The following is a 275,015-nucleotide window of genomic DNA, read 5'->3' on the forward strand; positions in this document are numbered from 1 at the left end:
CGCTTACCGGAGGTGTGACCTAGGCAAGTTATTTAACTTCTCTGAGCCTCAGTCTCTTTATCTATAAAATGGGGGTAATATAAGTAGCTATTTCATGCTACTGTTACTGTAAAGGTTACATAAGAAATGCGTGTGAAAGTGCTTAGTATAGTGCCTCACACATACTAAGCGCTCAGCTATTATTACTATTCTTGGCCAGAGAATGGCCAGAGAAGGATGCAGCCACAGGCCCTAAGAGCCTCAAGAGAGGGATAAATTATGGAGGCCTCAAAGCCAGCAGCAATGCCTCAGCAGGGTCCCCTAGAGGGCTCTGAGCTTCTGCCCACCCCACTGAACCATGGGAAGTGGCCCAAGTCATCCAAAGCTCCCTAGGGCTTCAAGAATCAACCCTGACCCCCCCCTTGGCACTCCAGACCTTCCCCAGGCCCCTCTACCCCACCAGCTCTCTCCAGGGCCCCTCTTGGATGCGGGTTATTTTGTGAACAAGACGCTGCGTTGTCTCACCACCTTATTCTCCTAGGACCATTGGCTGAAGGGGCTATCGATGGGGCTTTGGTCCTGTAACTCTTAGCACCTCCCCCATCTTCAATGTGGACAAGTTTTATAGTTTATGTTAAGTGCTCAACAAAGGCAGCTTAAATTTCCCCCCATTTCTAATCAGATCACCTCCCCCCCAAGGCCTCTGACATGGAAACTTTGGAGCGGCCTCTGGTGGCTCCTGTTTCCTTGGAACCCTTTTTATGTGGCTTGTTGACATTTTGTAGGTCCCGAGGTCACTTGGATTAAACACCAACATCCTGTGATCAGGGGCCAGCTTTACACAGCCTGTGTGCCTCCCCTGTGTCTAGTATGGGCATGCTTGGTGTCAGAGGTCAGTCCTGTGTGCCCATGTGAGCCCCTGCCCCCTCAAGCCTCCCAGGAACTGAGTGACCAGAAGGAAGCAGCCAACCCAGGAGGAAGTAGCTGCTGTTTACCAAAAAGAGGAAATTTGGACAGTGAACTTGCTCCCACATGGCCAGCCTCTGGGCAAACCCCAGGAGAACATAGAGCCAATGATTCATCCCAGGGCAATTTCCCCAGAGAAGGGTGGGGGTGTACTCAGAGGCCTCTGAAGAAGAACCCAATTATGCACTGCCTTTGTGTCTGTCAGACCCCAGGGAGGCAGAGCTGGCCAAGATGCCAACCTGCCACAGGAGGAGCGCACAGTCCTGTGTGGGGCCCAGAGAGGAAAACAGCCTTACCACCTGAATGCTGTGTGACCTTGGGCACGTCCCTGCCCTCTCTGGGCCACGGTTTCCCACCTGTGCATCAAGGTGCTGGATGACTAAGTGATCTCCAAGGGCCCTGCCCTGACTGCTCTAAAATGTAACAGTGGCCTGAGGCACAGCTAGGAGGGCCTGCGGTCATCTTCCCACAGCTCCCAGGCCAGCGAAAGGTCTGGTCTTTCAAGGCTCTATGTTCAAAGCCCTCTTGATTTTCCCAGCCATCAGAACTGAACTGTCCCTTCCCCTCAGGGCTCCACTCCATCCTGCGAGCTTGGCTGCTCATATTTGAGTCTTTCTGGGCCCTGCTGGAGAAGCTGCCCTAACCACCCCCATCCCCCCACCCCCTCCAGCACAAATGGAGGCCTTCTGTCTCCAAGGCAGAGAGAGGCAGAGATGGGGCAGCCGGTGGGGGGGCAGGGGTACAGAGTGCAGTCCTCATAGGGCCCTGCTAAACCCAGAGCACATCCAAAGGAAGTTGGCCTGATGGGGAGAGTTTTAGAGGTGGGGTGGAAGTGGAGAGCTGTGAATGCGTGGAGCACTGGAGGGCTGAGAGGGGGGCAGAGAGGGGCAAGGCTGCCCTCAGAGCAGAGGCTGCTTTGACCAGTGAGCAGCTTTCACAGGGAGACCCCAACCAAGGGAGAGGGCTTTCCATGCACACCCATATAGCTCAGAAAGGGGGTGCCCCACACCACGCCTACTTCCCTGAGTGGGGAGTCAGTGGGGAGACTGGGCAGGAATGGAAGAATAGGGGGTTGGTTCCAAAATAAGGGAGGGGCTGTGTGACCTTGGGCTGATCCCTCAGCCTCCCTGTGCTTCAGCTTCCTCATCTGTAGAATTGGGTGTGATAACAGCACGTACCTCCTAGAGCTGTTGTGAGGTGAGGCTTCAGTGAGCTAATAAATGCAAAGCACTTGGCACAGTCCCTGCTACGTGGTAGGTCTCAGTACAGTAGCTAATTCACCCAGCAAACATCCTCAGCCCCTGCTCTTTGCCTCTGGCTGGTGTTGGATGATGCTGAGAACCCTCACAGGACTGGGCCTGACCCCTGCTGCAAGAAGCCCTCAGCCTAGGCAGGAGCAGGGAGCGTCAGAGAGAAGAGTCCTCCAGGAGAGCACAGGGCTCTCAGACCCTCTGGTTTCCAGCAGGCCTCATTTCTCTTTCTGAAAGGGAGACATCTGAGGTGCTAGCCTCACTCCCAGACCCAGAGGTTGGGGACCAGGGCTTGGACAGTAGAGGCCTGGGTGTCTCTGGGAGCTGATGAAGGGTGAAGGGTTGGCAGGGACGCAGTGCCAGGCAGGCAAGGCCCGCACAGGGGTGAGGGAGAGCCACACTGCCCAGGGAGCTGGGGAGGACTGGACCCCAGGGGAGGCAACAGGGCTGCAACTACAGAGGTCCTATGTCCTTCCTGTTCACCACCCTGTTCCCAGGGCCTGGCACTGTGCCCTGGACAGTATAGTCCCTCTGCCTTCACCACTCCCCTTTCCCAGAGGCCCAATCATCACTGTCCCTTTCCAGCACCCTACCGCTTAGCCAAACCTGATCTCTGGTCCTTTCTTCCTTCTCACACAAGCACTAGGGAATGAAACTCCTGTAAGGCCCAGTCTAGGAGGCTGAGGCATTTCAGCTGAAAGCTTGAAGAGATGCTGTTCTAATGGTGGAAGTTCACGCATCCTCCAGGTTAGGCGAAGGAGTCTACAAAAGGTGGTTAAAATGGACTTATGCAAGCAAAGCAATAAGGGAACAAGACCTTGGAAGGAAAACCCCAGAAGGCGGTCAGGATATGATGAAAAGGAACAGGGAAAAGACTCAGAAGGAGTAGATGCTGGAGTGAGGGGAGTATTTTGAAGTTTGTTTTTTATTTTGAAGTTTGAATATATTACCTAAATATTTAACTTTGAATCAATGCATTTTTTAAAGTGTGTACAGAATGTGGGTAGCAGGGAAAATGGCAAGAGCAAAGGCATTGAAATCAGATACAGTGTGTATATTGGGAGGTAGGATGGGGCGCCAGGTACTTGTCTTGGCCCTGCTGCTGACTTACTCTTTGTCTTGAGCAGGTCATTTCCAGTCCTAAGCCTCAGTCTCCCTGTCTTTGTAATAAGAACAAATGGGGACAGTAATACTACCTCGTGTACCTGCTGTAAAGATGGAAAGGAAATCATATATGTATGTATTTAAGGTGCTTGGCTCATGGTAGGGGCTCAAAAATCATTAGAGATCTATTGTGGGCCTCCCTTTTCCCAACTGTAAAATGAGGGGAGAGGAGATGGGGATAGGACTAAGTGAGGGGCACCCCCAGGGGCCCCAGCTATCCAAGCTGCCAGCTTCACCAGGCCCACCCAGCTGGGCCCCATACCTGGCCTCCAAGAGACTGCAGAACAAGAGTTCTCAAGATACGGTCCTCGGCCTGGGATCTTCCCAGTAAGCCCCAAACTGATCCCCAAATGTCTGTCCCTTCCTCCACTATCATGAGCAAATGGCATGCAATTCTACAGAATTTTATTTTTACATGGGACTCAGAATTATTCACTACTGAGGCTGGATTGTCTATACGGAAATTAATTTGTGTCTTGCTCTTGCTGCTGAAACTTAGAGGTACACCAACAGGAAAAGCCTCTCTAATCTGAGAGGTGGTTTCCCTCTCCTTGGGGCTATCAGGAGTCCACAGGCCTAGAGTATGCCAGATGGGGTGCTTTATGGGACAGGCGGGGCTTGTAGTGTTTTTAAGACCATGGTAAGTCCAAGATACTCTTACCTTTGGAGTTCCCTTCTTAGTATATATCAAAGATATATTTAAAAAAAAAAATGACACAGCTACATCTTACATTTAAAAATATATGTTTTTTTGGGCCGAGCCCGTGGAGCACTCGGGAGAGTGCGGCGCTGGGAGTGCGGCGACGCTCCCGCCGCGGGTTCGGATCCTATATAGGAATGGCCGGTGCACTCACTGGCTGAGTGCCGGTCACGAAAAAAGACAAAAATAAAAAAAATAAAAATATATGTTTTTTGCTTTAAACTTTATTATTATTTTGTGTGTGTGTGGCTGGCCAGTACTGGGATCTGAACCCTTGACCTTGGTATTACAACACCATGCTCTAACCAATTGAGCTAACTAGCCAGCCCTAAACTTTTTTTTAGAGGATTATTTTTATGACTTTGCTTTTGAACTGACTTGGCTTTGAGGAATTCATTTAATTTGCAATTGGTAACGATTTCTTGGCAGTCTTCCTGCAACCTCAGGCATTCTTGTGAGGTAGGATAATCTGACCTCCTAACTATTTTCAGATGTGATGAAACATTTATGAAAACTAAATGAAGCTGATACAATAGTACATTGTATAGACATTTGTTTATATATTTATTAATTGTGATTTTGCAGTTTTCTCCTTTTGGATTTTGGAGCCAGTACTGTTTTATTTTGTTTTCCAGATCTCAGACATTTTTATAGGTCCTTGGAAAGTTCCCAGTACCTGGCCATTGCCCTGTAAATAAAACAGAACAGCGTGTGTTTGGTGAGAGGATGGCTATGGGGTACATCTCTGGCTACTGCCCTCCCCACCCAGCAGTCATTCTTGAAAGATGACAAGACAAAGTCACTCAGTGGCTTCAAGGTACCAAATGACTCACAGCAAAATTGGTGACCTTTCTAGACTAGTGTCAGCCCTCTTCCCTGATTCTTCTTGCATGATAGGGATCCCAAAATGACTGAACTTGAAAATATTATCCATTCATTTATTCATTCATTCAAAATTTACTGAGCATAAGTCAACACAATCCTAAGTAAAGCAATTTGGCAATATCTATCAAAATAACAAATGCAAATACCCTTTTGATTCAGCAGTCCTGCTTCTGGGAATGTGTTTCACAGATGTACTTACTCTTATGCTTAATCAAATCTGTATAAATTTATCCATTGCTGCATTTTTTGGAAATAAAAAGAGATTGGAAACAACCCAGATGATCCTCAACAGGGACTGGTTGCAAAAATTATGATGCTTCCATTCAATGGAATAATATGCAGCTGTAAAAATAAGAACGGCACTCTACTTTAAAAGGTCAACAATTAGAAGCTGAGCTGCACAAAAAGCCTTCCCCAGAGAATCAGCAGCGAAGCAGCAATTTAGCTCATCCACAGGACTCAAGTGCTGGTCCCCACAGGAATGTTCCGCATTTTAGAAGTAAGCAAAGGACAACAAACTAGTTCCAGTGGAGAGTTTAAGTGGTGGGAACAGTGAATAATCCATCACAGAGCTGAAAGAAAAAAACAAAATACCCACAGTTCAGAGACAAAGTTCTGATATTAACCAGTAAAGGTCTACCACCACCAAAGCACACCTATAAAACCTAGAAGACCTGGAAGCCCCCCAGGCTCCCAAGCTGTGGTAGGGGGTGTCAAGGGCCTCAGCCACACACCCCCCCCACACACACAACATCTGCATCCAGCCCAGCAACGACTGAACTGCCACCAGAAGTCCCCTGGGCTCTCCTGCCAGAATAAGGGGGGTGCCACGGGCCTCGACCATGCCCCCCCTCGTCCCACCCTATCTCCTTCCCCATTCCCCTCTCCCCCTCCCCCAAACTGCTCCACACAACATCTTAGAATATAAAAAATAATGGGCCAACCCCGTGGCGCACTCGGGAGAGTGCGGCGCTGGGAGCGCAGCAGTGCTCCCGCCACAGGTTCGGATCCTATATAAGGATGGCCGGTGTGCTCACTGGCTGAGTGCAGTGCGGCCGGTCACAAACACACACACACACACACACACACACACACACACACAAAGAATATTAAAAAAAATAATAAATTTTTTTAAAAAAGAATGGCACCCTACTGTGTGGAAGGAGCTGAAAGATGTATTGTTAAGTTGTTTTACAAGACAAGGTGCAGAATACTGTATAGTACTCTACCTTTCATGTAGGAAAGGGAGGAAAATAAAAATATACATATTTATTTGGATATGCATAAAGAAACCCAGGAAGGACATTCAAGAAAAGAATAATAGTGGGAGTGAGATGGGGTCGGGAACCGGTGGATGGGGTTAATGTTTTGAGGGAAGATGTTTTTACTGATACCTTGTTATACTTTGTATTTTTAAAAACCATCTATTTTAATAATAGCTTAAAGTATAACCACTGAGCAGCTATCTGGACCAAGCACTGTTCTAGGCACAGAATGCAGTGGAGAATGAGGCAGACAATTTGAGAAAAAGGAAAGAGGATTGTTCATTCTCCATTCCCCAGTATTATGGAACAAACCCATGGAATAACGAAGGGCTACGAAAGTGTAGTGTTCATAAACTAAAACGAGCACATGACTAGCATTTACTGAAAAGTCCACTTTGGCATTCTACCCAGGAGGCTGGCTGCCAGTAGCACTTGGCAATGAACATGGTTGCTTCTGCACAGCCTCAAGAAAGGAGAAGTGAGAGAGGTAGTGGTGGGTTTGGCCACACTTAGTGGGCCTCAGTCAAAATGACTGGAGAGACACTGCTTCTGAGCATCTTTCCAAAGAAACCTCAGCCCTGCTTCCTGAGAGAGCAAGCCAGGCTGAACACCTGCAGGAGAGAGGAATTTGTTGGATAAGCCATGATCATCTATTTGTCCTATAGGAAAAGCAGGACCTTAAGAGAGGAAACCCAGGACAGGGAAGTTTTGATAGGAACAGAGACTTTGAGTTCTGGGGACTTCCCATCCCGGGGATGACTTGGAGGTGGGGTGTGAATCATGACAGCTAGCGTTTGTTGTCGGTGCACCCGTGCCTCCCAGCCACTGTATTGCGTAGATTAGCTCACTGAATCACCAAACCCTGCCAGGTAGGTATTTCCCCCACTCCCTGCTCCATTTTTATAGATGAAGAATGTGAGACACAATGAAGTCACAGAGTCAGCAAATGGGAAATCTGGGATTCTAAGCCAATCGGTCTGACTCCAGAGCCTAAAGCCTCTTAATTCCTCTCCCTACACCTCTGGACCCTCAGGGTGGAGAAGTAGGGCAGTGCTACTCCAGTTTCCTCTCTATGCCCAGGGCCCAGCACCCAGCAGGTGACCACAGTAATGAATTGAGCAATGGAAGGTAGCGCTGTCAGAGACAGCCTTTTCCTACCCTCTAATCCTTCACAGAGTTCACCTGATCCTCCCAGACCTGGGCCCTCCAGATCACACCTCCTTAGCCCCACAATTCCTCTAAGTATAAATACAGACTCCCCCTTATTTGCCTGACTTCTGAATCTTCACCCCTGGCCCACAGCCATCCTGGGCTCTGCCCCCTCTTGTACACAAAGTCTTTGTCTTCTTATGAACATGACCAGGTTCTGTCCATCAAAGTATCCAACCTAAAAGGGAGGTGGAGAGAGAGTGCCTCACAGAAAATTATAGAAGTGCATTTCTTTGTATTTGAATACTTCCAAGATGTCACTTTGGCAGCACACTGAGTCTGGGTTAGACCCCAGCATCCTCAGCCTTTCTTGCGTCAGGGACCTGTTTGGTATGTGGTGAAGCCTGTGGACTGCTTCTCAGAATGGAGTTTTTAAATGCACAAAATAAAACACATGGAAGTACAACGGAAATAAATTATATTGAAATTGGATTTATCAAAATATTTGTGAGATAGTAACACGATGTGCTTCTTTATTGGCGTGTTAAATAACACGATTCAGCATTGGGTCCGACTACTATAATTTTGAGGTAATGATGAACAAAGTGATATCTTAAGATGTCTGCAACCGCTGTAATGTAATATGAGAATATCTGTGATTTCTTTTGTTGACAAAGTAACAGGTGCTGCCAACACTGATGGAGTTTCCCTGCATGCACCATGGAAGGAAATGCTGAAATTCAGTTCTAGGTTACGGAAAATAAAGATGTAATCTCCCTCCCCCACCCCCTTTCCATCTTAGAGAATTCCAGTACTTTGCAGCTTGGGCCTAGGGTTTCTGTTCTGATCTCATTATATCCCTGGCTTATGTCTGTGGTGGGGAAGACCAATTAGTAAGGATGTGTATGATGGTTCCCTTCCGATGTCCCTTGGTAGGAGTTGACTCCTCCACCACCAAGGCTGAAATTAATTGTTTATAAAAGTGATGTTCCCAGTAGCTGATCCTCTGAGAACACTTACTATGTGTCTATTTGCTTGTCCCTGTGCGGAGAGTGTCACCTGCAGATTTACTAGATATATCTAGTAAGCCGGAATTTGAACCAAGGAAATATGGCTTGTAGCGCCCTCATTTAAAAAAAAAATAAACTTTTTTTGAATTAGAAGATATACACAGGAAGGTGTGTAAATAAGAAGTGCAAGATTTTGGTGATGGGGAGCAATAATCAGCCACAATGTATATCGACAAAATAAAATTAAAAAAAAAAAAAAAAAAAAAAAAGAAGTGCAGAGCCCAGTGAATTTCCACGACACGAACACACTCATCTAACCCACCACACAGATTAAGAAATAGGACATTATCAGCACCCGGCAGCTCCTCACCCCACTCCCAGTCCTTACCTCTCCAAGGTCACTGCTATCCTAACTTCTATCACCGTTGATTAGTTCTACCTATTTTTGAATTTATATACATGTTCTCTCATTCTTAACCATTATGCTATTTCACTTAATCCTCATAATGACCCTAGTCTAGAAAGTAGCTGCTTCTTATTCCCATTTTACAGATGAAGAAATTGAGGCATTTGCAACAACTTAGTAACTTCCCTGAGCCCCCATGCCAGTGTGTGATGGAAATGAAATTCTAACCCAGATCCTTGGGGCTGATTGTTCGCAACATCTGCTGCCTCACTGTCGACCCAGGCTAGATTTCTGCTCAGAAACACATCAGAGATTCAGGGATGTTTGTGTGAACAAATGGTCCTGTTGCCCTAATGGCTCCAAAGCTTCCTATGAGAGGCCTATCCCAGCCCTGCTTGGGGACCTATCTACTCTAAAGTCCCCTCTCTGTCGCAGTCACATGAGCTGTGTGTTGTTCATAATCTGCAGCAGAGTCCCACCTCATTCCCTTACCATTGGTTTCCCCCCAGGTACCTGCTTGGCTTCCTCATTTACTGCTCTAGTGTCACCTCCTGGGCACAGCTGACTCTGACCCCTTACCCATTATCCTAAATAATACAGCCCATATGCTCTCTATCTCTTCCCTCTCCCTTGTTCTTGGCATGCTTATTACATTTGACAAAATTTTCTCTCTCTCTCTCTCCATATATATATATTTGTTTCCTGTCTGTCTCCCTCCTCTAGGATGTACAGTATGTGCCATGAGGGCAAAGTGCCATTTTATTCATTGCTTTATCCCCAGGGCCCAGATTTATGTGGCCTACAGTAGGCACTCAATAAATCTTGAGTGAAAGCAGGAATTAATCAGCATAGAATTTCCCCACCAAAATACAAATAGCCTCAATGAGGGAAGGATCCACAGAATTTAAATCCACTTCTTTGCTAAAATAGGGGCAGTGCAGTGGACTTTAGCCAAGGTCTGGTCTTTAGCTGTGACGAAGACTGGAGGTTGGGGGGAAAGAGACCAAACCCAGCAAGGCAGCTCACCTGCTGGCCAGGAAGCCAGGGAGCGCCTTCTCTATGCCTCTCAGGCTGCTACGGTGACCCTTCTCCAATTTCTCCAGCCAGCCAAGGTGCCCCACCCCAAAGCATTACAGAGGAGAAGTGACCACCAGCCCAGTGTGCTGCAGGTGGTTGGGGAGGGCATTGGCTCAGGTAAATGAACCAGAGCACACACAGATACAGAGGCATGTGGGCTGGCTGGGCTCTGCTTCTACTTCAGTGCTTGCCAGGATAGAGGGCAGCCTAAAGCAGCTCAGCCTGGGGAGGAGGCCGGAGGGGGCAGGGGACAGCCAAGGCCTGGCTGAGCTCCAGGAGCTGGCCCTGAAGTGGTTCATGGAGACACAGGTCCCCTTCTTTCTACAGATGGGTGCCCTGCTATCCTATTTTCATAGATTTATCACCTGCAAGTAAGGCTGCCCTGTCCACATGCCCAGCATGGCCCCCAGCCCCTCTGGGACAGACTGGTCTTGCCCTCTCCCAGGGCTAGGCAGGGTCCCCGGGAAGTGGTGGGTGCTGGGACAGACTGAGGATGGCACATTCTTTGCCGTTGGCTTCTGTAGGCAGGGAGGCTGCCCATTCTGAGTATAGATCTAGGGTGGCTGGTGCACCAGGCTGTGAGAAGGACAGAAAGAGGGCCAGGAGGGAGCAAGACACACTCATACCAGCTCTGAATAACTTGGTGAATAACTAGGGGACCATATCATTTACCATCCAAACTGGAACACTGTTGGTAACTAAGCCAGGAGAACTGTCATAAATGGGACAGTCCCAGGCAAACCTGGATGCATGCTTACCCCAGGAATAAAGGCCAAGATGTGGAGTTTGGTTTTCTGATTGTGCTGGATCTCCAAGCTGTGAAAGAACTAGATGAAGGTGGGACAAATCCAGCCAGTCGTTAGGTCCTGGCACAGTACCTGGCATTGAGCTAGGGCCAGCTTTATGGGCATCGACCTGTGCAACTGCACAGGGCCTTGTGCTCAGAAGGGCTCTACTGTCACTATCTTGAAATTCGTCATAATTTTTTAACAAAGGGCCCCATGTTTTCATTTAGCATTGAGCCTGGCAAATCCCATAGCTGGTCCTGCATAAAGCAGGCACTCAGTAAGCATTTGGTGAGTAAGTGGGTGGCAGAATATCTGGTCTATGTACTGCCAAACCAGAAAACAGCTGGAATTTTGCACCACGCCTCCAAAATACTTGGCACCATTCAGAAATATCTGTAGCTGCCTGGGGTGGAAGGGGACATTAAGGGGGGTGAGTCCCTGTGAGCTGCTGTGGTGACCAGTCTTCAGACATAGCACCATCTCCTTTCTGCAGAAATTCTTGTATAGTGCGCATCCCACACAATACAGTGACCCTGAAGGAGAGCCCCTTCCCCCAACCTAAAAATTTTCAGCTGTATGGGTTCATTCTTGCTACACATTCATACGGGTAAAGAGTGGGTGGCCAGGGTCAGTGGTGAGTATACCTGCTGGTGAGGCTGCAGTGGGGAGTTGGGTGTGTTTGTGGCCTCAAGACCAAGACTGAGTCTTGAACTTGCTCAGTGGAGCCTGGACAGACCACAGGCTGTCTGAGCCCTGACAGGTCACAGACCCAGCCAAAGTTCTAAGGGTGTCCTCTGTAAAGGGCTGGAGGTCTGTGCTCTGGGTGTGGGACCCAAGGGCATAGCCTGCAGGGATTTTGAGGCAGGTCTAATAAGCTGCTCCTTACTAATGGCATGTCTTCTGCCCAGACAGATGGAACAGCTACTCAGGGACAAAGCTCTTGGTTCCTTTCTCATCCGCCTCAGTGACCGGGCCGCCGGCTACATCTTGTCCTACAGGTAAGAGGGGAAGCCCTCTGTGAGGGGCAGGCAGGCTCAGGCTCCCATAATCCAGCCTTACCGATTAGCAGAGGCCCCACCAGCCCACACTGCCTGACTTTCCCTGGGCCCTGACTCCCCCCTCCCTCATCCATCACATGCTCAACAGACACTTCTGAGCAGCATCGGCTGTATGCTGGGGATGAAGTCGCAGCCTTCCAAGGGGGTGAGTAGGGTCAGGGGAGAACATCCTCCTGATGGGAGCTGGGGAAGGCTTCACGGAGGTGACCTCTGAGCCCAGGATGGAAGGAAGGATAGGAATTTGCTAGGCAGAAAGGAGGGTGTGGTTGGGGGTTAGGAGGGCATTTCTAGTAGATGGAACTGCATGTGCAAAAGTATAGAGGCCTGGAAGGCAAGGGTGTTGGGGGAGCCACAAGTCACTGATGCAGCAGGTTGCATTGTTTCCGTGGAGGAATGCCTGGAGAGGAGGGCAGGGGCAGCTCAGGATGGTCTTGGGTACCTGGCTAAGTCTGTAAACCATGAAGGTGATCTGGGAAGACATATTTTGCAAGGATCCTTCAGGCAGCCTGTGGAGGGAGGTCTGGAAGGCAGAGGCTGGAGGCATGGGGGCGGTGGGGATCCATGCAACTGGCTAGATGTGAGATGGTGAGGTCTGGGCTAGGGTAGGGCAGTGGGGATAGAAAGGAGACAATGTGGCCAGGATAAGGTTGGAGATGGTGAAGTCGGATCCTATCCCAAAAGTAGGTCGTATGGGGGAAGGAAAGTGGGGGAGAAGATTCTCCTAAGCAGAGAGGAAGGCCAGGGCTCCAGGGCAAACTTCGAGGGTTTCAGATTCCAATTTCAAATCATCACGTACTCAGACTGCCCCAGTTCAAATCCTGACCTTGAGCATGTTACTTTGCTTTTCTGTGTCTCCGTTTCCTCATCTGTAAAATGGGAATACTATAGCATCTACTTCATAGAATTGTTGAAAGTGTTCAGTGAGTTGATACATTTAAAAGTGCTTGGACGTGCATGAAACATAGTAAGAAGTAAACAAACGTTAGTCATTGTTAAAATAATTATTTTTATTCTATGTGACAGACACTGTGATAAGCACTTTAAAATATACTAACTTAGCCGTTTTCAAATGTCTTTCCAGCATTAGGAGTTTTTTTGGTTTGTTTATTTTTCCCAAATGAGAACTTAGGCAGAATGCCAACTTATAAAAGAGATCAAAGTGGGGCTGGTCAAAGATATACACATAGGAAAATGGAGCAGAGTCCAGAAACAGTCCCACATGTTTGGTTACTTAATTTACAACAGAGGCACCACTGCAGTTCCATGGGGAAAGGCCCTTCTTTTCAATAATTGGTGTGGGAACAACTGGATATCCAAATGGAAAAAAAGAAAATGACCACTACCTCACACCACACAAAAAAATTAATTAATTCTAGATGGATCATAGATCCAAGAGAGAAAAGCAAAACAACAATGTTTCTAGAAGAAAACATAGGAAAACATTTTTGTAGGTAAAAGGAAAATGACTGTGAAATGGGTGTGTGAGTGGGAGAGACACATGCTGTCTTTGCTCTCACAGCACAGTCAACACAGAAGACAGACGTGTGACCAAATGTGCGGGGATTTCTCCCCACCAGTAAGCAAGCAGTTCTCCAGTGGATACCAGCTGGGTATCCTCTATTCAATTCAATTCTAACACTATCTACCTGCAGATAGTGTCAGATCCCACAGGTGGAGGGCTCAGTCCACAAGACTGCCCCCACTTCAGATGACAGTCACAAGACCAGGATTCTGGATCTTCTGACCGATCAGCTCTAAATCAGGGTTCCCTCAATCCCCTCCTTGGGGTTTACTTGAGCGGCTCACAGAACTCAGGGAAGCACTTACTTACATTTATTGGTTTACTACAAAGGATATTACAAAGGATACAAAGGGGTGCATAGGGTGAGGTGTAGGGGGAGGGGCACAAACCTTCCATGCCGTTCCTGGGCATGCTGCCTTCCAGGAACGTCCACGTATTCAGCTGTCTGGAAGCTCTCCAAACCCAGTTCTTTTGGGTTGTTATGGAAGTTTCAGTATGTAGGCATGATTGATGCATGGACAACCATGTAGAAATGTGACAGGCCAGAAAGGGTATGATCTCACCCTAACAGACTGGGTGGGGAAACCCAGCAAGTCCTGTCTGTTCAGATTCTTCCTGGCCTCTCTGTGCAGCACTCCTTCCTCCTAGGTATGGGGTGGGACCCCTTCTGGAATGGGGGTCTCATGACCTACAAACAGACAAGGTAGGTCAGATAATTTCTTTATGACCAGCTCCAAGACAGAAAGGTGGGGAGGAATAGAACAAGCCATGAACCGTGGATGCAAACCAAAATATACATATCGTAATATCACAATGGGACAGTTAAAGATTTCTTAAACAGGACACAAAAAGCACTAACCATAAAAGAAAAGATTGATAAATTTCATTTCCTTAAAATTAGGAATTTTTGTTAATCAAAAGATACCATTAAGAGACTGAAAAGTGAAGGCACAGTCTTGGAGAAGTTAAATATTGGAATATATATATCTAACAAATAACTCATATCCAGAATATATGAAGAACTCCTACAAATAAATAAGACAAAGACAGAAAATTCAATAAATAAATGCAAAAGATTTGAACAGGTACTTTACCAAGAAGAAATACCCAGAAGGCCCATCAGCATATGAAAAAGTGTTCAGCATCATCAGTTATCAGAGAAACAGAAATTAAAATCACAATGAATGGCTAACATGGAAAGACAGATGATAACAAGTCATTGGTGTGGATGTGGAGCGACTGGAGCTTTCATACATTGCAACCATTTTATTTATTTGTTTGTTTGTTTATTTTGGTGGCTAGCCAATACAAAGATTGAACCCTGGACCTTGGTTTTGTCGGCACCATGCTCTGATCAAATTGCAGCAATTCTAGAAAACTATCTGTCATCATCTACTAAAGCTAAACACAGGTGAACCCTTGACCCGTCAATTCTACTCTTTGGTATATTCTCAACAGAAATAAGTACCTATATTCATCAAAAGACATATACAAGAACATTCACAGCAGCTTTATTTATAATAGCCCAAATCTGGAAATAACCTAAATATCCATCAACAGAATGGGTAAATTGTGGATTCATTAAATGGAATACTACACATAAATGAGAGAAAAAAAGAAACTGATTCTACATGGACATGAATCAACCTCAAAGATATGATGGTGAGTGAAAAAGCTAGACACAGAAAAGAAATCTGTATTGTGTAATTTAATTTATATGAAGTTCCGTAGTGAGCAAAACTAATCTATGATGAAAGGGATTAGAATAATGGCTACCTTTGCAGGGTACTGACTGGAAGGGGGTACAAGGCAGTCTTCCGGGAGGCAGGAAAGGTTTTACATCCTGACTGAGTGGTGGTTACATGGGAGGGTGCATAGGTGGAAATTCATCGAGTTGCACATTTATGATGCATGCACTTCACTGTGTATAAGTTATTCTCCCATAAAAAGAAAAATGAAGGAAGACGGTGGAACTTGACAGGCTGAAGTGGGGGTGGAAACTGGAACTCCATCATTTCAGCAGCATGGGGATTAGGATACGGCTGAGATGCAGAGGTTCAAAGTCAGATCCTGTCTTTATTTAAAACTTTGATATTTGTTCATCATGGATTGTTTTTGTATTCATTTGATTTCCTAAAATATTGCATTATTATTTATCTTGATGACTGAGTATTTTTGGTGCCCTTTAACTTTTGCGCCTAAGATGAGCATCTCGCTTGTCTCCCCTAGTCCTGGTCCTGACCTCCCTGACACCACCAGAGCAGGCTTAGGTACCCAGGGCCCCAGGGTCTGAAACCACTCCCTAGCTCCCTGAGGAGGACATCATGGCCCCAAGCGGGGCAGGGCTGCTCCAGGTCAGGCAGGTCTGTAGAGCACTGAGAGCTGGAGCCTCTCTCCTGCATCCAGGCACAGAGCTCAGACCCCAGGCCAAGGCTGGGCTGCCTGTGGCTAGCAGCCCCAGACCACGTGCTTGTGTTGCAGGGGCAGTGACTACTGCAGGCATTGTGTCATCAATCAGCTCCAAAACTGGTACTACCTCATCTCAGGGGACACCCACAGCCACGGCCCTCTGGCCGACCTCGTGCGCCATTACCAGGGGGTGCCACTTGAGCCCTTTGGGGAGACCCTGGCTGCCGCCTGGCCCCATTTAGGCACCCCTCTTCCCCAGGGTCAAGGTGGTGGGGCAGGGTGTCCAGGCCTGGGGTGTCCATCACTTAGGCACATGCCTTTTCTTGCTTCCCCTATTTTCTGCCATCCAGGGGCAGTCGGTGTGGGATCATGGTCCCTATTTGAAAAGGGAAGACTGTGGCAGTGTCTTGCTTGAGATTAGGGACCTCGAGGGAATGTTTCAGTCCCTGGCCAGCAGTCTCTGGCAGGCAGCTAGAAGCCAGCCAGGGGGTATGACTACATTCCTGCTGTATTCCCACTGCCCCCAGCCAGAGGACAATGACTTGTATGATGCCATCACCCTGGGCCTCCAAGCAGACCAACCTGGTCCTGGAAAGTCCACCTGCCACAGTGCCCCCCACAATTGTCCCAGACAGGGCCAACAGCCCGCACCCCTCTCGAAAGCCCCAGGTCTCCTTCCTCCACACAAAAAAGAGCCTGGATATGAGTCTCTGGAATCTTTCTGAGGAGGAAAGCATGGAGGTAAGGAGGATTCTGGGCTGCCCAGCGTGAGGACTGCTAGACCAGGAGGTGGGTGCCACACTCACAGCTGGGCCCCGAGAGGCCATGCTGGCCAGTGCCTTTGGGTTGTGGAGGGTGAGTGCCAGGTCCAGAGAGGCAGGCCCAGCCTGGAACCATCCAGCAGTTTACCCATGCCATGGCCTGCCTCTGGCTAGCTGGATTTGCTTCAAGCCTTGACTTGGCCATTTTCTAGCTGTGTGACTTTGGGCAAGTCATGTAATCTCCCTGAGCCTCAGTTTACCATTCCTGAGGTTCTTGTGAGGCTTCAATGCGAGAATGGATATGAAATGCCTAAAAATCGCTTAGTAGACTATAGATTGGGGTACCTGTGAGTCAATACTTTATTCTTCTCCACAGAACACCATGGGAGGCACTTTTAAAAAATAATTTATTTATGTATTATTATTATTATTTCTTTTTTACATTCTAAGATGTTGTTACAGAGCAGTTGGGGGGAGGGGGAGAAGGAAAGGGGACGGGAAAAGAGTAGAAGAAAGAGGAAAGGAGAGCATGTTCGAGGCCCATGGCTGTGGCATATTTTTCTTAATGTATGTCAGATCACAGCATGCCAATGGCTTCTCCTCATGTTTAGAATAAAAGGTAAATAATCTTCACCAGGGTCCACAAGACCTTCACCGGGTGCCCTTCTGCTTCTCCCCTTTCCTCACTGTTCTTTGGCCTCACTGGCCTTCTAGATCTCCCTTGAACACACTAAGCTCATTCCCACCTCAGGGCCTTTGCACTTGCTGTACCCTCCGCCTGGAATGCTCTTCCTACCAGATATCTACACGGCTCACACTCTCACTGCACTCCATTCTCTTCGTAAACGTCACTTCAGAAAAACCCACCTGAACTACAGAAAATATCCTCTTTCCCACCTGTCCTTCTCACTATCCCATTATCCTGCTTTGTTCTTCATATCACTGACCATAATCTGACAGTACACTATCTCCTGACGTATTAGTATATCATATAGTACGTCAAACCATATTACACTCCATGACAGAGCAATGTGTTGCCCATCTCCCAGACTAGAAAGTAAATTCCCAAGAATTGGTCTTGCCAAGTTCTTGGCTCCTAGGACTGTCTGGCACACAGTTTGGTGCTCACTAAGTATTTGTTGAATGAATACATGAGTGATGGACTTGGGGATGGGTGAGTCCATCATTCATGTATTTTGAAGAGGGATGGAACAGTGAGTGGGTGGGTTCAGGAGGCTCTGTGGAACCAGTGGACCACACCAGAAGCAGATGAGCTTGGGTGGGAGGCAGAGCTGGTGGTCCAAAGCCTTGAACATCAAGATAAAGACTGTACTCAGAGTCCTAGAGCATGAGCTGGTGGGAACTCCTAGAGCATGAACTGGTGAATGTCATGCATGCAGCCCTTGCATGTAACAGTCAGGTAAACTGAGGCCAAAACAGGGGGCCTCAGCTTATCTGAGAAAGTTCAGTTTACCTGAGGGCATCTTAGTGATTGGGTCCCCTTTAAGAGGTTCTCTGTCCCTCTTTCCGCAGGTCCACATCAGGGTGCCCACTCCCACCCCCCGAGAGGTGTACCTCCCTCCTGCATGAGTCTCTTGGAGGCCCCAGTGACATCGTCTATGCAGACCTGAGGGAAATGAACCAGGCACAGTTAGGTCTGGGCACAGAGGTGGCCGACATGCATGGGCCAGTTCCAGCTGGCAGCCAGGCATGCTCCCCAGGCAGGGAGGCCCCAAAGAGACTCTGAGATGAACACCAGAACAGGCCTGATGGCCCAGGGTCTGCTCTCTCTGGAGGGAGCCCAGACCAGGGCCCTACAATGTCTCTCACTTCCCGAGGGCTCCTCCTGCCCCCCAGTTCTGAAGCCTTGGGATCTTTGACTGCTACTTAGAGGCAGGGGTTTGTGAAGCTGAGCCATGGGGCTCAGCCCTGCTCCCAGGGAGGCTCTGCAGATACCTACAAGCTCATTGGACCAGCAGGCCTACTGCAGGAAACCAGGGATGCACCAGACCAAGGAGGAGGCGGTACCTACAAGCATATCCCAGCCTGCCAGGACCACACATCCTGGGACCAGTCCCACTTATAGCAAACTGTCAGGGCCCCTGGACTATGGCTATGAGAGGATCTTGGGGACCTTGGGGCTCCCAGAGCCGGGGAACATCTTTGAGCAAATCTCGGAAGCCAAGAGCAAGGATTCTGGACAGACACACAAGGTGAGCTCCATGGGTCGGGTGGGGCAGCTGCTAGTTCTCAGGGAGCACTTGGTAGTGAGAGGGGGCCTGTGGCCCACAGGCATGGGCAGGGCAGGTCACCACCATTGCCCAGAAGAGTCCAGCCCTACCATTTGCCTGGTGGTGGTGGTGGTGGGAGCGGCAGCTGCTAGATATGGGTGTAAGGTGGGGGCTTCCAGGCCCTTCTAAGGGCTTTCTCTGCAGCACACCAGGGCTCCCTACCCCTCCCTCTCAAGCCACTGCAGGGGTCTCAGAGTCTCTGAGAGGTGGAGAAGGGATATTTAACCCTAGTCATGGCTTAGCTACTACCTAGCCCAACTGGCTTTGGGCAAGACAGTTTCCCCCATTTCCCTGGCAACTAAGATTGCCAGATTTAGCAAGATAAAATGCAAGATGTCCAGTTAAACTTGAATTTCAGATAAACAATGAATGCTTTTTTTAGTATGTCTCAAAAACTGCAATTATTCTTTGTTTATCTGAAATTCAAATTTAACTGGGCACCCTATATTCTTATCTGGCAACCCTGCCCAGTACCTTCATTTTCTCATCTGTAAAATGGGCTGATCCTCCAGCAGTGTCCAGACGTAGCTGCACAGAGAACAATGCTAGACACCCTCTTATGCTCAGGACAGAGCCCAGACAAGGCTCTTGGTGAACAGAACTGTTATTTCTGAGGCCTTATGATAAGGAAGGAGAAGAGGGAGAAGCAGGGATCAGGAGGGCGGAGGGAGGCGGTAAGGGATGGGGCTGGCCCAGGGTTCCAGGAAGGCAGAGGAGCCTTCCGGAGCCCTCAGCCCAGCTGCATTCTGTGTAGGCAGACACCTACACCTGGAGACAATGAGACTGGAGTCCCCTCCCCATGGACACAGCCCCAGACCTCAGGCACATGCATACCTCCTCTCCCAGCCTGGACAGTGACACCCAAGCTCCCACCTGAAAGGCCTTCACGGGAAGCACTGCCAGCGCCTCCCCCAGGGCAGGGCTGTGCCTGCCCACCACGTGCACAGCCACCTCCGAGGTCCTGACTCTCCTGGGACTGCAGCCCCAGGCACTGGACAGTCCTTCTGAGAACCTCAGAGCCACTTGCCACGTGTGCTCTTCCTGTCCTGCATCCTTTCCTGTCCCTGGTGGCCCCGAGTACTGGCCCACCTCCCTTCTCAGAAGCTAGGATGCCAGTGCATCCTGAGGCCCTCGGAGGAGAGAACTCTGTGGTTGGGGAGGCCGGGGCACTCAGGGAGGTAAGGTGAGCTCAGTCTTTATTTTCCACCCCCTTCTACACCTCCTTCCCCTTGCCCTCTTTCGCCAGAAGAAGGTAAATCCTTCATCCCACACTGGAGGGCTGAAGGTGGAATTTCAGGCACTAGGAGGAGCTTTGGGAGCAACCGTCAATATTCCAACCTGGTCTCACTCCCTGGCCTTGGACCCCCAGCCCTAGATCAGTGATGACCAGGCCTCTGAGCCTGGGTTTTTCCTCCCCTGTCCAGGGACCCCATGCCCCAGCATCTCCTCCCTCCTTGCAGCCTGACAAGCTCCAGAGGCTCTTCTTTGTGGACAAGAGGCACAAATTCTGAGGAGGACCTGGCATCCAGCAGCCCACACCAGTGAGCTTCCTGATACCTGGGCTATGCCAGGGGTTATTGCAAAGCTCTCAGCTCACCTGAAGATGCCCATCGGACCCCCAGACCAAACCAGCCTGCTATGGAATGGGGCTCAGACACAGCCTAGGTGCCTGCCTGCAGAGGGGGTGGGAGGGGACCTTCCAGCTGTCTACAGCTCCTGGCTGTGTCCTGCTTCCCCAGTGCCTCCCATCCATGCAGAGGAGGAAATCAAGGCTGGAGAGGAGTGGGTACTGGCCAAAGGCAGGGGTCAGCACCCTCATTTCCCAGATGAGCACGCTGAGGCCAGGTTGATTGACTGAGCCTGCCTCCCACCACTGAACACTTACTGAGAATGTGGTAGGTCCTGAGCTAGGACAGACATTTTCCTAACTGGCTGCAATTGCTTTTGAGAATAAAACCAGTTCCCCTCCTTGTGGTCCTGTCAGCGGAAAGGAGGGGAGGCCAGGAGCCACATCCTCCGCTCCTGCCCATGGGAATCAGAGCAAGAAACCAGGGAAGTTGCAGCAGAGGTCCAGTCTCAGAGGTGATGGCTCTGACCCTAGAGCAGGCTGGCCTCTCAGGGACTGGCCCGCACTCTTCTCTGCCCCCTGCCTTCATCCCAGCCTCACTGTGCAAGCTGGGAAGATCCCAAAGGACATCTAGTCCAACCCATTAGAGTTGCATATGTAGAAACTGAGTCCTAGAGAAGAGTTGCAACCTGTTTGGGGCCACATAGCTGGTCAGGGCCTGAGCAGACACCCCTCAGTAAGGCTGGGGTCAGCCTGGGATGCATTGCTGCGCAGTATCTGAGCCAGCCAGTGGGCACTGGGTAGACATGCCCATATGACCAGATCACCCTTACCTGCCCTCTGCCTCCAGCCAGCCCTGCCCTTTAGTAAAAGGCGAAAGATTTATGCGATCTGAAGAGAAACCAGAGTATGAGCCCTGCCCTTTAGGGTAGGTCTCCCATGAGATCCAGCCCCAACCCAGTGGCCTTGCCCTCCAAGGAGCCCTCAGGGCCTTGCCCAGGCACCAGCTCTGGACACAAGGCACTCAGGTCTCTTGCTCCAGCCATTCCCTCAGGTCAGGCTAGCTCTTCCTGGATCCTCTTCCCTTGGGATCCATCCTGTTTTTTGTTTTGTTCCACTTCTCCGCTTATCCACGTGTCCCCACCTCCATAACGGTGAGTAATTGGCCTGCTGCCACTCCCCCCCACCCCGCTGCCCCCTGGTATAGGAGGCAGAAAACAGAACTGGCCACCTCTAGATAACACCATAGGTGCCTCCCTCCTCCTGCCCTGGATCCTGGGCAGAGTTGGCTCAGCTTACATTTGTGGGGAAAATCTACCCTTATTGGCCACTCGGCTATGTAGCTTCTCCCTCCTGACCTCCCTGGGGGGTTGTAAGGATTGAGAGTAAAGCAACTAGCCCTGTGCCTGATGCATGGTTAACATGCCATAAATGTTAACTGGAATCATTACTGTTATGAGGGAAATGGAAATAATTCTCACCCAGCATCCTTCGTGGGGCTCACTGGAAGATTTGGGACACAGATGTGTTTTTCTTCCGAGGGCACAAGCACTGAAATCAAAGTTAGTGCCTAGAGCAGGAGGGCAATGCTTGAGCCCCGAGATGAAGCACTAATGGGCAGATTTCAAGGACCAGGAGGAAAGGTACCATTGAACATTTCCTAACATTGGCAGACACAGAGAGTGCAGAGACACAGAAGTGTTTTACTACCAGGAGTTCACAAATCTGTGGATGGCACACACCAGTGAGTTCCACATCATTGGGGAAGCAGACAGGGTGGTGCCTGTGACCCAGAGGCAGAGACAGGGACAGAGCCCTCAGACCCACTGCTCACACAGCTTCACATTGGGGGGGGAGGGGAACAGCCAGGAGGGTGGGGCACAGCCCAGCCTGGGGTTTTTGAAAAAGATTGCATAGCTTGTTAAAACCCCGACCTCTTTTTCTTTTTCTCTTTTGCACTCTGCCCTGGGTGACTGGGGTGTCTGCCCAACCCTTAGCAAGTCAGACCCTGCTACCTCCTGTTAGGTTTTCTGCCTTACCCTCAAAGGGGGGACATTTCTGGATGGGAGAGGACTGGGGTATGGGGGTGGTTGGGGAGGGCCTGTAGAGGGACCAAGGGTCCTGGGGCCAGACCACAGGGAGCTCTGGGAAGGGTCCTACTCCTCACGCCTGCCTTCCCTGGCTGAGGTTTTTTTGCTGAAAGGGCCACAGGAAATGTTTGTGGATGTGAACCCCAGAGGTCACAACTCCTTTCCTGGGGAGCTTGGAGGTCACACTTGTATAGACAGCAGGGCTGGATGGTGGATTTCCAGACCCCTGCAGCCTCAGCAGTGTCCTCAGATCCGGATGTGGAAAGTGCTGGAAAGAGAGAAAGGGCAAGAGAAGGTGAGAGGCCCTGGGCTGGGCAAGTAAAGGCTCCTCAGGGAAATGTTAACCAGGCTGCAGCCCAGCCCTGGACAACTCCTTAGGGAACCCTGCATAGAGGGTGCGATTACCAACACCGAGGGAAGGAAGGCTTGGAGGAACAGCTGTCCCCAGGGATTCCACCCCCCAGTCATAACCAGGGCCCTCCAGTTATCCTTCGCATGAGAGTCTGGTCCTGCTGAAGGAAGGGCTGGTCACGCATCGAGGAAGCTGGGCCTAGAATGTGACATCCTGCTTCCCGGCCTGCACACTGCTGCCTGTGAGCAGAGAGTGATGGGGCTTCCACTCCCATGGGGGTCCCACCAAGCCAGGCTGGCTGGCTGCAGCTCCAATATTCCAGCCTGCCCTGCCCAAGCCCAGCCCCTGGGGTGGCAGCACCTGAGGAAGTCAGGGGCCTTGGCGATCATGTCCTCGAAGTCGGCGAAGCCCAGCTTGCCATCGCCATCCAGGTCAGCCTCCTCAATGACCTTGTCACACACGAGCACCACCTCGTCTTCCTCCAACTCCGACTTGGTGAGCCGGGCCAGTGTCAGCTCCAGATCTTTCTTGCAGATAAAGTTGTCAGTGTTGAAGTCTGTGGGGCAGAAAGGGGGATGGGAGGGTGTTAGAGATGTTCAAGCCAGGACTAGGTCCCCCAGGGACTCCAGGGGGTCCTGCCCTACATTATCTCTTCCTCCCAGCTGGTCACAATGATACCTTCACCAGCCTTTGGAGTCCCCAATGCATCTCCATGCATACCCTGGGGATACTGGATTCTTGTCCCCACCTGATAGGGACCAATGGGGCTCACCCACAAGGCATATCTTTAACATTCATATTCAACAAGTTAACATTCACAGCCCCCACAAAACCCCACAATGACTGTGGGTACAACCACATCCTGAGTTTAAAGTGCAAGTCTGAGGATCCCTGGGAACTTTGGGCTCAGGCTAAACGGCCCTCCTGGCCTCACCTCACAGTGACTTCTAGAGTTGAGGAAACCAAGACCCAGAAAGGCCAAGTGGTTTAATCAAGGTCAGAGAGTCGTTCAAAGATGGAGCCAGATGCTGATGGGGACCCATGTGACTCTAAGACCAGCATTTTCTAAACCGTACCATGGGGCCACAGGCAGGCCCCAAGTCAGACATGATGGATCAGGAAGTGCAAAAGCCCTTAAAGAGAGGCCGCATGGCTGCCCATGTGCACACAGAGCAGGCAACATGGTTTGACTGAACTTGGCCAAGGGTACTACGACCACCCAAGGCCAGCACAATGGTTTAGAGGCCTGAGCCACGCACAGGCTCATCATGGTGAACTCTGACACCCTTCTTACCATTTTCAACCCAACTACCAGATCTTTGCATGTGCTGTTTCTTCTGCCCAGGGGTGCCCTTCCCAACAAACTCTTGTTCATCCTTCACATTTCACTCAAACATTATCTCCCAGTTAGGAGGGCTTTCTAGATCTAGGGTCCCCTTCACTGAGCTCCTCCTGCCTACTGGGAAAACCCTGACATTAATGGTAGCAATGAAGAATAACTGCTAATGTAAGCATTGCATGTTCTTTCTCATTTAATTGTCTAAACAGTCTATCAGTAGGCACAATTAGAATCCCCACTATATAGACAAGGAAACAGACAGGTAGAAAGAATGAGTAACCTGCCTGAGTTCACATCCTGGTTAGTGCTGGACCCCAGAGCCCAAGCTCTTGATGGGAACCCCACACTGTCCATCTCCACACTGGCCTGTGAACGTCTCCAGGGCAGGCATGTGTCTACTCTTAGGGTGGCACCCAATAGATCTGCTGGAAAGATTTGCTGGTTGGCTACCCAGATTCCTGTAGCACTGGCAAAACAGGGATTTCTGTGCCCATTTTACATGAGGAAACTGAGGGCTCCATGTGCCCTGCACCTCCCTCTCTCAGGCAGACAACAGTCCTTCCCAGGAGCGATGCAGTGGGGTCTGAGCCTGGAGGGATGATGGGTAGGACTTGACAAGTCTTTACATGAACCATGCAGGCATAGTTTGTGGAGGGCAGACAGGCAGGTACTGTCCTTCTGACATGTAAACACAGTGTGGAGGCACAGATGTAAACTAAAGTCTCCTTGAAATAAACGTGAAAACTGCAAAATGAAAAGACAGGCCTGATAGGCCCTGTTGCCATGGGATCCACTGGCTGATCAAAGGTGCTGAGGACAGGAGGTTTGTCCTTGGTTCTTCTGTTCCAGGATGGGTCCCAGTCCCTTCCTGGGCCTTGGTGTCCCCACCTGAGGACTGTTTGAGGACTTGACACCAGTCCCCAAGGGCCTGGTTCAGACTCTCTGTGGGGCCGGCACAGTGGGTGAGCTCTGTGGATATGACATTTCCTCCCTTTGGCTGTGGGATAAGCATGAGTGCCCAGCGCCCTCTGGTGGCCAGTGGAATAGCAGGTCCGAGGGCTGGGCTGGGGTGGACCAAGGCAGCCCCACCTCTGGCCATGATGAGGGTCCTCTGGTGGCCTCCATCCAGTCTGGCCTCACCACCATGGCTGAGGCCTCCTCTTCATCCCCCAGACTCAGTCTGGCTCCTCCAGGTCACTCCTTGAGGCTGCTGAGTGATCATTCTAGAACACAGAGCTGCCCTTCCCCACCTGAAACCCTGCACAGCTGGGCCAGCTTACCTCTCCAGACTCATACCTTCCCACCACCTTCTGAGCCTACCCATCTCCTCAAGCCCTGCACCTTCTCACTCCCCCGTCTTCACAGGCTGCTCCCTCTGCCAGGCATGCCACGCCCCCTTCCCCACCAACTAGCCTCCTCTGGTCCTCCCAGGCCCTGCTTCAGGGGCACCGCATGTGACTGTTCCTCACAGCAACCATCCCACCCAAGGTGGGCGGCGCAGGTCCTTCCCTCCTCTGTTCTCAAGACCGCTACGGATGTCTCTCGGGCACTATTTGTCCCCCTTGGCCACCACACTGCACTGGCACTCCTCAGAGAACAGATCAACTTCACTGTTCTTGGTGTCCCCAGTGTCCCCAGGGCAGGTGCCAGCAGTAACAAGATGGCCCAATGGACCCAAATGCCATCCCTCCTCCAGACCCTCATTACCATAGATCTTGAAGGCGTAGTTTGCCTTGAGCTCTCGGGGAGCCGACTCACAGAGCACAGAAAACATGTCCACAAAGTCGTTGAAGGTGAGGTTCCCCTCGCCATCCTCAGAAAAAGCCTCCACAATCCTTTCCTTGAAGGGATTCTCCTGAGGAAAACAACCACAGCGATCATTGTGGGTGCAGGTAAGCTGGAGGTCTCAGGAGCAGACTTCTTATAGCTAGTGACTTTGGACAAGTGACCTAATCGCTTAGAGCCTCCATTTCCCCATCTGTAGAATGGGAATAATAATAGCACCTACTTAATTTGTTGTGAGAGGCTTAAATGAGTTAAAGCACGTAGTACAAGGCCTGGCACAGCAAGCTCTCAGTCACGTCATGTCCTTACAATGAGTGCAGCAAGCTGAGCAGAGCCAACTTGTGCCCACTGGGGGTGTTACTGCATCTGAAGCAGGAGCAGCATTCGTGCCACTGCCCAGAGGAGCACAAAGGATTCTGCCTCCATGTGCAGGGCTCTGTCCCCAGCAAGAGAAGATGACAGCCCAGGGCATGGGAAACCCTCAGCTCAGGGCATGTCAGGCTAGGATTGTGGGAGGCAGAAGTGGGGCCCCAAAGGGTTGGAGAACTGGACAAAGACTGGCAGCAAAAATCATAGAACTGGTCCAGGCCCCAGGCAACAATCACTCAGCTCCTATGAATTCTAGACCACCGTGGATGCCACCCCCTTCCCTCGGAGCTGCACACTGACTCCTTCCTCAGATGCCAAATCACTCGGGGCACACCTCTCTGGGGGCCTTCCAGCCCCCCTGAGTTGGTACTTGGCCAGCTCCATTCGGTGCCTGGGCCAGGCCAGCACAAGAAGCTCAGAGGCAAACCACACGGCTCCCACCCATCAGTGCCTTGCACCCTCCAAGGACCCTCACAGCCTGGTTTTGCCCCCCTCTAGGCTAGACAGAGCACTTAACCAGAGCCAAGCCAGGGGCTCATTGTCTCTCAGGACTGAGGTCACAAACTGGGTGCAGTCCCCATGTGGATGCCACATGGAACTCTGACCCCACCTTCAAACCACACATCCCAAGGCCTGGCCAGGGGCCATTTACAAAATCCCACAGCAATGTGGAGTTGTGCCCCAAATGTCTTCTTAATGTTGGACCACACTTTACATGTTATGGGTAAGAAACTCATGAAATGAAACATTCAAGTATACATATGGTCTGAGGACTGACAGCATCGGCCTCACCTGGGAGCTTGTTAGAAATCGAGTCTTAACCCTACCCCAGATGTACTGAACCTGAATTGGCATTTTGAAAAGATTTCCAGGTGTTTTATGTGTATGTTAAAGCCTGAGAAGTGATGCCATGATGACCACGCTGACCTCAGTGAGAAACCATGGCTAGACAAGGGGGAGATAGGAAAATTATCTAGAAAAGCAGACAGAGGTCTGCCAGGCACAGCAGGCTACGGCCACTTAGCAAAGGGCAAGCAAGTGAGCACAGGCCAACAGCCGGGCAGTGGGCAGCCACTGATGCACAGCGCTCATTTGTTCATAGAGTGCAGATGGGGAAACTGAGGCACAGAGAGGTTCTGTGATCTGCTCAGGACCACACAGCCATGAAGGGTGAAGCCAGGTTCAGCCCAGGTCTGGGAGACTCTGCTGCCCATCCCCCAGCCCCCCTAGGGGCCTCCCACGCACCCGGAGCTCTGGCATCTGGATGATGAGGCTCATCGGCACGTGGACGATGGGGCTCTTCCTGTAGTCCATTGGGACAAGGTTGGGGGCCAGCTCGTAGAACCGTGCATGGAGCCTAGAGGGAAGCAGAGGAAAAATGCTAGAGGGGGTGCCACCCTGAGCCCCCAGAGGCCTGATACCACCCTGCGTGGGCCTCTGCCTCTGGAGCTGAAGACTCTCCTGAGCCAGGACCAGGAGAGTAGCCAATGGGAGGCCACTGCTCTGCCCACAGGGTGCGGGCTTTGGGAGGGAGGTGCGTTCTGCCAGATCCCGGTGCTAATAACCAGATTGTGTCCCGGCCCTCTCTGTTTCCACCACCCACACACACCATCACTACCAACACCACCACCATCACCACCATCACCCCAGTTCCCCATCCCCGGGACCTGCAACCAGATCTTCCCCGCCACACCCTTTGGGCTCTCATAAGGATCTTCTATGCTCTGGGCACTGTGCTAAGCACTTAACACATGTCACCTTATTTAGTCCTCCTCCTCACTGTGCAGAAAGATGCTTCATAACACCAGTTTATAGCTCAGCAAACTGAAGACGTGAAAGCGATTTGTCCTAGACCACACACTAGGAAGTACCAAGGGCCATGGCGGGAACCCAGGACTGTGGAAACCCAGGGCAGAAACTCTTAACCACCCCTCCTCCTGCCATTCCTGAGGGCCCATCAGAGTCCTGGCCCAGTTCTTGCCCACCCCCCCCAAACTAGGCCCTGAGGGTTCAGTCTCTAAGAGCTCCGTAAAAGCTCTCAGCCCTTACATCCTCCGGAAGCCCTGTGAATGGGCCATGACAACCTCTCTCCAGCTAGGAGCCATTGAGACCAGGCTGGCAACCTGGGCCTGCCCTCCTCACTAACGTGTCAGGTTCCCAGCTCCTGTCCCATCCTCCCGCCTTGCTCAAAAGCCCAGGGCCACACCCTCCTGGAACACAAGCCCTGCCTAATATGCTACATGGACCTTCAAGGGTATGAGGCATCCTGACACTGTCTCACTTGGAAGCCCTCCACCCGCCATTATTCAGTCTGCCCTGTGTTTTCTTGTTCCAGTCTCTGCCATCCCAGATAATCCCAGGAACTCCCCACCTCAAGACAGGTACAAGTTGTATTCAGATGAAATTGTGAACATGAAGTGCAGCCAGAGGGGAGGACAAATGTATGGAGCATTGATTGGGGGCCTCAGTAGGTAACCTGCCCAAGGTGAGGCCCCAGGCTGCTGGGGGTTGGATCAAGGTATGACCTCATATATCCTGCGTCTGGGCCTACCCTGCTACCCCCAAAGCCAGATCAGCCTGAGTCTTCTAAGTGGCCTCACCCACTGACACCCCTAGGCCCACCCTTAGCAAGGCCTATAGCACAGCCACTTAATCATTCCTTGGGTCCCACCCAATCTTGTTGTCCTGCTGTCCAGCCCTCTCTAGCAGAGCACTTAACTACTTACCCAGCTCACACAGATAACATCAGCTACTGTTTAGCAAGTGCTCACTCTGTGCAGCCCTGGGCTCATCCTCTGCGTGGATTACTCACTTTAATCCCCAAACTACCCTGAGAAGTAGGTATTAGTCTCCCATTTTTCAGGAGGGGAAACTGAGGCTCAAAGGATTAAGTGCCTGCTCCAGCTTATACAGCCAATGAGCTGGAGCTGCGAGGAGAGGACGTGAACCCAGGACCTTTGGATTCCAATTTCTTGGCTCCTTCCTGCAAGCTAAGCCACCCTGGTGAGCACATCAGCACCTGCTTCAGACCCTGCCTCGGGCAAACAAAAGCAAAATGCCACAGGCTCCTTTTCCCAATCACACATCCCTGTGAAAGGGCCTGAGGTCACAAGGAAGCTCCACTAGTTGGAGACAGAGCAGGAGGGGGAAATCCCAAAAATCTGTCCTTTGGGTGAGAGGGGTCAGTAAATACCAGGGTGGCATGCTCAAGCAGGGACTCTCCACAAGGGGGTACTCGAAGGGTACTCTTTGCTCCTATTTTCGGCTTTGAGAAGAATTTTGCCATCTTTTACACTGTCCCCAAACCACGGAACACAAATTAGGTTTCACAATTCATGCACTTTTGGGAGATCTGTTGTGTTTTCAACTGTTACATTTCACACCTGACCTTGACACTCCCCCCATGTGTTGGGGTGTCATGTTGGTGTTTCTGGGCATTGGTTTATACCTCTAGTTATGTGAGGTGACTGTAGCAGGAGCATGAAGTCAGGCTGAGGTTGGCGCCCTGCCACACCTCTCACTAGGGGTATGGCCTTGGGTAAGTGGGTTAACCCATCTGAGAATAAATATCCCTATCAGTAATTTGGGGACTGTCCTACCACTCTCACACTTGTAAGGATTAAATAGGATGATGTTAGTAAAACCACTTGGCCCTCATCTGGTAGCTATTAGCATGCTGTCTGCCACGTCAAGGGCTTCCTGGAAGGGTTGGACTTGGAAGAGTGTCTTGGGAAGGGTTGAGGAGGTGTCTTCTGGGGTAGGAAGGCTGGCTTCTGCCCTGGTACAGAAATCTGTTCTGAAACAAGGACTAAAATGATATTGGATTTTTTTTTCTTTTTTTTAAAGGAAAACCCAAAGAGAATTTGAAAACCCAGATCGCTGTGGGAGAAACTAAATACTGTCAAAGAACTTCATCTGTTACCCCTCCGCCCAATAAAGGGCACTGAGTTAAAAAATATTTACATTTTAGTCCTATCATGACATTCAGGACCAGAAATAATACTTACACTACTTGAACTGCACCAGAGCATGGGGCAAAAAAGTGAAAGCCTCCCAGTTTATTTTAGAAAGTTAATAAGAACACTGACAACCAGAACCCAACAGGTAGCATCCAGAATGGACCAACAGCACTTATACATACCAACACAAGATCTTATAAAATAACATACTGGTTAGTTCACTTGGGAGAGCATGGTGCTAATAACACCAGGTCAAAGATTCAGATCCCCATACCTGCCAGCCACCAAAAAAAAAAAAAATTGGTAAATCAAGTCCAACAGAATGTAGTGGATTGAATTATGTTCCCCCAAAACTCACTGAAGCTTGAATTGTGTCCCCAAGTTTCACATATTGGAAGCTTAATCCTCACTGTAACTGTTGAGGGTGTAAAATCCTATCATGGTAATTAAAAGGCAGTGCCTTGAAGAGGTGATTAGATTGTAGGACCATGCAGTACTGAGTGAATTAAAAATGGTGGTCATGGTCATGGTTTGGAGGGCTTTAAAAGGAGAGTGAATGAGGAAGTTGTCCTCTTGTTCTCTCTCTCTGCTTTCTCTGCTCCACCATTTTCACAATGTGATAACCTACTGTCACTGTCATCACCACCAAGGCTCTCACCAGATGTGTTCCCTGGACTTTGGATTTCTTAGCCTCCAAAACTGTAAGCAAGAAATTTCACTTTCTTTACAAATTACCCAGTTCCATGTATTTTGTTATAAGCAACATAAATGGACTAATACAGTATTTAAAAGAATAATACATTAAGACCAAGTAGGATTTATTTCAGAATGCAAGGATGGTTCGGTGTTTGGAAATCTGTGAATATAAATCATATTAACAGGCAAAAAATCGTTTTGATCAATTTGATAGATGCATTTATGACTACATGATTGTATGGACACAGAAAAATATCTGAAAAAGTTATACACCCATATTTACAACTGATGGTCCCTGTGAAGTGGGAATGAAGAGGACTGAAAGAAGGAGGCTGACTTTTACTTACTACTTTACCTGCTTCTGAGTTGTTTAAATTTTTAAAAGTATTTATTAATAAAAATAAAAGGTATTTTTAAGGTATGTTTTATTTTTGTCAATAAAAAACCTTAGAATTCTTATTAAAACAGAACAAAAGGAGTTTCTGCTCAGGAGCAGAAACAAAAGGATATCTCTTTATCTCAGATCAATATCCAAGATCATACTTAAATGATAAAATACTGGAGATATACCCATAAAAGTGGGATGCCTACAATCACCATTATTATATAACATTACTCCTCGGGAATGCTAGTCAATATAATTAGTTAAGACAATAAAATAGTACAGTTAAATATTGGAAAGGAGAAGGCAAATTATCATTATTTGCTGGAAAATAAAAAGTAATCAGCTTAAAAAAAAAAATATATATATATATATATTTTTTTTTTGTCATTTTTGTGACCGGCCGCACCGCACTCAGCCAGTGAGCGCATCGGCCATCCTTATATAGGATCCGAACCTGCGGCGGGAGCACTGCTGTGCTCCCAGCGCCGCACTCTCCCAAGTGCGCCACAGGGTCAGCCCTTAAAAAATATTTGAATTAGAGCTCAGAAACTTTTCTACACAATAGCTTTTCTATATATCATCATTAACCTATTCAAAAATATGATTGAAAAGATCTAATTCACAATTTAAAAGAACAAAAAAACAAAAACTAAGTATAAAATTAATATGAAATGCATATGAAGAAAACCATAAAACTTTACCAAAGGATATAAAACAATTGTATTTTAGGTAGTTAGATAACTGCTGTATATTCCTGATTGGAAAGACTTATACTGTAATGATGACAACCCTCTCTTCATTTTTCTGTAAAATGAATATAATACTAAAAATCTGCAAAGGATCTATTTGGGAACTTGCCAGCCTGATTCAAAAATTTGTTTAGGAGAATAAATGTAGAAAAGTAAGGAGGAAAATCTAAAAAAACAGCAATCGGGGGAAACACTTGACTTAGCAGATGTTAAAACACAATTTAAAGCTATAATAAGTAAAACAGTATGGAAAAGACATTGGCATAGACATGGCAGACTAGTGGAAGTGGTAGGCCCAAATATAAATGAGAATTAGATCAGAACTAACAGCATTTCATCAGTGGGGAAAAGATGGATTCTTCTGAAAGTCACAAACCTGTGGTCCACATTCATGCCTGGCTTTCACATAGTATTTAAAAATAATTAAATTAAAACAACAAATTGAAATTTAGAACTTAGTTGCCAGCATTCAAAAACTAAAAGATTTTACATTATAAGCTGAATTTGCCGATCACACTGTGCCTGGATTCTCCCAAGGCAACAACTAGCTGGAGCTGGGAGCAGCTGTTTCTGCAGATTCAGGGCTAAAGCGTTCCCACCAGACTGGATGGCTTCATTTATGTACAGTGTATGTTGGTGCTATAGGTAGCTGAGTTTTCAGAACTTTGGGTTATTTAGTAAATGATTTGAGGTCAGAAGACAAAAAAACATTTAACAGCCAGTGTGGGCAAAAATCAAAAGTCTTAAAAATATTCATATATTTGATCCTGAAATCTGTTAGAAATTTACCTTAAGGAAATAATCCCAGACATGTGCAGTTCTGTGATGGTGCCATACGGATATTCACTGCAGTACTAATGAAAATGTGAAAAGTTGGAAACCTAAATGTCCAGCAAAATGAAGGAAGGAACATCCATTAAAAGCAACCATTTACTGAAAAAAAATTTTTTTCTTTAAAAAAAAAAAAAAGCAACCATTTAAAATATTATAGAAGAATATCTAATGATATTGAAAGTTTTTCACAAGATGTTAAGGGAAAAAAGCAGAATGTACAGTATGATCTCATTAAAATAAATAAATAAATAAATAAGAGTGTCCACATCTATACATCAAAGAAAAGAAAGACCAAAAGGAAGGCTGTTCACTAAAATGTTAGCAGTGATTATCTCAGGTGGTGGGGGTGGGGGTAAGATAATTTTTGTTTCTTTTTTCTTATCAATAAATTACTTAATATTATTTTTTTAATTTCTAAAAATTGTGATAAAATAACATAAAATTGACCATCCTAACCATCAAAAATCTTTCTTAAATTGTAGTAAAATGTATATAACATAAAGTTTACCATCTTAACCACTGTTAGGTGTACAGTTCAGTGGCATTAAGTACATTCACATTGTCGTACAACCATCACCACTGTCCATCTTCAGAACTCTTTCCACCTTACAAAACTGAAATTGTACCCATTAAACACTAACTTCCCCCTTCCCCCTAACCCAGCCTCTGACAACTATCATTGTACTTTCTGTCTCTATGAATCTGCCTGCTCTAAGTACCTCACATGAGTGGAATCAAACAGAATTTGTCCTTTCGTGACTGGTTCATTTCATTTAGCATAATGTCCTCAAGGTACATCCATGTTGTAGCATGTGTTAGAATTTCCTTCCTTTTTAAGGCTAAAGAATATTCCTTTCCATATGTATATATACCACATTTTATCTATCCATTCATCTGCTGATGGACACTTGGGTTGCTTCCACCTTTTAGCTGTTGTTCATAATGCTGCTGTGAACATGGGTGTGCAAATATCTCTTTGAGACCCTGCTTTCAATTATTTTGGGTACATACCAAGAAAGAACTGCTGGATCATATGGTGATTCTATTTTTTTTTTTTTTTTGTCTTTTTCGTGACCGGCACTCAGCCAGTGAGTGCACCGGCCATTCCTATATAGGATCCGAACCCGCGGCGGGAGCGTCGCTATGCTCCCAGCGCCGCACTCTCCCGAGTGCGCCACGGGCTCAGCCCTCTATTTTTAATTTTTTAAGGATCCACCATACTGTTTTCCACAGCTATACCTATTTTTACAATTTGCCTAAGGAAAAACAATTTTAAGTATATTACAAAAGAACACAATCTGACTTTTTGGTAAACACATACGGAAGAAAAATACTGGTACAACAGATACCAAAGATTACCAGTCTCTATTTCTGGGCGGTAGGATTTAGGTAATTTTTTCTCTTCTCTTGACTGGCTTTATTTTCTAATTCTTCTACACTCATCATGTATTACATGTGTAATAAAAACTTAAAGATAACTAAAATAGATTACACAAAGTGTTTAAAAAGTTGAGAAAATAAACAATAAAGCAACAAATAGGCAAATACCTTGGGGTGCTGGCTGGGTGGGCCTCTCTGTACCAAAGGGACAAGGACTCTTGTCCCACTCATTCAGGAGCACCGCCTAATGGCAGGGGAGGGGGGTATCAAAGCATCGGCTCTTACCTATAGAAAGCAAGGTGGCCGGACCACTTGTGCTCAGTGTAGGGGTGGAAAATCTATCCCCTGGGGAGCAATTGGAGCTACCTGGGTGGGGAGAACTGCCCCCATGGTTATCTGTGACTTGGTATCACTGACCCAAGGCTGCCAGAGAGCTGGGCCCCAAGCTGCAAAGAAAACCCTCCTGCTCAAGTTTCCTCCTCGCCATCTGGTCAGTACTCAGGGTGCAGCTTACCAAGCAAACCACTCAGGTGGGGACGGGGACAGAAGCACTGAAAGGCCCTTGGGAGGGACAGACACGCAGTGGCCCAGGCTCCGTGGCTGACCTGCAGGGTGCTGCTGGGCAGGTCTTGGCTCCTTGCCCTCTCTGGGCTCCCAGCCTCAGTTATGCCACCTGGACCTGAGATGTGAATGATGGAGAGGGCTCGCCTGGCCAAGGTGTCAGTCACGCTGGCCTCTACTGGAGCCCAGAGAGAAGACTGGAGAAAAGTGAAGGGGCTGGAACTTGAACATGGCCAGGCCTGGTCCCTCCATGGATAGTAACCCCACACCCTGCTTTGTCTCACTATCCTTCCCTAAGGGTGGATGCGTGGGCAACGAAACACCAGGCAGCCCTTTGTGCTGTTTAACTCCACTGTCACCCAGCCTTCCCAGCCACAGAACAGCTCTAGTAAGCACTGTCATCCCTGGGCTGCAGATATGGCAACTGAGACACAGAAGGTGTGACACAGTGGGGACCAGATCCCAGGGCTCCTGCTCCCAGGGGGGCTTCCTCCCTTTCCCCTCCCCCCATGACCACTCTGCAGAAAAAGCACCAAGTCTAGTCCCCTGGGTCCCAATGAGTGCTAACCCAGAGGCACAGCTTGAATGAAGCAGTGACAGAACAGGCAGAGGGAGCTATGGAAGGGGTCTCCAGCTGCCTAGAGGGGTCCTTCACCCCTTTTGGGACCCAGGCTTGGCCTTTGCTCTGGTGCGGAGCTACAGAAACTGGGGCGCCGATGGGTGCAGAGTTAGGCAGGCCAGATCTGTGGGGAGCCCTCCCCAAGTCCCTCACTCGCCAAGTGCAGGAACACCCCCTAAGGCCTATCATATTGGATCCAATTCCCGGTCTGGCCTTTGTGCCATTCTCCCCACTTCCCCTACGGGCAACCTTGGTGCTCTCAGTAAGACCACTGGAGGGTGGGGGTGGAGGGGCCTATGTCCTCATCCCTGCTGCTCCCCAGCCTATAACGTGCTCCCCTAGCCAATCCTATCCGTCCTTCGCCCCCACACTCTTCAAGTGCTCACAGGTGGCTAACAGGTACCATGCCTGATGGCAGGCTCGAGGAAGCCTGAGTCCTGCCTGATGGCAAGTCCAGGGGGGACCCGAACCCACAAGCCCACAGAGCCCCTACCAGGCTGTAAGAGCAGCTATGTGAGGACTGCGGGGGCAGGGAGTCAGAGGCTCATGAAGGACATGACTCTGGAGTTGGGAAAAAAAGGATGCAGAGCCAGGCTGTGGGTAGAGATGAGAAAGGGCTCTCCAGGCAGTGGGGACAGCCAGTACAAAGGCTAGGCAAGGGGTTTTCATTGCCAGATGGAAATGGTCGTGGGCCTCAGGGGACAAGCAGCCCTTGGGCTTGGCATCCACAAAGGCAGGAGCGGGGTGATGAGAGCTCCCTGCAACAGAGGACAAACATGGTCAGGCTTAAGTGAGGATTTATGTCAAGATCTTGGAAAAGTAAGAGGTGCCACAAGAATGCCAGAGGCTGTGGCTGTGTTATTACAGTGCTGGGAACTATCCCGTCCAAAGGGGAACCTCAGCTCTGCCATCACACAAGCTACAGACCAAATCCCATCAAACACTGCACTCTGGTGTGACTGACTCTCAGCAACACCACGAGGGTGGGTATCATTAACCCCCTTTTGCAGAGGAAACTGAGGTTCAGGGAGGTCAAATGCTTGCCCAAGGCCACAGAGCCAGGAAGTAGGAGTAGAGCTCAGGCCTACCGATACCAGGCCTGGGGGCTTTGCTCCTCACCCTGCCTCTCTGAGGTGGTGGAAGTGGGGTGTCCCCTGCCCACCCAGGAGACAGGTTAGAACGACAGCCAGGCAGAGAGCAAAAGCTGAGGGGCACTGCCTGTCCAAGCAGAGGTCAGGGCAGTGACAAACTGCAACACAGCTCTCTTGGAAGCTACAACAGACCCTAGCCTGTCCATCAATCTCCATTGGAAGTGATCCTGAGACTTTGCTGGCTTTTAGTGCCACCTGATAGCCCAGGCAGGGGAGCCCAGCAAGGGTGTGGGGCAGGTTTCCTGGCATTCTGTGATCCCTGCTCACTGTCTAGCCTGGGGTTCTGAGGCTGATCTTTCCTGTCCTGGCCCATACCCCGACCTCAAAGACAGGGGCTGTCCTGGGAAGGAAGAAGACCCCTGGAGGACATCTCAAGGCTGGTGGGCATGCCTCTGACTTTTAGACATCCCAGGAGTGGAAAGACACCACAGCGAGAGCCAGAGAGCCCTTAGGGACCCTTAGTCTAACAGACAGGGACTCCCTGCTGAAGCAGGCCCCAGGATGCAGTGAAATAGCAAGGGACCTGGAGTCAGAAGGCCAGGTCTTCAGTCCCTGGCTGTGTGACTTTGGCCAAGTTGCTAAGCCTCATCTGTAAAGTGGGGATAAAAGAATACTGTTGTTACAAGGTCACAGTGAGGATTAAATGAAAATGGGCCTGAAACCACCTATCCCAGAGTCCAGCAAGTAGTAAGTAGATCCTCAATTCCTGGCAGAAAGATCTGGGCCCTGGGAGGAGCAGGAAGTTCTCAAGTCCCTCCAGTAGCCCAGGGGTGAAGCTAAGGCCTGAATGTGGCTCCTGATGGAGAAAAGTGTTGTCTCAGCTCCGCTAGTACAGTCAGCCCCCATGGAGTCTCCTGGCCCCCACCCCTGCCCCAGTCCCAGGCCCAAAAGGGTGAAGAAGCCACACTTACTTGAGGATGTCTTTCTTATTGAAGAAGGTGCAGTCCTGTTGAGGGAAAACACACACACACAGTCAGTTGTATGGGTCCCAGGCTCCTTGCTTCCTCAGAGCCCTCGATGCCACAGGGCCTCACAGGAACAGCCCTGGACTCAGGGCAGAAGAGTTGCTATAACACCTCCCTGCCCCTGCTCCTGCCCACGGGGGATGGCAGATCCCAATGGGTCTGGAGAATGCCTCCTGCAGCGTTTGGTGGTCCTGAGTTAAGCCTGGGGAACTAAGTGCATGGGGAGGGGGCTGCGTGGTACACTTGGGGGTGCACAATGAGGAGGAAGATGGTGAGCTCAGAAAGGCAGGTGGTCTATTTGAGGGCCAGTGGGATACCCTGTGGGATAACAGAGAGAGGTGGCTCCAGAGACAACTCAGGAGTGTGGACCCACAGGGCCGCTGAGGTGCACATCTGCAGGGGGCGCCATCCACACTGTGACCCTGAGAATGGCACCTGCTGGCATGGTGTGGAGTTGGGTGGTTTGCATCCCAAGTGGCCGCAGGCAGCAGCCCCGTGCTCAGAGGCTGAGAGCTCCAGGCACAGACCGGAAAGCACAGCATGGAGCTGGCATCTGAAGCCACGGGAATAGGTGAGGCACCTGGGGAAGTGGAGTGGAGAGGAGGTGGAGAGGGGGGCCAGGGAGAAACCGCAGCCTTTGACAGAGGTGAGGGTGGAGGCTGTTGGGGACCCCCAGGTGGGCATTACTCAGGGTGGGGAGAGTGCTCGTCTCCTGAGGTCATCCAGATTATAAACTCATCTCAGGGGGTCCTGTCTCTGTCTGGATGACCTGCCTCTGTCCACAGCTTGGCCTGCCTGAGGTGAGTATTCACTACTTGGAGTCTGATGTTGGCGGCTAGGCTGGGGCCAGGTGAGAAGTATGGGGTGAAAAGGCCCCAATACTTCATAAAATGCCCAGCTGAGAAGGGCTTTTATGCCTATCCCCTGCTGTTTGGCTCCTCTGCCTGTGCCCATTGTTGTGGCATAAAGAAATCATCTTAGGCTCTGCAGAGTCCAGCTCCCCGGGGCCTCCTGGGGCCGAATGCTGACCAGAGCTGGCTCTGATGAGGGGCGAATTGGCCACAGCACAGGCTTGCAGATGGCTAGGCCCACCCTGGATGAGACCTGAAGCTGCTGGACACCAGGGCAATTGGACTGACTGCATGCCAAGGAGGGCCAAAGAAAGGGTGTCCACAAGATGCACACAACATCGAGGCTTTCTACTGGGCACCTTCAGGACAGCTGAACAGGGGAGAGTTGGTGGGAATTTCCAGGTTCCATTTAGCCCACCAAGTCTGTCCTTCTAAGTCACCTGCTGCTCCCTGGGAGTTAGACTAAGAACTCCCATAATGCCTGCCTTGCCCTTCTTGGAAAGGTAGGGGCTTCTCCTGAGGGCTCAGCTTTGCTTTGGCAATGGCTCCTCTGTAGGAGCCAGGAGAGGCTCAGGTTGGGGAGGCAGTGCCCCCACTCCCCACCCAGTATGGACAGAAAACTCTGCCTAGCAGGCCTAAGACTCAGACAAGCTGGGACTGTGCAGCCTGATTTCTTAGCAAACCCCAGAAACCTGAAGCAGGCAGCAAAGGCAACCTGGCCAAGCCTTCCAGGTGCAGACCTCCCTCTACCCCAGGGCTGGTTCCACAGTCTGAGGGTAACCAGTGAGAAGGGCCAGGGCTCTCCCAACTACCCTGGAGGAAGTTGTTGGCACACTGGGAATGGGAGAGGTCCTGGCTCCTGCTCTCCTCTTACCCCTCCCCAGTCTTTTCTCCTCTCCCCTGGGTTGGAAAGGAAGTATCCAGGTCCTGACCCAAGAGCACTACTGGCAAAAGTTGCAAAAGCTTCCCATATAACCTTGGTCCCATATTACAATTACTTATATCTCTCTACATCAATGGTCCTGTGACAGGAGCACAGCTGGGTTAGTAACTATTCCCATTTTAGAGGTGGGGACACTGAGGTCCAGAAAGGGACAGTGGCTTGCTAAGGTTCTCAGCATCAACTGCCCATCTATGGCTTGAACCATAGGGACTTCAGAATCCCTGTCTGGAGTTCTTTGCCCTCCTAGAGCCATGCTTTCAAAAGTGTCATCAATTCATTCATTTCACAGCATCCTCCAGTGCCTCTTCTGTGCCTGGACAGGGGCCACACGGGAAAGGTGATGGAGTGTGAACAGAGGGTGATGATCCAGCATAAACCATTCTGTGGCCACGAGGACTGGGGATGTGTCTGTATCACAGGCCCACTGAGCACTCCCAGCTGAATGGATTGGGGGGAGGGGATCAGGGAGCCCTTTGCAAAGAGGTGAGGCCTGGCCTGGCCAGAAAGATAAGCCAGGCTGGATTGGTGAGGCGGTGAGGGGAAGGCACCAGGAGAACAAGGCCAGAGGTGAGGGAGCACTTGGCTAGAAGGTCTCCAGTGTGCCGGGAGCCTGAGGTGTGAGGGGAAAGGAGTAAGAAATGAGGAGGCTGGCAGAGCCCAGACCAGGCCGGGATGAGCCCTGCTCTGGACTCCCCTCAGGCTGTTATTCCCGGACCCCATGACAGGGGGAGGAGAAGCTCGCACCTGTGTTTTTGAAAGATTTCTCCTGTCCTTTGACCTTGCCCTGCTGCTCCAGGCGTCCATAGCCTATGGACAGCTCCCTGGGGCCTCCCACACAGCAGGGGATGGTGAGTACACAGACAATGCAGCTCTTCCTCCAGGGATTATATGTATGGAAAAATTGCTTTACAATGGTGATGTACATCATGTCTTTTGAAAGAAAGAGGAAGGAAGGAAGGAAAGGAGGAAGGGAAAAGAAGGAAGAGAGGGAGGAAGAAAGAGAACCAAGGGACTGTGGCAGAAGTGTGTGGGTGGCTGAAGTGGGGGCAGACAGGAGGGGCGAGGAAGCTCTCATGACACTGAGGAGGCCTGGCCCAGGGCCCCGGCGGTGGGGATAGAGGACGGAATCCCCAGGTGAGACACAAAAGAGGCTGGATCACAGGACTTGTTCTTAACTGAAAATGTGGCCTGGGGACAGTAAGGTGGGTTCTGGGGAAGGCAGTGAGCCCTGTTTCGGGGTTTTGGGGGTCTAGGGGATGGATGTGCAATGCAGAGGAGTGGTCTGGCAGAAGCCTGAACTTTGGAACCAGGGAGGGAAGTGCCTTGCCTTGGGAAGAGAAGACTGCCAGGCTAGGAAGTCCCAAGAAACCCTGGGGGTTACTCAGGGGAGGGGGTGCTGTAACTCAGGGTCACCCACACTGGCCCTGGCTGGCCATAGCTGGATGGGAAACCAGAAAGAAGGAGATGGAAGGCTCTCAGATTTCACAGCTCTCATTTTTCCCACCCGCCTGGCGGGGTCTAGCCAGCTCTGGCAAAGGATCAGAACCCAGCACAGGGACTGGCTCGGACGGGTAACCCAATGCCAGGTTGGGCTGAGTGGGAACCCGGGCTTCCCACCCCCACGAGGCTACCCTTTGCTTCTGAGCATGGGCTGCCTGCTTGCCTGTGTCCACCTCCAAGCCTTTATCCAAGCTCTCCCCTCCACCTGGAATGCCTCCTTTGGGGTCCTGCTGGACAAAATCCTACCTGTCCTCTGAAGGCCTGCTCAAATACTGCATTGTTTCTGAAACTTCCAGTCAAAGCCGAAGCCCCCTTCCCTGCTGGCCTCCCACTGGCCACTAGAGCACACCCTACTGCCGGCTAGTGACCTCTCCTAGAACACACTACACCACCTGCCTCTACCACAAGGGCCACACTGGAGGTGAGAGTCTGTCTCACTAGGCGGTGAGTGTCTTGTGGACAACCCCAGGCCAGCCCACCCCAAATGAAAGAAATGAGCCTTGGATTCAAGATTCAAATTCCTGTGTGAGCCCTGATTGACCAGGGTACTGAATAACTCCTCGATTTCTTTTTACTCTTCTGTAAAATGGGGCAAATGACCCACCTCACTGTAATATGCAAATAAGTTGATGTATAGAGGGTTCCCAACTACAGTGCCTGGGACACAGCAAGAACTACATAAATGTGGATCCCCTCCTCCTTCCCAGGGCCTCACATGGGGAACTGAGAAATCTGTTATTGACAACTAGGTCTTCCAGGTGACAGAAGAGAACCACATCAGAGAACCCACAATTCAAGCCCACTTTCCTTCATGCCAAAATAAGTATTCATGAAGGTAACTATGAAGACCCTGCTGGCATTCTTCTCCCAGGTACACAGGTGACAACACAGTTCCTCCCCCTCTGCCTGGGGGAGTCAGGGAAGAGGCATCAGAGTCGGGCCTGGAGGATGAGGGAGATCACCTGGAGAGAGCACGGGGAGGCATCCCAGGCCCAGGAAACAGCACGGGCAAAGAGAGGGAAGGAGGAGAGCCTGGCAGGTTGGGGAAACTGCGAATTGTTCCAAAATGGCTGCAGTGCAGAGGGCAGGGAAGGAAGACTGGGGCTGCAGAGGTGAGCTGGGCAGCTGGCCAGGGCTCTGGGCAAGCCACGGGGTTGGGCTTCATCCTGCAACCACAGAAAAGTTTTTTTGTGGGTGGGAGGACATAGGGATCCCTGATCTGGACAGCCAGCTCTTCAGGCAGGGAGACCTCAAAGGGTCTAAGGGGTGGCTGCTGGGGGCTTGAGGGATCTTGGAGAGGTGGCCATGTAAGGCTGGTACCTGGCTTGCTCCAGTTAACTCTGTGCTGGAGTCAGAAGGAGGAACTCCAATAGATAAGCAGGACTATCCCAACTTAAGACCGTATTTGGGGCTGATGCACCCCACTCCCAGCCAGCATAAGACCCCAGCTCATTTCTGCTTCACAGAGACTCCCTCTCCTGGGATTCTTCCTGGAATTGAGGGGCGGGGAGGAGCCAAGGGTTCTCCTCTGCCCAGCCCACGTTTACTAACTCTCCACCTCCATGCCAGGGTGGGCGCTGGGATGGGTGGCTGGGGAGGGGCTCGGGTCCAGCCTCGGGCGGGAAGTAGGAAGGCTGAATGGGGGAGACAGGAGACGTAGCTGGAGCGAGGCGCGCCTGAGAAAATCTTCCAACTGGAAAGCGCTCTCATTCCCGGGTGGGGAAACTGAGGCTCGGCGAGGGGAAGTCACCGGCCCAAGGTCAAGCTGCGAGCTGAAGGCAGAGACAGGGCTTGAACCCCGGTGATCTGGCTTTCGTGAGGCCTCGGCAAGCGACGGGAAAAAGAGGGGAGGTCCGGAGAGGCGCCGCTTCGGGGGCCGGGGCGCGCTGGGCTCACCTGGTAGTTGTCCAGCTGCTCTTCGGTGAAGATGGTCTGCTTGTTCCCCATGGTGGCCGCCGCCTCCCATCAGCAGCCGCCGGAGCCCGGAGCCAGGCTCCCGCGGCCCTCGCCAGCCCCGCGGCCAGCAGCGTCCCACGGCAGCCGGACCCGCCGCCTCGCCCCGCCCCGCCCCGCCCCGCAGCTCGCCTGGAGGGGGGTCTCGGAGGCGGGGACCGGGACCTGGAGCGGCGGCGACTCCGCCCCGCGGCGGGAAGAGGGCCGGGCGACGGGCCCCGCGCCTGCAGCGCGTCCGAGCCCGCCAGGGGGCAGCCTGACCGGAGGGCGCGGCCCTGCACGCCTGGGCCCGGGCAGCGCCCGCGACCGCAGGGCCAACTCAGGACTTACGGCCGCGGGAGCCCAGGTCGCGCGGGATGAGGGCGAGGCCTGGGAGGATCCCTTCGAGGGGTGCAGGGGGGCTAGTGGCGTGATCTGGGCGCCCCTTAACCTGGGGCGGGGGCTGTCGGCGAGGAGCAGGGGGAGAGCCCTGGACTGCGAGTGCGGGGATCTAGCTGCAGCCCGGCTCTGCCACCGTCTAGCGTCGCGACCTTGGGCAAGCTCTCCTCCTGGGCCCCGTCCCTCCGCGGAAAACGGGGGTGGTCAGTCGAGCTGACCTCTAAGGCTCTGCCCGGCCAGGCCCCGGGAAGCCGATCTGGCTTTTGGCCGCGGCCTGGGCAGAGCACCTCAGGCACTCTGGATTCTTTGGGGAGGAAGACAGGATTTGCTTGGCTTTTTTTGAGTCCTTGGATACAAACAAACGTGGGACTTGAGAGGATTTAAAGGACCTAACTGTGTTCAGAGAAGTGTGACAAAGGCCAGGACGTTTTCTGGGGATTTTAAGCAAATGCCATTAAAGGAGAGGCAGGATTTTACCTCTACCCTGCTAGGGTCTCGGCTAAGTCTGAGAATTAGTTTAGCATAAGACATTAACAGGAGAAAAGCATAAATTTATTTGATAAAAGTTTTACATGATATGGGAGCCCTTATAAGGAAATGAGGACCCAAAGAATTGGCAAAACCTAAATACTCCACTTTTCTGGCAGGTTAAACAAAGAGGGGCAATTGTTCAAAAGGAACTAAACTATATGGGAGGCTAACAGAAGAAAAAGATTATTGTAACAAGGTCTGTTTTTTACAAAATTCTCTCCATCTCAACCTCCTTTCTTTGATGATAAGAATGTTTCTTTTTTCCTGGTATAGGGATGGCAGCTTTCACATAGGAAGTTAATTTTCTGTTTTTAAGAAAAAGAAGGGGGATCTCTGATATGCTGTTTTTCAAGTGCCTTTAACTCAAAATAGTCAGTATGCCAGAGTGGCATATTCTGGGGTGATGTGTTCTGAATTTCCTTGGCATCCACCAAATGGAGCAAAAGGGAGCCACAGCTGCACCTTTTAGGGATGCAGCCCATACATGTGTTATTTCTCACCTCAGACAGCTGATTACGTAGGGGTTACCTCCATTTTACAGGCAATGAAACAGTCTGAGGGAGGTTCAGTAGTTTGCCCAGGGTCCCACAGCTGGGAAGTAACCGAACTGCAGCTGGACCCAGGCACTGGCTCAACCCACTATTCTATACCTGTTGGTGGACTTTGATGAGGAGGTCAGGACTTATGCTTTAAAATAAGTGGTTTGTTTCTTTAGGATAATGGTTCTAAAACCACTTGGGAACTTGCATCAGAATTACTCGGGAGGCTGCACCCCCAGAGTTTCTGATTTAATATGTCTGGAGTAGCAAAGAATGTAGGTATCTAACAAGTTCCCAGGTGATGCTGATGCTGCTGGTCCTGGCACCACACTTTGAGAATCATTGTTTAGGCTGAATGTTGTGGGTTCCAGGGGGAACAGGAGTCCAAGTTTGGCAGATAATCCCTGGTGCTTTTACACTTTCTTATTATACCTGAGGTTATTGGTTGAGGTTTCCAACATTATTTGCTGCCCTCTGGTGAGAACAGCAGCCATCAGCTAAACAGACAAGACACCCTGTTGAAATCGCAATGGTCCTCAGAGGCACAATCAATTGCTATCAGATGGGCAGAAAGCCATTAAGCAGCACACGGAATTGTTGATCAGTCTTTAGAGGCTGCCTCACCATCTTTCATTCATTGTAGACACAGGCAATAGAGGCCTTAGCTGTTGGAAAGAAGACAGGATATGTCCCCAGAAATTCATTTTTTTTTTTTTTTTTTTTTTGATGGCTGGCTGGTGTGGGGATCTTAGAATGTGGGATTTTAGAGCAGAGACAGGCACCTTTAAAATATTCTGTCCATCTGCACTTTTCCTTTCTCCCGTGTTATACTTGGGGAAACTGAAGCCCTTTCCAAACCACACAATCATTATACAAAAGTTTTCTTTCTACCCATGTTAGATTCTACATTGCATGTGAACATGCCAGATTCCATGTGTTCAGATCCTGTTCTGGTACATTCTTGTACAATTGCTAACATGCTGCTTATTTGCATACCAAGTGTTCTGGGTAGAAAAGCCAGAACATCTACAAAGAGGACTGTGTTTTCAGTCCCGGGCGCTCTTCCTCTCACACGGAGATAAATAGAGGCAACCAAACTGACTAGAAAATTCCCTTAAGAAATCCTTTTTCATGGTGTTAACACCGAGATCCAGAGTTCAGATCCCCTTGCCAGCTGCCAAAAAAAAAAAAAAAGTTACAGAGAGATCTTCAATCAGGCCAATGGCAATAGTGATCATAAAGGATTGGGGGGTGCTGGCCAGTAAGGGGATCCAAACCCTTAACCTTTGACCTTGGTATTATGACATCACACTCTAACTGAGCTAACTGGCCAGCCCTGAAGATCTCTCTGTTAACAATGCTGTGAAGGGGCGCAAAGGATACGATTCCCATGTTAACAGATGAGAAACCCCAAGCTCAGAGAGGCAAAGTGATTTGCCTAATGCCACCCAGCCAGGAAGTGGCAAAGCCAGGCTCTAACCTCACTCTCTGATTCCAAATCCTTTGCTTTAGTTGCTCCCAGATGTTGGGTGTGGTCCTTGAGGAAGACTGTGTGTGTGTGTGCGTGTGTGTGTGTTTGGAGGGAAGGAGGAGAGAGGGAGAAGAAACATTATTTATTGCCTTCCTACTGCTCAGGATTGCACTGGATGCTTTATATTGACTGAATATGGTTATTCCACAAACGCCTCATAAGTCTGTAGAGTCTGACATTATTATCCCATTTCACAGATGAAGAAATAGTCTTAGAGAAGGTGACTTGCCCAAGGTCACACAGCTGGTAATGGGTGGATTTAAATCTGGGTCCTGACTCTCCTCTTGATTACACTGTCTAGGACAGAGGACATGTGGGTACACACTGTTTAAAGGGGGCAAACACATACACACATGCATACCCTGCACCCCTTGTTTAACCTGACCTACATCCTAGCACTATAGAGCTTGTCTTATAATTTTGCAGTATCGCCAGCATTTTGCACATAGCAGGTTCTTAATGAATATTTGGTGGATGAATGAATGCATAGTATAGGACTATCTCTTTTGGCGGGGCGTGGGGGGGATGGAGGCTATTATTATCTCTTCTCAAACACTAAGATACAGGAGGGCTGGGACCATATCTTGGCTCTGTATCCCCAGAGTCTAGGACAGGGTCTTAGTAAATATTAAATCTACGTTCTTTAAAGGAATATTTTTTCCTGGACCTGTTCACACACTGAATCAACTAGATCCCCCAATATTCTGACGTGGAAAAGATTTTCCTACTAGAGGATTGAACAACCAGCCCTTTAGTACAGAGCAAAATGAAACGCCTTTCACCTATTGGCCTGTTCTGGAGCCTCTCCCAGAAGCCACTCTGGATGTGACAAGTTCGCAGATATGGGTCCCCAACCTGATAGTGTCTGTCCTGTTGTTGAGGGAGGAGGAGTCGATCTCTCCCACAAACCTTCTCCTGCAACGAGCCCCACTCACCCTTTCAGTGCCTTTAGAACCCTTGTTGGCATCCTTAATCCCCTCTTTTCCTAACACCCACACTCAGTGGTCAGCACAACCTCTTATATCTAGAAGCCAGCCACTTCTTAGCACTCCAGCACTATCAAGCCCCCCTCACCTCTCTCCTGGATTATTGTGGTAGTATCTATCGTGAAATGACCTGAGCCCATTCATCTACAATGGGAGTCATTTTGCTGCAGATCTCAGTAAGCTCCAGTAATGAGCTGTAGATAAGGACGATGGGTTTCCTTCCTCAAACCTTGTTATGAGGGGGTCTGAGGCAATGCAAGTCTCAGACTGAACTCCACACCTTGTACCATCACTTATTAGCAAGCAGGTCCCCTGCAGTCATGTAACCTGCTCTGTGAGCACAATGAGGGCCTGGCTCCCTGATCTTTTAGGTGTTCCAATAATCTTCTTTCTTGAAAGATTTAGTCCAAGGCAGATGCAAATGATATTTGAGGAGCAAGATTCGGACAATCTTTGTTTTGGGATCAGATGACTACATCCTCACTCAGCAGCTTGAGCCTGAGACCAGAGGGACTCCTAAGACTACAGCCAATCAGAGCTCACTAGATTTTTATGCCCTGTCCGTGCAAATGGCAGAGGCATATGGACAGCACTTCATCTGGAACACCACTCATTTGATCAATGGATGATTATTTCAACCATCCATTTTGCTAATGAACAGAACCTCTGCTGCTGGAGGGGCATTAAGACAATTGAAGCACTTGGGAAAGTGCCCCTGGAGTGTGGGCTTCTTGGGAAAGTCCCAACTGCCTATAGAGCAGCTGTTCTCAAAGTGCGATCTCCTGGATATTTTTAAAGGGTCTGTGAGGTCAACATTATTTTCATAATAATACTAAGACATTATTTGCCTTTTTCACTCTTTTTTTTTTTTTTTTACAAGTATGCGGTGGAGAATTTCAGAAGTTACATGTGTCATATTGCAACAGGTTGAATGAAGAAGCAGATATGAGAATTGGGTGGTCTTCTATTAAGCCAGGCTTAAATGATATTTGCAAGTGTGTAAAACAATGCTACTCACTAAATAGTTTTTGTCTTTGAATATATCATTTATTTTTCCTTAAAGATGGTTAACTAAACTAACATATAATGGGTTTGTTGTTCTAAAAATATTTAATACATATTTTTTAATGTCTCAGTTATAGTTTCTAATATGATAAATATTCATAGATATAATCTCTATGAACACAATTTGGGATCCTCAATAGTTTTTAAGAGTGAAAAATAGTCCTAACACCAAAAATGTTGAGAATTGCTGCTCTATGGTTTGGCAAACTTTCTCTTAAAGGGCCAGATGGGAAATATTTTAGACTTTGCAGTCCTTGCCATCTCTGTCTCTATTACAACCACTCGCCATTCAAAACAAATGCGCATGGCTGTGTTCGTGTTACCTACGGGCGCTGAAATTTGTATTTCATATAATTTCTATGCTTCACTAACTCTTACTGTTTTGATTTTTATCAACCATTTAAAAATGTAAAAATGATGTGGGCTGTCTGGAAGCAGGTTGTGGGCCAGATTTGGCCCTCGGGCTATGGTTTGCCAAACCCTTTCCTAGGGGGTTAAAACCAATAATGCACATATATATCACGTGATTTGAACTGAAATGTTTAAAGACGGTATAACACTTTCTAATTGTTTCTGCACTTGACCCCTATGCCAGACCTACTGTCACATCTTGTCACTGTCTGCTTTAAAGCCCCCAGTGATTCATCTCAATCCATACAGATACCAAGGTCCTTACCTTGGCCTACAAGACTGCATAATTTGCTGCCCCGTCCCTGATTCAACTTCTTCTCCCTCTCTCCTTCTGCTTTGTCCTGGTCCTTGAAAAAGCCAAGCCTGCTCCTTTCTCAGGGCCTTCGCACTTGCTGTTCCCTCTGCCTGGAATGTCCTTTTCCTAAATATCCACTTAGCTCACTCAAATGTCTTCTCAATGAAGACTTTCTTTTTTTTTTTTTTGATTGTTTTATTGGGATATAATTCATATACCATACAATTCACCCATGTAAAGAATACGATTCAGTAGTGTCTAACTCAGTATTTACAGATTTGCAACCCTCACCACAATCAATTTTTTTTGAAGCAAGCTGAAGATGCTGACTCACCACAATTAATTTGAGAACATTTTCATCACTCCAAAAAGAAACCCTGTATTTAATAGCCGTCACTCCCCATCCACCACTCCCACCCCCACCCCAACATTTCCAGCCCTCTTCACCAGAGACTTTCTGTCTCTATGTATTTGCTTATTCTGGACATTTTATATACATGGAATCAGACAATATATGCTCTTTGGTAACTGACTTCTTTTGCTCAGTACAAAGTTTTCAAGATTCATCTATGTTGTAGCATGTATTGCTACTGGACTCAGGTCCAGCTGCCCACCCCCATGAGAAGGAAAGAAAAAAATTCAGAAGTCAAATGGTTGGTGTTAGAAAAGCAGATGTATTCAGCTGAAGGAGATGGTAGGCTATCCCGTCTCAAAGATTTAGATTTACTGAGGGGTTTTTTAAGGAGGGTTTGAGAGAATGGAATGTGGGAGGTGAAAAGCAGGAGAGAGGGAGATGTGAATTCCAAGGGGTGTGTGTCTATGGATCAGGTACAAGTTCTCACCAAGACCTCATCTGGTTTCTGTTTTCATCTTTGCTGTTATCTCAGGGCCCTGCAAGATTTTGATTTGCTCCGGTGTACTTGGCTGGTGCCCCAGGGCAGCTTCAGTCATTTGGCCTTGATCATTTCTCAAAACTCTACAAGTCTCAAAGAAAGAACTGTTAGTTTTGCAAAGTACTAATTAGCTTCTCGGCCTTGTCTTCCTACTTAGCAAGCAAGGTAGGAAAGTCAGAGAATGGGAAGAAAAGGTGGAGAGGAAAAAACTGTCTTTTTTTAATATCTTTCCCCTCCAGCACTTTTAGGTCCCAACGTGGCTTCAGTCCTGCACACTCCAACAGTATCAGTACTTCATTTTTTTTTATTCCTTAATAATATCCCAATTTCTGGATATACTGTAATTAATCTATCCATTCATCAATTAATGGACATTTGGGTTGTTTTACTTTTTGGCTGTTATGAATAATGTTGCTATGAACGTTCATGTCCAAGGTTTCATGTGAATCATTTGTTTTTATTTCTCTTGGATATATATTCCTAAAAGTGGAATTGCTGGGTCGTATGCTAACTCTGTGTTTAACCTCTTCAGGAAATGCCCAATTGTTTTCCAAGGTGGTTGAACCATTTTACATTCCCACCAGCAGTACATGAGGGTTCCCTTCTCTCCCCATCCCTCTAACATTTGCTACGTGTCTTTTTGATTGCAGTCATCTTAGAGGGTGTGAAGTGGTACCTTGTGGTTTTGAGTTGCATTTTTCTAATGTGTTATGATAAGTGAAGCCACTATTTTTTTTAAATCCACTCTATTTTAAATGGCAATCCCTCTTCCCTCTCTGCATCGCCCTTCCCTGCTTTATTTTTCTATAGCACTTATCACCACCTGACAAATAATGCATATTTTATTTCTTTATTTCTTGTCTATCTCCTCCCCAGAGGATAAATTCCAGGAGGGCACTGAATTTTGTTTGTTCTGTCCTCTGCTGTATCCTCAGTGCATATAAAAGCTCTGTCCAATGGAAATATAATGCAGGCCATTATATAATGTTAAACTTTCTAGTAGCCACTTTTTAAAAAGTAAAAAAAAAAAAAAAAGTGACAATTTTAATGATATTTTTACTTAATAAGGTATATCTAAAACATTGTCATTTCAATAAGTAATTGGTATCAAAAATTATTAAGGAGCTATTTTATTTTCTTCCCCTCCCCCCCACCCCTATTCCCCTAAGGAGCTATTTTAATTCTTTTGTTTGGTCTAAGTCTTTGGAATCCAGTGTGCATTTTACACTAAGCACATATTTCAGTTTAAACTAGCCACATTTTAAGTGCTCAATAGCCACATGTGGCTGGTGGCTTTAGCATTGAACAGTGCGGGCCTAGAACATTTATTGGATGACTGTATGAAAGACTCACTCTTAGAGACTGTTTCATTGGTCACTGTCCTGGAGACAAGGAGGACTTTCATAAACATATTTATTTTTATTTATTTAGATGGCTGGCCAGTAAGGGGATCCGATCCCTTGACCTTGCTGTTATCAGCCCCATACTCTAATCAAGCAAGCTAACTGCCCAGCCCCTTCATAAACATATTTACATGTAGTTTTGGATGTAATTGGTAAGCCTGGGTTTGGGTTTCCAATCCCGACTTGCTCACTGTGACCTTGGGCAAGTAATTATCCCTCTCTGAGCATCAACTTTTTCAGCGGTGAGATAATCTTTCTGGTCCCTCCCAAGCTTTCAATATCAGAAAGGAAAGTGGGGATGTCTGTGAGGTGAAAATAGCACCCCAAATGCATTAGATTCCTACACTTCTTAAAAGTAGGTTGCTTTTACTATTGCTGAGAAGAGCTCTTAATCACAGAGAAAAGTGGTTCTGGTAGACCTCTGGGAGAATCTCAATGAGGTGGGGTCTCTGTGGCTATAGTGAGGCCCTGGGGTCATGATTTACACAAAAGGAAAAAAAGTCTCTCTGGGAATCTTTCCCTCACTCTTCCCAAGCCCCAACAGCATGGGCCACATTGATGCCTCTGAAGTATCCTGTCCTAACATGTACTGAACAAATATTCATTTCTATGTTTGGAGGATTCTGATTTAATTCATTTCCCTGCACCTTTCTGATAACCCAGGAGAATGGGAGATTCAGCTGGTCTTTCGCCATTACATTAGCTTCTGCTTGCTCAAGCATTTTTTAAAGCTGTTTTAAGATGTCACTTACATTAATCATAGAATCTCCAGAACCCTCTGGGGAGTGGTAATAACTCCATTTTACAGGTGAAGAAATGGAAGTTCAAGTTCGCACATCTAGAGAGTGTCAGAGTAAGAATCATAACCCAGGTTTGCCTGGGGATCTTCCACTATGGCCCTGGCACCTTCACTGAGAATGGACTTTGTCCCATTGACAGTGGCAGAGTTCCTCTCTCCACCCGCAGGGACTGTGGGAATAGGCTCTCAAATGTTCACTGTAGTAATCTTGCAGCCCAAGGCTCAGCTACTCAAGGAAGAGTGATGGGCTGGGAGTCATTATCTGCTCTGCGGGAAGCTTTATCACCGTTCTATAGCCTCCTCTGAACTTGACCTGTGGACTTGGGCAGACAGAGCAAAGTCAGGCCCCCCAGTGTGAGCAAATGAGAGATAGGTCAGGTCAATTCGATTCGATTATCACCCCTGGATTGCATTTCCAGGCCTTACTTCTGGGCTGGCTCCAGATACTATCTCAAAATGGGCCTCAGAGGGGCAAATCTTTTGGCCAGAGTTCATTAAGCGAAATAATGCAATTAGGAGTAAAACACATGGTATGTCAGATGGCACCATTATCTTCCCAGGACAGAGTCCAAGCTGCTTACTGTGATTGGCATGTGAGGGTCTGGACCCTGCCTCCTTCTCCAGTCTCTTGCCACCTGGCCCTTTGCGCTCCAGCCTTTTGTTCCCATGCATACCATATGACTATCATTCACCTCCATGCCTTGGCTCCTGCTGCCCCTTCTGCCTGGCACCTCTTTTCATTCCCTTTTTTCTGTCTGCAAAACTGGGCTCCCTTAAGTCTTGTTTGCTTGTAACCATCAATAGCCACATGTTACTCAAATGCCACATGTTACTCAATAGCCACATGTTAAGCCCCAGTTACTCAAATGTGGCTCAAATAAACTCTTCGTTGTTCAACCTGTGCCTCAGTTTCTTCCCAGGTCCGCAGGGGAGAGTGATGAGTTCAGTTTTTAATGTGAAAGTTGGCAGGGCCCTGGAACTTCCAGGTGGAGGGGCCTGAGGGGCAGTGGCTCTGCTAACTTGGATTGCTCTCTAAATGCCATTGAAGAGTGGGAAGTACAAAGCTGTAAAATCGATTCATCTTTTTAGTGAACAAGTCTCTCCATGCGGGATGAACAGAACAACATGGGCCGCCCACAAGGGGCTCACAGTACAGGTGTGCCTCTTCCTGTGTCGATTTGTGTGCCTGCCGAGATCTTCAGAGGGTACCAGCTCCACCATCTCTAGCCCCACGGCTTCCAGCCCTGGCCTGACATAGGTGCTCAGCAATGACTGCTCCATGGACCCACATAGCAACAGCTGACTTGTAAACATGAGGATTTAGGGCAACTTTGTTTGACCTTAAGTCACTGCAATGGAACAGTTGGGAACAAGTTTCTCCAGGGCCCAGCTCCTTCCCAGTAGGCTCTGTTATGCCTATAGTTGGCAAGCCCGGTGGATGGCCTCCTGTTTACTAATAGGGAGGTATGACAAGGAGAAAAACTGCTGAATTGAAGACTTATCTCAGGCATCTTTTCACTCCTCCAGTGAAGGGTACAATTCCAGGCTTCAATTACATATGGGTGTATTTGTGTATATGCGTGTGTGCATATGTGTGTGCCTATGATCACTTTAGACAATACATATGCTGCTAAAAGTTCAAGGTACAAGGATTTTTTTGTGGTGGGGGATGGCACTGGCTGGTATGGGGATCCAAACCCTTGACCTTGTGTAATGATTTTTTTGAACACGTAATTTTTGTTGCACAAGTAACATTTCAGGTACAATAAAGGAAATGAAAAGGAAATCATATGTCCATAACAACATTATTTATAATAGCCAAAAAGTGGAAACAACTCAAATATCCATAAAGTGATGAGTGAATAAAGAAAATGTGGTATATCCATACAATGGAATTTAACTTGGCAGTAGTGAAGAATGAAGTACTGATAAATGCTACAACAAAGATTAATCTTGAAAATAGTATGCTAAGTGAAAGAAGCTAGTCACCAAAGAGCACATATTATATGATTCCATTGATATGAAATGCCCAGAGTAGGCAAATACAAATTAGTGGTTGCCAGGGGCTGGGGTGGTGGGGGATGGGGAGTGGTGAGAGAGCAAGCCATATGGAAGAGTGTTCTAGGCATTGGGAACAGCAAGTGCAAAGGCCCTGAGGTGGAAGGAAGCGTGGTCTAATCTATGAACAGCAAGGAGGCAGGTGTACCTCGAGGGGAACAGTGGAGGGAGATGAGGTCAGGAAGGGGGTATAGCAAGATGGACCATCTATGGCCTTATGGGCCACTGTCAGGGCATTGGCTTTTACTTGGAGAGAGATGGGATGTCGCTGACAGTTTTTTTTTTTTTTTTTTTTTTTTAAAAGATGACCGGTAAGGGGATCTTAACCCTTGACTTGGTGTTGTCAGCACCACGCTCAGCCAGTGAGCAACCGGCCATCCCTATATGGGATCCGAACCCATGGCCTTGGTGTTATCAGCGCCACACTCTCCCGAGTGAGCCACGGGCCGGCCCTCGCTGACAGTTTTGAGCAAAGGAGGGTGTATCAGTCTTGTGTATTTTTACAGGGTACCTCTGGCAGGAGATGGACTATAAGGGGTAAGGTGGAAGCAGGGAGACCAGTTTGGAGGCTGCTCATTGGTTCAGGCAAGAGTGACTCTGTTTTGGACAAGGGTGAGAGCAGTGGAGGTGGGCAGAGGTGTCCAATTCTGGATCTATTTTGAAAATAGAACTGACATCCGTCAGTTGGCCTGAGCAACTAGGAGATTGGAGTTGGATTTTATTGAGTTGGGGGAGATACTGTGGGAGGGAGCAGGTACCCTTCTAGTTCTTGCTCACATATGAAAAGAAGTTATAGCAGAGCATAGGCAACATTTTAAATTTTGATGGTTTTTATTTCCTGAACATTAAACCATAAATATTTACCAAGATGCTAAAGAATCTTCAAAATGATTGCTTTGAAGGGCTGTGCAGTAGTCCATTCAATTCATTTACCCTAAATTACTTAACCATTTCCTTTATTAATCATTTAGACTTTAAAAAAAATTATAGATAGTACTATAATGAATATCTTTGTGCTGATGGCTTTTTCTTTCTGGATTTTTTTCAAGAGGTAGATTCTCAGGAACAGATTTACTAGGTGAAGGAGTAAAATCATTTATTGGCTCTTGGACACATTGCTAAACTATTTTCCAGAAAGATTAGGGCAATTTTTAAGGCCAGCCAAAACTTAAGAGTATAGCAGATTTGTTATAAATTGGACAGTATGGTTCATTAGCTTATTTATATTTTCTAATAAAAGGGTAAGAAAGTATCTACTTTAAAAAATTTGCATGCATTTGATTACAGTTAAGGTTTCAGCCTTAACTGTTTTAAGTTTCTTTGTGTGTCTTTAGCTGTGAATTGATGGTTCAGGTCCTTTGCCCATTTATTTACTAAAGTTCTAATATTTTCCTTACCAATTTGTTGGATCTTTTCCTAGGATGGAGATAGGAATGAATGCTTTGCCAATCATATTTTTAATAAAAATAATATTTTGGGGGAGGACGGTTAGCTTGCTTGGTTAGAGCATGGTGCTGATAACACCAAAGTCAAAGGTTCGGATCCCTGTACAGGCCAGCCACCAAAACCAAAAAACCAAAGAAAAAAACCAAAAATTCTGAATAAACTAGGGAAACTGTTGAAATGAATTTGTGTGCCTTTTGTAAAAAATAAAAAGAAACATTTGGTGAATAATTATATTCTGTTTTGATGATTTAAAAATTGCTGTCTTGGTTTAAAGATTTTTTTCTTAGAATGAAGCACACCTGGATTGGATAGTGTTGTAGTCACAGATAAGGGCCCACCTTCTAGATCCCTCTCCTGAGTGGTGAAGTTTTCCTACCAAACATACCTTGCTGATAGTATCTCTGGCACTACACAGTGCAAGGGACAGGGACAGAGAGGCTTGTCTAGAGAAGAGTGACCTGCCTCTTGGAGGAACTCTAAGATTGCATGTGAGGCATAGTAACTGGGAATTCTGGAGCGTGGGGGCTGACTCACAGAACAGATCCCAGCTCAGGGTGAGGTTGACTTCTCTCCCCCATGTCCCTCCAACTATCCGGGAAGCAAGGAGCACCTTGTGGGAGTTGAGCTGTGGAACCCCTGAGGTCCCTTTCAGTCCTGAGAACCTGAGGTTCTGAGGATGGACACTTTTCTGCCTCTATGTCTTTGCTGGCAGCATCCCTTCTCATGACTTCATCTCAGGCTGGTGACATTTTACCTCTTCAAGGACTGGTTCAAATGCCATCTCCATTGTGGAATCTTCCTGGTTACTCCCCCCGCACCCCACCCTTCATGTAGGAGACTTCTGAGTTTCTCTCTCACCAGACCTAAGAGCAGGGCTGGGTCTTATTCATTTCTTTGTCCAGACAGTGCACTTGATAGGGACTCAGCTTGGGTAGCCTTGGTGAATTGGACCGCCTCAGAGGAAGGTTAGCAATTAGGAGAACTGCCTCAGTAAGCCCGCATCCCCACTTACTAGCTGTACCTCAGTTTCCTCATTGGGTTGTTGTGAAGACTCAATGGAGTTTGGACAAAGTCATTCTGTTACCAAACTCAGGTCCGGCTGCCTGCTCCTTTGAGAAGGAAAGAAGAAAAGATTCAGAAGTCAAATGGTTGGTGTTAGAAAAGCAGATGTATTTAGCTGAAGGAGATGATAGGTTATACCATCTCAAAGATTTACATTTATTGAGGGGTTTTTAAAGGAGGGGTTGAGGGAATGGAACATGGGAGGTGAAAAGCAGGAGAAGGAGATGTGAGTTACGAGGGGTCCGTGTCTATGGGTCAGGTACAAGGCCTTGTTTGCTCTGGTGTACTTGGCTGGTGTCCAAGGTCAGCTTCCAGTCACTGGGCCTTGGTCATTTCTCAAAACTCTCCAAGTCTCAAAAAACTGTTAGCTTTGCAAAGTACTCATTAGCTTCTCAGACTTGTTTTCCTATTTAGCAACCAAGATGAGAAAGTCAGGGGATGGGAAGAAAGACAGTGGAGAGAAAAAACTGTCCTTTTTAAAATGACACCCCTCCACCCCCCTGCAGTGCAGGCAGTTTTAGGTCCCAACATGACTTCAGTCCTGCTCACTCCAATAAATCAATGTTTATTTTATAATCACCAAGCAGCAAGTATTCTTGGTATTCTAATTTCTGTTCCAGAAACAAAGATATAAGAGATCCTCTCTGGGCTTAAGGAATATCTTCTCAATGGTACACAGCAGGAGAGAACATGATCAGGTTCCCAGAAGAGGTGAGAGCCAAGTGCTAGGGGGCTCTGAATAGGGAGAGAGGACACATGGGAGGGTCTTGGGGGGCTTCCTAAGGGAACTAACATCTGAGCTGAGTCTTGGCAAATGGCTGGAATTTCAACAGGTAGAAATGGGGTAAAAGGACATTCATGCAGAGGCAATGGCATGAGCATGGGCACAGAGGAGTAAAATATGGGAAGCATTTGGGGACTGGCCAGCAGTCCTACTTGGCTGGCACTCCAGGTCTTTGGGACTGTAAGGAGTAGAGGAAAATAAGGCTGAAAAAAGACAGTGGCGAGAAGAGAATGCAAGGGAGAGGCAGGAGGTTTTAAAGCCGGGGTGAGCCCTGGTCAAAGTTGTGTCTGAAGAAGAGGACTATGGAGAGAAAGGACTGGAAGGGTCAGGTCTGCGGGTGAGGAGGATGTTGTAATAGTTGGGGCATGTGATGGTCAGGCCTGAAGGAGGGCAGGGGTGACAGTGGGGATGGGGTGGGGTGACAGTGGGGATGGGGTGGGAGGACTGTGCAAGAATACTTCAGGGTGGGACTGCCAGGGCCTGATGAGGGGAAGGGGTTGATGAGAGCCCTCCTTCCTGACAAGGCCACAGACTTAGCTGCAATTTATTATTATTTATAATAATAAATTTATTATTTTATCTCATTATACTTATTATTTTATCTCATTATAGCCTTTGGCATCACTTCAACACACTCGGCACCTTTCTGGGTGGGTGGGTACCTCCTTCCTGGATAAAACCCTTTCTAGATTGGGGGGTAGGATCCTGGTCTAAATCATCCTACCTCCTCTGACACCCAGGTAGGGGCCCGTGGATCCGTAGGACCTCAGGATTCTTTGTGATTGATGGGGAGAGAGTGAGGGGGAAGGTGAGTATGGATGTTATATCCTCAAAGAACCCTTTCCTGGCCTCCATGTTAGGTTAGAATCTGGTCGCCTGATTTTGCCTTGCCACATAGCTTTTCACTCTTTTGCTTCGTGACACCTATCGCAGTTTTAATTAAGTATTTGTGTGATACTTGATTGATGCCGGTCTTTCCTACTGGACTGTAAGCTCCAGCACTTACAACAGTGCCTGGCATCTAGTTGGCACTCAAAAATACTTGTAGAGCTATACAGACAGAGGTATAAAGACAGATCCCAGTTGCCTGGGACTGGGGATGGGAGCGGGGATTGATTGTAAATGGGACGAGGAACATTTCCTTATGTTCAAAAATTGGATCGTGGTGATGGTTGTGAAGCTGTTTACATTTACTAAAAATCACCAAACTGTACACTTATAGTGAGTGAATTTTGTGATACAGAAATTATACTTCAATAAAGCTGTTAAAAAATAGAAATGAGTAAATTATCTGTCTCCCTCAAGATTGTAAACTCCGTGATGAGAGGAGCTACTTCCCCAAATCTAGAAGACTACTCATCGGCACCTGGAAGGAGCGGAACAAACACCCTATCTAAACAGCGAATCAATGAATTGAAAGGGCACAGGGAGGAGGTTTCCCGGAGATCCCCGCCAGGCAGCTTCCGAGACGCAGCTCAGCGCTCCGCTCTGTGCGTCCCCGCGAGGCGAGCCCGGCGATTGGCCAGCGGAGACGACGGGTGTCCAGGGGCGGGGCCGACAGCGGCGCGAAGAAATCCCGGGGCGGGGCCTCAAGGGCGGGGCTTACAAGGGGCGAAGCCACACGTGGGCGGGCTCCGGGTTCAGGCTACGCGCCTGCGCACTACTGTCGCTCCTGTCGCCACGGTGAGAGGAGTGGATGCGATGGCCGGGCCGGCGTGGATCTCTAAGGTGGGCGCTGGCGTGCCGGCGTGTGGCAGATTGGCGGGCAGCGAGGGCAGGCGGGCGAGCAGGCCGCGTGCTAGGCGATGGCGGGCGCGCGGGCCCCACGGAGAGGCGGCGGCGGGGCGCGGCGCGCGGGGACAGGAACATGTCCTGGCAGCGCGTGCGGCGCTCCCCGTTGCCGGTACTCAGAGTGTGGCAGCCTGCTCCGGGACAGCCGCGCCCGGGGCGGGGACAGCGTGAAGGTCAAGGCAGGGGTCGCCGCCCCTGCTCCTGGCGGGACCCGGCTGCCACCACCCGCACCGCCGGGCCAGAGCCCAGGCCTCGCGTCGAGCCCGGGATGGTCACGGGAGCCGCTGCCCCGGCTCCGCCGGCCCGCCTTCCCGGCCGCTTCCGAGGCTGCGGCCCTGCTGCCGGTGCTGATCGCGCGGACGGTCCCCCCAGCACCGCCAAGGCCTCTCCGATGTCTGCTCGGCCCTCGGCCGGGTAACCGCAGGGACAGCGGGCACGGGCGTTGGGCTTGGGAGGTTTTCCCAGGTGAGGGAATCCCGGGGCTGTTTTTCCGGCCAGATTTTTTCCCCCCTTGGAGCTCTTTCCAGGCTGACTTCTGGTGCTCTTGTGGCTATTTCCTCGTCAAAGGAAACAGGGCATCTTACATCTTGGAATTTCAATCTGAGCCCTCGGAGAGGGAAACCAGTTTACACCTTCCTTTTACCTGCTATTGGTGGGAATCCTGCGATCTGGAGAGCTTTAGCTCTTCTTGACAGTTGGGATGCTGGAGCTGGGAAGGGTTTCAGATTATCTGTGCTATTCCTTGATTTCTCAGTGGGTCTAACCTGTGCCCAAAGAGGAACTTGCTCAAGGTCATACAGGAGGTCGGTGTCAGAGCAAGGAGAGGAACCCAGGTGTCTTGGTTCCTAGTTCTCAGTTCCATTCTGCCTGCTCAGTGGCCAACGTCACACAGCAAATTATGGGTACAAGGAAAAATAGGCCTCAGTTCTCTTGTTGCTATTAATGGGTGGTCCCCTAGAAATCTACCATAAGTGGGCTGGCCCTGTTGGCTCACTTGGTTAGAGCGTGGTATTATAACACCAAGGTCAAGGGTTTGGATCCCTGTACCACCAGCAACCAAAAAATAAAAACAGAAAAAAATTCTATCATTAACAATTTAATTTTTTTCTATGGAATTTGATGCTACTTTTCTCCTTTGTTTTCAGCTTAAAGAGAGGTCGAGAGATACACTGTTATTTAGTGAAAAGATCTCTACACTGGAATTTAGGGGTCTTAGGTTTAAATCCTGGTATTGCCACTGATTGGCTCTGTGACCCTGAGCAAATTACTTAACATCTCTGAGCCTCAATATGCCCATCTGTAAAATATCTATACTTGCATCGCAGAGTTGTTTGAGGATTAGATAAAGTGATGTATGCGAAAGCACCTCGTATGTGCAGAAGGAACACAAAAATCTGAAGCTTTCTTATCTATCAGTATATTTATCTTGGCAGCCATCAAGCAGGCTGGTTCTTGAGCATCAAGAACTGGATTTTTTGCTCAGTAACTAAATTCTACTTTGTCACCCTCTTAAGACCCGGATTTGCTTACAATAGTAACAGTTAGGTTAGGTCACATTTGCTTCTAAAGGTAAAGCAACTTCTATGTCACTGTGAAAACAGCAGTTAATTCTTTAGTCATTGAGCTTACACTTAACACCTAATTCATTTTTTTTTTTTTTTAAAAGATGACCGGTAAGGGGATCTTAACCCTTGTCTTGGTGTTGTCAGCACCACGCTCAGCCAGTGAGCGAACCGGCCATCCCTATATGGGATCCGAACCCGTGGCCTTGGTGTTACCAGCACTGCACTCTCCCGAGTGAGCCACGGGCCGGCCCACACCTAATTCATCTTTGATAGGGACATTAAGCCCTCAGAATGAGGGACTAAGGCAACAAACACTTGATGATGAATGTGTTGGTAAATTTGTTTTGCCTTTAGTGTGGTCTACAAGAAAAATACCTTCAGTAAGTATTCAGAAAGTATTGGTCTATGGAATGAGAAGATGAAGTTTTTTGCTATAGACTCTCTGTGTGACCTTTGGCAGCGGTTTTACTTCTGGGCCATTTTCTCCCCTTAGGGATTATTGGAACGGAAGGTGCCTTAAGGGCTGACCCCAGGATGGTGGGGTTGCTGAGCTGGATGCTAGTTTTAAGCAGATCAGTTCCTCTACTGGGTTTCCATTTAAGGTTTTATTTGAAAAAAGGAATCTGCAGCTTAAGCAAGCTTTTCACATTGAGGAAATAGTGGTTTTCTAAAGACTTTTCCAGCTCTAAAATACTATAATTCTAATAAGCCAGTTCCCCACCAGTAAGCATGTATTGAGTCCTGCCATTCATCCAACACTCTATATGTTTTCAGTTGGAGTGTGAAGGTAAAAAAGGAAATGAGCTATGGATAAGTTGGCACAGGACCTCAAGTCAGAAGGTCAGGGTTTCTGGTCCATGCTCTACAAGGCTGGCCTTAGTTTCCTCATCTGAAAAAAGGTCACTAATACCCATCTCTCTAGGTTTTATAGAAATAAAATGATGTGATATATGTACAAGTATATCATAAAGTGGAAAGTCTGTGCTTTAAAAAAAACCTTATTTTACTTAAAGTTCTGAGACATAGTACTACTTTATTCCAAGAACATGGAGGAGATATGACAAATATGGAAAAGACTGCTAGTTAAAGAAAATTATTGCAAGTATTAAGGCAATTTGATGGGATGGAAAGTCTTCAGATTAAGTATGATTGAGGCTGGCCTCAGTTTTTCCAAAAAATATTTACTGAGTACTTACTATGACCCAGGCACTGGAGGTACAATAGTGAACAAAACATAAAAATCCTTTTGCTCCTGGATTTACCTTTTAAATCAGTTGTTTCAGGTCTTCTGTCACAAGGACATGAGCCTGTTTTGTGTGAATGTCTTTTCTCTCTCTTTGGGATGGGGGGTGGTGGTGGAAGAAAGACATAATGCAAATTTTATATTCTGCTTCTCACAGAGTTACCTTTAAATGGCCTCCCTTCTTATAGCCCATTTGCTTGTGGATGAATCAAGTCCTAGGATTGAGATTTTGGCCAGTGGCTTTGGCATAGAGTATTCTTTTGGGTCTAGCCTTATCTTGTTTTCAGTCCAGAGACATGACTGTAGATACCAGAAGATTAGAGAATACAACTTAGTCATACTTTTCTCGGCTGTTGATTGGTATCTCGTTATTAGTAGATGCCAGTATTTGAGCAAAGGTTCAGGCCCCAAAAAGGAAGACTATGACAGTATATAACAAATATGTCTTTCATGGGAAAAAGTTACCTTTACAATTTTTAATGAATTTTAATACCTTTGGTTTATGTACCTAATTTCTTTTTTTATATTCTGTTTATAGTAATGTAATATGACTTTGTACCACTTCTCAAGGACTGATTTATTAAAGTTCAAAATAACCTTTAAAATTTATATTTCTGGTGTATGATAGTATTAATTTGCGAAGAAATATACCAATGGTAATAATATCTTAGAGTAGTGGGATTACTGGGTGACTTTTGCTTTCTTTTTTTTATATCTTTCCCTAGTCCCAGCAAATTAACAGTAATGACCATGTTAGATATATTATCAGACGAAATAAATAATGTATTTAAAATCTTTATTCTGTATGGTATGGGCATCAAATAATATTAAATAAATTTTCTTAGATTTTATTTTATTATAAAGTGCAATTTTTTAATATTTACAGTATAATGTGTAATTGAAGGAGCACTGGACTCTAAGAGTCAGAAGATCTAGATTCTGGTTTCCATTTTGCCAGTTACTCACTGTGTGACCTTAAGCAAATTCTTACTCTTTGGGCCCACTGTCTCCACCTATAAAATAAGTGAGTTGTGCTCTGGGTTTCATAAGGAACCTCCTGGCTCTAAAATTAGTGATTGTTTTCTTAGAGTTTGTGTTATTCCTAAATTGACCTGGTAGTCAAAAATGTTGACAAAACATCCCAGATTGAGAAAATTCTGATGACTGAGCTAAAAAACTATAGTTTTATTCTACTCCCAACATCTTTTGATAACTTATGTTCATAAAATTGACTTGAAAACGTAACGTTTAAATTTTCAGATCAAAAGTAAAAAACTGAATATTGATGTTTTCAAATTTGAGATAGCTTCCACATTGAGCTAATAAATGAGAAAAGTATTCCTGGGAAGTTCCTGAATATATCTGGAAATTTGCAGCATTATCAGCCATCAGAAATGACTACATCTCCACTGTTTACTATATGATTTAATTCTATGCATGACTTTTGTCTGTTGATATTAATGTAGGTCTCTCGGCTGCTGGGGGCATTTCACAACCCGAAACAGGTGACCAGAGGTTTTGCTGGTGGTGTGAGTATAATTATGTCTTTTATTTTTTCCTTTTAGAAGTTTCTCAAGAAAGATGCTCTAATATATTTATTATATAGCATTTTATTTACATTTACTTAAAACTAGGGAAAATTTGCCATACTTAGTATGTTAAAATTATTGGCTGATATATGCACAAATCGATTAAGTTGCTTACACATTTAAAAGAATTATATTACAGCTGGCTATGTAAGCCTCTCACATTAATATCTTGAAGGAGCTTGTTTAAAATAGATAGAAATTACCCTTGAGACTGTTATTTTATTTCACAGTCTAATTTTGGTAAGACAGTTTTTTTCAAAACTAGTGCAAGTTGAGAGAACATTGTTGAGAAGCTTCAAATCCTGCTTTGCATTTTTATTTTGTGAGCCTCCTTAAAAACAGTAGATTGATTACCAGTTAGGAATGCCTTAAGCACCTCTAAGCCCTATAGGTTTATACTTTGCTTATACAGTTTTTATAGACTATCATGTTAGTGGATCATCTATTTCTCATTAAATCTGCTGCTTTTAGAATTCCCAGCATTAAAGTTCTGTGCTTTAAAAGCTGACACCACATTTTTGGAACATTCTAAGACTGTGGGTCAGTGACATACTATTAGTTTTTATTTTATTTCCTTTTTACAGAATCTGATTTGGATTTCATAATTCCTATACTCCCATATAACATCTTATGCCATGAGGGATTTATAAGACCATAGCGCATTTTTTCCCCATTTACTTTCTGTACTATGGGAGAAAAGTAGATTTTCTGGTGGCCTGATGCCATTTATTATTACATGTTGGGAGAACAGGAAGAAGAAGCCAAGAGGTTCTTTTGGCTCTGCTTATGCAAAAAATGCAGAATGAGACTTGCATTTCAAGCTTAAGGATAGCTAAGCTAGCATTTCAAACACATTCTCAAAGCTAATGAAATGATTGTTGCTGTCTACTACTATTTAATTTTCAGGCTATCTATTTTTTAAAAATATTAGCCTGATGGAGGGGATTATTTTTGGAAGAAGTAAGAGGAGATAAATTAATTTTGAAAAAAATTTTTTCAGTTATACAAAAAAATTCAGAAATAATTAGTCCACCTGTCTAGTGGGTATCATTGGAGGGCCAAGGACCCGGGAAAGTTGAATTAGTGATTTTAACAAAATGTAGCTTGAGGCAACTGGCACTGAAAAAGTCCGGAGACCATCACTTGGGCCGAACCCCTAAGTGGGTGAAAGTCCTCAAATAATAAAACATAGAGGGTCTGTATGTTATCTTAACTCACTTAAATCCTCTGATCTTTTCCCCTTACGTATTTTTATTTCTACGTTTGAAATGCTGGCTTCAATTTGCCTGAAGCCTTTGGAAGAAATCATTGATGTTACATTATAAATATGCTTATTGTCATTCTAAATGTAACTCAGGCTTTGCAAGTATGATCACATATGCTATTCTTATTGGTTACAAATCAACTTTGCTGAGCTTATTTAGATTACACTTATCTTTAAGGAGCCAATTTTTGAGAGGAACCAAGAAAAATGGAGGCCCTCTCCTATGCGAAGTCTGATTTTTCTCTGAGTGTCAAAACAGACCACAGCAATATTCTGGAAATGTGTGTGAAAGAGTTTTGTAAGACTGAGTAAGTTATGTGAGAAACTTTCCAGAATCACAGTAGAAAGCAAACTACTTGCCTTCATGAGAAACCCACTAAATTTTACTGAGAGAACTTTGCTGACATTTTTTGTTGTCTTTGGTTTTAAAGATTTGAATTAATTGGTCTCTTTGTAGCTTGTCTGAAAAGAAATATCAATTGGGAAGTCTACTTGGTAATTTAATTTATTTTTGTTTTATCTAAAGAGTGTCATTTGAGTTGTTCTTAAAATCTCTGAACTCAGGTAAAGAATAGAATTATGGAATTTCTTGTCTGTTAATTCCTGTTTACATCTCTTTTCTTAACAACAGTTAAATCTTTCTGAGACCCTGCCATAAAGTGGATTTCTCTGTCAATGTTATTCTTTTTTAAACCATCAAAAATAAATTCTTACTGTCTTTTTTGATGATTTCTTATATTCAGGTTAAGACAGTAACTTTAATTCCAGGAGATGGTATTGGCCCAGAAATTTCAGCTTCAGTTATGAAGATTTTTGATGCTGCAAAAGTAAGTGGGCTTAAAAAATATGTTTAATAATAATTCAGAGAAAAGTTTTAGCCAGCTGGCTTCTGTGAACTCAGGATAAATTGTATACATTTCTATAAAAGTAAGATCTCTTGTTAATGTCCACAGATGATCACTTTAATAATGCATGTTTCGGTACTGTTTGCTATGCCATTGTTGATAGTTTAAGCCACTGATGCATTGGCATTAGTTATATTTAAAGTACTCAAAGTGGATTATTGTAATATTTGTGAATCTTTGGATGCTGCCTGAATCTAAGGTCTTTAAGCCCTGCCAAGTCACCTGTCTACCTCATTCTACTTTCCTGCCAAAAAGGAGAATATAATGTTTCAAAATTTATACCATGGGAGATTTTGAAAGAATCTTTTTAAAAAAATTTCTGATGTGGTATTATCATCAAGAATAGGGATATTTTTACTTCTAAATAGCCCAGGCTTCAGCACAGGTAGATATTTTATAACTACTTTTTTTTTCTTTTAAATGTTTTTTATTTTTATTATAATTATTGTTATTTATTTATTTTTTTTTTGGTGGCTGGCCGATATGGGGATCTTAACCTTGGGTGTTATAACACCACGCACTAACCAGCTGAGCAACTGGCCAGTCCTAATTTTTAATACTTTTATTTGGGGGATTTGGGACACTTGGGCTTTGTTTGACATGATGCTTTATTATTGTTACTCATGGCTGCTAGGTGAAACGTTGTAATATTAAGTCAGTGGCTGTTATGATACCAACAGCTAAAAGTTGAAGAATGAAATTTATTTAACTATACGAACATTTTTTTCATACGTTTCTAATTAAAATTTCTGCAGAGGAGATGATGCTTATCAAGTGGCAAATTCCCCAAGTAAACTGAAATATGATCGCTCACTCAGTTGTAAGCTCCTGTGAATAAGGACCGCATCTTACTGTGCGCTTCCGTTCATAGGACATGCTCAGTGTGCTGGCTGTGGAATGTGCACACACATGAAGGATGTAGGTAGAAAGAAAGGGGACACTAATTTATACCTTAAACTGGTGCCATCATAGATTATGTAACATTTCTTGTTTTTTTTTGTTTTTTTTTTAAGATGACCGGTAAGGGGATCTTAACCCTTGACTTGGTGTTGTCAGCACCACGCTCAGCCAGTGAGCGAACCGGCCATCCCTATATGGGATCTGAACCCGGGGCCTTGGTGTTATCAGCACCACACTCTCCTGAGTGAGCCACGGGCCGGCCCATTTCTTGTTTTTTTAAAACAGCTTTATTGAGATATAATTCATGTACCATACAATTCGCCCATTTAAAGTGAACAGTTCAATTCAGTGGTTTTTAGTACATCCACAGAGTTGCGTAACCATCACTGCAATGTCCGTTTAGGAAATTTTGTCACCCAAAAAGAAACCCCATACCCATTAGTAGTTACTGCCGATTCTCTCTCTCCCATCCCCACAACCCCCACTCCATCCCCTAGGCAACCACTCTTCTGCTGTCTGTCTCTATAGATTTACCTATTCTGGACATTTCATAGAAGTAGAATCTTATATGGTCTTTTATGTTGGCTTCTTTCACTTAGTGTAGTGTTTTCAAAGTTCATCCACATATCACATATCAGTACTATGTAATGTTTCTGCGAACCATATTTCTCCACTCCTTATGATATTCTAGTTATAGCCACCTTAGGAGTCCTGGTGAAAAAAAATAAGTGTGCAGGTGGCAGCTAGGAGTGATGACTGGGCGAGGGTAGTATGGAGAACCCTGGGAATGTTAGAGAATGACATGGCTTCTTGTGTGCCAGGAACTTTCTGGACCTTTATTGTACATGTTTTTATCAGTTGCATCCAAAGTTTAAGAAGTTTGTTTGTCATTGTAGTGTGAATGTCAGTCACGTTTAAGTCTTTCCAGTTCACTGAGTTCTGTGGTGTGGCATCTAGGCACCTATTCAGTGGGAGGAGCGGAATGTCACTGCTATTCAAGGACCAGGAGGAAAGTGGACGATCCCTCCAGAAGCCAAAGAGTCCATGGATAAGAATAAGATGGGCTTGAAAGGTAGCACTGAAGTGGACACCGTGGTTATTATTGATTTCTGCTGCAAGTGTTATATTTTTGAAAGTTTATACATTTAAGCTAAACAAGGCCTGACCATCTATTAAAGTAAAGCCATCCTTTCATGAAGTAACTACTCATAGTAAAATGGTTCGTTTTTCGTTTGGGGCGTTTTTTCCCCTAGTACAACATTAAAATGTTACTGGACAATACCAAACGATAGTGTATGTTTATCTTCCACTAGATTTATCTTTTGCTTAATTTTTATAATTTTATTATTATTTTAATTCATATAAGTTTAAGGTCATGATTCAGAATACTAGCATGTAAGATACTGAAATTTGGCACAGGCTTTAAACCCACAGACAGACAGATCCAAGTTTGAATCTCATCCTGTCACTTACTAGTTGGGAGGCTCAGGCACATTTCTTTCCCTTGGGTTTTTTTCCCTTCTTTCAAATGACAGCAATAGAGTTGCTACCTCATAGGGTGACAGTGAGGATTAGATACTGTCAAGCACCTGCTACACCTTGGTCCTCGGGAGGTTCTCAGATAAGAAATGTAGTTAATGTTCCAGAAAGCTTCTATGAGGAAATTTTCCTCCTGCATTTAATTCTGAGGGAGAGGGTGAAGTTAGAGGCAAAACACATTTTACAAGGTAGCTCAGGTAGGGTAGTAGGTCACATGTGAGACCAGAATGTATCCTGTTGTCATCTGGGTATTCTTTGTTGCAGGTCCTTTAAAGACCCCGATAGCAGCTGGTCACCCATCTATGAATTTATTGCTGCGTAAAACATTTGACCTTTATGCAAATGTCCGACCTTGTGTCTCCATTGAAGGCTACAAAACCCCTTACACCGATGTAAATATTGTCACCATTCGAGAGAACACAGAAGGAGAATATAGTGGAATTGAGCATGTGGTATGTTCACTGCAGATACTTTCTTATTCCTAGTTGGGTTGCCTCCTGTGCACTTGGGACAGTTGTTCAAATTCCAAGTTGAAAATATCTCCCAAAGACAGATCAATTTTACTGCTGTGAGGAGTTGTGGGTGTTTGTCTTGGCGCTGGGTCTCTGGCTGACAGTTCTCAATGGATGCCAGGAGGAACAGAGCATGATGGTTCAGGACACAGGCTTGGGAATATGCCTCTGAATTTTGAATCCCCCACTTCCCAGGTGTGCTCTTGGGCAGGTGACCACCTCTGCACCTCAGTTTTCCTCATCTGTGAACTGGGTCTTATAATACCTACCTCACAGGGCTGGGGTTAACATCAGCCCCACTGATATACTGTGCATGTGATGCTGGCCGTGGTAGGTGGCACCGTGCAACCATGCCACAAATGATAGTCTACACCCCGCCAACTGTTGTTGCCACACCCTTTCCAGTGAGGCCAACTTCCTCTCTTTCAGATCGTTGACGGAGTTGTGCAAAGTATTAAGCTCATCACCGAGGAGGCGAGCAAGCGCATTGCTGAGTTTGCCTTTGAGTATGCCCGGAACAATCACCGGAGCAACGTCACAGCTGTGCACAAAGCCAACATCATGTGAGTTCCTGCGGGGCCAGTGCCCTGTCTTGCTTTGTTGTGGGAACAGCATGACGGGCTTCCCTTTCTTCTCTCCATCTTGCTCATTGATTCCTAAGATCTCTGCAAAAGAACCTTGTAGCAGCCAGAGGGTCTGGCATTTCTCTTCTGTCGTATCTTCTATTTACTGTGTCTCACTGGGTGAATGATAGGAGCGAATGAGTGGAGGCAGGCATTTAAGGAAATTTAAGGAGGGACAGAGGATTATCAGAAAAGGAAGCTGGAGGCTGTGGGTCCCCAGATGCTGTGGCCAGTTAGCCAAGGCCATGTTGTTTATGTTTTAGAATTGGAAGAGTGGGAGTGTTTCTGAAATGGCCACATATTCAGAGGTTAAAATAGTGCTAATAGTGCTAGTATCTGATGTGTTACTCTAGCAGTTTAAATTCTCCTCATCTCTAGTCTATTAAAGGCCATCTGGGGCTAACCCCGTGGCTCACTCGGGAGGGTGCGGTGCTGGGAGTGCCGAGGCCGCGGGTTCAGATCTTATATAGGGATGACCGGTGCACTCACTGGCTGAGCACGGTGCGGGCGACACCAAGCCAAGGGTTACGATCCCCTTACTGGTCACACACACACACAAAAAAAATTTAAAAAATAAAATAAAATAAAATAAAGGCCATCTGTGAATATAAAGAAACAGTTTCCCTAGCCTAAGAAAAGTGTTGGAACATGCAAAATAGTAAAACTATTTGAATAATTAAGTTAACCTTTTAAAGCAATTTTAATAATATGAATGGATATTTCTTAGTTCTTACTGTATAACACTATAAAAATGTAGTCTTCTCTATTATGATCAAGCTCTTTTATGTTTTTACCCTTCTGTGCTTCCAGAAGGGTCCCAAAACATTTTAAACTTGCATTTTATTAACTGCCTAAGAAATAATCTTACCGTAATTGAAATTGGTCATTTTGGCTTCTGGAACTTACTTTACTACTTTGATTTGAGCCTTTTCTTTCTGCAAGTCTTTGTTTTCAATAGTTTTTATGTGATTAAATACAGGCGGATGTCAGATGGGCTTTTTCTGCAAAAATGCAGGGAAGTTGCAGAAAACTGTAAAGATATTAAATTTAATGAGATGTACCTCGATACAGTATGTTTGAATGTAAGTATATATTCCCATTTACCTGCTGATTGTGGTGAATAGTGTGTGTGCATGGTGTGTAGTTTTTGATTGCTAAATGCACAAATATATTTCTTGTAGATGGTACAAGATCCGTCCCAATTTGATGTTCTTGTTATGCCAAATTTGTATGGAGACATCCTTAGGTGAGTCTGCCTGTACCCTTTTTATTTTAGCTTATAGTGTATTTATAAGCATCCCACAATAAATTATGGCTTAAAATTTTCAATCAAGTATTATAAAATATAGCATTTGTTAAATATGAGTTGAATCCTAGCATTCAGCTGGTGATAGCAATGATTGTACGTTGAGTGGGTTGTTCCATCATTTATTTGCCAAATCAGTGCTGGGCTATTGCTCCCTAATCATTCGTTTACTCTTCCCATTTTTCAGATGTTGTGTTGACTGATTGATTGATTTCTTTATGTTTTGTTATGTATAGCTAAGTAGATGGACGGTCATTTTTACAAATTTTTGGTAACTTTTGACATAATTTCAGACTTATAGAAAAGCTGAACCCAGATTCCCCAGGTGTTTACATTTTCCCATGCTCACTGTGTTGCTCTTCCCTCTTTTTCTCCCCTTCCTTCTCTTCCTCTTTCCTCCCTTTCTCTTTCTCTCATCCTCCTCCTCCTTCTTTGTCTGCCTCTTTTTATTTCTCTCATACACGACACAGTCATACGCGGGTACTTCAAAAAGTTCATGGAAAAGGAGAATTGAAAGATAATACGACTCTTTCCATGAACTTTTTTTTTTTTGCATTGCTGCGCTCCCAGCGCCGCACTCTCCCGAGTGCGCCACGGGCTCGGCCCTCCATGAACTTTTTGAAGTATCCTCATATATTGGCCAAATGGTGGTTTTCTAAGCCCATCCTTCCGTCTACATTTATTAGTTGGCATTCTACTGTAAGGACAAGCTTTTCCTTCTCGTTTACTTATCTATATTAATAAGGACACATGGCTTTCTATTTTATTCAGTGGTATACTCATCACTATCATCATTTATATTGATGCTCAAGTTGTCCCGACTTGGCCAGTGGAGGTCCCTTTCCCTTGTCTCCTGTATCCGTTTGACACAGCCCTTCATTCTTTGAGCCTTGTCTTGCTTTCTGGCGCAGTGTCTGTAGTTTCCTAACCTTCGCCCTGGAATCAGCCATTTCTCCAAGGAACCCTGGTTTCTTTTAGTGGAGAATGGTATTTAAAAACTGAAATTTGGGTGCTGGGTAAGGTGTTTTATCTTTCAAAACATCCTTTGACATGCTTTTCTGCCCCTAGTGACTTGTGTGCAGGATTGATTGGCGGTCTTGGTGTGACACCAAGTGGCAACATTGGAGCCAACGGGGTTGCGATCTTCGAGTCGGTAAGGACCCTCACACCTGAGGCAGAATTCGGATCCGAACAGCATGAGAACAGAGGAGGAGTTATCTGTATAAATATGTTTTCATTCTTTAGCTTTTCAAATTGTCCAAAGAAAATGATGCTGTGTTTATTTTCTTATGTAGGCTTGGTTCGTTTATTTCCCTCCAGGTATTTATTTTATTGCGTATCCCTTCTCACTCAAAATATTTTACAAACAATTGGCTAGAAAAGATTGTTGGTCCATATTTTTACACTTAAAAAAATTACTTTAGCTCTTTATTTCTCTGAACCTTTATTTCTGAGATGTCAGGTGAATTGTACACAGTAGCTTTCACTAAATACTTGCTATTGGTGAGGAAAGATGATTAAGACGCCAGCTTCCCCAGATAAGAGGGCTGTTAGTTCTGGTTTCCCTCCTGCTGATGCTCCTTTCCCAATGCCTAGGTTCATGGGACTGCTCCGGATATCGCAGGCAAGGACATGGCCAATCCCACCGCCCTCCTGCTCAGTGCCGTGATGATGCTGCGCCACATGGGACTTGTTGACCACGCTGCAAGAATTGAGGCCGCGTGTTTTGCTACAATTAAGGATGGAAAGGTATCTGTAATCTTGACTTGTGTTGGGTAGAACGCACTTCGTCCATGTGTTTTATCTGTGTGAAGGGAACAGATAATGATTCTCAAGAGAGCCGAAGGATTTGACACTGAACGGGGATTCTTTTTTTGGCAGCTGACTTATATGGGAATCCGAACCCTTGACCTTGCTGTTATAACACTGCACTCTAACCAGCTGAGCTAACTGGCCAGTCTAAGCAGGGATTCTTAATGTGGGCTCCCTGACTGAACTTCAGGGAATGTGTACACACGTGCGTTTTCTGCGGTGAAGATCTATGTACTTCATCTGAAAGAGGTTATGAAGCACTGCTATAGGGACATCAGCATGCAGTGGAAAGAGCAGTGATTTGGGAGCCAGAGTCAGCTGCAGGCCCAATTATCCTGTTGTTAGCTGCGTGATCTTGGCCAAGTCCATTAATTTAAAAAGCAGCTTTTCCTCCTGTCAATAAAAATCTACCGAGCATACATTATAAGGAGTGAAGGCTATAATATAATGATGAATAAGATAAGGTACCAGGCCACATCTAGCAGCCAATATAGACGCAGATGTGTCTTAATACAATGGTCTTACGTGTTATACTATGTGCATCTAAAATACAAAAGCAATACAGAGTTTTATAAAAGTAATGATAATGGCTAATATTAATTGAATATTTACATGATTGTAAGTTCTTTATATATATGTATCATCTCAGCAAATCTTTTCTACCACTCTGTGAAGTAGATACTATAATTAATCCCATTTTATAGATGAGGAAACTGAGGCATATAGTGATCATGTAATTTGTCCAAGGTCTCAAAGTTCCTAAATGGCAGAATTGGGGTTCCCACCCAGTCTGGCTCTTACCCAACAAGCTTCACTGCATCCATGGAAGGGGTATAATGGCTTATTCTGAAAGTGGGAGGAGGGCAGAGGATGTCGTAGCTTCACAAGGCTGGGCCTTGAAGAGTGTTCCCTAATCCTAGGTCCTTTTTTTTTTTTCAACAGTGGTAAAATATGCGTAACATAAGTTTACCATTTTAGCCATTGTTAGATGTATATAGTTCAGTAGTATTAAGTACTTTCAACTTTATTATATAACCATCACCACCATCTATCTCCAGAACTTTTTCATTTTCCTAAACTGAAACTCTGCCCATTAAACAATAACTCTCCTTCCTTCTCCTCCCAGCCCTGGCAACCACCATTCCACTTTCTGTCTCTATGAATTTGACTACTCTAGGTACCTCACATAAGTGGAATTATATAGTATTTGTCCTTTGTGTCTGGTTTATTTTTCTTAGCATGTCTTCAAAGTGGCCCCTTTTTTAAAAATTCTGTCATTTGAAATTACCGCTTATGGCCAAAATACAAGAAGTCCATGCTTGCCATTGAAAGGCATATGATTTTATTTGTTTTTTATTCTGAAGCTATATTTGAGAAGCTATACTCTAGACCTAGCAAAGAGATGCCTGAATTACACAGTGGGCCCTTTTAATTGTGTAGGAGGCAAAGGTAAAGAGAATTAAATACACTGATGTCTGCTTACAGTAAAGAGAACAATAAGCTGATAGAACCGATAGGTTGTACGGGAGACTAACTTTCCTAGAGAGAGAGGTTTAAGAGTGATTTAAGTATTTCTTTGGTATTTGTTTCCCAGCCACCAAAAATAGATTAGAACATATCTTAAATTTTTAAGCTTTAAAAAATTCCCCAAGGACTTTATGAAACCTCTGTTCAGCTTGCTTTCATTTAAATGTCCATAATCAACCAGTATTTCTTAGGATCTGTTGTATGAACAAAGGGAAACTTTTGGAAAACCTTCCTGCTTCCCTTTGTAGCAAGAGTGCCTTATCCTTCATGGAGTGTTTTTGTGTCCTCTGTCTCGCTGGATCGTCTCAGGCCTCCTGGGGCGGTAGATAGTATGGGGTGGGGCTTCACTTTGAAATGAGAAACTAAAGGAAAGACAGAGTAGCCAAGTAACTTGCTCAGCTGGCATCTCACTGAGGGCTTTAAATAAAAATATCCTTGGTTTGGTTTAGTCGTAGATACATTTTTCTTTTTGCTTTTTCCTTTTCTTAGAGTTTAACAAAAGATCTGGGAGGCAATGCAAAATGCTCAGACTTCACAGAAGAAATCTGTCGCCGAGTAAAAGATTTAGATTAATGCTTCTACAAATGGTATTTGCATCAGTCACTTTTAATGGACACCACATAAACCTCTATTTAGAAAACCTACCATTATGTATGCATTTGGTTTGCTTGTTTCTTGACAGAGTACATTTTTAGATCTGGCCTTTTCTTAATGAAATCTGTGCAAAGGATGCAGATGATATCCGTATACCTGCTTTCAAAAGACTTTTTCCAAGTGCTTGTTTTATTTATTAAATGTCTATCTGGTAAACTTTTTTTGTAAACCCTAAGTGGACTGTATCATTTGCATTGTTAGCCATTTTATACTTCAGTTAAAATAGTTTTCCTCAGTTGTAAATATCATGATCCAGAGTTAATAAGAGGAAACATCTAATTTTTTAAAGACAAACACTGTTCTCCTTGGTTTATGAAAAATCATAATGGAAATAAAATAGAATATTGACATAATAGCACAAGATGACATTATTATAAAACTAAACGGGCACAAGAGAAATTTCCTGGGAAAGTTTACATCAAAAACAGTGAATATGGTATATTTCTTAGTGATACGGAAAATAAAGACAGATTTGTCCTTTATATGAATTACTGAATATGAATAAAAACTTTAAATCCAGGAAATATATTATCAGAGATGTAATTTTTGTTAATAAGATATAGGTAATATATTGGGTACAAAGACAGAAATGCATTATGTGCTCAATTATTTTATTATCTCAAGGTTTAATATTCTTTGCGAGAACTTTTAGTGAAGCAGAGGGTGGTACTTCCTTTTCACTGCACACAGTTTAAGCAGCATGAGTTGTCACAGCTTCTGAGCCCCTGTACCGACACCCTGAGTCGAGCCAGGGGAGCTGCCCATATCATGCATTTGCTCTTGCATGTCACTGTCTGGACAGGGACCACACCCCAGCTGGTACTGCTGGGGGTGATACTGCTGTAGGGCCTGATCACCTGTATTTGGCTGCAATTGAGGAACTGGGATGCTAGCTATTAATTTTATATTTCAGCTGCCCTTTCCCACCCCCAAAGCACCTAATCACATTGCCCCCCGCCTCAACAATGCCAGTACAAGAAGACACTGCAAAGACCGGAGCTGGTTCAGCCTGAGTTGAGTCACAAAATTGTACCATGCTGGGGCTTGGGCTCAGCTTTTGATTTACAGGTACCTTCTCCCCTGCCCCCCCCCATCCCCTCCACTACAGCATGATTTTTCTTAATCTTCGACTGATTAAGAAAAGTCACTAAGTCACTATTTTCATGAATAGTTAGTTACTCTTTGGCCCCACACAAGGCCAACTCATGTCCTCTCTTGGTCCTTGTGTAACACTGCAGACTTGTGGCTTTGCATAATGTGTGTGCCCAGGTCACAAGGGGATTTCTTAAGTATCTCTATCTGGGTCATTTTTAAGGCTTGTAACCAGACTTACAGTCTTCTATGTATTTTACTTTAAGCTGCTGCTTCCTCTGTGTTATTGGATTGTGCTCATTATCAGTGGCTCTTGGGCTCACAGTAATAAAGAATTCCAAAACTGATTAAGATGTATGCTTTCTCTACCTGCTTCCCGTTCAGATGTTTAGGTCATTTTGGCTCAGCTTGCTAATAAGAATGGCTGCTTAAGGCATTCCGAGTGGAAGGGGTGGCCTGGGGGTAACAGGCTAACACTTGAGTTGGCTGCTTTTACTAGAATGCTCCACTGACCCCATCCTACACCTTTGTTTATTCCAGGGCATTAATGGTCACTCATATGCCTGTTGCACACAGTCCTGCGGGTTAAACACCCACTACTGTTTGGACTGGTCCTGCCTGCTCATGACAAAAAAAAATCAGGTACTTCTTGACAGTTCTGTTAAAAGGTTTAATGTTTAAATTACACATTAAATACAATCAAATAGGCAGCAGCAGGTTTATTAAGCATCAAGTGAGTTGGTGTGTGTGGTGGAGGAGGGAATAATAGAGTCGGCAGTGTCCAATAGGATTCCAGAGTAAGTCGGGCCGTTAGGTGGGTTATGGCTGTTTGCTCTCCCTGTAGTGCACACTAGTAACGTGAGCTGTCTTTCCCTCCCTCCTCCGCTCCCACCCAGCCTGCACTGGCTGGCCTGCTATGTGAGCTAGCAGCTTGTTACATCTACCTGGAACTGGGGCCAAAAATGATCAGCCCTTTAATTCTGGAAGGAGAGCTGATCTCATTTGTCACCTGAACAAGAAGCAGTACCTAAACAGAATTAAAACTATCCGTACGGAAGCTTGTCAGAATTGTCAGCTATTGTTGGCATAAGACCTGGTCAATGTCGATGCCAGTGCCATCCCCTGACCTGGAGGTTTAACAGACTTGCCAGAGCTCCTGTGCCCAGACTGAAGAGAACCTGGAGTCAGGGAAATGCTCGGAAGGCCAGACATCTTGTTCAGTAGAAACTGCAAGGATGGCCTCCGACTACTTGTTTTGCTCTTGGTAAAAGGAGTCAATGATATCTTTGTACTTCTCCAAAACTGTGGGCCGTTTCAGTTTCATTGTGGGACCTAAAAGAGAAATTGGAAGAAATGAGTGAGGCCCAGGCTCTGAGAACTCTGAGAAGGTGTGTGGCGAAGATCCAGACTCGGTGCTGTGACTCAGGAGTTAAGCCAGACAGGACAGAGAAGGCAGCCTCCAAGAGAGTGAACCCTCTTCCTGGTGTTCACACCCCTCATATATGTCCCCTCCCACGTTGTGCCAGGGTTGGTCCGTGCAGCTGATAGAAATATAGAGGAGGTGATGGTGTGTCACTTCTGGGAACAGGTTATAAAACACTGCAGTTTTTTCATATACATTGTAAAGTGGTGTAAGTCACATCCACCTTACCCTTGACCTGTACCTATTCCTGATCCTCAATCCATTTGCTGTTCTGTCCCTTATTTTATTTATTTATTTATTTATTTTTAAAGATGACCGGTAAGGGGATCTTAACCCTTGACTTGGTGTTGTCAGCACCACACTCAGCCAGTGAGCGAACCGGCCATCCATATATGGGATCCGAACCCGAGGCCTTGGTGTTATCAGCACCACACTCTCCCGAGTGAGCCACGGGCCGGCCCGTTCTGTCCCTTAAACAAATAAGTGATTCAAGCAGTTTTAAAAAAGAAAGAAAGAAAGAAAGAAAAAGACTATGGTTTCCATCTTGGGCTCTTCTGGATCACTCTTTCTGGGGCAAGCCAGCTGCTGTGCTGTGCGGTCCACTGGCCGAGAACTGAGGTCTCTGCCCAACAGCCAGCATGGAACTGAGGCCTGCCCACAGCCACATGAGTAAGCGTGGAAATGGACACTCCAGCTGCAGATAACCACGGCCCCAGCCCACATTGACTGTGACCTCATGAGAGACCCTGAGCCAGAGCTATGCGGCTCCTGGATCCTGACCCACAAAAATGAAGATAATAAATGTTTATTGTTTCCAGCTGCTGCATTTGGGGGTCATTTATAACACAGCTATAGATTACTAATACACAAATCATCAGCATTTTAGTGAAAGTTTATACAATAGTGGACATTACACTTTGATGGATTGTGATTCATCGGGGAAAAGTGCTGGCTAGGGGGAGCCTCTGCTGTGGTCTTTATGAGAGATCGTCCCCATATCACTTTTCCTGGCCTTGGTTTCCCTTCTCTAAAGCAAGGTTGAAAGGGCTCTCACTTGAAGTCCTGGGTACCTTTAAATGTCCAACTCACTCTTGACTGTGTAACTGGAAACTTCAAAATCAAAGCCATTTATATAAACTGCACAGAGAGGACACCTTCTGTCGGGTTGACCTGGCATTCAGTTTGTTAGCACCAGATAGCCAGATAAGCTCAAGGTCTCCAGCTGCAGCTCAGCAGTACTGTATATAGTTGCATCTGGGTTTAGCCTTGATGGGTTGAGGGGATATCACTGGAGAAGCCATTTCTACCTCCCCTATGCCATAAACAGCCAAGATGCTATAGCCAAGAGTGGCCTCATCCAGCCAGCTGAGGTTGTACCAGAGGCCTTTTCTGGTTCTGTGGACCATGGTCCAGAACGGTTTTCTTCACCCATTACATAAGCCATCTTTACAGAAGTTTACAGTAGCCTCAGCCTTAAAACCAGGTGACTCCAGCCCAAACCATAACAGGGTTCCATTGTTTTTAGGGGGATATGTCAAGGCAAAGTTAAATGTCCAATGTTCAAATTAGGAAGTTCTAGCATGTATCTTATGCATTCAACAAGCTCTACACAACCACAAGCCCATGCTCCAAGCAGGGTCCCCTGACAGGATGGAGATGGGTTTCACCCAAAGCCCTGTCCATGACCTTCTACCTGCTGTGGCTGCTTCAGAGCGGGCCCCTCCCAGGCACTGCCATGGCCTCTGCCTTCCCAGACAGCCCCTGGAATAATGAAAAGAGAAAACCTACCCAACTCTCCTCCTGAGATGGAGAAGTCCCTCTTGAGGATGGCCCACTTCTGGATGTGGTAGGGTCGGGCTGCCGCGTTCATGTTGACCCTCTGGATCCCCTCTTTGATGGCCTGATACACAACCTCATCCTTCTTCCCCACGATCTCAGACACTGTGGTGGCTTTGCTGCCCACCTGCTGGCAGAACTCCACGGCTTGTTCGGTCAGATTATCGGTTGGGTCAGAGGTGTCTGGATCCAGAGTGCACTAAAAAGCCAGAGAGCAGATGAGGACCTGCCTCATTCTGCAAGACACAAGCCCTGGTCTTGGAGGAGGCCTTTCTGTGGATGGCAAGGGTGTGAGGTCTGTTTCAAAGAGACGGTTCTAGAATGAGTAGGACGCTACTGTGTTGAGCCTGTGGTGTGGTGGAAGGAACAGTGGTCAGAGAATGAGAAGTCCTGTCAGTGAAGTCATCATCTGTAAAACAGACACTGTCACTTCTGCCCGTCTACCATCCTGTGAGCTGTGTGCCTGCTGAAGGAAACGAGGAAGGCAGCAGCACTTGATAAACTGGAATATTCTGGTAACACGTGAAGGACCACCACAGTGGCATATGGGGGACAGAAGAAATTTCCATGTGCTACAGCTGCCCCCATGGTGCAGGCAGCACTGACTGCCATTATTCCAGAATAAAGCCATGAGATCCAGATGAGCCCGAGGCTGAATGTGGCTTCTGCTACAGACTGCTCCACCAGAGCCCCCCAAACATACCTTCAGGGTGAGCAGCATGGACAGGAACTTCCTCTGGTCCCCGATCAGCATGGCATTGCTGATGATGGGCAGCTCCATTTTCACAGCCTCCTCGATGGGCACAGGGGGCACATTCTCCCCACCAGCTGTGATGATTAATTCTGGGGAGGCAAGGCCAGGTCCCAGCACAGGCTGTAGTCCAGGTGCCCCAGCTGAACTACGACCCAAGCCTCAGCCACAGCCCGCGGGCCAGAGCAGCAGGTAGTGCTGCTGAAGATGCCCCCTGTCTGGGAACCAAGTGCCAGGCCCTCCAAAGACCTCATGCCTGCCAGGGGACGGTGGCAGTCCCCAGAGGACAAATGCTTACCCAGGCCCCCAGTTGGCTCATCACCCAAGACTTTGCCTGCTCAGGCATCTCATCCACGGCCCTCTTCTGCTAGCCCCAGTTCCTCAATGAACCTCCCACCTGCCCCTCAGCAGCTTGCATGTCATTTCTCTTCCCTGCCTTTGCTTAATAACCACCATCCCTGTTGTTCACACAGCACTCACCACCATGCTAAGTGCTTTACATACAGTAACTCATGTCATCCTCACAATAAGCCTGTCATTTTGCAGATGAGGTAACTGAAGCCCAGAGAGGTTCATTAACTTACCCAAGGTCACATGTTAATGAGCGGGAGAGCTGAGATTTTAAATCCAGTCCGGTTCCAGAGTCCGTGCTCTTCCCCACCCTCCTATGGTGCCCCCCACCTTCCCTGTGTCTTTCCCACTAGAAAGCCCTCTCTCCTTTTTTCCATCAGTCCAACAGACTGCCTATTCTTCAGTGACCAGCTCAGTTGCCTCTTTCAAGAAGCCTCCAATTCTTCCAGCCCACAGTGACCTCCCCCTTCTCTGAGCTTTTCTTTCTTTCTTTTTTTTTTTTTTGTCCTTTTTGTGACCGGCCGCACCGCGCTCAGCCAGTGAGCGCACCAGCCATCCCTATATAGGATCCGAACCCGTGGCGGGAGCGCTGCCGCGCTCCCAGCACCACACTCTCCCGAGTGTGCCACGGGGCCGGCCCTCTGAGCTTTTCTTATGGCATCCATCTACCCACCCATTGGTTCATCCTTTCATTCAAATATTTGTTGAGTGTCTCTGTGTGCAAAGCCAGGTGTTATGTATTCAATGCACTGGTCTTCTGTTCTTTGAATGATGGCTTACTACTAGGCTAGATGGTGATAAATTTAATAAAATAAAATCCATTAAAATAAATAAAACCAACAAATGCACCTTGACTGATTTTAGCAAGACTGTACTCCTGCCCCCCAGTTCTGTCTGATTCAACAGATTAGTCGGTCACATTCTGTGCACACGTCCTATACTGACATCAGGCACAGAATAATAGAACAAGACAATCCCAGGCTGTAAGGAGCTCATGGTGCAGCAGGAGCTCAGGAGCCGTGGGGGCCAGGGAGGGACCTGGCCCATCTGGGTGCTAAGTAGGAATAAGGGCTTGACAGGCAGAGTGCAGAACACAAGCAGAGCACACAGGCCTTCAGTGAGCTGCAGGTAGTAAGTGGGGGAAAGGCTGGAGAGGGAGCAGGCCCGTCCCAGAGGCCTCCAGTGCTGGCTCAGGAGCTGTACTGTGAGCCGGCAGGTGGGAACCTCTCAGTGGTTTGAGATCAAAGCTTTAGGGCACTCTGGTAGCTAAGTGAAGCATGTTTGCTAAGGGACTGAGCTGGCCAGAGAAGAAACCGTGACAGGAGTTCAAATGATCAGGGGCTTGTCTACAACAGCAGAAATGAGTGGAGAGGAAAAGGTAGACTCTGGAAATGTGGAAAGACGGAATCTGGCCTCCCCCACAGAACCCTCGTCATTGCTCCCTCAGTCCTGCCCTTTTCTCACTACTCCGTTCTTACCAGCATCTTTCACAGTGCGTAAATGATAAAAAACCATTAGCTTAAGTATAGAAAATAACTTTCTTAATCTGATGAAGAATATCTACAAAAAACCCACAGGAAACATACTGGATGATAAAATATTGAAAGCATTCCCCTGAGATCAGAAACAAAACAAGGGTGACCACTACCACCACTTCTATTCAACACTGTCCTGGAGGTCCTAACCCATGCAATAAGCAAGAAAAAAAATCATAAGGAATGGAAAGGCATAAATAAAACTGCCATTATTTGCAGATATGATGGTGCCCATGGAAAATTCAAAAGAATATATACACACTACTAGAATTGATATGTGGACTCAGCAAGGTCATTTGATACAAGGCCAATATGCAAAAAGCACTTGCATTTTTATATACTAGCAACAAACAATAAGCAAAAAAATTTTAATGTTACTATTTTTAATAGCATAAAAAAGTAAAATTCTTGGGAGAAAATATAAGGAAAGTGTGCAAAAATCTCCACACTGAAAACTATAATACGAGGGGTCTTCAAAAAGTTCATGGAAAGGTTCATAATATCTTTTAATCCCATTTTTCTATGAACTTTTTGCAGTACCCTCATACACTGTTGAGGGAAATTTAAAAAGACCTAAGTAAACGGAGGGACAGATTACCATGTTTATAAATTGGAAGACTCAATGTTATAAAGATGTATACATCCTTACCAAATTAATCTACAGATTCAATAAAATAAAAATAAGAATTCCAGCCAATTTTTTTAGGAAACTGACACAATGATTCTAAAATTCAAATGGAAATGCAAATGGCAAAGAATAGCCAAGGTCATCTTCAAGATGAAGACCAAGATTGTAGGACTTACACAACCAGATATCAAGTCCTATTATAAAGCGAGAGAAATTAAGACACTGGGGTATTGGTGCAAGGATAGGCAAATAGACCACTGGAACAGAATAGTGTCCAAAAATAGACCTTTCATAGGCAGTCACTTGCTAAATGACAGACTCAATCCACTGCAGGGCAATGGGGAAAGAATGGTCTTTTCTAGGAGTCATTTAGGGTCAACTGCATATACATTTGGAGAAAAGGTATCTAGACTCTTACCTCTTACCATATTATTTCTAAAAGGAGTGCCAACTCTAAGCTGAATTTTTGTTTTCTGGCTACTATGCCACCTCGTGCAGGGATGCAGGTCCCCTTACCTGCCATTACAAAGACGAACACTAGGCGGCGCCCGCGGCACGCCCAAGCAGCCATCTGTCATCCTTCAGCCTGGGTCTTACCGGAGAGTACCGCCCCCGCCAGGGCTCACCGGCCTGCACAGCCCAGGGCCCAAACGCAGGCACGTCCTGCCCCTCCCTGGGGCCTCCGTGGCCATGAGTTGGAACCTGGGCTTGGTTGCATATCGGCCTGCGCGATTCCTAGAAAGACTTTAACCCACTCACCAGCTTCAGTTTCCCCTGCGGCTGTTACGCAAAGTAAGCAAAGCATGTTTCCACAGAGGGATCCCAACTCCCTTCCCTGTCTCCGCGGGAAATTTCATGTTTTATTTTTAATTTTATATCCAATTTGCGTTCTACTACTCTCCCTCGTATCCGTGTTTGCATATAAAAATACATAATAGGAAGGAACTCCAAAAAATTCATGGAAAGATTCGTACTTTAATTTTATTTGTCTACGAATTTTTTGGAGTATTTATGCCCTGGAATGTTCTGGAAAGACTTGCTTTGTCTCTCTAGGAGTTTGAATACCAGCTCCACCATGCACTACAGCTGGGTGACCTTGGGCGAGTTACTTTACCTCTCTGGATGTCCTGATTAGTAACTCAGGGTAATAATAGTACCTGCCCCACAGGAGGACGGTTAGTAAAATGACGGCGGGAAGGCGCGCGGCACTTAAATCAACGAGGACGCAAAACTGCTGGGAGTGGAATCCCTTCGGCTGCCAGCGGGGGGCGCTCACCTTTGAGGCGCCCGGTGAGGTAGAGGAAGCCGTCGGCGTCCAGGCGGCCGGCGTCGCCCGTGTGCAGCCAGCCGTCGGCGTCGATGGCCTCGCACGTCTTGTCCTCCATGTTCAGGTAGCCCATGAAGACGGTGCGGCCCCACAGGCAGATCTCGCCGATGCCCTCCGCATCCTCGTTCACCAGCTTCACCCGGCAGCCTGGCAGCACCTTGCCCGAGCTGGCAATGGAGGAGGGGAGGCTGGTCAGAGGGAGCCCCTCCTCCAAGCCCTCACCGTGGAGCCTGGTCTCCGACCTCTCGCGTCTTCACTGATGGCTAGAAGGTGTCCCCTCCCAGGGCTTTTGTATTTTATCAGGGGACTTATAGCTGAAAGGTAGGGCCAATGGAAGGTTTTTAGGTGAATGGATGGATGAATGAAATGCTAATGGCAGAACCTGGAGTGCTGTGATGGGGAGGGTGGGTATTCAAGCACAACAGATGATCCTTCAAATCACTTCCCAGAACTGAGCGCCCTCCCACCCACCAGAAGTCTGGCCCTGTCCTCCCACTCCAACTGCCCAACTGGTTCTGGGCCATCTGCTATCCTGGGATACTCTCTGGACACCTTCTGGAGGGAGGTGACAAAGGAAAATTCCTCTACCAGGAGAATCCTGTTCAGGGGGCTCCTGGGCTGTTAAGGCTGTTTTCAACCACAGGACTCACATGACACGGTGGCAGAGACTACCCTCACTAGACCAGGAAGGAGAAGCAAGAGACTCTGCCCAAGATGGCAGTGTCGACATCAGGGGCCCTACTGTCTAGTGGCCAGGTCTTTGGGACCCAATCGGTGTGGAAAGAGGAGAGGATACCCAGGGACTCAGCGGGTGGGCACAGAGGGGTGTTGGTAAGGGCTTCTGGGCATGAGGATGTGTGGCAGCCTTGGGCCTCACCTGTAGAGCCGGTAGTTGTAGGGGCTGGACATGAAGTGGGGGCCTGAGGTCTCACTGAGTCCATAGCCCGCGTACAAGCGGATGTTGAGGCCCAGGAAGAAGCGCTGTGTCTCTGCAGTCATGGGAGCTGCCCCATAGAAGCATTTCTGACACTTGGCAAAGCCCAACACCTGGCGAACCTTGGCTAGCACCAGGTAATCAGCCAGTCTGGTTGTGAAGGGCTTCAGGTCACTGGTGGGAGAGGGAGAATGGTCCACGGAAGGAAACACACACTCACATTAAAAGGGGTTCATTGGGTACACACTGGCATGGCTGCTCCAGTTATCTGTTCTGGTTGTTCTCAATGCCAAACCCATTGTTAAATATTTTGAATATTGGCCCCGCTCATGAACATGCAGGCAAGTTTAGGTGCACATGCATGTGATTCTGTGCAAATGTATCTTGAGCCAGGAAGCCAAACAGATTCAGCTGTGTACAGGTGCACAGGCAACAAAGATGCATGCAAGTTTGCACACACAGTATTGCACATGTGCAGAGACTTGAAGTATGTATTCATGTACATACGTGTACAAACATGTGCATGATCCCATTGAAGCCACAAATGCTTCGTTCATGCATATTCACTTTTCATGTCTGTGCAAATGAAGCTGTAGGTGCACAGATGGGTGCACGTGTTGCATGATACCGATTCACAGACACCTGGTAATGGTGGAAACTATTTCTAAATTGAAACCAGGACAGATTTATATCACTGACCCTCCCACAGCACCATGTGTGAATTTAAAAAGCAATCAAAAGGGGGTGGGGGAGAGATCACAGTGTTCACATGGAATGCTGGAAAGGCTGGAAAGGCTAAGCCTCTACCACTGTGGTCCCTTCTCCAGCCACCTACTGAGGACAGGAGACCTCAGAAGACAGTAGCAGGAGCTGCTCCTAGAGGTGAATTCCACTTCAGAGGAAGCAAGTCAGTGCTCCCAGTCAGAACCCACAATAAGGTGACTGTTCCCATCAGGGTCAGGAAGAGTACAGGAGCTCAAGCCTAGCCATTGATGGGGCCCCCGCACAGAGGTTTCCAGAACCGACAGGCTGATGGAGCCAAGATAAGCCTAGCATGTCAGATCCTTGGTTGTGTACTGGATTATGACCCAACCCTCCTGCCTCTCTAGGCCTCCTGCCCCCCGGCCCTCTGTACCTGCCAGGGCAGGTGAGGTTCTGCTCCAAGGTCACCGACATGGCCCACAGCAGCATCTTGCGCCGGATGAAGCCTGACCGAGCTGCCACTTCCTGGATCCGCTCCATGATTTTCTCCCACACGCGGGGCACACCCATGTGGGATGTGGGCTGCACCTCACGCAGTGTGTTCACCAGGCTCCCCTGTTCACCGCCGGAGAGAGGAGGCCAGCTGGTTCAGGGCCAGCTGCAGCCCAAGAGGCCCCTGTCCCCAGACTCAGGTGTGCACACACTTCACAGCATGCCCACTGCACATGAATGTTCACACAGGTGCACACACCTGCATGCAACCTGTGGCATGTGCTGTTGGCTGTCAGCTCAACAGCCATCCCTCACTCTTTTTTCCTAACAGAACTCTGACGTTGGTCAGGTATCAAGTGGCCAGATGCTTCAGAAGTCCCTCAGTCCCTTCCCACTTCTGAGGGCGGTGGCTTTTCATTAATCTAACTCCAACAGGATAATCCCATCACCCTGAGCAGTGTTTGGTTTAGGAATGGACATGTGACATTGTTCAGGACACTGAGATGCAGAGTGGGGGGAAGTTTGCTATGGGCCTCCTAGGAAAGTTTTCCTCAAGGTTTAAATACACCCAAAGAATAGGTGTAGTTTATGAGGCAGGGATACAAGGAGGGGCTGCAGCCATCTGGTGACCATCTTGTCATACTCTGAGGATAGCCCATCCTTGAAGGCATTGCAGACCCAGAGAGCCACTCTGACTTGACTTTAATGTCATCATTTTCCCTTCTTGTTTGGTCATTTGAGTCAGGCTGTGCTAATTGCAGCTGGCAAGATTCTGACTGATAAACACACAGACCACCAGCACACACACAGGGCGCTCAGACATGCATACACACTTGGGTGCACCCTTGCACACACCCTCAGACACCTGCATGGAAGAGAGGCAGACTGACCTGCAGGGCGTCTGGCTCGGCAAAGCAGACCTGGGCACCCCACTGGATCCCTGTCCACAGGTCGTAGATCTGGGCAGCAATGTGGCTGAGGGGTAGGTAGCTGACCACCACCTCCTGCTGGACTTCTGCTGGTTGGATGTCACCAGCCAGGCTGCCGAACCGTGCTGTCCATGTGATCTGGAGCACAGGCAGATAGGCCCCGGCAGTGTCCACAAGCCAGCCCTGGCAGTGCTCACAACTGTGGCCACCCTGGGGGCTTGGGGCTACTTATTGGGGGACCCCCAGAGTGAGTGGCTTTCCAGGCATTTCCACAGGGACAGGGCTCCCCTGCCTCCCCCCTCCCCTTGGCCAGGCTCAGTCTGGCCCACAGTCTGATGGGCTGTCCTCCTTGTCCCAGCTCCCTGAGCTAAGGGGCCAGAAGAACCTTCCTAGGGGCCACTGGGGCAGGGCCATGGCCCAGATCCACCCCCGCCCACCCTACCCATCTGGGCATCTATCCTACATTGTCCTGACTCAGCATCACGCCCTTGGGGCTCCCAGTGGTGCCCGATGTGTAGACCAGCACGCAGCACTGGTTGGGCTGCTGGGCTTCGATGATGGTGTCCAGGGCCTCCTCAGGCACCTTGTTCCCCAGCTCCATGAATTCCTCCATCTGTGGCCAAGTGGGGGAGGGCAGGCATTCCAGGTCAGCTGGGTACCCAGACAGCCCCCCCACCCAATGCCCAGTCCCCACTACCCATACCGTGTACACATTGGCCATCTTCTGTGGAGGAGGTTCTTGATACATCACTACTGCCTTCAGATGTGGCAAATTTTTCCAGATCTGCATTGACAGGAAAAATAAATCAGGGTTTAGCAAGAAAAATGTCACCTCCTGAAAAGAACCCCCTCTCCCAGTGTTAGTCTGCTTGGCAGGCACACTGTAGCAAAGGTCTCTGGGTTCCCCATCTCTGACCTTTGGCCCCAGCAGGACAATTGCCACCCTTCATCTATAGTTTCCCATCATGAAAATTTGGGAGCAGTGAAGGTGGGCAGAAGCAGGGGGCAGGGAACAACTCCCTAATAAAAGAAAACCACCCAAAAAACCTGGGGTCTGGTGAAACAAACTACGATCCAGGCATACAGCGGGTACTATGTAACTATAGATGAGAGGGACAGAGGGCGAGAGTTCTACATGCTGTTAGAGTGGTTTCTAGGCTATCTTATTAAGTGAAAAAAGGAATGTGTATAATCTGCATGTAGTATGCTAAATTTGTGTTAGAGAGGGATACAATGTGAATATATGTGTATGTTTGCAAGCACATATTTGCTTATATTTACAAAAAGGAGCCCTGGAAGATTAAACCAAAAACTAGTTAGACTATCTGTAGGGAGAGAAAGGAAATGGGGGTAAGAGGAAAGGGACAGAAGCAAAAATTCTTTGAGTGTATCCTATATAATTTTGACTCTGGAATCATGTAAATGTTATAATCATTTGAAAAATAAAATTATATGTAAATAGAAAAAAATGATTCCCTAAAACTTAAAAATCTGAAAGAAATGAATTCAACTACATATGTACCAAGTTGGTGACATAGCCAAACACACAGACACATGCACACGCACACACACACACACACACACACAACATTACATCAAGGGATTTTATAGCAATGCACTTTGATCCTCTATATACTCTAGGAACAAAAAGGAATTCCAGGATTGGTCAGTTAGCTCAGTTGGTTAGAGTGTGGTGCTGATAACACCAAGGTCAAGGGTTCAGATCCCTATACCAGCCAGCTGCCAAAAAAAAAAAAGGAATTCCAAACTTCATTTAGTAGTATTGTTGGCAATAATATCAATAGTACTATTTTTAAACTATTTGATATTTATTGTAGGATTAGGTTAATGTTATTGGGCACTCTTTGATGTTTATTATAGGATTAGGTTAATGTAAGTTAAGATAAAAGAAATGCAAAAATAAAAGCAAAGAAAGTAAGTTAAAATCACACAATAGAATATTTGAATCAGAAATATCAGTGTGAACTCATGATTTTTTTTAAAAAGTATATATTCCTGAGACTTCTGATTCTGGTGAGAATGAAGTAACACTTTCCTCCCACTGAAAATACTAGAAAACTGAACAAAACATATAAACCAATTGATTTCAGATATAGACCACAGACAGGTCAGGACTGAGAGGGGGAAACAAATGCGATGAGCTTCTGAGTGCTCCAGCGTTCTGCCCATAGGCAATTTCTGGGCTGTGGCAGAGAGAGATGCAGAACTCAGTTGTCTTCCTGAGTTGAGGTGACAGAAATCAGAGCTCAGGAAAGCTGAGGTGGCTGGGATGTGTGGGACAGAATACCACAGAGAAGAGAACTAGATAGGGAAGGAGTCCTGGAAATCCTTTCAGGATCCTCTGGAGTCTGGCTGCATATCCACCTGTGCACATACATAAGGTGAAACTCCATGAAGCTGGAGGAAGAGCAGCGACAGGGGCTGAAGAGAAACAAGAGCTCATATAGGAATTGCTCGTGGCCCAGTCAGACAGCGTGGAGGGACCTCCATGAAGCAGAGACACAGGGTCATGCCTTAGTAGGTGGGCTTAATTAGCTCTAGAATAAAGGCTATCTAGACCTGCCCTAAAAAGCCTAAATATAGCCTCAAAATGAAGTTCAGAGAGAAGAGAAAAACCTGGAAAAAAATGACCTGTGGGACAATATCAAGAAATCTATGATACATGTAATTGGAGTCCCAGAAAATATTTTCTAAAAATTAAAAAAGTCTGAGAATCTTTTAAGTTCGATTAAAACTGTAAATCCACCAATTCAAGAATCTCAATGAACACCAGGCAGAATGAACCCAAAGAAAAAAACACCAAGACACAACATAACCAAATTGCTGTAAACCACTGACAAAGAAAAAAATCTTACAAGCAGCCAGAGAGACAGGCACACTATTTGGAGAGGAACAAAGATAAGAAATTGCAGTCCTCTCCCCGAGAAATTATACAAGTGGAAACATTGGAATGGGATACTTAAAGTGTTGAAAGAAAAAAAATAAAACTGTCAACTCAGAATTCCCGACCAAATGAAAATACCTTAATAAAAACAAAGGCAAACATAAACACTTCTTCAAAGAGTAGCTGAGAGGATGTGTTGTTGTTGGACCTGTTCTACAAGAAATGCAGAAGGAAGATGATACCAGATAAAAACCTGATCTACATAAAGAATGCAGTGTCAGAAATGGCAAAAATTCTTTCCTTCTTTTAAAATGTCTTTGAAAGATACTCAACTGTTTAAAGCAAGAATCATAACAATGTATTGTGGGGTTTATAACCTATAAAGTAGTAACGTGGATGACAATAGCACAAAGGATGGGAGGGGGAGTGGAAGTATACTGGTACAAGGTTCCACATTACCTGTGAAGTGGTATAATGTCTGAGAGTGACTGTGACAAGTTAAAGATGCATATTGTAAACACTAGAGCAAACACTGATATAATTAACAAAGGATAGCTAGTAAGCCAGTGGAGATAAAATGGAATACCAAAACAAAATAAAGCAAAAACTCAATCCAAAAGAAGTCAGGAAAGAGGAGAACAGGAACAAAAAAACAGATGGGAAAAATAAGAAACAAATAGCCAGATGATGGATTTATAGGCAATATTTTCAGATTGGATAAAAGGCAAGACTCGACTATGTGCTAAGAGAAACTCACTTTAGATATAAAGTTTCAGAACAAGAACCACTACCAGGGATAAGGAGGGACATTTCTAAATGAAGAAGGGGTAATTCATCAAGAGAATGTAACAATCTAAGTATGTATATGCCTAATAACAGTGCTCCAAAATACATGAATCTAAACTAACAGAACTGAAAGGAAAAATAGATGAATCTACAATAATAATGGGAGATTTCAACACTCCCTTTCTCAGTACTTGATAGGACAAGTAGACAGAAAATTAATAAGGATATAGAAAACTTAAACAACCTTATAACACTACCAACCAACTTGACATAATTAACATTTACAGAACATTCTACCCAACAAATGCAAATACACGTTCTTTCCAATATGCATAGAACATTCACCAAAATCAACCATTATTCTGTCTACCGCAAAAACAGGTGTTTCAGGTACCAAAGAGGCCCAGGTATGAGGGAGATTTCTTCCTTTGGAGAAGAATTCCAGCTGATAAATTAGAAAATCAACATTTTGCTGCCTTCATGAGATATTTAATTCAAACAAAGATCATCAACGGATGCTAAAACCATCAGGAGGAAGGTTGATGGAGAACTTCACAATGGAAGAGCAGGTGGTCCCCACCTGAATGCACTTATGAATCCCAGTATCATTAAATGTGACAGCGCCTGCCATCATGTGCGTCTTGAGGCGGTGCACCATGAAGCACACCATACCACCTACGGGGTGTTCTTGCCAAGAAAGGTTTAATCCAAAATGCATCAAGCCTTTCCATCTAACAGGGAATACAGAGGTTAGAGGAACAGGTTAAACAGCAGCAAGAGGAAGCAGTTAGACAACTCCAGACGATGTGGGACATTGCACAAGACAACTGACCTGGTTTCTGCAGTGTGTCTGTGGCAGAGGTTCTCACACTCGAGTGTGCATCAGAACACAGGAGGGCTTGTGAACACTGAGTGCTGGGCCCCGCACCCTGAGTTTCTCATTCAGTAGGACTGGGATGGAGCCTGAGAATCTGCATTTCTTCTTTTTTTGGTGGCTGGCTAGTATGGGGATTGAACTGTAGACCTTGGTGTTATCAGCACCACACTCTAACCAACTGAGCTAACCCACCAGCCCTGAAAATTTGCATCTCTAACAAGCTTCCAGGTAAAGCTGATTCAGGGACCACACTAGTCTATGGCACAGGAAAAAAAAGGTGTGGCTTTGTTCTGAATTAGAAGACACTAAGGAGACACTGACACATGCGATATGTGGGCCTGGTTCAGACACTGATTCAAATAAAACAACTGTAAAAAGATACTGTGGGTATACAGACAGAAAGTAGAATGGTGGTTGCCAGGGGCTGGGGATAGGGGAGAATGGGAAGTTGCTTAATAGATAAAGTTTCAGTTTTGCAACATGGGAAGTGTTTGAAGCTGGATGGTGGTGGTGGCCGTGCAACAGTGTGAACGTGCTCAGCGCCACTGAACTGTGCATTTGAAAATGGTTAAGATGGCACATTATATGTTATTTGTATTTTACCATAGTAAAAAAATTGGAAAAAAGATATTGTGTGTGTATCAGGTGTTATGAAAGGACTATTTTACTTGTGTTAGATGTGGTAAAGTTACAGGGATTATTTAAGAAAGATTTCACATTTTTTAGAGATGCATATTGAAGAAATTAGGAAATAAAATGACATGATGTCAGAGATTTGTCTTCAAATACTTCAGCAAAAAGGAGAACCAAAGAAGCAAATGTGGTGAAAACACATTGATAATTATTGAATCTGATGACAGATATATGGAGTTCTCTCTATTTGTGCCTGAAAACTTTCATAATACAAATTTTGTTTTGAATAACGACCTATGGGTGGTCATTTCCTAACTGTAGGCCTCAGTTTCTTCACCTGCAAAATGGGGAGAGGGGTGGCATCTGGATTAGATCAACAACTTGCTCTACCTGTCTGCCTCCCTGAGGGGCACGGCAGAATCAACTGGGGGCTTCTTAACCTCTCCAGCCCTCTCCACCCTGGGTTCTGATGTGAATGGGATGTTGAGGGCTGTGTGGCTCCCTCGGGTGAGGCTGAGGAGAAGGGCTAACTGCTGGGCCACTCAGGTCCCTGCCAACTTGGCTCTCAAGTGCACCTTAAACCATCGAGGCCTCAGGCCAAAGCTGGCTTGGGGGGAATCTGGGTCAGCTCCTGGCTGGGGCTCTGAGGAGTGGGGCTCAGGAGCTGGCCCAATGGTCCATTGGCCTCTGAGGCCACTGGGGTCTATGAAGCCCCCAAACCTGAGGAAATCGGGGTCATGCAAGTCCTAGGGTGCCTGGGCTGGCCAGTAATGAGCATCTTGCTGACCCCTCCAGAGGATTTGGGAGGAGGGTGAGGAGGAGGACACCAAGGACAGCTCAGAGCAATTCATGTTGGGCCACATAACCCGGATGCCAGCCCCGTCCCCATTCTGCACCCCTACGTCCTCTCCTAATCTTAAGCCTTTATCCAAATTACAATGGAGACCTCCAGACTGAGAGATCCTGAAAAACAAAGGGTCCAAAAGGAGCTGAGACAGAAAGGGACCCCATAAAGAGGAAAGACAATCCCCTCATGGGTAAAGCGGGCCCACTTGATAACCCTTCATAGTAAAAGAAGAGTAGGTCCCAAGTGCCTGTGAAAAAGAGGGTTTTCAAAATAATAAAATGGCATAAAAGAGGGTGCACTCACATGTATTAGAGCAAACCCTGAGAGGGCTCCAGGACCTGAGGGCAGGATTGGCGAGTGCACAATGCACATGTGGGGCCCTTTGTTTAAACCTTATTAAGAATTTCAAGATGGTGACCACAGAGCATTAAGCTAAGCTCGGAGCCCTGTGTGAGGTAAAGCACAGTCTCACCAGCCGTGCTTCAAGGCACTGACCTGTAGGTCTCTGGTGGGAGGTGGGGACCTCCCTCAGAGCCCCTCCTACAGAGGTTCTGGCCTGCAGGGGCTCTTGGGAGCTGGCTACTAGCCATCTCTTTTCTTCTAGTCCTGACAGGACACCCTGTCCCGCTCCTCAACGAGGAAGAGGAGGCTGTGCCTCATTTGCTGTATTAGGGTGTTCAGAGCAGGCCCTGGCATTTCGTAAGCGCTCTATAAATTAAATGATGCCCCATGGAGAGATGTGGCCCCCTCATTTTTTATCACAAATGGTTCTTGTGGTGCCCCCATAAGAACCTGCAGTAAAAAAGGGCCTGAGCTTGAGTCCCTCTACTGTCTGCCACTTGCAAGGGATGGGACTTGGGGTAAACCACACTTTGCCTCTCTGGCTTGGTTCCCTTGCCTAGGAGATGGGGTATAAGATCCGTCTCCCAGGCTGCTGTGGTGTATATGGATGCTCAGCCAGTCAGTGCTCCACGAACAGTATCTACACAGTTATTATTTCGAGGCTGAGGTGCCACCTCCTGTGACCCTCCTATGCACCCTGGGTCTGTTTCCTCATATGTGAAATGCGGAGAGGGTAGGTGTCAGATGACTTTTTGAGCCCCTCCAAGCTCTAAAAGTTCCCAAAGTTTTAAAAAGAACCCTTTTCTTTCTTCTCTTGCAAGTCAAGACTTTCACAATATAACAATTATATAATATAAACACTTATATGGTGTTGCTATGGGTTAAATTGTGTTCCCCCCAAAAAAGATATGCCAAAGTTCTAACCCACAGTACCACAGAATGTGACCTTACTTAGAGATGGGGTCTTTCTTTTTTTTTTTTTTGTCTTTTTTGTGACTGGTAAGGGGATTGCAACCCTTGGCTTGGTGTCGTCCGCACCGCGCTCAGCCAGTGAGCGCACCGACCCGCGGCGGGAGCGCCGCTGTGTACCCAAGCGCCGCACTCTCCCGAGTGCGCCACGGGGCCGGCCGAAATGGGGTCTTTCTAGAGGTAATCAAGTTAACATGAGATCATCAGGGTGGGCCCTAATCCAATATGACAAGTGTCCTGATAAAAAGGGGAAATTTGGGCACAGAGGGAAGATGACATGAAGACACGCAGTGAGAACACCTTGTGACAATTAAGGCAGAGATAGGGTGATGCATCTACAAGGCAAGGAACATAGAGGTGGCCAGCAAACCACCAGAATCCACCCAGTTTGTGGTACTTTGTTACAGCAGCCTTGGCAAACTAATACAGATGCTAACAAGAGCCAGGTGCTGGTCTAAGAATTAATCCTCGGCTCACCCCTACTCCCCACTTAGACTTTAGCGCTAAAGGTGTCACCTACATGCACACAACCCTTCCACCTGCAGAGGACCCCAGCCCTCACAGCTCTCGAAGGGAAAGTCACAGGAGGCAGTGGGCTGGCCAGGAGTCCTACCCAAGGCCCTATCATCTGCTTCTTGGGTGACCTGGGGCACATCCTTTGAGCTATCTGGGTCTCAATGTCCTGACCTGTCAAATGGGTGGATAACCATTGCCCTGCCTTGCCCAGAGTGTGTGTAAGGGGTGGGTGGGTAGCTGCTGAGGATGAGGGAGACTCTGGATGGGAGGGTGGAAGAGTCCTCTGTAAGCCAGAGTGGAGGTTCGTGAGGACACCCAGCCTTTGACCCCATGCCCATTGCCCCTTTCCCCCAAACCTTCAGGATCTTTTCCAGCTGCTTCTGCGTGTCTACCACGATGACGTTGGCACGGCAGTCATGGGCGATGTACTGGCAAGCCTCAGGGGAGCTGGTCGTGTAGATGCCCGTGACGATGCCACTGTAGGAGACCCGAGAGGATTTGTGTCTGGGCAGGTGCACAGGGCCACTCCCTCGCCCCGCCCCACAACCCATATCCCCCAGCCCCAGAGTTCCATGACCCCAACAGGCAGGGTTGCCATGCCATCTCAGCCCAAGAAGGCACCAGGGCACAGAGGGCATGTTGGAGAGCAAGTAGGGGGCCCCCTAAAAAGAGGTAATGACCTCTCTGTCCATCTCCAACCCACTGGAGACCCCATCCCTACCCCAGCCACTCACCCTGCAAATACTGTGCCCACTGCTGAGAAGAACCACTCCGGGGAGTTGAAGCCAAGGATGGCCACGCTGTGGGCCCGCTCCAGGCCGAGCTCCAGGCCAAAGACAGAAAGACCAGGTCAGCCAAGCAGGGATGGGACCTCTCCCTCCCCCAGGCCTACCACCCAGACTCAGGGGACCCTGCAGGCCCATCTCAGCAACTGCTGCTCCAGGGTCAACCCAGTCAGAGAATTCTCTGGGGCATCAGTCACTCAGTAGCCCTTGCTGCTCCCGGCTCCTAGACTAGCACACCAGGCTTCCCAGCCCACCTTGAATGTGATAACAAATGAAAAGCTCGTGTCAAGTGCCTGGTACATGGTAAAGGCTCAGTAAGTATAAAATTCTCAGTACAGGGCCCGGCACATAGCATTAGCTCAATAAATGGTGGTGGTTTGTACAGTTATTATTTCTAAGGGCCTTGTCTGGTGGGCAGGCGGGGAGGAGGCCTGTGAGGGCCTGGAGCAGGAAGAAAGGCCTGGGGAAGGGAAAGACCACGCCTCAAGGGGCCCCCTCACCTTCATGAAGCCCTTGGCAGCTTTGCGGGCAAGCAGGTAGTACTGGAAGTAGGAGATGTGCTCCCACTTGTCCTGGCGCTTGAAGCCCAGGGCGCTGAGGTCCCCATACTTGTCCAGAGCATTGTAGAACATCTGATGTACAGTGCAGGGAAGGTGTGGGCAGCTGGGGTCTATGCGCAGACGGACCCGTCCATCAGCCCGAGTCGTCCACAGCTCCTTCTCTGGAGGGGGGGGGGGAGACCACAGCTTGGATTGTGCCACCCTGGGGTTGTCCCCAGGAGACCCCAGTCCTACCCCAGGCAGAGCTCCCAGCACTGCTGATGCTAGCAAGCCAGGGCCTGGGGTAGGCTGGGAGGCTGCCTGGAGGAGGACGTGTGACTCAGCCTTTAAGGATGAGCATAGCTTAGGGATGCAGCAAGCAAGAGGAGAGGAAATAGCTGGACAGGAGGAGGAGATGCTAGAGACACTGAGGCCGCTAGACCTTTGATCCAAGCTGGATTTTGCCTCCTGAGGATGGGCAGTCAGGAGCGGACTTGGGCTGCCTCAGAACATTAGGACTGTCAGCTCTCCAGCTGCCTTCAGGGTTTCCACCCTTCCCCTTCCTCCTGTAAATGGGCTGGGGACAGACCCAATTGGACAGAAGGTCAAAGCATCAAAAAGAGTGACCCTCCTGAGGATCTGGAGGAGATTGAAAACCCCCAATTTCTGATCTCCAGCTTGAAAAATCTGGTTTGCTCAGGTGGTTAGAGTGCAGCCTTACAACACCAAGATCACGGTTTTGGATCCTCAGGCCAGCCAGCTGCCAAAAAAAAAAAAAAAAAAAAGAAGAAGAAGAAGAAGAAGAAAAGTTTCTCAGTCCCAGAAGATAACAACAGCCTTTGTTCATCCTCCCTCACATGGGGTATTGCTCAGTCTTCACAGCACAGGTTCCGACAGCCCCTCTCAGTCAGGCAGCTGCAGCTCAGACAGGTTCAGTCATTTTCCCAAGGTCACACATCAGGGAAGTGGCAGAGTCAGGATTTGAACTCCAGTGTGCCTGATGCCACAGCTTGCATTTGGGACACTGTCAGGGGCACCAGCCAGCCTTTAAGGGTCAGGCAGCTTACTCTGTGTGGTGGGTGGGGACAGAGACTTACCACTTAGAATGCGAGACTTTGGCAAGCCACTTAACCACTGAGTCTGCTTCCTCAGGGGAAAGGTGAGGATTCTGTCCTTAGGGTGAATGCGAGGATAGACAGAAATGGGGTAGATGAAAGAGCCTTGGCATGTTAGTGCTCAGTAAATGCACGCTTTCCTTCTTCCTCACTTTTCCAAGTTCTCCAAATTGTTTGCAAAGGAAGCTTGGACAAGTGGTCTGGACACTTTGGGCACTGTGGAGCCTCCTTCCCCTGGGGCAAGCGTGGTCACTCTAAGAAGATGACTGAGGGAGTGAGGATGGTCCTGCATGACTGGGCAGCACTGACACCAGCTAGTCAGGCCCACCTTGTTGGTTGTTCTTCTTGGAGGTGGCACCAACAAGGTGCCCTGTCACCAGTCCTTCCAGAGGTGGACAGACAGATTGGATGACCTTGTCCCTCCCCTCTGACACTCTTAGGTTGCAGAAAGAGGTACAGATCCTGAGGCTGCGACAGGACTGTCCTTGTCCTGTGGAGGGCTCAGAGTGGGGGACCATGGGACATATCCAGACCCACACAGGAGAAGGGAATATATGAAGCAGGGGCCATGGCAGCCTGCAGGAAATGCAGGTTGGGGAAGGGGACAGGCCAAGATCATGCTGGCTGGCATCCACTCACCCTTCCCAAGACGGAAGCCCCTGTAAGTGGCCACTGCCAGAGCCCTGTGCCCTTGGGTAGAAGCATGAGCCAAGGGCCGCTGAGCCCCCTCCAGTCTCTCTTCAGGCTTCTCCAACCCTTCCCCCATGTCTCGGGACCCCAGCCTGGCAGACCCAATGATCAGCCTCTTCAGAGTCTCCAGTCCTGCATTTTGCCAAAGTCCATTCATGGAGCAGAAAGGTGGAAAGAGGACAGGCTGAGGAGTCTGGTAAACCTGGGATTGAAACTGTGATCCTGCCACTCCCTGCTGTGTGACCGTGACAAGTCATGCTCCTCTCAGCTGCATCTAATCATCTGAAAGTGTGAGGGGCTGGTGAGGAAGTGGAGAAGCCGGGGCCCTCACACAGTGCTAGTGGGAAGCTAAGATGGGACAGCTATGCAGGAAAACAGTTTAGCAGTTTCTTAAAGAGTTAAACAGGACCATTTGACCCAGCAATTCCACTCTTAGATATCTACCCAAGAGAAATGAAAACACACATCTCTATGAGCACTTTAATGTGGATGTTGATAGCAGCATTATTTATAATAGCCAGTGAATGGAAACAACCCAAATGTCTATAGACTGGTGAATGAAAAACTAAATGTGCTATATCCATACAATGGTACTAGCCTGTACTAGTCAGCCTTAACAAGGTACTGATACAGGCTGCAACATGGATACAATCAAAAAGGTGTTCAGTGAAAGAAGCCGGGTGCAAAAATACCACATATTGTATTATTCCATTTATATGAAATGTCCAGAAAAGGCAGAAAAGATAGAAAGCAGATTAGTGGTTGCCTGGGGCTGAGGGTGGGAGTGGTGAGTGACTACAAAACAGGCACAAGGGATCTTGTGGGGGTAATAGAAGTGTTCTAAAATTGGATTGTGCTGATGTTTGTGCAACTCTGTAAATTTGCTAAAAATCACAACAAAAAAAGAAAATACAGGCTAATATTCCTGATGAACATAGATGCAAAAAACCTCAACAAAATACTAGCAAACCAGATTCAACAGCTACTAAAAAGATCACTCACTATGATCAAGTGGTATTCATTGCAGGGATGCAAGGATGGTTTAACACACACCGATCAATAAATGTAATACACTACATTCACAGAAAGAAATAGACACAGAAAAGGCATATGACAAAATCCAATATTTCTTTAGGATAAAAACTCTCAACAAATTAGGTATAGAAGGTACACACCTCAATACAAAAAGGCCATATGTGACAAACCACAGCTAAAAAGATACTAAATGGGGAAAAGTTAAATGCCTTTCCTCCAAGATCTGGACAAGACAAGGTTGCCCACTTTCACCAGTACTGTTCAACATAGTGCTGGAAGTCCTAGCCAGAGCAATTAGGCAAGAGAAAGAAATAAACAGCATCCTTTAAAGGAGGAAGTCGAATTGTCTCTGTTTGCAGATGACATGCTCTTACATATAGAAAATTCTAAAAACTCCACAAGAAACTATTAGAAATAATAAATGAATTCAGTAAAGTTGCAGGATACAAAATCAACATACAAAAATCAGTAGCATTTCTGTATGACAATGTGAACTATCTGAAAAAGAAATCAAGAAAACTATCCCATTTACAATAGCTACAAAAAAAGAAGAAAAAAAAAGATACCTAGGAATAAATTTAACCAATGAGGTGAAGGATCTTGACACTGAAAATTATAAAACGTTGATGAAAGAAATTGAGGAGGACACAAATAAATAGAAAGATATCCTGTGTTCATGGATTAGAAGAATTAATATGCGGGTACTTCAAAAAGTTCATGGAAAAATAAAATTAAAAGATAACATGAATCTTTCCATGAACTTTTTGAAGTACCCTAGTATTGTTAAAATGCCCATACTAACCAAAGTCATCTACAGATTCAATGCACTCACTATCAAAACACCAATGAAATTCTTCACAGAAATAGAACAACAATCCTAAAACTTATATGGAACCACAAAAGACCTCACATAGCCAAAGCAATTTGAGAAAACCAACAAAAAACCCCCCACCAAACCAAAGCTGGAAGCAGCATACTACCTGACTTCAAAATATACTACAAAGAAGGCTATAGTAACCAAAAACAGCATGGTTTTGGCATAAAAACAGACACATAAACCAATAGAACAGAATGGAGAGCTCAGTAATAAATCCATGCATCTACAGCTGACTGATTTTCAATAGAGGTGCCAAAAATACTCATTGGGGAAAGGACAGTCTTGTCAATAAATTTAATATCCACATGCAGAAAAATGAAACTGGACTCCCATCTTTCACCAGATACAAAAAATCAACTCAAAATGTATTAAGGACTTAAATGTAAGACCTGAAACTGTGAAACTTTAGAAGAAAACATAGCAGAAACAGTTTATGACATTGGCCTGAGCAAGGATTTTTTTGGATGAGACCTCAAAAGCACAGGCAACAAAAGCAAAAATGGACAAGTGGGATTACGTCAAACCAAAAAGCTTCTGCACAACAAAGGAAACAATCAGCAGAGTGAAGAAACAACCTACAGGGTGAGAGAATATACTTGCAAACTATACATCAGACGAGAGGCTAATATCCAGAATATATAAGTACAAGGAACTCAAACAACTCAGTAGCAAAACAACCCACAAATAACCTGATTTTAAAAATGGGCAAAAGATCTTAATAGACATTTCTCAAAAGAAGACATACAAATGGGCAACAGGTGTATGAAAAAATGCTCAACATCACTAATTATCAGGGAATGCAAATCAAAACCACATTGAGATATCACCTCATACCTATTAGGATGGCTATTACCAGAAAGACAAAAGGTAAGTGGTGGTGAGGATGTGGAGAAAAGGGGGCACTTGCACACTGTTGGTGGAAGTGTAAACTAGTGCAGCCATTACAGAAAACAGTATAGAGTTTACTCAAAACACTAAAAATAGAACTGCCATATGATCCAGCAATCCCACTACTAGGTATATATCCAAAGGAAATGAAATCAGTATGTCAAAATGCTATCTGCACTTCCACGTTTATTATAGCACTATTTACGATAGCTGAGATATGGAATTAACCTAAGTGTCCAACGACACTTAGGTTGACTCCATAAATAGATAAAGAAATGTGGTATATATACACAAAGGAATACTATTTAGCCATAAAAAAGAATAAAATCCCATTATTTGTGACAACATGGCTGAGCCCGGAGGACACTATGGTAAGAGAAATAAGGCAGACACAGAAACACAAATACCACATGTTCCCACTCATATGTGGAATCTAAAAAAGTTGATCACATAGAAGTAGTGAATAGAACAGTGTTACCAGAGACTGGGGAGAAGAAAGGGTTGATGGGGAGAGGTTGGTCAACGGGTACAAAGTTACAATTAGAAAGGAAGAGTAGGGCCGGCCCGTGGCTCACTCGGGAGAGTGTGGTGCTGATAACACCAAGGCCCCGGGTTCGGATCCCATATAGGGATGGCTGGTTCGCTCACTGGCTGAGCGTGGTGCTGACAACACCAAATCAAGGGTTAAGATCCCCTTACCGGTCATCTTTTTTAAAAAAAAGAAAAGAAAGGAAGAGTAAGTTCTGGTGTCCTATTGCACAGCAGTGTGACTATAGTCAACATTAAGGTATTGTATGTCTCAAAACAGCTAGAAGAGAGGATTTTGAATGTTCTCACCACAAAGAAATGATAATCGTTTGAGGTGATGGATATGCTAATTACCCTGATTTGATCATTACACAGTGTACACATGTATCAAAACATCATATTGTACCCCATAAATATGTACAATTATTATGTATCAATTAGAAATAAAGATAATTAAAAATTTGCTAAAAATCATTGAATCGTGCACTTAAAATGGGTAAATTTGATGGCATGTAAATTATATCTCAATAAACTGCTTTAAAAAAAGGAAGGAAGAACATTGACCTCCCAAACTGGTACAAGGATCTTGTGAGATGGCCCCCATAGCATGCCCGGAGCCTGGTATGGAGTTACTGCCCAGTAGCTGCTAGTCCTCTTTCCTCCCTGGGCACAGATTCCTCCCAGTGACTCGACCAGAAAAGCTGTCTTTCTCCTGTGGGCACTTGTGGAGGCTTCTGGTCCACTGTATTCACCTGTTCTCTCAGGTTGTGGAGAAGAGCAGAGGTTAAGTCTGTGATCTGTTGCTAAGCCTTCCCTCAAGTCCAAAGTTTTAACTTGAACATTTATAATCTCGTTTTTAATGACAAAAACATGCATACTTGTTCTAAGAAATATGAAACCATTTAGAAATCTATGATATAAAAAGTGATAGACCCTCCTTATATAAATATACATATAAGGAGTTAGGTTTTATTTCGTTGTTGTCGCAGTTGCTTTTTATAAAGAAAAAGGTGGGGGTCACGTTATTAGTGTTTTAATCGAAGGTAGCAAGCCCCAAATGCCCATGAGGCCATGGGGGTGATAATAAGCTTCCTAATAAATAATGATTAATAATAAATAATAAATGAATGAAGTGTCCTGGGTTTTGCAAATGAAACCCACAGACACAGTCTTCATTTCCACAAAGAAATAGGCTCCATCTCATTTTCCCTGAAACATACCTTTTGTTTCTCTGCTTTTGATAGAGACAGGGAACAGTACAGTATTTCTCTATTAAAAGAAAAGCTACAAAATTCAAGAGATCTATTGTACCACATGGTGACTATTGTTAATAACAATGTATTGTATTCTTGAAAATGACTGAGAGTAGATTTTGTGCTCTCACCACAAAATAATAAGTTGTCAAGTCTTGCATATGTTAATTAGCTCAATTTAGCCATTCCACAATGTATACATATTTCAAAACAACATGTTGTACATAATAAGTATATACAATTTTTGTCAATTGAATAAATAAATTTAAAAAAAAAAGAAAGAAAATCTACAGCACGAGGGCAATGATCATTGTACGGACCCCAGCCTCAGTGTCAGGGATGCAACGGGCAGTGCTGGGGACTGTGGAGCGGGAGAATACATGCTTCACCAGAAGGGGGCGGCCACTCCTTGGCTCTAGGATTTGGTGCCCAGTACCAATGGAGACCCAGAGTTACCAACAATCTGGGTGTTTATGTTTTTAAAGTTTTAAAATATTTTTAATTTAAATATTTAAAAAACTTTTATGTGAACCAAATCAAACATAGCCATTAGCCAAATCATCCATCTTTAACTTTAGAGATATTAATATGGATCTCTCATCGTGTGTGTATGTTTGCGTGGCTGTGTCACACTCTTGTGCTTGGCTGTATCATAATTTACTCAATCACTTCTCCATTGAAGGACACTCAGATGCTTCCAACTTTCAGCCCTTGTTCTAGGCTTTCCAAAGGATAGATTTTTAGAAGTGGGTTTACTGAATCAGAAGAAAAAACTGTATAAAATTTTGATGGATTAAATTTAGCAGAGTTAAAAAATTTTTTTTGATGGACGTTTTAGAGAGGGTTCTTCATCTAGTTTCTCCTCTCCCATTAACTACATTTTTCTGTCTTTTTCCTGTTGTTGTTTTTTGATTTCATGGTGCCTAAGCTTTTGTGTTAGGTCATCTCACATCCTTCTTGGAAGGAGGAAAGAAGGAATGGGAAGAGAAGGAAGCTTGGTTGGTTTGCAAATTCAGTCTCCTCTTAGCCTAGCTGTTTCAGGACAAGGATAAGAGCCCTGGCCCCTGGAGGACTCCATGTCCCTTGGGAAGGGCTACAAGTCTCAGCTAAGCCAGCAGGACCTATCTGAGCTCCTCCACCAGCCAAAAGAGAGGCCCCTGGTGGGAAAGAAGCCTAACCCGCCCCCTCCCCCAGACCCTGATGATTCTCTTCCCCATGAAGGAATTAAAATGGTCACTGCTCCTGTTTCCTGAGCACCTACAATGTGCCAGGTGGGCTGAGTATCCTTTTGTTTTATGCCCACACCTCGTATATTACCTCTTGGCTAGAGCTATGACACTCAGAGAAGCCAAGTAAGTGCTGGCGGAGCTGAGTGTTAGAACTGGGATACGAACCACACAATCTGATGCCAAATCCACACTGTTCTGTCAGGCATGTTGTCTCTCGCCTTTGGATTTCAAGGCAGGCCCTAGTACACATATCTCCTTTGGGAAAGGACCGTCATGCCTCATGCCTAAGTCCTGGGCTGGGACTCAGGCTGGGTGACCTCGGACAGGCATGACCTCCAGCCACCAACCCTTTCCCATGGTCCTAGGCCTCCCAGAGCAACCTTTCTAAACCCAGATCTGACTGCTCAAAAGGCTCCCATGACTCTCATTGACCACAGGGTGGCATCCACACCACGGCCTCTGAGCCAGGCCCTCTCCAAAGGGGCCCACCTACCTTTCCCAGCCTCAACTCTCACCCTTCCCTACAGCCAACCTGAACTGCTCCCAGTTCCCCTTTATTCCCCACCTCTGTGCCTTTGCCCGTGCTGTGACTCTGCCCAGAATGCCCTTCTTCCATCACACAGCCATACTCTACCACCCTTCAAGGCTTGCGTGCCACCTCCTCACTGAAGACTTCCATGCCCGAGTCTAACTGAGGGTTGAGTCATGGTTGGGGCTGCCTCTTGCACCAGACTGGAGGCTCTCAAAGGCAGGTTGCCTCCTCTGGGGGTCCTGACTGCCGGTAGCCTGGCCTGGACCAGAGGTCAGCGGCCTTTGGGGAAGAAGGAGTTAGCCTCTGTCCCATCCAGATTCCAGGAGGACTGGACTGAATAACTGTGTGGCTAGGGCACCCAGGCCTTCATCTCATTCCACATTGCTCTTGCCCCCCAGCATGGCCTGACAATGGGGCAGGATGCATTGTTACCCAAGTGCAGAGATGGGCCCACAGAGCAAGTGCCTGCACAAGCAGGACATGTCAGGCTGAACGCCCATCCTGCATCCGTGAGAGCCCCAGGCAGAGCCCAGTAAGGTTCTGTCCTACTCAGTGTCATTCTGGCCTGAGTCCACCACATCTCAGAGGCCTCTCAGCCTCTGATGCTAGCTGCCAAGCCTGTCCTCGGACTTGAGAGCTGAAGACAGAAAGACAGACGAATCTCCTAGCCTGGGGTGCCTAACCTCCCCACCCCTCATGTCCATGAGATCCCATCTCTGAGCCTTTGCTTACACTGTTCTGTCTTTCAACCTCCACCTCTGTCAGAGAAGGAGAAATCTCTGGACAACGAGTTAGAAGGCCTGGGCCTGGGTTTTAGCTGTCAGTGAGGTGTGCCAAATGCACAGCAGAGAAGTGAGAAGGGGTCCCTTGCCCTTAAAGCCTGAGCTTGGACATTGGCCCTGCTATCCTGACCACACGAATGAGACCAGAGCTCCCAGCCCTGGCCAGAGGCCCATGAGGTTGCTGTGCAGGAACGCCACCAGCAGGAGTGCTCCTCATAGGTGGTGACTGATACAATCAGAGCCTCTCTCTTGCAGAGGCTGGAAGTGACTTGCAGAGATCAGGATGGACATGCTAGATAATGGAGTGGTAGAAGTCCCAACTGAGTGAGTGAGTGGAGAGAAGCAGGCGGTAGCAGCAGGGTAGAGAGGAGCTGAGTTCGGGCAATGCTGGTTGTCACCTGAGTAGGGAACCGCAGAGGTTCATTTGTTCCCATTCCCCTGGTTCTTTCTATCCTTCTTTTCTTCCTTGACTGTCCTCACCATAACCCCCATCTTCTGAAGCCATCTGAACTCACCTACCCACCAATCTACCTCCCTGGGTTTCTCCTAAAAGGAAAGAACCTGCAGCAGCCAAGTGCCTTGCAATGTGGACCATAAACTGGTACAACTTTCCTGGGAGCCATTGGCAATATATATCCAAGGGCTCAAGAAAGGAGTAATCTTCAACCCAGCAATCACACTTTTAAGAAGTCACTCAGGGGAACAATCAGAGACACGTACAGCAAGAATGCAGAGATGGGTATCTCTATGGCGCTGTTTCTATTAGCAAATTCACCAGAAACAACCCAAATGTTCAATAGGGGACTGGTTAAATTCATTATGGTAGAGCCACATCATGGATTCCCATACAGCCATTAAAGTATTAAAGTATTAAGGGAGTATTTAATGACATGAGGATATATTCACAGCATAACATCAAGTGAAAAAAGGAGTAAATAAAAGTGCATATAAAAATGCATAGACTGAAAAGATCTGTAGCAACACCTTATTGTTACAGGGCTTAGCACATTGTGGGTGCTCAAGACACCTCTGTTTTTTCTAACTAGATTCTGAGTTTCTGGTGCAAGCATTGGACTTGCAATAAGTGTTTGCCAAAAGAATAAATAAAATTAAGCATGCGATGCCTCCAGCTTTATCAGGAATACAGACTGAGACCTCAGCCAGATGGGTCATCCTTGAGAAGTGGGGGAAGGGAGTTCCCACACATGGTATACAGAGGGAAATGGTGCTTTTACGGATGAGGAAACTGGGTCCCAGAGGGGGCACGGATGGCCAGGGTCACTGCAAGTTAGGGGCAGAGTTGTAACAAGACCTCAGGGGTACCCCCGAGTGGCCTGACTCTCTGCCATATGGTGGGCTGCTCAGAACCAAGAAGGAGGAAGGGATGATGGGTGGGCCCAGGTCTGCTGTGGGCACCTCTCAGCCAGCCTCTCTGGGGGTGTCCCCTGGGGGTAGGAGAGACTTAAGGAACCAGGATGAGTGGCAAATCCTTAAAGCTGTCCCCATCCCCTCACATCAGAATTCAACAGGGACACAATCATCAGTTCTGTCCCATGCAGACTAAGATCACTGCTGCAACAGCCAAGAACAGCCATGACCCAGTCTAACTCCCCATCTCCCAGCAAGGCACCCAAGATACCAACCGGAGCTGCCTCCAAAAAGCAACCTATGACTAGATCTGCAGGGCCACAGAGAACCCGGCTAGCCAGCAGTCTACAGCCAACAGCCAATGGCCCCGGCACACAGTCCAGCCCGGACGCCCGCCCACTAAGAGTCACGTTGGCTGAGCTGAGGGTGGGCCTTCCTAAGGCTCAGCTTGTCCTTTCTGCCACCTCTCCCTCCCCCACCCCATTTTACCACTTGTCTTGGCCTGACCCTGGCCTGCGTCTTATCAATCCCCTCATTATGCTGGGGGCGCCTGGGCAGGCGGGGAGCTGTGTTCTCTGGAGTTCTGGAATAAAGGCCTTTGAACAGTAGAGGAAGTCACTCAGTTAACTGGGAAGAAAAAAACCCAAGAGCAGAGAGGGGGAGGCCTGGGGTGTTTTCTGTGTTCTGTGGGAATCGCCAAAGGAAAGAAGCTTATTGTGCAGATGGAGGTGTACGCTGGTCCTGAGCGAAAGGTGGTTCTCAGGCCGGGGATAGGTCTCTTTCTGAGAATGATCCTCAGGGCACTGGACCCTGCAGCCCTCCAAAGGCCAGTCAGGGACCAGCCCCAGGAGGGCACCTCTCTCTACACAGGGACCTTGTGCTGAGGGTCAGCCCATGCCAGGAACTCTTGGGGATACACAAGAAGAAGAGGTCACACCGGCCTCAGGACATTACAAGAGATAAGGACAAGGCCTAGGACAGAACAGTCTGTCAGGACCTTGGCACAGTGCTGCAGAATGTACCATGCTGGCCAAAAGGTGGGTGATTGTGGCACCTCTGTGCCTGAGGGGAGAGGACCCCTGCAGCTGCCTGCCACTCCCCAGACTTATCACCAGAGGGTCAAGAACTCTGAGTTCTGGCTGCTACATTAGAGTGACCCTGGCCAGGCCCCTGCCCCCCCCGGGCCTCAGTTTCCCCATCTGAAAGACAATTGGGATGGACAAGATGAGCTCCTCCAGGGTCATTGCTTTAGCTTTTGTGTCCTGTCCCAGGCCTGGACCATGGGGATGAGAGAGCCAAGATGGGGGCAGGAGACACACAGGAGCCCCTGGACTGTGTCTCCCCCCAGCTGCACAGGAGCGACGGCTGGGAAAGGAGCCCGGGAGGAGGACACCAAGCAGTGTCTGAAGAAAGTCCAGGCATGGGCTGGGTGGCTGCTTTGACCCCTGAGAAAAAGGTTTCTACAAGGACTCCCAGAGGCTCCCCTTTTTTCAACTGGCAGGCCCAGGATTACCCCCTATTCCCACTTCACAGATGAGGAACCAGCTACGCTAATTTCCTCGGATACTTGGGAAGCCTTTTCTGGCCCTGCTCCACCCTCCACCAGAGGCTGAAGTGGAGGCCTTCTGCCTCCCGCTGTCCCTTGGGTCTCTCCCTAAGGATAAGGGTGGTATCCAGCCCCTAGCTAGTTCACAGCTCCAGCTCGATACACCGCCCATGCCCTTGGAACACCTAGGAAGGGTGGAATCAAAGGACAGTGGGAGGCCCAGTGAGTCCCTTGACCCACCAAGGCCTGCTGGGCTGGAGACCAAGCTGGGCTGAGCACCCCCAGGCTTCAGCTCAAAGCTCCCCAGTGGGGGCCGGCCCGTGGCTCACTTGGGAGAGCGTGGTGCTGACAACACCAAGTCAAGTGTTAAGATCCCCTTACTGGTCATCTTTTAAAAAAAAGAAAAAAGCTCCCCAGTGGGGGCGGGAGTCTCCTAGGGAGAGTGTGGGTGGGGAGCCGGCCACGCTGTCCCCTCCAGCTGCTCTCCCACCCTTCTCCAGCTGGGGTTCACATTCGACCTAGAAAGTGTCTCCAGGGCCCAGCACAAGGCTGCCTTTGTGTGGAGGTCAGATTCCAGTAGCTGTATGTCCTGACGGGGTGAGGTTACTCCCTGAAACTATAGCCATCTGGGCACTTGGATCCCAGCCAGGGGATCGGAGCTTAGGACCCTCAAGCTTCCTGGAAACTCACGGAGATCAGGAACCTCCAAGGGCTCCAGGGTGAACGCTGATTCCTGCAGGTGAGACTCCAAGAGCTCCTCAAAGGAGCTGCCAGCTCAGCAGTTAGGTGAAGGGAAGGCAGGGCTGGCAGCCCTGGAGGGACCATGCTGGGCACCAAGCTGTCCACAGAGACAGCACAACCAGGTAAGAGCTCTACCTCTTACTAGCTGTTTGACTCAGAAAAATCACTAAACCTCTCTGAGATCCGTTTCCTCTATCCACTGGGAATGACAGAGGTGCCTTCCCCACTGCTGCTGTGAAGATAGAGATGAAAGAATACAAGAAAGTCCCTTAGCACAGGGCCTGGCACACGGTAATGTTCAATAAAAGTTCGCTCTTCCTTAAGGGGGCAACTGTGGGGGAAAGGAAGACTATAAATTCTCTCATAATCCCACAAATTCCCCTCCTCAACAGATTTTGATATGGATAGCTGCCTTTTCTCAGTCTTATGAAAAGTGCTTTGTGAAAGAAAGCTTCAAGACTCCTGCCAACCTGTGCCCACCCTAGTCCTCTCCCTAATACAGAGTCCAGCCTGGGGCTCCCTGAACTTCTGGGGAGTCAATAAAATAAAGGATCCCAAGCCCCGGCTTGAGGCCTGGCACACAGACAGTACTCATCACAGCTCCAACGCACAGCCTCTCCTCCACCCCCAGGGACACTGGGGGCTGCATGAGAGGGGACTAGTTAGGCTATGGCCCACATTCCAGGCCTGGGGACCCAATGAGGCCTATGTGGCACTGCCTTGGACAGCACTTGGGGTCCCTTGGGGACCTCTGCGCTGGGTACCTGCTGACAGCCATAGTGCCAAGATGCCCCTTAGCTCCTCCCAAACTGTTCCTTCCTCCTTACCACAGTCCTAGATGCTGAACTCCCAAGGGCAGACCACTTAGCCCAGACCCAGGCCCAGAGGGAACTTAAGGTTCTGAGGGCAGCTAGAGGTCTTCCTCATCCAGGAAGCCCACCCTGATTCCCTGGTTCCCAAACAGCAGGTCTTCCTTCCTAACCTATCTGTGCCCTCTACACAGGGCCTGTCTGCCCTCGGATTAGAGTTCTTTGAGGGCAGAAAGAGCGCTGTCCATGTCAGTATCTCACAGCCCAGCACACAGAATGGAGGGTCCCAGTGTGCATCCATCCTGGCTGACCCTGCCAGCTCCCCAAAGTCCTGATAAAATAGATCATGATGGCCTCGCCATCTACCCTGCAGTCGCCTACCCCGTCCCCACCCCTCCATGAAATCCACCACCCTCCCGCAGCCCCCTACCTGGCCTCTGGCTGCTTGGATGGCCCTACACCATCTCCCTCTGATGGCACCTTCTCTGGGATTCCCTACCCTGCTTTTTAAAAACATGCCCATTCCATGCTGTAGGGCTGCCAGATGACAGCCATTCAGATTGAGCCATTGGGCTGGGACTACTTAGTCCTCCCTGGGGAGACCAGATGCTTTTCTGAGGCTCTAGGACACACCGAGCTTCCCCTACATTGGCTCCTTTCCTGCCTGTTGTGGATTGATGTTTCCCCCAGACTTGGTCCCCACTGTGAAAGTGTTAAGAGGATGGGGCCTTGAAGAGGTGATTAGATTGTAGGACCACACCTTAGTGAATGGATTAATAATCATGGTCATGGATGTGGTTCTGAGGGCTTTAAAAGAAGAGCACGTGAGAGGTTAATCTCTCTCTGCTCTGCCATTTTCTGCCATATGAGACCCCTGGATCACTGTCACCACCACCAAGGCCTTCACCAAATGTGTTCCCTGGACTTTGGACTTCCCAGCCTCCAAAACTGTAAGTGATAAATTTCATTTTCTTACAAATTACCCAGTTCCGTGTATTTTGTTAGAAGCAACAGAAATGTACTAATACACTGCTCCTCGAATTACAAGCACGCCAATGTCATCACCCACGCTCGGGACCTCCTGAGCTCTAGGGCTTCACTGTGTGCAAGCCCTTCGTGCTGTCACCTGCTTTCTGAGCACCCCAGAGAAGGGATTATAAAGTTGGAGCCATCTGAGCCTGAGTGAGCTGGTGGGACCTGACCAAGGCAGCCCAACAAGTCAGTGATGCCTGATGACACGGTGACATCTGTCACCATGCCTGCTGGGCCCATCTGTCACTGTGCCTGGCCTCCCTCCTTTGCCTTTCAACCATTCTCAGAAACCAGTCAGTCATCTCCTTGGCCCTGTTCCTTCTCCTTTATTTCTGAGGAGGGGCATGAAAGGTGATATCCACCTACCCCTCTCAGCAGATCCCGGCCGAGGCTACCCCGAGATACTCAGCCTGGGAGAGGGGCAGCCTGTCTGATGGCAGTAGTAAGCCCGGCCATGTGAGGGGATCGGCACTTGGTCTCCAAGAAGCCAGGCGGCCTGGGGAACAGAGTGCCCAGAGCCCTGGCCAAGCATCTCCCCTCACTATGCTTCTTTTGCCTCAGTTTCCTCCATGAAAACAGACATAGCAACCTTTGCCCTGCCCCTTGCCCTCTGGCCCATGACAATGCTGGTGCTGAGCAGAGGAATCCTTGCTCTATCCTTGTCCTCTGGCCCCCTCCTGGGTCCCAGGAAAGCCTGGGCCGGAGAAACTCTGAGGGAAGAGAACTCAACAAAGGCCTGATGCTCCTCTCCTTCCTCCTGTCCCCGGTTTTGGCCTCACACTCTGCTGGTTCAGGGACCCTTGGGACCAGTGCTCCCTCTAGCCCTTTCCTACCCTGCTGGTCCCACTTTAAACACTGCCACCCACTCCCCCAAACCCATAAGCCCTGTCTAACCATGAGGAAAACACAGGCATACCATTCTACAGAATGCACAGCCAGTTCAACACTACTGCCCAGTGGTCAGCTCGCCTTCCCCTGGCCCCCCTCCGCAGCTCCCACCCAAGTGCCCAAGGAAGCAGGGTGGCCGTGGGGATCTTGGACTGTTTACTGTGGAGAGGAGCCTGCGGCTGGGAAAATTCACAACCTGGAAGACCAGCAATGTGGGGGCAGGTCTCAGTCCCCAAAAGGTGATCAGGCCAATGACAACAGTGCACAATCCCAAGGACAGCACAGATCGTGGGCAGCAGTGACTGTGTCCTTTTAAAAAAAGCTTCTGTTATTGCTACAATGTTGTTGTGCAGCTAATAAAAATGAAAGACTGTGTTATTATTATTAGTGTTTTGATGACGCTTCAGAATAACTGATAATTTTGCCTCCCTTAAGGCACAATTATCTGAAGGTAAAGGTCATTAACAAAGCATGTGACTTTTCAAGCCTCTAAAACAAACCCTGCTAACCCCCACCTATCTGCCTGACTTTTGCCCCAGTTAACAAGGCCAAAAATCCCAAGCTGTTGCTTATCTGGGCTTCCTCCTGCTCCTCAGCTCCCCTGAGCTGGAGATCCAAGTACCCAAGGCCCGGCTCAGATGAAGTGCTAGCTCTGGATTCTCTCCTTCCCAACCTTCTCGAGGAAGAAATCCACCTCCTTTCCTACCCCACTCCCTTCTATCCTGCCTGGCCCTGATGGTGGCCATGGTGACAACGAGGGAAGGGGCTTGGTGGGTTCCCTGGGAGCCTGGAGATCAGCAGGATTTCCATCTGCCCCTCTCCCCCCAAGTTCTGTGCTGTGGTTCTTTGCTGCCCCCTCCAGCATACCCAGCACAGCTCAGTTCCCCCTCCTGCCCACCCCACCCAGCAGACCCCAGCTGCCTCACCTGGAGAATCCACCTCCACCTGGGCATCCTTTGACTTCTCTGGGGCCAAGAGCTCGAGGGCATGGCTTAGGGACTCTTTGGAGAGCGTCTGCCCATCAGTCAGGGAGCTGGCAGGGGATGGGGGACAACACTTATTAGAGTGTGGTGGACTGGCCAGGGACTCTGGCCCAACACACATCTCAGTCCCATCCCCCCCCACACACACACAGGGTGACACTGGCATTTCTGTCTCCTTCAGACTCCTGAGGGCCATCCACAGAGGGAGCCCCAGTGGGGGTCTGGGGACACAACCTCAGTCATTGCAAGGCTAACTCGCCCCCACCCCAGCCCCTCCCTGCAGGTTCTAAGGGTTCAATAGAAAGAGAAATCAAGTCCTGCTGTGCTCTAATTTGCTGTGTGACTCTGGGCAAGTTCATGCCTCTCTCTGGGTCTCAGTGTACTTATCTGGAGAAGGGGTTTGGCATTGGAGGATTCTGAGTGCCACCCAGTAGAGTGTAGGCTTTCAGGGTTGAGAGGACCACCCCCCCCTCAGCCCCACGCCCAACAGTCCCCAACCATGCTTAGAAACTCAGAGTGGAGCTCTACAACATTCCTAGTACTCTCAGAGGTCCTAAGCGACTCCCAAATGAGGGCCTTCCCTCCTTGATGGTACCTGTGGGTGCACCCCATATCTCTCTACCCCATGGAGAGAACAGGCATGGAACCTGGAAGACCTGGGGCTCAGTCCATCTACCTTCATCCCTGGCCCAGATCCCCCTTGCCTCCCAGACCTAGTGACCCTGGATAACAGGTCTTCTCTTTTGGCCAGTGCAGCCCAGAGGTTACCGAGCTTTCATTATTATCTCAGCCTCACTACCCCTCAGCACTGTTCCTCCTCAGGGTTCACCTGGCCAGACCTAATCCTCCTGAGTGGATGAGCAGATAGATTTCAGTACACACCTCAGAACTGTGCAGGGCTGCAGGATTATACAACTTCAGGGACACATTTCATTGTCATCAGCTATGCAAACAGTGCCCAATGGAGTTGTGCAGTGTGCAACCCGTGCAGCTGCTCATGGCAGCCCTGAGGTAGGAGTCCTGTCTGTCTGTCAGGGTGGGGCTCGCTCCATCCCTGTCCAGTTCTCAGGCAGCTGGGCCAATTACCTGGCTCTCACACTCGGCCTTACTCCTTGTCGGTACTGCAGGTTCCGAATAAAACTAAGTTTGCGAACACACCCAGGCTCACCTGGCGGCAGTCTGCTTAAGAACCTGAGATAGGTTTTAAAGCAAAAGACATCAGAAGGTTATAAAGGGAAGGGGATGGGGAGAAGGGGGATGAGTGGGGGCGCTGAGCTGGCCCTCTTCTTGGGAACTTGGTGAGCAAGGCCTGGGCCACAGGACTGGAGCAGTCCTTCTGTTACTAATGGAGACCTGCTCCAGGGAGATTGCCGGAAAGTCTGAAAAGACGACAAAGCATGCTTCTGGGTGAGGCCTACTGTGCGGGCAGAGGAAACAGAGGTTTCTGAAAGCTGTGGAACTTGTCCTGCTAACTTTGGATCATCGGTTACAGCCACTACTCTCTTGGGTTGTGGGGTAGAAGCTGCCTCCCCTTTGGGACAAAGACATTGAAATGTTACCAAATGGCCCCTGAGCTCTAGGCTTGGGCAATAATGGGGAGAACGAGGGGACACACACGTGGCTAGGCTCTGAGTCCCACACTGTGATCGCTGAGGGACGGCTGTGAACTTGGTTACCATCCATGCTCTGTCTCAGCCTGAGCCCTCAAAAGACAGGGCAACAGCAGGGCCAACCTGGTGCTTGGAGCTGATCAGCCTTTGAAACCACCAGCTGGCCAGCCACCCCTAAATTAGCTGTCCTCGGCTGTAATCTCCCACCATCTTACCTGCTTCCTCACAAACAAGTCTGTTTTTAAATCCTCACCATCAAAAGGTATAAGCAGCATTTCCTCCACCTAATAAAATTTGTGTAAACTGGTTCTGGTTTTAAAATAGCTAAACAAAGACCAAATGAGAAGGCAGCCACCTAAGGAAGCCCAGGGCCAAGCACACTTGTGATTAGAGCCTTCTGTTTATGAGGGGATGAGGCTGCCGGAAGCACCTTCTCCCTGGGGGGCCTTTGCCCGGGTGTCCAGCACCCATTGCAGTAGCAGGTCTGTCGCACTCAGACACTGTTCTTGTCCAGCAACCCTGTTCTGTCCTTCGCCCTCCCTTCAGTGAGAGGGTGGACCCTGGCCCTCCACCAGTACTTGCTGTGACAGGGATGCCTCATTTATCCTTGCAGTGGCCCACAGAGGTTCCCTTTCAACTCCCTATGCCCTGTGCTTAAAGAATTTTGGGAGCTTGACAAAGAGAATGTCAAAAAGTGTTTCCAAATGAGTTAAGCTTGCTCTTTCCTTTGTTAGGTCCTTTGAGGCTTAGTGCTTTTAAGGGGATATTGTTTGAAATAGAATTTTGCTAGATCTCCCTTCAACTCTTTCCTGCTCATTCAGGGTTATAACAGTAACAGACTTCACCGGCAGGGCTTGTAACACAGAAGCGAGTCAAAATGCACCGTCGCCAGGGCCCTCTGCCTCTCCTCAGTGTGGCCACTGCCTTGCCCTTCGCTGTTGCTGTTGGCAATAGTTGTTTTTTAGTTTTTAATCATCTCCTACATTGCCAGTGGTCACTTCCTGCCATTGTCAGTGTGCCGGCTTCCAGCAGCTCATCTCCCCACTACTTCGTATTTTCTTTTTGTAGTAATATAGCCATGCTGATTAGAACAGCAGTTACATCAAAGGAGATGTTCCAAATGGACACTTTGTGTTTCCTCAAAGAAAAGCACCTGAGGTTTGGGCAGCAAGCCCTACTCTGTCTTGCATTGTGGGCTCTTCTGATTCTTGCTGCTATTCCAGGAAGGACAGGTGGCCAGTAAATGATTCCAACAGGTGAGGTGATACTACTATCACGGTGATCATAATGGGCCTGTCCAAGGTCACTCACATATTCCTGGGATCCTGGAAATTTATACTCCTCCTGGAATGCGGCACTCCAGAAGCTGGCAGAAGTCCCAGAGGCAGAAGTCACCCGGTGTAATAGAATGATGGGAATAGTGGGAGAACAGCCTGAGCAGGCTGACTTGCTTCTGTCTGTGTTTTGAATTCCCAGGAGGAAGAAAACTCTAGAAGGTGGCCGCCTTTCACCTTGATGAGGACAGGGACCTGTCCTCGCCCCGACTCACATAGCACACTATAAGCGTATCACCTTACTCTTCTTTCATGGCATGAATGACTCCTTTAGCACCCACCCAGAAGGGTGGGAGCGAGAAAACAAAGGGCACGCTGGGCCATGTGACATGAGGCGCGCGCGTGTGTGTGCGTGTGTGCGTGCCTATGTGCGTGTGTATGCAGAGGGGTCTGGGAGAGGCCGCTCTCGACTCTTGGTTGATTGATCGTCTCTTCTTACTCCTCCTGTCTTGCCAGAGGAGCTGATGGGAACCATTTGAAACAAAGCCTCCCAAGCCTCCTTCAGCTACTTCTTCGGGAAGCCTCCTGGATTTCCCCACACCTGTCATCCTTACAGCCCCTGGATTTGATCTTTGAAGGCCACACATGCCTTAGGAAGCTTCTTGAGAGCAGAAGTCACTCCCAATTCTGTTCTGTCCTCTGACCATGAGTGCTAGATGTTGGGGCTCAGTAAATGGTGGCGGGACCTAACCCTTCTTAAGTTGTCACCATGTGTGTGACACATAAACTGAGGAGAGCCCTCATTTTCCATGTGAATCCCTCATGGATGAGGATCCATTCCCTATTTATATCTGCTGCCTCTTCTTCCCATGTGGCCCTTGGCAGCCAGGCCACTGTTCTGTGTGCCGTAGGTGCTCAGTGAATGCGTTCTTGAAACAACATAGCACTGAGGTTCACCAGTCTGTCTGCCTGCCTGGGTTCACTAACCATGTGACTGTGGCTGAGTTACTGTCCCTCTCTGAGCCTTAGTTTTCTGCCTATATCCTGTGGTTATTGTGAGAAGATGATATACGAAGCTTAGCACATCATCAGTTCTCATCGTTACTACTGGTGGGCTCTCGTGGATCTTTGGGGAAGTAAGAAGATGAAGATTCTTTGGTGAGATTAGGGAGGTGACTGAATGGGGTGAAAAACCTCAAACTCAAGTCTTGGAGTCCAGGTGCTGTGCCAAGTGCTTTCCCTGGGAGATGGGATGGGGCCGGGAAGTGGGAGGAAGGTGGGATCATTGTTTCTTACACGATCCTCAGAGTGGAGCTGGCGGACCTGAGCAGATGCACCTCTGGCATGATAGCTCTGGGGCGGCTGCACCCCACAAGCTCACCCGGGAGAGAGCGAGAACCTCAGAGAACGTGTCACGGTGTCCCCCGGGAGAGCCGCAGCAGCCCCAGAGAGGCCCTGCTCCACCAGACCGCCCTGCAACAGAGACACGGCGTGAGTCACGGCCCTGCAGCCCGGCTGGGTGAGGAGGCTGTTGCCCTCCTTCCTGGGCATGACTCACCTGCTCCAGGGGCTGGGCACATGCCTGTGATTTACTGCCTCATAAGCCAACACACTTGGATCAGATGCAGAACAATACACACCTCACAGAAGGTGGCTGCCCTGGGGCTCTTGTCTCTCTATTCCCCAGAGCCAATCACTCACTAAAAACAGCAACTAAATCAAATTCCCAGGACTCCGGCTTTGCAAAGACTTGTGACCACCATCCACCACCCTCCCTGTTACTTGTCGTTCTCCCCTTTCTTTGCTCAGGGGGCAAAGGGAGAACAGTCTCCCAAAAGGCTGGAGAATATTCTCAGTGGAGGGTGTTGCCTAAATATTTCCCCATATCCTAAAACCCCAGACAGGGAGAAGAGCGGTGCCTCCTCCAATTCCCTTGGTCCTGGCCACACAGGCCATCCCTGTGCACAGGCTGCTGTTCCCATACCTACAGCAAAGTCCACCACACTGACTCCACACTGGCTCCCCATTACCCTGCAGGGCAGACCCCCCACCCTCTCCTTCTCTTAGTCTGCATGAATCTGGCAGCTCTCTCCTAATTCCCAGTTCCCGCCCAAAGACCCCCACAGAGGACTCCTGGCAGAGGTGTGCCTCAGAGGGTCTGTCCCCCAGGGTGCTCACCTTTCTACTTCTTGCGGCTGGCAGGCACAGGGCTCAGCATTGCTTTGCTCCCACAGCTAGGGCGTGTGAGTGTGGAGCCAGCTGCTGCATATGGCCCAGGTTCTGGGTGATGAGAGTAGGGCTGGGCATGAATGGGGACCCGCCCCAGCCCGCCCTGGGGCTGCGAGTGAGATGTGGCCCCAGATACCTCTGACCTACATGGCACAGGTTGTCCACCTGTGTGCCTCTTACGTAGGAGGAGTGGGAGGCAGGAGAGGGACCTGCCAGTGCAGGTAGGAAAGACAATTTGTTGGCTGTCATCCTGGGCAGAGCCTTGGAAGACATTGCTCCTGCCACTGGGCCCTTGGTGCTGGGTGGGAAGCTTGACTCTTTTTTTGGGGCCATTTTTACTTTTTTTTACTAAGTGCACGTACCATGTCAAGTGCTTTACGTGTGTTGGCTCCTTGCATCCTCTCCACGGCCCTGCAATTTAGGTTTTAGGAATAGTCTCATTTTCAGATGAGGCAGTAGAGACCTAGAGGGCTCTAGAATTGCTCAGTGTTACCCAACCAGCAAAAAGCACAGACAGTGTTTTAAACCCAGGTCTCCACGCTGCCTCTGCAGCCAGGGCCTCAGGCACTCTATGCTTGGTTTACCCACTATTTGATCATAAAACCCAGCCAGCCACTCCATCTTGCCCTGCCTCTAGAGAGCCTCATTCCATGGTAACAAATGTCCCCACACCTTGCCCTCTGCCTTCTAATGCCCCCTCCTCATCTTCCTCCACTCCAGCCAGCTCCCACCAGCATCTTCTAAAATCAGAGCCCCTGCTCCCTAGAGAGCCCTTTCCCACCCACCATGCTGTCTTGCCTCCCCCTCCTACCACCTGGAGTTCCCTGGGGCCATCCCTGGTACTCTGCCCACTTCTCTGCCCCCTTTCCTCCTTGTGGAGCTCACCCACCCCTTCATCTTGAATTATCACCTGCAAGCTACAGCTCCCAAATCCCAAACTGCCTCTGAGATGTTGGATGAGTTGAAAAAACGGAGGCGGCCCTAGCCAGTGTTAGGGGGATGTTAAGCCTTAATTTTAGTCAGGGCAGGGCACAGAGATAGCAATGGGGCCAGGGGGTTGTTCAAAGGCCCTCCAAATGGTCAGATGACAGATGACTGCCAGATGGCTACACTGAGCTGGTAGGTCAATGCCAGCACCCCAACTTCAGGAGAATTCTGCCCTTCACCAAATTCCAATCCCTTAAAGGCCTCTTTTCCCAGCAATCCCTGCCCACTGCCACTGAGGATGTCCTGACAATTTGACTCTGGAGTGCTGATCTCAAGCCTCTGATGGGTTAGGAGCCCCTTTGAGAACTTGCTGGAAGCCACCCCCACCCCGCCACCATCAATGTACTTCTGCATCCAGATGTGTTTCGGAATCTGTATCTTGCTGTTGCAGGTTCTCATGGTGCTTTGGAAGCCCATGCTATATTAACAACCCCAACCCTAGTGAATCCCAGAAAGAAATTCAGACTGCTTCCCTGTCCTGAAGAGCTAAAGACAAAATTGTTCCTCTCCTCCTCCTCCTGCTCTCCTGGTGAGGGGTAGGCAGTGATGTGAATGACTGGAGTTGGCACTGGGGATTGACATGGATGGGGGATAGCACTAGAAATGTCCCCACTTCAAGGCTAGCAGGAACCCCATGCCCAGATCTCTCAGCCCCCTGGGTGGCTTGATGGCCACTCTGAATGTAGAGTTTCCAAACTGATAAGAATTGGAAACCTCAGCAGTTGGAAAGCCAGCACAGGGCTCACTCAGGGTCAGGAGGGCTTGGGAAACGTGTCATCTTCCCTTTCCGTCCCCTTGCAAAACCCACTAGCTGGCCTGCACTGGCTAAGCCTACTGTGCTTCAGACCCCTCCTCCTCTGGGAAGCGCTCTGGAGTGACCCCCAGCCCCCCAACTTCTTCCTAGAGCTACCCGGGCTGACCCCCTCCTAGGGCACTTGGCATTTAGAGGGTGGCCATTGCTTATTTGAACATAACTGTCTGCCATGAAATAAAAATATTAATTAAGTCTTTATTCTTAGAGTTGGAAATGATCTCTCCCTGCCCTACTGATATCTCTGTGAGGATCCTCATTCCTGCCATGGACATTGATTTAGCACCTCCTCTGTGTCAGACTTTGCCTGGGGGGTTAGGGGTAGAAGTGAGCAAAACAGAGGTGGTCCCTGCCCTGAGAGCGTAGAGGTAATGGGATTGATGGTCGATTAATAGAGATGCATTGAAAGTCACTGTGGGGTCACTGAACCCAGGCTTAGGAAGGGGACACAACCATGTTAAAGGAAGAAAGTTGGCAAGAGGGGAAGTTTCGATGATTTCATGTGAGGCACAGGGCAGGTGCCCCAGGCAATGGGGCAGTGGGGGAGGCTGGTGCAGAGAGGAGCCAAGGCCCAGGCTGTAGGCCATCCCAGCCTTAGTTCCCCACCTCCCAGGTGTGGAGCCTTGAGCCAAGGCAGAAATCTGTTGGGGACCCATGCTGTCTCAGAAAGGGTGAGGACAGGGCAGCAGTGGTTTGAGACACATTCCTCCAGATCCACCAGAAGGAACATAATTAAGGAAAGTATCCTGGAACCCTTGACTGACTGAAGTCCACGGCCCCATCAGGAGTATGTTTGCTGAGAGGCCTTATCCCGGCTCCACCTTGGCTCCTGCCCTGGTGGATGGGGCAGTCCAGCCAGCCAGCTCACTTCTAATCTAATTGGCAATGCCAGAGTGTCCACCCTTGTCAAGCCAAACCCCACAGCCTGCTGTATACAAATAAACATGTCAGCCTTCAAGTTCTACTGCAAAGCCCTGAAGGAGTCGGCAAGCAGCCTGGTCACACCCGAAGCAAGGTTCTCTGGGACTGGGACATCTGGATTTCAGCCCAGGCTCTGCCTCATTTGTGTGACCTTGGGCAAGTCCCTGGTCTTCTCTGGGACTCCATTTCCTCAGACATCACAGATAAAGAGCCTTCTAATGTTCTATTTGTGATTGGTCACTGGGGTGCCCGGGCTGGAATTCTGCTGCACCAGGTAGGGACAAGGCTAAAAGACTAAGTGTTGCAGGTCTCACCAGCTTGAGGGGGCATGGGGAAGCATTCAGTAATAATAATAGCACTGCTAGGGCTGGCTGGTAAGCTCAATCGGTTAGGACATTGCCTTGTGACACCAAGGTTAAGGGTTTTGGAACCCCATGCCTGCCAGTTGCAAAAAAAACCCCCAAAAACAATAGTACCAGCTAGTAACTAACAGGTATCCAGCAGGTACTGTGTGCCAGGCAATGTCTATGCCCCTTATATGTATATTAACACAGCCAGTTCAGTCCTCACAGCAGCCTAATGAGGTACTATCCCTATACCCATTTAACAGATGAGGATACTGAGGTACAGAGAGATTATGGAAATTATTTGAGGTCCTTTTGTTAGCAGAGTCAGGAAGCAGAATCAGACAGATGGTCTCCAGAGTTTATGCTCTTAACCAAGTGGTTATCCCCAATAGTCTCAGTCCTATTGGGTGATTGGGGTGGGGCAGGACAGGGACAAGGAAGGGGGAGGGGTAGAGAGGGAGGCATCTCAGGATCCTCTAAACCCCTGCTCCCAACCATTCATCATCAGACTCTTATACCACACTCCTCCCCCAACCAATATTCTGAAAAAATGTGCATAAGCAAAGTACATATATTAAATCATAATTAAGCCATTTTCTTATATTGTATTGATGACAGACACAGACAACTGCCAATTGGTGGTTTTGATCTCCATGGGGAAGGCAGTGTGAAGTTCAGAACTGACATCATTCCAGCCCAAAGCAAAGGTTACTAGAAAATCGCCATCTCTGCATCACTTGCCATTTTTATTTGAAGTACCACAAGTGCGACTTTGAGCACACTTCTCCTATTAGGGCCTTAGCTACCCCATCTGTAAAATGGAGGTGGTGGTGGTGGGTGGGATGGCCTCCAATTCCAGCTCTGATGATAGTTGACTCTCCATGTTTCTTCTAGGGAGATGAACGGAAGGAAGAATGTTGTCTATTCCTCAGTCTTCAGAGGAAATTCATGGTGTGGGTGTGGGGGTGAGTTGTCCACCATTGGGGACATGGTGCCCCTGCAGTGTGCTGATGCTGGCTCACAGACTTGGTCCCTGCCCTGGAGGAGCCCACGGTCTGAAGAGCCCATGATCTGTACACGTGAGTGTCATCTCTGAACATGGCAGGTCAGGGAGTCATGCAGTGGGGGCACAGAGCAGCAGGAGATTGGTCTTTTAGGGGAACATCATTCACTTTTTTAAAAGGGAGAATTAATATCTACCGAGCACTTAGTATGTGCCAGGCACTGTCACTGTTCCAGTTGCTTTACATGTATTAACTTATTTAATTATCTCAACAATCCTATCAAGTAGGTACTGAATTATAATCCCTATTTTATGAGGAAATGGAAGCATAGAAAGATGAAGTAACTTACTGAGGTTATACATTTAGTAATGGGTATAGTTGGGATTCAACTTCAGGCAATCTGACTTCAGATTTTGAGTTCTTACCACTATATGCATTGCCTAAAAGTGGGTGAGGCTTTGTGAGGCCACTGACACCTCTCCGTATGTCTCGGCAACACAGAATTCCCTAGGGAGCAACTGACTAGAAAGGCAGCGATTTGTGGCTAAAATGCTAGCTGAATGTGCATGTATTTTTATGTTTTTTTGTTTTGTTTTGTTTTGACCGGTAAGGGGATTGCAACCCTTGGCTTGGTGCTGCCCACACCATGCTCAGCCAGTGAGTGCACCGGCCATCCCTATATAGGATCCAAACCCATGGCCTCAGCGCTCCCAGTGCCGCACTCTCCCAAGTGAGCCACGGGGCCGGCCCTGTGCATGTATTTTTAAATTCTTCAATCAACATATTCCTGACTCCCTTCAACATATCATTCATGATACTCAGCATACAACAAAGAATTTGTAGATATCTGAAAAAAGTGGGAAAATATGAACCAAAATCAAGAAAAAAATCGGTCATTAGGAACAAACCCTGACATGACACAGATGTTGAAAAAGGAATAAAAGGCCATTAAAGCAGCTAGTAACCTGTTCAAGAATTTAAAGAAAAAAATAGACGTAATTGATAAGAGATTGAGAATCTCAACATAAAAATAGAAAACATGAGAAAGTATAATCTCTGAAATAAAATTTACCAAATGGTCTTAGCAGCGGATTGGGAACTGAAAAAATTAATGTTGGTGAACTTGAAGACAAAATAATATAAATTATTCAATCCAAAGACTAGAGAGAAAAAAAATTTTTAAATTGAACAGAAAAAATATGTTGAAAGAAATTAAAGACGATCTAAATAAATGGAAAGACATCTCAGGATCAAGAGACTTAATATTGTTAAGATGGTAATACTCTTCAAATTTATTTACAGGTCAACATAATTCCTATCAAAATCCCAGCTGGACATCGGCAGCCATGAAAAAAAAAATCCCAGCTGACTTCTTTACAGAAATTGACAAGCTAATCTTAAAATTCATATGAAAATTCAAGAGACCCAGAATAGTCAAAAAAATCTTGAAAAAGAACAAAGTTGGAGGATTTACATTTCCCAATTTTAGAACATACAGCAAACCTACAGTAATCAAGACAATGAGGTACTGGCATAAGGATAGAAATATAGATGATTAGAATGGAATTAAGAATTCAGAAATCAATTTACATTTACAGTAAATTGATTTTCAACAAGTGTGCCAAGATAATCCAATGGGAAAAGAATAGTCTTTTTGACAAATGGTGCTGGGGCTAGTGAATATTCACATGCAAAAAAATGAAGATTAACCTCTTCCGTACACCATACACACAAATTAACTCAAGTGTATCAAATATCTAAATGTAAGATCTAAAACTGTAAAAATATCAGAAAAACATATGAGCAAATCTTTGTGATGTTGAGTTAGGTAAAACCTTCTTAGATATAATATACCCAAAGCACAAGCAGCAAAAGAAAAACAGATAAATTGGGCTTTATCAAAATTAAAACCTTTTGTGCTTCAAGGGACACCCTCAAGAAAGTGAAAAGCTAACCCACATAATGGTAGAAAAAATGTTCAAATCATATATGTGATGAGGGAATTGTATCTAGAATATAGATACAAAGAGCCCTTACAACCCAGTAATAAAAAGACAAACAATCCAGTTAAAATTGGGCAGGGAATTTGAATAGACATTTTTCCAGAGAAGATATACAAATGAACAACACGCATGTTAAAAGATGCTCACCATCAGCCACCAGAAAATGTGAATCAAAACCACAGTGAGATGACACTTCCCATCTGCTAGGATGGTTGTAATCAAAAATATAATAACGGTGTTGGCAAGGATGTGGAGAAACTGGAACCCTCACACACTACTAGGGGGAATGCAGATGCTTTGGAAAACAACCTGGAAGTTCCTCAAAAGGTTACACAGAGAGTTACCATATGGCCCAGGAATTCCATTCCTAAGTATATACCCCAGGGAAATAAAAACAGATGTTCACACAAAAACTTGTACATAAATATTCATAGCAGCATTATTCATAATAGCCCAAAAGTAAAAACAACCCGAGTGTTCACCAGCTGATTAGTGGGTAAACAAAATGTGGTATGGTCCATATAATGGTATATTTTTTGGCCAAAAAAGGAATGAAGTACTGACACATGCTGCAACATGGATGAACCTGGAAAACATTGTGCTAAGTGAAAGAAGTCGGTCACATTTTGTTATTTTCATGTATTATATCAGCCCATTTAAGTGAAATGTCCAGAAGAGCAAATCTATAGAGACAAAAAGTAGATTAGTGATTTCCTATGGCTAGTGGGATTGGGGGGAAATGGGAAGTGACTGCCAATAGGTACAGGATTTCTTTTTGAGATAATAAAAATGTTCTAAAACTGGTTGTAGTGATGGCTAAACATAACTCTGTGAATATATTAAAAATCATTGAATCACATACTTTAAATGGGTGAATTTTATGGTATGTGAATTATATCTCAATAAAGCTGATATATGAAAAGAATGAACAAAAGCCTCAGTGACCTGTAGGACAATATCAAGTGGTCTAACGTACATTGAATTGGTGTCTGTGAGAATGAGAGAATGGTGTAGAAAAGAATATTTGAGGAAATAATGTCTATTTTTTTAATTTGGCAAAAAACATCAACCTACAAATTACACATGAAAACCTGAAAAATCACAGAAGATTACTGAGCATGAGCTGGATTAAAAAAAAAAGAAAACCATACTTAAGGGGCTGGCCCGTGGCTCACTTGGGAGAGTGCGGTGCTGACAACACCAAGTCAAGGGTTAAGATCCCCTTACCGGTCATCTTTTTTAAAAAAAAGAAGAAGAAGAAAACGATACTTAAATTCATCATAGTCAAACTGCTGTAAATTAAAGATAGAGAAAATATTTTAAAAGCAACCAAAGCAGGGGTGGGGAGGACACATTACATAAAGGGAAACAATGATAGAAATGATTACTGACTTTTCATAAGAAACAACAAAGAGCAAAATATATTGGAACAATATATTTTAAAGTGCTAAAATAAATAAATGGTCAAGCCAGAATTCTTTTCCCCTGAATATATCCTTCAAACGTAAGGTAAAATAGTGACATTTTCATTTAAATGCAAAATGGGAATATTTATCACCAAGAAATTGCTGTGGCTTGACACTGTGTCTGCAAATACATTAACATATCTACCATTAATAGGTGCAGTCTTTTTTTTTTTTTTTTTTTTTTTGTCGTTTTCGTGACCGGCACTCAGCCAGTGAGTGCACCAGTCATTCCTATATAGGATCCGAACCCGCGGCGGGAGCATCGCTGCGCTCCCAGCGCCGCACTCTACCGAGTGCGCCACGGGCTCGGCCCCAATAGGTGCAGTCTAATTGCCATTTCTTTGAACATAGGCTGGCCTTAATGACTGACTTCTAACTAATACATTGTTGGGGAAGTAACACTATATGGTTTTCAAGAATAGGTCATAAAAATGATACAGTTTCCACTTGAGTCTCTCAGGACACATGCCTTTTGGATCCCTGACTCAGCACATCAGAAGTCTGGATCCCTTTAGGGCATGATGTTGGAGATCATGTGGAGAAGCCACATAGAAACAGAGATGTTGAAGAGTCCCAGCTGTTCCAAATCTCAGCTTATTGTTTCTTCCCACCTCAGGCACCAAACATGTGAGTAAAGAAGACTTTGAGGTGGCCCTGGCCCCAGCCACCTGCTGCCATGGCACGAGGACACTCAAGCAGCTTATGGAGATGCCCATTGGTAAAGAACTAAGGTCTCTGAGCAACAGCTAGTATTGCAAGTTGAAAATGTCCCCCCAAAATTATCTACATTCTAATCTCTGGAACTTGTATATTACCTTATGTGGCCAAAAAAAAAAAAAAAAAAAAAGGCGGGGGGGTGGTTTGCCTATGTGATTAGGTTAAGAATCTTGAGATAGGAAGATTATCCTGTATTATCCAGTTGGGCCTTAAATGCAATCACATGTATTCTTACAAGAGGGGTGCAAAGGGATATTTGACACACACAGAAAAGAAGACAATGTGACCACAGAGGCAGGGACCAGAGTGATGCAACCACAAGCCAAGGGTGGAATGCTGGTAGCAACCGGAAGCTGGGAAAGGCAAGGAACAAATTTGCTGCTAGAGCCTCTGGAGGGAGCACAGTGTTGCCAACACCTTGATTTTAGCCCAGAGAAAGTGATTTAGAGTTTTTTTCTCCAGAACTGTGGAAGAATAAATGTCTGTTGTCTTGGGCCACCAAGTTTGTGGTAATTTGTTACAGCAGCAACAGGAAACTAATTCAGCCAGTGAGGAACAGAGGCTTGCCAACACTGCATGAGTGGGCTTGAAAGCAGGCCCTGGCTGTCATTTTGGCTGTAACCTCGTGAGAGACCCTGAGCCAGAACCAGTCAGCTAAGTTATTCTTGAATTACTGACCCATGGAAATCACGAATGACAACAAATACTTGTTGTCGGTCTAAGGCACTATGTTTTTGAGTGGTTCGTTAAGGAACAATAGATAACTGGAACACTTTCACTACAGGAAATGCTATGGAATTTATTAAGGTTGAAGAGACTTGTACTAGATGGGAACATGAATCTACAGGAAGAAATGAAGATCACTGGAAATGCTAAATATATTGGGAACAAGGCAAGGATATCCACTCTTACTATCTCTATCAACATGATATTGGAGGTCCTAGACAGTGCTGTAAGGCACGAAGAATTAAAAGACAATATGACTGGAAAGGAAGAGTAAAATTGTCTTTATTAATAAATAACAAAGTTGTGTACATAAAAATCCCAGGGGATCTACTAAAAAAAAAAAAATTAGAACTAATGAATGAATTAATAAGGTCTCAATATATAAGGTCAATAATAAAAAACCAATTGTGTATCTCTATACTAACAACAAATGATTGAAAAACTAAATGCCACATACAATTAACAAAACACCTCAAACATAAAATTCTTAGGAATAAACTTAAGAAAAAATATGCAAGACATTAAAAAATCTACATTGAAAACTACAAACCTTCATTGAGAGAAATCAAAGACCTAGCTAAATGGAAATACATACCATGTTCATAGATCAGAAGATTCATCCCAATTTGAAATATAGAGTTAATTCACTCCCAGTCAAAATTCCAACAGTCTTTTTTGTAGAAACTGACAAGATAATTCTATTGCTGCATAACTAATATCCCAAAATGTAGTGACTTAAAAAAACAAACATTTATTATCTCACAGTTTCCGTGGCATGGGAATTTAGGCGTGGCCTAACTCTGGTTCACAATCTCTCATGAGATTGTAGTCAAAGTGTCAGCCACAGCTGCAGTCTCATCTGTAGATTCAGTGGCGGGGCGGGGGGAGGGGGGGATGTTCCTCCAAGCTCACACTCGTGGTTACGTCAGCAGAATTCAGTTCCTTGCAGGTTATTGAACTGAGGGCCTCAATTCTTCTCTAGCTCTTGGCCAAAGGTCTCCCTCAGGTCCTTGCCACATGGGCCTCTCTCAGAGTGAGAAAGTAAGAAAATGAGAGCAATCAAAATGACAGACATAGGCTTTTTGTAACCCAATCTCTGAAGTGAAATCTTATCAGTTTTGCCATATTCTTCTTGTTAGGAATGAGTCACCTGGTGCAGCCCACATTCTAGGGCTGGGAATTACAAAAGAATATCAGAAGACAAGAATCACAGAGGAGTGTCTCAGAGGCAGCCCACTGCACCTAGGATAGCCAAAACAATCTTGGGGGAATAAAACAATCCACAAAGTTGGGAGACTAACGCTTCCTAATTTCCTGACTTAGGATAAAGCAACAGGAAGATAGTACGGTATTGATACAGATAGAAAAATAGTTCAATGGAAGAAAATTCAGAAATAGGCCCATACTTTTATGGTAAATTGATTCTCGATAAAGAAGTGAAGGCAATTTAGTATGGGGAAAAAAATCATTTTCAACAAATGGCACTTGAATAACTGGATAAATATGTGGGAAAAAGGAAAATATTAATTTGAGATGGATCATAGACCTAAATGTAAAAGATGAAATTATCAAGCTTCCAGTAGAATACATGGAAATATATATATAAATGACCTTGGAATAGCAAAGCTTTCTTAGAGAGAGCACAATAGCACTAACCATAAAAGAAAAAAATTAGTAAATTGAACTTTATCAAATAAAAAATATTTGCTCATTGAAATACACCATTAAGAAAATAAAGATAAGCCACAAGCTAGGAGATAATATTTGCAATACATATACCTGACAAAGGACTGATATCCAGACTGTATGAAGAATTTCTACAAAACAATAGTAAAAGAATTAAGAACCCAGCTACAAAATGGGCTAAAGATTTAAATAAATACTTTACAAAAGAAGATACACAAATGGCCAGTAAGCACATGAAAATATGCTCAACATCATTGATCATCAGGGAAATTAAAATTAAAACCACAACAAGACATCACCACTCACCCACCGAAATGACTAAATTAAAGAGTAACACCATCGAGTGTTGACAAAGGTGCGGAGATGGTAGCAACCACTTTGGAAAACTTCTGGTGCCTTCTTTGACATACACCTTTCCTCCGACCCAGCAATTCTATCCCTAGGAATTTACCCAAGAAAATGAGGACATGGGTCCACAAAAAACCTTATATAAGAATTTCACTGCAGCTTTATTCATAAAATCCTCAAAATAAGAACCACTCAAATGCCTATCAACAACATAAACAGATCGTGCTACAGCCATACAATGGAGTTCTACATAACAGTACAAAAGAATAAACTTCTGAAACACTTAACGATATGAATGAATCTCCCAAATAAAATGATGAGTAAAAGGAACCAGACACAAAGAATTACATTCAGGATGATCCCATCACTGTGATGTTTAGGAATAGCCAGACCAGGGGCTGTTCAAAACAGTGGTTGCTTCTAGGAGTGTGGTGGTGGAGACTGACTGGAAGGGCACACAAAGGAACTTACAGGGCTGCTGAAAATGTTCTGTATTTCAATTGGGCTGTTGATTACATGGGTGTATACATTATCCAAAGTCATCAAATTATACTCACTGTGTTTCACTATATGAACATTTTGCCTCCATTAGTAAAAACAATTTACTAATTCTGCAGATGTAAATTCTGCAAATGTAAATTTGTATTTCACAGCTTCTTGGGGCCAGCCAGAGTCTGAGCTAGGCTCTAGATGTCCTTCACATGGTCACGATATTTATAGTTTCCAAAGCACCTTCCCAGCCCTGTTCTCAAGTGTCTCTCACAGACTCCATTGCAAGGAGCTGGGGCTGTCTGAGAAGGGGGCCAAAGCCAGGATCCAGGGGTCTTTTGTAGGACCCAGTGTGAGACAGGACTTTCTCTCATCACCACTGTCCCTAGATGAAACTGGGTCTTTTTCAGGGATGAAGATGTAGGTAGTAAGTTCCCCTTCCTCGGAGGTACTCAAGTCAGAGTAGACTGATAATACGTGAATGTTGTAACAGAGTGGGTTGGACTTAAGTGACCTAAAAAAACCCACTGGACTGCCACTCACAGGCTTGCGTGGGGACACAGTAAGTTAGCTTTGGACCCAGCATCCTGACTCCAGGCCAGCTTGAGCTCTGCCTCTCACGGCTGACAACTCTGCAGCCCCTGTAAGGACCCAGAGCTGGCCTGGGCTGACCTGTATCCTGAAGGCATCTGGACCTGTATCCAGATGTTTGGGACCAGGGCTAGTTTCCCCCAGGAACTCTGACTTCCCAGATGTGGCCTACCCTTTGTTCGGGGGCACTTGACACCAGCACCTTTATTTCCTGTGGCTCTTATAATATAGTCCTAAATCTGCCCTGTTCTCACTGGCCTTTTAGTTTCTGGAACACTACAAGCTCCTTCCCACCTCAGAGCCTTTGCACATGCTATGCCCCTTTCCTAGAAAGCTCTTCCCCTAACCAAATTCTATTCATCTTTTGGGTCCCAGTTTAAATGTTGCCTTCCCAGGGAATCCTTTCCTGATCCATAAGACTAAGTCAGGTCTCTGTTATGTTCCCGCCATAATTTTTTAAAAAATTACCAACATTTTCAAAACTTTTTCAATTGTGTTAAAATATATATAACATAAAACTTGCTACTCTAACCACTTTAAATTGTATAATTCGGGGCATTGATTATACTCCCTCCTTATTCTTTTTTTTTTTATTATTTCTTCATGGCACCTGTCACAATTATAGTTTAACAAGGAATTGGATAATTATTTGTTAATGTCTGTCTTCCCTCCAAAATGTAAACTCAAACTCCTCAAGGCAGGGATTGTTTTTTTTTCTATGATATTCTCCAGTGCTTACCACAGTGTCTGAGTATTCAACAACAAATAATTGTGAATAAATGAATATATTCTCATGAAAACAGAGATGAAGGAAAAAAACCCATAACCATGTTTTTATATCATGAGGAAGTGGGGGATGGGAGTGGGAAAGAATTTCTGGACCAGAAGGCCCTGGATCTTCTGTATTCATAAGGACAGCTATGTTCTTTTGGTAACACTGGCATTATGATCATTCCTCCTAGGCTAGCACACCCCAGGGATGGGGCATGCAGTCCCTGTCATCCTTGGAAAGCTTTGTCCTCCTGTGACTGTCCCACATCTCTAGCTCTTGGGGAGCTGCTCTTTGCACCCAGTCTTTGAGCAGCAGTGCTGGCAGAGGCAGCTGGGAGCCCAGGGTGAGTGCGATCAGTTCAGAGCCTGCCATCCTTCCCTGGGCCAGAGAGGACACTAGAGGCCCCCATTCCCAATTTCCTGCCCCCAGCCCACCCCTAGTCCAGCTTGTCCTCACTGCTGCCAGGTTCACCTCCCCTAAACCAGGCTCCCCAGGCTTCTGCTGCTCCCACAGCTGCTGGAGCTCCCCTCTGCCTCCTCTGGCCCTGGCTGCCTCCTGCCTGGCTTCCCCTAGTCTAGCCACATCAGCCTCTCGAGACCCAGGAGTTAAGCCTGGACCCAACCTGGCCGGTCTGATGGTCACTTGTAACTTCTCCACAACCCCACCTTTGGTCAACATGGTGGCCTCTGCCTGTCACCCTGAGCATTCACAACCTTCAAGCCCAGGAACTGTCCCCTTCTCAGGTTCCTCAGAAGCCCTTCCCCCATAATGGGCTTCTTCAGGCTCAGGGATGCTGGTGTCTCTATTGCACAGAGGGCTTAACAGAGTGGGACCCAGGCCACAGAAACACTCAGTGGGTGCCCATGAAGGATGGCATTGCTACAGGCATAGTCTCAAAGAGCACAGAACACAACCTGCCAGCTCAATGACAGATCGGTCCCAGCTCAGGCCCAGCAGGTTCTGCTTCTCCTGGCCCTGGCCTGGCTGCTTCTCTCCAGACATCTGCCCACACCACCTGGCTACAGTCCTGCAGCTGGTGTGGCATGAAGGGGAATTCATGTGGGCCAGGCCAGGGTGCAAACCCTCCTCTGGCTCTCAGCCTCCTCTCTGCAACACTGGGGAGGGAGGGGGGGAGGGACATCCCTCTTGGTCAGTCAGAGGAATGCAGACTGGCCTTTCCCTGGACCAGCTGCCAGTGGCCACAAGAACGGGCAGATGGGCAGGACTGAGGTAGAGCCCATCGCTGCTGGAGTTGGCATGGAGGGGCAGAGAAGCGGAGGAGGGCATCGCAGCAGTGGCGGCAACAACTGCCTCTGACTTCAGAAAAGCGTTTAACAAGGACTCAAAGTTCTTTCCCCACAGTTACTCTGCAAGGCTGACAGAGCAGGTTCATCTTTCCCATTTGACAGATGGGGAAACTGAGGCTCAGTGAGGGTGTCTTGCCCAGGAGCAGAGTCAGACTAGAACCCAAGGCATGTGCCTTCCAGCCTGCTGCTAAGAGAGTTCCAGGGTGCTGCTGTGAGTGTTACCATGCCTATGATGGGTAACCCTGGTGCTTTTGAAAGCATTTTCATACACACCAGCTGATGTAATCCACCCAGCTTTTCTGCACCATCAGTGAGGGTCAGGCATTTTATTTCATTTGTACAGAGGATGATATTGAGGCTCAGAGAGGTTAACTAACTTACCCAAAGACACTCAGCAAGAAAGTAGAGGAACTGGCACTCCAAAACTGGGTTTTCAGCCCTTTTCTTCCCCCACAGGGCCCCGAATCTATTTGCCCTTCCATGAGCGAGTCCTTCCCTGCTCTGCCTCAGTTTTGGTCACCTCTCTTCAGTGGTATCTTCTAAACAGGACCAAGCCTCTATGAGCCCTGGTGTCTGGCCTTCTCCAGGGTGGCCAAGCCCTTGCTGGGCACACAGAACCCTCTGCCACCTCTTCTCCCCATGGGCCTGAGACATGGCTTCAAAAAACACCAGGCTCCTGGCCCCCCTGGGCCCCTCACTCACGGGGGCAGGGGAGCTTGAGAATGAGCAGACCTTGTTTTGTATTTTCAAGGGCTGAGCTTTTGAGGCATGCCTGTGAGCATCCTGTAGGGCAGCCCATGGTGGCCAGGGAGGAGGGGAGGTGGCAGAACAACCGGTGTCCAGAGCAGATTCAGAAGCCACCCCTACTGAGGAAGTCGGGCCAGCTTTCCTCCAGGAGCTCCTGAGCCTCTGAGTGTCGGGCTGGACCTCCTGCTGTTGGAGGCCTTGTAGGTGAGGAGTCCCTGCTTCCAGGAGGACAGGAGTCCACTCTGGCCTAATGGGCTTCAGAGACTAGGGCAGGGCCAAGCTGCCAGCGCTTGGAGCCGCCTCCATGTCTCTGAGGTGCATTAACAGCTACTCCCTTTCCACTCCATCTTCTTTCCTCATAACTCCTGTCAGAACAGTGGCCACGTTCTCTGTAGCTCCAACACTGGTGATTCTCCTCATTACTACAGAGAGTTTGAGCCTGGCATTTAGCTCTTGTCCTCCATGTTCTACACTCCAGCCACCCTGACCTCTCCCATCCCTGAACCTCCTGTCTTCCATGGTCATACTGTGCCCCCGCCCTACTGCTCTGGTCTCCTCTCCTCCTGGTCATCCAAGGCCTGTCTCAAGCACCCCAGTGAAAAGCCTCTCTCCCTCCTCCCCTTGGTCTGTGCCCCTCCTGGGCACAGATCACAGATGTCTGGTCCCCTGGAGTTCCATGTATGTCTGCCTTCTCCCTGACTTCCAGCTGGAGAATCCTGGGGCGGGGACTGGGGCTCGTCTTGTCAGGATCTCCCACTACTTGGATAGCCGGGCCTGGGCCAGAGTGGGCACTGGTGAATGCCTGGCAAACTGAAACTGTTTCCTCTGAGTCACAGATTAGTAGAATATACATAGACTTCCGTCACAGCACTCCTATACCTGCAGGGAAGCTACAGCCCAGAGAGGGCCAGGGACTTGCCAAAGTCACACAGCAAGCTAGAGAAGGAACCTTTGGCTCCCTGCTGAACTTGCCTGTCATTAACCCCACATGCTGAAGACCCCCTTGAGGAGACAAGTAAACATTCTTATTGATGGAAAATCCTTCCTGCATCCAACTGCAGCCCCCAACTCATCCCCCAGGGGTTTGACTCCTTCAGTTGAGCCTGTCTTGGCCACTCAGGGGAGCAGATACACTAAGTAGTGCTTCAAATGACATGTGTCCCCCCCACCAGTGCTTATTCCATCTTAGAGATTATGCAGACCCTTCCCTTCATTTCCCAGGAGAAAGAAACTGAGGCTCAGAGAGAGAAGCAGCTTGCCCAGGTTCACATGGCAGGGTCAAGTCTAGAACTTGGAGCACAGGCTCAGTGTACAGAGACCCAACCACCTTACCTGCTTCCCATGATTTCGTGGGTGGTCCCCACAATCGTGTCTTGCTGTGGGGCCTCTCTGCTGTCCGGCATGCTGGGGTCCCTGGGGAGGCAGCCGTATCCAGCTCCAGAACTGCGTGGCATTTGCCTCGAAGTCCACCGAAGAGAGCTTGGTGTCCTGCTGGAAGAAGTTGGCCTTGAGTGGGCAGTGGGGGCGGGCAAGGGCGGGGGAAGGTGGTGACTAGAGTGACCCAAAGAGGCCCATTTCCCCTCTAATTTTAGAAGCTCAAAATGCTCCTCTGTGGTGAAGTTGCTCAGTATTAAAACTTTTCTTTTCTTCAAGGTTTGGTTTCACTCACGATGAGGAGAATTTCAATGAAGCCTGTGTTCTTTTTGATGCAAATTGCTCCCATTCTCCCAGGAGTTCTGGCCAATGGGCTCAGGGCTTCCGGGCCCCCAGAAAACCTCCTCACTGGCTGTAAAAGCCACTTTGGAGCAAAAGGGGGTTCTCAGCAAAATGTGGACTCAGATCCTGAGGTGGCTCCTAGCCCTGCCTGCACACACGCTGTCACCTTGACTTACCTCCACCTTGATGCAGCCTGGTAGGGATTTCATCCACTCAGTCCACACCCCCAGGTCCTGCACTGGAGGCTGGAGACCCAAGAGAGCCCAGTGTGGGGAAAGGAGAGAGACATTGCCAACGCTGAGGACTATTGCAGAGTTCACCAACACACTTGCACTGAAGAGACATGATAGAGGGGACCTAGGGACATGACTACCCAGGGACACCTAAATATGAGCATGGATCTGTCCTTCCAGTAAAGGAAAAAAGTGTGTTGATGGTGGGTTTTCAGGCAGCCATGATGATGTGGGGAAGTCCTGGAGGGCAGGGGTTTCCTCTGAATACCAGAGATCTCCCCTCCAAGACTAACCGTGTATTCGTTCCCTAGGGCTGCCATAACAAAGTACCACAAATGGGGTGGCCCCAAAACAACAGAAATGTGTTCTTTCACAGTTCTGGAGGCCAGAGCTCAGAAATCAAGGCATGAGCAGGGCCACACTCCCTCCGAAGTCTCTAGGGAAGGCTTGTTCTGTGACTCTCTCCTTGTTTCTGGGGGTCATTGGTCCTTGGTGTTCATGGGCTTGCAGATGTGTCACTACAGGCAACTGCCCCCATTGTCAAATGACCGCTTTCCCTTTGTGTGTCTGTGTCCCCATTTCCTCTTCTTATAAGGACACTAGTCATTGGACTAGGGCCCACCCTAATCCTGTATGACCTCATCTTAACTAATTACATCTGTAAAGACTCTATTTCCAAATAAAGTCACATTCTGAAGCTCTGGATGCATGTGAATTTTGGGGGGGACACGATTTAATTCAGTACAAATGGTGTACAGGAGGTGTTAGTGGGGTTTCTTAGGAGATGTCTCCAAGAGGGGGAAGTGGGTCCAGCTGGGTCACAGGTCATGCTGTCCTAACTGGTGACGGCAGGTGACTGGGAAGAATCTGGGCTGTTTCCAAGCAAACTGGGAGGCTGGGCCACAGGTCCTGACATGCTGCCTCCCAGTACTGTCGTGGGTGCATTGGACAGGAGGCCTGGGGTCTGGCATTGAGGCCTGAATCTTCACTGACCCCCTTCCCTGTGACCTTGGGCAGATCCCTGCCCCTCTCTGGGCTTCAGTTTTACTGTTTGGATCATGAGGTGATGGCATGGGAGGAGGGCCAGAGTGGCTGCCAGCTCCACCTGGATGTGAGAAGGTGAGGGGGAGCTTAGCCCTGGGCTAATCGGATGTGCCCCACAGGAGTCACTGTAAGTGAGAACTCAGTGTGTCCCCACCTGAGGGGAAACCGAACCAGAGGGAAAAAGACATCGAATTCTTGGCTTTTGAGTCAAAAGACTTGGTGGAGATAACACCTGGGAAGGTTTGGAAAGACATGTGATGAGGCAGAACAGGTTCCTCCTCCCCAACCCCTCCTCTCCCACCCATCGAATTCTTATAGACTCTGGGGAGGTTTCTTTTTGCATCATTCTAGAGACATCCTGTTACAAATGGGAACACATGGTATACACAGTTTTGTACCTTGCTTCTTACACTTGACAATATCTGCTGGAGAACTTTTCATATTGTTGCCTTAAGAGCCCTCTAGTTCTCTTTTTTGGGAGGTACAGCATTCCAGCAAAGGGCTGGCCCATGATGCATTTAACCAGTCCTGTGCAATGAACATTTTGGGTGTTTTTAGTCTTTTGCTGTTATAGAAAACACTGCAAAGAATAATTTCATCCCTGCATTGTTCACATTTGAGCGAGTTTATCACTAGGATAAATTCCTAGAAATGCAACTGCTGGGACTTGACTAAGTTTAAACTTGAAAATGACAGAATTCTTGTGAAGTGGAAAGATTAAATGTTCTGATATTAGGAGGAAGCAGGGAGAATAAAAAATAATTTTTTTTAATTGAGTCGCAGAAAATAACATGGCAGTTTTGCCTACCTGATGTTGTCGCCTGCAGAAGTTTGTGCTCGCTCTGTGTGTGAGGCCAAAATGCTCCTGCACCGGCTGGAGGTCTCTCCTCTCTTCTCTGGGGTCTTGCGGGGTGGGGTGGAGTGGGGAGGGCTTGCTAGCTGGAAGAGCATATCTCGAGGATTTTCCAGGGTCCTATGCAGTTTGGCAAAGTGGGGTCCAGGCCATGGTAGCATTCTCCAGAGAGACAGCCCAATGGATGGGACAGATGTTCTCATCTGGAGTCTGGGAACCCCTTGAAGTCACGGGCAGCTTGTGTGTGTATGTCATTTGTTTACATTTTTCTAGGGAAAGGGCTTCTAGCTCTTTGCAGATCTTCTCAGAGGTCTTTATCTGCCAGTGAGGAACTACAGGAACAGTGGAATACCCCAGGCTTTGGGGTTACACAGACCTGAGTTCAGCTCCTGCCTCTTCTGCTCATGATCTGAGTGGCTTGGGGTGAGCGATTCAACCTTTCTGAGCCTGAGCTTGTCATAGTGAGGGTGGGTTAGTAATAACTGCTTCTCCGCATTGAGGAATGAACTAGAAGATTGAAAAGGCACCTGGCATGGAACCAGCAGCTGGTAGGGTTGTTGTATCTTGTGGAAATCACCTGGTTTTCTGTGGGCTTCTTTGTCCCCTTCTGTCTTGTTGGCACTCCAGGGAGATCAAGTCCCCTCCGTGGTCCACACTAAGGCAGAAACAGTGACGTCTCAGAACTGCTGACCTAGAGGGGGATGACGCAAGTGGTTATACAGATCCCCTTTTTCCTCTCCCACAGATTAGATAAGACGGGGCTTGGGAAAGGAGAGACAAGGCGGGAGGAGACTTGAAAGGGAGAATGGGGACATATGGGGCGGAGGAAGAATGAGGAGTCCTTGAAATGGGAGGGGAGAGGACTGGAAGGGACTCAGAGGACAGTGTGTGCTATGGGTGGAGCCTGCTCTCCCTCAGCCATGGACAACCGGCCTTCATGGTCCTGGGCCTGTGTGGCCCACCCTGAACAGACTGGGATCTGGACGCCCCGTGCAAGGATGAGGCCATGAAAGATCTGTTAGAACCAAAGTCTGAGAGTACATTGCTCCTCTGCCAGAACATTCCAAGGCCTCCCTTCTTAGAATAAAAGCCAAAGTCCTCATACTGGGACACAGGTCCCTGTGAGCCGCCCCCCCCCACCTCTCTGACTTCATCTCCTACAATTCTGGCCTCCCCCACCCCTGTTCTTCAAACCACCAGGACTGCACCTGCCTCTGGGCCTTTGTACTGGCTGTTACCTCTGCGGGAAATGCACTGTCAACTATGTACATTAACCAGCTCTCTCCTTCACCTCCCTCAGTCTTTGCTCAAATGTTGCTTTCCAGGTTAGGCCTTCCCCAACCACTCGATCTCAAGCCACACCCCACCCAGCACTCCCACCCACTTCTGCTGCTTTTTCTCCATTGCTCTCACCGCCACCTCATTCTAATACACTGTGTGCTTTATCGTGTGAGTGTCCACTGGGGTGCGCACTCCAGGCGAGGGATTTCTCTTTCATTCCTTTTCTATCCACGGTGTCTGGTGTAGAATAAGTACTGAATAAATATTTGTCATGAATGGCTTGTGACCTATAAGTGTAAAAGTGGTGAGCTGTGGACTCTGCCCACTGTGGCATCATTAACAGCTCTTTTTGAAAACAGTTCCCGTGGGTCTGCAAGCAAAAAAGGGGACTCCATGTAATAGGTTATATGACTGAGACAATGCCTCCATCTGAACATATGCTGTTCGGTTAATAAGGAAAGAAAAGTGATTAGAAACACCAAGAAAAACAGCTTGCAAAAATATCATGGTATTGATAGGAATGTGGCATGACTGTAAACAACCATCTCTAACATGAGTCTACATGTCCTCAATGCCAGGCACCACCCTGGTCTATAGATAAGGAAATATCATTGTAGTGCTGCTGCTTGGCTCAGCAGGGGATAATGTGGTCACAGAGGCGATTGCTGCACTCACCGGTTGTCAGCTTTCAGAATCAAGAGCACTGTCTCAATCAATTTCTCAGGCACTTTTGTAATTTTTTCACACCTGTGTTCCCTGGTGTTGCATATCACTTAACATCTTCTTCACCCTGACTTACTTTAAAAAATGGACTGTGGCTTTAGCCTAAGCAATTCTATCTGTGAAATCACAAACTATATATATTTCCTATTGCACATTGAAATTAATATGAAACTATTTGGGGGCTGGCCCCGTGGCTCACTCGGGAGAGTGCGGCGCTGGTAGCGCCGAGTCCACGGGTTCGGATCCTATATAGGGATGGCCGGTGCGCTCACTGGCTGAGCGTGGTGTGGACCACGCCATGCCGAGGGTTGCGATCCCCTTACCTGTCAGGAAAAAAAAAAAAAAAGAAACCATTTTTAAAGATGTGTACAGTACTTTATTACAGGATACTTTTGGAATCTACTATAGAAGAAGCTCAGAAAACTTAATTTTGTTTTCATGAAAGAGTGTAAGTGTCACTAATCCTAACAATGCCAGAGCAGAGGAATGGCTGAGAGAAGGTGGGAGGTGGATGGGTGTGGGGTCGCTCAAATCCTCATGATGCACTGAGGGCAGTGGAGATACTGTGCAAGCGGATGGAAAAAGAATAGGACGTCTAAGTCTGCTGTTCAAAGGTACAGAAGCAAATAAGAGAAGCTAAAGAGTATAATCGTCAAACATTGAGAGGAGGCAGGGAAGGACCTGAGTGTAATGAGCTAAATCATTGTACGCTTATAGTAGAGAAATCAAGATCTAGAGAGACAGCATATGCTTTAAACCTGTGAGTCCTCCACAAGAAAGGTATTAAGGACAAAAAAATTTTTTAAATGTGCCCTGGGGCTTGCGTGGGAGCACTGCTGTATGTTTTCAGCCTCAGCTCTTCTGGGATACTTTTTTTCATTATCATGTGTATGTGTTGCTAGGAAACAATTTTTTTTCCCCTTTTAAATTTCCACATACTGCCCCCCCCGCCCCCGCCACCTCGGGGCTCTGGCTTCATGCCTCACAGTCCTCCCTGGGCTCAGCAGGAGCGGGAGAACGATGGGCCTCTGCTGACCCCTGCCAGCCACGGTGCCTCCCACCTGACTAAGTTTCCCAAGAACTGGGACCTCATTACCACCGCTGCCACCTCCATCCCCCTGCCTCCATCCCCCACCCCCAGGAGGCCTTGTTCAGCCACCACAGTGCATCCTGGACATCTGGATGGACCCCGGCATAAGAGCTGAGTTTCCTCCTGCTCTGGAAAGCACCCAGCAATTTCAGAAGCTTAAACTCCTCTCTCAGGGACTCAGATTCTCAGAGATTTAGGCCACTAGGGCAGAGCTTTCCTGAGAGCAGAGGCATAACAACACGGAGAATAGAGGACTCTAACAAGTGAGGACAGAGCTGGGAGTGGACAGTGGGGACCACCAAGGATCAAGCCCTTTGGAGGAGGAAAGTAGGGAAGAAGAGAAGGAAGAGAGCAGACCCAAGGCCTGCCCAACCTCTGCAAAGGGGGCACTTTCTTTTATCACCTGGAAGGACCTTAATTGAGAGCCATGTGACCCGCATTCTCAGGACCTGGATGGCATAGGACAGAAGTTGAGTGCACTGGGTTAGGATAAGCTACATGACCCAAGCCAAGTCATCTCACGTTGCTGAGTCTCAGTTTCCTCATCTGTAAAATGGGGACTCCTAATTGCAAGAGGCAGAGACCCTAACTGAAACCAGCTTAGATAAAAAGGACAACAAAATATTGGAGGGTGAGGGGTGGCCTGCCACCTGGACAGAATCTCACCTCCCCACTCCCTGCCAGCCTCCTCTCTCCCTCTACACTGTCTCCCTCCTGTGGAGACACAGGGGATGGGAAGGAGAATGATTTGTCGGGGTGTCCTACACGACATATCCAAGAGCCGTGTCTTCTTGTGCAACGCTGGACAGCTCAGAAGTGCGCTCACTGCCTTGTGTTGGTTTTCCTCCCTTTTCTGCCTCACTTCCTTTCCCCCTCACTCTTGCAGCCCAGGATTTCAGGCCCAACAAAGCCTTAGGACATAAGCTTTGTCTTGGGCTCTGTTTTCTAGGGAACCTGGCATAAGATAGCTACTTACAAGCTGTGTGACCTTGGATACATTACTTAATCTCTCTGTGCTTCTGTTTTCTCATCTGTAAAATGGAGTCATAATAATTCCTATCTCACGGGGTTCTGGTGAGTTAAATATACAGACAGCACTTAGAGCAGTGTGTACGCTTTCGGTAAGAATAAGTGTTTGTTATTTTTAGTGCTCTGGGGCTGAGAAAGCTTTGGACACGGGGACAGGGGCAGGTCATCAAGAGAAGAGTGGAAGTTTGGATGCCTTTGTGCAGGGCTCTTGTCAGTGACAGGGACTGGGGTGTGGGGAACAAGTGCCTCTCTCTGAGCCTAGAGCTGTCCTGGGGATATCTTCCTCTGGCACAAACCCCCAGTATCAGGCATCCCAGAAGGGGGTGTCTGCTCTGAGTGTGGGGCCCTCTTGAGGCTCTGCCTGGGCCAGTGGCTGGGAATGGGGGACCAAGGCCTTAAGAGACCTGGCAAGTGGCCTAGGCAGCAGGAGCCAGGGCCAAGGCAGGCTGGGGCAGATCAGTGCTGCTCACCTCGGGGGCTAAACATCCAAGCGTGAAGAATTTGCTCCCTTGCTCAAACCCCATGTCCTACTTAATGACAAACTTCTAAGCCAGGCAGTGGAGGATCAGGGTGGCGGGAGAGGGGAGCATCTTCAGCTGAGCCAGCCTGGGGCACTCTCAGATTCCAGCTGACCCTTTCCTCTCCCACCCCCTGCTTCTCAGTGTCTAGAGGGCTCTAGTTGGGAAGAAAGGAAGTCCCAGAATGAGTTCAGACTAGGTGTGAGTGGCTGCTAACTGGCCTTCCAGAGCAACAGAGGGTTGGGGAAGGAAGTTATCTGGTGCCAAAGAGCCCAGAGCTGGGCCAGACATTCATGTCCAAATTTCATGAGTGCCTCATGACAGTCCCGCCAGGAGGCGTTATTATAACCCCCATCGTGCAGATGGGGACACTCTGGGAGGGCTGGGACATGCCGAGGTCCCACAGCAAGCCAATTATAGAAATGGCACTAAAACCTGGGCAGCCGACCTCAGACCCAGGCCTCCAGGTCCAGTGGCAAGGGCCTCCCAGGCTGTGGGCAGAAGCCCAGAGGCGGGCCCTGTAGCCACGGGATGATGAGTGCATGTGTGGTGGCTGCATTGATCCAGGGAGCGGGGCCTCTCCTGCTTGTTCTCAAGGAGCCAGCGGAACTCACAGTTCAGGGCACAGTTACAGCAGAGTGAATTGACGCTCTTTTCTGTAATGTTGACCAAGAGTCTCAAAAGCCATTTTTTTCTTTTCCCAAACAGGAATCTGGTCAACCCAGTAGACCACTCTTGCCTGGAAGGACTTCGGGAGCTCCATTCTTTATGAGGGTCTCTCTTAGGCAGAACCCAGAAAGGCTTTGCCCCCCCCCCCCCAGAAGGCAGAGCAAAGCCCTATGGGGGGAAGAGCTACCCATACTGGCTGGTTGGGGACAGGTGGGCTCAGCCTTCATCAGCCCTTTCTGAGGACCCCCAGGTCACAATAGAGTCACCTCATCCTCAAGGACCTTTTCAGCATCTATAACTGATTACTTTTAGGGCTTTACCAATGTTTGTAAAGAAGTTCACACTGCAGGGCTGTGGAAGGCTGAAGAAGGTGATGTGAGCGCTAGAGAGGGGAGGGCCCTGGAGCTGCTGCCTTTGAGGGGTGGGCCCAGGTAGGGGGCAGCCATCTCACTGCCTCTTTCCAGAACACCTTCCCATACTCACCACCCCTGGGGAGTATTTCCAGTTGTCCCTCCGTTCTCCAACATCCTCCTACATTCCATGGAGACTTCCCCCCTGCCACTGTCATCTAAACTTCCATTTCTGCTCAGCCTGGGTCCATGGGAGCCTGGTTTTCCTGCTGGTTCTATGGTCTGATCACATTCAGCAGGATGAGCACAAATAAATGTGTCCATCCCTCCAACACAAATTAGTGAGCACCCATGATTGTGGCAGTGGACACCTTGAGGGTACAGGGATGAGTGACACTGGTCTACTTATAGGGAGTTACAGCCCAGCTAGAAAGCAAGCCATAGATATCAATAACAATGGAAACAGTACCATTTTTTAAGAGTCTCATGGTCTACCAACTGAGCTGGCCAGGCACTAGTACCATTTTTTAAATCAAGCTTTTATTGTGTACCAAGCTCTGTGCTACAGCATTTTATGCACATTCTCTCATTTAATCCTCATACAACCTTATCGAACCACCATTATTATTATTATTATTTTATAGACAAGGACACTAAGACACACAGATGTTAACTTGCCTAAGGTGGGTCACATGGGCAGCAAATGACAGAGCCAGGCTTGCGCCCAAGCAACGCCACTTGTCAGAGCCACCATCTGTGCGTGGGACTGAGAGGAGGCCACTCTCACCTGGGGTGTCAGGAGGGACTTCCTGGTGAAGGTGACTTTTCAGTGGGGCCTTGAAGGAAGAACTGGATTGGAGGCATTGTGTTTTGGGTCATCAGAATTCTAGGAACAAGGGTAGAAATGTGTAAGGCATGTCAAGTGACCAAGGAGTATGTAAGCCAGGAGAGGAGGTTGTGGATGTGGACTGACTAGAGGGAAAGCAGTTTCATGGGTTTCAGGCCCTGACTGCTGGGCTAAGGGCTTGGAGCTTGCAACAGGCAGAATTACGCCCCCCAAAGACATCCATCTCCTAATACCTGAAACCTGTGAATATGTTAGCTTACACGTCAAAAGGACTTTGTAGGTGTAGTTAAGGGTTTTGAGATGGGGAGAGTATTTTCGATTGTCCAGTGTTTCCCAATGTAATCACAAGCGTCCTTATAAGAGAGAGGCAGGAGACACAGAGAGAGAGGAGGCAATGTAATGCAGAGTTGAGAGAGAGGAGAGAGAGAAAGAGAGAGAGAGAGAGGTTTAAAGATGCTACACTGCTGGTTTTGATGATGGAAGAGGGGGCCATGAGCCAAGGTATGCAGGTGGCTTCTAGAAGCTGGAAAAGGCAGAAATGGATTATCCCCTAGAACATCCAAGAGGAATGCAGCCCTGTGAACACCTTCATTTTAGCCCCGTGAGAACCACTTTGGATTTCTGACCTCCAGAATTGTGTGATGATGTGTGTTGTTTTTAGCCACTAATTGTATGATCATTTGTTACAGCAGTCACAGGAAACTAATACAGGGCTCTCACCTAAGGACCACATGGCACTTGAGCTTCAAGCAACATTGTTTGACTGGAATTTTAGAAAGCTGGATTCAATTCCAGATATTTACCAAGCACCTTCTACATACCAGGCACTGTGCTAGACCATGGGGAGACAGTAACAAAGAAAGGTGCAGCTCCTGCCCTGGGTGGGGCTAGGTGTCATTGGAGGTCACTCCAGCTGCCACAAGCTGCAAAATGAGTAGATTAATTATCACTAATTGTCAGCCTGAACAGAACCAGTTCCCAACTGGTAGCTGCAGGGCTTTTGTTTAATTGAAAAGGGATTTATCTGAAGGGCTGGGAGGTGAACACTTCTCGATCAATGTGGCAGAGCCAGCCCAGCAGCCACTTGGCTGGTTCAAATGTGTGCTGTGGCCTTTCTCAACAGGACAGCCTGAGGGTCTCATGGGCAATGAGGGAGGGGGGCAACTAGGATTTCCCAAAGCACCAAAGACTAGTCTCCATTGGTGGGGGGAGTGTGCTGGGAGAAGGCAAGGGGGGCATTGAAGTGCCACCCCCAACCCACCCAGCAATTCCACTCCTAGGGGTATATCCAAAAGAAGCAAACATACATGCACCAAAAGACATAAACCAGATGTTTCATGCCAGCATTAAAATAGCCCCAAACTGGAAACAACTCCAACATCCATCAACAATAGGATAGATGACTAAAGTGTGGTATATTCCTACAATGAAACACTAAACAGCAATGGGAATGAATGAACTACTGTTAAACCCAGGAACACTGATAATTCTCACCAACTTGATATTGAGCAAAATAAGCCAGACAAAAGGGTACCTATTATATGTCTCCATTTATGTAATGTTTACAAAGAGGCAAAAGGAATCTAGATGTTAGAAGGCAGGATAGGGGCTCCCCTGGGGTAGGTGAGTGCATAATGATTGGGAGAGGACACAGGGAGCTTCTGGAATGGGGCAATGTTCTCTTTCTGATTCTGTGCAGGGGTTAAATAGGAATGTTCACTTTGTGATAATTTATTGTGCTGTACACTTACAATTTGTGTATTTTCTATGTGTAAATTACAATAATAAGTTTATTTTCAAAATTATTAATGAACGCACTATAGTTTGGGGGTATTTTGGTGGCTATGTGATGTAGGGGACATTGGCTCGAAGTTAGAAGGCCTTAATCTGCCTGTACTGAGATGTTATGTGACCCTGGGTAAGCTGTGGTCTCTCTTGGCTCCCAGTTTCCTCCATCCATAAATTGGGAGGGTGTGTATGTAGATTATATGATTTTTTGAAGAAATTCAGCAGAATGCTGGAACTGTAGCTAGCCTGACTGTATTGAAAAAGAAAGAGCCAAAGAATTTGTTGGAACTGGAGATGTTCTCCTGTTTCCTTATTAAAGTGGTCATGTGATGATTTGGCTCCATTACTAATGCCCACTTATTTGAACTTGGCCACAGAGACAGGTGTGTGGTGGACTGGAAAGAACATGGTGGGCTTTGGGATCTTTCAGTCCGGGTTAGAGTTCTGGCAGCGTTCCCATCCTAGTTGTATGTGAACTTGGGCAAGTTACTTCTCTCTGAGTCTCAGGGGAGGCCACTACTGCTGCTGGAGGCTGCTCCTGCCAGTGTCCCTGGGACCCTCTGAGAGACTGCTGCCACCGCTGCTGCTGCTGAAGACTGAGCTCGTGTCATCCGCCAACAGCTCCCAGGATTTTTCCCAATTACCTAGCATAGACCTGAGTGTGAGGGATCTGGGAACCCAGCTTGGCTATGTGAAGGGTCTGTTCCCCAGTGAGCTCCAAAGTCTCTCACGGTGCCAGGACACAGGAGGCGCTCTACAAACATGCTGAAAGGATGAAGGGATGTCTTCCCTCTAAACTCTGGGAACTCATGAGATGGACCTCAGAATTTTGTCTGTAAAGTCCAAATATGTGGCATGAAAACCCTCCCTCACTTTCTCTCTTCTCCCCAAACGGAGGCACCCCTAACCTCTGGTGGCAGCAGCCCTGGGCAAAGGCTGAGTTCAAGGAGGAAGTGGCCTCTCAGAGACCGGACCCTAACTCACAGAAGCTTCGCCAGAGGTTTGAGTTTTAGCTGTTTAAGCAAGGTGGCAATGGTTAACTATCTCAATGTGAGTTCTTAGGAAATCCTAAGGGTTAGAACTCTGGCAAAATTGGCTCATGCCAGGCTCACTCAGAGTGGTTAGATTTTGATGCAGGTGTTCAGGCATGGCTAGTCTGTGAGCTCCTCAAGGGCACGCACAACCTTAATGCAGTGCTGTATTGTTGGTGCCCAGCACAGAGCCAGACACACAGCAGGGTATGCTAACCACAGAGTGATGAAATCGATAGATTCCAGTTTGTGAGCACTTTCCACACATGGTGAGCCCTACACACACTGTCTTCATTCATCTTTATAACAATCCCATGAAATTGATTTTCTTATCCCCATCTTACAGAGGAGGGAACAGAGGTTCGAAAAGGTAACCCGCCTGGAGTTGCACAGCCAGCGACAGGTAGGGCCTCTCTACGCACAAGTCCCTCACGATATTGAAACAATGGCCTGGAATGACAACTGCTATTTTGGGGCCAATAAATTAATATCCACTCATTGGAGAGGCCTGTGTCCTGCCCTCAAAGTACTAGCCCCACCATTCCTGGTCTCTCTGCCTCCAGGGCACTATCCCCTCTGCGACTTTCGCTGCTTTGGCCTGTCATGCTTTCAGTTCCTCTACTCTCCAGATTCAACTTATGCCTCTCTGATGGATGTTGTTCCTCCTTCCACTTCCTAAAGGCAAGTGCTCACCCAGGCTTCTCTTTGGCCCTTTCTTCCTCCTTCTATACTCTCTCTCTGGGCCACCCTCTCAGATCTGCATGTGCAGCTCATACCTCTCCCAACTGGTCCAGATCCACCCATCCCTGATGACTGTGGCTGGTTATTCCTTCCGGAATGCAGCTCCAGCTCTGAGACATTCAATGGCCCCCCAGGTCAATCAGAGGAGGAGCAAACTCCTCCCCAAGGCATTTTCCAGTATTCCTGTCTGCCCTTCCCTCCCAACTCAGAGCCTTCCTCCACCAGCGTGCTCTCTGCCTTTACTCGCCGTTCCTTCAACATGGCTGCCCTCCTCCCACCTCTGCTCAAGTTCCTGGTCTATGGCACATGCCCTTCCTCCATGAAGTCTTTCCTGACCCTGCTCCCCAGTCAGGTGTGGTTTCTCCCCTTTCAGGAGACTCCACAGAGAACCCGTCCCAGGATTCTTTGGGCAAAAGTTACTTCTGTGCTCACTTTGACTCTCCTTCCATCCTGGGTCAGAAAGAGGGGACAATGCCCATTCTATGCCTTAAGAGTCTTCCCATCTGTATGATGACGTGATGGAATTGGATCAGCATTTCCTAAATTTCAGTCATTCATGTACCACTATTTTTGCTTTATTCCCATTCCACCAGTGCTATCATATACTTATTTATCTACTCTTTTAAAAATCTAAAAAAGGAAATGTTACATTGCTCACTGTGACTGGAAAACCAATATCACTTGCAATAAAGCTTGCAATAAAGAAAATGTAACCATGAAAATAAACACATAACCGATAAAGTAAGAAATGTCTGTGTAAAGCCTCAAATCGTGCCACGTATAAATTGCGGAAACAATCTACTAGATCATCAAAGGTTTCGTCAAAGATAAAGTTGGACACTGGTTAAAATGGTCAGGACAGGTTTTAATCATTAATAACTATTGCAATAGTGAAAAGAGTCTAGAGTGAACTGAACTCAACTTTGATTTGAACAAAAATAACTGGGCATTTCAGAGGGAGGATGAGGGAGGAGGGAGGGATAAACGGGGACCCAGTAGAGCCAGAGAAGTGAAAAATTACAAAGGCCTAGTCAGAGCAAATGAGATTAGGCCAACTGTGTGTGCCAGCTGGCAATTACTGAAGTTAGGATTCTTTCCTCCCACAGAGAGTAGGAGACAGAGGCCCTAAACTCAGGTGTTAGCTGGAACAAACAGTAAATTTTTTTGGCAGGCTTGAGTTTTCTCAGGCAGGCACTTTTAAGAGGGGCTAATGTCATCTTCGGGATGCTAGTGTTCGTTCAATCTTTATAGGCCTAGGTTGAGGCCTAGTCAAGAAGAGGGCTCAGAAGAGCCTGGCTAGAGTTTGGTCAACAAGAGAATCTTTATCAGATCCTTTAGCTTAGACAAAAGTTAAAAACAAAACAAAACAACAACAACTAAAAAACAGCATCAATATGTGTTGAGATTATGTACCAGTTGCTTCACAAGGTTAGGAGGTAGGTACTATTAGTATTGCCCCATTAAAACGTTGAGGAAAAGGAGGCTCAGAAAGGTTGAGATGCCTGTGGCCAGTAGCAGCAGAGCTGGGATTTGAACTTGTGTCTCACTGATTCCAGAATTCACTGTCATCCAGAGTCCATAGCCCATTCTATGTCTCTAGGTTCTTTAAGCCATCCTTCTCCCACACATACTCATTCTACCAATGTCACTCATCCACAGTATTGAATCTGGACAAGTATGTGGTGCTGGGCACCGGTTAGCACTGGCTGCACACTGGAACCACCTGGAGAGCTTTAAAATACTAATGCCTGGGCCCCACCCCCAGAAGCTCTGAAGTGACTGGTCTGGGGTGCAGCCTGGTCACAGAGCTTTTTGGGAGCTTTCAGATGATCCCTATGAGCAGCCAGGTTTGAGTCCTACTGCACTAAGAGCCTTCACAGTTATCACTCCATTTGCTCCTTACTAGAGCCCTGTGAGGAGGGCAGGCAGGTGGCAAAGACAATGTCCTGCTGATGAAGAAACAAGCTCAGAGAGGCTAAGGTTCATATAGTTAATAAGATCTGGGTATGGAGTCCAAAATTCCTGGCATCCAGCTCTGACCCAAAGTTTACTGCTCTACACCGGCATAACCCTGAGGAAAAAGTCAGGTCCCCAAAAAGAGAAATGAGCAGCTTAATTTCTCTTGGACATTGTCATTTCTCACCCTCACTGAACACGTGGAGGAGGGGGTAGTGGCTGTTTCAGCCATAGAACCCAAAAGGAAGGCCAAGGGATCCCAGGAAGGTGAGCACTGGCGCCCCCTCCCTGACAAAGTGTTCCATGGGCCGAAGCCAAGGCCGGTTTGAGGAGAAGGGCCTGCTTTCCAGGCCCACGATTCTACAGCAGGTCGTGGTCATGGATTCCTGGTCACCCGCCAGGAGCTGGGAGCAGCCTAAGGAAGTCGGAGACCTATTACCGTATTTTTCCAGGCAGCGTCCTGGGCGACCTTGCCCTGCCAGGCTCCAGCCACGAGACCCTGTGATGTGCACAACAGTGAGCCCATCAGCCTAGTTCAGCCTTGGTGGTTCGCTCACCGATAACTCGCCCCCCCTCAGCACCCCGGGGAAAAGAGGGGCACTGCTGACCCTCGGGAGACTTGGGGGGACATCGTTGTTCACATCTGGCAGGCGTCACTGCTCACCCTTGGGCGACTACTGGGTTCCCAATAGTGGTCAATAGAGAAGCCACTGCCCACACCTGGGACCAGCGTAAAAACCAGTGTACATACCTGGAAGGTCTCAGATTCACCCTAGCCTTGAAGATGCCGCGGGCAGCACCAGCGGCTGCAGGCCCCACAGCAGCAGAGGGCCCCGACCCTCCCTAACCCCCTCAAAAATGCAACAATCTCAGGCAGGCCTCAGGGCGCATCCCTGCTGTGACCCAACAGAGGGCGGCCACACCCTCGGGAAGAGGCCAGGTGGGGTCCGCGAGACGCAGCTCTACCAGTCCAACCCCCCGGCGCAGGGTTCCCGCCGACGCTGCCCTCCAGGCACCGATCCTCGAGCCAGCCTGCTCCCCGGCCCCACGGAAGGGCAAGGGGACGGCCTCGGGGCGGCGGGACGGTCGTTGGAGGGTGCCCCCCATTCCAAAGCCGCCTTCCGAGGCCCAACATGGGCCGGGGAGGCAGTCAGAACTGGAGTTCGGGCGAGTCGGATGGGCCGCCGGAGAAGCAGGCGCCCGAGGACACCGGGTGAGCGCGCCGGTGTCGCGGTCTGGGCCGCGAAACTGCCACCGCGAGCGCGCCAGCCGGGCGGACCGGCGAGCCGCGGGAACCTCCGCGAAGGTTCTGGGCTTTTGTGGCGTCACTGTCTCCTTGCGGAACCTTCCGCCGGCGCCGAATAAAACCCGCCGCGGAGGAGCCGGTGGCTCGAGTTCGGCGGGGCGGGACGTGGAGGTTATCCCAGCGCGGGCGGGCGGGAGCCCCGGGCGGAGACCGTGACCGTGACCGTGACGGGCGGGGGCGTGGGCCGAGGGCCCGGCGGGCGTCTGGGGCGAGCTGACCGGCCTCGCCCGCCCCGCCCCGCAGAGACAAGATGGTGAAGGAGACCCAGTACTATGACATCCTGGGGGTGAAACCCAGCGCCTCCCCGGAGGAGATCAAGAAGGCCTATCGGAAGCTGGCGCTCAAGTACCACCCGGACAAGAACCCGGATGAAGGCGAGAAGGTGCGGCGTGGGCGGGCGGGCTTGCGCGGGGCGCCCCGGACCCGCGGGGTAGGACCGGGGCTGTGAATTATTGAAGGCGGTGGGGAACCCGAGCCGCGATTGTCCGGGAGGCCGTCATCAGGCGCCGCGCCGCCCGCGGCGGGGCCGGCCGAGGCCGAGGGGCGCAGCGCGGCGCGCCGGGCGGAGGATGCGCGTGGGGCTGAGGGCCCGAGGGCCTTGGAGCCCTCACGAGGTACTGCGCAGCGCCTTCATTCCTCGGTTCGCTGCGCAGGCCCCTACTGTGGGCTCCAGACGCCGGGGAAGGGCTGGGGCTGAACCCAGTTCTCCTAGAGTTTGTTGGCATTCCTGTGGGAGAGGCAACCAGCAAACCGGGAAACTGAGGCACACACAACCAGCAGTTGTGTACTTGGAATGACGGGGGTTGAGTTATTTTTATGCTCATATCCCCTGTTGATGTATCATCTCTAAAGATGAGTTTCTTTAATCCTTGGACAAACCCTAGTATCTTTCTGGAAAATGACTGACTGGATTTGGTCTGTTTGCCTACCCTGCTGCTTGATACAGTTGTCAGACATTGAATAATTACTCTTTATTAAACAGGGACACACACATCTGTAACCTAACATCAGCTTGTATGCATATTCCGGGTTTTATGTGTCAAATGACTTATGGTTGATCATAAGTACCAATAATAGACTGAAAATGCTCTGCATAATAGAGACCTAAATTAAATTTTTTCATCCCGTTACAGAAATAGACATCCTGCGTTTTGTCATGACCCACCTGAATAGGTGACTTGAAGCGTGGTTGGCCTTCCTATTCCCCCCTTCACTTCCTGCCATTTTCTTATAAAACTTTGGTTGTCCCAGACAGGTCTTAAGAGGTGGGGCCATTGTAGTAGCTGATTAACAATGACACCCAGGCCACTTTCGAAGCCACCGACCACCCGCCTAGCATTTACCTGTGGAAACGATGCTCCGTTCAAGATACCTGCCTGAGTTAGTTATTCCCAGCTGGAGAAAGCTTCTTAAGGAAGGTTGGCTGGGTGGCAACAATGATAGAATATTTATATTTAGCCACATGTGCTGAGTGTGGCTGTCACAAGTTTAAAATGCTTTCCCGTAAGACCATTTGTCTATTACCACTTGAGCTCTTTCTCATCTATATTTAGGTGGCTTACTGTAGCTTTTAAAGTCATTGGCTTTCTGTGGTGTTGGTGATTCATAGACACAGTCCCTAAATTCATTGTAGTCTGTTTCTGACAATCTCCTTTAAGGAGAGTGTCTGGGCTTCTAATTTCACATTTAAGCAGCCTGGCTGATGGCAATGTGTGAGAAAACCTTCTGACCCTGGGTTCAGGTCAAATATTCTACCACTCACCAAGAGTAAGTTCATGGCTATGTGTATACAGTTTGAGATGAGTGTGCTTTTTGTGTTCTGAAACTTTTTCTTAACTGGACTTGATCTGTACTACCTTTGTGTGGGTTTCCTCTGCAAATACCTCTCTATGCAGGTTATTTGGTTTGTTTTAAACTAATACTTATAGCCAGGCACTTAATTAGTGTTACATAAATAAGGTTCTCAGCTTGGGGGGGTCACTTCTGTGTTGTGCCCACTGCCTGGAATACTTACCCCTCCCTCCCTTCCATGAAAGGGATAAACCCCTTTAGCTTAGTTCTCAGCTAAAACATCTTCCAGGAGGCTGCCTCTGCCCTGTAGACTGAATCGCTGGCCCAGTGCTCATCCTGTTGTAATGGTGATGGCGTGTTTGATTCCTGTAGTCCCTGCCATAATGTGAACAGGGCACGGACAATGCCCCCATGTCCAGTTACCAGCCGTGTGTCTAGCTGTGCAGTGTAGGTGCAAAAATGTTTGTTGGCTGGCTAAGTGAATGAATAGCAATGTCACAAGAAGAAATGCATTTAAAAAAATTCTATGTGGGAGGAGAAGAGAGCTTTATAAAGGTACAAACTGGAAGGGAAATTTCAGAGGGGGGATTGGGAGGTCAGTGGAAATTTGGGTTGAAAATCAAAGGGGATGATGAGACTGGGGATACAATTTATAGGAACTCTGCTATAAAGTTCCCGAGAGAAGGCTCATTCATTTATTCATTCACCAAGTACCTCCTCTTCTGGCCCTGCTGTGTGCTGGGCACATTTGTGCAGGCCTTTTCTTTTTCACACAAGTCTATGTGTAGTTCTTGTTCACTTTATCTGTCTCAGATGAAACCTTTTAATTTTTTTTCTGCTGAGTTTGTCACTGTATTATTAATGTCTCTTCAAAAATAGATTAAGCCAGTCCTTTCCCCCCTTGCTCTGGGACAACTGAGAAGGCTATTTGTGTGTTGCTCTTTGTTTTTAGCCCTGTTGTCCTGTGTTGCTAAGCACTGGGGTAGCCTGTGTTTGTAGTCGGGTGTTCTGTATGCAGTCTGTGGTTATCTCGCCTGTGGCTGGTTTTCTGCAAGACACACAGATGGTGGGTAGCAGGTTAGCAAGATAGTCCTTTTCAGGGGCAATGATGGGGGTATATTCTTGACTGTTATTCTCTTGAGATGAGTTTGGTCTTTTGGTCAATTTAATTGTAACTTTTAATTTGAATAATAGATTTTAAAGTGAAAAAAATTATACAAGACAGCATAACAGTGCAGAAACTTTCAGAACACAGAGGAAAACCCACCAAGTACACATTACCTTAACCACTGTGCGCCTTTCCAACTTTTTAATATTTTATCATAAGTACTTTTCCAAGTTACTGCATAGTCTTTAAAGCCATTTTTTCCCCCAGTTGTATAGTAATCCCATTAAGGTTCTATGTCAAACAATCACAGTCTGAAAGGTGAGCTGGTCAGCACTAATCTTCAACTGGGAGAAAGGGGTCCAGGCAGGGAGCTGAATTAGCCTCTGAAGTGCTGGTGCCTACTACCGGTAGTAGGAGCTCCCACCCCACATGAGATCTGTCCTCTAATTGAATGCCCCAAGTGACAGGGCATTCCTTTTCCATTCTTAGATTAATCCTGTGAAGTCTAAGTGTCTTGTAAATATCCAGAGTGTTTGGTGAATGTTTCTAGTGGCCATTTCCATGATGAATATTTTACCTAGTCCCTGAGCTACAGGTTGGCCCAGAAGCTCTTGCGGGGCAGCCTGGCCTCGTTGCTTTGTGATCTTCCATACCAGGCACCTAATCCCTACAGTTTTTCTCCTGAAGAAAGGGGTAGTAGTGAATGATAGATACCTACTTCTTTGCAGAGGTGGTATGAGAATTAACATATCAAAAGATCTAGCTGCCTTTTATATGATGCTGATGTCTTTTTAAGACTTTTTTAATTGTCCAGTTTTTACTTAACAATTATTTATTAACTATTATTTACTAGTTATCTGTTAGATCTCTATCAGGGATCTGTAGAACAGGGAATCCCTAGTATCTGTCAGGTTCCTTATTTGTGTCTTTGTGGCACTTTTTCCCCCCTTCTATATTTTATGGAGCCAGCTGCATTATAGGATGTTTACATATAGATTTTTCAAACTAAACTGTAGCCTGTGGAGAGCCAAGACCCTATCTCATTTATTAATTTCTGAATTCACAGAGCCATTTATTTAACGGATATTTACCAAGTGACTTCTACATGCCGGACATAATCTAGGCACAGGGTTACTGCAGTGGGCATAGCTGAGAACTCTGTCCTCCTGGGGCTTATGTTGCAGGGGGGATATGGTATAAGCAATAGGTAATATGTCACTTCAGAAAGCAGTTAACACAATGGAGAAAAATGAAGCTGGGAAGGGGGATGTAGGTGCTGGATGTAGGTTTTAAGCTGAGTCATTGGGAGGCCTCCCTGAGAAGGGAGCCTTTGAGCAAAGCCTTGATGAAGGTTGAATGGGGAGACCATACTAGGTCAAGATGCCACTGAGGCACGTGCTGCTGTGTTGAGGAACAGCAAGGAGGCTGGTGAAGCTGGAGCAGAAATGGAGTTGTAGTAGGAGTGCAGGAGGAGATGAAGGCAGAGTGGTGTCAGGTTGAACGTATAGATAAGGGTAAGGACTGGCTTTTACTCCCAGTGACATGGCCACCTTGGAGGGGTGTGGGCAGAGGATGCACACAGTTAACAGGCTCGGGGAGAACAGACTGAAAGCTGAGGTACGGAGGGGAAGAGGGGAGACCAGCAAGGAAGTTAACTGCAGTGGTCCAGGCAAGAGACTGTGGCCTTGCCAGGGCGGGTGGTGGTGTTGGTAAGAAAGAGTGGATTTTGTATATTTCAGTGTTCTGATTTTAATTTAAAATATACCTACAGAGAAGATGATTGCTACAGTGAACACCTGCATATCCTTCACCTAGCTTCACCAATTGTAAATAACTTGCTACACTTGCTTTATCTTTATTATCATCCATGCTAACGCTTTTGAGTGTAAGTTGCATGTGTCATAACTGTTCAGCCCTAATTACTTTGACATGTTTCTCCTAGGAACAAGGCCATCCTTGTATATAACTGTAGTACAGTTATCAAATTCAAGACGTTTATATTTCTCCAGTTGTTTCGGTAATGTCCTTTGTAGCTATCTCTTTCCACAGTGCAGGGTCCAATCCAGGATCACACATTGCATTTAGTTTTCCTGTCTTTTTAGTTCTGCAGAATGTCCCTCATGTTTTCTGATTCTTTTCTTACAATTGGATTCCAGTGATATACTTTTGGCATGAATGCTATACATGGTGTATTGTGTTTGTCTCAGGATACTTATAGGAGATACAAATTTGAAGGCAGCACCAACAGGATTTGTTGACAGGTGAGCTTGGTGTTGCCTATAACTGAGATATGAGGAAGACTTGAGAGGCACAGGACGTTGGGGGGAAGATCAGGAGTACACCTACACATTGTTAGGTGCTCACAGATGCCTGTAGTTGAATTTCTTGCTAGTGAACTAGTAAAGTGATTCCCATCAGCTGGAGGGCCAGTAGTAGCACCTGGAGTGCTGGACTTTATCTGGTTATAGATTAAACCCTGGCACAGGCCCACTGGATCCCAGCTTGGCTCAACTTCTTCCTGTCTGGTGCAGCCAGAGGAGTGAGAAACTTTCCCTCCATACTACTTTCTCTCCCTTGTTCTCCCAGAGTCCCTGCCACCAGTCTCTTAATAATCTTTCCCCTGTGTTCCCCACTTTACAAAGGGAGTAAATGGAAAAGTCAGGTTCCAGATGGAGAACGTATGGACTGGCTAGTTTAAGGGGTTGGGCACAGAATTCTCTGTTATTGTTTTACATTCATATGGTGGGTTTGCTTAATAAAACATCTCAAGCCTCTTCTTTCTTTTTTTTTAAATCTCTCTCTCTCTCTTTTTTTTTTCATTTAAAGTTTAAACTCATATCCCAGGCATATGAAGTGCTTTCAGATCCAAAGAAAAGGGACATTTATGACCAGGGTGGAGAACAGGCGATTAAAGAAGGAGGTTCAGGTGGTCCCGGCTTCTCTTCACCCATGGACATCTTTGACATGTTCTTTGGTGGTGGAGGACGGATGACTAGAGAGAGAAGAGGTGAGTGCTTTTAAAGAGATATAAGCAAGTTTTATAGTTTCCAAAATTGTACATGTTGTTGGAATCAGGATGGATCATGCTTTAAAAGGGTACGATTGTCGTGTTTGGAGATCATCAACTTTAAATCGTTCATCACTTGTCTAGTATTCAAGATACCTGGAATCTCTTAGTGTATTTAGTAGTGTTATCAGCCACCCCCCAGATACCACATGTGAAGGAGTGAATGGAGTGGTGGGTGGAAAGGAGGAAGGTCAAGTTCATCTTGTCTTTCCTCACCTGTTGGAGTCAGGCACCTGAGTGTCCTGCAGGACATAAACAGCACCTCCTGCAGTTATTAGTGGGGCCTCTACCGAGAGTGCTTTTCTCCCTCCTGCCTGCCCTCCCTTCCATGGCACTTGTCCTGCACTGGGCCAGGGCCTGTGGCCGCTCTAATTCCAGTAGGTCCTCTGCCATGTTCAGTGGGCCTCATTTTCTCAGCCTGCTCAGGGGATTTTCTAGGTAACAAAATTTACCTCTTTATGTTTTAAAATCTTTGTAAAATAAACTACCTGCCTTTCTTTTCAGAATGCACATGATTAGCACCCCAGGAGGTGAATGAGGTTCTTAGCCCTTAGCTGAATGGCCCCAGGCCGCTGTTTGTGAGTTCTGGGATTTGCTCTTCTAATTCTTTTACCTCTTGCCAGGCTCTGGGCTGCCACCTCTGTTACTGGTTGTCTCTTACAGCCTAGCCCCTGCCTTCCACCGGCTAGTTTACTGTTGACAATCTGCTTTGGATCTTGCAACCAGATAGATAACCAAGCTTATTACAATTCTGGATAAAGTGAGAAGAAATAAGCTCTGCGTTGGGGTTTAAGAAGTGTGGTTTTGGTCAATGAGAGGCCCCTGGATAAATGAAGCTGTACTCATTCTCACATTATAATTGACTTTGTGTTTTAAAAAGCTTGGGTGTCAATTTGGTGAACACAGTGTGCTGAAAATCATGAAGTGTTTATTAAGGAAAAATCCTTCCCCTGTCCTCTGGGTATGTCACTTGCTCACATAATTGATGGTGTGGACATGATTAAAAGCTGGGGTAGTCTCCTGCCCAGCTCTCTCGCTGTCTTGAGATGAAAAATGTCACACTCTTAATTAAGTCATCTCTCAAAGATGACAGCTATTAAACCAGGGCGCCTTGTCTCGGTGAGTGCGAGAGCTCTGTGGGCAGCAGTAGGGTTCATTCTGAGTCCCAACAGGCTGGCATAGAGCTGGAGAAAACAGACTCCCACCCTGAGGTCCAAAAGCCCACTGTCCTGATGTTGAAGCAAGATTTTGACAGAAGAAAGAATTCCACTTGGCCACAAATTATGAAAGGGCTTGGAAAGTGAAGAGTTTAATGCCAAGAAAGAGTTTCAGCAACAGGTCCAGAGACTCTGGTTGTCACGTATTCATCTGTGAGGGAAGGGCCTCTTTTCTGGGGAGAAGTTAGCCAGTTTTGTTGCATAACACAGCCTTAGGTGTCTTAATTAGTGATCTCCCTGTCCTCAGATTTGTTCTCAGAAAATAAAAGTGGAAAGTCTTTTTGTTGACCTCTATAAATGTGATAGCTCATAGCTAGAGAGGGTATTAGATGTTGCTGTTGGCAGAGGGCCCGGAGGACAGGCTGGTGTAACAGAAGCATTGCTTCTCACAGGGGAGGGAATGAATGACCCAGGCACAGCTTTGAGCCTCTGGAGACTTCTACAACTAAGGGTCATATGAGTGTATTTAATACAGTAGTATATTTAATCCAGTATTACTGATTGCATTTTTTTTTCCCTTGGCAAGGCAAGAATGTTGTGCATCAGTTGTCTGTAACTCTTGAAGACTTATATAATGGTGTCACGAAGAAATTGGCCCTCCAGAAAAATATAATTTGTGAGAAATGTGCAGGTAAATTAATTTTTGATTGAATCTCAGTCTTATCCCTTAGATTTGAAAACAGTCTGCTTGTTTTATAGCACAGAGAAAAATAATTTATCTTTTCAAATGCAGAGATCAAGCAGAGATTGCAGATAGGTGGCCTGAGGCCAAATCTGTTTACTTGAATGAATGTTTATGTGGGCTGCACATTTAATATGTTGCCAATTATTTTAAAAATTTGAAAATCAAGACAGTTCATCTAACCTAGGAGTTGGCAAACTTCCTCTGTAAAGGGCCAGATAGTAAATATTTTAGGCTTTGTGGGCCATGCAGTCTGTTGTAACTACTCAACTCTGCTGTCGGAATACATAAATGAATGGACATGCCTGTGTTCCAGTAAAGCTTTATTTTAAAAACTAGGCAGTCTGGCCATAGTTTTCTGACCTCTTGACTTAAATGTGAATGTAATTGACATAATTTTTTAAAATCTGAGTTTTCCAGAAAAGTCAGATCTGGTGACTCCAGACCCATATTCTCCCACAGAGCTTTGGCTGAGCTGGGTACCAGCCTCATAGACAGAGCTTGCGTTCTGTGGTTCTCCCCAGCCCCAGCCTCATTCACCTGCAGCCGTGGTGGTTTTCCACCCTGGGATGGCAGCAAGTGTATCTGATGAAGCTCAAGTAATACATTTGGACTGGGGCAGCCAAAACCACAAATGTTTGAGATCAGATGTTAACAACTGGATGTTATGTACTTGGCCAGACTCATCCAGACTCTTTCACATTGCTTTTCATGATTGTAAATAGAATTCTAACCCCAATATCCAGTTTCATGGTTCCCTACACTTCTGCTGTGGTGCCTAAAAGGGACACCGGTAAGGGAAAAGCACAGGGCTCATTCCTGTCCTCTCCCCACCCCCAACAGGCGTTGGCGGGAAGAAGGGGTCGGTGGAGAAGTGCCCGCTGTGCAAGGGGCGTGGCATGCAGATCCACATCCAGCAGATTGGGCCGGGCATGGTGCAGCAGATCCAGACCGTGTGTGTCGAGTGCAAGGGCCAGGGTGAGCGCATCAACCCCAAGGACCGCTGCGACAGCTGCAGTGGCGCCAAGGTCATCCGCGAGAAGAAGATTATCGAGGTCCATGTGGAGAAAGGTGAGGCTGTGCAGAGCTGGCACTCCACCCTGGCTGGAAATGCTTCTTGGGTACTAAACATGGGGCAAACAAGCTAGGTTTCTGGGGAGCGAGATATGTCACAACACATTTAAAAGTTATTAGGATCTACCATGAATTCTTTCTATTTCTGGGTTTTCTCTTGACCTTCTCTGGCCCTATTTCCATTTTGTGTCACCCGCCGAAGTTTTCTTCCTTGAGATCACAAGCACCCTCTTTCTTTCTTAGGTTTTCTAATGCTCTTACAGTCTTACTTGACCTCAGTTTGGGTTAGTTGCCCTCTCCTGCCATTCTCAGCCCATTCCTTTGGAATCTTCAGAGTGTTCTGCCTCGCCGCTTTGATTGCTCACTGGCTGTGAGAGCTTGCGCATGTCTTCGTAGCTGTGTGTTCCTTTGCTCCACCTCCCCGTCTGCTGCATCAGATTCTCCCAAATACAGTGCCTTCCCCTGCCATTCATCTTGCCTGGCACCACCATTTTAAGGCCTTTTTCAGTCTCACCTATTCTTCAAGTATTCCCTAATTATACTCTGGCTTTCTAATCCTGCGAATATAGCCTAGATTAGAGATGACACCAAAAGTACGAGAGTCAACACCCAAACCAACACAGCCTTATGACCCCGGGGTGTGGAGCCTTGATGCCCTCTCCCTGCTGTGGGCTTGGCTTAGACCCACATTACGTCAAGGGAGGCAGGGCCTCTTTTCTCAATGATAGTCCCAGCTACCCCTCCCCACCCACTGCCTGCATGAAGTTGGGGGTTTGATAAATAAAGAGCCACAATAGGACACTGCATTCCTTCTCAAAAGCTTTGAGAAAGTACAGTTTTTATGAGAAACAGCTAATCAGAAAGGGCTAATGTTTCTTAGGTATGAAAGATGGGCAAAAGATACTGTTTCATGGAGAAGGAGATCAGGAGCCTGAGCTGGAGCCTGGTGATGTCATAATTGTGCTTGATCAGAAGGATCATAGTGTCTTTCAGAGACGAGGCCATGACTTGATCATGAAAATGAAAATTCAGCTTTCTGAAGCTCTTTGTGGCTTCAAGAAGACGATAAAAACACTGGATGAACGAATTCTTGTTATTACATCCAAACCAGGTAATATTTCAAACACGTATTTCCATTGTAGTTGTTCTGTGTGGCTGGCATCATAATGCTGCCAGGTTAGCCTGGTTTCACATTGAAGGTTGACTTCTGTTATATAGGTTATTATGACTTTACTTTCTCTAAATTTAAAGTCACCACTAATAACTCTGGAGAATTTTGTGAATTTCTTTTATATTCTCCTAGAAAAAAAAATTCAGAGTTGGGGAAAAGAATGTCAAATCTTGGGGGTCTAAGGGCTGGCCCATGGCTCAGTCGGGAGAGTGTGGTGCTGATAACACCAAAGCCACCAGTTCAGATCCTATATAGGGATGGCTGGTTAGCTCACTTGGGTGAGCGTGGTGCTGACAACACAAAGTCAAGGGTTAAGATCCCCTTACTGGTCATCTTTAAACAAACAAACAAAAAATCTTAGGGGTGTAAAAATCTAGCTGGAATCTGCTAATTAAACTTTAAAAAAATTTATTTTTCTAAAATAAAACACAGCTGATAATAGGTGGTGTTTTTCTATCAAGTGGTGATCTGTGCTGATTCATCCACATGTTTCTCTATGTGATGTCCATTACACATAAGAGACAGTTTAAGATAGAATTTTCCTGGGGATGGGGGGGGAAGACATCACCTGTCACCTTATACTTTGTGGCTTTCACTGGAACTGCCCATCTGCACACACCCACCAAGCCAGAGGGAGATGCCATGGGTAGAAGGGTTCCTGAGGGCCAGAGCTCAGCCCCCAAGCACCTGCACAGACACCAGGGTGCTCAGCTTGCAGGAGAGCTGGTGCTCACTGCAGTCGACGTCTGTGTGGGCACCAGAGCACCTCCCTGAATGGATTAAGGCAGGAGGGAGAGAGGCCAGGCAAGGGACCTTGACTGAAAGCCACTTCTGAATAGCATAGGAGGTCAGTTGTGCCTAAAGAGAACGTCTGAACAGTGTGCTGCCAGCTGAGCTACCCATGCACCCTGGCCCCAGCACCAGCCAGGAGCAGGACTGCTCTAGTCCCCTCACTGGCCTTGGGGTCCAGGAGTTGTTTTTCTTATGGCATTGGAGGTTTGAGACTAGAGGGGCAGGTTCAGGGCTGGGGTGGGAGGTAACCAGCTGATACTGTCCCAGGACTGTGGTAGCTGCTGATAAGACTGCGGTCCAGTGGGGTAGCTCCTGCCTGTTTCCTAGACTTTGCCTCTGGGCCCATTTCTCTCTCTTCCCCTCTTTGCCTGCTTTCGTCTTTCTAGACTTGTTCTCTTTCTCTGTCACTTTCCTTCTTTGATTCTTGCTGGTTCCTCTTTTCTGGGAATAATATAAAATAGAATTATATACCCAAGCCTTGATCAGAGTTTGTGGGGTTTTTAAAAAAACTTTACATTTGGAAACAATTTCAAACTTACAAAAAGTTGCAAAAATAAAAACAGTACAAGGCCCACCCATATATGATTTGCATATTGTTAACATTTTACCCCACTTGATTTTTCAGTTGTCGCGCGCGCGCGCGTGTGTGTGTGTGTGTGTGTGTACGTAGTTAGTCAAGGATTGGGGAAAGCACTGCAGTATGAAGAAAATTTGCATGAAAATTTAAAACACCTTCCTTTAGGCTCCATTCCATAGAACTCCCAAGGTACCCATTTCCTTCCCCCACTTGAGGACGAAAGTTTGAGGATCAGTTTACATAAAGTCCTAGGGCACTGGTTGTGAGTAGGTATGTGCTCAACACCCTAGTATCATGTCCCTAACATTGTCACAGCCCGGATTCCAGCACTTGTGAGAGCGGGGCTGGGCAGCATCTGTATGTCATTTCTTTGGGAAAGCTCATTCTTAGCCAGGGTGGATGATTCAAGGTCTTGGAGCGGGTCCCACAGTGGGATCAGAGCCCCACGCTCCTCCGCTGTCCCAGCCCCAGGGAGTGGGGAAGGAGCCCTGGGAGAAGGAAGAGGCAAAGCCTGAGAAACCTGTTTCCTTGCTTAGTTATAAGGAAGGGCAGAGTAACCAGCAAACCACCTGCTGGAGACTTTGGGGTGTTTTTCCCCCTACTTTTTGTTCTCAGTCATCCTTTTTAGTGTCCTTACTTTCTTTCTTTCACCCTCTCCTTTTCTTGTTTTGGCTTATTTCTTGTTTCTTCATTTCCTCTTCTCCCTTCCACTGTTGAAATGCCTTCCACGCCAGAGCCCTTTTAGGCTGTTGTGAGCATCTGCCTCCAGAAGAGCCTGCCTTGGGTCCTCCTTTTCTTGTAGTTTTCCATACCTGGTCCAGCAAGTTAGAAGCAGAAGCCTGGGGAGTTGAACTTGAGAGTGGCAAGAAGTGACACCTGACAGGAACAGGGAGACAGAAAAACCATTGCAAAAAAACCCAAACCAAGAACACAAAAGCCGAGCAGCCTGGGGCCGTTTAGCTAAGGGGCCACCATCCTGCACAGCCAGTGGGCTCTGAGGGCCATGTCTGAATCACAGTCCTGTGCATGAGCAGCCCCTGAAAATAGTCACACTTTATGTTTTAAAACTTGTGTGAAGTACTCTTAAAGATTTCTTCTTGAAGAGAGATCTCACCTTCTGGATAGTTCCTCCATGTGGAATACCATTACTCCAAAATAGTGTTTAGCTTCCTCTCCTCTCTCCCTCCCCGCCTTTTTTCTAAACATTTCTTTCCTTCTTTTTACATTTTCATCACCAAGCTGAAGGGCACACTCAGAGACTCTTTTGCCCCTTTTCTTTTCCATGCTAGGGAGGGACATCACATTTTCAGAGTTGGGGAGAGCCTTAGCACTCGGGGCGTCTGAACGCAGTGATGTCTTTTGAAGTCATGCAGATGTGAGGTCCAGCAGGTGCAAGGTAGAGACTGAGTCCCGCATACAGTGCATGAGGAAGTGCTCTGTAATGTGAAGGAGACTGCTAGTGGCTGGAGCCATCTTGTGAGCTCCCTACTCAGGAACCTGGCTGTCACCTGCAGGTGGCCACAGGCCTGTTCTTATGCCAGTTGGGGTGCTGGCTGGCCTCCTTTGAGGTCCTTTCCTGTTCCAAGCTCTGCTTGGGTCAGTGAGGAGCACTCTCTTGTCCCACTCCTGGCAGGGATGCTTGTAAACACTGGGGCAGGCTGACAGGTATTAGTCCCATTTCAGGCAGACCTGGGTGTTCTGACTTCTAGTTCACTTTTTTTTTTTAAACCAGTCTTCTGATGGAGGCTTCAGCGTGCTGCCGCCTTGACACACTGCTGGAGCCCAGAGCCTAGGCCAGAAAGAGTCCCACCCCCAATCCCTCACCTAGTCAGTACCTGACAGAGAACTCGGATTGCAACCACTGGGACCAGCTTTCCAGAGGCTGTGATACCTCTTGCTTTACCTGCTGCCACAGGGGATTAGGACCTGTCCTCAGGCTCTCCCAAAAGGGAGACTGACCTCTCCAGGCTCCCTTCATTTTCCTGTTTCATAACTAAACCTTTTCTGTCGCAGGGGAGGTAATAAAGCATGGGGACCTGAAATGTGTGCGCAATGAAGGAATGCCCATCTACAAAGCACCCCTGGAAAAAGGGACGCTGATTATACAGTTTTTAGTAAGTTTCCTGTGATTTACTCTTGGGACTTATTATTAAATGCCTTAATTGGAAGTAGAAAAAACACCTGCCCTTCTCTCCCGCCTCACCTTTGCAGGTAATCTTTCCTGAAAAACACTGGCTTCCTCAAGACAAGCTTCTTCAGCTGGAAGCTTTACTCCCTCCTCGACAGAAAGTGAGGATTACAGATGACATGGATCAGGTGGAGCTGAAGGAGTTTAACCCCAGTGAGCAGAACTGGCGCCAGCACAGTGAGGCCTATGAGGAGGACGACGACGGGCCACGGGCTGGAGTGCAGTGCCAGACAGCATGACGAGCACGGGGCAGCGTGGCCCGCCAGACTAGCACATGATGAATGTAAAGTTGGCACAATGAAATGGCATCGCTTTAATGGCCTCGTGTTTGGGGTGTCCTGTGTATGTGTTCAGCATTCTGATTGCTGAGTGTCTTTTTGGCTTTTCTATTGTTTTTCTTTTGGTTGTAACTTAAGTTATAGCTTAATTTATATTTAAATGTTTTAAGTGTAAAATCACCTCTAGTCTGCATATGGAATCTGTTCGTTTACATTTTCAGGATGTACTTTTGAGTGATCGCACTGACCCTTTGTGCTTCTAGTGGCTCTGCCATAATTCAGTTCCACCAATAAAGCACAGCCCAGATAGCAGCACTCAGCCCCCTAGCAAACCCCAAGGCGCAAAGTGGGCATCCTGGCCCATCTCTAGGTCTGCGGTTTCTCTCTCCTCCCTCCCCTGGCAGAGTTAATGAGGGCATGATCTCAGGGCTGCTAATGTGGCATTTCTAAATCTAGATTCTAGACGATCCTCTTAAAGAAAAGCACATCTGTGGACTGGACTTGGCTCCAGGCGTCTGGTTCACAGTGAGCAGGCTGCACTCCTGGAGTCACAGGGCCAACTTAGTTCCTGCTTGTTCTGTGCCCTTGAGTGGTAAGAATGGGGTGTGAATGTATCTCATCATCTCCCTTGGATATTTTCTGAACCTTCAAGTCCTGTGGGGAGGACAAACGAGTGTTTTAAATGATACATCGATAAAACTGTTTGCCTGTGACCCCTGCAACTTGTTCTTTGTGTTTTTAATGATTTTGTCTTGGCAACTTTTGCAGTGCTCTCCCACCAAAGTGCTTACTTGTAAAGAAAACTAAACTCTTCCGTGGCCCCAGCAGCTTCAGTGCAATAGAGGCCAACGGAGAATGCTGGTTGTTAGGCCCCACAGCACAGCCAGCTTCTCTGACCAGTGATCCTGAATGATTTGAGGGTCTGGAAAGGCATAGGACTTTGCGGTGTCTTCCACCTCATTCTCCCAGATTCAACTCCCTTCCAAAGAATCGTTCCTCTCATTGCACAGCCATATTACAGAGGGCTTCCTGCTCAAGTGATGTTCTGTTGGGAACTGCACTGAGTTCTACTATGGACTACAGTTCGTATGGACTACCACTGTAAATTATTGGAGGGATATGTCATTATTTTATTCCTGGCAGGCAGACAATTTGAACTTAGGGTTACCTCAACCTTTAGCCATACTAATTTCTTTTCTACAAGTCATGAAGAAAAATTGCTGTTTTCTAAGCTGCTGGGTTAAAGCAGAGGCCACCTGTCAGATCCACCCTTACTTCATTAAATGGTACCTGAGAGTTGGCTCAGACCATGGACCTCCCCTGGGAGTCAAAGGGCAGATCGGACCCATAGCAGGTAGAGTGAGCTAGCTGGATGGACCAGGCTCCTGCAGAACATTGCTGGCTAGCGGGACATAATTTGCTCAACGTATAGAAAGAACCCATCTGTGCCTCCTTTGACCATTGGTCAGGATAGACATAACAGCAATTCTTCCAACTAAGCCTATGTGAAAATCAATTTATGAATGGACCACAACTGCAGGGTGTTGTTTCTGTGCTGTAACTTACTAATAACTGCTAATGAACTATTGTTTAGTTGGTGATGGAGCAAAATTACATTCAGCTCCTCCTTGCCATGTAAGTGGAATTTGGAGGGTGTTGCTTAAAATTTTATTCCACCTGTACATTTGTCACTTTAAAATTAAAATTGAGCTAGTATGAGAGATGTGGCTTTGTTTTTTTGCGGGGGAGCTCAAATGGACGGTGTTAAGTGCCAGCTTGCCTCACATTGGTTGATATATGAAGTTTCCAGAACCTCATAGGGCTTTTATTTTGGGGGTGTGGTGAATGCAAATATCAGGTAGTGATAACTGCTATGAAGAAGAGGAATGGAAAGGTAGATAGGAATGGGGAAGAAGGCCTCAATGAGGAGCTGACATCTGAACAGCTACCTGAGCGCAGTGAGAGAGCAAATCTCTGAAGGTCTGAGGGAAGAACATTCCAGGCAGAGGAAATGGCAGGGATGATGTGGTTATAGGAGGGTGAGGAAGGCAGAGGCAGGAGAGAGAAGCACAGGGCTATGATAAAGAACATGGGCTTTATGCTGAGGGTGATGGGGGGTTTGGAGGAAAAGCATATGACCTGACTTCCAGGCATATGAAATTATGATCACTATAAAACAACAAACTTTAGAATGTTACTTATACCTTTCCCAATAACATACAGAGCAAGTCTCAAGGGAGCTGCTGAAGAGAAAACTGGGGTACAGGTACTCTGGAATAACTGAGGCAGGGCTAGAGTTCAACCATGTTAGGCACAGGCTTTAAGAACAAAAGCCTGCCTTCCAACACACCCACCCTGCAAGTTATAACCTCTGAAATTATTAAGGTGAAAAGGAGGGTGTGGCAGGGGACATTTTTAATGTACCAAACAGAAGGATGCCATGCTAGGTAGGACCGCAGAATGTTCCCTCCCACACAGTCAAATACCCTGTTTCCTTCAGAACCCCATTCTGAAATAAATAGATTAGCTCCTCCATCATGGCTTCTGGGAGCTCCCTGCTGCATCTCACTGCATGAGTCAAGCCCCTGGAAGAGTCAGCCTGTATTTCTAAGCTGGAAAGTTCAGCAAGTGCCTGGATCTCCTCATCTCTGAGGCAGACATGTGCTTTGACTTAACGCCAATTCCTCTCACTGTTCTACCAGTAATAGGCTACATGAAAAAAATATGTTCAAGAACATGGGTGTTTTCATTAAGAATGCTTTATTTATGTTAAAGTATGAACAGCATTTCCAATAAAACACAAAAAGATTTATACTCTATCTACAAAATTTAAGTCTTTGCTACTATAAATGCTATATTTCTTGAAACAAGCCTAAAAAGATAAGGAATGTCACGATCAGTCTGTATATTCTCTTTGCAGCATTAGCCTTGAAGACTTGGACGTTTAAATTGGACAGTCATAGATGTGGATTTCCTGGTCATCTCCAACAGACACAATTTTTGAGCCATTTCCATTGTATTTTACTCCCCAGACCTGTAAATTTTTTTAAAAAAAGAAGTTCTAATGCCTTTATTCTTTATAAAGAATATTTAAAAAATGAACATCTTTACTTTTCTCATTATTCTGAATCTAGAAAAACCAGACATACTGAGATGATAATGTTCTTGTACTTTCTGAATCAGTGAGAATGGAGCCTTTTCTTTAACCAGGCATCTTCCATTACTGCCATTTAATCATTTCCCTCCCTTCCTATACTCCAGAAAATTTCATTTCTAAGTATTAATCAAGATACCTGCAACCCTTTCAAACATTCAGAATCCAGGGGGTGAACTAATGCCATGAAGATGGAACCCAAAAGGGACCAACATTCATGTTTCCAGGAGGAGAACTACCCAAGGTCACCGCCTACAGGGAAAATTACAAACGGTGCTCCTCACCTAACTCTTTGTGCCCATGCCCATCCCCACCCCGCCACAGTCAGTAATTCTCACTCTGTTATTAAAGGCCTGTGGAGCCTACCTGTCCCCAGAAGCTAGACAATGTGGTACTGTGGACCACTGATTTTGCTATGTGTTGAATCAACAGATTCACACCTCCTTCCCAGACAGAATTGATGTGATTGGAGTTTCTCACATCAGGAACAACTTCCTGGTTATTAGGAGGTGATTCTGGGTGTTCACCTGTCACCCTAACTCTGAAACAGGTTGTCTAGCCCAGATTTTAATGTGATTGGGCCACTTGATGGCCTCATTTCTACTCCAAACATCTTCCTCTGAAACAGCACTACTCTGACCCCCGCACAAGCACCACCACCAGCCAGGACTTACTCTTAAGTAAAATGTTTAAATCCAGGAGTAGAATATCAAGATTCAACCCCCTCAATTTACTGGCAACAATTTAAGTGCAAAAAAGCTTGAACAATTATGTTAATTAACTTTAAGTTGCATTCCAAAGAGAAGAAATCCATAGGATCACCTAAAAACATTTAAAATATAAGCCAACTTTATACTGCCACAGGCATTTTATTTTTTCAAGATCCTTGCTACTCAGAGTTGTTGGAATCAAGAGCCCTGGCCTCACCTGGGAGCTTGTTAGAAATGCAGAATCTCAGGCCCCATACCAGACCTACTGAATCAGAATCTGCATTTTAACCCCATCCCCAGGGGATTCGTGTGCACATTAAAGACTGAGAAATATTGCACTAGAACACCTTTACCATTTCATATTCACCTTGGCAAAGATAAAGCTTCCTGTGAGAAGTGTCTCCTTTTAAAGACTAAAGTTATCATCATCACTAAAGCCAAACAACTTCTAAGAATTTCCAGCTTTTACTATATTTAAAAAAAAAAATCACATCACTTCTTTGGACAGTTCCAAAAATTACAAGCGATGATTGTGTTTAAGCAATGGAAGCTCCTGAAGAGGAAGGTCCTTACTGAGCCAGCCATGGCCTGGCAGAGCTCAGAAGAGGGCCGGAGGTATGCCACAGGCACCTGCAGCTACAGTTTCCAAAGAAGGCACTGAAAGGCTGCTACTGTGTGGCTAGTACTGTGTTTTCTGGCCGATACAGAGATATGCCTTATGGGTTGCTAGGCTAACAGCACATCCCAGCCTCTGCACCCCAAACTATGCACAGGAACACTGGTGCATGAACATCTGAACACACAGAGTGACTCAGTCCCAGGGCTCTACCAGTCTTGACAACTCAAGCAGCAAGGTTAGGAAAAGAAAACTGTTTTGGCACAGTGGTCAGACAATGCCAGCAATCTACAGACAAAGAAATGTAAATGTTAATATGCCGTACCTGATCCTGGTGATCAAAGAAGGTGTGAACACAAGTCCTTGTTCCAACATCCCAAACTTTTACACTTTTGTCAGATGAACTATTTAAAAAAGTGAACAATAGAATTAGGAAACAGTCTGCAGACAGATTGGAAGGAATTTGACCAAAAGTCCCGCAGTCCTTCACTGACACTCTTCTACCTTCAGAGGCCCCCTGGGTGCAGAGGTGACTGGGGTATTGCCAGCAGTGGGTGGCTTTCTCTCCTCACAGGCAGCCATCTTCCTGAAATCCTAACCTGTCTTAATATCACTTACTATATTAAGTGCTCACATCAGGAGTCTCAGACACCTATTTCCAAATGGGAGGGAGGCCAGTAAAGCTTCAAAATAAAGGCTCTCAGGAGGCCTCTGTGAACCACTGCGCAATGCCTCTAAGCTGTCCATCTCATGGTTTTCAACTGTCTTGGCCATCCCGGGCCTGAACAACACTGGGTCTATAAGCACAACATTTTACAAACAGATTTACACATTTTAAGTTACTGCTGGAACACAGGTATACCTTAGAGTTAACTATAGGTAGACGCCTAGATTTATAAAGAAAAACTAAGAGTTTAACTGCTCAGATGAATTCACCTTTGTTCTGGCTAAGGACAACTAACTTCACCACTTACATAAAACTTTTAAAAACTGCAGAAAACAAAGGTTACCTAAATTTTAAAAAGGGTCATACAATCTTCAAATTTTAAGGCATTTCATACAGGGAGGCCATTTTCATCTTCCTGGCATTTTAGAAACTGCTAAGAAGCATAATAAGTACCTGGAAACAAAGTGAGTGTCATCAGGACAAAACGCAACATTCAGCACCCAGGAGGCATGGCCACTCAGCGTGCCAGCCAAGTTGGCGTGTTGTCTGAAACAAGAAAGGTTCAAACAGATGGAGATGTTAATTTTTGGAATATAATCACTGAAGTGGGAAGTATATTATTAACTCTACCCATATAATTGGAGCGAATCTGCTATACCTCTAATGACCTTGTTACTATATCAAAAATTCCCTTTTCAACCAAGTGGCATCATGCACTGTAGAGATAAATTTTTACAGTGGCACTAACGCAAAATCTGTTGATGCTACCAAGAGCCAAGAATAGCATTAATAACAGCTAGAGAGCTTAAAAGCTCGAAATAAATAAAGAACCACACTACAGAGGGTCAGCTAGCCAACTCCCAGGACGAGGAAACTGAGAACCAGCAGGAGTGAGTAAGCCATCTTAGGACAGTAGCAGGTTCAGACTCCTGCCTGCACCAGTAAGTACCCTTTCCATCTGGGCCAGTGCCTCCTGTCCAAGGAAAGGAGCAAGATGTACTCTATAACAGATGAGGCTTGGATAGACCATTTTTAGCCTAACCAAGAAGAAGACAGGTCTAATTACTACAGCCATTTCCACTTTTTAAAAAAATTAAACCAAATCACCTACGGCAGGAGAACAGCCCTAAGGCCTAAATGAGGTCAACAGTTTTACCCCTGAAAACAGACCTCAGCAGGGTGGAGCAGACCTCAGTCAGGTACCAGGAAAGGTGGCCTCAGTGGGATGCAGTGCCCATGAGACGGTAAAAAGCCCTGGGTCTTCATTCACTGTCACCACTTTGGGCAAATCACCACCTCAGGCCTGGGTTCCTCACCTGCAAAATGGGGACACTAATCCATGCTGCCACCTTACTGATTGTTGGAAGGAGAACATGCCAATAAAACAGTGGCAATGAAAGTCATAAAGTCAGATACTTAAGGAACTGCTACTATTCATACTGGCTCTGCTACTAACAAGCAAGTACAACTTTAGAGAGAGGTCTTCCCCTCTAGGCCCTAGCACCCTCATTCAGCAGTAATTCCAAAAGCTGCAGTTCTAATTCCACGTCTATTTGACAACTTTTGCCATCCAAAAGCTGAGAGAAGTAGGATAGAAGGATAGCGCTCCTACTCCCAAGTTTGAACTCTCCCAAAACTCTCACAGGCATGCAAAAGGACATGCACTCAGATGGTCAGGGCTGTGGGAAATGCAGTTGGAGGCAGTCTCAGCACCCATGGCTGGGAGATGAAGAATGACACGTGGACAGAGCAGACTAGAATGCCACATTTGGAAATCAATGAACCAGCAGCATGTGGCAGGGAGAGCTGATCACAGTATCAAGTCACAGTACCAAGGACACAAATCTAACACATCATACGGATACTCTGGTGGGAACAGGAGTGGCGACTGAGAATGATAGGGGGGAAACAGGAGAAAGGGGCCTACACAGGTTCACAATAACAGAAAGCCATGAACTGAAGAGAGTGATTAACTCACCTCTATACCAGCAGTCACTAACCAACAAACCTCCCCATCCAGACCTGCCATAGGGCAGCTTGTAAACTGACAGCTCCCTAACTAGGGCAGAGGACTGTCTGCTGGACCAACCCCAGAAAATGAATGTTCTAATATTTTACTGTCACTCTGGGCCAGCCATAGTCCGTGGCTCCATTTCCTCATCTGTACACTACTTACCTACTCAAAAGAATTCAAAAGCAATGATTCCACAAAAAACAGGCTCCCTGAGAAATAGCAGCAAGTATCGGATTCTACCAGGAAGCCCATGCATGCCTTCCTCCATGCAGCCCTGGAGAACCCATGCTAAGCTCAAAGATGGGCACTGAATGGGGAAGGAATGCCAGGGGAGACAAGGGTGCTGATACAATCTGAGCACGAGTCTTTACCAGTCCCAGGAGAGGGCTCCTTCTAGCAATGGGGGAACAAAGTGGGCATCAGTATTAAGTGAGATGCCTTTAATCTCGACAAGGTAACTTACACATCATAGATCTTGATGTAGCCATCATCTGAAGCAGTGACGAGGAGCTGGGAGTCCGGGGAAAAGGTCAAGGAGCGAATGGGCATAGCATGGCCTGAAATTCATAAAGGCCCTTGTAAATGTGGCAATCACTGTCTCCTATCTCTTCATATGGCTTCCCAATGACTATGCCCCCTTTAATGACCATGAATCACTGAGCGGGACTGCCCAGGTCCTTCAGTCAGAAGAAGGGCGGGAGGGTACTGGCTGGGCCCTTCTTACTAATGTTCTAGAAATATCCACATAACTCTAGCTTCTCTTCCTGGAGCCATTTCTCCTTAGTTACTTTTCCTGACCAGTTGGGCCTCAGCATACATTGCTTTAAAAAACTCCTCTGCAACAAAGATGGCCAAACAGAAATATGTATTACTTCTGATTTGTAAGGTTAAACAAATGAGATATTATTTCCCTACCAAATCCTTTGCTGTAGGGTGAAGGATAGGCCAAGGAGGTGATATATTCACTAGGTTAGAATTCAAAATAGTACAAAAGAACATGTAATAGAGTCTCCCTACCCCTGTTCTTTAGCTATTCAGTCGTCCTCTCCAGAGGCCACCAGTGTGGAGGGTGGGGACAACACTTTAATCTATCTTAAATTATCAACAAAAAGGAGTTGTTTTTTAACACAAAGTTCTTTAGAACCAAAAATGACAGAAACGAGGCATTCATATAGCTAAGACATATTAACACATAAATAAAAAGTAAACTTGTCCACTAAAACAAGCATTTAACACTGTTACGGAACTAATATGTCTAGGTTAAAACCACGTTGACAAGACAAAAATGTGGAGGCATTTCAGTTTTCCAGCTGAGACTGGTATGTTGCAAATCTAATGCTCATTTACCATTTAACAACATTTTAATGAAAGAATAATTATTCCTTTATGATCTGATAGGCCAGTTTGCACAAAATAAGATGATGAGCAATACCTTCCAGCGTATGCAGAAGTTTTCCAGTTGCAATATCAAAAATATTGATGATTCCATCTATGGCTCCACTGGCCAGATATTTCCCATCAGGACTCTGTTCAGAGAACATATGGAAAAATAAGCACTCTGAGATTCCATGTTGTGAAGCTATCCCTACCAAACACAAGCAAACCTCCTGCTGACTGCGGGTCTCACTGGCTGGCTGGCAAACCATGCCAAAAAAACAGCAGCTGCCTGACAAGACCAATGCCACGGACTACAACAGGCTAGAACGGTAAACCAAAAGAATTGGAATGAGAAAAGAAAGCAATATTTCCTTACATATGCAATACTAAGAATGAATTTTCCTCTCGTGTCCAAAGAATATTCCTTTTTCCCACTTTCCACACCAAAAATGTTCACTTTTCCCACATGAGTTCCTGTGGCCAGATACTGGGAATCCGGAGAAAAGGCCAAAGTCCACGCATCCACTGAACAGAGAAAAGAAGGAAAAAAATACAGTGAGAAAAGATTTGTTTTATCAAAAGATACTTTTTAAATTGGAGAAACAGTGTTCTGATTCAAAAAACCATGTTGTAATGATGCTAATTCTTAACAAAGTTTAAATTTACTTTACAGCTCCTTAAATTTTTAATAGACAAGAAAATACCCAGTGTTAGCAAGGATGTGGAGAGCCCAGAATCCTCATACACTGGTGGGAATGTAAAATAGTACAAACCACTTTGAAAACAAGTTTGACAGTTTCTTAAGTGAAAACAAACACCGTAATACCCAGCCATTCCACTCCTACCTAGCTATCCAAGAGAAATGAAAACATATGTCCACACAAAGACTTGTACACTCATGTCCACAGCAACTTTATTCATAATAGCCCAAACTAGAAACAATCCAAATGTCAAGCGACTGGTGAATGGATTAACAAAATGTGGTACAGCAGTCCCCATCCTTACCCATGGTTTCCGTTTCTGCAGTTTCACATCAACTACAGTTCGAAAATAAATGGGGACTGGCTGGTTGGCTCAGCTGGTTAAAGCATGGTGTTGATAACACCAAGATCAAACACACACACACACACTCTCTCTCTCTCTATATATATATATGTATAACGGAAAATTCCAGAAATAATTCATAAGTTTTAAGTTGCATGCCATTCTGAGTAGTGTGATCCCACGCCATCCTGCTCATCTCATCCAGGATGTGAATCATCCCAGCATATCCACACCTTGTAAGCTGCCCACCCATCAGTCACTTAGTAGCTGTCTCAGTTATCAGACAGACTGTCTCGGTATCACAGTGCTTGTGTTCAAGTCACCCTTATTTTACTTAACAATTGGCACAAGAGTAGTGATGTTGGAATATTTTTATAATTGTTCTATTTTATTATTATTGTTGTTAATCTCACTGTGCGTAATTTAGAAATTAAACTTTATCATAGGTATGTGTGTATAGGAAAAAGCATAGTACATATAGGGTTCTGTACTATCCGTGGTTTCAGGCACCCACTGGGGATACTGGAACCTATCCTCACAGATAAGGGAGACTATTATACATCCTTACAATGTAATACTACTTGGCAATAAAAAAAAAAAAAATCCATGGAACTGTTAAAAAGAATCAATTAGTTTTTAAGCTACACCACACATCGTAATTTCAAGAGTTCAATCCAAACATTCTTTATGCACCACAGTGCTTCTTCAGCCAGAACATAAGGGTCTCGAGACTCACGCACAGCCTGGGTAAGCACAAGTACTGTGTATTCCATCTGGACCATTGATGGTATTTTAGCACTTCTTTTCTTGGCTATATTGGGACCTCTGCCCTTCAAAGGCAATCCTTAAGAGCTTTAGGGGCTGGGTCAGGGCCTAGCAGCCAAGGACCAATCTTCTAGTTTCCACTGCCTGCCTGGGTTGCTTTTCCCAAGCCCATTTGTACATGCAAACACCCCGGAAGTCCTGCCCCACCCCCCCCGCAACTGTGCAGGAACAGTGCCTGTCAGATCCAAGGGAAAGAAAAAAACACTCCTTCCCAAGTCACCTTTTTCATTCTTGGGGCAGGGCTCAAAGAAAGTCATGACTGTGGCCTGCCCTTCTTAGCCCATGGGGAGGACTCTGTGAGCTTGTCTCATGGTAGACAGAGGTTCTAGCCCAGATGGGTCACCACCACATTCCAGGGTGTTTTTTTTTTTTTAAGTAAAATTCTCTTGAAAATCTTCATGCCCATGTTTGTTTTAAAAAATGAAATTTACGTCAAAAGTGTTCAATTAACAAAACCTGAAAAATCTTATTGACCTCTAGAATAGCTGCCTTTTTAATATCTATCTTTATTCCTAAATAGCAGTAGCATTTATTCTAATAGAATTATGTTTTCTTATTTCTAATATAATTAGCTGTTTACAGGAATAATGGCTGGTAGAAAAACTGACTCTTATTCGTTGAAGCTTAAAATACTTCTAAATTATTTTTACGTTTCCCTATTAACTAGAAGTTTTAGTACCGGGGCCGGCCTGTGGCTCACTTGGGAGAGTGTGGTGCTGATAACAACAAGGCCCTGGGTTTGGATCCCATATAGGGATGGCCGGTTAGCTCACTGGGTGAGCGTGGTGCTAACACCACCAAGTCAAGGGTTAAGATCCCCTTACTGGTCTTTTTTTTTTTTTTTAAAAAAAGAATTTTTAGTGCCAAATGTCCTTATGCTCAAAATAGAAGAACAGTTATCCTTCAATTAAATCTTGCACTCAAAAGATTTTTGGCCGACCCCGTGGCTCGCTCGGGAGAGTGTGGCACTGGGAGTGCAGCGGAGCTCCCGCTGCGGGTTCAGATCCTATATAGGGATGGCCGGTTTGCTCACTGGCTGAGCGTGGTGTGGGCGACACCAAGCCAAGGGTTGAGATCTCCTTACCAGTCACGAAAAAAAAAAAAAAAAAAAAAAGATTTTATTTTATTTGCATAATAAATGTTTATTCTGATCATTAAGTTCCACCTCACCACTGAAAGAACTGCTGTTCTTTACCCTTGAACTATCTGCTGTTGAGTGGCTCCACACTCCCGCCTTTGCTCTTCAGTGTCGCTGTTGGAAAGCCAAGGCCTGGCTGAGGTGCCAAATGCAGGATCTTCCTCTTCATCTTCCCTTTCTCCTACTTTCTCCTTCAGGATCTCATATTTTCTCTTTTATCTTTTTCTCTTCCTTTTGTGATAGTTCACATTCTCCATACATATTTCCAAGACAGGTATAACTTCAGTGCCCGTTTTCCCTACATTTCATTAGACCTAGACTCATCAAAGAAGTTTTACCTTAAGATGAATTCAGCTGCTCTTTAGCTGTCAATAAGCAATGCTTGCTTTTGTTACTTGACCAAATAACTGTTTGTTGTTTAATGGCCTGGTCCAGTTTTGTGCAGATTCCTACCCAAAAAGCAAATAAACCAAACCCCTTTATTCTTCTCAATATCTTTTTCTTTCATAACACTAACCTTTATAACCTTATAACCTTGGAGGATATCCAGTATATGGTACTGTATGTCAGGGAAGGCAAGCTAGAAGCAATCAGTACTCATTTCTTCAAGCTGTGGTGTGCCCAAGGCCACAGTAATCATGCAGTGACCATAGCTTCATGGGTCCTGGGGGGTATAGGTACCTGAAATGAAAAGGCAGCAACAGATCTGCCTCTTCCTCCTCTCTTCTTAAGATGCTCCTTATACATCAGTCTTAACAGACTTTGCAGGATGGTTTGGGAACCCAAGTCCTCTGTAACTAATGTAAGCAGGGTAAGGGCACATGCAAAGATAACCATCTGGGGAGTCAGAGAGTGTCTGGGTGGCTTCTCCCAAATACATATCCCAGCTCACACACTCCAAAAACTGTGATTCAGTGGATCCAAAACAGGGACTGGTCATGCATATTCTTTAACAAGCTCCAGCAGAAAGAATCATGGACAAGCAATACTGCTCAGAGGGGAAATATACTCAGTTTCCAGATGACCCAGCCCCCTTATAAACTCTGGGTCCATCATTCCTTCCAATACAAGAACAGCCTGTAGTTACTGAGCATAACAGGTGGGAGGCTGATCCATCTGGGGCGCCAGTCAAGGGAACAATGTTAATGAAACACCTAAGTGGCTCTTCAATAATCAACCACAGAGGGGTGTGACAGAGATGCCAGGCTGTCTGCACCCTCTAGCGGCCACCACCCACTCTGGCAGAACAAACTCTGCTGCTGAGTGCTATGCAGTCATTTATAAGTAAATATGAGGCAAAAAGGAATCCTGAAACATCATGTTGTTTGTTCCACGTTAATCCAGCCCACTGAAACTGTTAATTCCCATCACCTCAGATGATGTTTATTAAGGCAGATGGACAAGATTATGCTGTCCTACAGCACTTAAGAATATGTTTCGTATGTGGCACATATTATAATCAGGCACTTTAATCATAATTAGTAGAGAATATCATGATACATATCTACGATAACACCGTTCTTTGTGTTCTAGGCTCTTCAAAGGTACTTAAAAAAATTCATGGAAAAACAGAATTAAAAGATAATACTAATCTTTCCATTAACTTTTTGAAGTACTTTCGTATAAGGCAGTGAATCTATCACTTCAGAATATGGCAAATAGAGAACCTTTGGACCATCCAAATACAGGTATTCCCAGTCCCACTGAAGGTATTATGTAATATACAGTCCATGCACCCATATCACCCCTCTCAAATCCAAAAAATTCTGAACTGTAAAACACATCTATGCCTAAGGGTTTCAGAAAAGGGATCATGAACCTCTATTATCTCCCATAAAGGAAAACTCTTACCAGGTCCTGCATCTATAGACTTTATCTGTTTTCCATTTTCCAAGTCCCAGAGACGAATATGAGCATCAAGAGAACTGGACGCAGCGATGGGCAGGGTGTGGCTGATGTCCACAGACACCACCCCCAGCTGATGTCCCTCCAGACTCCACTGCAGGTCCAGCCTTTCATCATGCCTTCAATGGAGGACAGAGAAATGGATTTCTTCACACACAACACACTCTACCTGACATTTGAGATTCTGAGTTTCTGTAACTATGCATTACCAGTAAGTCTCTGAAATGCACAGAGAATAAATGAAGAGCCACAGAACATCAAACACATCCAGGTTTTAACTTTGGGACTTTTTTTCTTTTGCTATAGGGCTTTAATACTGAATAACAAGTGAGGAAAAAATAAGCTGCTGTTTTTATACCATCATATTGCTATTGCTTTCTTGCCCAGAAATAATACTTACTTGACTGCAACTTGAGAGCCCAGAAGCAAAACCCTAGGCCCCAAATGTCCAAGGCTGACAATAGGAGAGAGACGCTCACCATTTCCAGACCTTCACCAGGTCATCCAGGGATCCTGTGACCACCGTCTCAGAGTTTTCTTTCTTGTTTGACCCCCAGGCAACTGACCAAATGGCATCGTCATGGGCTAGAATGAAAAGTGCTTTATTTATAAAGTCTTCATGCATGCATCTTCTACATTTAATGTAATAAAGCTGAAATACTGTTCAACAATTCTGAACATTTCTGAACAATTCTGAAACATCCACTTGTATCTGCTTTACTGTTTTACACAGCACTTTCCCATACAGCTTCTATTGGAATTGTGGGGGCAAATACAAAAACTGGAGGTTCTGAAGAAGCCACTTGCCATAAATCACATATTTACCAGGTAGGAAGGCAGTACCAGAATAAGCCAGGTCTTCAGACTCCAAATCCAACGTCCTTTCCTTTAGCATGCTGACAAAGTTTGGATATGTTGTCCCCCCAAAATCTGATCACAAATGTGGCAGTACTGGGAGCTGTTTAGGTCATGGGGGGGAGATCTCTCATGAACAGATTAATGCCCTGCCTGAGGGGGGAGTAGTAAGTTCTTGCTCTATTAGTTCCTACAAGAGCTGGTTGTTTAAAGGAGGCTGGCACCTCCCCTCTCTCTCTCTCTTGCTTCCTCTTGCATGTGATCTTGCACCGGCTGGCTGCCTACCATTTTCTGCCACAGGTAGAAGCAGCCTGAGGCCTGAGCCAGATGCAGCTGTCCCAGAACTGTAAGCCAAATAAACCTCTGTTCTTTATAAATTACCCAGTTTCACATATTTTGTTACAGCAACACAAAAACTGACTAATACACTTGCTGTACAGTATACAGCAGTCTGGAATAGCTATCACTTGGCTAAAACAAGTAAAACTAGCAGAGAACACCCCCTTCCCCACAAAAAGACCTGAACTTGATAAGAGATACATCTTAGAGATCTTTGAGAACAAGTGGGCAGTTCAAGGCCTAAAAATAAATACCTAAATAGTCTCCACACATGAGTTGGCTTTTACCACAAGTGTCTTTATTATGCTTAATGGGCCAGTTATTACATTAATCCTTTTATAAGTGTTATCTCAATTTATCACAACAACCTTATGAAGTAGATACTATTAATACCCTCATTTTATAGACAAGGAATCAGAGGCTTAGAGAAGCCTACTAGCTCACCCAAAGTCACAGAGCTAAGAAGGGGCAGAGCTAGGATTCAAATCCAATCTCTCTATTAACTAAAGTCCACTTCAAATCTAAGTCTGCAAGCTGCACACTGAGTGAGCCATACTGTTGGGCCTGAAGACCTGGTGTGGGTACATAAATGTGACAAGTGCACATGGAGGCTTTATCCATGCCTGGCAGCAATTCTCCAGGACCACCTTTCCAAAATATAAACATAAAAGGGCATTAAACTTAAACAGCATCCTGGTTTCAATTACAATCCCCACCTGACCCAAACCTGCTAACTTGCCAACCTGGGTAGCATTAGCCACACACAAGACAGTTGACTGGCATGCCCAAAGAGCCTACTACTTACCTATACTAGCTAACTTGGAAGAATGCTTTTGGCTTAAACTTTAGAATACCTAAATGTCACCCACTTAGAATGGAAGAGCATTCCACAAGTTCCTCGGGCCTTCCCTAACTCACCTAGGGTGTGCTGATGAAATGAAACACGTGAGCAGTCCATGAACAATGCTGTTCCTTTTCAGGTGTGAAGCTCAGTATCACTGGTGAGCTATATTCCTACACTGTCTCTGACCTGCCTCCTACTCCCATTCCCACCACTGCCACTGCTGCACAGCCCCCCATAATCCCCACGCACTCACTGGCCTTGACAGAAATTCATCTCATTGTTATATCCTCCATTTTCATTAAGGGTCAATGGTCCTCTGTGGGAGTCCCTGAGCTTACTGTAAGTGGAGGATCCTGTGTAAAGACTCCAAGGCAGGTTCTGAGTTCAGGGCCAGGCTCAAGTTCACCTCCCCAGATGAACTGGCATCAACAGAGTTCTGAGACTCAAAGCTCTTCCTTCTACCACCCTTGCAGCTGAAAAGCTCAGAGTTACGTCTTCCTCAGGTGGGAAAGCTTTCCTTAAGCCTGGAGTTCTCCATTCTATCATTTGACTCCTGCTTTTTCTTTTTAGTTAGTTGTTCAGTTCTGTTGTTGTTGTTGTTTGTTTCTAAGTGTATTTGTTTTCAGCTGCCTCTGCCAATTCTTCTGCAAAGTGAGTATACTTAGGAACTGCATGTCTGGTCAGCATGATAAAAATTTTAAGGAAACCTGGGACAACACAGTTCTTCACAGATGAATTTGCAGGAACAGAGAGACTACTTACCTTGCTCTTGTTTGAAGAGAATACTGTACTAAAAAAGAACAGAAGCCACATTAAACCAATGGGCAGATTTCAGATACCCCGCATCCCCTCCCTAAAGCACTCCCCTGCAAGCAGATATAGTCACTATAGTGTTAGCTACTTCCTCTGCTGTTGCCCTGACCATCCTGCAAGCTCCTTGACTCCTGCTCATGAAAGATCTATAAAGTCATACCAGAAAAAAATTAATTCTTACAGACACTGATACTCTTCCCTCTCCTACTACCTAACACCTCCCTCACCCAACAGGAGACTAATAAATTATGTTTTCTTTTTCTGCTCTGATCACCAGAAAGTTCAGAGTCCAGTTTGCAGCTTAATTTTTGCAGTTGTATAAGACCACACAGCCTGCATTAATAACTTGTTAACTCTATTCCTAATCTTATAAAGATATGTTTCTCCTGTTCTATCTCCTGTTCTGATCTTTGGAGTTTTTTTGTTTGTTTTTGTGTACACATTTTTCCAAGCTTCCTCAATCCTTTTCTGAACTATGGTACAGACTTAGATAAACTAATCCCACTCTTAGCGCTGTACATTTTATTAGTGCCATCTAACCCTGCAGTGACTAGGGTCCCATGGTCACCCAGCTCTTTAGGAGCAGGGCCAGAATCAGATGCTAGTTTCTTGATTACACACCCAGACAACCTACAGGGCTCAGACTTGCCAAAGAGACCAACTGATGTTCTTCTCCTTGACAGGCCTTACCTGGTTGGTCATTTCCTTAACCAAGGATGAAGGGCAGAAGGCCAGACAGCTCTGTGGAAACAACACCAGGATTTCATTATGAGGGTATCAACAGGACCAAGGGGGCTACTAGCAGAGGTTCTCCTTGACCAAGGAAACAAGGAAACCCTTTGTTATGGAGTTGTTCTGACACCTTTCTACAGATCAGTCCCTGGGTCCTCTTTCATAAGCCCTACCAAGTGGTGTGGTCTTCTTTCTCCCTCTGAACCCAGGGACTTTAACACCTACCCTATCCCACAGTTTCTTCTCCCCAAGCCTGACTACAGAGAGTGACTAGTCTCTGTCCCCTTGCTACTCTTTAGAGAGACAAAACTACAGGTCCTTTAATTTTAAATATTATTTATTCAAAACGCAACAAGCAAAGATGGGGGAGTCCAAAGATAGCAAAGTTCTTACAGTCCATGCAGAGGTCTCAACCAAAAATTCCTTTAAAAGTCAATAGGCACGTAAATAAGGGTGGGGGCTAGAGGGAGAAATATTGTCTTCCAAAAGGCATCAAGTCTTGAAGGACTCAGTTCAGCTACACATAGACTTACTTTAAGAATAGATTTAATTTCTCATGCTACATTTGGGTTCTTAATATTTCTTGTGTACCACAGACCCCTCTAGCAGCCTTGTAAAGACTATAAACCCCTTCTCAGGATGTTTTTAAACATACATAATACATAGGATTAGAAAGGAAACCAAGTACAGTGGATTCTCATTATTCACAGCAGTTATGTTCCATAAAGTGGCCACAAACACTAAATTAGCAAATAGTCCTCAGGAAAACACAGGGTTACATTCTGAAAGCCTTGGGGCACATTGTTGTCAACCAATCAATACATAACCAGGATTTATTTGTGTTTCTGTTTAAAGTCTAATAACTACCATAATGTCAAACTTGTGCTGAACTTGAAACAATATTCTGAGATATGAAAATATCTATAATTTCTATTCATAACCAAGTCACATTGCTAATACTGTGGTTTGTTGCCTGCATTTACAATAGAAGAAAATGCTAAATTTGTTGAGAGAAGGGACCATAGGATGCAATTTTTCTTCTTAGCCAAGATCATGGTCCTCTCAATTCTACCCACGGGCAGTTTGAAAGATCATAAAGCTAAGGCATCCAGATTCAGGTTACTTGCTTTAAATTTGCAAACCCAAAAAGTCTACCAAAGGTTTTCCAGGAATAACAGAAACTCAAACAAACAAATAATTTCTAATCTTTGCCTATGAAGATCTCAATTAGGTTGGCAGTGTTTTATTCATTTGTGACCCAAGAACAGGGTCCCGCCCAGGGTTGGAAAGACAAGAAGCAGCTCAAACCAGATCTGCTTGAGCACCAGCCCTCTCTGCTTGTCCTCTTCCCTGCCAATCTGGGCCTCACATTCAGCAAAAGAAAGAAACAAAAAAAAGTAGGAAGACTTGCAGGAAGCCAACTTCCAAAATGCCAGTCTCCCCTATTTTACCAATGAGTGCACATTTGAGGATGTACTATGAATCAGGTCTTGCTTTAAGTACTACACACAGATTAGCTCACTAAATCCTCTTAATCCCACTTAGCAGGTATTCTTATTAACAGCTCCACTTTCCTGATAAGAAAATTGAGTCTTAGGTTAAGGAAGCTTCCCCAAGATTAGTCTGATACGAGTTGGATAGTATAGGCTACTAAGAAACATTACCTCTTACTCCAATCTCTTATCTCATGCATGACAGGTAATTTCAAGAGCCGAGAGACTCCAGAACCCTCTTTTGCCACCTTCTTTCTTTAGGAAGCTTCTCCATAATTTTCCCAGGCAGAATGCATTGTTCACTCCTAGGTGTTTCCAAAGAACACTACACAGGCCTCTATTACTCAGGCGAATCAATAACTAACACTAAATGGTACTTGTATTAAAGCAAACCCAGCCTCTGCTTGTACCTGTCCAATGATGGGGAGCTCGCTACCTAGGAAGACAGCGTGGCCCACTACTGGAAAACTTCGGTTAAGAGAGTCCTTCCATCTACGTAAAAATTACCTCCCTCGCAGAGAAACCAGCCCTAATTTCGGGGCCGCACAGAACATTCTCAGGATGCAAAAGGAGGCCACCTACAAGCCTTCCCCCTCCCCTCAGGCCCCGTACACCCAGGGGCAGCCAAGGGGAAACTGAGTCACGGAAGCCTGGAGCACCCCTGAACAAACCTGCTTAGAGGCAGCCCTGGGCCCACCCTCATTCACCCGCCCTCCGGCCCGGGTCGTCAGCGGTCGCAACAACAGCCATCCCTAACCGCCGTCCGGACCAACTCACCCGGACACCGCCAGTGCACGCCTGACGCCCAGCTCAGCGAGACTGCGTCGCGCCGAGATGAGCTGACGAAGGGGCGGGGAAGACGCGAAGGAGGGTGGGCAGGGAGAGGAGGGGAGAAGCCACGCCCTGCTCGTTCCCTCAGAGGCGTGGCCGCCGGGAACCTGCTCCCGGAAGCGCAAAGTTTCAGCTTCCGGCAACAGCAGGTTGGGGGATAGGGGTTCCATTTCCTCCATCTGAACTGTTAGAGTGTACTAAACCTGCTGACTTCCTACGGTTCTGTTGCTAAAACAAAATTCAGTGAAATCGAGCTTTGTTTTTCAAACTGCAAGTCACGACCCATTAGTGTGACAGATATCAATGTAGTAGGTCGTGACCAGCATTTTTAAACAATGAGATGGAAGGGAGGAAGCCCGCGCTCCGTCCTTGGCTGGTTGCCTGGCCGCTCTCGCTTGCTGGTCACTGTCCAGATCTCTCTCTCTGGGCAGGACGTTAGAGATGTTTTGCGGAGCGGAATGCCTGGGGGCTGTCCCTGAAGGGTTAAACCCTGTTTGAGGTAATCATGGGAGAGAATAGTCTCTCCTGATTAAAACTGTTTTAGAAGTTCGAAAAGATTATAGTAGAAGGTGATGGTAGTAAAGTATAGTGTGGGTGAATGCAAATCCCTACAGTATTCATGTCCTCTCTCTCTGTTTCTCCCTTTTTCTGGTAGTTAATGCTTCACAGGATCCAGTTTATTAGGACCATCTCGATGTCTGTGATATTTCAGAAGACTGTTAGGCCACTTACAACTAGGTAAAGTTTGTCTTCGGGAGCTTTCTGAGGAGGCTGTGTGGTCCAGAAATTAGCTGAATACACTCACAGATCTCCCAGGGCCCGTTCTCTGGTCCTCAGTTAAGTCTCTCAGTGACACCTCTGTCTATGGAAACTTCATCTGGCCCTCGTGGATCCCCTGCATGTCACTGGCTTAGAAAGTTTGGGTCAAAGTGAGCAAAGTTCAGGACTGTATTGCCAAAATTCTCATGTGGCGCCTCCTAAAAATCAAGATATCCTTGTAACCATTCTGGATATTTCTGACCAGAGGGGACTTGCCCTTGAAGCTAAGGAAAAATGTATAAATTATATCATGAGGCCAGAGAGCTCATCTTCAAACTGAAGGCAATTCCCCTTACATTGACCTAAGTGTTTCTGCAGGCACCTTCCACAGTGCTAAATTCACAGAAACTAACCCTGCAATGGGTGGGCTCCGGGTTCCCGAAGTGCAGAAAGGACTTAACACCAGTCCCCATAGCAATGGTGTTTTCCAGCGAAATGATGAGTGCTCTGCCGCCTTCCCAACAACCAGTTGTCTTGGTTTTGGCCAATCTGCCCCTTTGTTTTTGTTGGTGAAGTTTGTGGGTTTCTCTGGGTTCGGGAAAATCGATTGATTATTATGTGATCTCCCCCAAACCAAGATAAATTGGGCCATCTTTACTTTAACTTTTAGCTTTTGAATTTAAAGTATTTTTGAAAGACTTTCACTTTAAGAATGGAGGAGTTTTGGCCATGAAAATGGCTCACAACTATATGATTAAGTGAATTTTAATATGTGTAATTTGGGTTTATGGTGTTTTTTTCTGCACATTAACGGTAAATGTTCTATAATCAGATTATTCAAAAAGAATACTAATCACTTTTATGCCTTTTAATTTTATCCGTTGTCTGAATACTAAGGCTGTCCCACTCCTGTCTACTTGCTTCCAAATCTGCTACTGTTACTTTCCAATTGAAACGAGGTTTTTTTGGATAAAAATTTAATTACTCATCTACCCAAAAAAGGTAAAGAAATAGGATAGATTTAAAAAATGGAATGGAAGATGTAAGAGTGCATCGTGCTTAGCAAAGTTATGTCATGTTTTGTAAAAACCATGTTTCACCTATGCAGGTACTGGGGTACAGTACAAAGGAAAATCTATTTCTTGATGTGAGTCATGGCCAAAAAGTTTAAAATAATTGCTATAAGATCTTCTAAAGACTTTCCAGGTCTACAGTTCTATAACTACGACAAGAACTCCAAATCATTTGTTCAAAAGGGTGTATTAAGCACCTGCTTTCACCCCTGTGTACCCAAGCACCAGACACATGGGGTCATTGTCATGGCCTTAGCATTGGGATTACGAAATAGGGATAATTGCCCTTTTTTGTGCTGTGGACATATTTGGTATCTGATGAAGCCTATGAATTCTGTCTCAGATTAATGTTTCTAAATGCATAGAAACAAAACACACAGGATTACAAAGAAATCAATTATATCAAAATAGTTATCAAAATATTTGGGAAATAGTAATATATGTTCTTTATTAATTCAGAAGGTCTTATATCTTCTGTAATTTCAAAGTAGTGGTGAGCATAAACAATATTTTGATTTTGATGTAATGTGATAGGAAAATATCTGTAATTTGTGTTGGTGACAAAATCACAGGTACTTCTAATACTTCTGGGTTTATTGCATACATTTGTAATTAAAGAAAATATTAAATTCCAGTTGGAGGTTAAGAAAAATGAAGATACAATTATTTTCCTGTGAAAGCTCATAGATCCCCTGCCTGTTGTAGAGCAAATCTGGAGAGACTTGCCAATGTAACTGCATGCCATTTAAATGTCTATAATAATAGAGTTGTGATGTTGCAGGTCAGGAAAGAATGAAAAGATTTAGAGTAAAAGCAAGTGAAAACCCAAGCTGATGGTAATGTAATGCAGGTGTATGGCCTGCCCTGAAGAGATCTACAAATCATACGGAGGCCAAGGTTGGGAGACCCACCTACAAGGCTGCAGCCCCACGGGGATATAGTTGTTCCCAAAGAGCGGCTCACTGTCTTTCCAACCGGTCCTGTATAGACAGACCCAGAAAGAGGCTGAAACAAGCAGAGTGATACAAAGCCACAGCATCCTGGTACTTAACACTAGACTTCTTCTGTTCACTCAGAGTCTCAGGTCCAAGCATTTCAGAAGGGGAAGAAGCTTCACATATATCCCACATCTATTTCCCTCTATACAACCCCACCGTGGGGTAATCCAGCCTCTGCTTGCATACTTTCAGGGACAGAGAGCTCACCATCTCCTGGGGAAGAAGGGCTGCCTCTGCTCCAGTTCTAGGAAGCCTTAGTTAACTTCTTAGAAAAGGCAGAGTCGGCAGGTGTTGAGTGGGACACAGGCAAAGGTCCTGCTTTCTGCTGAGCACAGGCAGAGGGAAAGGGTACTCCATGGGCCACACCTTCCTGTGTGGGGCTCTCAACATGGACTCTTTGTGATCTTCCTCAGAGTCTCATCTGGCAAAGCTTGATATCGGGGACCCCACTCACCCCACCTTTCTGATGTTCATCCAAGGCACCCTCCCTACCCTCCCAGCTGACACCCCAACTCTCCTTCTTCCTGTCCTCCCTCCCTCCTTGCTCCCTTTCTGCAGGCTGCAGTGTCTCACATGGTGCCCATCTCCTTCTGCGGATGCCACCCCTTACTCTGCCCCCCAAGTCTCTCCCGTTCTTGATCAAGTAGTACCTCGTTCTCTTCTCCATCCCCCCCCCACTTACCTGCTGTAGGTGAATTATGTAACCTCACTGGGACATCTCTAAAATGAGAATAATAATAGAATTTTCCTTTTAGGCCTAATTGGAGGATTAAAAGAGTTAACGTATAAAAAATGCTTAGAGCAGTGCCTGTCACAAAGAAAACACTCAATAAATGTCAGATATTATTACTCTTAACAGTTCTTATCCTGGAAGCCACAAACACCCAGTTCTCCTTTAGAGAAGGCCCTGAAAACCCCAAGGTCTCTCTCCTTCACTAGCTTGCTGGACAGCTAAGGGTATTTGAATCTCTAAAGCTTATAGCCAAGGTAACTTCCAGACTTCACCCAGCAATGATCCATTCTGGGCATTTCCTCACAAGGAAAATCCTAGAAAGTTATGTCCCCCTCCCAAACGCAGTAACTCCACATGCCTACCATTAAATTTTTTTCCATGCATTCTCATGTGTGTACATTATTTATAAGTCATGTATATGTACTACTCTACTAATACATTTATGTATATTATAAAACAAATACAAAAGTAGAATTAAAAAGTGAGATAAAAATAAATAATTGGAAAGTCTAATATTTTCTCCTCATACCCCAGAGGATGGTCTTGCTTACCATTTGTAGTATACAAATCCCACTTTGGAGACCCTAATGTCTCCAAATTTTTGTTTTGATTTTAAACAGTCAGAAAGCTGCAAAGGTGAATGTATGGACTGAGCAAAGCACCGAGGAACACAATTTCACAGAATCCTGGTGCCAATGCTGCAGAGTAGGGATTAACCCTACTTTACACAGAAAAGGAAACTGACCCTAAGGGAGGCAAAGTGACTTTTCCAAGATCACTTGGCCAGCAAGACAGAGAAGTGTGGAAACCCACCCAGAATTGGTAGATGGCTATTTCTTTTTTCATTTCTAATTCCATCGTATTAGGGGAGGGAAATGTGGGGAACAGGAGGTCACAGGAAGCAAAGGGGAGGCTGAGAGGGTGAGGATTGTTATGGAGGCAGAGGTGGGAGTCTGGGCTCAAATCCAAACCCACAGGGATGCATCGCTCCCTTCTCCAGCTGGTTCAGGGAGACTGAGCCAGGGAACCTCTTGAAAGTGGCTTCCTACCCTGCAACTGGAGTCCCAGGCCACAGCAGGGGAGCCACCAGCCAAGGGCTTTACCACCACTGGCCAGAGGGTGGCAGTCTCCACCTGTGCATGGCCGCTTGGCAGGTACCTGCCCTCCCTGGCTCCCCCACGCTCTGAAGACAGTGAGTACCTGCTGCTGAGTCATTGTGGGACCCAAGTAAGAGCCTCTTGAGCCTCAGTTTCCTCACCTTGAAAATGAAGGTCACAATACCACAGCCTTAACCCTTAGTGGTTTTCAAAGTATGGTTCCCAGACCAGGAGCATCAGCATAACCTGGAAACTTGTTCAAAATGCAAAATTCTCAGGCTCTGTCCTAGACCTACTAAACAAGAAACATTTTAACAAGCCCTCCAATGTGATTATGATTCAGGCTAATGTATGAGAACCATTGCTCTCCACCAAATGAGAAGAAGGAGGAAAGCTGGGTACTACCAGGGATTGTTGCCAAGTTCCAGGATGGTGCAATGGTTCCCACAAAGCCTGGGGTGAGGAGGATGCCAACTGCACATCCTTTAGGAGCTCTGGAGACAGAGCTACGGGGTTCCCACCTATGATCCTTGCAGGTCCTGGCAGTGAGATCCCCCAAGGAAGAAGCTGAGGCCCCCCTCTCTGCACACACCAGCCTGAAGGGCTGCAGCCTGTGGGCACAGCCTGTGGGACTGATTTTCCTTGCGCCCAGCAACTGTTCAGGGTGGAGTTTCAGTTCTGTTCTATACGCCGTGCTGACCAGTGGCTGGCAGTCACCTCCTGCCTATGGCTGCTCTGCCGGTATCCACTGACTAGGCCTATGTGAAGCCAGGCTGGGTATACTGAAAGGAATCAGATGAAGTCCCTGCCTGCAAGGACTTCAGTGGCTCTTTCTCCCCAGGACTCTAGGCCATCTTCAACAGAAATTGGCCTTCCAGACAGAAAAGCCCTAGCCCAACTGATTCTCCCTACATCACAGGTCTAGGAATTACATATCCTGTTTTATAGAAAAGAAAAGCTGGCAGAGAGCACATGTGGTTAATCCAGAGCATCCAGTAAAGCTATAGCAGAGTGGCAGGCCCCTGAGTCCCCATGCAGGCTGCCTCTCTGACCCAAAGCAGGCTGTGGACGTGGTACCAAAGTGACAGAACCCTGAGCCCCTCCACAGCTTTCGGTGCCCACACACTTCAAAAATGGACAGGATCCGGGAGCGGACTCAACCCCACACCAGGGGACTGAGTCACACACCCAGGAGAACCAAACTGCAGCTGGAGGGAACCAGGCCCTGTGCTGGGGGAGGGGACGGTGACTGAAGAAGTCCACTGGTGCATGAAATTCTGCTATAGCTGGGCCCCCACCATTTCTGAACATTGTTGGCATTTACCTACTGACATAGGAAGCAGCAAAGTCAGGCTGCAAAAACAGGCTGCCAATGAAGTTGAGAGTATAGAAAGGTGAGCCATGGAGGCCAGAGTGGAAGGTGGGCCTGCCAAGAGGAGGCTGCGAGTCCCCGTATGGTGGTGGGAGTTGGGTGTGGGAGCTGTGAGCCAGTGCCACAGACTGCAGTGAATGAGACAGGAGATGTTGGCAGGTGAGCATGATGAGGTGGGTGGAGGTGAGTGTCTCAGTCTGTTTGTGCAGCTATAACAGAATACCTAAGATTGGGTAATTCATGAAGAACAGAGATTTATTTCCTCATGGTTTTGGAGGCTGTGAAGTTCAAGAGCAAGTTGCCAGCATCTGTTGAGGGCCTTCTTGCTGTGTCATCCCATGGCAGAAGTCAGAAGGGCAAGAGGCAGGATGGGTGCTGGGAGGGGGATGGGGGTGCTGAACTCCTCCTTTTGTAGGAACTTACTCCCACAATGGTGGCATTAATCCATTCATAAGGGTGGAGCCCTCATGGCCTCATCACCTCTTAGAGGTTCCACCTCTTAACACTATTGCACTGGGGATTAGGTTTCCAACACATGAACTTTGGAGGACCCATTCAAACTGTATCAGGGAGTCTACCTGGATGGTGAGAGCCTCAAAGGAGCAGAGGGAGGAGGAGCAGGGGTTCCAGTGGTGAGCTGATAAATATTTAACTACAGACTCCTCAGGGAAAAAAACCTAACTGTGCTTTATAGCATTTGCCAATTTCCATGGTGTAAATACATGAAATCTCACGGGCGATTTCAAGCTCCTGACGTGATGTTGCCAACTGACCTGCGCAATCAGCTCTAGTAAGCTGGTATTCACCGGCTCCAGCACACCTCTGAGTGGTTCTGACATATCTCTGGGGGTGTCACTCGACACAGCATGCATCAGGTGTGTGTGCCCTGCAGTGTCTACTCCAGAGGTTGCCAGCAAGTGATGTCCTCTGGGGAGGGCTAGGTATGGTAACAGCAGGGTTGGAGTAGGGGACTGTGAAAGAGCTGAGAATATAGGGAGTTTTATTTCCAAAGTTAGGGGGAGTTAAAGGATTGAAAGCCCGGTGGGGATGGCAAGACTGTAGGTAAATGCTAACCAGAGGGGCCTGGACTTGGGAGGCAAGGGGGCAAAATGAGCTCGCTGCAGACTTGGAAATCCCTTCCTGCCACAGCTTAAGCCCAGAGTCTCTTGCTCACACCAAGCCAGAAAGCTTGGGAAAGCACTGGGATCCTGCATCAAAGGCACTTGTGAAGAACAAAGAGAATGAACAAAGGTGGCTTTAGGACAGCCTCACCGCAAAGCTGCTTCCTTCTCCCCACGGCCCTTAGCTCAGAGAGGGAGCCGAGGTCCAGGCCACACATGGGACGTGCGTCTAAAGCACGTTCTGGTGATGGCACTAACATCTCAGCTGAAAGCACCTCCTTCACCCCTTGGCTGCCACTGTGCTAAAATGAATAGCAGAAGAATGAAAGCATGTGGAGACCTTGCTGTGCAGTTACCCGAGCAGGCCATGTACTCAGAACCTTACTCCAGGAGCCGTTATGATTACTGTCACTGCTATTGTTATAATTCTCACTGCTGAGCACTGACTGCGTGCAAGGTGTGAAGCTGGACATCTCACCCAAGTTGAGATGACTCAGGAAGGGCAAGTCTCCACCCTGCCTCTGCCTGAACCCTCTCTGGACCTCAGTTTCCTCAGCTGTCTGTGCAGGGAGGCCACTGGCTCTGGGGCTCCTCCCAGGTTTGACCTTCTGATCCTCCTCAGCTGTTTTTGACCAGGGCATTCTCCTCACTGGTTGGTTATGGTGGCTGTGAGCTGCCTGTGTCACTCACAACTAAACTGTATTCTTTACTGGATAGGACACTTTTTATGCATCACTCTTCTCCTCTTGGTCCAGCAGTGGCCTGGGATCTAGTCTATGCAGGCTTCAACCAGCTCAGCCCAAGTGTAATTTGAACGCACCTCCCCTGCCCTGAACGTCTACCTCTGTCTTCCTGCCCTGGGAACTGCTGCACATTCACCCAGAAGGGAAGTGGAATTATTGTCTGTGGCAGCCTTGACCAGCAGGGGCTTGAAGCCGATGGGTAAGTGTTCCCCAATTTGTCCCCTGAGGGACAGTTCTGAGACATCTGACACAAGGTTCCTCAGCACTGGTGGCCAACTCAACAGTGCATCCTTGACTGGCTTTTACTTCTTCCTTTGTTTCAGCCCTGTCCCTCACTCCTGCTCCGTGGGATCACATTCCTAAATAAGCTCCCTGCTTGGGGTCTTTGTCTCAGGCTCTGCTTTGAGGAAATTCAGGCTGAGACAGTTTCCAAGCACCCATGACTGCAAATAATCTACCGTTTTGATAAAGTGAGCTGATTTTTTTTTTTAGCGCTAATGAAGTTCTCACTGCCTTGCATCCAGAGATGAGTTCTTGAAGGATAAAAAGGCAGGTGGATGGTGACAGTCTGAAGAGACTTGCTCAGGCCTGGAGAGATGTTAGAAGGCCTGGAACCAGGGGAACTGTTGGAGGCTGGAAGATCAGTGAGGAGCCTCTGCTGGGTGGGTTGGGGTGTCTGTAGAAACTCATTGTGTTGGTGTAGTGGGGTAGTTGCTATTGGGGGTGTCCTGTGCCTGCAGAACTGAGTTATTCTCTGAACAAAGCTCTAGACATAAAGGAACTGACCCAGGTCCTCCATGGACCTTAATTCCAGGCTCCTGCAGAGTCAGAAGGGAATGGGGGGGGATCAAGTGAAAGAGGCCCCGGCCTGCAGATATCTGCTCTGAGCATTCAGGCAGGAGGGCAGGGGTCCTGCCTAATTGAGGACCCAGAGGAGAGGCAGTATTTAGAGTGGGGTGAGGAGGTCATACCCCACAGAATGGCTAAAAGATAGTAGCACCTTTGGCCTGCAGAGGCCTGGGAGGTGGGAGTGAGCATAGGTTGTGAGCCTCCTTGGCAGACCTCTGCAGGGCAATGCTGGTTGGAGGGGGTGCATACAGGGTCTCACCTCAAGCCAGGCCAGGACCTAGGGACCTCCCACAGAGAGGTGCTTGGACCCATAGGGAGAAGGGTATTCTTTATAAGCAGAACCATTCCACAGGGGTAGAGGCTGCCTCGGAGATGTACAAGCTGCAGCTGAATGGCCAAATGCAGTGCTGGCAGGGAGGACTCCAGGACCACAGTATAGCATTCCAGACAACCCTCACCACCAGCCCACTGTGACTTTGCTCCTGCTGCTGGGCTGTTGTCTGGAGGGTTGCAAAAGACTGCAAGGGCCTTAAAGCCGGGACAGGCTCCAAGTCCTGGACTCCTTCACCCTCCAATTTCTACCCCACCCAGACCAGCATCTATCCCGCTTTGCCTCTCCTCTCTCAAGAAGCCTCTTGGGGGCTTCTGCTATGCATAGCTGTAGGATCCAAAGTCCCCATGGGCTTTGGGGGCTGCAGTCTGGAATGAAGCTCTCCTCTCTGGCCTCAATATTCATGCTCCATACAATCTGTCCCCTTACCCTCGCACACTGTCTCCTCTTTGGTGAGTCTTCAGATTCAGGTGTCATTCAGCGTCCTGTGCAGGCCATGCCAGGAATCCTTCTCCAAGGCTCCAGTCCTCAGCCATCTCAGCCCAGGGCTCTTCAAGGGCTCCTTTGTGCTCCTTCCCACGAGGGCCTGGGGTGGAGATTGACAAAGCCACTCTGAGAGGAAGGAGGAGGGAGGGGGCACCAGGATGAGATGCACCCAGGTGACCAGTGGGGCCTCTAATGCTGAAGGGGCTGTGCCTACAGAAGGTGACCAGGCCCCATGCCTTAGCTCCAGGACATGTAACTGGAGGTAGAGATTCAGCAGGGAGATACAAGGGTCTTCAGCAAGGCCTGCTGAGAGTGGGCTGTGCAGCTCAGGGTGGTGAAGTCACACTGTTCCCCTTTGTACTGTGCCTTTCTTCAGGGACCCAGCAGACTGGGGCTAATGAACCTCCCCACTCTGGACTCCACCCTGACCTGTCCTCCCTGGCTGGACCTGGGCCTCTGGAAGTCTCTCCCTCCCTGGTCCCCTCTATCCTTGTCCCTAAGCCAGAAGAGTGCCTAGAGGCTGGGTTCTAATCTGGGCTCGGCCACTTCCAAAAGAAGTAACTTTAGCTACTTGAACCTCAGTTTTCTCATCTGTAAAATGAAAATAACTTCTTGGGGTTGCTATGAAGGCTAAATTAATACAATAAGGGCTCTGAAGCACTTAGTGCAGTACGCTGCTCACAGAAAGGGCTCCATAACCAGAAACTACTAGTGATACAATCATCAGTTCCTGTTTCGAATCTTTCATTTTGCTGAAAGACAAATTGAGGTGTAAAGAGAGGACATGGCTGACCTGAAATCTCCCAGAGACCCAGCAGCAACCTGGGGACATGAGCTGATTCCTCTGGTGCCCACTCCAATCCAGCCATCGGCCTTTCTGCTACAGGGCTCCAGCTCTCAAGACCAATCATGGCTTCCTGGCTGCTGGCACTCCCTCCATCCTTTCTCTCACCCTATCTGCTCTGTATCTGCATTACAAAAGGGTCTTCAGTGTCTTCACCAAGTGAAGAAACCAGACCGTGTGCTGGGGCATTGGCCCCTCCTGCAGAAGGTAAGGAGGCCCAGCTGGGCATTCAGAGCCCTCTGCAGCACTTAGAGAGCTTGGCCACAAGAGGGAGGGAGAGGGCTTGGCAGGGTAGCTTCCAGCTCCAGCCTCATTACCTATGTGCTGTGTGCTTGGAGCACATCACAGCTTTCTCTGGGACCCAGTTCCCTGACCACACATTCATGGGACCCTCTCCAGTGGCCAGGGTCTCAGTCAGCCCAGAAGGGCGCTGAGCTCTGGCCTGGTAAGGCATAATTCAGTCCTTGAAGAAAATTATGGCCCCTGGGGCCAGGCCTCTGGAGACAGGGGATCCTGCTCTGTAGGAGCTGCCTCTGAGGGTCCCTTGTCAATTAATTTGGCAGTTCAGTGTCCAGGGGCAAGTGGTCTTTGAGAGGCATAATGTATCTATGTCAGAAATGAGTTATGGGATTCTCCATGGGGCTGAGATCCTCTCCCCACCCCCCAGGCTTGCTTTGTCATCCGGTCCCTGTGTTTGCATGCATCACTGCCTGGCTACCCCCTGGTCAACGGGTGGCCACGGGGGACTCGTTGGAGGTGCATTATCAGCCACTGGTTTGGGGGATGATGGTGGGCTAGGCCCATCTGCACACACATTAGGCCCTTTGTCTCTGGGCTCAGTGGGGAAGATGAATGAGACCTGTCGCTAGGCCTCCGCTGTTGGGGGACATCAGGGGCCTAGAACAGACCTCAGGCTGGGTGTTGGATGGGAAACAGCTTGTGCCCACCTCTGCAGACAGAATCAGGTCAAACAGAGACAGCTGAAGGCCAGCCTGTGGCTCACTTGGGAGAATGTGGTGCTGATAACACCAAGGCCACGGGTTTGGATCCCATATAGGGATGGCTGGTTAGCTCACTTGGGAGAGCGCGGTGCTGACGACAGCAAGTCAAGGGTTAAGATCCCCTTACTGATCATCTTAAAAAAAAAGAGAGACTTCAGGGAAGAGGAGTCCCAGAAAGCCATGTAAATCAGGCAGGGTTTCTGTTTGACCTATCCAGTATTTCCCCCATTAAAGTGGATGATTGGTCTTACGGACTAGAGTACCACTTGCATTGTGTAAATGCAGGCTGACAGAGTTCTCTGACTAGCTGATTCAAGTTCCTCACTCTACAGTGGGGAACTTGAGGCCTGAGAGAGCCAGTGACTTGCCCAAAGTCATTTTAGGAATCAGCAGCAGGGCTAGGACAAGAACCAATGTGATAAACTTCTACAGACACCCCCACCCTATTTGGCACAGATACAACTAAACACACCCTCAGTGACTCTGAGACAAGGTGCAGGTGCCCAAGGGCAAGAATGGGCCAAATGGGGCTCTTGCCTATATCAAGAATTTCAGTAGTTGAGCCTGAGGCTGGGCTGGCCTCTGGAGGCTGTCACGTATCAGAGAGTCAGGCAGGCCCAGCGGCACAACAAAGATGTAAAATGGAGGACCCAAATTTGGAGGAGCTGCTCCCAGGCTGCCCCGGTAAGCTTCCTACAACATGGATGCACATGTGACTCAGAAGCTCATCAATCTTCCGTGGCTCCCACTGGCCCCAAGGCACTGACCTAACTCCTTGGCCTGGCATCTGAGGTCCTCTGTGATCTGTCTCTGCCCACTTCCCACACCCATCTCTGGAAGGCAGCCCAATCTAAATGTCACTAGCCCCAGGCGCCTTCCTCTGGACTCTCACAGAGAATTGCTCCTAGTGCTACCATGCTGGGTGACTTCACTCTGCCTGCTTTTGAAGATCATTTTCATGTCTCTCCTCCGATGAATTATACATTCCATACCTGACCTGGGTCCCCAATCCTGACATTCAGCCCAACATAGCAGCTCAGTGAATGAATGAAGGAATGAATGAAGTGATGATAGGCCCACCTCTTTGGGAAAGCATTTCAGGCATACTTGCCAATTGTCCACACTGAAGACTCTGAAACTGGTAGGAAAGGGGAGAAGGAGACTGACGTATTTAATTCTGGAACATTTGAATATTACCAAAGTGCATTATGTCTGGTTTTTGTTTGTTTTCATTTCTGGTTTTTTTGAGTGGATTATGTTTGAGTTGCTACCTTTTATGCACTGCATTTCTACATATGCATGGAGGATACGATTCTGGACTCTCAATTCTGTTCCACTGATCTGTTTGTTTACTCTTGTGACAATTCCCATGGTTTTAAAATACTAAAGCTTTATGATAATTTTTTATATCTGGTGGGACAATTTACTCCTCCTTATTCTTTCTTTTCAAAATTGTCTTGGTTATCCTTGTATATTTATCCATTCATATAAATTTTAGAGCCAACCTGCCAAATGCAGAAAATCTTATTAGCATTTTGATTGGGTTGAATGGAAAGCTTTACAATATTAAATCATCCCACTGTATTATTTTTGAAAATTAAAGAAAAAAAGTGTACGTCATAGAGCAGCATGGAAATTGCTTATGCTATAAAACTAAGAAAAGAATTATGGTTTATAATTGTACTTTATCATGTGATCACCCCATAACAGATGTGGAGGAGGAAATTGGAAGGGAATATAAAAGTGCAAACAGTAGATTTTTTTCGTTGCTCCATTTTCTATCAAATATTTTAACGTTAAAGACATATGAATAAGTCTTTTAAAAGATGGACATTGACAAACCAGAACATATCCCTCAAAGGGAGATCAGTATGAAGAAGAAACTCAATTGTGTTCCATCAGGAAAGGTTGGTGGGCCCAGAGGCAGGAGCCTTGCGGAGGCATTGGCAAGACCACTCATAGCTTCTCTCTGACAATTTCTCTATTGGAGCTGTGGGCCCAGGTGAGGGGACCTCAAAGGCAGAGCTGAGCAGGGGAAGGGGGTTGAAGAGGTGCTTCTTCACAGGCTGTGCCCTAGTCTTCAGTGGCTTGGCTGCCTAGTGCATCCCTGGGGGTGCAGGTAGAGTGCACATGTGATGGGAGGGTCTCCCCTTGGTGCCCAGGTCCAGTCCAGCCTGAAAATCTGTGACTCTCAGACTCCAGACACTGAGCTGAGAAACCCCTCTGTATTCATGCAACTTACCACCTGGGAGTGGACTTGCCCATTAGAGGCTGTTTGCTGGGCACTACTGAGGGCTGGTTGGGGAGGAGAGGTGTAGGGCACTCAGATGTGGGGGCACTCACAGCTCAACAACCCAAATCCAACCAGGTGACTGACCCACAGACAACTGGGCAACAGTCTATCAATTACTGATCTCTTCCATCCCCTCCAGAAAGTTGGCAATGCCTAGATTTGGTTTCCAAAGGCCCTTCACAAACTGCACACAAGGACTTGTGGCCTAGGATGTGAACCTGTTGGATCAGGCTAGACTGGCCTGCTTTTAAAAGGGAGCCCAGTGTGTGAACAGCAGGGAGGTGGCCATTTTCAGGTTAGTAATCCTGGTGTCTTGAAGGTCGGCAGTGCTGGCAGTTACCATCCATTGTCTTACCCAACTTTATAAACACCCGATCAAGGGACAGATCGGTCTCCCAATTGTACAGCAGAGGATGCTGAGGGTCCATGAGAGGGAAAGTGACTTGCCCAAAGCCACACAGCAGGGGAATGATGCAGCCACATCAAACCCAGGTCTGTCTTCACGAGTCTACCACCAGACTTCACCGCCCACCCCCCCTACAGCATTGTGTGGTTTTGAAGTGGTTAAAACAATAAAGAAATTTCCCGAACAGACTTTTCCTTCTCCCACCCACTGTCCCCACCCCCACACAGAGGGTAATGCCTCCAGGAGAGTCATGTCAGCTGTCAGGGCGATGGATGTGTGAGTGCAGAAGGCAAGATGGATGAGTCGTCATTAACGAGTTAGGGAGTCTCATTCCCCCATGGGCTCGGATGGCTCTAATGACCGCTGGGCCCAGCCTCCCTGAGGACAGGCAGCCTAGCCACTGCTATCCTTCATTTGTGTCCCCCAAAATGACTGTGGCAGGGAAACCCCCACTTCCCTTATAATACCCACCCTCCCCCTCTCCGAGGTGCCCACACTGGTTTCATCAGAAACAAGCCAAAGGCAGAATCAATAATGGCGGCATTTCAAGGTGGGGAAAGGGCAGGAGGCAGATAAAGGCCTCTTCAGCATGGCTCTGAGGTCACCTGGGCCCAGAAGAACCTCCCATTTGGGTGAAGGCAGGAACTCCACCCTGAGCACCTCCTTCACCTGGCTTTTTCACCTCGCAAAGCAGCTGCTTTCACCCAGAACCTCCTGGGGTCTTATTCTTGCTTCTCTCCACTGTGGGGAACGGAGGACACACAATCTGACCAAATGCTTCAGACAAAGGCCCCTGCCCCACCCCCAGGGAAGGGGGATAGAAAAGGAGCCTGCTAAGCTGTTCAAATCCCAGGGCCTCCCACCGGACCCCTGAGAAGCTGCATTGATCAGGGCCAGGCTCCAGATGCACGGTGCCGCCAGCCTCCACCTCTCCCTTCTCTTCCCAGGTCCTTCCACTCTGTCTGCCAGGGCCTGGGGAATAGGGCAGACAAAGGCCTGGGGAGGGAGGGAAGAGGGCAACCCCCGGACCAGCTGCTATGTGGACATGCATCTATGTAGGACCAGCCAGAGAACCTGCCTGGAAAATCCTCTCATTCATTCACTGTCTGCTCACTGACACCACCAATGCCCACTCTGTGCCACACCCTGAACATGGATATGAGCAAGCCTTGGTCCCTACCCCAGTGCTGCTCTCAGACTGGGAGAAGTCAGGTGTATAAATACACAGGATGAATGCTCTGAGGGCAGAGCACAGGGGGCTGAGGGTGGGGGCCTGGAGGATCAGGGAAGCTTCCAGAGTTGGGGCCATGTGAGCTGGGTTTTGAATTGTGAGAAGGGAGTTTTGCCAGGCAGACAGAGTGGAGAGCAGTGCAAAGCACGAGAAGAGAACAGGGGCACATGACTTCCAGGGGACAGCCATGGGGCAAACGAGGCAAAGTGGAACAGAGGGACCCAGACCATGAAGGCCTTGGAGGCCAAGAAGAGGACTCTGCCCTGAAGCTGGGGAACCCGCAGAAGGGTTTTAGGCAGAGAAAGCTGCAGTCAAGTTGGTGAGCTGCTGGGTGCAGACTGACTTGGGGACTGGGAGGGCTGGTGGAGGCTGCAGTGACGGTCCTCAAGAATGAGGAGGAGCCTGGCTGGGGCAGCAGCAGAGGGAATGCAGGGAAGGCCTGTCTCTTGCAGTGTCTTCGGGGCCTGTTTGTGTGTGTTGAACAGATGCCTGGGCTCTGAGTAGACCCCCAAGACTGAGAATGTGCCCAGACAGCTCAGCTGCCTTAGTTTCCCACCACAAGACCACCAGCCACAGCTGCAGCACCCCCTGGTGAACATCTTGCATTCCTGGTCTGCACTGTGTCTTAGGGAGAAGCACTCTCCCTTGGTTCCCCATAGTGATAACCACTGAGCAGATACGGGAACCTAGCTGAAAGAATGAAATAGTTCATTTCCAAACTCTGTTGCAGAAAAAGACCCTGAAAGTCAGCAGATCCAGTCAGTCCCAGCTCTGACTGTGCTTCTAGGCAAGTCACTTTCCCTCTCAAGACCTCAGTTTCCCCATCTGTACAGAGAGAGAGAGTTAAGGCCTCCCAGCCCTGACTGTGTTCCATTTCTTTAATGTGCATAGAACTTAATGGTTTCCCCAGCATCCCCATTACCCTGTGGGCTTACTGGAATGGTATTATCATGTCCATGATGTAGATGTTAAGACTGAGGCCTGATGACCCACCCAAGGTCAGGACACACACTCCGGGCTCCTGCTCCCCCGTCCCATGCTTTTCCCTCAGAGCCTTGGCATGTGCCTTGTTCACACTGGTGGAAGGTGCTCAGTAACGATCCAGTTTTCTTGCATGCATTTATTCTAAGTGGGGGGTGGGGAGGAGTTGTGCCTTCTCTTTGTGTCATTCCCTACTCCCTGTGAACAACTGGCCTGAGTCAGGCCAGGCAAGGTGAAAAGGTGGCCTCTGATTTCCACCCTGGATCCTGCAGAAGGGCAGGTGGGCTGTATCCTCCCGGAATGGTGCCAAATCCTGGATGGGCTCTCTGGGTGGGACGTGGGGGTAGAGCTGCCAGGCGGCTGCCTCTGCCCGAGAGATGCTGGTGGTGGAGGGGGCGGGGAATGCTCAGCTGTGGTAACAATATGGCCCATGAATCATATTTACAAACACTCCAGTGAGCACAGGAGGGACGTTAATTAAATATTCACATCCTGTGGGGCCTCTGGGAGCCGTGAAGATGAGGACATGATCGCTGCTCGGCAGGAAACTCGGTGCTGAGGGAATGTGGGGTGGCCATCGGTCTCCTTCAGCAGCCCAGCAGGTCTTATTACCATGATTAATTTTCAAGTTCTCAGCGCTAATGCAATCACCATCATAGGCCAGGAAAACCCTCTTCATCACTCACAGCCCAGGCTGGGCAGCCTCGGGAGGAAGAGGGGGGCACTGAGCCTGTCACTCGGGGGAGAGGGGGAAGCAGGCCAGTGCCCCAGCTCTCAGGCCTGAAGGCCTTCCTGAGCCGGGGCCATTTAGTCTGACAACCTGCCTGGTGGAGCCTGAGGCTCGGGGTCCCTCAGGTGAGGCTCTCAGGCTCACCCAGCTGCCTCATTGATCAGGAGAAGAGAATGAATTCCCCTGGACATCTGGAAGGCTGAGGCAGCTGTCCTGCCCTTACACCCCCAGGAGGAGCCAGCTGAGTCTTCTGCGGGAGCCCAGGGGCTTCTATAGACCACATGCCCCACATCTGTCAATCTCGATTAAGGAGGGCTGCAGGGAGCTGAGAGCCTTTCTAGCCACTGCAGCATTGTCCTGGAGATGCCTGGCCTGGGGATGAGGGGGAAGGAGGTGGGTGTTACTCTCATCTAAAAAACGATTAATTCTGAAATGGTGATTGAGCACCCGTGACAAGCCAGCATTGTGCTGTGTCCTGCACGTGCCGCACAAGGGGCAGCAAGAGGTGATTGATCAGGGATGAATAAGTGTCCCTTTCTTTATGAACTTTCAAAGGCACCATGTGGCATCCTGAGCAGAGCAATCGATGAGAGGCAGCTGACCCCCCTGTGGCCACCTCCAGGCAGCAGGTGGATGGAAAGTCATGATTAGAGCCCACGTGGGGGATGGTTGGAGGGCCTCCCTGTCACATGCTCTGCACTATTAGCAAGGATCAGGGTATCCACTGTCACAGGCCTTTCCCAGTGCAGGGCTGTTGGACATCAATTTACCTTCTCCTTTTGCACTGAAAGGAAAGCTGGAATAGTTGCCATGTTTTCTGATAAATTATAGCCACCCGTTCCTCAGCCTTGCAGCCCGGAGGATCCCAGTACATGTATAAATCAAACTAATGAAAGCTGAGGTTGTCATTTTCAAGAGCAAGCATTCATTCAGCAAACCTTCATGGAGCGCCTGCTAGTTGCCTTGGCCTGCACTGAGAATGAGGATGTGGAGACAAATCAGATACGGTCTCAGCCTCCAAAACACCCACAGGACAGTGGGGCGGGCAGACATACACACCAGGAAGACTCCGGCAAAAGGGAGTGATGAGGTGTACTGGTGGAAGGCCTCTGGGCTTTGAAACCAGAGCCACCACCTCCTAGCTGTATGGCCTTAGGACAGTGTTTCAGCCTCTCTGGCCTTTAGTTCCCTCATCTGAAAAGCAGCCAGGAGGATACATACCTCAATGGATGGTCTTAAGAATTAAATGACAATGCAGCCCAGTGCCTGGCACCTGGGGGGCTCAATAAATGGAGAATCTCCTCCCTCTCCTGCTCCCACCCACCTGTGGGGATAAGCCACTCAGGGCTATGTGAAGGTAGAGGTGGAAATGCTCCACTCTGCCTGGGGGGGGGGGGGAAGGCTTCACAGAGTGGGTGATGTAGACATGAGTCTTCAAGAATAGGGGTTACGGAAAAGTGGGGGTTGTGTGGGAGAGACGGGAATACTGGGAAGGACAGAGAGTCCGAGATAGAACTCAAGAAAGGTGGAGGTGCTGAGAGGGAAGAGCTGGGAAGGAGGGAGGGGACTGGAGGGCGCCGGCAATGCAGAGTGCTGAGACAGAGCAGTAGGGTCAGATGGGTGTTTTGGAGGTCACACTAACTCTGTGGAAAGTAGATTGGGACTGAGAATAGTCTACTGCAAAGGTACTGGGCTGGGGCCAAGCATGCAGGTAGAGAGGAGATGGATTCAGCAAGAGACGTCAATGGGAACTGGGGATGGAGAGGAGAGGGTGGCTGAGTCACAGGAGGAGCCAGCCTGACCACAATGGGGACACATGGTGAACCAGACAGGGCCACTCAGAGAGGTCCAGAGTCTTCTCTGGAGAGCACATGCCCATTTGGATACAAGCTCACAGGCAGAGATTTGCAGACATATACAGGACGCACTCACACACAGAGAGGTCATTCCATAACATGCAGATACAAACATGTAGAGGTTGAGATACACAGGCATACACAGACACACAGAACACACATGTGCAGAGTCAGATACACAGAGAGACACGGTGAGTAAATACATGCAGAGACACATCCATCGTTTGCAGACATGTACAAGAAAACACAGAGGAAGCGTATGCACAAAGAGAATCATGAAGCATGTATATCCAGATACTCAAACTACACTGAAAATAGGGTGACCAACTTGTCCCATACACCCAGGAGTTTCTCCTTTTACCACTGAAAGTCCCATGTCCTGGGAACCCCCTTTGGTCCCAGGCAAACTGGGACAGTTGGTCACCGAAACTCAGAGACACACAGACCTGCAGACAGCACCAATACACAGGTTGTTGCACACTCAGACGCAGACACACATGGGCAGACACACCGACTCACACACGCAGAGCAGATAGACACACCCACTGTACCCCACCCCAGACAGCAAGCTCCCACAAACAAACACCCAGATACAGAAACACATGGGCCGACACACACACAACTACGGATCAAAAGAAATGCCAAAATTCAAACCATTAAAACAAAGGTCAAGCAAATTTTAGAAAGAACAAAAGCAGCCTGTTGAATCAGTAGGCTGAGGGGATGTGGTCCTTGTTTAGATATGAAAGATACTCGGGGAAGTAGAGGCACAGGAGTGAGCAGACCATGGCAGAGCCGCAGGGCCGGGATGGCCTCCTAGCAAGGGCACCTTCTCCCACCCAACTCTGCTGGTTGATGGCACCATTCACAGCAAAGTAAGTCCACAGGAGTGTCCTGAGCCTGACACTCCCAGGAAGGCGACAGCTCTTCAATCCTCACGGGCCACAGAGGGGACTAAGTGAGCAAAGCGTGTGAAGCACCAGGTACATCAGGCTCACAGGACATCATGCTCAAAACATCAGAGCTGCTGTGACAGAGTCCCTTTTCTGAGATCCTGAAATCCCAAACAGTCTGAAAATGGAACATTTCTTCCTATGAGGAGGCCAAAACCAGACCAGAACTGACATGAAGCCGTTCATTCTTTATTCAGCTTTATGTGACTATTGTTATGTTACTCTGTGGTAATATCAATGTTTTTGATAACGGGGTGTCATATTGAAAATGGGTGAACTGCAGAATTCTGAAACACATCTGGTCCCATGAGAGTCGAGTTAGGAACTGCAGAGCTATGTGTACAACGGGTCCTCAAAAAGTTCACAGAAAATGCATATTATAAAAAAAAAAACTATGTATGGATTGCAAAATTATTTTGCACTGAAATAAACTTGTACTAACTTGTTATAACATGTCTGAACGAAATCTAGTTCGAGGCACTAAAAAGGATAAGACATCAGTTGAAAAGAGCCCCTATCAGAGCAAGATAAATTCTGCTAAAATTGAAGCAAGAAAAAACATCAAATGTATGGTAGCTTGGGTGGAAGAATGGTGACATCATTGATGCTTTATGAAAAGTGAATGGAGACAAGGTGCCAAAGAAATCAGCAGTTTACAAATGGATAATTTGTTTGGAAAAGGGACAAGACAATGTTGAAGATGAAGTCTGCAGTGGCAGACCATCCACATCAATTTATGATGAAAAAATCAATCTCGTTTGTGCCCTAGTTGAAAAGGATTGACAAGTAACAGCAGAAACAACAGGCAATGCTATAGACATCTCGGTTGGTTCAGCTTACACAATTCTGACTGAAAAATTACAGTTGAGGGAACTTTCCACCTGGTGGGTGCCAAAACTATGGCACCCAGATCAGCTGCAGACAAGAGCAGAGCTTTCGATGGAAATTTTAAACAAGTGGGGTCAAGATCCTGAAACATTTCCTTGACGAATTGTAACAGGAATGACACACGGCTTTACCAGTGTGATCCTGAATACAAAGCACAATCAAAGCCATGGATACCAAGAGATGGAAGTGGTCTAGTCAAAGCAAGAGCAGACCAGTCAAGAGCAAAGGCCATGGCAACAGTTTTTGGGGATGATCATGGCATTGCTTGTCGACTTTCTGGAGAGCCAAAGAACAATAACATATGATTATTATGAGAGTATTTTGAGAAAGTTAGCCAAAGCTTTAGCAGAAAAACACCCAGGAAAACTCCATCAGAGTCCTTCTCCACCACAACAATGCTCCTGCTCATTCCTCTCATCAAACATGGGCAATTTTGCTGAGCTTCGATGAGAAATCATTAGGCATCCACCTTACAGTCCTGATGTGGCTCCATCTGACTTCTTTTTGTTTCCTAATATCAAGACATCTTTAAAGGGCACCCATTTTTCTTCAGTTAATAATGTAAAAAAAAAAAAAGACTACTTGACATGGTTAAATTCCTAGGACCCTTATTCTTTAGGGGTGGACTACATGGCTGGTGTCATCACTTACTAAAGTGTCTTGAACTTGATGGAGCTTATGTTAAGAAATAAAGTTTATATTTTTTATTTTTGTCTTTTAATTCCATTTTTCCATGAACTTTTTGATATCCCCTCGTATATGTACACATTTGCATATAGGCAGATAGCATGTAACATGTGCATGTATAACATAGGCACCACCCTTAAGAGTATTCAAAGCAGGAACATCTGTTCACCATAGGCACTATCCTTAACAGTGTACTCTCACATACATTTCATGTGATCCTTGCAGGTTTACATGAGGTCAATGAGCATCAATATTACCCCTACATCACAAACATGGAACCAAGGCTCAGAGAGGTCAAGTGTCTGGCCAAGGTCACATAGCTAATTAATGAGGAGCTGCTTGCTTCCCAAACTTTGGTGCCCAGAACACCGTGTTCTTTCCCTCACACTTCCTTACCCCCTACTTTCTCAAATTCTTAGTGGAAAACATCGATGGAAGTAAATGGAAGCTGACTTCAACCTGAAGTCCAACATTTGAGCCCTGAAAGCCCTAGCTAATGATCATTGACTAAAGACCACAGCACAAAGGGAAGATTATGAAATTTGGGAGCAGGGTCCTACCTCTGCCTTATCTGCTGGTCCCTTGCTGGTTTGCAAAAGGAATTGTTTCCCTTCAGTCTTCATTAGGACCATCTGGCCCTTGGAGTCAGCTACAGTCTCTCTGTCTTTCCTGAAGTTCATTAGAATTGGGTACATCTTGGATTTCACAATAGGGACCAAAAGTCAGCCCATTGTTTTCAGGCCATGACCCCTTTAACAACAGCACACATGACAACGGTCAGGCCCCCAGGGGACAGACTATATTACAGAAGTTGAAAAACAAAGTGCTCCGAAGGGGGACCCAAACACCCGTCCACAGGTCCCAGCTCTGCCAAGAATAGTCATGGGATCTTGGGTAAGTCACTTAACATCTTTGGGTATTGGGCACAATTTCCAAGTCCCCCCCAGCACTTAAATGCCACAGTCTAAGGACTGGAACCACTCTCAACTCACCCAAACAGGGTTCTGACCTGCACAGGCCCCTCCCCCCCAGTCAGCCTGAATCATTTGGGGGTGGGGGATTCTGCCTGGACCTACTAGCTCTAGTTTTGCTATTTGCTATAAAAGTTTTCTGATGGGAAGAAGAATTGGTATAAATACCTGTAGTAGACAAGCAGTTCCCAAAGGTGGCTGTGCATTACAATTACTTAGGAAGCTTTTCAAAATCTGACATCCGGGTCGGCCCGTGGCTCACTTGGGAGAGTGCGGTGCTGATAACACCAAGGCCCCGGGTTCGGATCCCATATACAGATGGCCGGTTCGCTCACTGGCTGAGCGTGGTGCTGCCAACACCAAGTCAAGGGTTAAGATCCCCTTACCGGTCATCTTTAAAAAAAAAAAAAAAAAAAAAATCTGACATCCAAGCCACACCCTACATAATTACATCATAGCCTCTGGGAGAGGCACCCAGGCTCTAGTAGTCACTTGGAATCCCCAGGTGATTCCTATGTGCAGCCAGGTTTAAGAACAAGTGCTTCTCAAACTTAAATATGATACAGATCACCTGGAGATATTCTTAAAATGTAGATTCTGATTCAGGAGGTCTGGCTGGGGACTGGGATTCTGCATTTCTAATAAGCTCCCAGTGATTCTGATGATTCTGGTACATAGACTGTAGGGTCCAGTCCATCAGGAAGTCCCTTCCAGTTCAGACAATCTGCAGAGTTTATTCACTTCTTTCCAAGGACTGACTGTGGTTCTCTCAGGTTCAAACCTCACCAACAATATAGAGGGCCTGCTGCCGGCCCACCAGCCAAGCTCACCTGGCTTCTTTCATCCCTTCTGCAGCTTATGGGAATCAGGTATACTGTGGATGTCCTCAGAGTCCCTGCCTCAGGGTGGGGCAGCCACACAGGGTGAAACAGCAGAGGCCAGGCCAGGGGGTCATGGGGGTAAGGACAGGGGGGAGATTGGAGGGAGTGGGAAGGAGGCCTAGAGGGTCCCCTCAACTAGCATTCACTCCTGGCTTGCCAAGGGTTGTTTACTGGTTTGCTAGGGCTGCGTAACAAATCATCACAACCTGGGTGGCTTAAACAAGAGAAAATGATTGTCTTACAGTTCTAGAGGCCAAAAGTCTGACATCAAGGTGTCAGCAAGGTTGGTTCCTCCTAAGGACTGTGAGGAAAGGGTCTATCCCTGGCCTCTGTCCTTGGTTTGTAGACAGCCTTCTTCCCTGGTATCTTTCCCATTGTCTTTCTTCTGTGCATGTCTCTGTGTCCAAACTTCCCTTTTCATTAGAATACTAGTCATATTGGATTAGGGCCCACGCTGATGACCTCATTTTAACTTGGTTACCTCTGTATAGACCTTAGATCAAAATAAGGTCATGTTCTGAGGCAGTGAGAGCTAGGACTTCAATATATGAATTTGGGGAGATGCACTTCAACCCGTAACAGGTTGTCATACAAGAGGTCAGTCCCAATTTACGAGATCATTTGAGCTTTCAAGAGAAGTCAGAAATCTGGATTGGCATGTGAAATCTTCTGATTTTTCAACATGGGCAATGTACACCATTTTAGAGAATCACTGTGTGGACCTCATGCGATACATCTGCATGTGGTGTCTGTAGCTGGGCTGCTCACCTTCCCTGCCCCATGGCAGTAATACCCTGTGATAGGCTGCAGCACCCTCCAGCAGGTGTGGCAGCTGCCCCAGGCTCCTCCTTGCTGCCCTTACAGGTCACCTCCCAGCCCTCAGCCTGTCCCATTCCCCCACTGCACCTAGCATCCAGACTCCCTCCACCATGTGCATTCCCCTGCCTTTCAAGCTACCAGATCTGTGCTCGTGCTATTTCCTCTGTCTGAAATGTTCACCTGGCAAACTCTAAGTCTTCAAGCTTTGGCTCAAGGGTCACCCCTTCTCTGAAGTCTTCCTGGACTGCCGGGGCACAGTCATTCTTTCCTTGCTGCTCCTAACCCTCTCAGATCACTCTTCTGTCATTGTGCCTACTACAGGGTGATTATTAGGGCTTGCTTACTGCTCTGCCCTCCCTCCTCGCCTCTGTTCTGTGGCATCATGGAAGTTGGAACCAGCTGCACTTATCGGCTCATAGGAGACTCAGACCCTGGATGGAGATAACTGAGGATTCAGATCCTGGTTCTGCATATTACTCCTCTGTGACCTTGGGCAGCTTGATTCACCTCTGGACCTTGGTTTCTAAATCTATAAAATGGATATAAAAAATAAAACACCTATAAGGTTATTTGAGCCAGTGGGCCCCTGGGAGGGTGGGGGCTGAGGCTCTGGCACATCTCCAGGGCCTAGAACACAGTAGGTGCTCAATAAATGTTTGATGAATGAGTGAAACAATTACTCATAGGAGAAGCCAGAACTCCCATCTGGCCTGAACAGGCCAGGAGTAAGTTGAGCATAGATTCTTATGGCTGACAACTGTATAGTCCTTTGTTTTCATATTGATTAATCTGTTTACCTTTTGAAGCAGGCATGGTAGGTATTTTCATTTTCATTTTACAGAGGAGAAAACTGAGGTTCACAGTGGTTGAGACTTGCTCCAAGTTGCACGGCCACTCAGTGACAATCAGGACTAAAGCCCAGGTCCACAGAGAAATGGATCTGCCACATCCCTTCCTCCTGGCCCTGGTTTTAAGCAGAATTGTCCTCATTAGCATTTGGGTGGTCAGACATCCCAGGCCCCGGAGATCTCCCATGAGCCCAAGATCACTGGGGCTGGCAGATAGGGGATGAGAGCGCCCCACTGCTCCACTAGGTGACCTGGGGCCAGGCACCCCCTTCTCTGGGACTCCAGGTACCCATCTGTACAATGAACCAGCAGAGTGGGGTGATCAGATCATGAATCTGGGGCCAACCCACCTGGGTTCACCTCCCAGCTCTGTCCCTTACTACCTGAGTGACTTTGGGCACGGTACTTCATCTCTTGAGCTTCAGTTTCCTTATCTATAAATGAGCATCCACCTCACAGGACAGCAGTAAAGAATAAATGAATGAATTCTCATGAAGCACTTACTCCAGTGCCTAGCACATAGTAAAAATTCAGTAAATGTCAGCTACTTGTATCTATTCTACTAAGGAACTCCGTGGTCCCCAGGACCCCTTCAGTCCTGATGCTATCTGCCCTCTGACTGCTAGTCCAGTGCTGCTTCCATGTCATTCACCTAGAAGAAACCCCCCAGGCAGGACAAGTGCAGCTTCAACGCCATTCTTCCCAGGAATCCAGCTCTTTATCCTATTTTGCTGACTCCCAGATTGTCTCCAGCACAGTGGCCCCAGCCCCCACTCCAGAGAGCTGCCCTGAAGACCCCCTCTGGGATCCTCTTCAGAGCCTCCAGCTTTCGGGGATTGAACTCTGACCCTCATTCTTCCAGCATGAATTCGGCCTGCCTAAGGGCATGAGGCTGAGCCAGTGGGCCCCTGGGCGGGGGGAGGGGGGTGCTTGAGGCTCTGGCATGTCTCCAGGCAAAAGTAGCAAAGCTCAGCAGAAACGTCCCAGACAGGGACGCAGGTCAGTGGCCTGGGAGGAGCTGGAAACTTGGGGTCTGCGAAGCAGGAGCCAAATTCGAGGCTGCCAGCCAGAGAACAAAGGGGTCTTGGAGAGAGGGCCCGGGCCTGAGCTCCCACCCTTGGGAAATCCACATCGAGAGAGGAAAGATACACCAGGGACTGGCCACACCTCATAGGCAACTGCATCCAGCTGAGGAGACCCTATGAGGGGGGCAAGGGGGAGGAGTGGCCTAGACTGGTATCCCTAGATCCTAAGGTGAGGGCACCTGACTCTGAGGGGAGTTCCTTCTGCAGAGAGCTCCTTGCAGATTGTCCTATATTGGAGTTGGGGCTGTCAGAGGCCTCAGAGCCAAGCTCAGCTCCAGTCCTTCGCCTCTGCTGTGTCCTCAGCCCAGAATGCCCCTCCCCTTTGTCTGTCTGTTAAGTTCCTGGTCATCCTTCAGAGCCCTGCTTAAGCTTAATGTCACATTCTCTGGGAAGTTCAGACTTGCCAGAAGTTAGATGCCCTCTCCTGAGCTCCCAGAGTGCCTCCCCTTGCCCCCTTCATAGAAATTACCACATTGTCACAAACTTTATCTGGGTGCCTCTATCTTCCCTACCAGCCTATGAGTTCCCAGGCCATGTCCTTTCACCTCTGAACCCCGTGCCTGGCACATAGTATTTCCTCTAAAAGCAGTGAGTCTACTCCTGGATCTTACTTTCCAATAGTCTTTGCTCCAGAGATTCAAAGAGCAGCTTTTCCAGCCAAAACAATAAGGGGATCCTGAAAGTAAGCACATGTGTGCCTGAGTGCAACAGATACACAAGGCACCCTGGAATGTGCTAGGATCCCACAGACATAGAATTAATGATAGCTGTGTTCAGCCAAGAAGTCCCCTTTGCCTACCTGCCAGTGCCAGTTGAATCTCCTTGAGCTGAGCACTAAGGCCCCAAAGTCTGGCCCCAACCTTTACTGTCCAGTCAGGCACTGCCAAGCTCCCAGACCATGCGCCACCAGAATTCCATTTGGAACTCTAAGCCCCTGTCACCAGGTCTCCCACTGCCCCATCAGAGCTCTTCTCTGAAGCTTGAGATACCTTCCCAATTTCAAATGTTGTGGAGATCCCTATTACCCACACCTTCATCCCATACTAGGCTCTCCTTCGAGCCCTAGAGTCCACAGACTATTGCAAACTAACTCCCTCATCCTATAGGCCTTCTAGAATGCTCCTTCTCATTGCTTCACTGAAGTTCATGTTCTAAACACTTCTATCTGCTTGTCCCCATGAACCTCAAAGATATTATATCCAAGACAAAATTCAGTATCCTCCTTATGAAATTGTCTACCACTGTCGGGTTGGTGGTCTAACCTTCCATGCCAACTGCAAACTAGAAACCCAATGCCTGTTTCTCCTTATCCTTCACCTCCAACATGCAATCTGTCATCTTGTCCTACTAATTTTCCTTTCTAAATATTTCTCACAACTGACCCCTCCTCAAGCTACAGCCTTCTTTATCTTTTGCCTGGACCTTTGCAGGAGACTCCTCGTTGGTCTCCATGTATCAGCTCTTGATCTTCTTCAATTCATCCTCTGTACAGGCCACCGGAGGGATCTGTTTGAAATGCAATCTGATCAAGTCCCTTTTCTTCTTAAAAACCTTCCATGGCTCCTCTTTCAGTGGAGTTAACTGAGTTGGTTCTATGAGACACCAGCCCTGTAGGACACTCCACAGATATAAGACAATAAATTTAGGAAATGCTGTACACTAAATGCCCCTCTTCAAGTTTCATAATGTGCATTAGCATCTTAAAGATGGCTTCGTTACTGTCCTCAACTCCAGTGTCTTGATCTCTGACCATGCTTGCCTGTGCCCTGGGTCTTGTCTGCTCCCACCTCTACTGCCTGAGTTTATCTATTTCTCCTGCACCTTCTATCTTTCCTTTAGTCTCTGCCTTCAGCCTGTAAATATGTTCACATCTCTTCCATCCAGAATGCAAACAAACAAATCTCTGAATAGTCCTTGGATGCTATCTCCTCTCACAACTTCCAAACTCTCTTCCCTTCCCATGCACAGTCATGCTTTTCGAAACAGTCATCTACATTTTCTCATTCCAATTTCACTCTTTCCTTTCCAAACTCAACCCATTGCAGCCTGCCTTCAGATCCTACCGCCTCCTGAAACCACTCTAGCCACAGTCACCAAGACTGTCTTGCTGCTCACCTAGGGGACACTTGGAGGCCCTTGACTCCGTGAACCTCTCAGGAGCAGTTCCTCTCTGGAAGCTGTTACTGTTGGCCCATTCTTCCTTTTTATAAATGCCATGCCCCTCAGATGGTAGGACATCGCCCTCAGGTTTTCCTCATCCCCGTCCTGCTCACTTTGGCTGCCCCTGCTCCATCTGCCCCCTAAACACTGAGATTCTCCAAGCTCCCTTGGCCTTCTGTTCTTCTCTTTCTGAGGCCCGTCTCTGGGAATCCCATCCACACTCATGTCTTTGCTGGGCACAGACGATTCCCACACCCCTGTCTTCAGCTCAGACCTTTCTCCTGAACTCCAGAACCATACCTCCCACTGCCTGCTGGATCCTGGACACCCCAGACAACTCAAACCCAACACATCCCAGACAGAACTCATCTCCTGCATGTGTGTGCCCCATAGCAGCCAGTGAGACTACCAAGTGCACAACCTAGAAATCTGAGTGTCACTCTGGCCTCTTGCTCCTACCTCCCCATCCCTACCAGTCATGTAATATTGTAGGGCCAACCTGGCTCCACAAGAGAATCACCTGGAAAACTTGCCAAACACAGCTTCCTGGGCCCTGCCCCTAACTTACTGAATCCAAATCTCCAGGTCTGGGCCTAGGAAAGTGAATTTCTGGAAAGCTTCCCCAGGCTGCTGTGATGCCTGGCTCGAATCACAGACTGGCGTTAGGGAACCACTGCTCTGTAACCCATCCACTTCTCCTGTCCCCCGCCACTATCAGTTCTGCTTGCCTAGTTCAAGGCGACAGCCTCCTCCCTGTGCTCCTGATAATATGTTCACTCCCTCTGGTCCATTCCCCATGCTGCAGCAGTGGCAACTTTCCCGAAAGTGTAATAGGGCCTTGGCTCACCTCTGCTTAAATCTTTTCTGTGTGCCCACCCTGGAACACTACCTTTGTGGGCCTGTGTCCTTGGTGGAGTGACTTTTGCTCACCTCTTTTTTTTTTTTTTTTTTTAAATAAAAGATGACCAGTAAGGGGGTCTTAACCCTTGACTTGGCGTTGTCAGCACCACGCTCTCCAAGTGAGCCAACCGGCCATCCCTACACACGGATCTGAACCCATGGCCTTGGTGCTATGAGCACCACACACTTCCCAAGTGAGCCACAGGCTGGCCCTTTTGCTCACCTCTTAAGTCTCACCTCCTACCTCACCCATCCAGGCTACACACTCCAGCCATGCTGAAAGGCACATGGTCCCCAAATACATAGCCCTGTTTCACAGCTCCTGTCTTTGACGTGTTGTTCTTTCTGGTTGTTCCTCTCACTCTCTCAGTCCCTCTGGATCTAGTCTTAAGGCTCAACCCAGGCTGAGCTAATCGCCTCCTGCTCAGGCACTATTCGCTCACATGGTGATCATAGTGTTTCCAGGTTTCTCCCCCAGTTTAACAGTGAACGCTCAAGACAGGACCTGGATCCTGATTGGTCACTATCCTCAGAGCTGCACCCAGTTCCTGGCTCAGAGAGGGGGTCAACAAGGGTTAGTGAACAGAAGGGTAAAAGAAGGGAGGGAAAGAGAGAAGTCAGGAGGGCTTAGAGGATTTGGGTGACTCTGCCAGTCTGTTTTGAGACCCAGGCTAAGAGCTGGGTCTCTAACTAGTAGGGATGCTGCTCTGGGTCCTGAGGCTGGGTTCACAGAAATACCATGATGCTGTTTTTCTGCCCTCGTGGCTCTGGGTTTCCCTGGTAGCCAGGCGGGTTATGTTAGCCTGCCCTCCCCATTTCATGTGCCACTTGATGAGGTTTGGGGCTTCTGAGAAGTCCTGGCCCCTCCTGTCTGCCCTGGCCATCTCTGAACTTCCATTAACAAGGACGGTGGGTTCACAAGGACTTTGGGACCACTCCACTCTCTACTGCCGAACTGGCTGTGCCCTCCTCCTTCCTGGACCCTTTTCCCACCCTTGCTCAGTGCCTGGACAACAGCACCAGTGTCCTCCTGCCACAACAGCCCCAACCGGGCGGTGGACCCCTTCTCCTGGCCCCTCTTGCCCCACCCTCCTTATTCCTTTACCATTTTCTCCCTCTGACCATCCTCACAGGCTTTCCCTGGGCTATAAACCATGGTACCGGCTCCCGACTTTGCTGCCCTCCTCCAGCCTCCTGCACCTACTCCATCCCTGGCTTTAAGATGGCTGAAGCCTTGCTGGGGAGGAGTACTGGATGGGGGCAGAGGCCTGCACTAGCTGCATAGCACCCCTGTTTTCTCCCCTCACTGTAGAGACACCAGACCCACTATGAAGTGGGTTTGATTTTATGGGTTTGATTCTTCTGCCTCCCACACCCAGGTCCAGCTACTTAATTTGAAGGTCCCAGTGCAATATGAAAATGCAGGACCCCTTGTTCAAAAAATATTGAGAATTTTAAGACAGCAATAGCAGAACATTCCTGCTTTTCCATTTTCCAATCCAACCATCAGGCCCTTCTAAGTGCATGGCCTTGTGTGACTGCACAGGTCGCACGTGCATAAAGCCGGCCCTGCCCGTGCCCCTTTCCAGCTAGTGATGGCTCTTCTCCTCTCTCCTGTCCTCTGCTGCTTTCTTAGACAGCTCCTCGGGACCTCCAGGTGGGAGCCCAGCCAGCCACCTGCAGAAGCCCAGGACTCTGCTCAGCAGGCACTCAGCACAGGTCCCCCAGGCCCTCAGAAGTCTTCACCCCCACACTCCCTCTGGGCTTCTCATGGTTTTGAGCCCCACCTGGTTGAGCCTGAGAAAGGGAGGACAAGCTGATAAACAATCACTGCTCTCCAGGAGTTCAGTTTATAGCAGAGTTAAGACCTGAACAAGAACAGGACCAAGCAATGATCCGGTGAGTTCAGAGAGAAATAACCACATTTGATTAGGAAATTGAATTTCACAACAGACTCCATAAAGATGGGCTTTGATGAATGGGCAAGATTTTATTAACCAGAGGAGGAAAAGGGCACTCCAGGGAGAGGGTACAACATGGGCAAAGGCTTAGAGGGGAAGACACGTGGCAGGTTCCAGAATACTGAGTTGTGCAGTTTGGCTGAGGTGCACGGTTGGTGAAATAGTGGAAAGAGGCTGGAAGGAAAATTTGGGTCTGCAATGAAGAGCTGGAAGAGCTGCGGTGAGGTGTTTGTTCCCCTTAGTGGGGACAATGAAGGAACTTTGGGTGTTTGTGTGTGGTGTGTATTTGGGAGTGAAGGGAGAAGGAAGACTTCCTCAGCTTGGCCCCCCAGCCTGCCCGCAGAGTGCAAAGACTCACTTTTCCGCAAAACAGGCCGCACCTACCCTCAGTTCTGGAGCTCATTCAGTCCATCCGACAAAGGGGCGGCAGCCTGGGCTCGCTCATGCCTGCGAACGCGGAGGACCCAGGACCTCCCAGGAGCCTACGTTCCGCGCGGCGGTGCCCAGGCCGGTGCGTGGGGGGGGGGGGGGGGCGATTAGGGCTTTCCCGCCACTCGCTCCTATTGGACCCGCGGGTGTGCGTGCGGCAGAATAGGATCCAGGACCCGGGAGAGGAGGGGACCGGCTGGGCACACCCAGAAAGCCCGACTGGGGATGGGGAGGGAGTGGTTCCCATCTCCTGATGGCCCCCACTACCCACTTTATTTTAACTTTCTGTTATGGATATCTTCAAACATATACAAAAGTAGAGAGAATGGTATAATCATTCCCCGAGTCCCCACCGCCTGGCTTCAACAATTATCACCTCCTGGCCTATCTTGTTTCGTCCAACCCCTCTCCCACCACCCACTTTAAAGCAAGATGTGGGTGGCCCGGGGGTAGCGGAGGTGTCCCCCAGTTGTAGGAGAGCGGTGACGGCCCTGCACCACTAGAAAGTGGAGTGCTGAGAGGCGGAATGGGGGTATGGTTGGGCGGGGAGCTGTGCTCACGCGGGGTAGGGGCTGCGGGGGGCGGGGCCGGCGGGGCGGGGCCCGGAGCAGGGCGGGGGTGGGGGGCGCTCTCCCAATGACTCAAGGCGCGCGGGGCTCGGCGCAGAGCGCCAGTCTCCGCCTTGCAGCGCCGAGTGTGCCCGCTGCGCCGCCGCTGTCCGTGCCTGCCGCCGCTTTCCCGCCGCCGCCACCGCCACCATGCCCAACTTCGCTGGCACCTGGAAGATGCGCAGCAGCGAGAATTTCGACGAGCTACTCAAGGCACTGGGTAAGCTGGGGTGGACGGTGCGCCCCGACGGGGAGAAGACCCGGGGAGGTGACTCGGGTCTGGAGGGAGTGGGCGCTGGGGAACCCCACGCAGGAAAGAGTCCCCGGGGCGATAGATGACCCCATCTCTTAGGCGCACCCTGTCTCGGAGCGGCGAGCGGAGCCCGGGGCCGACGCGTCCAGTAAACGTTTGTTAGATGTTTGGCACCTTCCCCGACGGTTCGTCCTTTATTACGTGCTAGATAATTGCAAGGAGAGAGTACTGGAGTGCAAGAAGGGTCAGGGACTTTAAATTTGGGGACTCAACTTGAGACCAGGCTCTGCCACGAATTCACTGTGCAACTCGGGTAAAGCCACGTACCTTCTCTGAGCATCAGTATCTCATCTTGAAAACAGGGCGAGGGCAAGGAAACGAGTGGATTTTAAGGCCCCTGTCTAAAGTCAAAGGGTTTAGGAAGTGCCCTACCAGTCCCGGGACGACGGGCCGGTAGCGATGCCCCGTCACCCGAGCCGGTGGCGCACCCGCCGTTCCTGGCGCAGGTGTGAACGCCATGCTGCGGAAGGTGGCTGTAGCGGCTGCGTCCAAGCCGCACGTGGAGATCCGCCAGGACGGAGATCAGTTCTACATCAAGACGTCCACCACGGTGCGCACCACTGAGATCAATTTCAAGGTTGGAGAAGGCTTCGAGGAGGAGACAGTGGACGGACGCAAGTGCAAGGTGAGCCCCAGAGCCCACGCAGCGTCCCCGAGTCCCTGCTCCCTGCCCATGGCACGCTGCAGCCAGAGAAACCGATGTCTCCCTTAGCAGCCTGTGGCGCGCTTTCTTTGCAGGGCGTGTGCACGCGCTGTTCTCAGAGAGGGTTTGTACAACCTGGTTACCCTGGGCTCAAGAAAAATTCCTACCCACATTCGCTCCCAACCCCATCCCTAAGACGCCTCCCGAGGTGCTAACAGCCGCGCTTAAAGCGCGGGCTTTGGGTTGCGCGGCGTTCCCAGCTGTGGCTTTTGCAGAGGTTTGCGGCGCCCTACGCGCGAGGGCGGGCGGTTGCAGGGGCCACGTTTCCTGTCTCAGGTGGAGAGGCAGATCTCGTGTGCTACCCTCTCCCTCCCCTCCCCCCCCCAGGGGGGTCCCTTGGCCGCCTGGGAACACTGTGGATCCAGTTTCAGCAGTCCCTATGGCCCCGGCACCTCTCCCCTCCCTCCTCAGCCTGGTTGCTTAAAGGCACGGCGGATCTTTCCAAAAGCAACCCTAGTTCTGTCTGGGAAAATGGACTAAGTGCCCTCTCTTAGTCCTCAAGGGCAAGAGTTTTTTTTATTTCTCTGTACGTCGGCTGCAGGGATGAATGAGTGGATTGAAGCAACGGGTTGTACATTCCTTTTTTGCATAGGCAAAAATTGTATTTGGTTAAGCAGATGGAAAAATAATCGCTGCTGCTACCACTTATTTAAAAAGTGACAAAATGTCTCCCTCCCTTTCTCCAATGTCTAAAAAAAGAAAAAAGTCATAACATTCCAGAGAGTGCGAAATTGTTTGTTTCACCTTTCCTGAGTGGTGCCTGTCTGATCTCACAGTGGGACCTTCTGGGCACTGGGCTTGGGAGAAGGCAGACACAGCCCCTCAGGAGCAGGTTGCTCCAGGACACAATCTTTGGCTCCCAGAATTGGCATAGCCTGAAAATGATGTCCGGGCTGAGATATGAGGCCCAAGTCGCTGCATTGTTTGCGAAAACAAAAGAGCAGGATAACGTAGTTAGAGTGAAGGCCTGGGAGTCTAAGGGAGAAGGCCTGGCTTAATTTGGGGATTTCCAACGGTGGGTAATTCTGATTTAAAAATCAAAGGTTTACACAACAGCCTGGAGAATGGGGCTTTATCTCCCAACCTCAACCTTGCCTAATGAATGTGTCCCATGTGTTAGTTAAAAAGTGATTATGTGCACATTCAGTACTGCCCGCCCCTCCCCCACCCCACCCTCAACCCAGCTATACCACACTTTGTGCAGACACTGGGGAAAACTGCAGGGAATCGCTCCTTTCGCATCCTACCTCCAACAGCATGAAGACCCTTCAGATCAGTTTTTTCTAGATGGATGTAACCTGGAAAGTGGCAGCATTTTTATTCTTGGAGATGCTCAGGTTTATCAGAGCGCTACATCTGATAAAGAGAGCAAAAAGAATGGAAGGTCTTAATCCCAAAATCCCTGCAGGAGCTCGTGCTCCTGATCTGCAGACCACGGATGTGGTTGCAAACATGGTGTCCTAACCATTCTAAAATTTTGTGGTTCTGATGTGTAGGTTCTTGTCTTTGAAATCCAAGTTGCTTGAAGGGGTAATCCATTTCGACATAAATGAATCATCGCACATTCTAAATTTTATTCCTAGAGATGTAAAGTGTGCCTAAGGCTTTGCGGCTTCAGTGAGTGGGTATACGCGTGCATGCGTGCGCGTGCAATACAAGGTATGTTTATATCCCATCAAATCCATGACCGGCACTCTGAATTTGGACTTTACAGGGCTCAGCAGAGAAGATTCTGTGCCCTGCTGACAGGGACCATGTGTTGCTTCTCTGCGCAGCAATTATTCTCCAGTGTTCATTGTTGTCTCTGCTCCCGCTGCGGAGACTGTAATTAACGTCACTAATGGTTTTGCTGCCTGCAGAGTTTAGCCACTTGGGAGAATGAGAACAAGATCCACTGCACACAAACTCTTCTTGAGGGGGATGGCCCCAAAACCTACTGGACCCGTGAGCTGGCCAACGATGAGCTCATCCTGGTGAGAGCCCTTGGACCCCCAAACAATCCCAGAGTTCCCCAGATGATGCCCGAGGTGGACCACACAAACCTGTCATCTTCACTTGCCCATTCAGAGAAAGACACCATTTGCCCTGGGTTAAAAATTGAGCAGAAAACTCTAGATGACAATTTAGGTCAGAGGAAATCGTTGTTAAATGGTTGGCAGGAGAGGTGAGTAGCTCAGACAGCAAGACAGGGTTATGGACAGGCTGGAGTGCCTGCCACTATCCATACTGATACATGCTGGTGGAGGTGACATGCTTTAAGCCGACCTCCCGTCCAGCTGGCTCAGAATGATCTCTGTGAGGTCCCCAAGCTCACACTGCAGAAGGGATTTTTTTTTTCTTTGCATTCCCCATTTGGCTGGCTGGGAAAGGTTTCAGAAATTTTTATTACATCGACATTCAGAGCCTTAGAGGACACTTTTACCCCCGGACTTGCAAAATCCAATGTCCTTCGGGAGCCAGGCAAGTAATGCTGATTTGGGAAGTGTGAGTGCCACCCAATGTGGAGGGGCAGGGCCTTAGATCTGGACAAGGTGGGCTTTTCCTTAAAAGTTTTAAGACTGAAACATTTTAAACACCCCCAGCCAAAGTAAGCTTACATGGCGAGGCCAAGTTAGAAACCCCTATAGTTTAATCACATACCTCCTCCCCTGTTTTTATGGTAGAGCAGCAAAGGCAAATGGGGAGGACGGGACAAGTCCCACATTACTCTCCCTCTGTGTTTCAGAACTGACCGAGATTTCCTTGTAACCATCTCTTTTCCCCCAGACTAGAAAAGGGGAAAGCTGTCATGGATACCCAAGAAATTATACCCTTTGTTCTCCATCAGGCATGTTTTGTTAACATCTGCCCTGTTTTAGCGAATACCACCCCAAGATGTTGGGAATAGGAGACAGTGAGGTGTGGTATGTGACCTGAGCATGGCTCTTCCCTTCCCAAGCTCCAACCCCCTGCAGTAAAATGAGGGGCTGCGCTGAATTCTGATCCTTGAGGTCCCTCTCAGCCCTGAAATTACATGTTTATTCTGCAAGAAGACCCTAAATTGAGCTGTCTCTATTACTTTAACTGAGACTGCTTTATCTCTTTCTCTCTCTCCTCTGTCCTTCCCTGGGATGATTTAACATGCTTTCTCCTTTCATAGAGAAGGGACTGGCTTAATTTGCAACCTGGTTAATGTTGTTTCCAGGGGAAGAATGCTTGATGAGGTTGGGGAGCAATTTGAGGCTGAAACTTGGAAACTTAGGAGAAAAGGCACATATGGTTTCCTGGTACCAGAGACAGCAAAGAGGGAGATGATTTTAGAGGTCATGAGTGTAGCTGAGAGCTAAGTAGGATCGGTTTGCTCTGAGAAAGTGTGATTTTATTAACCTCTGTAGCACCCTAGAAGCCAGAGCCACAGACCAAATCCTGCTAGAAGGACTCCACTACTTCCAAAGCCCCTACCGCCCCCTTTACAATTCCACTCATGCATCCTTCCCTGGCTCAGCAAAATATATACAAGCCTCCAGGGGAGCATTAATTCTTGGCATTTGTGATCTGAAATGTAGGCTTTTGTTTCAAGGCTTATTATCAGTAATAAATTTAAAACGTAGGGAGATGTAGTCTCCATATAACAAGAGGCAAATTAATCTAATTAAATTAAAATAAGCTCTCCCAGTGCCAACAGTAAATTGTCTCCAGGCTGTAAGTTGCCTTCCTTTGAAAACTGAGTATACTCCCTCAAACCACTCTGGAATACTCTACAGAGAGTTTCTTTCGGGAACCTCTAAGCACAGTTTGCAGGCTGAGAAGGCCCCTTCAAATGTGATTGGAAATGTGGCAATTTCTTCCCATCATGAAGCCATTTGTCAGCCTGGATGAACTGACAGCTAGAATAGTTACTGCGTGGGTAGAGTCACATCCCCAAACATTGGCATTCCATTTGAAACTTCATGGCCATAAAGCTCAAAGCATTCTGGAAAACTTACATGGTTCTGAGGGGTCCAGATGTCTGAGAGGTGGATTTATGGTGGGAACTCCACCCTCCACATACCCCCAAAACACAATCATCTGCATTCCTCACTAATGGGGAAAGAGGGGAGGACAAAGGAGGTGTCCAAAATCATGTATAACTGCATCATTCTGGCCAGGAGATCCCTCGTATGAAAAGAAGCCTGTGAGAGGCCCAGGAGAGCAGGCTTGTGAGTAATTGCTAGTTTTTGGAAAAGTTGAGACAGCTTACTTATGGGCAATATCATTTCAGGGGCCAGAAGGAAAAATGTCCTCTTCCATCTGTGGAATGGTTCGTGTCCTCCCTACAGCATGCAAACAAAGAGCTATAGAATTTTAGCTGGAAAGAGCCTTTGGATCATCTTGTTCAATTCCACCCCTCCCCTCAACAACACCCCCTGCTTCTCCCTCCCCCAAACAGGCCAAGAGAGGAGAGACTTACCCATACTTACCCAGCTGTGAGTTACAGAGCTAGGTCTACATGCCAATGCTATCCTTTTGCAGCTGGGACCAATTTTCTAGCTTGCAGGTGACTTGGGTGTTACTTATACAAGGGGTCTTCAAAAAGTTCATGGAAAGATTTTGTATTATCTTTTAATTCTATTTTTCCATGAACTTTTTGAAGTAACCTTGTACAATATGTCAGGCTGTCTCCTAAGCTAGATGGCTGCTTTCTGGAAAGCAGTTCTATTCCTTCTCCAAAGCAATCCCATCTGGCTGGTCAGCACTGGACCCCATGGCTCCAGCTGCCCAAGCCCCTTGCTCTTTTGAAGTTGTTTGAAAAAAGACAGAACTACTTAAGGAATGTCTGATATGACATTCTCCCCTTTCAGTTTAATTTCAAAACCAAAGCCAGGAAATTCTCATTTGTTATGTCAGCATTCACAGGTTCCAGAAGCAAAGGAAAATTATATATAACATAATTCTATACCCTAGTTGCCTCTCTGCCAATAGAAAGCTTAAGGGGGGGAAAAAACCCTTAGCACTTTGCATGAGCACACAGCACAGGAAATTGAATGTCTGTTACAAAGAGTTTTTAACAGGGCAGTAAGTGGCCTTATTGGTGATATGCTTTAAACATTTTTGCACAGGCATGTGCACTGATTGGTTTTCCTTTTCTTCTCTGCAGACGTTTGGCGCCGATGACGTGGTCTGCACAAGAATTTATGTTCGAGAGTGAAGGCTTGTTCATACTTATGGGATGGGACGCAGCTTTCCCCAAGGAATATGTCATAGGTCTGAGCTGCTGGTGGACCACCCCCTTTCCCCTAGCAACATTAGGTGATCCCATTTTCCTCATGACAATGTTGTAGTGTTTTCCCCAAGGCCTTCGTGTCTCTTGTATCCCTGGTGCTCCGTAGTTTGATATTTGCACGGTTTTATCAGTCATTAAACTGGTTGGACACATCTCAAGGCTTTTTCCTTTTTCGATTGCCTCTTCAGTTTTACATGGGGGTTACTGTGTGCTGCTGTTTCTTGTGCTGTGTTGGTCTGTGGCAGCTCCAGCCTACTGGCCTAGGTATAGTGCTTTGAGCATCCATCAGCTGTTGCCAGCTGGGCTCTCACAGACTGGCTGGATGCAGACTGCAGATCCAGGTGCGAATGGACCTCACAGTGTTGTTTTTTAATTGAATTAGTTGTATCGGTCATTGTTAGCAGGAAAGTGAGGGCACATTCAAAAGGGTTAATTGAGGAGAGCTCATAATGAAGGGACTGTTTACATGGGCAGGATGAAGAGAACCAGCAAAAGATGGCAAGGCTCCCAGAGACTGGCAACGGAGGGGTCGTCGTTATCACGTGTAGGCCTAAAGACGGAAGAGAAGGAGGGGTCGGCAGACCAAGATAGCTAGAGCCTGGGAGAGGGGCCATCCTGCAGGAGCTGTGGCAGCACACAGAGGAACACAGCCACTGCCAAAACCATGGCCCCAGTGTTTGGGGGGTGGTGGTGAGGCTTGGCTTAGATCAAGGGGGTAAATATCCTGATCACCTTTTAATCTCTGATCTGCCCATTGGCCAAATCCAACGAAATGTAAAGAGCAAGAGCATAGGGGTGGGGGACAGGGTGCTGTTCACAAGGGTCACCCTCTCAGGGAGCAGCTGGGTAGAGAATGGATCTAAACATGTAAACGGACGATAACCCAGAGAGTTGCCAACTTTTAAACTTGAAAATCAGGACATTTCACATAAAAATCTGAATTTCTATTTCCTTAAGAGAAAAATTAGGAAACTCTGATATCCCTGGACCTACATTCCCACAGGGTAACTGGCTGGGCATCTTCCCCTTTTTAAATAGAATTATACCCTCTGCCTTCCCACAGACCCTCACAGAATGAGGACCTTGTCCCTGCCCTCATCTGCATTGCCTGCCTGACTTCTGTCCTTGCCTTCCTAAACACATGGGTTCTTGGCAAAGCCAGGTCCAAGTCAGCTGACCAACAGTGTTTGGGCACAGACAAGGGCAGGAGACCCTCAAAGAGCTCACACTGGTGGGACAGACACCTAAGGCCCAGGTACTACCACCTGAGTGTGAATGAGGACATGTTATCCTCATACCTCTCCAACCCAGGGCCCTACTTTGCTTGGAGGACCTCTGCCCCCTCCCAAAGATTCTATTACCTACATCTGGAACCCTCTGGGGAGAGGGGTTCTCATGCATCTCACATCCTGAGCTTGCTTGTTGTGGCTCTATGGACAGCCTCTGCCGTGCTGACCCCCATGAAAGTGCCAATGGCCCTGCCAACAGCACCGCTTCCCACAGTTCCAGAGCCACCAGACCATGATGCATCAGAGCAGAACTGGATGCTGGGTCGGAGTCAGAAGAAAGCCTAACACTGGGCTATACTTTGTCTCTGGGCTTTGGGGCACCTCTCCTTGTGCCCAGGACCTGTCATGAATTTCATGCTCTTATGAAAACAGCTCCTTCAACTTCTAGCTCTGCTCCAGTGCCGCTGGGGCCAGTGGGTGCAGTCACCATGCCATGCCCTCCTTTATGCTTGTTTCTCCTCTTTGGGGATGCACTGCTCAGCTGAAACAGCCAAGTCCACACTCAGTACCCTTCAAAACAGAGTTTCATGTGGCAATGAGTAGAGTGCTGAGGAGTTGCCCCATAGCTTCTTGGAGGAGGGGCTGGAGCAGGGCCTCTGAGGATGGGGAGGACCTGGATCAGTCTGCAGTAGGAGGGAAGGCAAGGTGGGGGCCCACATGAGAGTGAACGTGCTAGACTTGGAAGTAAGGGGACTGAGCTGGCCACACAAAAGAAAGTGGGCAGGGCAGGCTATGCCAGATGGGTGAGGGCCGGGATGTCTGGGCTCTGCCCCATGGGTACTGGGTGCTCATAGACTATCAGGGCCTCAGACATCTTGGTCTCTACCCCCTCCTGGCTCCTGCTGCTGCACTTTCTTCTTCAAATGTAAATTTGCTCCTTTGCTCTGAAAGGGCTACTACCCTGCCGTACTGTGGTGGTCCTGCGTGAAGGACCTGGCCCAGCTGAAGGGAGGATGCAGCCCTCCGCCTTTCCTGACTCTGGGAATTGGCCTACTTCCATCGTCTTCTTTTTCATATGTGACATGTCATATGGGACATGTGTTTCTTTCAGATTAGCCTTTACAGAGGATAAAGAATAATCAGAGTGCAGGAGCCTACCAGCTGTAACCCTCATCTCCCTGAAAGTCAGGCATGCGTGGGTACATTTGGAGGATGGGATATGGCGCCAGCACTGGCAGTTCATTTAGACTCAGAGCACGAGCTGCAGTCTGATTCTCTTGAATCTTGTTCTTCTGCGTTTTCCATATAAAAAGCACAGTGTTTCTCATTCCCTTGTGGAACACCTCTTATGAGACATTAGTGTTCCGTGGAACCCAGCTGGGTATCATCTTCAGCCCTGAAATATTTGTGTGTGTACACATTGCATATGATATGTAATATACACACACATAGGATGAAAAGCTACACAAAGTATCAGTGTCGTCAGAATAATCTCACTAAAACACTGCTCCAAACTTGTCACTCCCCTGCTTAGCCATCTCCATGGTCTATAGCAGAAAGGTTAAACTCTTTGACCTGGCATTTGAAGTCCTCCGTGATTTGGCCCCACCAAGTAAAACAGAAAGAACAAGGGCTTTGGTGTCTGTCAGACCTGGCTTCAAATCCCGGCTGCTTTTAGTTTGCAAGTGCTAGAAACCCAACCACAATCAGTCCCAGCAAAAAGGAATGTACTCCACTACAAGATGGATGAATCTGGAAAACATTAGGCTAAGTGAAAGAAGCAAGTCACAAAGGACCACATATTGCATGATTCCATTTATATGAAATGTCTAGAATAGGCAAATCCAGAGAGACAAAATATAGACTGGTGCTTGGTTAAGGCTGGAAGTGTTGGGGGGAAATGGGTAGCAACTGCTATAGAGTTTCTTTTTGGAGTGATGAAAATGTTCTAATGAGGCTGGCCCGTTAGCTCACTTGATTAGAGCGTGGTACTGAAAACACCAAAGTGGAGGTTCAGATCTCCTTACCAGCCAGCTGCCAAAAAAAAAAAGTTCTGAGACTGATGTGATAATGGTTGTACAGCTCCATGCATACACTAAAAACCACTGAATTGTATACTTTAAATGTGAATGGTATACTGTGTGAATTACATCCTAATAAAGCTATGTGCCTTCTTTTAAAGAAATGTAATGACTTCCATGGTTGTAAGGAATGCTGGGAAAGCTCTCAGGACTGAAGGAAGAGCTGCAGGAACAGGGTTTCTGGGCTTAGAATCTGTACTCAGAGCCCCCTGAAATCCCTCTCTTTTTCTGTCTCCTACTCCATTTTGATTTTCTTGTGCAACTGGTTTTGGTCACATGATCACCCTGGACCAAGTAGGAAAGAATAGGGCACCGCACTCTCCTGAGTGAGCCCCAGGCCGGCCCCCTAAGAAGCTAACTTCTGCTTACAGCCTCTGAATATGGTGTGAGATTGGGAACTGGTGTGAGATTATAACTGGTGTGATATTACAACTGGCTTGAGATTAGAATTGGTGCAGCCATCTTATGACCATGAGGAAAAGGCCATGAGACTCTCAGAGATGCCAGCCCAGAGTCATCGAGACAATGCAGCCCCTACCTCTCTTTGGATGTATTGCTATGTGACTTTTAAAAAAAGAAGAAAGCCCGTTTGTTTAAGCCTGTTACTCAGTGGCTTTCATACTTGCAGCTAAAAGCATTCCTAACTGATACACCAAGGTAACATAAAGAAGGACAGAGGCCCCTCTGGCTTGCAGATCTCTGAGAAGCCTTGTGTTCATAACGACTACCAGGACCATGGAACTAGACAATGTGCCATATTGCCCAAAGAAAAAAATAATGTTAAAATATTTTATGGCTATTAAGACCCCATTCATATTGTAACATCTTTCTCAATCCCCTCCTACTTCAGTCCCTCCTCATCAACATGACAGCCAACATTTCAGAGTAAATAGCCAGAATGTCATCAGAGGAAATGTGGGGCACCAAGCCTGCAAATGAAGCCTTCACACCGCACCCTACCCACTCCTTCGGAGGCATCTGTCCCGTGGGAGTATCCTCCAGGGATCATCCCTCCTTCCTGGCACTTTACTGTAACTACCCATCAGTGTCAGGAAAGTCTTCAGATCTTGTCAAAAACACCATTTACATCTATAAGCATCCCCAACCATGAAAAGAAGAAACCCAGAGAGGGGAAATGTCTTGCCCAGGGTCATCATTTTAAGTCCTTGTCAAGATCAAGGGGACTTCCTTCTCTGGACTGAGCTGCCTTTTAAGAAAAAAAATGGGAGCGTGGGGGCAGCTGGACAGTTAGCTCAGTTGGTTAGAGTGCAGTGTTGACAACACCAGCTAGTCACAAAAAACAAAAACAAAAAAACTCTTTATTATAGAAAATTTCAAGCATACACAAAAGTGAGAATCATATAATGATCCTCTATGTACCCACCACCCAGTTTCAACAACCAGCGAGGCCAGTCTTGCTTCATCTACTCTCCCCTCTCCCAGATTATTTTGAAGCAAATTCTAGACATTTTAAGATTTCACCTATAATATTTCAGCATGTGTATCTAAAAGTTAAAACTATAGTACCATGATTGCACCTTAAAAATTAACAATAATTCCTCATATCATCAAATATCCTGACAGTGAAATTTCCCTGATTGAGGGGCCAGCCTGTGGCTCACTTGGGAGAGTGCGGTGCTGATAACACCAAGGCCACGGGTTCGGATCCCTATATAGGGATGGCCGGTTAGCTCACTTGGGAGAACCTGGTGCTGACAACACCAAGTCAAGGGTTAAGGTCCCCTTACCGGTCATCTTTTAAAAAAAAAAGAAATTTCCCTGATGGTCTTACAACTTCTTTTTCTAACCTGTTTGTTCAAATCAGGATTGAAATAACCATATTTTGTGGTCGGTTGATATGTTCCATAAGTCTGTTTTCATCTGTAAGTTCCTCTTTGCCTCATTTTATTTTATTTTTTTAGTGTATTTGTTGGAGAAACGGGTTGTCCTGTAGAGATTCCTACAGTTCGCATTTTGATGATTACATTTCAATGGTGTTATTTAACAGGTTCTCTGTCCCCTGTATTTTCTTGTACGTTGGTAGTTAGATCTAGAAGTTCAGCAAGATTCAAGGCTGGTTTTTTGGCGAGGCTATCTCACGGGTGTACGCTTTGCTTCCCTCAGGAGGACCCATAATGTCTGGTTGCCTCTCTTTGTATGACATTGGCAGCCATTGGTGATCATTGACTCATGATTCCACTAGAGATTGAAACGTGGGATATCCTAATTCTATCTCCATCTTTGCTTACGAACTGGAATACTTCCATAAAAAGATATTTCCTCTCATCTACTATGTGGTTATTTCAAGGTACAATTTATATAGAAAAGATAAATACTTGATCCTTTCCCTGTATTTATCAGTTTTCACAGCAATGAGTTGATTCCACTGACAGTCCTTCACAGGTGACCAATACACTTTTGTGTTTTGTTTTTCATTTTTTTTCCTTTTTGAATGTCACTATGAATTTATGGATTGAAACATATTGGATATGTTTCAGTTCATTGCAGTTATTAGCTTTATTGATGGTGAAAGTGACACATCTTTGGCCAGCGGGAGCCTCTTCACATTGACCTTGGGTCTTCTGGTAGGACCCTAGCCATCTTTAATAACTTCCTTGCCATTTGTTATAACAAGATGTTCCAGACTCCAGTCCTGGCATCAGCCACTTCTCTAAGGAGCCCTGTCCTTTTAGGGGACAGTGGTATTTAGAAGCTACAATTTAGGGGCCACGAGAGGGCTGTACTTTTGATTCTACGATACAAGCCAGAGTTTTAGGACCCAAGAGGCAGGTCATAGACAAAAGAGTTACTCTGTTCCCTTTGTCTTCTGCCCAAGACAAAGCTAAACAAAGATCGCGTGTTGCCGATATGTGCCACGTTCAGCTATTTGAGGATGACAGCTCTCACTTTTTTACTCAGAAGTCTGAGTTTGTGACCAATCCCTTTGTGGCAGGGGATGATGAGGGGAGGAGACTTGGAAACATTTGTCTGTAACTCAGCACCAGGCTCTGAGGGCAACAGCTTCAAAGAAAATGTGACTTGATGGGCACTGGTCACTTCCAATCAAAGCACCATTACCTCATGGGAGGCGGGATTAACATTCCATTCTTTAGTAGGAAGATTAAGCATAATTTCTGGGCAAAGAGCAAATTCTCACAAGGATTCTGCAAACATTACATGTTATACTTGTTACAACTGGGTAATTTATTTTTCTGGGAAAGTTACTTACAGGACTTGGAGGAATTTACTTAATAAAAGAAATAGATGACAGTCACAATTTTATAATTTCGTTTGTTTCCACAAGAAAGGAAAACTCATCAATTATGGTGAATGAAGAGGGGGTTGGGTCCATAGAGTGGAATTGGACCAAGGTTGCTCAGAATAGTTGTACTCAGGGGAAGCGGGATTTTGTGATTCTAGCATTAAAAAAAAAAAAGTTGGCTTCAGAAACACTGTGTATGAAAAATCTATTGAGTCATGAACTCTTAGAAAGAGCATAATGAAAAGTGAAAACTCTGAGAAATTTGGGAAAAAATTCAGTTCTCAGAAATACATGAAATAAAATTGAGAGTTTTTTTTTCTCTTCCCAACTATGAGGAATAGGTTTTTTAAAAATGTTATTAAGTTCCCTTCACCCCACTTTCTTTCTTTCTTCTTTTTTATTTATTTATTTTTTTTGATGAATGTGATAGTAAGCTTCAATGTGAAGAGCATGCCAGGAGACCATGGTTGTAAGACCTGGCTCTGCCACTAACTTGCTCTGTGAACCTGCCTGCTGGTGTCCCCTCCTTGGGCCTCTGATTGCCCATCTGTACAAAGCAGAAGTAGCCAAACATGGACAGAGGCTGGGCTGGCTGCATATGAATCACCAGGACAGCCCAGATGGGAAATGGTTGAGTCAACCACAACAAACCATACCATGGAATTCCCTGCAGCTGTGGAACAGAATGAGGTAGACATATGTGTACTGATGTGGAAAGATGTCCAGGCTACATTATGTTTTTTTAAAAAGTGAGTAATGATCTAGTTGAATGGGAAAATGAAAACTATATGCTTGGCTCTTTCCAGGGGGAAAAACCTACTATATGCTTAGTTCTTTCCAGCAGGGAAAAGAAACCAACAAAACACACACACACCAAACCATTAATAGCAGTTACCTCCGAGGAGAGACTCCTTTTACTCTCGTTATTTCTGTATTGTTGGAATTCATTTATAATGAGCATGCATTGCTTTTGTAATTTAAAATAAGTTTTCATTTGAAAAGTAAGAGATTCTTTTTTTTCTTTTCCTTAAAAAAAATTTTTTTTATTAAAGATGACCAGTAAGAGGATCCTAACCCTTGAGTTGGTGTTGTCAGCACCACACTCTCCCAAGTGAGCCATGGGCTGGCCCTTGAAGTAAGAGATTCTGATTGTCTAGATTTGGGTTGGAGCCCAGGAATCAGAATTTCTTTGCATTCCCTAGGTGGTTTCTGGTAAACCACTGAACCAATGGTCACAAAGTTCTCTTTCAGCTCTAACACTCTACGACCCCACAAATCTTATTTGACTCATTACTTTGGAAAAAAGGAGAGAAAGACCAAACAAAAGAAAAGGAGATTGCGAGAAGGAAAGCAAAATACTGGAAGCATAAATAATGATTTCCAAGGTGTACAGCTCTGCACAGTCCCCAGTGCCCCTTCACACGTGTCTCTTGTGAGATGCACAGCAATGCTGGGGCATAGGCAGGGCAAGTATTATCAGCAACCCCATTTTACAGACAGGGACACTGAGGTTCAGAGAGATTAAGTCCTTTGAGTAAGTCGCCCAGTTTGTAAATGGCATATCTGGGATTATAATCCCAGGCTGTCTAACTTCAGAGACAATGCTCTCTCCATCCAATCAGCTATTGGGGACATGAAATATCTTCCTTACTAAGATCATCAAGGACTGTGTTTATGGTTTAATCATATCAAATAGATTTTCATAGGAAAGGAGGGAGGGAGAAAGCACAACAGTAACTCACATTTCATAAAGACTTACTATGTTCCAGGTCCCATGCTAAGAACTTCTTATACATAATCACTTCTACTCCTACAATAAGTCAACTAGGTAGGTGTTATTTTCACTTCACTTTACAGATGACAAAACTGAGGCCAGAGAGGTTAAATAATTTACCCAAAGTGAATAAAAGTTAGTACTGGGATTGAATCTAGGTCTTCTATGTGAAGAAAAGAAGCAGAGAAAGAGAAAGGAAGAAGGAAGAAAGTGATAGAGAGGTGGTGTGCTCGTCTGGTCCCCATGGGCTCCTGTTTCTTAGGGTTGTCATTGCCCCACATGGTAAGGGCTCTTGGGGCCTTTCAGAAGGAAAGCTCAACCTTACTGTCCAGCCCAGCACTGCCAGGCTGCCAGCCAGCCTCCCTCCCACAATATATTTCCTTAGCCCACGTTGACAGGTATCCAGTTTCACCAAAGACTCCAAGCTCCCAGATCTGGTTTTAATCAGGACCTAGAGTTAAGCCCTAGAGCAATTGCCTGGCAGTCTCAAATGAGGCCCAGATGGAGCCTAGCCACCTTCTCTTCTCCCAAGGCCCCCTGGAGAAGGGCTCTGGATCTCTAGAGCCGAGCTTTGGATGACAGCCTCGTGGGTGCCCCTTCCTTTGAGCAATGTCCCCAGAGGCTGCTAGGGATGAGATATAAGATGCACAGATAAGGCCACAGCACCCCATTGCAGATGTGCAGGGCTCACGTTCCTCCATAGCCTTCTTCGAGCACAGCTGGGAGAGAGGCTGGGGCAGAAAGGAGAACAATTCAGTTCTCTTCCCACCCACAGAACAGATCCTACCTGTGCATCTCTCAGAAACATTTCCTCTCCTTGTGGAAACTGTCTTAGGCCAGACAGGGAGACAGACAAGGAATTACAACTGGGCAACTGGACGACCATGGCTGAGGCAGGAACCATAATTCTATGGGACCATGAATTATTCTATTGGGGAACTTGAGATTCATCCCAGCCAGTTCATGGAGGAGATGGTATTTGAACTAGGACTTAAAGGATGCAGGCAGCATTTTCCAGGCAGTGCTGCAGCAATGGGAAAAGGAAAGTGTGGTAGACCTTGCAAGGCCTGGCCTTAGTCCGTATATGGCTGCTTTTGTGTGAATTAGAAAACAGGACCCCTTCTGGGCAAACACAGAAGGCACCCCATCCTCCCTTTATGCAGTGCACAAATTGCACAACTGTACTAGTGGCCCTGGGACTGTGGCAGCTAAATTTTGTCTGCCTTTCACAATTTCCTTTTTCCTTCTTCTGGTTATAGCACCCGTATTTCTTTCTTTCTTTCTTTCTTTTTTTTAAAGATGACTGGTAAGGGGATCTTAACCCTTGACTTGGTGTTGTCAGCACCACGCTCTCCCAAGTGAGCTAACCGGCCATCCCTATATAGGGATCTGAACCCGTGGCCTTGGTGTTAGCAGCACCACACTCTCCCAAGTGAGCCACGGACTGGCCCTAACAGCACCCGTATTTCTTGAGATGAAGTGATTCTATGTGGTTACTGTGGGGCTAACCCATAACCCCTACCAGGGGTCAGCCCTTGATTAAGTTATAGCCATTCAGAATACTACAACTTCATGGCTGTGGTGACTGGTTCTGGGAAGGGCATGTGATCCGAGCTGGGCCAATCAGAACCCTCTTAGGGACTGCAGACCATTCAGGGCAGAGGTTTTTTTTGGCTGGGTTTGTTGGCTGTGAGGATTAAGCCTAGAGTTGTGGGGCCATCATTGTTACTTTGGGGAAGACGCTGCCCGAAAATGAAGCCAACACTGAAAAATTCATAGATGAGAAATTGCGAGAAAGAAAATTCTGATATTGTCTGAACTTCAGCATTTGCTCCTGGAACATTCCAGTTACAAAAACTAATAATTTCCCTTTTTTGTTTAATCTAGTCTTAGTTTTTTATGTCTACACTAAAGGATTAACCATTATGGGAAGAATTGCTGGGATTCAAGCCAATGGACACAGAGCCTTGAGGGCTTTGAAAAACCAAATCAGGAAAGTTTGGCTGGGACTCGGGGGTTTCTAAATCAAGAGCTGGAGATGAGGAGATGGTGTGAGTAGGCTGGACTCCAATCAGAGCCATTTCCGGTGGCATCTCCCTGTGTGCTCACCACAGCTGCAGGAGCCAGATGGAGCCAGACCACTGGGATGTGGATTTGCTGCTGCCCTCTGATTTGGATAAGCCACCAGGTGAGGGGTTGGTGTCTGAACTCTAGAGCATACCATGGTCCTGGCACTCTGGAGAGGACCAGTCAGGGATGGCTACCTGGTGAGTTAGCAGGAAGGATGTCTTTGGTGAGCTCCTAGGAAGTCTTGTAGGATTTATTTCAAGTTACGCAATCCACTCTTGTGCCCTTGGGCCTTTGCATATGCTAATCCCTCAGCCTAGGATGCCCTCCCCATGCTGTCTATCCAGCAAACTTCTATTCTGCCTTCAGAATTCAACTCTAGGGTTACCTCTTCTGGGAAACCTTCTGTGGCAGTTTTAAAACATGGCTGCAAGGTTTTTGCTTCTTCTCCCATCAGGAGATGAATTCTATATCCCCATCCTTGAATCTGGTTGGTCTTATGACTGCTATGGCCAATAGAGTATGCTAGAAGTGATGCTTCATGTCCTCTGAGGCTAAGTCATAAAAGGCCACACAGCTTCTGCTCTGTCCACTGGGACTACTCACTCTTTTAAAAAAAATTTTTTTTTTAAATTTATCAATATATAATGTAGTTGATTTTCATGTCCCTTTACCAATTCCTCCTTTTCCCCCTTCTGTCTCCCCCTCCCCCCAACAACATCATATCCGTTCACCTGTCTTTTTTTTTTTTCAAAGATGACTGGGGGCTGGCCTATTAGCTCAGTTGGTTAGAGCACAGCCTTGTAACACCAAGGTCAAGGGTTTGGTTCCCCATACTGGCCAGCTGCCAAAACAATAAATACATAAAAAGATGACCAATAAGGGGATCTAAACCACTTGGTGTCAGCACCACACTCTCCCAAGTGAGCCACGGGCCGGCCCTTGTTCACTTGTCTCAACAAGTTCAAGGAATTGTTATGATTGTTGTGTCTTCTTCCCCACCCCCTTGTTTGTATATTTATTTATTTATATTACCTCCCACAAATAAGTGAGAATATGCAGTATTTCTCTTTCTGTGCCTGGCTTATTTCGCTTACTATAATTTTCTCTAAGTATATCCATGTTGCCGCAAATGGTAATATTCCATTTTTTTTTTTTAAAGCACAGTAGTATTCCGTTGTGTAGATATACCACAGTTTTCTTATCCACTCATCCAATGATGGACATTTAGGCTGATTCCAACTCTTGGCTATTGTAAATAGAGCTGCAATAAACATGGGCATACAGGTATCCCTTCAACATGATGATTTCCATTCCTCAGGGTAGATACCCAGCAGTGGAATAGCTGGGTCTTATGGCACATCTATCTGTAATCATTTGAGGAACCTCCAAACCATCTCCCATAAAGGCTGCACCATTATTCCTATGTGGTCTCCTATCCAAGTACCAACCCAGCCTGACCCTGCTTAGCACCCAGGGTGGTAATGCTCATTCTTGAACCCCTGAGACATCATGTGAAAAGTCCAACGACCCTGAGACCACCATTCTGGAGGCCACAAGTAGGCACTTTGGTTGACAGTCCCAGCTGAGCCCATTCTTCAGCCAGCTCAGTCCAGACACCCAACTTTCAAGTCACCTCCAGCCATGAAAGTCACCCGAACTGAGGCCCCAGGCATCCCAGAGCAGGGAAGACACAGCTCCACAGTGCCCCGTCCAAATTCCTGAGCCATAGAATCTGCAAGCGCGCGTGCTCGTCTCATGCCACTTGGTTTTGGAGCGAGAGCTAACTGGAGCACCATCCTTGACTCCTCTGGGAAAACGTCAGTGCTTCATCTTTTGTTTTTTCCAGAGTTCCTCATGCCTTGCTCCAGCAGAGTCCTGGCCACACTGGGCTGTGATTGTCTCACTACATGCCTATCTCTGTTGGGCTAGGATGTCCTGGGGACATAGCGGGGCAGGGGCTTGTGTCTCCATCATCTCCATATCTCCAGCACAGGAGCTGACACTTAGTGGACATTAGCAGATGAGAGAGAGAGAGAATGATAATGGCTTGGGGAAGCCCTTGGCAGGCCCAGCTGTTAGAGAAGACCAGCCAGGTGAGCAGCCACAGGATGCTATGGGAGCTGGCACGAGACAGGGGATGCTCCAGGCTGGAGGTCACAGCAAAGCCCATAGAAAAGATGATCTGAAATTAAGTCACTGAGGTAAATAACAGCCTCAGGCTCCTTCCATTGGCACCAACTGTGGACAGCATCAGCCCCAGAGACTGGAGAGGGGCTGGACCCATGTGAGGGTGACAAGCCTCCACCACAAAGAGAGGAGAGTTCTGGGGCCAGGAGTCAGGCCTGGGACACTTGCCTGGGAGACTCACTTAGAGACAAAGGTACAACGTGCTCCACATGGGTCTCTTATTTAGACCATTGTGATCTGGGGAGATGAGGCAGGTACTGGGGAGGTGAGCAGGGCCCCTGATATGCAAACAGAAGTTCATCTGCCATAGAACCCCAATAGCCTACCTTTGAGGATCAAGATGCTGAAGTTGAGAAGGTTCTTTTCTTAGAAAAGAAAACTTCTTTTCTTCTTTTCTTGGAAAATTTGTTAAGAATTGGTCAAAATAGCTGGGAAGCATTCATGTAAATGTTAATAGCAGAGAAAGTTAACCCAACGTGAATTCACTGCCTTGAGTCAGGAGGGGAGACAAAATGCCAGAAGAACCTAGATCTGGATTTCAGAGCAGAAGTATCCACGGATGCAGAGCCCGGCTCCCAGGCCTGCCGGTGGGACTCTCTGACATAGCCCAAAGCTTTTTTAGAGAGGTCAGTGTTCCTGTCTGAGCCGCAAGTAACCTTGTGAGTTTCCAGGACAAGGAGCGGGAGTTAAAATACTTAAAGAGAAGGAAGAAATGGACTTGTATTTGTTGAGACCCACTATGTGCCAGATGCTTTACAGGCATTGACAAATTTACACCTCTTAAGGTATGTAGTGAAGTCCCACTTTATAGCTAAGAAAACTGAGGCTCAGAGAGTTTTAGTAAGGGATTGCTGTAGTCTGATTTGGGACCTCCTAGGGACAAGGGAGGCAACATGGAAGGGCAGAGCACCTTGGGCTGATGGCTTTGTGACCCTCGGTGGCCTAAGTGTCCCTGTGTGCATGATGAGAGGGCTAGACACATGACCCCACTTGGATCTGGGTTAAATTCTGCCTCTGTCATTCACTAGCAGTGTGACCTTTGGCCAGTCAGCTCCGCTTCCGGTGCCTCAGCTCTCTCTTCACAGACTTCAGCAGGAGAGGGGGCCCACAGCTTCCTCTGCTGCCCAACCTCTCTATGGGGTCAGTCGAGGGCAGAGCCCAGGGACCATGTCTTCCTCCCTCGTAGGTATCTGGGGCCTTGGCTGGTGGCAGCCAGCATGTGCTGTTTCCTGGGGGAGGTAAGAGCCCTACGTTGGAGCAAAAGCCCCTTTAAGGAGGTGGCAAGCCGGGCGCTCTGGCAGGCAGGCGCCACTCCAAGCTGCGAGCTGAGCCCTTCCGGACGGCAGTTTTCTAAGTGGCTACAGATGTGCTGTGAGATTATCCAGCAGGCCAGCTGCTGCCGAGAGGAAGACATCCTCCCCACTCCAGTGTGCGCTCCACCAGCCCTCTGCCTTCTCCCTGGGCTGGGCTTCCTCCTCTCCAGGACAAGGCAGCCAAAGGAGGGTTTGGAGAGGACACTCGTGAAAACGCACACAGAAAAAAAGGCTGTGCTGTCTTTGGGGGATATAATTACAGGACATGATTTTGCTGGCATTTTGTTTCCAGGAGGATATTTTCCAATGAAAAAAACATAACAATTTTGCCCTTACCATCTACTAAATATGAATGCCAGGCAAGCATCTTGTTTCAAATAGACAATATATGCTCACAGTACAAAATTTAGAAGTAAGAAGGTTACCCGGTATAAACTAGGTCTCCCTCCCAGTCCCCAATGCTTAGAGACAATGTAGTGGATTAAATTGTGTCCCCACAAAACTCACTGAAGCTTGAATTGTGTCCCCCAAGTTTTAAGTATTAGAAACTTAGTCCCCACTGTGATTGTTAAGAGGGTGGGAAATCCTATTATGGTAATTGAAAGGTGGGTCCTCCAAGAGGTAATTGGATTATAGGACCGTGCAGTAGTGAATGGATTAAAAATGGTGGTGAGAGGTGTGGTTCTGAGGGTCTGTCTTTTTCTCTCTCTGCTCTCTCTGCTTCCACCATCTTGCCATCTGAGACCCCTGGGTCACTGTCACCACCACCAGATGGACTTTGGACTTCCCAGCCTCACAAACTGTAGCAACATGGGCCAGACCCGTGGCTCACTCGGGAGAGTGTGGTGCTAATAACACAAAGGCCATGGGTTCGGATCCCTATATAGGGATGGCCGGTTTGCTCACTGGCTGAGTGTGGTTCGACAGCACCAAGCCAAGGATTAAGATCCCCTTACTGGTCATCTTTTAAAAAAAAAAAAGAAAGAAACGAAACTGTAAGCAATAAATTTTGATTTTCTTTATAAATCACCCAGTCTTGGGTATTCTGTTATAGCAACACAAAACAGACTAATACAGACAACCACCATTACTATTTCTTATGTAGCCTCCAGGAGATACTCTATGCATTTTACAAACATATACTTATAATGCTAGTCACTGTTATGCCAGCTCATAATCCACTCCCCGCCCTCCCCTGCTCTTCTCTGTATCCAGGGAGGCTGTCCCTTACAGGCTACTGTTGCCTAAGCTCCTGGGTCAGCTGATGGGTTCATTTGGCTTCTCCGCTCCTGCATCACTTGTCTAACCAATATCCTGAGTTAAATTCTCTCTATCTGAAAAAGCTTGAGTGGTTTCTGTTTTTCTACCTGGACTGACCCTCTTTTATAAAGCTCATGGTTAGCTGAAAACTTTAATGAATTTATCTTTTATTTTTTTCCACCCGAATGGTGGCATGTTATACATGGTTCTACATCTTCTTCTTCTTCTTCTTTTTTTTTTTTTTTTGGCCTACTGATATGCCTTGGAAGATTTGTTTTTTCTCATTGATGTATATAGAGTTGCCTGTCTTTTTCTGATGGTTACATAGGATTTCTTTGTAAGTACCACAGTTTATTCAACCAGTCCCCATTGGTGATCATCTAGGCTGTTCCCAGATTTTGGCTATTAAAAATAATTTCTTGGTGAATGTATTAGTCTGTTTCTGTTGCTTATAACAAAATACTCAAAACTGGGTGATTTATAAAGAAAACAAAATTTATTGTTTACAGTTCGTGAGGCTGGGAAGTCCAAAGTCCATCTGGTGGTGGTGACAGTGACCCAGGGGTCTCAGATGGCAAGATGGTGGAAGCAGAGAGAGCAGAGAGAGAAAAAGACAGACCCTCAGAACCACGCCTCTCACCACCATTTTTAATCCATTCACTACTGCAACGGTCCTATAATCCAATCACCTCTTCAAGGCTCCACCTTTCAATTACCGTAATAGGATTTCCCACCCTCTTAACAGTCACAGTGGGGACTAAGTTTCTAATACTTAAAACTTGAGGGACACAATTCAAGCTTCAATGAGTTTTGGGGGGACATAGTTCAATCCACTACAGTGAATATCCTTGTAGCTATGTCAGTTTACCCATTTGGAGGTTTATCTGTAGGATAAACACCTAGAAGTGGAAATGCTAAGTAGGTACAGTTATAATTTTGATAGAATTGCCAACTTTCCCTTCAGAGAAGTTGCGTGCTAACTCATGGTCCCATGAGCAACATGTGAGCATAAGCAGGTGTAGGTGAGTTGAGTTGAGTTGAGTTGGAGGCCTGGACTGTAAACATCTCGAGGGCAGGGACTCTGTCTCTTCTGCTCATTAGTGCATTCCCAGTGCCTAGCATGGTAGAAGACTCTTAATAAATATTTGTTGAATGAACTTTTAAAATGGAGAGCAGCCATGGCCAAGGCCAGGTCAGCAACTTCCTGGCTCTGCCACTGACCAGCTAAATAGACTTGAACAGGCCCCTTGGATTCCATGATCTCAGAGCCCCCTCCAGCTCTGACTGCCTCAGATCAAGGGCTTTCAAATCAGGCAAAACATCTGAATCATTGGAAGAACTTTAAAAATGACAGATGCTGGATTCTATCCAGGAATTTGCCTTGCAATAAGTCTGCAGTGGGAGCCTGTGGTGGACTCTGCAAGCTGCCACCAGATCTGCCTCAGGAATGAATGACTTTCTCCCCCAGCTGCTGGGAGTGCTGCTAGCCGGAAGCCCTTGGTGGGCAGCCCTTGCTGGGAAGTGCTTCAACTGGAGAGAGCAGCCTTGCCCAAAGTCAGATCCCTTTCCTAGGGTGATTGCATTTAATGACTGATCCGATTTTACAAAATGGGTTGTAAAAGCCTGGCCCCTCATCCCAACTCAGGACAACACTGAAGAGTCATGCCAGCTTCAGAACTCTGTGTAGGGTTGGCTAAGGCCTTTCCTGAGATGGCATCTTCTCCCTCTGCCCAATCCTGCTTCCTTCCTCCCCTCCCTTCCACAGGCACTTCCTAATAAACCCTCTGGATGCTCAATTCCATCTCAGAGTCTGCTTCCTGGAGAGCCCAGCCTGCGACAGGGTCCTAGAATTGTATTTTTAACAAGATACCCTCCTCCTAGGTGATGTGACCTGTAGCCTCCTATACTCTGGTAAGGTTACTTCGGATGCATGAGATCTTTTTTATGTTTTTACTTTCTTGGTGCCATGAACCCCTTGTCAGAATGTTTTAAATACAAAAAATAAAATACATATAGGATTACAAAGGAAATCAATTTTATTTAGATACGGTTATCAAAATATTTTTTGAATTGTGACACAGTAATATGTTTGTATACCCATCAATTCAGATCCAGTAGTGTGTCTAATAACTACCATAATTTTGAAGTAGTGAGGAATGTAAACTATATCTCAAGATAACTATAATAATTGTAATGTGATGTGAAAATATCAGTAATTTCTGTTTGGGCAGAATCCTAAGTGCTGCTAATACTTTTGGGGTGTGCTGTCTGCGTTCATATGGAAGGAAATGTTGAATTTCAGTTAGAATGTAGGGAAAATAAAGATGTTCTTTTTTATTGTGGCCTGTCCCAGTCCACAGACCCCTTGAATTCTGTGAACCTCTGTTCCAGTGGGTGCCCTATTCTAGTGGGTCCCTTGGTCTAGTGGGTGTTCTCCCCATAAATCTCCAGGTGGGCTCAAGTGTCAGCCTGGAGGAAGAAGGTTTTCAAACAAAGTGTGGTGGGATGTCCAGGGCCTCTCTAATCTCTGCCCTCTGTGGGAGCAGGCTGAGAAAGCTGAGCCCAGGGCTCAGCAGCACAGTGGAACCCACGCCTCAGCCAACCCTGGCCTCTCAGTTAGAACAGGTTTCCAGTTACACCAAAACAAGGTGCCAAATTGTTTTCCAAGTCTTCCAAAGGGGATGTGTGTTCCTTCTGCTTTTCACCCTGATACTTCATGAAAGGCCAGCTGGCTCTGCCCTGGTGGGACATCCTCAATCTGGACCCACAGCTGATGCATTCACCTATTAAATTAAGGGTAAAATCCATCAGGGCGTGTTAACTCCCTCACTCCCTTGAATAAGTGATTGTGATTTATCTGTCCTGAAGCCTGTAATGTGGAAGCAGATGTTGTCATGCCAGGAGGTCGTGGTGTTTGCTGAGTGCCTTAGAGGCAGGATCAGAAGAAGATAAGAAAGTGAGAATCCTGAGGAGGGCAGGCAGAGGTGTGGGAAGTGGGGAGCTTTCTTCCCTACTCCTCTTCCCAAAGTCTGGGCTGCTGACGGCAGGTGACAAGATGAAAACCTCGCCCACTAATATGCATATCCCATTCCCACCCCAGGTTCATCTTGCACTGAATGATGTCAAGGAAGGGGCACTTCTACAGCCAGCCCTGTCCCTGCTAGCCATGTGACATTAGCAAATCGCTCATGGGTTTTAGCTTCAGTTTTCTCATCTCTTAAATGAGACAATAATACCACCTTGGCCAGTCTCACAGGGTTGTTGTGAGGATTGAGTGAGTGCATATTGGAGATGCTTCGAAGGTTTGTAAACACTGAGCTCTTCTGAAATAAGTTCACATACAGAGGGGAGGATATGGGTGCAGCTGGGAGAGCAGGGCTGCTGTGTACAGATGTGCAGGTTGCTCACTGTTCAAGGGAGTTTGGCTTCCTTACTCTCTTTGCCAGATATCCAGCCCCTACTCTACTTGCCAAGCCATTCACCCTGGCACAAGGCTGTGGAAGGCAAGCCTTTATATAGCACACACCGTGTCCCCACTTGCCCTTGCAAACCCAGGATACATTCAGTTGGAGGGAGGGAAGTGAATCTTTTGTCTGTTCTCTAATGGGCTTTTATGGAGCCTTTCAACTATAATTATTTAATGGAGGCATAACTGCAATAATCTTAACTAGTTTCTCTTACTATATATGGGGATAATTTTTAAAAAATAATAATAGGTACTTTTTTCTTTTTAACAGCTTGATACAACATTAAATGAAGCTGCAGCCAAAGGGTAGAATGTCTGCAATTGAAGAGAGGTGACTGTGACCCGGCTATGTGGTGGGGAGATGTCCACCCTTGCTTTGTGGACCACCCACAGGCAGCCAGATCATCCAGGGCTGCCTCTAAATTCTCCCTACTAACTCTCCCACTCTTTGAATTCCAACTATATTACTGTTTTTAGCATTTAAAATCCTAGTTTGGGAGATGAATAGGACAGTGTGGCTGCTCCCACACCAGCGTTTCCAAAGGGAAAAGGGCACATACACAGTAATCCACACATGGGGCACAAGTTAAGGGCCCTAAGAAGTTCTGAACAAAGTGAAATGCCCTGGGACTTAACTGAGGAAAATAGCTCTTCTGGTTTGAGAGATGGAGGAAAGATCTATGGAAGGAGGAGTTGCTAGTGGAGCCGAGCTTCAGAGGATGGTAAGATCTCTACAGAAGATGGGAATGGAAAGCATTTCAGGCAGAGGGAACAGTGTGCAGAAAGGCTCAGAGGCAGGAGAGCAGCAAGCACGGTTAGAAGAACGGGGAGCAGAATGACCTGATTATGCAAAGTGCTTGTTTAGCAGGTCAGTGAGAGAGATAAGGTAGGACAAATGGTCAAAGATGGGATCACAGAGTAGTGTGAATGCCAGATGAAGGGATCTGGACTTTATCCAATTGAAAACCAACCACTGCTGGTTTGAGGACAGAGGTGGGCATGTTCAGCTTGTGGAGAAAGTATTGGATGGGAGTACAGGGCGTGGAGGGAAGAGCCCCCATGCCCCACAACAAGGGTTTTGAACATGTCGGTCTGGGGGAGGGGCAGCTCTGGGTGTGAGCTGACTCCTCGTTTGATTTCTGTCTTTCCCTTGTTGGAGCGAGCAGTACTGAAGCCATGTTGGGACCTAAAACCACCTAGGCTCTAAAAGATTTTAAAAGAACACAGTTTTTCTTCTTAGCTTGCATTTCTGAGTTCCCTCTTTTCCCATTGTTATTTGATATTTTTAACCTTGGTTATGGGCAAGACGACATGATTTACATGAATGTAAAGTTGTTTTCCAGCCAGCCTGAAGCTGCAGACTTGCAATGAGGCACACACTGTCCAGCAAGACCCTGAGATAATAGCGAGGACAAGAGCAGAAACCAGACGGAGTCCTGGCGAAACTTTGCACCTGAGACCTCGCATGAAGCCCTCACTTCTCATATCCCCCTCCCTCCTGCTTTTCACTTCCCACGTTCCATTCCCTCAACCCCCTCTTCAAAAACCCCCTCAGTAATTCTGAGGGGTTGAGATGGCTTTAATCTGGCCATTTGCCTTAAGGTTTACCAGAGAGATGCGTTAACCTAACATCTCTCCTCAGGTCACTGGCATTGCTGAATAAAAGCTGACTTCCATTTCCACCAACATTTGACTTTTGGGTGGCTTATTTTTGTCTGGGGGCAGGCAGCTGGACATGCATGCTTGGTATCAAGTTTTGGGGAGCCTCAGCCAGGAGATGAGTTTGATAACACCCTCACCCAAATGGGAGCCCTTTTTCAGGTTCAGCCTCTTGGAAATTCACCCCCAGTTTTGAGGCCAACAGAGGCAGACATGGAGAAGGTCCTGCACCATTTCACAATAGGGTGTTTGGGAAGGGAGGCCCCTTCCTCTCTGGCTTCAAGGTCCTGCCTGCTCCTAACTCTGCCCCCTGGGGGCAGGGGCCAGGGGCCAGGTTCTTGAATGTCCATCACCCTTTCGGGCCTTCTCCCTTATGTAGGACACCCTTCTCTGCTAGCCCCATCCCTCAGACACTCCTTTCCAAACCACCCTGGTACAGGGTGTGGTGTCTGAGCATACCAGTCTTGGTGTCAGATAAACCGGGGTTCAAATCCCATCTCTAGCACTTTCCTGCCATGTAACTTCAGCAACCTGAGTCTCCAATTAATCAGCTATACAATGGGGGTAAAAGTGGTGCCTTTCTTCTCAGGTCTATGTGGGATTATGTAAATTTATGCCTGAAAACACTCAACACAAAGCCTGGCACACAGTAGGTATTCAGGCATGGGCACGGGGGATGTTAGCAATAAGCCCACCTGCTTCTGGAAGCTTTCTTCATCTTTGTAGATTTTGGAGAGGAAGTAATCGCAGACAGGAAGGAGGACACCTGGGTTTTAGTTTTTGTGGGGAGAGGAAGCCACTGTTTCCTTGGACAAGTCCCTGCCCTTTGGGGGATTCAACCTCCCCCTTTGTGAAATGTTGGGGCAGGGGTGAGTGGTATGGGTTTGCCAGACCACCCCTGGGCCTTTCCAGCCACAGCATTCATTTTATTCATGCCTGCACCTCTCTGCCCCCCTCAACCAGTGTTTACTGAGCCCCCACTACTGCCAGGCCCTGTACTAGGCAATGGGACACAGAGGAGAAAAAGGGTCTAGCCAAGGCTGCCTCCCAGGTCCCACCTCTTCTTCAGAGCCAGTGGGCAGGCCTTGCCATGGGCACCTAGTGCAGGTTCTCAGGAAATGAGCTCTCAACTCTGTGCCAGGCCCAGTGCAAGGTGCTGAGGCTGCCTTCGAGGGGGCACACAGCTGGGTGGGAGTCAGGCTACATGCATGAGGGTACACAGTGGTATAGGAATATCAGGGGAGAGAAACATGCCTCCACTAGGATGGGTCAGGGAAGGTTTCACGAAACTGAGCCCCTGAAGAATGGGAAGTTTTCCAGCAAAAGAGGGAAAGGACATTCCAGGCAGAGGTAACAGCAGACACAAAGGCTGTAGGTGTTCCGTGCACCGGAGGATCTGGAGAGTGGTAAATAGAGAGGTGGGTGGAGAACTTTGTAAGGCCCGTGCTGTGGAATTTGGACTCTACCCTGCAGACTATGAGGATCAGAGAGATTTAAGGAGTGTCGGGTGGCCGTATTTACACTGGAGGACGGTCACTGTGGTTGAAGTGTGGAGGAGGGGTTGGCTGAAGCAGGAATAGAGGCAGAGGCAGCTGAGGCCGACACAGGGGAAACAGGATGAGACAGTGGGTGCCCAGACCAAGGGGTGGCAGTGGGGAAGGGAGGAGGGAAGGTGTGAGGGGGAAGGAGGGGTTTGGAGGTGGGTTGGATATGTGTGTGTGTTGTGGGGGGGTGGGGACAGGAGGCCTCCAGGATGCTAACGGGGCGCTGTGTGGATGGTGGGGCTAGTCACCAAGGTGGGGAAGAGGAAGAGGAGCTGGTTGTTTAGAACACAGTGCTTGGGAACACGGGAGTTCAGGAAGAGGGGAGCAGCAGGCAGCTGGCTATCTGGGCCTGGAAAGGAGCAGGGGGAGTTGAGTTCTGTGGAGCTGACGGCAGCCAGGTGAGCTGACGGGCACAGGTATGAAGGACACAGCCCAGGAAGGCTGTGTGAGAGAAACAGAGCACTGAGGCAGAACTCCAAGGGCCATGACCACTTCAAATATTCGTTTTCTTCTGAATGCAAGAGTAATACGTGCTCATTGTAAAAAAAATGTGGCCAGCTTTTTGGCATCTCTCTTGTTGGCACAGAAATTGTTCATTCATTCAATAATTATTTATAGGAGGGCCTACTGTGTGCTAGGGGTGATGCTGTCATTCTTTTTTCCCCCAACTTTATTGATGTATAATTTACATATTATAAAATGTATCCACTTTGAGCGTGCAATTCAATGATTTGTAGCAGATTTATTGGGTTGTACTGTCATCACCATAATCCAGTTTTAGAACATTTTTATCACCCCAATAAGATCCCTCATGCCACTTACAGTTAATCTCTATTCCCACATCTAGCCCCAGGCAACCTTTAATCTATTCTGTTTCCAGAGATGTGGAAATCTTCATTCTGACTGATTTCTCCTACACTACCCAATCTTGGTTGTGTCTCACAGTGGCAGCCCTTCTCGGGGCCCCTCAGGGATGCCCCATGATCTGAACATTCACAGCAATCCTTTGGCCCTTTAATACCTCAATTCCAGCAACCTAATACCAATATCCCATTGCCAACAGCCCATTGCCCACATGCCATCATCACCAACCCACAATGCCAATATCCAAAGCCAACACTCCCACATCCACACACTCATCTGATGGTCCCATCACCAGTAGCTCTTCCAAGAGCTAGCTGGTCCATTGCTACCAGCTGCTCTTCTGAATGCCTGGTAGTCCGAGTTCTGTCCCATTCATGTGGCTGCATGCCATCTCACTGCCTCACAGCCCCTCACCACCAAAAAGCATCCAAGGAGCCAAAGGACCACAGGTGAAAGACCTCTCGGCCGAAGAAGAATCAAGGCAGGCCTCCAAATGCGGAGGGTCTCAACTGGAAAAGAAGTAATTCCACCTTCTTTCTCTCAGCAACATCCCACCCCCAATTATTATACTTCAACTTTATGACCCTAAACCTCAAACAGGCACTCACTGCTGTCAGACAAACCTATCATTGCCCTAGGAAACCTGCTTTTCCACTCCCTGGAATGACCATGTTATACATTCCTTCTTCTTGAATCTTTGGTACCCTCTTCCACACACACAGCCACTGTAAATGATGACTTTGGCATCCCACCTCTCCCACCATCCTCCTGTATTTAAACCTACAACCCTGCCTTCCCTCCTGCTACATGAGATGAACTGTCTGTCCTTGCTCCCATCTAAAGTCAGCCCTCACCTGGGCCTCTTTAGAATCTTGCTCCTCACAGCAGCCAGAGTGAGCTTTGACAATATCACTCCTCTGCTTGAGACACAACCCTTCCAGTTGTTTCCCACTTTGCTTACAAAAAAAATCCCACCACCTTACCATGGCCCTGCATGGTCTACCCTCCTCTCTACTCCACAACCTCATCTCATTCTACCCCTCTCCCCACTTCACTGCACTTCAGTGACTTATACTCTTGGGCCCTTGCTGGTCCTTCTTGGAATACCCTTCCCCCAGTCCTTCAGGGACTGCCTCCTTCTCACTACCTCAGGACTCAACTCAAATGTTACTTCCTCTAAGAAGCCCTCTCTGACCACTGCCAGTCCTCTCCACCACTTTTATCTTCTTTATAGCTGGTTTCAGTTCCCCAAAGTACTTGTGTATATGTTTATGACCCACTGGAATGCAAGCTCCTTGAGGATAAGGCCTCTGATTTGTTTCAAACTTTTTATCCCCAGCACCTGGAACAGTGCCCGGCACATAGTAGGGATCCAACCAATGTTTGCTGATTGACTCCTGAACTGAAACAGTGAGCTTCTAAGGATGAGATCCAAAGGGGCTGGGAATGCTTCCTAGCATAATCACAACCATCTGTGGTCTCTTTAGAGTTAAAAAAAAAAAAAAAAAAAAGGGCCAGCCTGTGGCTCACATGGGTGAGTGCGGTGCTGATAACACCAAGGCCACGGGTTCAGATCCCTATATAGGGATGGCCTGTTAGCTCACTTGGGAGAGCGTGCTGCTGACAACACCAAGACAAGGGTTAAGATCCCTTTACCAGTCATCTTTAAAAAAAAAAAAATGTTAAAAAAAGAAAGTTCTTGAAGGCAGCCCACCCCATCAACCCCACCACACTAATCTGAGACTTGGCAAAGGTCCGAAAGGTAGTCCTATTTAATTGTCCTCATACCCAAAAACCCAGTAGAATCATCATCCTGCTGCATTGTACCTGTTGGGAAAATGGAACAATTTGGTCAGGCTCCCCTCACCTCAGAGCCTGTTCAGAGCCCGTTCGGGGTGGTTCAGTAACATTGTGTGTGTGGGTGGAGTAGGTGCACCTGCACTGCGGCGCCACTTTGGCTGGATTTTCTGCCTCGGGTGCCAGCCCTGCATGGCCATGTTTTTCCAGACCTGCAGCTTCCAAGGACCATGTGGCCGGTTACCTAGCTCATAGACCTGCGTGAAGGGGTCTGGTGACCCAGCCTGGTGTGGAGGGGTCTGATGACCCTGCCTGGCATGTGAAGGGTTTGTGACCCAGTCTATGAATGGGCTTGAGAGGTCTGGGAGCTCCAGACCCAGCCCTAGCTCAACCATTGGCCCAGTCGGTGCGGGATTACCGGCAGGTAAAAGAGCTGCGACAACTAGCGTGGTTGCCTAGCTTTACAATTGGTGTCACAAACAGGATTAAGAGCTAGACAATTGATGCTGTGAGCAGGATACGCAACATCAGCCTTAGCATTAGCCTCACAGTAGCCCTTGTTGTAGCCAGACAGTACCACAGGCTAATAAGTATAAAGGCACCTCCCCATTCCTCACCTCCCTTTCCCCCCATATTTCCCCTGTGGTGTCAAGGGGAGACGAGCTGGCCTCACATCAGAGCCAGGAGAAGTGGGAAGGGCTTGCACACCAACTTATCTCCCTACAGGGAGATGTAAAATTGCCCGTAAATAAAACATTTTATTATTTTGCTTGAACATTAAATTTCATCGGTATGTAGCATGTGTTTCATTATACCAGACACTAAAATGTATTTAAAAATGAAATCCTGGAATGCTGCCCTGGCTTGCAGAATTCTAGCAGAGATTTAGTACAGTGTTGGAGAGATGCTTCAGACCCTGCCTTCCGAAATGGCACTGGTAATCAGCAGTTTTATATTCATACGGCACTCGAGGGTGATTAACAAGTGGCAACGATGCTCTTAGTGTGCCTCTAGCTGCTTCTATCTACTGCAGGCTGCAAAAGAAAATACTGTAGCCAACACTGTTAGAATTGTGTCCAAAGTAAGCACTACTATGCCCTAAATGAGTGCTGAGGGTACCCTATGTGAAAGGTACAGAGACTTTGTGATAGCTGTTTTCCCTGTCCTCCAGCTTTTTCTCTTTTTCTTTCTTTCTTTTTTTTTTTAATACTTCCACTCCTTTGTTCTTGGCAGTCCTCAGGAGAAATGCTTCTCAAATGTTAATGTGCATATGAATCACCTGGGGGATCTTGTTAAAATGAATCTGATTCAAGAGGTCTGGGGTGGAGCTTAGTTCTAATAAGCCCTCAGGTGATGCTGATATTGCTGGTTATCAGACCACACTCCCAAGTAGCAAAACTCTAGAACTGCAGTGTCCAATATGAGAGGCACTATCCACATGTGGCAATTTAAATTAAAAATTGAAATTAAATGAAATTGAAAAATCCAGTTCCTCAGTTGCACTAGCCACATTTGAAGTGCTTATTAGCCCCATATGGCATTGCATAGACAGCTCAGAAATAGAACATTCCCATCATCGCAGAAAGCCTATAGGACAGCGCGCCCCTACAGAGCTGGAGCTGTTGGAAAAATAAGTCTAACCCCCAAAGTGCGATGCGTTATTGTTCCCTGCTACCCGGAAGGAGCTAAGGGCAGACAAAAATCCACTTGGGAGCCAATGCACAAGCACAATGGATCATTGTGTCCAGAAGTCCTCAGTCTTGCACTGCGTTTTTCCTCCCCCTCTTCCCACCACCGTAGTCGCATCATTCCTAGGACATGCAGGAGACACAGAGCAGCTGCTTCTTTGTCTACTTCCTGGTGACTCAGCGCAGAGGGAAGGTTTACAAGCTGGACCCCAAAGGCCCTTCCCTCCCCTCTGTATTTGTTAGAGGGTCTGGAATGTGGAAGGAGAGCTTGCAGGGGAAAGTCCAGAGAACCTGCAGCCTTTTGTCTACTGCTTCCACTTCTCTGAGCATCTTCATTCCACAAGGAGGTGGGGAGAAGGGAAATTGCCAGAGAATTGAGTTGATTCTACACACATTGGAGCAATAAAGATGTGAGACCTGGCTCCCTCCTCTCAAACTGATTGGGCCTGACAATTGCTGCAACAGTTCACAGCAAAAAATTCTCCAGCTGGGGAAGGAGGGGTGGGTGCGGAGACATTTTCCAAGAATGCCTTTCATGTGGACCCAGAGCTGTCATTTCCCTGGCAATTCTGTGAACCAGGACCTGGGGTGATTTCCCAAAGTGCAGTTGGTGTGCATGTGGCCAGCTCCAGAAATCACACAACTGAAAGGCACATAACTGGGGAGACCAGGAAGTGCCTGCTTCACCACCCTCAGGGTTCATGGCCCAGGAGGGTTGGAAGAGACTAGAGGACTAGGACAGCTCACTTTCTTTGGGTGGGGAACTATTGCCCCAGCTAAAGCAGTGACAGGCTAGCCTGAAGCTGAAACCAGGCAGCCTTTTTTGGGCAATGACTTTGCTAATTCACATCAGAATAAGCTTTATATCTATCAATTTGCATGAAAGGCTGATGCTGTCTGCCCCAAATAATCAGGTTAATCTTTCAACCAAGCAGGATACATGTAGCTGGCAACACCAGGTGGAAAGAACCCTGGAATGTGAGTCAGAACTGGAATCATTGTCTGCCTGTGGCTCTTACTACTGTGTGACTTTCAGCAAGTCTCCTTTCCTCTCTGGGCCTCAGTTTTTACTTATCTGTGAAAGGAGCATAGTATCTATTTTTCAGGGTTGCTTGATGATTGATAAAAAGTACCAGGTGCTCCCTGAATGTTGGTGTAACCATTCCATACTTACTAGGCACTGGGCACTGGGCAAGGCAGTGGGGGAGATGGTGACACTGTCTCTCTCCTCGTGAAGTTGACTTTGTGGAGAGGGAGGCAGATACTAATCAAAGATTCACATGAAAAAGTGTAAAATGACAACTGTGACAGATGCCATAAAGAGAGCTACAAAGTACAATGAGAATCTGTAATGGGCGAATAGACCTAGTCAGGAAGGCTGACTTCCCTGAGCAAGTAATGATTGAGCTGAGAGCTCAGAAGTGATAGATGTTAACTAGGCAAATAAGAGAGGGAAGAACATTTTAGGCCTAAGGAACAGCATGTGCAAAGGTCCTGTGGCAGGAGAGTGCTTGGTAGTTCACAAAGGATGGAAAGATCAGTGTGGCTGAATGGCAGACAGGAGACACGGAGGGAAGAAAGACGGGAAAAGGAGTTGAGATAAAGCTAGGTGCATCTTCCCCCTAGGGGGCTAGCACTGTGCTAGGTTGCAGAGGTCAAACCAGTTATAAACACCTCTGCCCTCAGGAGTTTATAATCTACTGAAACAAGATAACTGTTGAAGTTTCCTTTCCCTATTCTTTGCTGTTATCAAATCTATGATTGCATTTTGAGCCATGGCCCATAAGAAATTAAGATGGTGTCAAACTTGTACAATTGGAATGTCTACAACCGCTAAGCTCTTATGCACACACATAGTCCATCTGCAGGGTACCGAGAGCGGATCAGACCTGGCTTCCCAAGGAGGTCCAGGGATGGTTATGGGAGAATGAACCCAGCGACTGAGAACATCCCTTTTTTGCAAAATGCCCTGCCCTCTCCACTCTGACCACTGGCCTCTTGAAAGAGAAGTTGGAATGTTCGTGTGAATCACATCCCATTTGCTGTCTGACTACACAAATGGTTTGCATTAGGGGACCATAGTGCTTTTCTGCCTTCATTCTTTCCAGATGAGGGTAGAACTGCAGGCATGATAGGATGAATGAGTGGGGTGACTGATGCCTCCAGCCAATCTGAAGGAGCCTTCCACTGGGGTCAGTGAGAAGTGCTCCAACCTCACCCACTGGGAATGGCTCAACCCAAGAACCAGAATCCCTTGACCAGGGAAGAGGCAGCCTTATTCCCAGTAGTGGGTGTATCTTTGTTCTTAGCCTAGGGTGGTGGCAGTTTCCAGACATGCTCCCTGGCAGATGGCCTAATGATGGTGACTTTGGGAGGAGCAGCAATACTAGCAGGAGGAGCAGCACTTCGGTACTGGGTGGATGTCATAACAGCAATGAATCTTAGTCCACACACTCTTCATTGATCTATAACCGAACTCCATTTCACTGGCAAGCCCCATTCTAGAAGGTGGTAGAAATTTAAGCTCAGTCAGTTTGGGATTTCTCCTTCCTGTTTTATCTGGGATTGCACCTGAACTCTAGGGAGGTTTATGGAGAACCAAGGGGAGGGATGTTAAGAGTTAAAAATCTGTTAAGAGAACAGATTCTGGAACCAGACTGTCTGGGTTCAAATCCCAGCCATGCTTCTTTCTGGCCCTGGGGCCTTGGGTAAGTTATCTAATCTCATAACAGCCTCAATTTCCTCATCTCTAAAATGGGGGAAATAATAGTGCCTACCCTACTGGGTTGCTGTGAGGACTAAATGAGTCAATGCAAGTGAGGTGATTTAGTGAACATTTGCTTCTCTTAATGTGGGGGTTTGACGTTGTTATCCTCCCCGTTCCCAGGCCTGGGCTCTCTGGGTTTCCAGGACACAGAGCCCATATCCAGGCCATTCTTGAGCAAACAGGACCACGAAACGGCTCCAGCATTGAGCAGGACCCACGAGCTTGGGGAAGGCTCTCTGGGACTCCAGTCAGCCTGGACACCCCACAGCCACCCCTTCACCATCGTTCACACCAGACACTTGACCCGGAAGGTGTGGCGCACAGAGCCCTTCCTCTGGGTCCCAGCACCCTTGGGCTGCGTTTTTCTCTGCCTCCTCTCCTACTTGCCAACCATCATCTCCAACCATCATCTCGCAGGGGAGCTGAGGGTCCCCCTCTTTCAACTTCATCTCTCAGCCCTGTAAATATCTTCAGAGACTTGGCATCTGTGACTCAAAAGCCAAAATGACTCTTGAGTTTTCAGGGCTCTGCTGTATCATTTCTTCCCTCAAGTAGCAAGCAAGGGATCCTGTGGCTAATCAAATGGGGGATGGGATAACTTCCCAGGCCAGGGGCAGGAGGAAATGTTGGGGATTGGGTTAACCGGGCCCAGTTAAGATGTCACAAGTTTTCTCTCCACACTGTATTGTCACCTTACCAAGGACTTGCCACAGGGCTGGTGTCCAGTGGCAGGAATATCAGTGTTGTGCTGGAGGCCAGCTGCTGCAGAGTGGGGCCAGCACCGTGCTGTACCCCAATTTGCTCCAAAGAGAGCTGCAGAGCCCTCTGGGTCAAAGGCAGGAGCTCCTGAGAATCCCTGCAGTCAGTGTGTTGGGAAGTATGCTGTCTAGCTACTTGACCACGCCAGTTGTCGGGCTCTTTTATGTGCCAGTAATCCTGCACCGACTGGGCCAATTGCCTAGCTAGGGCTGGGTCTGGAGCTCACAGAACCCTCAAGCCCGTTCACAGACTGGGTCACAAACTCTTCACACACCAGGCCGGGTCACCAGACCCCTTACATGCAGGTCTATGAGCTAGGTAACCAGCCAAACAGGTCCTCGGAGCCATAAGTTGGAAAGCATGGCTGTGCCGGGTGGATGTCCTAGGCCAATGCCCGCCTGACTGCTTCACCAAACTCACTCAACTCTCTCTCTCTCTCTCTCTCTCTCCTTCTCTCTCTCTCTCTCTCTCTCACCCACCTCTCCCCCCTCTGAAGAACACAAGAATAGCAATGAAACTAAAAAAATACATTGGCATGCATGCATGCTAACTACACACACACACACACACACACACACACACACACACACACACACACACACACACACACACACAAATTTGCTTACAAAGGATGTGCTAAAACCACACCCAACTGGACCTGAGGGGAGGGCCCTGACCAAACTATTCTATTTTCCCAACATATGTTCTCAGTTGGCCCAGCCAACCACTGCCCCCAAGTGTGCTGGGCACCCCAGGCATTCTGTCAGCTGCTGATGCCAGCATTGAGAGTGCTTCCTGCTGACCAGCCTAGTCAAGTTGCTTCTGATTACACAATGGGACTTACCTGGGCAAAAGAGGACCAGCCTTCTACATCCTTCTGGAGCCAGTTTCCATGGAGACCTACTCCTTTTCATTCCAGCCATACTGTCCTCCTTGCTGGGCCTTGAACACACCAAGCTTGCAACCACCCCAGGCCTTTGTACTCTCCGTTCCTTCTGTCCAAAAGACATCTCTTCCCCCAGATATCTGCATGGCTTCCTCCTTCACCTCCTTCAAGTTGTCGACCAATTGCCACCTTGTCAGTGAGAACTTCCCTGACATCCTATTTTTAATTGCTATCCCACCCCTCCCCATTCTCTGCTCCCTTTCCTACTTTATTTTTCTCTAAGGCATTTAGCACTGTCGGTTCTATTTATTGTTTATTGTCTTTCTCTCTACTCCATGAGGCAAGGGCATTGTCTTGTGCACTGTTTTAGGGAGGAAGGAAGGAACGAAAGGGACTTCCAGGAGCTGTCTGCCTTCTCTCCACTGTACACACAAAGAACTAAAGCCTAGAGAGGTTAAATGACTTTGCCAAGACCACATGACTATTCAGCAGAGGAGAGAATCTCTCCTGGTTAATTTCTGATGAGCTTGTTCTCTGACCACATTCTGCTTTTTCCAGACTTTCCATGGGTTTTGTCACACATTGCCAGTACCTATAATTCCCTCCTTTCCATCTCCAGCTGCAGAATCCCCTCATCCTTCCAGGCACAGGTCATGGCCTTCTCTGGGAAGCCTTCCTGGGTGCCTACCTGCGAATGATCCTTGCCTCTTATGAGCTCCCAGTTCACTTTTTCTGCTCCATAAAGTCACTTGCCAGAGTCTGCCTTGCATATAGGTGCTTGTGTACTAGGCCTTGTGCAACCCCAGGGCAGGGACTGCAGTTTCCCACCTCAAGATCCCCTGTTTGCCCCAGCCCCCAGGAAGGGAGTGGAGGTATGGAAACAATCTCTTCAGCCTGAGTCCTCCCTGTCCCCTCAAAAATATCCATCTATACCTGAGAGCTGACAGAGGAGGAGCTCAGTGACAGATTATTAACCCAATACATAAAAGATGATGGAGAGATGACTATCTCCAACCTCTCTCTAGATCATTCATTCCTTAAGGACAGGATTGGAACGTGATGGTTCTTTGAAGCACCTCCCACCCCAGTGCCTGCCCTGGGTTTGTAGGAGGAGTTCAGTTCCACTTTACGGAAATAATAAAAAGAATAGTAGGAAGAGATGTCTAGACCCATTTCAAGTTCAACCATAAATAAGTTAAAAAATAGTTCCTCTCTGACGAGCCCACCCCCCACATTAGCCTCATAGCCCCTCCCCCACCCCCATGGGAGAGTTAGGTCCAAGTCAAATGCTCCATCCCCCAGCCCAGCAAGGCTGGCAGGCCCGCAGCAGGTGCAGCCAGAGGGTGAGACCATGGCTCTCAGAGGAGACTCCACCAGGGCCAACATTAACAAAGAAAGGATGGGGGTGGGGTAGATATTGCAAATAGACCTTCCTGAGCCTCAATCCTCCCATCTCCCCCTAAAACAATTGTAAACAATTCAAGCACCCGCTGACAGCCGAAAATAGGAAAGGCAAACCCTGGATGGGGCTTCCAGCTTGTATTTCACATAATGAAGCTTTGGAATCTGGGAAGTGATTACAGGCCCACTGGGGTGGGACCACCTACAGGTTCTGGAACCTTTCACTGCTCTACCACATGTGGCTTGACAGGTCCAGCTCACCAGGAAGCTGCACTTGGATGAGGAAGAGGAAAAACACAGACTCCATAACAGCACAGTTTAAAAGAACAGGGCTTAGGAATTCTGTGATAGAGGTGGGAGTGCTAAAGGGTGACCTAGGGTTCGAGGAACTGTGTTTTAGCATTCACCAAGAGGCAGGGATTGAGGAAAGTCCAGAACTCACTCTGGCAACTCCACATGCTCATCCAAGTCCCATCCACCAGCCTGGACATGTTTATTGATTTTATTGAAGTCCTATTTTAAAATCATGGAGCTGGAAAGAACTTGGGTTTCACAACTGAGTGGCCTCATTTACAGATGAAACCACCAAGGCAGACAGAGGGAAGGAGAGTTGCCTGGGGTCACACAGGCTGGGAGGGGCTCAGCCAGGCCTGGATCTCACCCTGCTGCTGTCTGTCAGGCCACCCCGCCATTCTCACCCAAGTTAGAGCCAGGAGAGAAGTGGAAGAAATTCTAGCCAGCCCAGAATTCCACCACTCATGTCTTGTCTGAAGAGCTGAGCCATTTGAAGTCAGCCTCTTGGTGGGTGCTGGGATTGGGTTGGGGTGACCAGTGAGGCCCCTGTATACTGGTTGCTGTGAGGGGTACTTTACCGCATCCTCTGACTCGCTCCCTAGACTGCCCCTATGAGGTGGGGGGGAGTGTGGAGGCAACCATGGCTCAGAGAGGTTAAATCACTCACCCAAGGTCACACAGCTAGAAAGCAGTGGAAATGTGGTTCAAACCCAGGCCAGTCTGATACCAAGCCTTTGCCCTTCCACTGTGCTAGACTCAAGGAAGACGGCTTGGGACAGTTGAGGCAGGAGCTGTCACACAAGGTGAGAAAGAACTTTGGGAACTATTGCCAGGAAGAGAGGGAAAACTGCATCTTTGAGACCAAAGATTCTTGGTCACAGAGGGATGGCTACCAGGCCCTCAGGCCATCCCTTCATTGATACCCTGCTGTTTTCTGCTCTGACATAACACAATATTTTCCATGTTTATTAACAGACTCAAATATATGTAGCTTCTCCATAGTGCACAAAAACAAGATGTTGAAGCATATATACCCTAAACCTATGTTTAACAATTAATGTTTTAGTATTTTAATACACTTAGAAATGACTCAGACATTTAATGAGTGTTTATTACTTAATTAACACTACCAACACAGATTCTCCAGACACGAAAGGCCAGCTTGTAAGATAGAAAGTTCCACAGAGCCATTTTGCAGGGAAAGGTCAGAAGAAATGTCCGTAGGTTCCTCAGGGGAGGTGGAGGAGTTCAGGGTGGTTGGCAACAACATACCAGCCCTGGGCATCTGGAGGGTACTGGCCAGGGTGAGGCTCAAGGGAGTAGGCAGGAATGGGGGTGTGGAAGCCCTCCGGGGTCCAGCCTAGCTTTGGGCCAGGCCCAGAAACCAGTCCTGTTAAACGAAGCATTACACAACCATCTTGTAAATGCATCAATCCAGAAGGTCAGACTAACTCATTCCAGCCTCTGCACAGCTCTGGTTGGAGGGGATGGGAGAGGGCAGGCACCTAAATTCCAGAGCCTTATGTCCATGTTGGTTTAATTAGCTCCATGATTTCTGCTTCCCTTGGGCACAACCTCACATGCCAAATCCCTAGAAGCTGCCTGGTTCCCCTGAAGGAGCCAGGAAAAGGAAGGGCCCTAGGGCAAAGGGACACTGTGCAGACAGGAGGGGACCACTGCCCAGAGCAGCCAGGACAGGGAGTCTGGGGTTGGCAGAACAGTGACAGAAAGACCAAGGCTGAATAAGTCATGTTAAGGCTCAGGCCAAAAGGATCAGGAGAGGCTGTAGGTTGGAAAAGAAGGCCAGCAAGCCTGCAGTGTGCAAGGCAAGTCAAGGCAACCAGTCCCAGAAAGAGGCCACAAAGAACACAAGCTTGTCATTGGCCATGTTGGGGCATTGCCAGCTATAGACACGACAGACTAGAGGTACTAGCAGGACTGAATTGTGACAGGCAGTTAGGACTGGAGAACTCAAGGAAAAGTCACATAAGTCAAGGAATAATAATAAAGGTTATGAAAAGGTTGGGAAACTAGAACAATTATTCTCCAAGTGTAGTACCTAGATCAGCAGCATTGGTATCACCTGAGAACTTCTTAGAAATTCAGATTATAGGGCCGAGCCCGTGGCGCACTTGGTAGAGTGCTGCGCTGGCAGCGCGGCGACGCTCCCGCCACGGGTTCGGATCCTATATAGGACTGACCGGTGCACTCACTGGCTGAGTGCCGGTCACGAAAAAAAAAAAAAAAAAAAAAAGAAATTCAGATTATAGGGGTCCGCCCTAGGCCTTCCAAATCAGAAACTCTAGGGGTAGAGCCCAACAATCTGTGTTTTAACAAGATTTGCTGGTGATTCTGGTGCATGATAAAGGGTGAGGACCACTTGGCTACTCAAAGTGTGGTCCATGGACCAGCACCATCAGATTACCTGAGAGTTGGTTAGAAATGCAGAATCTCAGGCCTGGCCCCAGACCTACTGAGTTTGCTGTTGAACAGGATCCTAGGAGGGTTCCCATGTGCCTTAGAGTTTCTCAAGGGCAACACCTGAGCTCCAGTGCCCTGGGATTCTTTGGTGTGTGGATGGGTCTGTATCTAAGGACAAATAGATACAGATGACAATGGGGAAGTGGGCCACACAGTTCCAGACATAGGCAAGGGCTGTCCTCAGCTCTTTATGAATCCAGACTGCTCCCAGAAAATGTCACCAAGAAAAATAATGGCTTCACCAAGGCCGCAATCTAGACGTTGTGCAGAAAGCAGATTGCAAAGGCAACAAGACAAACAGCCCGAGGGGCGCTATTTGTATTCCCCGGGAGACAGCTGGAGCCCTGAGATGCAGGCAGACTCTCAACCCTCTGTGATGTGGAGATGATTTAAGAAGCAGCAGCCAAGGGTAGCTGCAAGCAAGTGAAAAACCCATAGAGACACTCCTGTGAGGAAAAAGCTGCTGAGACAGGAGGCTGGACCTGTCCTCATGCCTGCCCCGAAAGACCTGAGATTCTCATTCCTTCCAGGGAAACCAGCAGGGCAGCATCGATGAAGGATGGGAGAGGAGCTTGCCTCCATGGCTCTCAAGCCAAAAAATAAAGAATGGCTTTACCCTCGTGACACCAGAATGAATCCCATCCTTCCCCACATCCCTGCTGGCTTCCTGGTGCTTGTAATGCTACCAGACTAGCCTTTCCATTCCCTTCAGTAATAGCTGCTAATTAACATTTAGAGAGGGTTTACTATGTGCCAGGCTCTGGACTAAGTCCCTTGTCTGTACTTTTTCATTTAATCCTTTCTACAATTTCATTAGGTAAGCGCAACTATTTTAGGTATTTACTAATATGTAGGTATTTACTAAATGTTAATAAACATTTACTACATTACAGGTGGAGAAATTGAGGGTAGGAGTAGAAAAGTAGCTTTCCAAAAGTCAGCTAGATAGAAAGGTGGCACTGAAGAAGAACCCAGACATCCTGACCCCAGGTTCTCCATCAGATCTTTATGTCTTTTTTTCCTCATAGAGTGGTCCTCAGGCCAGCAGCTTCAGCATCATTTGGGAGCTTGTGATGCAAGAATCTCAGGTCCCACCCAGACTGTACAAAATCAGACTGCATTTTTAATAAGATCCCCCAGGACTGGTATGCACTTTACAGTTTGAGAAACATGCCTGGTTATAAGTGCTTCCTTCCCTTGTAACAATGCAGATCTCCCTCACACGAGGAACACAGCTGATAGCAGTCAGAGACAGTTCAACAGGAATGAATTTCAGATCCCCTCTGGGGAACAGGATGTTAGGTCCCAGCAAGGGCTACCCGATTATAGAGAGACACAAGAAAGTGAGAGAAAGAGTGAGAAAAGGAAAAGTGTGTGCCTTTGCAATTGCCATCTCCAGAAGCAGAAATCAGTTGCCCCAAGGTAAAGGGCTGTCTACATTTTTTCCTGCATGTTGCAGTCTGCAGAACAGACAGCCCATGCAGACACCAGTGAGAAAGAGCTGAGAGAAGGCATTTCTGGGTTTCGTGTCCCCTCAGCATCCTTAGCTGGGGGAAGGTAATAATTCTGCCCACCTCCCTTACAGGTGTGCCTTGAGGACTGTCAGGATGAAAAAAGGGTTGCAAAGTTCAATGCAGGACCCAAGTCTAGGGAGCAATCCTTATTATTAGGTGAGTCAAGGGTCTTGTCTCCTCTCTGCCCTGCAAAGCCTCTTTATAAGACCCCTCACTGGAAGGCCAGACCTGGGTTTCTCTGCTTCCATGCCTGCCTGACTGATCCCTTCCACTGCTGCTGCCATGCCCCCCTGCTCTTCACACTAACCTGGGAGCATTCACGGGATCACAGTGCTAGAATAGGGTTCTGTCCATTTATGATTCTGCTCCTTCTAATGGGACCTGGTATTTTCAAGCCCTTTGGGGACCATTCATTATGTCATTTATGATTACTGAATCACAGATTGGATTCCAAAGGGACCTGAGAGATCAGTGTAAACTATGTTTAAGAGTTTAGCCTCATCAGGGCTTACATCCCAGATCCCCCATTTATTAGCTGTGTGATCCTGGGTGAGTTTCTTAACCTCTCTCTGACTCAGTTTTGCCACTTGCAAATTGGGAATAATAAACGCTCGTAATTTACAGGATTTCTAGGAATATTGAATAAAATATTAAATTAAATATATGTCAATTTATTAAGTTAAATATTTAGTGCCAGCATTTTGTTGATACCCAACATAGTTAGCTATTATTAAGCCATATTTCAAAGACTCTAAGATATGTCAATCATGAGCCACTTCCCTGATTTCAGAGATATTAAGAGGTATCATTCATTCACCAGGTAAAGAGCTTCAAAGCCAAAGATGTTTGGGAAACACCAAATTTCTTTCCCTCAAGATGTCTCAGAATACTTGAAGGTCACCTTCCAATGTGATCTCCAGAGTAGTTAGTGTTTCCCAGACAAAGTAGACAATAGAACCCCCCCTTTCATGGAATATCTTGAGAGTTCTGTGGAGTATGATTTTGGAAGTGCTAATCTAATCTCATGCTCCAATTTCATGGATGGGGAAACTGAGGCCCAGAGAGAAGAAGAGACTTCCTGAAGTTACTCAGCTGGTTAAGTGGTGAAGACTAGGCCACTGAACAGCCAAACTGGAGCCCCCTCCATCAACCTACATTGCCTTCCACTTAACCTGTTGCTATAGCACCTAACAGTTTTCAAAGACCTTCAGAGTTGTTTTAGCATTTTGTGTTGCTATAACAGAATACCTAAGAATGGGTAATTTATAAAGAAGAGAGGTTTATTTGGCTTACGATTCTGGGACAGCTGCATCTGGCACGGGCCTTAGGCTGCTTCTACTCATGGCGGAAAGTGGCAGGCAGCCGGCAGGTACAAGCAGATCACATGGCTAGAGGAAGCAAGAGAGAGAAGGTGCCAGGGTCTTTTTAAGCAACGAGCTCTCGTGGGAACTAATAGAGCGAGAACTCACTCATTAATCCCCCCTCCCCCAGGGAGATCATTCATCCACTCATGAGGGATCCACCCTCATGACTCAATCAGTTTCCAACACTGCCACATTGGAGATCAAATTTCCACATGAGTTATGGAGGGGACAACACATCCAAACTCCGTCAAGAGTCCTGACATGTGCTGTTCCTCACACTAACCCTCAGAGATCCCATGGGAAGGGGTCCTCCCCATTGTACAGGCACAGTTGTCAGGCCACTGAGCGATGAGCCAGAAGTAGAACCCAGATCGGATTCCTGGGCTTCCTGCTCTGTTTCTGCAACACCCTAAAGACTGTGTCTCTGGAGGGGAGGAGGGAAGCTAGGAAGGTCCAACAGGCCTGGGCCAGGAGGTGGTCCCAGTACAGAAAGGGCCGAGGCAGGCAGACCTCACCTCCTGAAGTGGCCTGGCTGGGCCAACCCTGGCTTTTACGCTGATAAACGGAGATGAGACTCTTACCCATCTGCCTACCAACTCTTGGTCAAGCACTGGGGTGGGGGGAAGTACTAGAACTCAAGGCCCCCCATTTCACACCTGCCCAAGACAGAGGCTTCCTTGCAGACAGGGGGTGGTCCTCCAGGTTCAATGTTATTGCATCTCAGAAACACCCACAGGGACCTGCTGGGCAGACCACATTTATGACGTCCACTGGGAAGTGCTTTCATCGCAGCAGTTAATTTGATGACTGCTTTGTTTTAAGAGCAGTTTTTGTTTCACTGGCTAAGGTGAATTACTATGAGCGATTCATCAACTTTAAAACCTTGGTATGTTTGTGGCCAAACGTGACTGTTCTCACAGACCAAGTGACTCTCAACCTTTCCCCCTCTGAGACACACGTGATGGACGATGTTTATTCACATGCTTGACCTACCCCCTGTGGGAATAGAATCCCTCAGATTAGCAAGAATTTTAAGAATGGCTATCTCAAGTGTTGGTAAGGTTGGAGAAAAGGCTAACTTTTATACATCACTGGTGAGAGAATGAGTTGATATAGACCCAATAGAGAACAGTTTGGCAGCATCTGATGAAATGGAACATTTAATTTCAATTGTGTTCAGCCTGCAATTCCATCTTTAGATATATGCCCAGGAGAAGTTTAGCATGTGCACAAGCAAACATATTCAAGGATGTTCATTGCAGGATACTGGTAATTATACAAAACTGGGAACAACTCAGATATCTATCAACAGGAGAATGGCTAGGTAAAAGATGATATAATCATACAATGAAACATTTCACAGCTATTAAAAAGAATGATTTAAAGCTATGTGTGTGTGTGTGTGTGTGTGTGTGTGTGTATATATATATATATATATTTTTTTTTTTTTTTTCTTTTTGGCAGCTGGCCGGGGTGAAGATCCAAACCCTTGACCTTGGTGTTATAAAGTTGTGCTCTAACCAATTGAGCAGCTGGCCAGCCTTCTATGTGCATCGTTATGGATAGATCTCAACATATACTGTGGAGTGAAAACAGAAAATTGTTGTATGATATAAAATTAAAATCCTGTTGATATAAGTTTTCAAAGAGAAAAATCAGTTCTATGTATTTATCATAGGTGTATATAAATGTATAAAAGCAAAAACTTAGGAAACAAACTGAAAGGATTCATTCTATATTCATGATAGTCATTGTCCCTGAGAAGGGAGAAAGAGAAGTGCGATGGGTCTGAAGGACAAAGGGGACTTCACTTTCTCTGTAAGGCTATTATGTCAGACACACCTGATGCATGTCCCAGATGCTCTTGGCCTCACCTGTCTCCTGAACCTTTGACGATTTGCTCTGCCTCAGCCACTGAGCCCTTCTGAAGTGAATTCATTTTGCTTACGTTTTCCTTTTTATGTATGTATAAAAGTGAACTATTATCAAACATTGATACCGCAAGTCTGAGAGCTCTTCCACAAGTACATGATAAAAATTCTACATAAGAAAGCCTTGTGTCATAGTTTGACAGTGTTTCTTCTTTTTTTAGTGGTACATAAAATAATGGTGCCTCAAACAAATAATGACGACATAGATTTGATCAAACATGTGATAATCATATTTGCCATACCATTTACTGAGTCCTTATAATGTGTTGATCAATCTACATGTATCATCTCATTTAATCCTCTCAACAGCCCTGTAATGTATACACTACTTTTGTTTGTACTTTGCTAAAGAGCAAACTGAGACTCAGAGAAGTGAAGTAACTTGCCCAAGGTCAACAGCTGAGAAGCAGGGCTGGGACTCAAGCCCATTGTATGTGGACTCCAAAGCCTTGGTGTGCAACCTCTGCATCCTGGTTCAGAACTACACTCAAAGTCTGTGTCCTTTTTTCCAGGGGCTGACAACCTAGGGCATGGATGGTAATGACAAAAGGCGGCTGAGACAATGTCCAGCAACATGTGAGCTGGTCTTTCCTCAGCAATGTCCCCTTCCCCCATATCTCAGCACCAGCAGACTTTCCCCAACCCAGATCACCTGCCCAGCCCGAAGGTAGAATAGAACTGTGACCAACATGGAGTGCTGATCTCCGAGCTTCCCTAAGGAAATAAAGTTCATGTGCTGTGACAGCTGAGAGGGGCTTAAAGGAAGGAGATGTTTTAAAAGCTTTGGATAAAAATCCTGTGTTCCCAGGCTGAACCACACCTTTGTAATTTCTCATTTATCCGTCTTGTAACACCAAGCAAAACATGGAGTCATTTTAGCCAAATGTCCAAAGGTAATATATACAAATAATCAAAGCCCAGTGAAATTATGAAGCCCAGCAGATGTATTCTATTATTTTACTCAAGACTTAAAATCCAACCTTCTGCCTCCTCTCCACAGTGTGGGCCATTCTAAGTCTCTCTGCCATGTGGGTTGGTAGGCGAAACAGCTTGGCTGGTTGCAGGGGCCATGGGGAAGTGATGAGGGTCACACTGGGAATCAAGAGACCTGCATTCAAAGCTTAAAGCTTGTGTGACCTTGAGAAATTCACTTGACTGTCTATGCCTCATTTTCCTCTCCTTAAAAATGTGCACTGCAAGGGCCGGTCCGTGGCTCACTCAGGGGAGTGTGGTGCTGATAACACCAAGGCCATGGGTTCGGATCCTATATAGGGATAGCTGGTTCACTCACTGGCTGAGTGTGGTGCTAACACCACCAAGTCAAGGGTTAAGATCCCCTTACCGGTCATTTAAAAAAAAAAAATGTGCACTGCAGTTTCTAAAACTAAATGGGAACTCTAGTTTACTCTCTCTCATAACCCTGTGAAATCTGGTTTTCATTCTCATCCTCTTTCAGGGCCTCTGAGCAAGTTCCTGTGCCCTGTTTCTCTCAACAAGGATAACTACTTCCACCTGCCTTTGTAATTGGTTCCTGGGACAAGGAAAGCTTCTCGTCGTGACTGGCCTGCCTTGTGTACGTTGGTTAAATGCTTGAAATATGGACACCCCCCCCTCTGCCACCCCTCCCCAGCATTTAGGACTGAACGAATGCATTGGAAAACACTGCTGCCTTCACTTTGGACAGCAGAAGTTTTGCTGTGCTACCCTCTCTCTCTGATGAGCAAGGAAAAGATTGGGGTCTAGACAGTCTTGGGTTATTTCTTGCCCTGTTATCCCACCCAGCTCATAGAAGTCAGCAACTGCAACCACTCGCTGCACAGAGACCCAGAGAGGGAAAGGGATTTTTCTCAATGTCTCACAACAGCTGATGGCAGAACTGGGACGCAAGTTCTGGTGGTCTGTCTCCGATCCAACAAGTTGGATGAGGGAATCAGAAGGACGTGGGCTGTGGACTCAAACCAACCTGGATTTAACCCCAACATTGCCATGGGCTCGTTGTATCTCCTCTTCCTCATCCTTAGAATGGAGATAATAATAATCATCTCATAGTATTATTGCAAGCATCAACCAGGGTAATGTACATGAAGCTCATACAGTTTTTGGCTTAAAACCAGTAAAGACCCAAGTGACAATAGCTGGGGACTTATTGGGTATAAAGAAGGAGTATTACTGCCCCATCCAAACAGGGAATTTGTGCTAAGATGAGACACCAAGCAGGACAGGATCAGGGCATCCAGCACTCCTTGGCAGTTCCTTGAGATGCCCCGCAGTAGGGAATGATGCCCACTACTGCTTTGTTTTGTTTTTCTTGTCCTCTGCCATCTCTTTGCCAAGTGTTTCCACATCACCTCGGCCAGAAATGGCTTTATCCTCCTCTGGCCCACACCTACAGCCCTTCCCAGCTGGACTGTAGTTTCTTAGGGTCAAGTTCTCAGTCTTCGCATAGTGCATAATATTTACTCAAAGTAGGAAACCAAGAAGTATTACGAATAAACAAATCCTGCCTCCAGAGGCAGTTAACTTTTTTGAACTAAATTCTTTGACGTTCATCCATAACCCAAATCATACATAACCCAAATGAGGACACAACTGCCTTTTTTTTTTGATTCCTCTTCTTCATGGGAGTGTCAAAGCAGTCAGGAAGTGAATCGGGCTTTTGAAATCACTGATAAATCTTTTAAGGAGCCCATCAACTTGCAAATAACAGCTACAGAAGGTATTAATTAGCATGACGTGAAAAAAGTCACTTGACCTGTAGGTGCCCTTCTTTAAAAAGTGTGATAATGAGACTGGCCACCTGCCTATCTCACGGAGGTGATGTGTTCATTAGTGAGACAGGTGGTGGCAAGGTGCTGGAGCCCTTTGGATGAAAGGAGGAAAAAGCTCTCCAAATACAAACTGTTATAATGATGTTTCTAGCCAAAGATCCTATTATATCTAGACTCTCTCTGGTGACCAGTTTAGCACACTGTATATAATACATTTTGAATTAATTGGTTTCTATAGGCACTCAGTAGCCTGGGAGTTGCAGATTGGTTGTGGGTTTTGCCTTCGCTAAGACACGGTGAATATATTCGTTCAGTGGGACAATGAATAGTTGCCCCTGCCATCTCTTCAATCCCAAGCCTTCTCTACCTTTACTTTGGTGCTTGGCTGTCCTCAACAGTTTTTCATTGGAAAGTCATGGCTTTCAGTGCTGCTGAGCACAGTTTTAGGAGCATCATTGACACCATTCTCAGATCTCTGAAGGGCCATTCAATGGAAACAGGAGTGGACTCATTCCGTTTGGTCCCAGAAAGCAAAGCTGGGATAGTTGAGAACCAGATGAGCACAGGTTTTAGCTCAATGTAAAAAAAAAAACAAAAAAACTTTTTTCCTAGACAGACTGCTGCACATTGCAATGAGCATCTTCTGTAGGCAATGAGAGTCCTGTCACCAGACAGAACCCGTGTTGGTCAGGGTTCTGGGTTTGCAGACATCTGAACTTATTCCAGTTAATTACAACAGAAATGAGTTTTGGTGGATTGGTGCTTAGCATCAATTCCACCCTCCTTCTTCTGGGCCTTCCTCAACTAAAGAAGCTGGAAAGCTAAAATCTTTATTTCCCAGACTCCCTTGGAGCAGGATTCTCTGTGATTTAGGTTTAGCCAATCAGATGGGCTTGCATGAAAGGTAGAGGAGAGGAGGAGGTCACACTTCTGCTAGGTCTGCTGATTTTTCAGTCGCTCTTGCAGAAATGCCAGTGTCCAATGACTAGCTTTACAGGTGTTAAGAAGCAGAGCATGAGGCACTCTCTGGTATAGACTGCAGCAGGCACAGAGTGATTCGGCAGCTGGCAGCAGTGGTTGTGGTGACTGAGCATGGTGGTGTTCTCATCATGACAATTTGCTAGTCATAGAGGCTTCTGGATTGTGGCAGCATCGGTGTGGTTCTGGATTTTTTTCTTTCTAATTGAAATATTTGTCTGTATTATGGTGATGGTTTCACAGGTGAACACATGTGTTAAAATGGATCAAATTGTGCACTTCAAACATATATGATTTATTGTATTTCAATTATACCTCAATAAAGTTGTCTTCTTAAATAAAAAGAACATTGGGTTTGGAATCAGAAGACAAGGATCGCCAACAACGATTGCCAACAATGGATTGCCGTTTTAAGCATTTTTAAACATACGGTTGTGTAGAACGAATTACATTCACGATGCTAGGTAACCACTACCCTCATCTATTTCCAAAACTTTTTTGTCATCCTAAACATAAACTCTGTACCCATTAAGCAATAACTTCTCATTATTCCTCCTTGCTCCCCATTTCCAATAACTGCTAATCTACTTCTGTCTCTGAAATTTTTTTCTTTTTAATTTACTTTTCCTTAATTGACCCATGATAATTGTATATATTTATGGAGTACAATGTGATATTTGGATTTATTTATACAGTGTGCAATGATCATATCAGGTATTTAGTATATCCATCACCTCAAACATTTGTCACCTTTGTGTTGGGAACATTCAACATCTTCTCAACTAGCAACTTTAAGTTATACAGTAATTTATTGTTGACTGTAGTCTCCCTGTACTGCCATAGAACACTAGATCGTATTCTTCCTATCTCTGGAGCCAGTGGCTTCTTGATCACTGACGAGGTGGCAGCTTCCTTGGGGCCTCTGGGAGTCACTTATGGAACCTCAGCTTAGAGTTAGTTCTTTACTCTCCCATCAACTCTGTAAGCCCTTTCATACCCCCACGGAGAATCATTTTCCTGCTTAAACAAACTAGAATGTGTTCTGTCCTCTGCAGTAGATCCCCAGCTGATACAGAGAGGTGAAGGGAGCTCAAAGAATCATTGAGACTCTGTCTAGGCTTAACTTATGGAAACAATTCACAAAACTACACTGCAGAACTCAGCTACCAAGAAGCGTTCTTTATGTGACAACCAGGAGGCTGTCTATGCCTGCTTAAAACTGAATCATGCACCTCTGCCCTATTCCAAGCCAGCAAAAGAGATGCCCATGCCCTGCCTCTTTCTCCAAGTAATTGCATAATTAGAGTCTCAGAGGAGTACATTTGACCAGCAGAACGTAAATCACAGCCAGATCCAACCCGCAAGGGAGTCTTGGAAATGTAATCATTAGTGGCCCAGACCTGCACTTTGAAAGATATCATGTGAGTCAGTCAATGGTATTTACTATGGAATCTCTGACTTTTAGGGCTGGGACAGATCTTATTTTATTTATTTTTTTTTAAAAAAGATGACCAGTAAGGGGATCTCTTTTTTTTTTTTTTTTTAAAAAGATGACTGGTAAGGGGATCTTAACCCTTGACTTGGTGTTGTCAGCACCACACTCAGCCGGTGAGCGAACCGGCTATCCCTATATGGGATCCGAACCCGGGGCCTTGGTGCTATCAGCACCGCACTCTCCCGAGTGAGCCACGGGCCGGCCCCTGGGACAGATCTTAGACAGTAGATTAGTTCAGCCTTTGAAGACAAATGAACTTGGGTTGTCCAAGTTAGAACCACATCACAGCTGGTTGGCTGATGTCTACCTGCCCCACTTTCTCCCTCTGACCCTATTTCTAACAGGGGTCCTTGGGAAGAAATTCTTGCATTTGTTTGAAGACTAGAGCACATACATTCAGTGTCCAAGAGGAAAACACTGTGGGATTCGGAAAACTGTCTGTGAGTTACGCTGACCTGGTTTCAAATCCTGACTCTGTCATGTACTGTCTGAGTGGCCTTGGGCAAGTCACCCTCTCTGAGCTTTAATTTCCTCTTGAGCAAAGTGGGTAACCATAGTGTCTGTTTTAACAGGTTTTTGTAAAGAATGAAATGTCAAAAGTACCTGGCACATAGTAAATGCTCACTAAATGTTAGTCTTGTTGTTCCCAACTCTTTGGCATTCAGCCAACAAACAGTTGTATCTTTGTGCAACATAAACATAAAGGTAACATTTCCTAAAGGAGTCAGAGAATGTAAGAATTCTCAGAATGGAAACAACATTTGAATTGCCACATAAGCCTGCAGACATCTTTAGGTCCATTCTTACCTTGGCAATTTTTCAGGCAGACGTCCCAGCATAAGCTATCTCTAAGGTAAGAGTTACTGGGAAAGTTTATTCATTACGAAGCAGACAAGAGGCCCATTAGGACCTATTGCAGGAGCGCACACTGGGTTAAAAAAATATGTAATTTGGGGCTAAACTGAAACAACTTATCAATTTAAGACAGTTTGCTGCTTCCCACAGGAACATGAGCTCTCTCAATCCTATGTTCTTTCATATTCTTTCCAAAGGCAACTGGTGGGGCTTAGAAAAGAGTTCTGTCCCAAGAATCACTGGGAAGCTGAGTCTCACCTGCCCTCTTCTCCATCACACTCTCTGGTAAGTCACTTCCTCTTTCTGGACCTTAGTTGCTTCGTCTGGCAAAAAGGGGTCAGAAGACTGTTGCATCCTGTAGTCAGCCTCCAGTCCCCTCCAAGTGCTCAGATCTGTGATTTCTTTTTCTTTCTTTCTTTTCTTTTCTTTCTTTCTTTTCTTTTCTTTTTTTTTTTGGTAGCTCGATGATATGGAGATCAAATCCTGGTGTTACCAGCACCATGCTCTAACCAACTGAGATAACAGTTAGCCCCAGATCTGTGATTTGAAGGCTTCATGGTGGTCTGATCCCCTACAAGGGAAGATATCCTGAGATTCAGGAGATAGTGTGCAAAGGTCCCTACTTATGCAGAGCAGCTTTTCATCCAAATCCCTAATGTTGTCACAAACTGTACATAGCAGAGCCACATCTTGTACAGGGTAGGCTCTAAAGACAGCCCTTATAGTAAAAATCTTATTTAGTCAAAATCACCCTTGAAAATCCTCTAGGATGCCTATACATTGCATGACAATCTCATCTTTCAATAAGATCAATACAGCCAGATTTTCCTCCAGTTTAGGACAGATAGCAGCTTCCTTAGCTGAACAGAAGATACAGTAGTGGGCTTGTGTTTTGGGGCTGGGTTGTATGAAAAATTGAAAGTGTTCAATGCTACAGACATTCACAGTGCTGGGAGCTAGATGCTCACATTACGAAAGATTGAGCGCCACTGAGGGGAGAGGGGCTTGGCAGGCAAAGCCAAGAACAGGGCGCTATCCTCGACACAAGGAGCAGGTGGAATGTGTAGGGCGGGGCTCTAAAAGATCAAAGGCCAAAAGGTTGGGAGAGGGGCTAGAGATGGGGCTGGAGTGAAGCAGTGATACTGAAGGGTCCTCAGTAGCCCTGCTGTCTCCTTCCACCCCATCTTCCCTTCTGCTCAACACTGCCTGATCTGAAAGGGCCCTTCCCTGGGTATGCAAGGAAAGCTGTCAGGAAGGCTCAGATAATAATGCCATCTATGTTGAGAAAGGAGAGGAGCCATTGAGGTATGGAAGATTGGGAAGACTTCAGGGAAAATAGGGATGCTGGGTGATGGGTTTGCATAGCTGGAGAGGGTGGGGGTGGCATTCTGGCATGGGAGATGGGTGGAATAGCAGGAGCAGAACTGCTGAGGTGGGGGAGCTCAGGACCTGTTAGATGACTAGGCTAGATGATGCAGAAGATTCAGAAAGGTGAGATATTGACAAGAACGGGAACAGCTGGCCCAGAGCCCAATACCAGAGGGCTCAAATATTAGGCTAGATAGTTTGGACTTTGTCCTTTTGTGAATGGCTGGAAGTTTTGAACAGGAAAGTGACTGTAATCAAAGTTGGTGTCTCTGAAAGCCTAGCTGGTTAGAGGGGTGCAGACAGAGTGCCAGTCGGGAGGCCAGGGGTAATCCAGACCCAGCTGGAGTGATGATGAGGGCGTGGAAAGGGAGAACAAGAGAAGGATGGGATGTGCTATGAGCTAAGAAACCTGGGAGCCAAATTTCAATTCCTTCCATAAAACACTATGTTGATCTTTCAGCATTCTCTTTGAATGTCAGGACCAAGACATCACATTTTCAGAGATAACGCTTCTTGCTTTAACAGCACACAAAAGTATTCTGGGTTCTAAAACTAAGAGGGAGAAAGCACAAGGTTATATGACACCTGGCTCAGGAATGAGGTGTCTTCCCAGAGGCTGTGGGACTCTCTGCTGCAGGGAACTGAGGAGCCTCAGCTTGTCTGGCTTCTGCTTTTGCTGCTGCCTGAATAATTTTCCATCATCACTGCTGCCAACACTGTAGGCACACTCTCAACCAGGAATCTTTCCAATTTGAAATTTTAAGTGCTCACTTAAGCCACAGAGGCCAATGTGACCAGAATCAATAGAGGAATTCCTGCCTTTGATGTTCTCCCACCTGGATTCAGAGAGACAAGTCAAGTCTCTCTTAGAGCTTGCCTGGAGGGTGACTAGATTCATGCATCTATTCAACAAATATTTATTGAACACCTACCCTGTGCTGATTCTAGGTGCTGGGGATACAGCAGTGAACAAAACAACCAAGTCCCTGCCCTCATGGATCCTACATTCCAGTGGAAGATAAACAACAAACAAATGAGTTAAATGTACAGCATGTTAGAACATAATAAGTGCTTCAGAGAGGAATAAAGCAGAATGATGTGTATAAGTTTTGCTGTATGTGTTGAGTGTTCAGGAAAGGCCTCACTGAGCAGGGCAAATGGGAACAGAGACCTGGGGAAAGTGAAGAAGCAAGCCATGTGGATATCTGGAAAGAATGTTCCCAGGCAGAGGGACCCGCAAGTGCAAAGGCCTGGAGAATGGATTGTGCTTGGCATGCAAGGACCAGCAAAGAGCAAGGAGTGAAGCTGGTGCACAGTGAGCAAGGGGGATGTAGGAATGAGGTCAGATGGGAGGGGTGATCGTATAGCGTCTTGGAGGCCCTGGTGAGGACTTTGACTTTTTATACCCAGTGAGAGGAAGCTGCTGTGGAGTTCTGAGCAGAGGATGACATGTGCTGGCTTCCACTCTAACAGAGTCCCTCTGGTTGTTGAGACTGGTTAGAAGCCTGCTGCAATAATCCAGGGCAGAGATGACGGGGACTTGGACCAGGATGAGATATCTTCATGGGGGAAGAGTGGAAGTTTGTGGGAGATATACTTTGCAGGAGATTTTAACCTTTTGGTTAAACCTTATGGTTTGTAGGAGATTTTACCTTATGGGCTTTAGATGATCAGCTTCCAAAGCAAGTGCTCACCATCAAACCCGACCCTTCTAGTTCAGTCCTAGCTCTGAAGGCCATTCTGAAAGAAGAGTTACTGCAATATTTTGAGTGGAGGCAGCCTCGTTTGGAATAGATACCTTGCCTGGTAGGATGACTGCTTTGAAAAGGCCATTTGGGTGTCTTAAGTGTGGAAAAAAAAAATAGAAATCCATTTTTCTGCCATGCTAAAGGGTACAGTTGGGAACTTCACTCCTGTATTGTTCCCTTAGAATGTCATTAACTCCTGGTGTCAAGGCCAGACACTGTCCTATTTGCATCGTTGGAAGGGACAAAGCCTCATGCTGCTGCCCCCCAGAGGCTACTATGCCTAACAGCAGCCTGAGCTGTAACTCCTGAACTTCACCTGGTGCTTTCTGGGCACAAATCAGTGGCTTGGCCTGCAGAACAGCAGGGAAGAGCCCTCAGAGAATTCAGAATGAAGCCGTGGTTCTAAGAGAGTTTAGCCTGTACCAAACCTGGGGCAGCTGACCTGCATTCCCAGAAGGATGTGGACTGCAGGCCCAGAATCTGGTTTTCTGGGCCATATATAAAGCCTCTAAACTAAATGGTTTCTCATGTTCCCTTCTTGCTCTAACATTTTAAAGTGTTTATAATATCTGTAAGTTAAATGGAACATGGCTTCCACGTCATCCCAAATTCCTTTCACTTTCCTAAACCCTTCCTCTCTGAGCAGGTTGGCTGTTTCTCTCTTGCTCAAGCCATTTGCCACGTAACACCCTGTGTCACTATAGGGTCACCACCAGGAAAAGGCCCTCATTGGATGCGTTCCCTGGACTTTGGACTTCTTGGCCTCTGAAACTGTAAGAAATAAATTTTATTTCTTTATAAATTACCCAGTTTCAGGTATTTTGTTATAAGCAACAGAGACAGACTAATACAGAAAATTGGTACCAGAGAAGTGGAGTGTTGGTTACAACAAATACTTGAAAACATAGAAGCAGCTTTGGAACTGGGTGTTGGGCAGAGGCTGGAAGAATTTGGAGGAGCAGGCTAGAAAAAGCCTAGATTCTGGCGATAGTTTAGAAGACAAGAAAACCAGGGAAAGTTTGGAACTTCTTAGAGATTTGTTAAATGGTGGTGACCAGAATGCTGATAGAAATATGTGCTATAAAGACCATTCTAATACCATTCTATGGAGGTCTCTGGTAGAAATGAGGAAGAGCTTATCAGAAACTGGGTCGAGTCACCCTTTTTATAGAGTTGTAAGGAACTTGGCTGCATTCTGTTCATGCCCAAAGGTTTTTGGAATGTAGAACTTAAAGGTGCTGATCCAGGGTATTTGGTGGAAGAAATTTCGAAGCAGCAAAGCATTCAGGAAGCCGCTGGATACTTGTAACAGCCTATGCTGAGTTATGACAGCAAACACATGAGGTAAAGCCAAAATTTACAATTAAAAAGGAAGCAGAGGATAAAAAATTGGAAAACTCTCAGCCTAGCCACAAAAAGAGTGAGAAAGTCTGAGAGAGGAAATGAAGGGTGTAGCCCGGTGACTGTTTGCTAAGGAGATTAGTACAGAAGAAATGGATTACCAAGAGAATGGAAAAAAAGACCTTGAAGGCATTTCAGAGATCTTTGAGGCTGCTCTTCCCATCACAGGCCCAGAGAACTATGGAGAAAGAATGGTTTTGGGGAAAAGGCCCAAGGCACCCTCTGTAGGCTCACTGCCTAAGGACACCTTGAGGTGCCACTCCCTGCACCCAGGCTGCTCTAGTTGTGGCAAAATTGGCTCCAGGTGCTGCTAGATCTACAGCTTTGAAAGATATAAGTAGGAAACCTTGCTGGTGTCCATGTGGTGTTAAATCTGCCAGCTCGCAGAGTGCCTGGACTGTTCCACCCTAATTTCAAAGGATGTTTGGAAAAGCCTGGGGATCTAAGAAATCTGTTGAGGGGGTGGAGTCACTGCAGAGAGCCTTCTCTAGAGTAATACTGAGTGGAAATGTGGGGTTGGAGTTGCAGCAGAGACCCCCCTACCAGGGCCATGCCTAGTGGAGCAGTGGGAGCAGGCCAGCCATTGTTCCCCAGAACTGTAGAGCTACCAGCGTGCAATGTCCAGCCTGTGAGAGCTGGAGCATGGCCTGAGACCAGGAAAGCCATAGGAGTGGGGCTGTCCAAGGACTTAGGGACCCATCCCCCACACCAGGATGTAGAGAATGCTGGACGTAGAGTCAAGGTATGTGATTCACCAGCTTTAAGATTTAATACCTGTCCTGCTGGGTTTCAGACTTGTTTAGGACCTGTTACTCCTTTCTTTTGGCCTATTTCTCCCTTTTTGGATGGGAACATGTACCCTATGCTTGTTCCCCCAAAGTTTCATTTATCAGAAACTTAATTCCCACTGTGACAGTGTTAAGAGGGTGGAAAATCCTATTACAGTAATTGAAAGGTGAGGCCTTGAAGAAGTGATTAGATCATGAGCACTGTATCTTAGTGAATGGATCGATCTGTTCATGGAGGAATAAGTTGGCGGTTTAATGAATTTATAAGGAGATCAAGTGACCAGCTTATCTCTCTCTCTCTTCTTCAAGCCATTCGCCATGTGATAGCCTGCATTGCTATCGAGTCACCTCCAGGAAAAGACCCTCACCAGATGCATTCCCTGGACTTTGGACTTCCCAGCCTCTGAAACTGTAAGAAATAAATTTTATTTCTTTATAAGTTACCAGTTTCAGGTACTTTGTTGTAAGCAACAGAGATGGACTAATAAACTCTCTCTCCCCAAATATCCCTCCTGGTACTCAGACACTTCGTTTGGCCACCTGGGTATTTTCTTCTTTCACTCTTATCAAAACTGACTTCTCCTAGTTCTACCAACTGATGAGGAATTGTATTGTCCCACATCTCTGAACCTTAGGGTTTTTTTTATCTGTACAACAGGACTAATAATAATATATATCTTCAAGGTTATTATGAGGATTGCAAATAGTTTACACAAATCGTCTGGACAGTGTCTGAGATATTCAATACATGGCAGAAATTTTTAAATGGACTTGGCTTAGACATCATTTTGTCTCAGAAACCTTCTTTGATTCCCACTAAGTGTGGTAAAATGTTTTTCCTCTGTTCTTCAAAGTCTGTGGGAATGATTCATTGAGTGCTAGATACATGTCTTCACCAGGATAGACCCCTGTGGTAGGTAGAATAATTCTTCCCACTCCTCCAAAGATGTCCATGTCCTAATCCCTGGAACCTGTGAATATGTTATGTTACATGGCAAGGAGGAATTAAGGCTGCAGATGGAATTAAGTTTGCTGATCAGCTGACCTTGAGATATGGAGATTATCCTGGATTATCCAGGTGGGCCCTTGTAATAACAAGTCTCCTTAGTGAAAGAGCGAGGCAGGAGAGTCAGAGATAGATGAAAGAGGCAGAGGTCTGAGTGATGTCATTGCTGGCTTTGAAGATGGAAGGGAGCCATGGGCCAAGGAATAAATGAAGTTTCCATAAGCTGGCAAAGGCAAGAAAACGGACTCTCCCCAGAGCCTCCAGAAAGGAATGCAGTCCTGTTGTCACCTTCATTTTAGCCCAGTGAGATCCATTTCAGACTTCTAAACTCCAGAACTATAAGATAATAAAATTGTGGGGTTTTCGTTTTTTTTTTTTCTTTTTTTGGTGGCTAGCCAGTACAGGGATCCAAACCATTGACTTTGGTGTTACAAGGCTGCACTCTAGCCAACTGAGCCAACCAGCCAGTCTAAAATTGTGTTGTTTTAAGCCACTAAGTTTGTGTGTTACTGCCTCAACTGGAAACTAATATAACCCCTCACATACATTTAGTTGGCACAACAATCAAAGTAGTCAGTGTTATTGTCCCCACTTTACAGTTGAAAACACTGCAGCTCAGAAAAGTAACTTGCCCAACTAGTAACTGCACAACTAGTAACAAGTGCAGTGTTAGGTAAGAATGGGGCTTGTGTCAAGAGGTAAGACTGGAGAGTAGGCACGGATCAGGCCCCCAAAAGGCCTCAAATTCTGGGCTAGGAAGTTCTGATTTCATCATGAAGTCTACGGGGGAGAATCTGAAGGATTTTAAACAAACATGATCAGATTTGCCTTTCAGAAAGACTATCCTGGTGGAGTTGGAAAGGGTGATTGGAGCAATGGTGAGAGGGTGTGGGAGGCAAGCCTAAAGCAGGAAAACCAGGTAGGAAATGACTGTTAGGTTGACAATATAAAAATCATAATCTTTTTGGTTAAAAATGGTCAAATGTCATCAATTTTATTTGGTTCAATCCAACATAATGGTCCAGGTGAGAAATGATCAGAACCTAAACTAATGATGGAGGGGATGAAACCAAGAGATATTTAGGAATTCTAGTTTGATAGGACTTCATGGTTTCTTTGATGACAGAGACAAAGGAATGAGCATGCTATGGTTTGAATGTACCCCAGCTCATGTGGGAGCTTAATTCCCAATATAGTACTTGAAAGGTGAGGCCTTTAAAAGGCAATAAGAGGGCCAGCCCATGGCTCACTTGGGAGAGGGTGGTGCTGACAACACCAAGCCAGGGGTTGGGATACCCTTACCGGTCATCTTATTAAAAAAAAAAAAAAAAAAAGGCAATAAGGCCCTGATGGCAGTGTACTCATGAATGGACTAATCCATTCATGGAGTAATGGGTGAATGTTTATCACAGGATTAGACTGGGGACTTTGTAAGGAGAGCATGTGAACATGTTGGCATGCCCTTGCTCAGCCTTCACTATGTGATACCCTGTGTCGCCATGGGACTCTGTAGAGAGACCCCACCAAGAAAGCCCTCACCAGATGTGCTCCCTTGACCTTGGACTTCCCAGCCTCCAGAACTGTAAGAAATAAATTTCATTTTCTTATAATTTTCCCAATTTCACATATTATGTTATAAGCAACAGAAAACTAATACAGTGCATATGACTGAAAGTAGAAATATAAAATCGTTCTTGAGCTTAGAAGAAGATTTACTTTAATCCGTTAATTTTATAGCTGTGGTCTGATACATTCATTCATTTGGGTAAGGGCACACAGCAAGTCTAGGGCTGAGCTGGGATTGAAACCCAGTTCTCCTGACTGCTCCACCACACTGTCTTCATTGTACCTTGGATATTCCAAGAAGGTATTTGTATTAGTTTCCTAGAACTGCCATAATTATCTGTCACAGACTAGCTGGCTTAAAAACAGAAGTTGATTGTCTCACAATTTTGAGGCTAGAAGTCAGAAATCAAGGTGTTGGTGGGGTTGGATCCTTCTGAGGGCTGTGGGAAGGATCTGGTCCACGCTCGCCTCCTTGCCTATAGACGCATCACCCCAATCTCTCCCTTCATAGTCACATAGTGTTCTCTCTCTGTGTGTATCTGTTTCTTCACATGGTTGCTTTCCCTCTATGTGTTTATGTGCTTGTTTTCTCTTCTTCTAAGGACACCAGACATCGGATTAGAACTAACCCTACTCCAGTATGACCTCATCTTAACTAATTATATCTGCAATGACCCAGTATCCATATAAGGGCACAGACACAGGTACTTGGGGTTAGGACTTCAACATATGAATTTGGGGGGAACACACTTAAACCCATAACTACTTTTGAAGTTTATGTTTCTATGTCATTTTACTGATGGTAATTCTGCCTTTTCCCTTAGAAAAGGGAATAAGGGTCTTTTCTGTTTCTTTTATGTCTTAACACAGTTCCAAGGACAGTGTTCTGCACTGTAAGCCTGTATCAACATTCTTAATCACTTGCTTGACAGGGAATCCAGTGAAATTCTAAA

General features: G+C 47.1%; 7 protein-coding genes across 16 annotated transcripts; 4 read left to right on the forward strand and 3 right to left on the reverse strand.

The window, feature by feature from the left end:
- Positions 1 to 3,264: 3,264 nt before the first annotated feature.
- SH2D7 (SH2 domain containing 7) lies at positions 3,265 to 20,191 on the forward strand. Its single transcript, XM_063090015.1, is given in 11 exon segments — positions 3,265 to 3,276; positions 9,878 to 9,968; positions 10,036 to 10,222; positions 11,548 to 11,637; positions 15,701 to 15,870; positions 16,160 to 16,200; positions 16,202 to 16,369; positions 17,923 to 17,940; positions 17,942 to 18,438; positions 18,440 to 18,602; positions 20,141 to 20,191. Coding segments are annotated over 11 exon segments (1,488 nt in total).
- Positions 20,192 to 21,930: 1,739 nt separating this feature from the next.
- On the reverse strand, positions 21,931 to 42,816 carry CIB2 (calcium and integrin binding family member 2). Its single transcript, XM_063091297.1, has 6 exons — positions 42,672 to 42,816; positions 37,428 to 37,462; positions 27,428 to 27,539; positions 25,736 to 25,883; positions 23,050 to 23,245; positions 21,931 to 22,605 (listed from the first exon to the last, which is right to left on the reverse strand). The coding sequence occupies exons 1-6, from the start codon at positions 42,720 to 42,722 to the stop codon at positions 22,584 to 22,586; spliced, it is 564 nt and encodes a 187-aa protein (XP_062947367.1). The 5' UTR covers positions 42,723 to 42,816; the 3' UTR covers positions 21,931 to 22,583.
- Positions 42,817 to 58,558: 15,742 nt separating this feature from the next.
- IDH3A (isocitrate dehydrogenase (NAD(+)) 3 catalytic subunit alpha) lies at positions 58,559 to 75,582 on the forward strand. Its single transcript, XM_063090302.1, has 11 exons — positions 58,559 to 58,637; positions 62,975 to 63,037; positions 65,105 to 65,188; positions 67,124 to 67,238; positions 67,970 to 68,157; positions 68,647 to 68,780; positions 69,820 to 69,922; positions 70,022 to 70,086; positions 71,215 to 71,299; positions 71,743 to 71,895; positions 73,975 to 75,582. Exons 1-11 carry the CDS (start codon positions 58,611 to 58,613, stop codon positions 74,056 to 74,058), a joined length of 1,101 nt encoding a protein of 366 aa, XP_062946372.1. The 5' UTR covers positions 58,559 to 58,610; the 3' UTR covers positions 74,059 to 75,582.
- A 353-nt stretch (positions 75,583 to 75,935) lies between these two features.
- ACSBG1 (acyl-CoA synthetase bubblegum family member 1) lies at positions 75,936 to 150,254 on the reverse strand. 8 transcript variants are annotated; one of them, XM_063091020.1, is made up of 16 exons: positions 150,188 to 150,254; positions 135,471 to 136,170; positions 133,002 to 133,157; positions 111,578 to 111,684; positions 95,300 to 95,520; positions 94,749 to 94,837; positions 94,371 to 94,491; positions 86,843 to 86,923; positions 86,603 to 86,752; positions 86,101 to 86,277; positions 85,152 to 85,333; positions 83,960 to 84,190; positions 83,032 to 83,249; positions 79,194 to 79,333; positions 78,443 to 78,689; positions 75,936 to 76,563 (listed from the first exon to the last, which is right to left on the reverse strand). In XM_063091020.1, the coding sequence occupies exons 2-16, from the start codon at positions 135,716 to 135,718 to the stop codon at positions 76,478 to 76,480; spliced, it is 2,454 nt and encodes an 817-aa protein (XP_062947090.1). In that variant the 5' UTR covers positions 135,719 to 136,170; positions 150,188 to 150,254; the 3' UTR covers positions 75,936 to 76,477. The 8 variants fall into 8 exon arrangements, with proteins under 8 accessions (XP_062947090.1, XP_062947092.1, XP_062947091.1 ...); XM_063091022.1 differs by having other exon boundaries at positions 136,093 to 136,206; positions 150,188 to 150,232; XM_063091021.1 differs by having other exon boundaries at positions 79,194 to 79,318; positions 135,471 to 136,206; positions 150,188 to 150,232.
- Positions 148,923 to 164,510, forward strand: DNAJA4 (DnaJ heat shock protein family (Hsp40) member A4). The gene is made up of 7 exons (XM_063091026.1): positions 148,923 to 149,226; positions 154,570 to 154,750; positions 156,554 to 156,658; positions 157,553 to 157,780; positions 158,664 to 158,894; positions 162,337 to 162,437; positions 162,535 to 164,510. Exons 1-7 carry the CDS (start codon positions 149,095 to 149,097, stop codon positions 162,748 to 162,750), a joined length of 1,194 nt encoding a protein of 397 aa, XP_062947096.1. The 5' UTR covers positions 148,923 to 149,094; the 3' UTR covers positions 162,751 to 164,510.
- Positions 159,679 to 182,140, reverse strand: SKIC8 (SKI8 subunit of superkiller complex). 3 transcript variants are annotated; one of them, XM_063091029.1, is made up of 11 exons: positions 181,987 to 182,073; positions 179,781 to 179,831; positions 179,040 to 179,067; positions 176,719 to 176,824; positions 176,186 to 176,358; positions 171,704 to 171,852; positions 171,383 to 171,476; positions 170,414 to 170,507; positions 168,390 to 168,482; positions 167,595 to 167,673; positions 159,679 to 161,199 (listed from the first exon to the last, which is right to left on the reverse strand). In XM_063091029.1, the coding sequence occupies exons 2-11, from the start codon at positions 179,790 to 179,792 to the stop codon at positions 161,149 to 161,151; spliced, it is 879 nt and encodes a 292-aa protein (XP_062947099.1). In that variant the 5' UTR covers positions 179,793 to 179,831; positions 181,987 to 182,073; the 3' UTR covers positions 159,679 to 161,148. The 3 variants fall into 3 exon arrangements, with proteins under 3 accessions (XP_062947099.1, XP_062947098.1, XP_062947097.1); XM_063091028.1 differs by lacking the exons at positions 159,679 to 161,199; positions 181,987 to 182,073 and adding exons at positions 165,553 to 165,823; positions 182,093 to 182,140; XM_063091027.1 differs by lacking the exon at positions 159,679 to 161,199 and adding an exon at positions 165,553 to 165,823.
- A 32,250-nt stretch (positions 182,141 to 214,390) lies between these two features.
- On the forward strand, positions 214,391 to 220,423 carry CRABP1 (cellular retinoic acid binding protein 1). The gene is made up of 4 exons (XM_063091929.1): positions 214,391 to 214,460; positions 215,000 to 215,178; positions 217,116 to 217,229; positions 220,373 to 220,423. The coding sequence occupies exons 1-4, from the start codon at positions 214,391 to 214,393 to the stop codon at positions 220,421 to 220,423; spliced, it is 414 nt and encodes a 137-aa protein (XP_062947999.1).
- Positions 220,424 to 275,015: the final 54,592 nt, after the last annotated feature.

Source organism: Cynocephalus volans, chromosome 3 (assembly GCF_027409185.1).
Source record: "Cynocephalus volans isolate mCynVol1 chromosome 3, mCynVol1.pri, whole genome shotgun sequence".
Classification (NCBI taxonomy): Eukaryota; Metazoa; Chordata; class Mammalia; order Dermoptera; family Cynocephalidae; genus Cynocephalus; species Cynocephalus volans.

What these genes read in the sequence shown, in the direction of transcription:
- CRABP1 (XM_063091929.1), top strand. Translation starts at nt 214,391, where the DNA reads ATGCCCAACTTCGCTGGCACCTGGAAGATGCGCAGCAGCGAGAATTTC. An exon ending in CGAGCTACTCAAGGCACTGG is followed by an intron (nt 214,461 to 214,999) that starts GTAAGCTGGGGT and finishes TTCCTGGCGCAG; the next exon opens with GTGTGAACGCCATGCTGCGG. An exon ending in CCAACGATGAGCTCATCCTG is followed by an intron (nt 217,230 to 220,372) that starts GTGAGAGCCCTT and finishes TCTTCTCTGCAG; the next exon opens with ACGTTTGGCGCCGATGACGT.
- IDH3A (XM_063090302.1), top strand. Translation starts at nt 58,611, where the DNA reads ATGGCCGGGCCGGCGTGGATCTCTAAG. An exon ending in CCAGAGGTTTTGCTGGTGGT is followed by an intron (nt 63,038 to 65,104) that starts GTGAGTATAATT and finishes TCTTATATTCAG; the next exon opens with GTTAAGACAGTAACTTTAAT. An exon ending in GAATAAGATGGGCTTGAAAG is followed by an intron (nt 67,239 to 67,969) that starts GTAGCACTGAAG and finishes TCTTTGTTGCAG; the next exon opens with GTCCTTTAAAGACCCCGATA.
- ACSBG1 (XM_063091020.1), bottom strand. Translation starts at nt 135,718, where the DNA reads ATGAGAACATCTGTCCCATCCATTGGGCTGTCTCTCTGGAGAATGCTA. An exon ending in CACGAAATCATGGGAAGCAG is followed by an intron (nt 111,685 to 133,001) that starts GTAAGGTGGTTG and finishes ATCCCCTGCCAG; the next exon opens with CTCCCTGACTGATGGGCAGA. An exon ending in GGTGGAGGTGGATTCTCCAG is followed by an intron (nt 95,521 to 111,577) that starts GTGAGGCAGCTG and finishes CCCCCCCTCCAG; the next exon opens with AGAAGGAGCTGTGGACGACT.
- CIB2 (XM_063091297.1), bottom strand. Translation starts at nt 42,722, where the DNA reads ATGGGGAACAAGCAGACCATCTTCACCGAAGAGCAGCTGGACAACTAC. An exon ending in CTACGCCTTCAAGATCTATG is followed by an intron (nt 23,246 to 25,735) that starts GTAATGAGGGTC and finishes TCTGCCCCACAG; the next exon opens with ACTTCAACACTGACAACTTT. An exon ending in AAGGCCCCTGACTTCCTCAG is followed by an intron (nt 22,606 to 23,049) that starts GTGCTGCCACCC and finishes CTCTCTTTCCAG; the next exon opens with CACTTTCCACATCCGGATCT.
- DNAJA4 (XM_063091026.1), top strand. Translation starts at nt 149,095, where the DNA reads ATGGTGAAGGAGACCCAGTACTATGACATCCTGGGGGTGAAACCCAGC. An exon ending in ACCCGGATGAAGGCGAGAAG is followed by an intron (nt 149,227 to 154,569) that starts GTGCGGCGTGGG and finishes TTTCATTTAAAG; the next exon opens with TTTAAACTCATATCCCAGGC. An exon ending in CGCTGATTATACAGTTTTTA is followed by an intron (nt 162,438 to 162,534) that starts GTAAGTTTCCTG and finishes TCACCTTTGCAG; the next exon opens with GTAATCTTTCCTGAAAAACA.
- SKIC8 (XM_063091028.1), bottom strand. An exon ending in GTCTATAGATGCAGGACCTG is followed by an intron (nt 171,853 to 176,185) that starts GTAAGAGTTTTC and finishes TTCTCTGTTCAG; the next exon opens with TGGATGCGTGGACTTTGGCC. An exon ending in GACACTCACTTTGTTTCCAG is followed by an intron (nt 167,674 to 168,389) that starts GTACTTATTATG and finishes TTTTTTAAATAG; the next exon opens with TTCATCTGACAAAAGTGTAA.